The sequence below is a fragment of the Molothrus ater genome, chromosome 1, assembly GCF_012460135.2.
Source record: "Molothrus ater isolate BHLD 08-10-18 breed brown headed cowbird chromosome 1, BPBGC_Mater_1.1, whole genome shotgun sequence".
NCBI lineage: Eukaryota > Metazoa > Chordata > Aves > Passeriformes > Icteridae > Molothrus > Molothrus ater.
In genome coordinates, this window is record NC_050478.2 from 42,586,763 (window position 1) to 42,873,419 (window position 286,657).

Here is a 286,657-nt window from a genome sequence, read left to right on the forward strand (position 1 = left end):
CGACAGAGAGAAATCTCTCTTGCATGTGTTCCTGATCACTGGGATCTGGAGCTGGATAGGAAGCTATCTCTGCCCACATTGAGAAAATGTGGCCAGCTATTTTGATATTAAAATTGAGAGATGCCATTTCATGTCACAGTGGACAGCCCTGTGTGCTTGCTCATTGCTTCACCCTCTGCACCCTGCCCCGGCTGGGGCACCCCCACTACCTGGGCCCCAGCAGGATGCCTGATCTTTCTTTCTTTCCCTGATAATGTTATGAAAAACACCATTTGCCCTGAAAGATTAACCAGATGTGGAGCTGGTGGGAATCAAACAGCAATGGGGAGTTTTCTTCAGCAGTTTTGGGAAACTGAGTAAACACAACTTGGCCAGTGATGGGGATTTGCTGTAGCAGGGTTGGACCTGGACCTGTAGCAGGGTTGGTCCTGGCGTGGTGAGCCAGGACCAGGGTGTCACCAGGACCAGGGTGCCACCAGGACCAGGGTGTCACCAGGAAATCCAGCCAAGAGCAAAAGCAGAGGAGGTTGAAGATAAGCAGCAATGTTTAAGCAAGGTGTCTGTGCCGAGGAAAAGCCACCCACAGCACAGGACTACAGTCCATGCTGCAGGAAGGACCAGAGGCAGCCAACATAACGCAGGCAGGGCTGGCTGCCCCAGGCAGAGCTGGAACAGGCTTCCTGCTCCCCCATGAGAAAGAAGCCCAGTGGGACCTGTGTACTCGACTGCCATCACAGCACCAGAGCCCCCAGGGGAGTGTGGCAGCCCAGGAGGGCATGAGGAGGGGGCAATGAGGGCTGCAGATGTTTCCTGCTTGCTGAACATGAGCTGCAGAGAGGATATAAATGTTGGTGCTGCGAGCTAAGCCTCGCCTCGTATCACGCCTTGCTTTTATAACCTCTTCTTTTTAATATCCTGTTGAGACAAACAGCCTGGGCAAGTGTGCTGGGGGGATCTGCCCAGCAGCTGAGAGTTTTAAAGGGTTTCATCTGAAAGGTGCTCTAAGAAATTCAGTATTTCAGGAAGTGCTGGGCTGCTAAATTGTTCCTATCCCAACACTGAGTCCCTCAGGAGCAACAGAGAGATGTGACCTGGCCACAGGGTCTGGCCAGGCACTTGGGTTCAGTGATAACAGACCATGGAGAGCAGATTGCAGCAGGACAGGGAGATGATATGACAAGTGCTGAGATGGTTGGTCCCAGGAGTAATAGGATGCCATGGACATCTCCCAGGTGATCTCCTCAAATGGGACATTACAATGCTTTTGTCTAGCAGCAGCTGGCACACATGGTGATGAATATAGGCGTTGGGTAGGTCAAACATGGCTTTGCATATGGTGACACTGCAGCCCACCATGAGCCCGTGTCATAAGTGCACTCCTGGCTGCAGCAATGTCACCTCTCCTTCTGTATCTCACATCAAACAAAGAGGTCACGTTGCTGCAGGTGTTTTTCCTTCCCCTCTCAGCATATATCCCTGCTTCCAGAGAGTGTTGTTAGATGTCCAAAAGCACATGGGGCTGAGGGCCACAAAGGGCAAGAGCCTCTGCTTTACTTACAGCCATGTCCCCTGATGACTGAGGCCTGGCACAGTTTTCCCCTTGAACTGTGAATCATGGCCTGTTTCTGTAGGCCTCGGGGAGGTGCTTCTGAGGCAGACACATGACCATCCCTCATGCAGGCTGTCACCTTAATCCCACCTCCAAGTGGAAAAAGGAACGCAGACAAGGGGGATAGCATGGGCCAAGGCGTCACCTCTTCTTGCACCATCAGCACCCAGCCTGGGGAAGGCAGGTGCCCAGTAGCACAGCTGTGGCCATGAATCCTCTGACCCATGGGGTGAACATTCAGCCTCACAGGTTTGCCCCAGCACCCCTTGGCATCCCAGCCAGCCCACGATCCTGCTGTAATAGGGCCAAATCCTGCTCCCTGCTATGGGCTGATCACCATCCTGAGTGGGGAAGCTGATGGAAGGAATCTCATCCTGCCCCAGCTCCCACGGTCCCCCACCCTACCATTAAGGTCTAGTGAACCATCCCTTCCCCTCAGCAGGAGCTGGTGCAACCTCAGTTGCCCCAGTGAGGAACTGGGCTGCCTGGGAATGACCAGTGAGGAACTGGGCTGCCTGGGAATAACCAGTAGGAAGGAAAAATTCCTACTCCCAGTTATCCACACCAGGTTCTACTTTGGTGCCTGTCCCAGAAAAAGCCCCACTCTTTTAATGATACATAATTCAGACTACTCATTTCTGTCACTTCAGTGACAACCCATTTTTGCAGGGCATACTCAATTTTTTTTATTGCTTTCACCACGGGACAGCAGGCCCTGGGTGTTGGATTCCCATAGCCCATCTCCAGAGGGCGGTGCCACCCGGGGGATAGCGGGGTCTGTCCCCACCAGAGTTGCACAGACCTCAGTCCAGGTCGCTCTGTCCTAACAGTGACATGCAGTGGCGGCAGGCTGCAATGGAGGCTGGCGGTGTTCTTGTGATGGTGCCAGCCCCTGGCAGCCTTCTGCAGCCATACCTGCACTGTTTTTCACTGAAGGCTTTCCCAGGGCACGGCCAGCCAGGTGCTGCTGCATCTCCCGGAGAGAGAGGCGAGGCTGGCACAGAGCGGGGGTTCCTGTGGGGTCCATGCCCCGTGTCCCATTTCTGGGTGCCCCCAACACCTGCCTGTGGCGGAATGGATGGCAGGAGGGAGCTTGTCCCCTGCCCTCCAACCCTCTCTGCAGGCGGGCGGGGGAGCACCCACCCGGGCCTGGCACATACCCCTGCACTGCTCACCTGCTGCTGCTTGCAGATGAAGTATCTAATGTCTAAGCAGTCCCATTTAAACCCACAATCAAATTATAGAAACAAAATTAGAAGCCAGACTGGAGCCACTTTAAAAGTTGCCCCTTATTTAATAATTCTGTCGCAGCTATTTTTTCCTCTTATCACCATTTACTCTCATTCTGGGGCTCATCTGTAATAATAGAGGAGGTTCATTTGTGCTCCCCCTCCTCTTTCCAACGTCTACCCTTTCTTTGTGGATTTAATTTCTGCCTTGTGAAAAGGCATTAGAATAAATAAAACAAAGATGCGGTACTACAGGGATCTGCATTAATGGGATGTCACCACACTCACCCTTCCACAACCGGCCCTTTCCCATATGACAGGCATGAATCGAACGGCTGGAATGCCTATTTCAGCCCTGCCCCATGCCTTTAGGTATCTATCTATCAAGCGTGGAAGGCGAAATTGCAGCGCAGCTCTTTCTTTAAAAGCAGCGCCGTGCAGAAGCCGGAGCCCGCAGGAAGTGCCGGGGCGGTTTGGGAGCGCCGTGTCCCCTCTAGTGGGGTCTGCGGAGAACTGATGGAGCAAAGGTAGAAGAGAACCTCAGCCGATGGGGGAAAGCAGGGGACAGTGTCTCCCTCCCTCCCTGCTCCTGCCATCCCTGCTCCACGAGGCCAACAGTGCAGGCATGGAGATAGTGGGGCGGTAGGGACGCGCAGCCCCAGCTGGGAGCTGGCTTGCACTGAAGGAGCTGAGGGAAATAATGTTGTAATAATTTACCTATCAATTAATGATGTGACTTGATGAAAGGTTGGATTCACTCACCTGGTTGGATTTTCATTGTTTCCAGATATTGCTAGGATAAAAATAAATGCATTCATTTTCTCACTAACCCTCCAGCATTTTAGCTAAAAATATTTTTAGAACCCTCATAAAACAAATCTATAGCCATTCTACAACAGGCAAACACTACTGTGTGCTTAGCAGCTGCTGTCCCCCAAACTGCTGCTGAAATCTGCCTGTATTCAAGAAACCTCCAAAATAGTTTATGCATCATTTTGATGACAACTGCCCGTGACACACCTAAATTCTTATTTTGTGTGAACAAAGCATGGCCCTTAACTAATGTACTCAGGCAGGCTTTGCTGTCAGGATCCATGGCAGGTGTCACACAGCCTAGAAGCTGTTCAGGGAGATGCACAAAATCCCAGTGCAGCCCAATCCTGCCTGTGCAGAAGAGTTACCCATTGGCATGGGGACTGAGGCACGGGAGATCTCCATGAAGGTAATTCAGGCTGGATGCAGCTTTCAGGGTTCAGGAAATCTTAGATTACAACCCAACCCATTCTGTGATTCTACAACTTTTGGCCAGGAAGATGCGTTCCTGACTGGGAACCTCCTGCACGGCCAGGCCTCTTGCTGAGCACAGGGAGGGGCTGCAAGCTAGGAAAGAGTCAGTGCCAGGGGATGAGCCAGCTGGCTTCTCACTTTCCTCTGTGCCTTACCTGCACCCACTGCTGCTCTGCCAAGTTCCTTTGCAGAAACAGCCACAGTGGCTTCAGCTGTGAGCAGGCTCATGCTGGTGGAATGCTTGGACAGAGGTGTTTAAGGGACTCAAAGGCTTCATCCTGCAGCTCAGGGAGCTGGAAACAGTGAAATAAATTGTGAGCTGGGGTTGTGCAGCAAGCAAATCTGACAGCAGCATGGTGCTCAGGCCCTGCAAGCTGGGAAACAAACCAGGGTCAAGTGCTGGATGGGAGATGATCCCACCACTCTCAGGAATCATCATGTGCTGGTCTTTCTTCCCCCATGCACGACCCCACTACCAGAGTCATCCTTCCACTGTGCTTGCAGGTTTTTTTCCTCAACTCTGTACTCACCAAAGCATCTACTGGGTTACTCATGAGGCAGAACTGGCCATGGCACATGACTGAACACAGGGGCTCAGTGTCCAGCAGGATAATCTCACTCCTGGCAGGCACCAAGAAGAACACGAACCTTGGGTAGACGTGAGTAATAATCTCCTTTTCAGAGGGGGTCTCTAGCTGGGGGATTTGCATGGATTGAGCTCTTCAGCCTCCATTTTAGGTTTGAGCTCTGAGTGTGAGAATCCTTAAATAAAGTCAAAGCAGAAAGGCAGGTGGGTATCAGGCAAGCATTTAACTATCACAACACTACAAAGGAAGTGACAGCCGCACCTCGCTCCATTCACAGCTCCAGTCATTTACACATCAAGTAGGTGAATTCGAGAGTGCAGAAATAGACCTGTAAATATATGGAGATCCTGCCTTTGCAGTAGCTCATTTTCAAAGCACATCTACTCCTTAGCATGCATTTGGGGTCACACTCCATTTTACAGCCCTGCCCCTTCCCAAAACTAACAGTTTCAGTTTGCGAGCTTTCCTCTGCAAGTGAAGCATAAAATGCAAGCAAACACCTAACTTGTACTGTTGTCACCACTTTCGTCTTGCTGCTAATTACTAATGCAAATTATGTACATATCTAAAAATGTCTTCAGTACATTCCTGCTACTTATGCTTCTTATTTTTAAAGTATATGTGGCAAATATTTCCATATTTTATCCTTCTGCATTCTACTACCCACATCCAAACCTTAATGTAGGATATCCCTGTGATCAAAAGCGACGAGGCAAACTGGAACAGAGCCACTCCTCTTGTAAAAGATGAATTTATGATCTTTAGTGACAAGTCTTGTTGTACATCTTGATTTTTCATCTTACCTCAGGCAGTCCAGTGACCCTCCCCCCCATCACATGCTTTGCCATCAGCTCACTTCTGATTTGTGAAATTCAGTTTCTCATGAGAGGTAATTCTTTTAAGGTTCCTGTCCAAGTACCAGTTGGAAGGAATGATGTCCAGCTTGGGAAAAAGCACTTGCATTCCAAGGACAAGCTTTAGTCAAAGGAGGGATACCAAAACTTTGAAGTATCTAGTGTAGGTCCAAGCTTTCCAACCAGACTTCCCTCCAGCTGGCACTGCAGGTGTCCTCCTTACCTTGGAAAGCTCTGTTATTTGCACACCAGACACCCCAAACCTTTGCCTCACCATTTCCCTTATCCTCCTCCAGAGCTGACTAGCTCTTGAATGTTCCCACCCCAAAGCTCTTCTGCTGAATTTTGCTGTTTCCAGCTGCCTCACTTTTTTCTAGCTCTTACTGTTCCTTGTGCTGTAGGCTGTCATTCCAGCCATGTGCCTCTGCTCTCCACACTGGTCTGCCCTCTGCCCATCACCTGCCTGAAAACCTGAAGGCTCCATCCATTTCCACCTGCTGCCACTAACACCAGAAGGAAGTTTCTGCACACACCTGTGTCCTGGTTTTGATCTTACCCGTCCCCCTAAAATGTCTCTCTTCAGCTCCTGTAGTGCCTCATCCTTTCACAAGTTTCCCTTGTATTTCCTACAAAACATAAATCCCTCGATGAAGGCTTTAAGGCAACATGGCTGTGCTGCCATGCTCAAAGATGGTTGATGGTCAAATGGCCAAAAGAGCCTAACAAAATTACAGATATGCCAAGGAGCCCCAAGAAATTACCCATCTGAAAGCACTTGACTGTGAGCCTTAAGATTCTGCAGGCTCACGTTTTAATGAAGGCTAACAAAACAGGCATTCCTGAAAATGTCTGCCCATACATTAATTCCAGATGTTTTTATTGCATTTAGTCTTGTTTTCATCCCACTGCAAAAGCTGAGTAACTGTGATCTGGAAGGACTGGGAATTTGAGGAACCACAATGACCACAGAAAGCATTTCAGGCAGAGACTGGCACACCAGTTCAGCACAAACAGTTGCAGCAACCTTAAAAAGCTAACTTTTAAAAAGAAAGGCCAGCATCGGTTTAATCCAAGGGAAACCACATGACGACATTTCTCTTGCTTGGACCCTTTTTTCCAAGATCAACACATAAGAATTCACATTTTCCATTTCCATTTCACAATCAGATACAAACAGGGACTTCCTTGTGATGGTTGCAAACATTTTATTATAGAGTCTTATCAACAAGTTCTCCGAAAATCAGTTTTTCAGAACTAAAATCTAATCTGGCAAGGTTCAAAAAGTAACAAGATGAACTCAGCCATGTCAAACAAAATATTACTAAGTTACTTTAAATAAATTTTATCACAACAACCTCAGGAAGAGTATGTCCTGGAGATTTAGGCAGTTTATCTTGGATTTTTATTAATATTTTCGATTCTTTTTGTTATGCTCTAGCCTCTGGTACACAGCTGTCTTCATTTTGATGTTAGAATGGGATAGATCTTTGGGTGCCTCTATGCCTGTTATTCTTGTCTTATTTTATAGTGCTGTAACAAAAACAGCATCATCAGCATTCAGTGCTCACCACAGTACATTTAAGCAACTGGTCACTGCACTGAAACAGAGCTCCTGGAGAAACTGAGATTATTTCCAAGCAGTAATTGCTCACAAAAGGTCTAGCTCCCAAGTCTTTTCAGCCATTCATTTTCTGTTCAGCACCTCCTATGACATTTATTAAAATAATTTGATCAGATTATGATGCACACAGTAGGACATTCTGAATTCCATCTTGACCTTCACAGTAGCATCTAATACCTCTGGAAGACAACACAGAATCCTTTTCCTTATACATACAAACTACATTCTCAGCTTGCAGCTGCTTGTTGACAAACACTCACTAGCTTCAGTTAAATACAAGGAAACCTAAGAACATTGAGACATTTGAAAATAAGCATTAATGTATTTTTAATGTATTTTGGATAATTTACCTCAATTTACTAATAACTCTTGATTTCCAGGGCTTAATTGCACATAATTTTTTTAAAAAAGCAATATAATGTCATAACATTAATAAAACATAACATTAAAGATTTTTTTTATTGTGCAAAACATAAGCAGTAAGTCTTATTAGTACAATAAGGTGAAAAAGCAAGGTATATTTAAAACAATATTCACATCCAGTGTGCAATTTTTATCCCTACTTCCAACTTTTGATGCGGAATCTACAATTCCCATCAGTAAGTGCTATCTGAAAATTCCAATAATTTGTTTCACCTTTTATTATTTGGAGAAGACTCAAAATTTATTTTTGAATTAAATTTTTATGCACAACTAAAACAGCTGTTTAAGTTGATAAATAAAAAATAAGACACTGAAAAGGGTGAAAAATAACCAACACACTGAAGGCATCCACCTAAATGGTGGCATGACTGGTAATTTATAGCTTACATTAAAAAATGGAATTGATAATTCTGATTTTATATTTTCAAGATTTTAGCAAATAACTCAAAATTTTGTTTTACAGTTCTGGCATCTGCTAATTGAAAAAGTAATTTAATTCAATACTTATTTTTAATTAAAATATTTATCTTGCTAGATATGAAGTGCTACCAGTCAAGGCAGTCACAACAACTGTTTGATGTTTACATAGCACCGTATAGATAAATATCTCCTTCAGTAAGAGAGACTATGTTCTGCTGGGGAACATAATCACATTATCTCCTGAATATTTTAGGTATCTTTGCCTTCCACATCATAAATATGTGCAGCGATTCCTTAATTTGATAAAAAATGCACATAATTCAAGCTTTAAGACGGTGCTATCATTAATTCAAATTCTCTTTGTATAAAAGTATCAAGAACTCTTCAGTAGTCAATTGAATATTCAAAAACAGATCAATAGTTTTATGTAAACTTGTTAAAAAACAAACCACCACATTATTTGGCTTTAAAGTGACAAAGTATTTTCTTAATATAATTTACTAGGCATGTGAAGTACTAACATCGAACTATAATTCAAAAAGTAGCAGAGACTGGACTATCTCTGATATTGAAATACTCAATTAAAATATACAAAGAATCTCCAAAACATGTAATTATAATTCATTACAGTGGTATTATTCATTCCAATAATAATCCTTCCTATAAGGAGGCTGAATGTTAAATAAAATACATTAAGCTGTTGTAGTTCCCAATTAGAGAACATCAATATTCTGCCTCTCCTTCAGCTCAAATTCACTAAAATATGGACTAGGCTTTCTACTGAAAGAAAATGGGAAATAGGCTCACTATCAGGTGGATATCTCCTAGCCCTAATCAAAACCTTATCAGCTTACCCACAACTGTTAGATTTAGACTAGTAACAAATCTTGCAGTAAAGTGTTAAAAATAGGTGGAGTAACTAACAAGCCATCTTCTGTATTTTAAATCACAGAAATCTGCACATCAAAATATTTATGGAAGCATGAGTGCTGGTGACATCATCGACTCTTACAAACGGAGTCTTCCGTAAAAGTTGCACAGATGGAAAAGGATGCCTTGAGATAAATGGAAATAAAATCCAACAGAAGATGGATTTCCCAATATTGAGCCTCAAATTCTTAAAAACTAACAAACATTTATTTCAGTGACAGACATTGCTCATTATTTTGGCCCCATCCCTTTCCCAAAATCAGTTTCATAAGCTGTTACCACTTCAATTAAAAAACAAACCCTCTTAAAATATTGTATATGTATGGAGTTCTGGGTTCCAAAAATAAAACACATATGCAGTTTCATATTCTTGCTATGAAACATCAGCTAAAAAGTACGAGCATTCATAAAGAAACCAAATTGCATTTGGTACGTTGTATCTCAATTGATACAGTTCTCCATGTTGGAGAATTCAGCATTTTTAGAGCTCAACATGTGCAAAGTTCAATTAATTTTGAAGAAAATTCCAGTTTCAAAAGTTACATGTAATTTTGTATCTGACAGGACAATTAAAAAAAAAAAAAGCTGTACAAAGTTAGCTTCAAATCTCTTCATTACACCCAAAAATAGGCACTCAGTGGTTTAAGTGTGCAAATGGCTTCTTAGAAGAAACAGTGTGCAAGCAGAGCCTGTTCCATTAGCTCTGCATTCTTTAGTGATTTCCTAGAGAGTATTGCCATTAAATGCTATCTACGGTATGACTTTCTAAAGAACAGAGGACACTCAGTCCACAGAGTCACAGATGTCTTTCACTTTCTCGTTGAAGTCCTCAGGTTGATCGGCGTACACGTAATGACCCGCACCGAGGATAGCCTGGAGGATAAAGGTGAAGAAGCATGTCAGTATCACCAATATGTAATAAACAAATAAATACTGGGACAGGTGAAGAACCTGGCTTTTACACACTACCTAAGGGTTGGCATCATGCAACCTAAAAAATGCTCTAAACATAAGGAATACCAAAATATTCTTTCCTTGTAAAGAAACTTTCCTACACAGGAAAAGAAAGTAAAACCACTGCTTTTCAACTGCTCACCTTGTTGAAAAAAAAACCCCACTACTGAGGCATGAACAAGTCACTGCACAACAAATTTAGTAGCCTTGCATATCAAATTTCTGATGCATCTTGAGTCCCTTCACTCTCCACTCAAATAGCCTACTTCTAGAATTTGTTATTATCTGTAAAAATGCTATGAAGTAAACTGTCACCACTGTGTACAGCAAAGGTACTTGACCTCCTCTCTATTTTACAGTCAGTCCAGGACTAATCTTTAAAAAAAACCACCTATTTTCCCCTCCCCTCCTTAAAACACCCTCTCTTAATTCTCTGACTAAATGTCCTACAAGTATAGCTATGTTACTGTGTTAAAAACTCCCAGAAACTCAAAGTAAAAATTAGTTAGGAATAAATGCATGTAACAAAACCACAGAATTTCTGTATATTTTACCAAGCATGGCACTGCCAAATCCACATCTCTGTCTCATTAGAGCCCTTGCCCTCCTATGGGTTTTTGAGCATGCCTGCAATTTTACCACTCCAATTTACCTTTTAGAATCTGTATGTGGCTTGGCAAAATTTTAGCCTGGAATATAATACCATTTTCCACAGTTTCTTCTAAAAGTCCCTGACCAGAGTGGAAAAAATCTCCCTGAATGGTATAAGCTTATCCCAGCAATATATTGTACAATTTTTAACACTGACTTTCTGTTACAACTCCCTCTCTCTGGTTAAGCAGTTAAGTGACAATTTCAGTCTGGATGTCAACATTTATGAAATGTATCTGTGCTCTTTAACACACTTAAAACAGTTGGATAACAATGTCTTTTCTCTGAGTTTACAGCTCTAAATCCAGCTGTATCAAGTTATAAAACTTTATTTGGGTGACTTGTTATAGTATATGATCAACATTACATACTGTACACTTCTGTCCAGATAGTTCCAGACATCAGTAACATCACAGCTGGTGTGCTCAAACATTTTATCACCTCACAGCATTTTAACATGTATGCATATTCAATTATCACAGCTGACTGATGTGAAGAATACTTTTGAATTAGTTTGTTTTTATAGAAATCAATGACAAAAAATGCAGTGTGCACATTCACATCAAGCTGTAAGTATGCATATTTTAAATGACAATATCATACCCCTAAACAAAAACATCTTAGGTAGTAAGACAACACTAACTGTTTTTTTAATGACTTAAAGAAAGATGCTCACAAGATCCTAAGCAGCAGGTACAAACTGCTCTCTTGTCAAAAGAAACAAATGTATTATATAGACAGATGAAGAGAGTTTATGAGAGCTTATCCACTATCTTATATATATATGGAAATAGTAGGACTGGTGTGGTTTGAAAAACAGTGACCACAATACCTACTTCTATTAGCATGTTGTAGAACAAAATAAAGAATCACCTTGGCTTCTAGTGTTACAGCAAGTTTTGTTCTTAGCCTGGGGACTCAACACTTTTGTCTAGGTTTTCTCTGATGTAACGTTTGTTTTCTCTCTCTCTGTTACAGAAAACAGAACTTATTACCCCAGGCTCTAAATCAAAAGTGACACCATTTCCACAGCTGGTATGAAAGAACAGAGTAATAGAATAGTTTGGGTTGGAAAGGACCTTAAAGCTCATCTAGTTCCGACCCCATGGGCAGGGACACCTCCACACAGACCAGGTTGCTCAGGGCCCCATCCAACCTGGCCACATAGTTATGACTTAAAGAAATCCACACAAAAAACAAACAACTGCTTTAGAAGTCAAACTTACTATTGTCTTCACGTAGGAATTTGGTCTCAGAGACTGGATAGTGCTGCCAGAATTGCCATCTATACATGAACGTGCTCCATAGACCACTGTGATAGGAATGTCTTGATCCATTTGTGAAATCCGTTGCAGCATTGGCCTTTTTGCCCATCCATAAGGAATCGTCATGTTCTTGAAAGCTGTTTCACCACTTCAAGGCATTCAAAAGGGTAAAAGCAATTTCAATTGCCATTGGACCTGCTTTTCATCTAAAATGGAGTATCTGTGCCTTGTGGTAGCACACAGTATATGAGGTTGGGATTTTTTACAATTAAGAAAAGTAAGTTTAAAAGGTTTACATTTAATTTCCAACAGAAAGAGCCCATGTTTTTGCATGACTGAGTGGCAGCACTTAAAAGAATGAAAAGTCTTATTTTTCAAGTTTCTAAAGAAATTCTTTACACATTAAAATTCTCCAAAAATTATTTAATTAAATTAAATACACAAATTCTCACAGAATTAACACAAATTGAGAATAAATATAGAATTAGGATACTTTTTACGTTTATCAGTATCTGGAATTCAGAAAAAGTGTAATGGTACTTTTTTCTTTAATATAATAAATGCCACAATTAAAAAAAAAAAATAGCATGCACACTGCTGCCATGGCCATTGGAGGGAGTAGCAGGCACTCAGTAAATGAACAACAGACTACAAAACATACACTGGGAAATTCATACTCACCTGGGTGACTGTACATTGCAGTGATAGATATATTCAGCCACAGTGTTATCATCAAACATTGATGAATATTTTCGCTTGAAATCTGGTCTTAAACGTTGAACAAGGCTTAATCCTGTTAAAACAGGAAACACTGTTAGAGGGGGAATATGTATAAATTATTTTATCAGATTGTCTAATGCTTTTCATTACAGCCCTGAGAACGCATCCCCTTGAAACTCGTGGCTTCTAAACCTGCATTTGGTTTTACCACTTGCATGTCTTAGGGAAACACGATGGAATTACACTTAATAGGAATGAAATATAAATACTACGAAGAATTTTATGCTGCTCCCCCCACCAAATACATATGGGGAATGTTTGAGTAGGGGCACTACAACAATAGAAGAAACCTACAATGGGGAGCAGCAAAAGGGCTAGGCAGTGTCTTTCTGTCACCAGTTTAGTCTCACATGATACCAATACATTCTCCTTGCTCTGGCAGCACTGGGTAGGTTAAATGCACTACACCTTTCAGGACTAGAAGGCACTGTTGAAAAAGCTGGGGTGTTTTCTTCCTTAAGTCTGTCTCCTACTCTTACAGAACACTCTGTTTCTGAAGCTAGTTCATCTAACTAGTGTGTTGTTAAAAGAACAGAAGCCTATGATGAAAAACAGGTGCAGAAATCTTAATATAAAGCACAACTACTGGTATAAATGAAAAGACTTAATGCTGAAAACTGTTGTCCTTATGGTCTCCTAACAAGCCAGTAGAGAAGTGGGTCTCTTCAGGGGCCAGTTCAGGCCTCCTAAACTTGAGTCTTTTCTGAATAATTTCTCTAAGGAAGAAGCCTCTTCTACATTGACTTGATGGATCTTTGGGACAAAAGCCTCACTACAAGGCTAATCTTAGTTTAAGAGTATTAGTCATCCCTAACGTCTGATGTAAACTTTTCCATTTGAAGTCATTACCCCTGTCCCATCACTACAGACCCTTGTAAGAAGTTGCTCTCCAGCTCTCTTGTAGGCCCCCAGTAGGTACTGGAAAGCTCCCACATGGTGTCCCCAAAGCTTTCTCTTATGAATCCCAACTCTTTCAGCTTTTCTTCAAAGGAGAGGTGCTCCAGCCTTCTTATCATCTTTATGTCCCTCCTCTTGACTATCTCCAAGGGGAATGTCTCCAACATTCTTATACTGGAGCCCCAGAGTTGGATGCAGTATTCCACATGGGGTCTCATGAGAGCAGAGTAGAAGAGGGGGAGAATCGCCTCCCTCAATCTACTGGCCACGCTGCTTTTGATGCAGCCCAGGATGTAGTTGGCTTTCTGGGCTGCAAGTACACATTGCTGGATCACTTTGGGCAACCAACCAACCCCCCAGGTCTTTCTCCTCAGGGCTGCTCTCCATCTATTCTCTGTTCAAAGGAGGTCAGGATTGCCCAGACCCAGGTTCAGAGCCTTTCACACAGCCTTGTTGAACTTCACAAGGTTGCCATGAGCCCACCTCTCACGGGGCCCTCTGGCCGGCATCTCTCCCCTACAGCTTGTTGTCCACACAGCTTGCTGCCATCAGCAGACTTGCTGAGGGCACACTCAATCCCACTGTTCACTCTTGCTGACAGAGGTGCATAACAACTGATCCCAACAGTGATATGTGAGGAACCATACTCATCACTGGTCTCCATGTGGACACTGAGCTGACTGAGTGTGACTATTTGTGGTTATGTTTCCCCTTTCCCAGACAGTAGGAACTTCATACTGCTGTTAATCTGTGCAATTATGATGATGTCACTTCTTCCCACCCAGTCCTGGGCAAAGGCCTGGTATTATTTATGCAGACCTTGTCACAGTGATCTATGTTTTCGTAACCTGGAGATTATTGCAACATGCCCTTACACATGCTTTAAACAGATTTAGAAAATGAATACAGTGCAAGAGAAAATAATTCCCTTATGAAACAGTGATTTAACTTCCAAAGCAATGAAGATTTTGTAAAAATCTGACAATTGGCTTTGCTCTATTTTCCCTACATAGAGTACAATTGCTGGACTTCTTTTTCTGTGTGTTTGGGTTTTTTGAATACAAGTGAACATAGCTGGCTTGAAATAAGAGTACTTGGAAAAAAGAAACTAATTCTGTGCCTTGTCCACCTGTCAGCATAGAGGCTATGCCACAAAATGTTACCCAATTTTAGAATTCACTTTCTGTTTTGGTAAGAAGTGCTTTGTCTGTGGGTCCAATTCCAAAACATTTTTCCCCTGGGAATTTACAGGGGAGAATGAAACAAGGATTCAAGGCAACTTGGAAAAATTCTGGAATTAAATCAGACTGTAAATCATTGTTGTAATATTTATTAAAGAAATTCTTAATTGTCTGGCTGATGTCTTCCACAGTGTCTATGAAAATACTGTAAGAAATTTTAACACTGAAGACACTGATTTCCACAAAAAGGGTGTGATCACACTGACATGTCTGTTGTGAGGAATTTTCAGGCATCCAGCTCTAGGAATGGAATTCAGAAATCCAACCTAAGCACCAAAGCCCCACCAAACTGTGAAACTCCTGGGTGAGTGTTCCAGTTAAGTGAAGGAAAACATGCAAATCAACTACCTGGAAACCACTCAAAGAAAAACATATCTGGATTCTGTCTCTCTTCCAGTTTTAAGTATTTGTCCATGGGACTGATTAAATATCCATGTGATACTATGGTGATATCCAATGAACTTACTCACATTTGAACTTATACCTTTGAATAAGAGCAATTGGCTTTAGAGTGAAGTTCAAACAACCAGGTCTGCCCATCAGCTTAAACATGTCTGCATGTGGAAGGAAACTGGGGATCAGTTCAGTGCCTTCATCAGGTTAGGTCTGATGTCTACTTGCAGCACAGTGTTTAGACCTACCCTTCTCTAAGAACTATGCTTCACCTGTCAAGAACTTAATTTGGTGATGGAAAACATTTTTACCAGTGCAGTGAGAAACAGATGAAGAATTTTTTACATGGCAACCTGTAAGCAAGACTAGGTGTGGGGACACCTTGCCAGGACAGAGTCTGCTTCTGCAGCAGAGTTTGACTTCACATATTGCTAAGGAAGACAATTTCAGCTTTGAATTTTCCCATGTGGATTGATTTATGCATGTTCTTGTTATTGGATAGAACACATTAAAACAGCGCATATCACTCAAATTTAATTTAATATTTTCCAGGTTGTTTTGTTAACCAAATTAGCATTTTACTTAAAAAAAAAAATCTGTTTGTACAAAACATGTTGCTTGTCTGAAAAATGAAATTTGTCACACTATTGAAAAGAAACAAACAAAACAGCATATGCAGCATATTGAAATATATATTCTATAGAAATAGATTTAGGAAACAGATGTGGTTTAAATGTAAACAATGCCTAGAAATCTCACAAGTTTATCTTCAGACTGAATACAAAAATTATGAAGAGGTTAGTTAAATTATATTTGTGAGGGATCTTAAGGATATATTTTTCAAGACTCTACAGAAGACAATTCAGTAGCACATAGAGTAACAGACAGATAACCTCTTTCTCCTCTAGAAGGAATAGCTATAATGACTTTTAGATTTTATTACACTCTTCTCCCCATTCCCCAGATTAAATAAAACCAGTATTTTTGGTCAGCATTACCTAGCCCTAGTATTAGGGTATAGACAGTTTATCTACCATTCCATCAGAGCTGCTGAAGAAATGGAAATATGAACTGCCACCATAATGCAGGACACCAATGAGGCCCACAAGATTTCCTAGAGTAGTAAGAAAATGGCTAATGGAAAGAACCCAGTTTCAACTTCTTTAAACTCAGGCCAATTCTTGCATTTATGACAGACTGCCTTCTAATGTTAAGAGAATTTGGAAGACCCATTTGCTCATCAAACTGGAATTAGAAGTTTGATAAGCAAATTAGAACTGAAATGGACTGTGACCAGAGGCAACCAGAAAAAACCCTTTCATATTCACACCTCTTTGTCAGGGTTCCCCAACAGACACCTGCATAATCCAACTCACCATAACTGAAGCCTGTACAGATCATATAGAGTAGCTTGCTGTAGACTATTGTACTAGTAACTCTAATAGCAAGAGTTTGCCTTCTTTCCTAAAGAGTTCAAACTTTATTCAACCTCTCCCACTTCCTCCTCCATCTCTTTCCTTCGTGGCTGATACAGACTTGCAAAAAACCTTATCATAATGCATTGTCTGCTCCATGTTTATGCTTAACCAAAATAGAAATGGTATTTAAGAGTAGCTAAAACTCACCAAAGGGTCCTGCTATTCTTAGCCCAGCTAATGGATTAAATGGACTCAATATAGCTCCTAGTGCTTTGATCCAGATTGGAATTGGTCTTTCGTGCTCAGCATTGTCAGGCCTCTCTGGAAAACCCCATGGCTCCACTAAGATAAGATGCTTGACCCTGTTGGCAAAAAAGGTTCATGGGTTTAAAGTACAGTAGCTTTTCTTTAACTGAGCATGATGAAAATGTGCTCTCTGTTTTACAGAGACATACATACAGCCTACTTCAGTCCTTCTATCACACAGGCTTATTACCTAGTTTCTGATTCATCAACCATTTTGATTTCAGTTACTAATTAGAGAGTGAATTACACCTAATCATATGTATGAACCAGAAACATGGAAGCATGTGTCACAAAGAGAAACTCAGTATATTACAGATACCCACCATCACAAACATTTGAGAGAAAGGATAGTCTTGTTTCTATCTTTAAAAATAGCCTAATCTAAATGATCAGTCAATATTATTTGCAGGAGCAGTTTAATTTGACAGGAAAGAGGATAATTGCATCTGTTTCATTAAAGTGAAGTTTCTAGAAGTCTAAGATCTCTGTTCAAAGAAGAGACACAATTTAACTGAAAAATCATCAAAGTAAAATTTCTTTTTCAGTAAAATTACTGAAAAAGGCAGTAAAACTAGCAGTAGTCTTCCAAATTCATTGACTTTAGATCATGAAAGAAAACATCAGAGAAGCAATTTGTAAAATTATTACTCAAAGGAATATCAGTACAGAAAGCATTGTAGAAGTCTCCAGCACATGCAAATATTGATCACTTCATGCTGTGGGTCCCCCTCAAGCAAAATTCTAATTCATCCTGGTAGATTAGAATTGTCTCTTTCCCTTTAATTGTCCCTTTTCTATTTAATCCCATAATAACACCTATTCTTACATGTCCTAGATGGTGGTGATTTCTGGGAAAAAGTGACTCTTAACTATAGTTTTCAATTTTAAGATGATATTCCATTTCAGCTTCCTCATTATCATTCTCTACAACTACCTGCCAGGAGGTTGTAGCAATGTGGGGGTTGGTCTCTTGTCCCAAGTAGCAAGCAATAGGACATGAGGAAACAGCCTCAAGGAGGTTTAGATTGGATATTAGGAAAAATTTCTTCACTGAAAGGGCTGTCAAGCATTGAACAGGCTGTCTTGTTCTATCTGGTCTAGTGGGATGTGTCCCTGCCCAGGGCAGGGAGTTGGAACCAGGTAATCAATCCCTTATGTCCCTTCTCACCTATAACATTTTATGATGCTATGCCCAAGGAAGTGATTGAGTACCCATCTTTGGAGGTATTTCGATGTATGAATGCAGTGCTTAAGGACATGGGTTAGTGGTGCACTTGGAAGTGCTGGGTGAACAGTTGGACTAGATCCTAAAAGTCTTATCTAACCTAAATCCGTCTATGGTTTTAATATTTTTATCTTATTTTTATCTTTATCTTTTTACCTTTTTATCTTTACTTTTTCCTTCATTTCTTCCTTCCCTGTTAAAGCCATGAGATTGTATATAAACACAGAAGAGTTCATAGTGCCTAAAATGATGCCAGAAGTCATCCCAAAAGTTATTTCTGGGTTATGATCAGTTGGGAAACCAAAACCCTGTGCTTGGAATGAAGGGCTGGAAAGGATTAACATCACAAAGACATTTCTTGGTTGTCAGCTCAGCTATGAGCATACTTGCACCCTGCAGCAAACAGCAACAGTAAGAGAGGACAGGGTAGAATCTAACTGTACAAACCAAGCAGGAGAGATCAGAGGCACAGCAGAGCAAGCCAGGAGGAGCCATTCACAGCCACACACACCGTGCACAAACTATGGCATGAAGTATAATATGGCAAACAAATTAATACAAATAAAGTAACCTTTGCTTCATGCTTCCTTTCTTAACACTTTCCTTCCTGTTTGGCATTTCTGCTTTTGGTAAACAAGCCTAAAACATAACCCAGAATAATGTGAAGTTGACCATGAGAATCACTTCCTAGGTAAATGTCCAGAAATTGCACTATTTGAAAATCATGGCCCATTTCAAGTTGGCAATATGCTAAATGGGAATCTTTTTGGATTAGTAGCCTCGGATTTTCCATGGACTCTGGTACAGTATAGCAAATTAACGGATCATCTATGCTTGGAGAAACAGATGTACTTTCCTAACAATATGTATCCAGAATCCCTTAAGCTTCTAATGAATTGTTAGATAACCTGGCTGAAAGCTGTGCTATATTTATCACTTGATTCAATGCTCTTTTAGGACCCTAACAGTCAATTTGTTATTTTGGTGGTCTTAGTTTAATTTCAGAGAAATATTAGTAATGTGAGAGCACAAACTGAAACATCTCTAAATTAATTAACCCCAACTTAAGCACAGTGAGGCATAAAAATAAAGCATCACTTTTGATGTAAATCAGCAGTGGGCAAAACCAGTATCCCATCCCACAGGGATAGTATAGTGCCATTTATAGATCCTTTGGAAAAAGAGGTAAGGAAATGATAAGTGATCCCTACAAAAAGCTAACTACAGTTAGCCAGAAGTTAGTTTATAACTAAAAGGCTAACAGGTTTATATCTTCATTGCAATTCTGGATTTAGAAACACATCTACTTTCACACATCATTTCCAGCCACTTGTGCTAATTGTTGTCCATTTAGAAAGAAAAAGGCAAAGTGTTTTAGGGAAAAACGATGCATGAAATTACTTCAGATATATCCAAGTGAGAAACAAAGAAACAGCAAAACTTGACATGAATAGAAAAGAATAAGATATGTTTAGTAAAATATAGAATTTGCTATATGATGTGGAGAGTTAAGCTTACATTCAGTTTCTCATAGGAAACCACTAAGTGTATCCCAAAAAAAGCATTGCCATTTTTTGATACAGAATTGCCTCGGTTGGTGTAAGATCCTAGCTCAGCAGGGGATATATAACCAGACTTATAACCAGATATATAAAAAAAATTATTACTTTAGGGGAAAAAATGTATTAACTGTTGGACAAAACATGGTGCAGAAAATGCTGATGAACTACTGCAGATTGGTTGTCTTACAAAGAAATATGAAGTGGCATACAGACAATTTAAATGAAAGAGTCACTAAAATAATTTTTACATCATTCTGCTGGCACCAGGCTGACTGCTAGGATAGAGGCATAAATTACCAAGGGGAATTAGAAGTTTCAATGTTATCCATAAGAGTGGGAAGTTTGGCAGAAACAGGCCTATTTTCCCTTCACAAAAACCATCTTTGAGACAAAACATTCACCCATAAATATATTCACTGCTATTTCACCTTATAAAATGGCAACGGGGTACTGAACTGAAGAGGTACAGAAAAGTATACAGAAAATCATGTTTACCATATGTACCTATTTCCTTCACCAGGAAACAAACCACACAATTAATACTTCGGTCTTAGAATTCTGTATAATTTCTTAAAATCATCACAGTCATCTACATAAATATTATCTATAAAGAGCCTGAAAAAGAAAATCTATATTAAAATCAATAGTCAAATACAGAGAAGGAATCCCTTTATTCCTTTATTTTCACATACCTTGATGGATATTTTAAGGAGTACGCAGCAGCCAGGAATCCACCTAGGTTGTGTCCAAGCAAAATCATTTTTTCTAGCCCCAGCTCCTTTCTCCATTCTTCTATGGATTCCACAAACTGATTTTCTGCTTCCCGAGCGTCAGTGTCAAAGTGTGGTCTACTGCTACGTCCAAATCCCAAGAGGTCGAAAGCATGAACGGTCCTGTTCTCACAGAGATCTTCAAAGTTGAGAGCCCACAGTCCAACACCTCCTCCAAACCCATGCAGGAGAACAAGGGGAGTTTTATTTGAAAGGTCTGGAGAGAATGTCAATGTCCATATTTTATTTCCATTAGATATATACACGTATCGTTTATTGTATATGCTTGCAATACCTGGAGAAAAAAGGGGAAAAAATTGTGTTGCTAGACACATCTGACAAAATATAAAGTACACTCTACTGAAACCACTGTTTTAAATAGGAGCTCCTTTCAAAGGAGATAGCTTCTAATCAAATATCTACATAAGTGAAAAATGAAAATGTAATTTTAAACCTGTTTATTTCATCACAGTGTAAAATACATACTGAAAAACTTCTCTCATTATACTTAATTTATAAAAAATCTAGTTATATCTATGAAACTTATTAAAAACCAAAGACTTACACTTTAGCATTTTCTCCTCAGCCTCTTTAAGGTGTAGCAGTGATGTGGGACACCAGGCAGGAAGCCAGCTGAATAACCATCCAAACCTACATCAGCAATACAGAATAAAAACACCTTGAGCAGCACGGTAATTTTTGGCACTGATGCTTTGAAGATATTTCTTTTGCTGCTCTTCATAAGAGAGCCCATGTTAAGCACACAGTGTAAATGACACTATTTTTGCACTGGGAGGGAATTCATTTTTTCCTGACTTTTTATAAAGTGGCATCACAAACAAGGGCATTCTTCAAAGGGTGAGCAGTTTTTCCACCGTGTCCTCCTATCAGAGCATACTGATCTGGAGACATGAACCCTCACATCAACCCAACAAGCTTGGCAGGATATGTAACAATCACTGGAGTTTCCAGCCTCCTCTCAAGTTCCTTTGGAAGTCTGCCTGCATAACCTTGCATGAACCTATTATTTCCAAAAAAGCAATAAGCTCTGACTTCACCGGCCTAACCTGATTATTACTCTAAATTTAAAAAGTGAAAAATAAGCAGGTTTATCCTACCAAGCAAAAACCTAGGACCTTAATTATGAACTTAGAAACAAAGTTCCAGAGGAAAAAAAAACAACAACTCCCTCTGCAGAAGCTGCTTTTCCAGCTGTCAGTTACTATCTTGGTACTGCCAGCTTGACCATGACAGCACGGGGAATGACTCAGCTGGCAGCACTGCCTAGCCCAGATACAGCAATTTGGTACAGCTCTTCCTGGGTGCTAATTTACCCCACTTTAAAGACAGAATCTTATTTTTCCATCTCTCACCTGGTTTTGAAGTGGCTCATACTACCAGTGCAAAGCTGCCACTGCAGGACCATTCCTTGCAGGGAAGAGGATATCAGTCACCAAATCAACTTCCTCTAGCACTCTTTTTCTACACTGAACTGCTTTCCAGTTAGTTACATACAGAATTTTCAGGACTGAACACCGAGAGTATTAGTTACACAACAACTAATGCTGAAAGACTATTAGGTTACTAATGTCCAGTTTTTCAGTGTGCACAACTCATCAGTAATAAATTAAAGATCGGGCCCCACAAGTTCTTTACCCAGAGGATCTTTTCCACACATTCTAAGGGGCTGATCTACTACAGCTGCATAGCTCCTTAAGTTTATGATAAGACATAGATGGTTTTCTGGGAATGCACAATGCAACGGCAAGCAGCATTTTTCAGATTCACAGAAACCTGTGAGAGGACATTTAAGAAAAAAAGCCCCAAACCATATCTGAACAGAACAGATTAATCATCCAATCACTCAGGCGCACTGCTATTCAGTATTATTTACTCCTCTATATCTGGCTGTTCTGTAAATAACCTTCCTGACCCACCAGATCACTGGAATTATAAGTTATAAGGAGGGATAACATTCCAATGGGAATTGTTATCATAGTTTTAAAAGTAAGATCTTTAAAAAGTTAAAGTTGGGACAAGCCAAAAGTAATTTCACCCACAAGTAACCATGAAATCTGAGTTTAACAACAACGCTAATTGTGTCCAGTGCTATGAATTACTCTGGTAAATTATTAAACAGCAGTAAGGTCACCACTCTTCTGAGTCAAGCTTTCTGCTAGCTACATGTTCAACTAGGCATTTTCATTCTTAACTCTTGGGTCAGAAACAAAACTAGTCACTATTTCCTCTAAGCTGAAACTCTATGTACTGTTTCTTTTCAGAAAAACCACTAAATAAGCGAAGAAAATACTTTAAAGATCTTATTTACTTATTCACAGAAATGTAAAGCTGCAACATGCCAACAAGAAAACAGTGCAGGGATATGGCTACAATGAAACAGAAGTGACATCTACAGATCATAGTCCCAAAATTTTATTTCCTAGCCCTAGTGAGGCACCTGGATACTTTGGAAAATTATTTAGGAAAATGTATCAGAATGGTAAAGTTGCTCACTCCTTCTTTTGTTACCTACAAGACCTGTTGACAAATACTTAGATTTTAATTCAGAAGAGGCATTGCATACATATATAGTTTGACAAATACAGTTAGCAAGCTGAAGCTTTTAAAATTAAAACCATGTTTGCAATTCTGTCCTGTTGTACTTGCTGAACTAAAAGAGTAAGCGGTGAAGGCTTTCAGGCAAAAAAGTGAGCATTTTTTAGAAATACTATTTTAGAAAGAAAATATTTAGTTACCTATAGTCAAGGCTTAATCCTTTGTTTGCCTCCTTCCAGAAAAGATTTACCACATTGCTAGATGTTTTCCACACATGGAGAACAAACATTTATTTAATCGATTTGAATATTTTTTCTGATAACTTTCTAAGGCTATAGTTGTATCATTTCTTTTGTACATCTGTGCTCAATGTGTCTTCTAAATGCATACAGGAATGTCCATTGCTTACATGGTCTATCATTTTTATTTCTGTGATATAAAGCTGTGAGTGCTACATAATGTCAAAAATGAAGCAATGGACCTTTCAAAACAGTGTTCACACCAGCAATGGAGATGAGTTATGAAAGAAAACAAAAGATTCTAGCAGTAGTTCCACATTGTAACTGAGCTACCCACTGCCAGAAGAGGCAGACCCCACATCACTCTCATCACCCATCACTTCCCTTACACTCTGTTCCCACCTATTTTTTTGTAAAAAGTCAAGAGCAGAATATTGTATTTTGAGAAATTAGGAGGTCCACTGGCTTCACTTGCTTGCTCTTTCAGAAAGTGGGAAATAAATCTGGCAAGTGACAGCCCAAATTTTTGTAATTTTTTTACCAAATGCACTTACAGGCGTTACACATCAAATACCAAGGCATATAACCAGTGGAATTTAACCTGTGTATTTGTTTGTGGCCATGTAGTAACATAAAGCACTGTGCACATCCATGCTAAAATAATCAATAACCAGCAGTAGGGCAAAGCTTGCATAGGGTGATTCCTTGCATCTTCAATTTGGGTTTAGTTACATTCTTCACTTCCATCTGAAAACATCTGGAATAACAGAGGCTGGAAAAATCAGAGGCTAGCAGGTGGAGGGGGGGGGGGGGCTGCTGGCCTGCCAGGCATTCAAAGAAGTCACTCTCTGGCTGACAGACCACACACACTTCCACACTTCTTCTTCTAACACATCTAGGGAAGGAGACCAGAAGGTAAGGGAAAGCCCTGGAAACACCCACTGCATGACCTTAGTGAAAGTCAAGGTGATTAGTGTCAGACTAGGAGATTAGTGGGGACCATCAGTAGCCTATGTTGATGATTAAGTACCCTAATAAATAATGCAACAAAAAGGACACATGCACAAACATCTGACTAAGTGGAGCTGCAACCACGTGTGCAGGGACCAAGCCACCAGGCAGGATCTAACACACTGGTTGGTTGGAGCAAGTGCTCAGAGACTCTGCTTGCAAGCATAAGAAAGGATAAAAATAAATAATTATTACTATATTTTGACACTTAATGAGTATATAGACATTGTGTTAAATGTAGCTCAGGATAATACTGCTTGTCCTCAGCTGCTTGAATGTTAATTCGAATCAAGATCTTACTGTCAGCACTGCTTGAATTGCCTGAGGGTAACTTTCAAAAGAACTGAGAATCAAGTAGAGGCAGAGGTACAGGGAGCCTGACCCACCCACTCACCTCCACTACTCAGATCAAACCAAATGAAGAACGTGGCAAATTGGTTGTACCACCAATTTTGGAGCTTTCTGTCAGCTCTATTTACCCTATTTAGCTTGGTGAGAATTGACTCCATGCAACACAATAAATGGATCTGCAGCCAGTCACAAATTTAACATACTCACAAAAAGTTTGTGAAAACTTAGATACAGCTGAAGAATTGAAAACATATATTCTAACAATGAGGTATGTACTGAAACAGCTGAACAGTCCATTTGATTTCTGGCTAGTATTGTGGATTTAAAAATGGAAGCGCTACCACATAAAAATATTCAGCAGAAGTTGTTTGTAACTCTATCCAGGAGATAATACATGTACAGAAATGGAGCTCATTATCTCCCTTTTCAAGCTTAGGATTTACCTACATTAGAATTGTAGGAATGCATGGTAAGCTTGAAATCATACACCAGCATCACAGACCTAGCTGTCATGACCCATGGAAAGTCTGGTTTTGGCAGAACACCAAACCAAAAAACCTGGGGTTTGCAAAAAGGTTGCAAAAAGGTAACAGAACTCCACCAAAGCAGAGTAAACAAATACAATACCATTTGCTACATGATCACCTGTCAAAAATTTCTGACCCACCAAGACAGGACATGCTGTCTTTCTAAAGTGTTGAATATAAAATCAGCTTTTCACTAAGAATTTTGAAGTTAGTATGGTAATCAAAACTCCAAGCACAGACCAAAAACCATGCAGCAGTGACAGGAGTGTGGAGAACAGATTTTCCTGTCACAAAGAATTATTTGGACTTTAAGTAAGCTAGTGCTCAGATTATATAACAAATTGCAAAGGAAGGATGATGGGAAAGTTACTGAATTGCACAAGAAACAGAGCTGCATCTGTTCGTCTTCCTCTCAGGAAACAAATGTATTCAATATTTTTAATTGAAATTTTGCAGACAATATTGCAAACTACCAAGATTTTAGCTAGGGAGCAAGCTCAAAAACTTAAAAAGCTGAAACACTGAGTGAACTCACTGGTAAACTACTTCAAGCTTTACTCTTTACCCTTAAATCTTCTTAGAATGAAGCTGATCTCTGAAAAACCCTAAACCCCACCTCTCCTGACTCTCAGAATTAATTTCAGCCATTTAGAAGTAAGTAAGGAAAGAAAAACAAATTAATGCAGAGAATTTGGTACTGCTTCTGCCCAGCACCAAGAGGAATGGCATTGGGATTTTCAGGATCTTTCAGCTGACAATGCAGCTATAAGCACCCAGCAATTCAAGCTAGCTCCAATTTAAGAGACTCTTACACTGTAACAGAAAAAAACAAAGGTAAGCTATTGGAAAGGCAGCTGAGATTCTACCCTCTTGTTTATGCATAAAGTACTTTTGCAGTACTGTGCTAGCAAAGGAATTCAAAAATGCCAATATGTTGAAATCTAAATATAAGCAACATAAGGTTCACTCTTCTAAGGTCTTACATAAACCTCATCCCATAAAAACACCATGTTACTTCTCACAACTCATCCAGCCCTTTCAGTTGTTATAGAAATACTAAGAATGGGCAAAAAAGAAGTGAAAAGAAGCATCAGGTATTCCTAACTGATAAAGAGGTCAGCATATCAAATTTATGGCAAAGTGCAATTTTAAAAATAAAACTGTTTCACTATAATGCTCTATAAACACTTTACAGCTAACAGAGGATGGATGCTTAAGTGAAGTAACTACAGATACCTTTTTATAATTTTCATGATCTCCTTTTTACTGGATGCTTTCTGCATTTTCCTCAGCATCAGCAGTAGCCTACACAAAGCTTAAGAGTACATGGGATGGTTTCTTCCAGCATCAACACAAAACACTAAGTTTTCAGACCAAATTCTATATTTGGTTGCTAAATTTCAAGTTTATGGGTAATAACCTGAAACAACAGAAAGCATAAAAAACAGTCAAGGATGACACAATCAAATAGAACTTTCTGTGTCAAAATGTCAGAGAAAAGTAGCAGGTTTACATCTGGCTCATTTCTATCCATGACAGAACTGAGTTATAATAAATTTTTCCTTTCCCATTTCATTAATAGCCTGCAATATGAGAATATTGGGTGCTGTTTACATGACTGATTATGGCAAGAATCGATCCTTCTTTGTTAAGAGTTACCAGAAACACCACCACAGCAAAAACCCCTAACATGTAAAGAAAAATAGTTTAGTAATCACTATATCCAAGGTCCATCTTGGTGGCTGTTCTTTGTGCCAGATCTATGAAATTCAGGCATGAAAAAGGCACTATATTTTAAACCAGATAATTCTGGTTTAACATAGCTACAGAAAAGCCAGAAAGTTAACCAGCAGACCTGTGAACTATCAAGGTGGAAAGAAAGACTGTGAGTCAAGGTGGAGTACACCAAGCTTTGAAGTCAGAACTGCCACTGACAGACAGTAACATATAATCATGACATCAAGTCCACATTTAACTAGGCAGGGATGTTTCTGCAACAAGGCTCAGGATATGATTTCATGAGAACCTTAAGAGAGAGCATAAGCAATTTTAGGAGTCCTTGAAGTCCTTCATTGCTGTCCCTAAAGTGCATCATGTTCTTTCATGCTTATGTTTTCTGAGAGCAGTGAATATAGTCAGAATCATTCAGGCATACACAGTAACTGTTGTTGTGAAGACTGTATATCCAGGGACAAAGCTTCTGCATGTACAATAGAAGTCAGATGTAGCAACCAAAACAATTTGAATGAGATGTTCCTAGGACAAAACACTCTGGCAGTTGTAGACAAAAATCAGGAGAAGAAAAACATTCCATGTTTCACTTTCATTGCATGAACAGACTAAAAATCCTCAGGGAAAGACCCTGAAGCGCATACTAAAGAGGCAAGACCCAGAAGCAAGTATCAGGAATACAGTATGAGAACAAAAAAACTCCTTGCTTTAAGAAATATCTATTTACCATTTTCACAAGGAGACAAAAAAATGGATGAAATCATTGTCAACAGGTTAAAAAAGGGTAACGATTTTTTTTTTTCCCAGATGACATTATAACCCTGCCCATAAAGTTCTGTTTGGATGAGTTTTGAGCCAAGATGTTCCATTCAATTAGATGTTGTGAAACTCTTGGATACTTCAGTAATGTCAAAACAGAATGTTTTGAAAACCTCTGCATAATATTTCTAGGAAGTGTAACATATATCAGCCCCATTCCAACACAAAACCCATGATAGCTTATTGCAGAATATTGCTCTATATTAGGGCAGAGGTGAAAACAATGCATTCCTCATGTATTTATTGCATCTTGAACTCTGTGTTCAGAACATTCAACATCAGAATTAATATAAAAATTCAGAAGCAAGTTTTTATTATGCTTTTTATCAAAATTAACCATCACTTATCAACATTAACTTGAAACTGTACCTCATGAACGTGAATCCATAACCTTTGAGATTTTCTGGCTACTTTAGAGATATTAAAGTTTACTGTGACTATTTTAAGTCATTGAGCAGCCTGAGCATTCAAGAAGTGGAGAGGACCTATAATTCTGCTCCCTCCCATCCTGGACCTCAGACATAGGTATATCTTGCAGTATAACTTGCACCATTGCAGCCCCCTTCCCCTTTTCTTGAGTCTCTCAGCACTGCTTTTTTTTTTTTAACCATACTTATCCTTTTTTCTATGTTTTTATAATTCCTTCCACCCTCTTTCTAGCTATACCCAAAGGTGTCCATTTCAGGGCAAGCGCTTTTTCAGTATGTACCACAAGAATGAAGCAACCTGCAATGCAACCTGACATGCTCGTACTGCTTACAAAGAAGCTGTGATAGCACCCAACTCAGTTTCAAGTCCTTATTTAAAAACTAAAAAAAAAAAAATTCCAAAGAAAAAACATATTAGCAACTACATATCAAGTCTGGAATAACACAGAGTACAGAGATAAAGATGCAGAGGAGAAGCAAGGGGGAAGCTGCACAGCTCTACTAAAACTCCTCAACCTTGTGACAGAGATCATGGGTTAGGTACCCCAGAGGTTCTACCTCTGCCCCCTCCACAGTAAACTCATGTCTGATAGAACTTGGCAATGCCACCCATTTCGTGTACCTTTAAAAACACCACACTGCACCTTGCAGTAAGAATTTGTGAAGAAAAACATAACTAAAATTAAGGATATGAAAATTTCCTCTTGGCGCCCCTCAGATGTTATTCAACTTTGCACTGCTTTTATTTTATTCATGCATCAACTGATGTACTCCAGCTGCCCTTCAGATATTGCATGACTTCAACCTTGCTTAATCCTTGCCAGCCTTCTCATACCTACCATGCCAGCAGCCCACATTTCAGCCTGTTCCCAAATTCCATCAAACTGGACAAGAGCAAAGCACACACGCAACAGGCAGCCCTCACTAACCTTCACCATTGCCCATCCACACTCTACCCTGCTTCTCTTTTGGTAAAATTCCATTGTATATCATGCACAATGTAGATCACAACATTAGGAGGTGAATATTTTTCATTTTCTATAAGGGCCCATATAAGTACACAGATGTAAGACTTTCTAAAGCATATGACCACTTCCCTCAGCTCCAAACATGCTATACACAAACCCCCCTTGCACACAAGTATGAACACACACTGAGGGTTGTTTCACTGCAGCTCATTAGAGCAGCTTCTATGATGTGTTCCTTTATCACAGTCACCTAAGGTGACAAAGAGCTATATATGTCAAAATGCAAGAACTGGTATTCAACATTTTGGACTACCTATCCCCGTTTCATTTTCTGGAAAACGTAAAAGGTGCACAACCCTTTTGACAGCAGACTATTTTCTCTACATGCTTACACCACAAATGCTTTAGATGTCAAGGAAGTGCAAGTAGTCTTAAAAATAGTTAAGAAGTTAAATGGATCTAAAAAGTCATCGCATCAAAAGTCCCCTTATGGAAAGGTAAAGATGTAATTAAGAAGCTTTTGGTGTCAGTATGACCTCAAATTACTAAATACTACCAAGAAAAAAATTCTACAATGGTCTGTTAGAGCTTTAACCCATCCTATTTCTGTATTTTGCCTTTTGCCACACCCTTCTCTCTCACTTCAATATATGAGCAGACTTTCTCAATGGCAACAGGCACTCTTCTTTTAGAGAATGCATTTTTGTTATGCTCGTGTCTTCCCTGCCTTTCTGTAGTCCCTATCATCTTGAGTTTTCTACTACAACACACTCAGAGCACCTTCCTTCTCTGCCATTTCTCACCATGGCACCATGTGTTCTTGCTGCCACTTAAAAACCTCCTGCTACCCTCTTAACCTTATTCCAGATCGACCTCATTCCCTTACACAGCTTTACTGACTCACAAATCTCTCTTCTCCACTGACCTCTCTCCGGCTGCTCAGCTTCTCATCTGGATCTTTCTGAGCCAATATAAATGCAGACACTCACCTTTCCTCTCGTGCCCTCTTCTCCCTGGCTGTCAATGCAACCCATGTGCAAAAAACTATCCCAAAAGAATATCAGAATTGCAAGTAAATACCCAGAAGTTATGAAACACAAGCATCAAAATTTCCTCAGCAAGAAATCTTAATACACCACTATATAAAAGAAGAAACATTTTAATAGTTTGTCAGCTGGGAGAGTTGTTCAGAGCCTTCCACAGAAGTTCAGAACAGTCAGAGAACCTCCAGCACACAAACACTGTCCCTTTCAAAAAGGTAGGTCACTGACTGGGCCTATCAGCCCCCAGCAGGCTCTAAAACAACTTTTCATATACCCAAATACATGCAATACTAGCTAAAAATTGTGTTCTCCAATGACACATAGTCACCAGCACACTAACCACAGCTAGTTGCCCCTCTGGATTTATAGCTTCACTGTCATTTCCACTGGGGCTAAGACTCCCCCTAATTCTACTTTGGCAGCTTCTGACGATGTGTCTTTGTTTGATACTTGGAAAGTGGGGTTATGAGCATCTTTCTTTTGCTACCAGAATGAGAAGATAGCCCCTGTTACACTTTCCCATCTTTCCCTCTCTCCCTTTCGTCTGCATTAGGAGAAATGAGAGATCTTGATAAACACAGACCTTCCCTCCCCAAATTCATACAAGCACAAGAAACTATTAGAAATAATCCCATAAATGCCTGAAAACCTGCTCATACAAACACCTTCTGATGAGCTCATGCATGTAACACAAAAGGTTTTAAGTACTGAAGCTGTGACTGACGCAACCCTGCCAGCCAAAAAGACAAAATCGGAAAAGAGGAAGGAAATTACCTTTAACCTTTTTCCACATCTGCTTTCTACACTGCACTGACGTCTCACTCAGTTTTTAAAAATGCAAGTTGTAGCTACCAAGCCTGTGTTTGGTCACCAGCACTACAGGAAAGAAGAAAAGTAAGCAGGACCCTGCTTTCAGCAGCCTACCCACTCAGTTTGCTGTAAAACCTAGATCATGTAACTAGCAAAAAATTCAGGCAAAAATTCTGAGTTGAGAGTGTCCATTCATGCTGTAACACTGTGAACCATCCTACCAAGGAGAAGACACAGGCTCTATCAAGCCTAATAAACTATTCCCCTTTTATTAATCAAACAGCTCACTTCAAAACTGAGTTCTGTAATACAAACAAACTTGAAGGATAACACAAAAATAATGGTGAACACTGGTGTTAGAGTGTATGTCTTCTCCTTTACTCCAAGCCACTATTTTGTGAGACTAAAGGCCAATTACGAGCAATTTGATGTGGGCTTGTAACTGCAGATGTCTTAAAGTTTTAAGAAAACTTTAAGAAAACTAAGAAAACTAAGTTCTAAGAAAACTTAAAGAAAACTATTCCACTTATAGGGGGAAAAATCCCCCAGTATTGCAGTTTGGGGATCTTTTTCTGTATGTATACACACATTTAGTAGCTGTTCTTCCTAGTTATATTATAAGCCATAAGCAGTCCTGGTGCATCCAGAGTGAGTAAGTTAATTCAATACTGGCAAAAGGCTCAGTTTAGGGCTGTCTGCATCACAGGCAGAAGTCTCCATCTAAAACCTACACAGAGGAGGTCCAAGGCTGTAAAGAGGTTTGGAAATCACTAGCAGGTGACATGTTAACCAAGCAATCACTGTGACTACAAAAACATTTGTTTAGTTAATCTTCTAATTCAAAGTTAGGACAGGGTCATGAATAGTTTTCCTGAATATTTTTCAGCTGAGATCTTCCAGAAAGAAAGTTTTCACCATGCTTTGCACAGTTACCAAATTGCAACAAAGCAAGTGTGTTGCCTAACAAGTTGAGTCACACTATTGTTTTCAAAGCAGATAAACTTTGCATTTATTCTTTGTGTACACCTGTCACTAGTAATTTATTCTAGGACTTTGATGGTATATTGTAACTTCCTATCACTGCCACGGCATTCTAAATGAAAAATCATTTAACATATTTTTCTTGTTTATAAACTCCCCTAGGTACTGAGCATTGCTCGAGTTCAAAATTTCATGCTAATTTGTTCCTTAGCATGAACAAATGCTAAGTTTAATTATTGCTAGAAACTGACCAATAAAAGCACTAACATTTCAACACAAATGCACTTTTTGAATTCATGGAAAAGGATGATGATATTTTGTTCTTGGAAGTTTTAGTGAATCAGGAGGTTTACTCTGAAAAATACCACATCAATGCCTAATCGTTCAGAAGTTCTGAAAACCAACACCTCTTAAAAGCCACCCAGCTGTGTAAACCACACGAGAAACTTGCAGTAATCCTCTTGAAAATTCAGCCTAACTCTATGTCCAGATCAACGAGTGTTACGATCCTGCAATCCTGAGAGGCAACTGGAGGTGAGGGCGCTTGGCACCGTCTCAGCAGCACTCAGCACTCTGTGTGATCAAACCAGACAGCTAATGCAGTTCAGCCTAATGCGCTGAATGAACACACAAACAAAACAGGCTGAGGCACAGCTATTTTAAGACTTGTACTTAGGAAACCTGTAAACCAGCAACAAGAAGCTTTACAAACTACTTGTATTTAAGACTGTGAAGGGGTCAGAAAGAACCTGGAACCACGAAGCGTTTCACTTGCAAGTTTTCAAGTGGGTAATGTTGTAGAGGTCGCGTGGAGGTGAAGATTTTGGAAAAAATTATTTTAAGTTTGAGGAAAGGAGGAGCGTGCAGAGTTACAGAGTAGACAAAACTGCATAGTGCTTTGAAAGGGAAGCTTTTGGAGTTTGCATTTGAAATGAGGATGCTGCGTACATATGGTGATAATGGCATAACAGGGAATTTGGAAAAGATGGACAGTCCAGATCTGGTTAGATTGAGCTGGCAGAGCAGGAAAATATGTAAGATGAAATACCAAAATCCCAAGCTGGAAAAATGACTAAAAAAAGCACAAGACTGAGGATGCAGGTAGTTTTGGAAGATTACAAAACAGACATATAACATGACAACATGCAAATGGCAATATACTTAATTAAGAAGTCATGAATGCCTGGCATGATTTTCATGCAATCAGCTGAAGAATTTTAAGTCTGATTTCTCAAAATAACACAAGACTTAGTTATGCAAGAAGGGAGATGTAGAAGAAAAGGCAAGAAATTAGTTTTTGAGGACTAGTCAATCAGTAATGGGATATACTACCTAATATTTAACGCACAGAGAAAGAGGAAAAATTAATGTAAACAATGCATATAAAGCATATGAGAAAGAGGAAAAATTAATGTAAACAATACATATAAAGCATATTTACACGTCTGACAGAAGGAATAAAGCACATGTATGACTAAAGCAGAGTTAGATATATTCTGATAGAGCACTGTTTGGATTAGAACCATAAAATATGATGGAACAAACTGTGAGATAAGCAACCAGCAGATATCTTAAGTATGTTTGGCAAACAAACTCAGAGATGGGATGACTATATTATTCTACAGGGGCAGACAACATATTTGGGGGCAATGGAAGAGTATAAAAATGGGTCTGCAGTAGAAGCTTAAGTGTAACAAGAAATAAAGCATACACTAAGAAGGCATGTGAACTGAAGAACAGACCATTGATTAGTAACTTTTATACAGTACACTCACAAAAGATATAGTGACGAACTATGTAATTTCAGGCAGAGGAATGATTATTAGCTATAATAAAGTCATATATCAAGGGTGTAAGTGGTTACAAACAGGTATTAGAGACACATGTTAAGAAACAGGGTCAGGGTAACTTATGTCATAGGAATTATTTCAGTAGATGTGAATGCCCTGGGACAGTGAAAGGAAAGAAAAAGTTAGCAGGGATAGCATACAGTACTGGAAAAGTTAGAGCAACAGCGTATGCTTGTAATTTATAGATGTGCTCTCATCTCCTACTTATATAAAGTACAGAACGATGACACAGAGAGGCTGACAAGTGCACTGTCTGCTCTATATCAAAGTGAACGTATAGAACAAGAAGATGGGCTATCTGCGCGCCCAGATAAAGCCGCCGAGGCACACCAGGAGCATGGGCCAGCACTGTATGCAGCCGTGTGACCTCTGGGCGCAAAGGGAAGCAAGGGTGGATGACAGCCGGAGTACGTACATACACTTTGCCAAGGCAAAGGCGCAGGGACACGCCTGCGGGCAGGTGTGCAATGACAACAGCTGGCCAGCCACGGCGGAGCTCCGGTGCAGAAGGGGAAGCGGCGGGGACACGGGGCTCGCAGGGAGCCGGCGGCAAACCCTGCCGGGAGCCTGCCCGTGCCAGAAGGCGGGAAGCCATGGCAGGAAGGCGGGCTGTGCGGCAGCAAAACATGGCAGACGATGTGCCCACACTCCGGGGAGCGCCCGAGCGGCGATGCCGGAGCGCGGCAGGGCCGGGGCGAAGCGCGGAGCCCGGCGGGCGCTCGGGGAGGCGGGAGCGCCCGCAACCCCGGCACTGGGGCCGCCCGCAGCCCGTAGGCACCGCGGGCAGACGGGCCGGCGGCGGGAGGAGGCGGGCGAGCGGCACCCGCGGCGGCACGGCACGGCACGGCCCGGACGCCCCGAAAGGCTTCCTACCGCCGTCCGGGACACCCGCGGAGAGGACGGGGGGTCGGCCCGCGGCCGCTCCACTCACCCTTCGCTAGGAGCCTCCTCCTCGGCCATGGCGGCGGCGGGGTGGTCGGCAGCTGACAGCGGCGGTGGGGCGGCGGTGGCGGTGGCCGGCAGCGTAGCGAGGGACAGAGCGACGGCGGCGGCACCGGCCATTACGGGCTCCTCCCTCTCTTACTCCCTCCCTCCTGCCCGCCCGCCGCCTGCGTCATCCCCGCAGGGCCACCCACAGCCCCGAGCGCCGCCGTGCGCGGCCCGGCAGTGCCGGAGCGCCGCGGGCGGACCCCGGGGTGTGAGTGGGCGGCGGGCGGGCACTGGGCACATGCGTGCCCCAGCGACGGGAGCGGGTCCTGGGCGCTCCCCAGCCAGCGGCATGGCTGGAGCAAGGCTCCCGTCGGCTGGCTCATGGTCCGGGGATGGCGGCACAGATGAGGCCCGTGCAGAAGGGCCGCGGCTTCCCAGGCGTCCCTGCCCCGTGAGCGCGGGGCCCGCGGTGCGTGTGTAGCCTGTACCGTGCACGCTGTACACTGTGCGGACATAGCTGTGTACACACCCTACGCACCGGGCATACTGAGCATATGTACCCCTCTGTTTTCCCACCGAGTGGCGCACAGGGGGGACACAACACCGGGCAGTGGCATTGGAGAGGTGGCAATGCCCCCGTGGCAGCACACAGCTGACAAGTTGAGCAGGAGAGGGGGCAGAACCCAAACTAAAGCGTCGGCTCCCCCACAGACATTCCTTGGGCCAACTCGCTCAGCGAGGCCTGCAAATAGGGCAGCAGGGTGTTCAGCACTAGGTGTTCCAGGCTGTAATGTTTGCTTTTATGTATAAGAAGCAAATTAGGAGTTCTGGATGCAGCTTAAGTATTAATTGTCCCTAAGACGATTCCAAGTAGAATACCTATTGCGATTGTCATTTTTAAGTGTTTTGATAGACTTAAGTGCAGCCATGCCTATGGCGAGGAGAATGCTGGGGTGTGCTTGTTTTAGACAGCATTTGGTCTCATAATATTGGTTGTGTTATTGTTCAGCTGCATAAGAACTGCATTGGTATTGGGCAATCAACAAACCTTAATTGAAACAAAGCAGCAAAGTGCAGCAAGTGGAAGGAGTGGCGAGAAGATTTTAAGTCTTGCATTTCTTCTGAATTTTGTCACTGACCTCTAAAGCTGTTTTTAGAAAAACAAATTGAATGATGATTACTGTTTCTTTTGGTTTCTGAAATCCTTTGATAAAAAGTATCAAAAGGTGAATTTGGTAATAGCTGAAATAATTCTCAGCTAAAACCATTCTGCAATTTGAAAACAGTGATTGTTGAGATTACACAATCTCAGCTAAAGTTTGTTTGGCTGTGTCACAATGGTTTGGCAATCTGATATTTTTCTCAGGAGAGTGTATTTATTTTTATTATTGCGCTGAAAAATTTTATTTATGAGAAAAGTGACTATCAGTGTGTGTAGAACTATATGATCGCTGGCAAAGGTTTGCAAAGATGGTCATTAGAATTTGCAAACTGCCTGAATCAATAGTTCTGAATGCCATGGTTTTATTTCTTTCTAATTTCAATGGAACAGTAAGTTAAAAACCTCATAAATGAGATTTACAGCCTACTCATGGAATGCGCAAGTGTTCAGACACAATTATCTCTGTGATTTTAATTCAGTGGTGCTCCCCCCAACAGTAATTGGTTACATTTGTTTAAGAGTATACTTGTACAAGCAGCCTACTCCCACTTAGCAGCCCTTCTTTCTCTTACTGAGGAATGACTCAGTTTTTTCAGAGCTGTTTTGATTATGTGGATAAATCAGCTGTATTTCTGTGCATGAAGAAATGACTGTGATAATGCTGATAGAAGAAAGAGAGTTGTGCATCAGTTGGCTAATGTTGCAGTGGAGTGTCAATGAATAAAGGACAGCTGTATTATAATGAGAAGCAAATCGTTCAGATGAATTTTTCCATTTTTGTATTTCAAAAAAATTTCTGGACTCTGAAAATGTCTCAAAGGGAGTGGTTCCTGCTACTGTTTAATCTCTCACTTTTCTGTGTTGATGTTTTGTGGGGCTTGTATCTGGCCCTCATTATTGAATTAGTTTACTACTACCATTCTATTCAATAAATGATATGTTACCCATGAGTAAGCTACTTCTCCAAACTGCAGCAGTTGCAGTTTGCAGCTTGCTAAAATCAGTCTGAGCAACAAACTGCAGAGGGGGTTGACTTGGCCAAGTATTACAGCCTAAGACTGTTTAAACATGTTTATATGAATATAAGGACATTTATTATGCCTGCTCTTATTTTGACATTTTATGGGGCCTCAGAATAGCAGGGAGAAAGCAGTATAAAACTTACTGGTTTCTGCAAATGAACCTTTTTGGGATGGCAAGAGGACCTTAGAGACCTGGGAGAATGCCCCTGGGATCTCGTGTCCATGTATTGCTGTCACTGGAGGTCTGGCTTCCTCTGCTGTGCTCCTTCAGGACAGAAGGCTGTTTGTCAGCTGCCTCAGGAACTGGAGGCACAGGAGTTGGAGTTAGCTGTGGCTAAGCCTAAGCAGAAGCCCAAACAGCACTGGAAGATGTAAATGAGGAACTCCACCCCGAGTCCTGTTTGCTGTGTTTCTCTGGGGAGGGCTCTTTGTGTTACTGAGGTGTGGGAGGAATTCTTGCATTAACTGAGCTTCTTCTGCCTGGCTCTGGACCTCGGTACTATGCAGCAGGATGTTTCAGCCTTGGCTGAGTCATTGAAGAAACAAAAAGTCTGAACTGTGTCAGTTTCCAGTGGAGTCTGGAGATCCATACTGTTGGGCCCTCTCAGATCCCAGTTGCCTACAGGGCCGTGGCAGCCCTGGGAAGCTTGTTCAGCTTCTGATCTGTCGTAATGCTCTGTGGACTCTGTCTCTGTGCTCCCCTCCAAACTGCAGTGGCACTTTGAGACCAGTGGCAATGTGCTTGTTGTGTTCATAGTGTGTCTGCTCCATGTTTTCCTAGACATATGTGGGCATAGGCAGAGTTCTAAATGAGTACAGGTTGATCAAGAATTGTTCAAGTACTTGGAGATCCTCCTTCACATTCACTTTGCCAACATCTTCCAACCACATGTCTGCCTATGGCGGGCATAAGAGGCTATTTGTACAGATTCCCAAACTCCTGGAAGCTTTGAGGGATGTTGGTGACATGGGAGGCCCTCCTTGAAGCAAGGCTAGTGTTTCACTATGTTCCTTGTTCCCAAGGCCTGCCCTGAATGGGAAGGCAGTCTGTCTCAGCCTCTTGTCCTTTCACATCCTTGCTGTACAGGAGGGTAAGCTTTCTTGTGTCCCTTCCAGGACTCATGTCTGATCCCACTCTGGGAGCAGACTGTGAACCGGGAAATCGATGACACGGTGGCCACGACTGTAAGGGGCCAGTCCTGGACTGAATGTTTGGGGCAAACCAGAGTGTCTGTGAATTTTGGCACTTGAAGAAAAGAGGTATAGTTGAAGAGAATTGTAAGAAAAGTTTTGTTGGTTTCTTCACCATGATTATGTGATGGGAGTATAGAACAGAGCAGTCCTGACTGAGCTGCTGTGCACACCATCTCAGGGTGGGTTTGCATTCATAGCCTCTATCTGCCCTATAGGCAATGTTTTGAAAACGTGCCCATGGCAGTTGCAGTGGAAAGTTGAGCAACTGTGTGCAAGAGTCAGCTATGAGAAGGCCAGGAGAAGTTTTAAGTGTTCAAGGAGCGAGTGAATTGCAAAGAGGGGGCCTAGATACATATTTATTAATATATCAGCATATTCAGCAGCTGAGCCTGTGACAGGCTGTGTTGCTAGGCAGAACTTTCATCTTGTCATGCTTGGCTATTCCAGAGTTCATGACTCACACGTGACTAACCTAAAATTCCCTCCTAGACACAGGAGTGGCTGGGAAGAAACAAGGTCTCATGTTTTCAGGTGGGTAAAAGAGTGCTGTGACTGTGTCTGTCTGGGTCATACATGGTCCCTGTGAAGAACCCATGATGATGAGACATTTGCTGCGTGAGACAGGGTGTCTAATTTAAGCAGTGTCCCTGTGTCACAACCTTCTTGTTTCCTCTCCCTCACCTGTCAATACCTACATGAACACAAGGCTGGAGACAACTGAGTCTTCTAGATTTTCTGGAGAAGTCTGCACAGAGCAGTAAGGCTACTCTAGTTTTGATTACAGTCAGAAAAAAGCAAGTAACTGAAAAGGTCAGGGTAAGCATTAATTGAGACTGTACATGACATGGTAGAGTGATGAGAGATTAGTGATCTGCAGGACCAGAACAAGGAGTATGATCAACATGAACCCCACAGGAGTCAGGAATGCAGTTTTCAATGAACATGGAGTTAAGAAACCAGCTTGGCTAAATCACTCAAACTGGAGAAAAACCTAGAGGAAAGGAGAAAGTAAGTTAGCTTTTATGTTGGTTGTTAGGGCTGAAAATAAAAGTACAACAGAAGCATGTGAGAACAAAATCAGAAAGACAGCATGAGATGAAATGCAACTAGCAAGCAAAATAAAACCCCCACATCACTCCAGAAGCTCATTAATTGTGTGAAATAGAAAGTGTACTCTAATTGTGAAGTGAGAAGACTAAAAGGTGTCAGCATGCAGTACCTTCTAGATTTCACTATCTAAGGTAGTAAAATAATGAAACTAATGCATTAGTGAGGTGCATTTTCAGTTAAGAAAAGGTAGAATGTATAAGCCACATATTTTCAAATTGACCTGAATTCTCTCTTTAACTATGTCCTAGAGTATTTAAAGCTCTTCCTAACAGAATCTCAGTGTCAGTAATCAACGTATTTGAGAAGTTATGGATGCTAGGTGGGATAGAGGGAGGCTGTAAAGTCACAAGCCTGGTGGAGAGAGGAAGGAGAAAAAAGGTATGACATTATTAATTAATTTTTTCAGAAAAATAGTGAAAAATGTATTTGTACATTCCTGAAAAATAATATAGGGATGAGTAACTGGCAACCAGAACTCACATCTCAAAAATCTAATTGCCCTTACAACCACATGACATACCTTATGGATAGAGAAGAGCTCTAGATTCAGTATGTCTTGATTTTCAGGGAACTTTTTATGTGCTGCCCGTATGGAATGTGTGTTCCATGTTGGTTAATGATGTGTGTTCCATGTTGGTCTGCAGCTAGGTGTGTGCAATACTTGTTGGAAAACCAGAATTACAGAGTGGTTTTCTATCGAAATGGAATTGTGTATCAAGTTGGATTGCACAGATTCAGAATCTGGTGACATGGATACATTCTTATTAAAGCGAAAATGCTTATCTAATCGACATATGTATCAGGCTGGGAGGGAGGGGACATGTATGCTGGAGGGCAGGGACAAAATAAAAAAAATCTTCAGTCAGAAATATGAAAAAAATGAAAGTTATTCAGCCAAAACAGATGCAGCCCTAGGCAGGAATAATCAGCTGGTAGGGTAAACTGATTAGGTAGAAATTCTGTACAATAGTAACTCAGGCTTTGAGTGCTCACAGACTGGGTGTGAGTCAACCATGGCTTGTTATTGCAAAAAAAAAAAAAAGATAAGCATTCTGCTAGGATGTGTTATGAGGATTAGAGTTTGCAAGACCAGGTAAGGAATTCTGCTTTGTTTAAGAGTTGTAAAGCTAGTTTTGAATGCTGCACGTGAAAAATTATGTGGACCACCTAAAGAGCAACCAGAATGTCAAGGGACCTAGAGATGATAGCAAGTTATTTCAGATTGGTTAATTAGGGAAGAGTAAGAGTAGGAGAATGACAACAGTCAGCAAGTATATGAGAAGTTACTGATGAGATGGGAATAAATTCCTTTCTATGCTCACCAGGAGCAGAAATTGCAACCAGGATATTTTAGGTTAAACATTAGGAAAAATGTTTTTGACGGGTAGAGTACTGGAAAAAAGTTGCCAGTGGTATGATCATAGACTGTCATTGTCACTTTAAGTACAGGCTGATGGCATCTCCTTCATAATCAGAAATTTAGTAAGTGTAGTGAGGCTGTTAATATGACTTTCTGAGGACCTTGAAGCCCTCTGTTTTGATTGTTTTTAGTGTCATAGAATTCATAGAATCACAGAAGGGTTTGTGTTGGAAGGGAGCTTTAAAGGCTGTCTAGTCCAATCCCACTGCAGTGAGCAGGGACACCTTCCACTAGACCAGGTTACTCAAAGCCTTATCAACCTGAACTTGAGCACCCCTAGAGATGGGGCATCCTCAGTTTCTCTGGGCAACCTGATCCAGTATCTCACTACTCTCATCATAAGAAAGTTCATGCTTATACCAACTATAAATCTTCTGGTTTAAAGTTTGAAAATATTGCCCCTTTTCCTGTCACTACAGGCTTTGGTAAGAAGTGGATCCTGTCCAGCAGTACACCCATTGTCCCATCTCATGGCCTGGAGCCCATCCCTCTCCATTTGATACTAGTGGAAGATTTCAAACCAAAAAATCCTCCTCACAGTCCTGCTCCTAGTTAAATTAATTTACCTATGAAACACAGTGCAACTTCTGTGGTGTAATCTTGATCTCATCTTCACCCTGTTCGTGGTAAATAAAAACTTGTGCAATATTTTGGAGTTTCCTTTGTACATAAAAACCACATCTCTTTTTTTTTTTTTTTTCTTTTGTTTCATTTTGATCCCTAAAGCATATGTTGTAATACTAAACTGGTCAACAATCTCCAAGCATCTGCCATGAGTAAATACAGGAAGTCTCCTATGGGTATTGTATTTGGTATCTGGTAAACTCTGAACCTGAGAATTTCCAATCATCTTATTGCAGGCTTTTTTTTTTTTTTTTTGGTTAAAATATTATTTTGATACCTCTGTACTTGAAATACAATAAGTGTTTTCAACCAGATTAATCAAAATAGCTCGGAGTTTTTCATCCCTGTTAGGTCCCAGTAATTTATGTATACAACATGAAAAAAGAATAATTCCCTTTACTAGTAAAATCTTCTGCTTTGTTTGTGTGAAGAGAACACTGAAAGCAATATTTAAAGCCAGTCAACATGTTTTGCTATAATTCTTCTTTTGAGAGAAAATGTCCCTTTTTTATTGTTCTCTTTTGATAATTAAGTATTAGGGTTCAATAAGGCAAAAAAGGAAATAGTTGTTATTTGTACTCATTCTAGCTTGTAGGAAATGGCAATAGTAAGTAGTAGTAGAGTGGAAAATACTTTTCTCCTTGGAGTTTGGCCTTTTCAACCTAAAGATCACTTTTGTAAAGCAATGTCAAGATGAGTAGCTGCTTAAGTTCAGTTTAAAGTACTTTTCCCCCTCTACTTTGTAGCCTCTGTTGCTGGCCAGATTCAGCCTTATGAGTTTAAAAAAAATAGGGAATGCTGTGCCAGTTACTTCTATGGTGCACTGTTTTAATTTACAAACAGAATGTTCACAAAGTCCTATTTCCTTGGAAAGAGAGAGAATCAAAGTACACAGAGCCTAAGATCTGCTTACAGTTTGTTCTTTCAGCTTTCTCTTGGAGCCATAACTGCTGCTTCTCTTGCTCTCCATGCTCTCCATGGCTTTTTTTGTTTTGTTATTTTGTTTTGTTTTGTTTGTGTACTGAGTGCTGATGACATACAGATAGGCACTGTCCTTCCTAAATATACTCAACCTTTGCATTCACATTCAAACCACAGTGCTACCCTTTATACCACATATCTTAGTTCCCACCCCACACTTGTCATGTTTGGGTTTCAGCAAGTATTTTTTGCTATGTCAGTTACTGATAAATAAAGGCAAATTTAGCATCATTAGATAATCCTGTTCTGCCCACTATTTTCAGCAGTGCCCTCAGAACAAAGTCAATGGCTACTCCCAGAGACAGTAAATCAACGGGATGAATTTATATAAAACATGAAATATGTATTTCTGTAATAGTAATGTTCAAATTGCTGCAGTATATAGCAGCATATATGCTGCATTTTCTTGTTGGTTTTTTTAACTTCTGAATGAAAATATGCTATCATTTCTGAGAGAAGTGTTCTCTTTCTCCCACTGGTATTTCCCACAGGACCTCAGGAGAGGGCTGGTTTTGAAACTGCTGCTTCCCACAGCAGCAGAATGGTGCTGAACTATTGCTGTGGGAAGCTAGCACCCCCAGAGCACAGCTTCTGCTGAGTCTTGAGCTAAGTAGGAGGAAAGGACAAGTGGCTCTGCTGCTCATGAGTCAGCCCTTTACTTTTCTGGATGCTGGGAGTTTCTGTGTTCTTCCTGAGGTCCTAATTTAGCTGTCCTGCAGCTACTATCACAGCTGCATGATCTACCTTTGTGTTGGCAGGGAGTTCCCATGGAGTTCAGACCTTATCCAAAGGTGAGAAAACCTGCAATTTAAGAATGGAAGAAAAGCTCTTGTGAGTGGCAAAGCTGGTGGGTCTGAAGTGGCAGAAACTCCCCTGTTACAAAAAATGCCATCCATGAGTGTTCAAGGATTTAACAAGACAGTCTCTGAAATGAAGTAGAAATCATTCAGGGAGGAAAAGAGTACTATTTCAGGGTTTTTTGTAACAAATTGTGGAACAGAGTGATTCTTCCAGTGTTACCACATCTGTGGCTCCAGACAGCTAGCTGTCACACCTCCAGGTAAGCTCCTTGGTGAGCAAGTTCTTCAGCTGAACTGACTGGGCTCAGATGGGATGCCAACAGCAGCTGTGGTCACACCTTTTCATTAAGTCGTGTGTGATTCTGTGTAATGGAGGAGAGCTCTGTCACCAACCCAATTACAATGAAAAGCAAACAGCAGTGGCTGCCTGCAAGACCCTGTGATATCAGTAAAAGTTTTACCATTGTACTTTTGTACCAGCTTAACATATCATGACTTCAGTCTGCTTGTGCAGAGACCCAATGAACTAGAGCTCTTATCAAGCTTCTGACCAAAAATAAAATACAGTACCAAAATCTGCTCTGAGTTATTTCATGTTTCATACAAATTTAACTCAGCTAACTATCATGGAATTTCTTTTCAGTAGTACAGTTGCAACCAAGTGCACATCTTTTGTATCATGTGTCTCCCAGCTTCAGAAATCTCTTAATTTCTTTTGTTTTTCTTCAGGTTATTTCACTAAAGCTTCTTTATCTTTTCTGCTGAATATACATTTGATTACTAAATTTAGTGCTTCTCTTCACATGACCTATTTCTTTTGAGTCTTAGTGTTGTTGCTTGGATACGCTTTTCTCTTCTACATGAGATCCTTGGTTTAATCTTGCTTTTTTTCCTGTGCTTTGGGCAACACAAATGGATTGTTATTGAATATTTTTCGGGGTTTTAAATGTAGTTGTTGGTTTACCTGGCACCTTGGTTTCAGCAGAACTTTTGTATTTGATTGCAGGTCTGTGGGTTTAGGTATAATATACCCTCTGTAACATCAAACAGCTTACTATTGCATTTCTTTACAGTCAGTTCCACAATTATGCCAAGTAAAGGCCAATTACTGTGTAACTTGTGAGAATACTAATATTTAGAAATAAATACAGAGAGAGAGAGATTCAATTTAATTTTTGTAGTGCTGTGGCTGCAAGTTATTTCCTGGAACACCTTACAAGAATTCTTCTGTTTTAGTCGTGGGATAGGGAAAGTAAGTATACAGAAGGAATAAATCAAGCATTTAATTGGGACTGAAGTATTCTTACTCCTGTATGGAATTTTGCTTATGCACTCTGAAAAGGGTATAGTAGCCTAGGACAAGAGGAAGTTGAAGGAAGTGTGGCAGAGACTTTCAGAGTTAAAGAGTAACTACCATGTTATTCTCTCATGTGTGGAGAAGTTAAATAGTTTAGAATTCTTGGCCTGGAAGAGTGATGATGGAAAGCAGTACAAGAAAAATCTTTAAAGCAATGGATGGTGTGGAAAGGAAAACAAGAAGCAAGCATTCACAAAACTCACAATACAATAATTAGGAGGATCCTGAGAATCATGTTATAGATGAAAAAAAATCATCAGGAAGTACTTTTTCATGTGACAGAAATAATGAAATGTTGTGCTGCTGAAGACTGAGGTGACAGAACTGTAGATAAGAGAGTAGGCAATGGGAGGTGTGTCTTGATTGGCATTGAAGTTAGTGGCCAGAGACAAATCACATCTCAATCCTTTGGTCACTGACTGCTGGAAGCCTAAGAAAACAACAGGAAGGTTCAGAGCATGTTGCTAGATTTTTGTATGGCTTGTATTCTGATTTATATAATGTATAAATGTATATAATGTCTGGCCTATGCTGCTGCATCTACACTGCTTCTTGTAACTATGCTAACTGGATTAAACATAGCACACATTTACCTCCCTGTGCTACAGGCATATCTTGATTTTGTTGTGTAGGGTGTTTGGTCATGTAGAGCAATTCTGAGAAGAAAGGGGGAACTTTTAAAGTTTACTCTTGTCAAAACGTTCCATGTGCTTACTGGTGTGTGGCTAAGTAATCATCTGAGTGTTTATTTAATACTGTGTATTTTCTTTGTGGGCTCACCCAAAGTTTCATTATGGTTTGTACTGCTGGAGAAATAATAGAAAGATGTATGTATGAAGGTGTTACTGTAGGCTGTGCAAAAGAAAAAATAATGCTTATGCTTGCTAATCAAAATGAGAAAAATATATGCAGTCATGTACTTGATGGCTAATTTCTTGTGTGGCGAACTGTTGGCTTTTGAGGCTGATGCAGAAGTCTCTTGAGAAGACAGATAAAATGCCAACCTAGCTAGAGAAGTAACAACCTAAATAAGCTGCTTAAGCATATCTGTCTAGCACCATTTTCACTGCCGTTTGGTGTAGCTCCTGTACTCCCACTGTTGCTTCAGAACGGTGCAGGTCTGTCTTCAGTCCTGTGGTGTCTCTGCCAGCCCTCTGCAGATCTCTTTGATACCCAAGGGTGTGTCAAGTGGCATTAGATCATGCAGATAATCTCTGTGAGTGGCAGCTGAAAGGTCGCCCGGGGAGCCTCAGCTGACACTCCTTCAGGTAACAGCAGTGTGGAGGAACCTATCTGGGGAACCAATTCCTCACCTAGATGTGTCAGAGCACTGATGTGCAGCCCTGAAAATATAAACATTCATACTACATGGGCTGAACTTAGTGGAGTCAAGACAAATAAATCACATTAAAAAATCATGCATGTGTGAGTTATGTAAGAACAGACTCCACACTGTACAGAGTACAGTAGGATACATTACCTGGATTCAATTTTTATTTGATTTTGGTATCTAGTATGGAAGAAGCTTTAGTAAAGGTCAGTTAAAGGCTAAGGTATTGTTTCTTCTGGTCTTTAAAAGAACTATAATTTTTTTTACAATTTTCCTCCTTATTCAAATAGGTTCAAATGATGTTGAATTTGTCCTATACCAAACATGGACATTTAAAATAACAAATAAATGTTTATGGCTTTTGAAATTAAAAAACCCCAAATTGGTGAAGTACCTTTATTACCCACTGTATCCCTCAGAAAATGAATGATGTCACAGTGAATAAAACAGTAATTAAATGTAATCATTCCATGACAAACAAATTAAAAAAAATAAAACAATAATTGCAGATCTATGTAACATAATCAAAAAAGATAGCAATGTATAAAATAAGCTGCAAAATGTCCATAAAAATAACTTAAATTATATTGTGCAAATAATATTACATCTTACTGTAAGAGTTCTGTACTTTTAAAATCAGTGTTAACATTTTTGGGAAACTTAAGCATATTGTTTTTCATCATATTTATCATACAACATTACTTTGGTCGTACAACAAAGTCCCATGAGTATATTGAGATCTCCTGAAAGACCATTTAACTAAATGGGCACAAATACTGTCCATTGAAGTCAAAACATCTTTCACCTTGAATTTAAGGTCCTCCTTTAAAAAGTCAGAGTGGGATGTATATTTCATTACTTTTCTAAGGATCAAGGAAAAAAATCCAGTGTATCTGGTAACTCAGTATTGCTTATTAATAGGTGCCTAATCAAAGGATATGCAAAATCCCAGTATATTCAAGATGTCTTTCTTCTGGATAGATGATGCTGATATCTCTAGTATTCAGCATGCTTGGTCAGTGCTGCTAAGTAGACCATGACCTTCAGTGTGGGATACTATTACTGATACCATTAATATTGTCAGTGCCCATACTAATTCTCCCATCTACCAATCACCCTGCTTCTAAGAACATTAAATGCCCAGAATGTTTTAGATCAGAGGTTTTAGATGCTTCAAACCTAGGTTAGTGTGAGTTTCCAACTTCCCTGAATTGGTAAAACTCTGCAGCTGCACAAATTCTCATCCATTTCCAAGTACACAACCATATTAAGCTGGAACTGGCCCAGAACAGCCTGTCCTACCAGTTGTTGCACAGATCCATATTTCCAGACATACAGAGATCCTCAATTCTGCAGGTCCTGCCTATCTGACATGTGGCAAACCGTCCCTCTGAACATATTGTTAAATACCACTAAGGGCAGCTTTTCAACCCTTACCACCAGTCCTTTATAAGTGCCTGAGGGATTGCACATGTTACTTGTGCACTCACACTGCCATGGTGACTGCTTGTGGACACCTGAAACCACCTCACTTAGTCTGGAGGTGGAATTTCAGTTCAGACAATCTGGTTCAGCTGGGGGACAGAACCAGCCCTGCTTCTTACTCTTACTTCTGTTAGCAAGATGTCAGCTTCAGAGTGACAACATAAATGGGTGCTGACAGTCACTCAGGATTTCCCCACATTTCCAGAGTGTCTGGAAGAGCAGTCAGGTTCTCTCAGAGTTAAGTGAGAAAGAATCATGCTGCTGCAGGTGTGGATTTCATAAAGAAATGGATGAATCTCCCACACCTCCACACAGGCCTTCACTGTGGCAGTGCAGGGAACTGGTGCTGTGAGTGTAGCACTGCAGCTTCTCTCAGAGCCACCAGTCCCAGGCACCCGGGGAGAAGCTGTGGCTGTCTCCAAGAAAGCTCCATCTCTGCCTGCACTGCTGCTCCACACATTGTGTGTGCCTGCCTTATGAGTCTCCAGGGCAGTGTGTTCTTGCCACACAGCTCAGGATGGCCAGGGCGTGCACCTGCAATGCCTGGCCCTGCACAGAAGACAGAAGCCTTCATCTGCTGACTTTGTGTAGAGCCTCCATGCACTCCAGTAATGCAGTAACATATAAAGCTTTATATGAGTTCCCATGAGTTCTAGGGCCTGACATGCAGTACTAGTGAGACTTGCTGTGACTCACATAGAGCTTTAAATACACCCACTCACACCTAGGCTAGAGTGGCTGAGATTGTCTGTACCCAGACACCTGACACCCTCATTAAATCTGAAGTGAACACAGACTCCTGGTTATATAACGTCATGCCAAGTAAAACATTATTTTTCCTGAAAAAGGAAACTTGCATTCCATTCTCTGTTTTTAGTACGTGACTTCAGATCCCCCAGGCAAAAGATTTTTAAGGGCAACATTAATTGGTAATCTTTTTTTGACTTGTACTTGACATTTGACATTATGAATGGAGAATTCTTTAATTTAATGTTTTGCTTAGATTATTTCACTGTAGTACCCTGCACAAGGGAGCACTCCCTTCTGCAACTTAAAACAGGGCAAATACTACACTCTTCTGCCATTCCCTCTTGGCAAACACTTAACATCTGCTTCAGAAGGAACTGAGAACAGAAATAGAATTTCTGTTTTCTACTACATTGCATTTCTAATTGCTGATTGGAGATGATTTTTACTAAAATAAATTCTTCCTAAAATTAGGTTTGCTATATCTGAGTGTGCTTCAAATCAGATTATAGAATTATAGACTACAGAAATAAAAGAGAAATTCAAAGACCTTGATAAAACCAAGGTTTTTCTGTACAGACTCATAGTACTAGATTTTAAGTGAAATACTTAATGCTAAGAAAGATAATATACTAGTCTCTATTAAGTTGGAATTTTTTAAAATATATTTAACATTAGAAATATTTTGTGTCTGGTGTTTTTGAATGTATGACTATAGCAGACAAGTCAGGTTAAACATTTTTTCAGATTCACTTTGAGTGCCTTGTGTTCCCTCAAACTGCCAGAAGATATCATAAATCTTTATTACCCTGTGCTCTGAACATTTGATGACAGCACTGGGACCCACGTGAACGCAGATGTTGAAAAACTGTACCTGACTTTGCATTCAAGGAACTAGCTGGATACCAAAAGTACACGCTGAACTAGATCAGCACATGCAGTCAGTTAACAATAGCATATGCTCACCTCCTAGTTCTGTCAGTACTTTTCTTGTCAGTATGCTGTAGAAGAGATCACAGCAAAAGGCTTTCTCTTTTGACTCATCCCATTTTTCTTTAATAGCTAGTCTTACTTCAGTGATTGCTAAAATGTTTCACTGAACATTTCAAATGGTGCTATATTCATTAGTTCAATATTCTTTTCTTGGTGTTGTTGGTTTCTAAGGGGGCAAGGGCCATAATTTCATGAAGTCCAGTGATCACATTTATATCACATTTATTTTTTATTTTGACCAAAAAATTAAGATTGATTTATTCAAGGCCTGCAATTTTAATTTCTGTTTTAAAGTCTTTGGTGATTAAAAACCTGTATGCATGTAATTGGGGTCACCTGAAAATGAAGGTGAAGATAGGAATCTGAGTATGTAGATATAGTATGTAAAACTAGACTGACATCAGTAATAATGACAAGTTTGGGCCCTTAGAAATAGCAATTAATAGCAGTAGGATATCTGTAGTTTTGTAGTTTTACAGTTTAATTATTTTCCAAGCAATAGTGAGAATAAACAGGTGTACAATTCATACTAGGGGATATCAGTTAAACAAAGAAATTATATGCAGGCTGGGAAATGTATCTTACAGTGCAACATGTACATTTCAAGAAAGGAAAACAGATCTCACTGTCTTTAGATTCAAAACTGTTGGACAGCTGTCAAATCTACAATTGCTTTGCCAGCAGTCTGCCAGTGCTACAGCCCTTGCCTAACTATATAAGTGAATGTATTTCCCCAGAGAAATCAGTTTATGACACTGTGAAGAACCAGCTAGAAAACCTACAAAACTCATCTTTTCCTAATCAAGAGCTCCATAAAAGACCAGTTCCCAAGTTATGCTTCAAGTTACTTAAAAATTAGAGTAAAATGGATTATATAGAGGTGTGGCATTTACAAACAATACAGATAACCTTGTGAATTTGTCTGTAAGAACACATTAAATAGTTCACAAAGCACGATAAAAACCACCATGTACATATCTGATGTCATTTGGAATGGCTGATGGTGTTCCTTCTCTCTGATTTTGGTTTGCCTTAGAGCCTCATGCTGTGGTTGTCCAACAGCTGAATTCAGGCACAAGAGGTGAAAGACAACTGGAATCATTAACTTCTTCAGCCCTCCTACAGCAATTCCCATTCATAATCCAGAGCCCTCAGCATAGGACTGGAAGGGGATTTATCATGTTGTTATCTTCAGTGAGTGTGACTCTGAAGGTAGTGGCTGGAAGGACTTTTGCTGAATAACAAATCCCTGAACTTGACATGCCCAAACCTTGTTCAAGCTCTTTCAGCTTTTTAGAATAATCTTCATTCAGTTCCTAAATCCAGGCAGAAATATTATTAAAACAGGTATTTGAAAACCACAAAAGGCTGCAAGGCTGCATCACACAGTATAGTCAGGGACTGCCTCTTTGAGGCACAGCCCCAGGCATGGCATCATGGCTATCAAGGAATCCAGACTGCACATTTAGTTAGAATGTGTTAAATTATGCTATCCAGTAAATCATAGTAATTAACCAATTGACTGTTTCTAGCCATGCACTAACAGATAAACCAAGCATGTCCTGCCCAGGTAGAATGATAGACACCGTTGTCTATAATATAAAATATGTGAAGAAAGAAAATCATCTTCAAATTGAAACATACAAAATGCACAGCTTTTTTTTTTTTTTTTTTTTGCCCCTGTTTTTGCAGGACATGCTAAATGCATCCTTTACAATTGATGAAGTCTCCAGATGAGAGAAAAAAAAAGGTGTTGTATGCCAGTCAGGTGTTGTATCTCTATTCAGTAATGGAGGCAGTCCAACTGAATGTATTGAAAATTCCAGTGATGAATTACTTCTGAGTAGACCAGTGATCATAGGATATAGGATGCTATTCCACAGCAGGTGGATGGTGAAGTCTAGTAAACTACATTGTTTTAGGAATTAAGGGATAGCTAGTAGAAACAGAAGGCCATATAGATTAATCAGAAGCACTGTAACCTCAGTTACCTCATGGCTCCATTTGTCTAAATGCAGCAAAATTCAGCCTTTTTGCTCCTGACACTATCACAATTATGTTAACTGGACCCCAGTGGTTAATTGTGAAGTTTTTACATGAATTCATATATTATTTTCACTAATTCAGGGAGGCTCTGTAAGCCAAGATTCTAGTTGTTTGAGGCATCCTAAACACTGACACATGCATCTCAAAAGAAAATCAGAAAGCATGCATTGTTTTCAAAGTTCTGTGATGAAATTTTGAAACACTTCTTCATGTACAGTAAAATTACTGACTTTATTCACTTTCCCAAAGCATAAAGATCACTTGACTGCTGGATCTCCCTCATATTGTCCAGCTGTGCAGGCTACTCTAGTACTGAGGCAATAAAGATAGAATCATTTAGGTTGGAACGGGGCCTCTAAGATCATTGAGTCCAACTGTTAACCCAGCAATGCAAAGTCCATCACTAAGCCATGTCCCTAAGTGCCACATCTATACAGCTTTTAAATACCTCGGGGAATGGTGACTCAACCACTTCCCTGGGCAGCCTGTTCCAAGCCTTGACAGCAAATAAATTTTTCCTGATATCCAATCTAAACCTTCCCTGGTGCAACTTGAGACCATTTCCTTTTGTCCTACTGGTTGCCTGGGAGAAAAGGCCAACCTCCCCCTTGGTGCACACTCCTTTCAGGTGGTTGCAGAGAATGATAAGGTCTCCTCTGAGTCTTCTTTTCTCCAGGCTAAACAATCCCTGATCCCTCTGCTGTTCCTCATAGCACTTGTGGTCTCTTCCTTGCACCAGCTTCCTTGCCATTCTCTGGACTTGCTCCAGCATCTCAGTGTCTTCCTTGGAGTGAGGGGCTTAGAACTGGACAGAGGACTTGAGGTGCAGCCTGACCAGTGCAAAGTCCAGGGAGAGACCACTGTCCTACTCCTGCTAGTCACAGTATTTCTGATACAGGCTAGGATGCTGTTTGCCTAACTTTAAATTTATTTTTCTTCACATATAAATGATGAATAACATCTTATGCATGTTTTATCTTTTACTTGCTCCTCCTTGGTAATAATTTGAGAATGGTTTCTCTCACTTCTTCCTGGCTTAGGCAGGCTGATCCTTCTCTTTTTATGTTGTTTCCATTTTGTTGGACAGGGCTTTTTGTTCCGTGATGATCTTATTTGGAAATAGATACCTAAGTAAAAACTAAATGTTTCTAATCAGATGGACACAATGTGAAATGGAAGAGATGTGTCTTCCTTGTACCTTACAGATTACAATCAGCTTTGTTGCTCAGTGTTTATGAATCAAAGCTTTCATAGTTTGACACAAACAGTGCTTGTGCTGCCTGAACACACTTATATTAAAATTCCTATCAGAATGTAAAAATTGTGCCAAGTGTGACTCAAAAAATTACTTACCCTCCATTTGCAGGAATGCAATTTAATAATGTTTATTACACTTTTGGCAAGATCCTGTATAATCTGACAAAATGTCATTGAAAATTGGTAAAATGTCACTGTATCTTACTCTGACAAACACATTAATTGAAATTTAATTACTAAAATTTTAACGCAATTGTTATTAATAACATAACAAGGTAATTTAATGTTAACCTTAAACTTTAGGAATCTCATAATCCATTTTGCACTCAAACTAATATGTCATTAGCCTGTGAATTGAAAGGATATTTTGCTGTTAGTTGCTCCTTACTTTTATGATAACACAGTGTTCCAGTATGGCTCAAAACCATAAAGATAAATCTTATGAAAATGATTGCTATTATATATGACTTCAATTAAGAGTCAATATTAATCTCATTATGGGACTATGTGAAGTATGGTTGTCATGCTGTACATACATCTACATGCATTTGAAGTAATGAGGATTGCTTTATGGAAAGGTGTTTTCTTTGTACCAGCTCTTTAACCTTTATCTGAGTTTATTTAAATCACAGAAAGAGAGCAAAGCAAAACAAACCAAAAGTGGGTGGTTTTCTATGGAGCTGGTAAATTGAATGGACTCAGAGATGGATCTGGTGAATGCCAGTGTTGGCTTAAGTGTGGGGCAGAGCCATAGGTCTGACAATGTGGGTACAGGGAGAAGGATTTGATAATGGTGGAGTGGGAGTGAGATCTCATCACCCTTTTAGTGGCAGTGAGATGCTGGATGGGCTCAGCTAGCCATTAAACTATACCCAAAATATGGTCGAAGTTTCAACCAGGTGTAAAAGCCAGTTTCACTTCACAGTAAATCAATGGGTTCTTTATTTAGTAAAGTACTGTGGTAGTCATTAGTCCAGGGAGAAGAGAGTTAACCACAGAATAAAAATAAATCCTCTGCTCTTGAAATTTTCATGGAGTCTTTTTTTGTCTGTCTTTTTTCCCCCTTTTTCTTCCTGCCTTACCACAGCTCATCCATTCTACAATGTCTGCAGTCTGCATGGTGTCTGACAGAGACAGACCATGAAAATGCTATAATCAGCTAGCAGAATCACAAGGCTAGACTACAGTCACTAACAGATACAAGCTTGGGATTTATATTTAGCTATAGTGCTAGTGCAGTTTGCAATTTAGGATGGGCATACCTGATTCATCTTTAAATTAGCTAATCCTCTTAAGAGCAAATTCCTAGCCTCCACAACACTGTGATTGGCACAACGTAATTTACTTTTTGCCATCATGGTGAGACTGTTTCCACTTATGAATCCTATTTTTCTTCTGTGAATACAGCATTATGTGCTAACTGTTATGCATGGCTAGCAAAATGTGAACTTTCTAGAGAGAAACTGAGAATGTGACTGTAAAGAATTCATTGCATAGCAAGAATGTGACACCTAGTGGATACATGACATTGAGGAAATTTGACAGTCTCATCAAGCAATATTGCCATAAGATGACCTTGTCCAATAGAAAAATTAATTTGATAGCAGAAAAGAGATTGATTTTGAATGACAATTTGCATGGGCCAAAGTAACTGGATAATGTCAAGTCCCCACTGAAAACTCATAAATGTAGGAGGTGTCAGAGACAGTTTTAAAAGCATTGTTTGTAAACTACTAGAAGACTGAAGATGACAGGCCAAGGAGGCCAGAGGTCCAAGGCCCATGAAGACATTGTGGATATTTGTGAGATGCATCATAACTGGGGACATCCAACATGCAAAACACAACAATAAGGTCTAAAGCCCCCTTTTTGTTAAACCCACCTTTCTGTTACTGCCATACTACTTCTTCAGGAAGTGAGAGTTTTCACAGTAGTTGATGCTCAGAGATGAATAAATCAGAGATGAACAACTATATGGTGAGGCCACTGGAAGCTGGAGAAGACTGAACCACAGTTTAAGGAGTCTAACATTCTGCCCAAAGTATCTGATACAGATGGTGTCTGTCTTCTACTCTCCACTGCAGTCTCTAGTTCCTAAATTTCAAGTATTCGCATTTCCCCATTTTCCATGGTGCCCTAGACCCTCACTGCGTCATTGGCTATGAATACTAGAAAAATGCATCACCAAAAGCTAGTATTTTACACTTGCTACCAAACACAAATCAAAATTTCATCACAAAATTTACATACAAATATCTCTATTTATTTAAAAATATGCTGAAAAGTCTTCTCCAAGCCCTGCAGGGGAGCATGTTTGCTGGCCACATCCTTTGCTTGCCACCACTGCTTTACAGTCACACTTCTCCCTTCCTAGCTACAAATAGATGCTTGGAACTATATTCTCTACATAAGTCTTGGTATCAAAATACAAAAATGATCTATTTTCCTGTACAAAACAATGTTTGGAAAACATCCTGCTGAAGTGCGGGATGTTTATAACTCAAGCTCCAGGAGGAGGTTTGGGCCCCGTCCAGAGAAGGGCATGAGCCAGCAGTGTGCCCAGGTGGTGAGGAAGGCCAATGGCATCCTGACATCTGTCAGGAATAGTGTGGCCAGCAGGAGTGGGGAACTGATTGTCCCACTGTATTTAACACAGGTGAAGCTACACCTCGAGTGTTGTGTCCAGTTCTGGACCCCTCAATTCAGGAAGGACACTGAGGTGCTGGAGTGTGTGCAGAAAAGGGCAATGGAGTTGGTGAAGGGTCTGGAACATGAGTCCTGTGAGGAGTGGCTGAGGGAGCTGGGATTGTTTAGCCTGGACAAGAAGAGGCTCGAGGGGTGACTGTATCGCTCTCCACAACCACTTGAAAGGAGGGTGTAGCCAATTGAGGGTTGGTTTCTTTTCCCAGGAAACCAGTGCAGGACAAGAGGAGCAGAGTCTCAAGCTGCACCAGGGGAAGTTTATGTTGGACAGAAAGGACGAATAAATATTGGAATAGACTGTCCAAGGGGGTGGTGGGGTCACCGTCCCTGAGGTGTTTAAGGCAAGACTGGACATGGCACTCAGTGCCAGGGTCTGGTTTAAGCCAAGACTGACAGCGTTTAAGGGAAGATTGGACGTGCCACAGTGCTGTTCAGTCATAGGTTGGACTCGATGATCTTAGAAGCCTTTTCGAACCTAATTGATCCTGTAATTCTGGCACAGGAGGCAGCACAGGCAGCAAAAGGTGGAAATAAACAGGAGGATGAAGTGGGAGCTCGCGGGTGCATACGAGCGTTGCTTAAACATTGATACTGGAGCATTTTTAAAACGCTGATATTAGAACATTTTGAAAGGCCGCAGAAGAGGCGGCCGGGACGGGCTGGGCCGGGCCGGGAAGGGCCACGGCGCGGGGCGTGGCCGGCGGCAGCGGCGGGCGGTGTCACGCTGGGCCGGCCCGGAGCCCGTGCCGGCAGCGCCCTGTGCCTGCGGCCGCCGCCCGCCTCAGCCCCGCCCTGCCCTGCGGATGTGGAGCCGGCACCGGCGGTGAGTGGGGAGTGGGCGGCCGGCGCCCCGCGGCAAGGGGCTCTCGCTGCCTGCGCCGCCGCCAGGGGAGGAGCCTCCGCCCTTCCCGCCCACCCCGCCGCGGCGCGGAGCCAGTGCCGAGCCTGGGCGGCCGTGACACCCCCGGCGCTTCCCCCGCCGCCCCGGCAGCGCTCGGGTGGTGCTCGCGGCCGCGGTGGGCTGCGGGCGGCGGCGGCGGGGGAGCGGCGCGGGGCGGCGGCCGCCGGCGAGCGAGGCCGGGCCGGGGGCAGGCAGTGAATCACCGGCCGTGCTGGTGGCGGGGCCGGCCGGGCTGCTCTCCTCCCCGGTATTTGCGTTCCTAAAAAAGGAGAGCGAGGCGCAGCCTGGCAGTGGGACGGAGCCGTGTTCGGCCGCCTTAGAGCGGGCACGGCCCGGACGCGGCGGCTCCGGGGCCGCCGAGCGGGTGGAGGCCGGGCGGTGAGCCTGGCTCTGACCCGCTCTGCACCCACACGCCCTGGAAAAGGGCTGCAGCTCCCTCTGCCCTGAGCTGACAGGGTGGTCCTCGGTCGTGGGTTGGAGTCGATGGTCCCAGGGGTCTTTTCCAGCCTAATTAATCGTGACCGCCACCCAGCCACTCCGTGAGAGCGGGAGCTTGGGGCTTCCAGGGCCCTCTCGGGTTGTTCTCTGTGCTTCTGGGTCTGTCACTGGTTGCACTGTGTGTAGGATGAAAGAACAGGCCAAATTATATCCCATATTACCTCCCATAGAGTCTGTGCCGGGCGTTGGACAACCTGTTAGGAAAATAAATTTAGAAATCATGCATGGAAGAGTACATCAACTCTGTTGTAGTTTTCAGTAGTAATAAGCCTGGAAATAACAAACTGAAAGAGAGTAGATTTGGGTTAGATATTAGGAAGAAGTCCTCTACTGTGAGGGTGGTGAGGCACTGCAGCAGATTGCCCAGAGAAGCTGTGGATGCCCCATCCCTGGCATTGTTCAAGGCCAGGTTGAATGTGGCTCTGAGCAACCTGGTCTAGTGGAAGGTGTTCCTTCCCATGGCAGGGGAATTGGAAGTAGGTGATCCTTAAAGTACCTCCAAACCAAACCATTCTGTGATTCTTTAACAGTCACCATGCCAAGGATGGCGATTCTGAATAAATGATCGGAGCCAAGTTCACTGAGTAGCACACTGTTTATTAAAAAGGCTGTTTTCAAGAGATAACTGTTCTGCAAAGCAATATTCTTAACCAGTAGGTAATATTTAATACTTATCTAGTGCTTTTCATTCTTTGAATTCTTTAGAAATGGCGATATACGCAATGTGTCAGGCATAATTTTAGCAAACCATTGCAAACCCTTGATTATGCATAGTGGTGCATGAAGGTGCAGTGAGTTGTCAAGACAGTGTAGTTAGTCACTGACAAGCTCAGTTACAGTGCCTCACCCCTGATTATGTTTTTCTCTGTCTGGTTCATTCTGTTTATACAGACACACATCTGAATTTTGAAAAAATACTTTATTAATCCAGTGCATTTTTTTTAAAGATATGAGTACTTGGGTTCAGAGCTGTAAATCTGTGTGTTGCAAAATTGTGTGCCTGTGAAAAGGCAAGTGAAACTAACCAAAAGCCCCATTGAAATTTGCCTTGAAAGCTTTTTTTTCCTAAGTTGAAATTGACAAGTTGAATATACTTTTTTAATTATGTTATGCATATGTTTACAGTATCACTGTATTTTGTAGGATAATTTATAATTTATACTGGAGTTTGATTTGTCCTTGAATCACAGAAGTATAATGGTCATAAAAGCTGAACTGCATCCTTAAAGCAACTTCCTTAGAAATTAAGTATTTTAACAGGAGCGGGGAAGCTGCTTAAAGGCAGTGGGTAAATTCCCTTCTTCAGTAAAGTTAATATAAAAAAAAATAACCCAAACCCCCAAACGATAATCACCAAACCTTCCCCTCACTTTTAAATTTAGTAAATTAAATCTGTTGTAGATTTTTTTCTTTGGGTTTTTAAACTATTTTTTAACGGAGTAGGTTAGGTCACAGATTTGTTTTATATCAGCATCTCTAAGTTGCTTTATGAAGCATGATACGATCTCTGTAGATCTCTGTAGAATAATTCATACAAAATTTGTTAACAAGACTAAAGAGAAGCGCTGGGGTTGTTCAGCCTGAAGAAAAGAAGGCTCAGAGGATACCTCATCACTCTCTATAGCTACTTGAAAAGAGATTGTTGCAAGGTGGAGGTCTGCCAAGTAACAAGTGATAAAACAAGACGAAATGACTTCAAGCTGGGCCATTAAAATTCTGTGAAAAATTTCATCATGGTAAGGGTTGCCAGGCCCTGAAACAGGCTGTCCAGGGAAATGGTTGTCACCATCCCTGAAGGTATTTAAAAGCTCTGTAGGTGTGGCTCTTACGGACATTGTTTAGTGGTGGACTTGGAACTTCTGCATTAATGGTTGGACTCAGGCTTGAAGGCCTTTTCCAGCCTCAATGGGTCTGTGAGTTTATAAAGGCCTGCTTAGATCATTTGGAGTATTTACACATAAAGTTGTGCTGTCAGTGCTTTACAGCTGGACTTTGTCACAGAACACTTGGTATGTTGGTTCCAAAAAGTCATTTAAGTGCTTTGAGCCTTAAATTTGAGTGCTATCTGCCTGTCAGTATGATAGGTGTCTTACTCACCTACCCAAGGTGGTAATAAATTTCCTCGGTATGATTGAAGCTTCACAAGATTAGCTGAGAAGGTTCTTCCTTATAATGTGTTTGCATACTCTTACCACAAGAAGCTTATTGATTTTTAAATATCTGTTTGACTAAGTTTCTGTTAATGTTTTCATTTGCTGACAAATATACTGTCAGAAGTAGCAGGCTGTTGTTTTTAAGGATAGTTTCACCTTATTGATTAGTTTTAATTTGTTTATTTGCTTTCCTCTCAGTACCGCTTTGCTATACATAGCAACAGCAGTTTTCCTACATAGAGAGTAGGACTTAAATGCCATGGGAGATCAGTAATATCTTGACAACTGCAGAGGTTACTCAACCTGGTGCACACCTATGCCTTTGATAAGTGCAGACTTGTGTGTAACTCACTTCAGTAAAGTTTTGCTGGTTTTAGATTTGTACCAGCTATTTTTTAGCACTTGCATTTTATTTTGGTTTTGTACTTAGCAAGCTCTCAGGAGATGGCGGGAAAAATGAAAGAGATGGAAAGCTGGTCTTTCTTGGATACTGCTGAGTCTAACTTCAAGCCCCTGGTAGTGATTGAACTTGCAAAAGGCACCAAAGAAGAAACCATAGAATGGTTCACTAAACGAATTGTGGACAAAAAGGCAAATGGAGGTGAGTACAGTGTGATATTCTGTAGCACTTTGAAATCAAATTGGCTGTCACCATAATATGAAGGCATACAGAAAATTAGTTTTCAGGGAATTTGTGCTATAATGATTGCTTGCCAATCTTGTTTTGCGTTTTTTGAACCCACTTAACCCTGTTATTAATGAAAACATTAGCTTAAGGTCAAATGCCAGTTGAGCTCAAGAATTCTTCAGTTTTTTGCACTGAAGCCCTGATAACCTATGTTTCGATGTAGTTTTGATTTCAGTTTTTATAGCAGTTGTCTAGACATGTTTCTCCTGTTGCTTGCAGAAACATAGTAAGCCTTGGCTAAATGAAGATGCTTCACATCCTGTCCATAAGCCTTCGTACCATGTTGTAGAACAAAATTAAGTTGGCAGAAAGCAATTTAATCTTGATAACTTCATGTTGGTTTTTATTTATATTTTTTGTTAGCATGAAGGGTCCTAAAAAGGCAATATTTCATTACTCATTTTGGTATGCTTTTGGCAATTGAAGTTAGTCTAATTTATTTGTAATTCCTTGGACTTTTTAAAAACTTTTTCTAAAAAAGTCATTATTTGTGGCTGTTGTAGCTTATAGCTTATGGTCAGTAATATTTCTGTGGCTGATGGATTTGTGACTACGAACTTGCTTTCAGGCCTCTTTTAGGGAAGTTAGGGATGTTTCTGCTTCAAAAATCTAGTCTCCTTAAAACCAATTGAAGTGTTTGCAGAAGCACTTCTTGCTTTTATGGTGTGAACCTTAGGAGAATAGATCCAAACAGTCCTCATTCTTCCAGTTCATTGTTGGGAGTGCTTCAACAGAAACAGGCTAAATCAGGGGGTGACCCTGCAAGATTCTGAAGAACCTATGTCAAGTACTGTTGAAACCTTAACTCTTTGTGCCCTTAAAAATAGACATTTTCAGCAGTCCTGTTAGCTAGGGCCAGTACATTGGATGCTAAAATGCTAGGGCTTTTAGACATAATTTTAATGTATTTTCTTGCTTATTTTACCCCTGTTTACTTTAAAGGTGCACAACTACTGATGAAACCACTGGTTACGGAAAATGGAGTTGAAAATATTTATCTAGTTGGAGCTTCCCACTTAAGGCTGTTGCTGGGAGCTGAAGCTGTAGGTTTGGTGAAGGAATGCAGTGATAACTCAATGAGAACTTTTACCTACAGCAGTAGAAAAACTTTCAAACATTATGCAGGTAAGCAATGGTAGGAATCTTTGTCATTGCAAAGTGGTGACTAAAGATTATAAGCAATTATGCTGCTAAATCTTTTACAGTCTTTGTGTTCCTTGGAATGGCAACTGTGAACAGCAAGTAGAAGACCAAGCCATGAAAAAAATACTTGTTTTTAACTATGGAAATTCAAGTCATATAATGAATTTTGGTTTCTTTCACATGGCTTTAATTTTTTGCTTGTCTTTTCCTTCATGCTTTTCTATGCTCCAAATAGTCTCTTACTTGTATGAAAGATTTTCTTGGAAAATAAGACAAGAAAAGGAGTTGATAAACACAATTTTATGATTATCAATCCATGTTATGAATTAATGTGACAATTTAATTTCTGTGAGCCAGTTTTGAGGCTTATGATCTTAAAATAAGCTGGAGAAAATAGAAACATTTTTCTCTGTTACATGTACACAACAAACAAACAAACAATAATTAACACAGATGCATTCAGTGGGATTTGGGCATGATTAGTGGAATCATTTCTTTTTACTGTTTTATTTTGTGGGGATGCCAACGCGGGAACATTTCCTTTTAAATGTGCTGCTTGTAAGGTATTTAATGCCCTTACAGTGGCAGAACTCATTTTTTGCTCTGCAGGTAAATATTGGAGTCCCAGCGTAGTATTGCTAATACTTTTAATGTGCCTGTTTGAGTGATGCCTTTCACCACATTTTTCAATATAAAGGTTCTTGGGTCTGTCTGAAACAATTTTTAAGTTTTGTTGTTCAGTGGCAGTTTTGCTCAATACCACTGCTGTGCAATAACTGTTGCAGTGCCTTCAGTTTTGTGACCTTGCTTTCCTGAAATTAGGAAACCTTCAAAAGAGTTGTCAGTTGCAAAAGTGCCACTTCTGTTTCTTTCATGCCTTTACATTATTAATGCAAATCTGTCACAAATTCCACTGCTAACAGAATCTCTAGGATTAGCTGGATTTCCAACTGCTGTAAACATATTTTTGGCTGTATCTCCTGGTATTTTTTCTTTTTCAAAACACAAGTGTAATTTTTGTTTTGTCCAGGTGCAGTCAGAGAAATTGTCACCTAAAAAAGAAACCCTGCAGTCTGTGTTGTCTTGGTAGCATTTCTGGTTGCAGTTAAACTATAATATACTGTTATTCTTTGTATTAGAGTTTTGTTGATATATTAGCTTTTTACTTCGTGTATTTAGGGCAATCCCTATAGTTTATTATTCTTAACAGGAAAAAAATTGTTTTATGTCAAGGAAATCTAACTCTTTTTTCCATGATGATAAATGGATGGGGTTGACATAGGTTTATTGCTGTAATATTTTTTTCTTGATTCTGGTAATTTTTTGTAGTTGTTTGCTGCCAGGGTTGTATCCATGTGCTGCACCATTTCATACAACCTTCCTTTTTATTTAGATGACAATCACGATTTCCTTACAATGGCAGAATGTCAGTACATCATCAAACATGAACTTGAAAATTTGAGAGCCAAAGATGAAAAAATGATCCCTGGATATCCTCAGGCAAAACTGTACCCAGGAAAATCAATTGGTAAGTAATGTAGTTTGTTGCCTCTAACTCACCGAGTTGATGTAGGATAGTGTCCATGGTGAAAAAAAAAAAAAAATTCCTGAAATGAAGAGAAATCCTTCAGATGTTCAAGTCCCACTATTTTAACCAAATTTGTTTTTTCACTGCTTCAGTAATAGGGCAAAAGGCAAAGGATGCACAATACAACAAGAGAAATTCTGAATAGGTATCAAGAAATTATTTATTTCAACAGGATAAGCAAACATTTGATCAGGGATTTAAAGAGATTGTTGGTAACTGTCCTGGGAAGCTTCTAAATCCTCACTAGACAAGGCCCTGAGCAGCCTGATTTAAGCCACACCTCTCTTGAGCAGGAAGGTGGACCGGATTACTTCCAGAGGGCATCCACCCTGAGTTGTTCTGTGAGGCTGAGGCTCTGGCTTATGTTCTCTTTAGCTGGGTAGCTTCTGCACATGTTGGTGTTATCCACTATTTTTAATTGGTACCAAAAGTATTTATTATTTAAGTGACATGATTGTATATTTGAGTTCTCTTTGTATAAAAATACTGGAATGGGTACCAGTGCTCCAGAGTTGCAAGTTTCATAACAGGAAGGAAGTTTTATTTAATTTATTTGATTTCCCTGATCTTCCTCTTTGCTTCAAGAGCTTTTCCTTTTCATGGGAGAAAGAAGCAATGAGAGCTGGTGCTGTTTTTATGGTAGCTCAAAGTAGTTTGTTAGCAGAGATGCTACAGATTCTTAGGAGAATGGATCTTAATAATTGTATGTCCTTTTATTAACAGTATCTTTATTCTTTAGTGTTGATCATTGGAGAAGGAGATGTGTGTTCAAAAAACGTAAATAAATGTAGATGTCAGATGAGTTTACATTGGTAATTTTTTATATAGCCAAGGTATTTTTCTAGTTGTGTGAAGCAGATGATGATGGGAAATAGTAAAATACTGTCACACTTCAGTGCCTCCCTGTTTTTTAATATATTTTATTTTTTCTATGACTGTAACTTCAGAGCAGTTTGTTGTTTATACACACATGTAGTATTGCTTTCCATAATAAAGCTAAACACAAATTGTGGAATATGTAGTTTGTTTGAAATGAAGATGTGATGCAATTTATGAATTAGTGTAAACTGGTAATTCAAATGTTTTTTATATCTTTCCCATAATTAGTACAATGATGGCTTTGTGGCCATCTCTGCAAAGCTACATGTGGTAATTTCAGTCCTAACCTGCTGCACTTTTTGCTATTGAATCTGCATCTGGCTATATTGCAAAGCTGTGGAGTTGTTGTTATATGTAAAAAGGCTGCTCTTTGTCTTCCAGTGGACAGCACAGTATTTGCAGGAATAGGTATAACTGCTCTCAATTTTTTAATTAACATGAGACAATTTTTTTAGGATTTGAGTCCTGGATCTATTTTGAAGGGACTTTAGGCTTGGTAAATACACAACATAACCTGTTTACTTATGTCAACTTCAGTGTCCTGTGAAGGAGTGCCTGGTATCTATTTTTTCTTTCCTCTTCTAGTGAGAAGATTATTGACCAGTGGTATTCTTGTTCAAATTTTCCCTCTGCATGATAGAGAAGAGTTGAAAAAGCTTTCTCACAGCTGGTATGGCCGAGTGAAAATTGGTTATCAACCTTTAGGTATGTGAACAGCCTTTGCATTGTGGTCATGCAGTGGAGTAGTGAAATCACACCACTGCTCTTTTACCATTTGGACAAGTTTTTCCTCTTAGTGTTTCCTCTGTGACCTGCTGAAATGATTCTAGACTTGCAAATTTGGTGGTTTCAGAGTCAGTAGTCTGTGAATTTCCATGTAACAGCATTCTGCACATCACAAATTCTCCCTACCCATCAGTAAAACAGGAATGGTCCAAGCCAAGACTGTTCTTTCAAACTTACTCTTGCCAAGCTCCCACATGTCTGGAACTCCCAAAGCTTTTTTGTGTTGTAGGTGTGTCAAAAGTGTATTTACAACTGTTTGTTCTAAATTCAGTGTCTGAATGAAGACTGTATGTTGTTGCATGTCAGCATCACTTGAGTATATTTTAGACACTGAATAATCTTAAAATGAATATAATTTTTAGTCAGGAAATGTGGAAAGTTAAGTTCTAAACTCTAAACCTGTAAACTTTATTTAAAAATAAGAGAATAAGCATTTGGGACTTGCCTAATTATAAATCTCTGGGTCTTGCAGTTGTTTGAGGTTCTTTCCTGAGCTGCAGGAAGTTAAAGATCTGGCTCGATAATTCCTACCTCTAGAGTATTGTGTTAGGAGCCTTATTGTGTGCTGGTCTTTTGTTTATGTGAGAGTTTGTTTTTTCTTTGGACTGACATTGAATCCATACAAAATTTTGAAGCAAATCCCAGGACCCTGTTAAATATGTACTAATTTAGGGATATCTTTCATGTTGGAGTGTGAAATGGCGCTAATGACCTACACTTGAATGTATTTGTTAATGAATTTTTGATTGACAGGGATGTTAGAGTGCTTCTGTTTACCTTTCCTTCTTGCTTTCAGAGACTTTATCTGGTTGGCAATTGTGAACTTCTGCTGTAGTGTTTTGTAAGCCATAAGAATATTCTGGTATTGTATGTAAGGTATTTTGTCGAAGTGTATTACAGAGGTAATGCACTGTGGTAGTGTATTTACAGTGTCAATTCAGATGTCATGCTTCTATGGCTGTTTCTTTAAGCTGGTAAATACGAAACAGTGGCATACAAGCAGTCTGGTCATCCAAGCAGGCAAAGACAAGAGATTTCAGCATTCTAAACTGTTTGGTAGGCATTTCTGTATCTAATAATTTCTAGATTATATGAATAATAACCCTATATATTTTATTAGTAAGATAAGTGAAATGTTTTCTTGGAGGTAATACATCTGTCATGAAAAGTACCCTTTATTAGTGCACTTTTTAAGTCTCTGTAGCACCTGAGTAGACAAACTTAGTGAGTACAGCAAGTACGTATTTCATGTATCAGTTGTCTGCTGAAGAGATTATCTCAACCTGAGTACTCTAAGATTTTGATACACCTGTCCATCTCTTCCTTTAGCTCCTTGAGAGTTGTCAAAGCACAACTAGCCCTTTTTGTCTCTGAGCAAGCTGAAACAAATTTGTTTCCCAGGAGTACATATGCCAGTGGGAATTTTCAGAAGCTGTGTGTCATTTGCTGTTAAAGTGGCTTTTATTACATCAGATATCTTCCATGCCATTCATTGATCAATTTTGTGTGCAAGAGTGATAGTGTTTTCTCTTTGGTTGGGGTTTTACTTTTTTTTTTTCCCCCTTTCTCTGGATATCTGTTTGACTACCTTGCCATCTGAATGGTATATTTATGTAGGTATATATGTAACATTAAAAAAATAATTCAGATAACCATCTGACTTTTTGTAATAAGGGTGAAGGAAGAAAAAAAAAAGCAATGATATGTGTTGTGTTATTTAGAAAAAAATTCTGGCCAGTGAAAAATTGTAAGTTCATGTGAGGTCAAGTTTGATATTGCACTGACATCTCTGTTAGGTGTAGTCTTAGCTGATTCATTTCTTTCTGCAGATGACATACGCTGCTACTTTGGCGAAACCATTGCTCTCTACTTTGGCTTCTTAGAATACTTCACATTTGCTTTGATTCCAATGGCTGTCATTGGGATTCCCTATTACGTGTTTGCGTGGGAAGACTACGACAAATACGTGATGTTTGCCACGTTCAATCTGCTGTGGTCCACTGTGATTCTGGAGGTGTGGAAGCGGATGTGCGCCATCCTGACGTACCGCTGGGGCACGCTGCTGATGAAACGACAGTTTGAGGAGCCAAGACCAGGCTTCCACGGCGTGCTGGGGATCAATCCTGTCACTGGGAGGGAGGAGCCAATGTACTCAAGTATTAAGAGACAATTACGGATTTACCTGGTGTCCTTGCCATTTGTGTGCCTTTGCCTCTACTTCTCACTGTACGTGATGATGATTTACTTTGACTTGGAGCAGTGGGCTCTGGATTATCACAAAGAGAATGAGTCTAACTTCAGCAGCTTGATGCTGTATGTGCCCAGTATCATCTATGCCGTTGTCATTGAAATTATGAACCTAATCTATCGGTATGCTGCTGAATTCTTAACATCCTGGGGTAAGAAAGTTGTTCACTCTTTTTCTTTCAAATTAGAGTCCCATGTACTTAGAATTTGTTTCTTTGTAGAATCCATTACTGTGAGCTCTTGTTCAACAGAATGCTAAAGAGATTTCCCAAAGTTGGTTCTTGCTGTAGGGTAAAAGAGGTGGCCAGTTTAACTTCTTATATTTTGAGTGTTGTGTGATTGCAGTTTCATATTTGGTTTAATTTGGTCTGAGTCTGACATTCCATCAGAAGGGGGGATCCTGCCTTGCTCCTCAGCCTCTCTCTGCCTTTGGTGCAGGTGTTTCCCCTCCCTGATTTAGCTCTTTGGCTGTCTCAGCCATTGTGATGGCAAAAGGGATGGGGGTAGAGCATGAGGATAAGAGCTCAGAGGTGCATGGATGGCAGGAAGGATTGTCCTGGCAAGTTGCCCCTACGGCCTGGGTTTGGTTACTGTGCTTCAGTCTACTGTACATCAGTGTAGAGGGCAGAGGCACTGAGATAATGGAACCTAATCTAAGCCCAATCTGAATGTCACATGAGGGTGTTTATGTATGCTACATACATAATAAAGACTGGGATTCCACATCCCAATCAAAATGTCTTTCTCTGGGCATTCTCAGAAGAGGAGGAATGTTATAAGAGATTACCTTTTTTCCCCCCCTGTGTGTGTGATTTATTTAACAGATTGGGCCTTATGTTTTGCAGCCTAACATAAGGACAGTGAAATGCTGGTGTTTATTTTGAATTTTAGCACTTCTACAGACATGTGAAGTCACTTTCAGACAAAGTTAATAGGTTAAGCTAATGGAGAATTAACTGCTTCATGTAGCTCCATATGGCATTGATTTGCAGGACAGAATCCAGATTACTAAAGATGGAAACTCAGAAAATTAACAGAAGAAAAATAAAGCAAAGGGGAGGTTGATGCAGAAGACAGAATAAAAACAGGTGTTGACGTGGGGGTTGGTTATGCTTGCCAAAATGATTTGCTCAGCAAATTCAACCTGACATCTGTGATAGTAAAAGCAAGCAATTTCTTTGTTTGTGACTGTTCAAGGTTTTTATTTAAATAGTGATTTAAAAATTCATATCTAGGGCTGAGTTGGCTGTTTTGTTTCATTGTTTTTACTGTACTGCAAAAAAAAGGCATTTCTGTGAAATACCCAGTTATACTGATCTGATAAACTAAAATGTCTTTAACAGGCGACTCAAGGGATTTTTTAATCCAGACTTTTTTTGGGTTTAAGCTGATGTTTCTTGTTCAGCAGAGGCAGTATTTATGTAACCTGCTACACTGACAGCTTGTGCCTTTTCTGTGCTATCCAATATGTTTCTGCTGCCATGCTCTGAATAGGCTGAAAAGCTCATCTGGCTCTCCTATCTTCTCTCCCACCTGGCATATTTTCAGATAGTATCTGACTTCCAACAGCTAAAGTGACAAAGCATGGGAAACAATCTGGGGTATTTTAAGCACCCCTGTTGCACCCATTTATGAAAGCTAATTGTGTAGTGGAAGCTAAAAGTAAAAATTGCAGTCACTTGAGTGCATTTTCACATGTCAGGCCTAACTTGATGCTCCTGTCAGAGCAGAGCTCTGCTGGTTTGTCCTGAGCAAGGTCCGTAGGTGATGGTGTCTCCTTTCAGCCTTGTTGACACAACACTTGCTAGTGTGCTGCCTTCCCACTTACTGCTCACCCAGGGCTTTAAAGGTACAACCTAACAAAATAGCAGAAAGAAATTGAAAATCTCCAATCCACTTCCCTTTTGTCCCCTCTAGTAAATCAACCTTCCTGAAACATCAGGTTCTGACAGTTTATCTTCAGTGAACTGAAAATCTCAATTTAGAATGAGTAATGCATCTGTTGAACTTCACATACTCTAGTCTTGCTTTAGAATGTAGGGTCTTATCTAAATTCCTTGGAGAAAGATGGGAATATTTCTGTGAGCATTTACTGGTTTTGAATCAAATTTGTTATTTTTACTTTTCATTATTCCCATTAGTTTTCAGTTAAAAGAGCAATCAATAACTAGACACATTTTGTTAAGCCTTAAGAGCGATGGATGTTTTTCTTTTATAAAATAGCTCTTCAGGGTAAGCAATAGATAAAAGAAGGAACTTTTGTGGCTGAAAAAATACTGGAGTTGTAGTCAAAAATATGGGTGGATAATACTGTGGCTCAGTTTAGCTTCATAGATGAAGTGAGGTATTGGTACAGTATAAATTCTTTCTACCATGAAGTGTTGGACAACTATTAGATAAGTAATTTTCGTGTGAACAAACAGTGTCTGTTCACTGTTTGGATAGCAATGTTTAAATGGTAGGAGCTTCTGCTCTTTACTAATTAATAATTTTGTTGGTATTTTAGAAAATCACAGGCTGGAATCTTCATATCAGAATCACTTAATTCTGAAGGTTTTAGTGGTAAGTATGTCATATAAACAGCTTTTTAAAAGACAGCTTGTGCTGTGTTTTATTAGTGCTTTCTAGCATTACCACAGTGACCTGCCGTTTTGCTCAAGGCCAAATAGTAGCACAAATATCAGAGTAAACAAGATTTCTGTTATGGTTGCAGTAACTGGTAGACTATTTTAGACGCCTCTCTTATAGTAGAGAGTTGGCTTTTGATTTGTATTGAATTGTTCATTCATTGGATGCTGTATATATAAGTTTCTCTTAATTGGTGTGGTCCTGTCTTCAACTGAGAGCTATTTTTTGCTCAATTTTATGGTAAACCATATTTTGAAAAGTTCATGTATAAACTTCCTCCTGTATTAACGTTCAGACAACCTGTCAGAGAAACCTGAAAATACCTGTCAGTCTACTCCTGTGTAGCTCATAGCAGAACCAGATCTATTTCATTTGTCTAATATTCTTGTTTCCTTTTTGAAAAGATCATTTAAGTTTCTTCCTTTTTTATTTTCTCAATTTCCTTAGAGCTCCTTCTTTATTTCCTTCACCATGCTTTTGTATGTGTGTGTGTGTGTTTGTTTGAGGTTTGTTTGTTTTGTTTTGGGGCTTTCTTTGTGTTAAATCTTGGTGTTACCCATCTGTTACTGGTAGGTAACCTCTTGATCTAAAACTCTTGTAGCTATCACTTAAACTTTGTCTCCTCCTGTAGCCTTTCTCATAAAACTTTTTCTCCGTAGGTTATTTATACAAAATTATTTAAAAATTATGAACTATCAAGTGTAAGTTTCCCTCAGTTTTCATTCTCACTCTGTGAATGGCTCTCTGTACTCCCAATATTATCTGTATTGGCCAAAAGCTCCAAAACAGGAGCTGCATCACTTACAGCATGTAGGAAACTTCGGAGTTTGATTAAATACTGTAATTATGTCTCATTTTAGAAGTAGGGAGTATTTCTCTTGGCCATAAAATATTTTGAAGTGATTAAACATAAACTGCAGCTAACATATATAAAGGACTGTTTTTAGGTATTGAGAGACGTATCAGCCAACACGTATATTTTGACAAAGTATCTCTTTTAAAATAAGTCACTGCTCTAAATAAAGATCAATATATCCTTTTTCTAATGTTATCTAGAGAAATTGCCAAAAAATTAAATTTAAGTAGAAGGTGATGTGTTTTTAATGTCACATTTTGTAATTCAGTTGTAGCTCTCTTTGTTCACTTTGTGTTAGGAGAGCATTAAGCTTGTTAAGTGGAAAAGCTGAGTAAGAATATTGAAAATGTGTTTCTTCTGAGCTAAGGGTAAAGAAAATTTTGATGGGCAGTTTACATGTTCATGGAAGACATTTAGTCAGGGTAGCTGTTAAGTTAGATGATATTCTGCATCTGAACTTTTGCTCAAGTACTAAACCCAAATATTTTTATTTGCAGTTCAACTTCTTAAATTGTTTTGCATCTCTATTCTACATTGCCTTTGTGATGTTTGATATGAAGCTTTTGAGGCAGGTGAGTTCCAAAAACATCTTAAGAATGTTGGTGAATCTAGGAAGATAAAGGATTGATTAAAACAGACTTCAATATTTATTCTAAAACATAAGCTTGGCAATTAATATATTTCACCTATATTTTCTTAGAAATCCAGCTTCCATGTTTCAGTTCCCCTAACATTATTACAGAATCATAGCAGAGTAGAGTAATTCTTTCTCTCTTTTTTTTGAGGAACTGTTTTCAAATAAATTTGATTATTCTCTCACACAGATGAGACTGGGAAATTTTCATTTCCTCTCTATTTCCTTTTATGTTAGAAGATGTTCTTCTCTGTAGTGTTCTTAATGAGAGACTCTTGAGGATAGGGTTGTGATTAAGTTCGACTACAGTGAGGATCTGAGAAGAAATAAAAGCAAAAATGATTTGTAGTCAGTATTTTAAATCAACTTTCACACTCCAATGCATGAAAATTTGGTATAAGGAAAATATTTTTGCTCTGAACATAATGAGCAGTACAACAAGAACTTCAGCTCAAGAGCTCTGTTACTCTGAAGTGATCTCTAGCAAAACACTTTACATACCTATACCAGACATAATATTTGTGACATTTTCTCTACTTTCAGGTAAAATCAAGAAATGAGAAGCATAGAAAAAAAAAGTCTGTCTTTAGTTCTGTGTGTCATTAGCATATATTAAATATGCATTGCCCTTCATTGTACTTGGTGTACTGTTTTCAAGATACAACCAGATACACAAAATATTTAGACTGCTAACTCCTAATTAGTCCTTCTCAGCACAAAACAAAGGATGGGAGCTAGATCATCTACACTTTTTGTATGCTATTCCTAGGTTTGTTAGGCTGGTTTTTTTTTCATAGTACAGTAACGTAGAGTGTTACTTGAGCTCACAGAATTGCAAATGATCATAGTTTCATCACAATTATATTAATTTTAATTTCTTTTTTTCTAACTTAAGAGCTTGGCCACTTTGCTGATAACTTCACAGATCCTCAACCAATTTGCAGAATCCTTGCTTCCTTACTGGCTCCAGAAGAGATACAACAGGAGGATGAGGAAACGCATGTGCTCCACAAAGACTGATATGGACCTGTCATTAGCTGAACAGGTCAACATGGAAAAAGAAATGGGAACCTATTTGGTATGTTGTAGTACTTAAAAGAGTTAAAACTTTTCTGGGCTGCAGTTCACAGAGGCATGAGCCAAGGCAAACAAGAATATTTTTGGCTTTTTGGCGTGGCAGCTTATTTCCAGCTTCATCAGCTTTGCTGGTAGCTGTTTATGCAGCTGTGTGTTATCCTGGATCAGGAAGTGGATACAGTGCAGGATCCTAGTAACACCAGAATGAAGGGGAAGGAATGAATAGCTCTGTCTGGAGCTACCTAACCCCATGCCACTGGAAAGAAGTATTTGTAATACGCCCTTATCCCCAAGGGTAACCCAAAGACTACCAGGATGAGTAGGCTGGCACAGGGAAGAGGGAACTTATTTCTGTTTTGGTTTGATTTTGCAGTGGTATTAGTTTAAATGGGCAGTTAAAGTAGGGCCTACGAGAGAGGGCTTAGGTCTGAATGGGGCCAGAAACAGAAGACAGAAGAAACCAGCTTTTCAAAACAAAATTCCTGTTGGATGCTCTAGCCTCTTGAAACCACAGCTTTGATATTCCCTGTCTTCTTGGTTCTGTTCTTGACCACCTCCTACCCAGTATAATTTTTAATTGTATTTAGCAGATTCTATGCAATTCATTACTTAAAATTCTAAAGGAATTTACGCAGTGGACGTCAACGGGTATGTTAAGGCCTCACAGACTGGCTAACAACTTGATCAGATGCTGCAAGCACAGTCACAAGAGTTTTAGTACTGTATGATTTTTGCTTTTACAGAATAAGAAGTACATGTAGATAGTGTACTTTTCGTGTAAAAGGTAGATGTTAGCAGTTTGAAAATTTGGTAGTAACACCATATCAGATTCTTCCTGCTTGAAGTGTCGTGATGTGGGAAAAGGAGAAAGAACTATCACCTTCACAATTTAAAAAACTGTACAAATGTGCTCCTGTGTGAAGATTGGAGGGAGATAGAGTTAGACAGCCTGTCTTGCAGTGCAGAACCCAGCAGAAGTCCCTGTCTTAGTGTCTGAGCTGGTAAATCAGCACAGTCCAGCACTGCACCTGCACATCGGCCAGCACAGCTCCCAGAGTTATGTGTCAGCATCAAGCCTGACCAAGTAAGCTCTGCTCTTAGACCTGAGCTGACTCCTGATTCTCAGCTGTCACTGAGCCAGTGACAAAGCCAATGTGGTGTCTCTGAGTGACATTGCCCAGTGCTTCTTGTGCAGAGTTGGATCAAATGAATCTGCACCTGTTGTACTGTTGTACCCTGAATAGTTTTTCACGGGTACCCAAGAGGTCAGTTGTAGGGAGTTAGGATTTTGCCTTGGATGTGTCCACTGCTAGCCTCAGGTTCAGTTCCAAATACTGTGTATTCGAAGCCTTAATTTTATACTCAATTTAAAGATTATTGTTTTGCTGTGCTTGTGAATAAACTATATTAGACCGCGGATTTGTTTGCAAGCAGTGAGCTGTCAGCAGGCAAAAATATTTCTAAAATTAAAACTGTCACAAGGGGGAAGCATTTGACTGTTTAGTAACTGCTGAGTCTTGACAGAATTCTGTGTTTCAGGCTCTTTTGTTTTGATTCCTCCTTTCACATACTCTTCAGCATTTAATTCTCTATTCTTTTTGTCCTCATTCTCACTTACTTTTCAAATATCCAGTCCTTAACCCTGTTTAAGATGTAAAAACATCCTGCAATAATTTTTTAATTATTATGTTTCTAATTTCTGCTTCACTCCTCTAGTTAATTTTCTCCCTTAATTTATTCCTTGCTTTTGTTTCCTTGATGTCATAGCTGATGTTCTGGCTGCCACTGGCACAGTTAGAAATTTCTTTAACATTGTCTCAGACTCCTGTTTTCCTACGCAGAGTTTCATAAATTGAGTAGGAGAAAAAGAAATACTTATTTACCTCATACTCTGCTGTTCTAAAAGCCAGTATGTATTGGGCAAGGAAATGAGAAGAGTGAAAAAGCAGTGGGAATACTGTAAAGTTACCAGAAGGAGGAGCACAAAGGAAAGCTCTCTCTCTGCCTGCAGTGATTGTCTGAGAAAATGATAGCAGTAGCAGATGTGTGGCTGCCATTCCAGTGGACATTCCTGCAAATGTCCCTAAAGAAGGCCTTAGTAAAATTTAGAGCTTGTACAAAATGTTTCTGAGGAAAAAGTCTAAATGGCTTTAAAATTTAGGTAGCTGTTCATAGTCTGGCCTGCAGACTGGTTTGTGAGACTGAACTATGCTGTGGAACTCCAAAATGACCTCAAATGAGAAATACAATTAATGAGTACCCCGTGTTGATTTGTGAGCTTGCAGACTTCAACTGCCCCTCTCTGTTTCCTAGGAGAAAAAAGCACTAGGTGTTGGAGAGGGCAGTCAGTTTAACAGCTATGATGGGCAAAAAAGAGTAGATAACCATGTGTCTGATACCTGGAGCCAAAACCACTTTCATGTGGTTCTTGCAATAATTTCAGTTACTGTCAAGTCTTCATAATTTCAGTTTTGAGAGAGAGGACAATACATGTGTCTGTGTAACCTAGATCCTACTTTATATTTGTGGTATTTCACCATCCTTTGTTTATGAACACTTTTTCTTTAAAAGGGGTTTGTTTGGTTCTTTGATAAAAAAATTGCTGCAATCATAGCAAACTGTTATTAATACTACAAAACTAATATGCAAATAAATATATGTTCACCTACATGTGAGTACTTAATCAGCATTTAAGTACCCACATTCTTGGTTCGAAGATCAGGGGATAAACCTATTGTGATTTGCTAAATAGGTTTTCTTGTTTGCACTAATTGTTCCTTTCAGATGTCAGTGCTGCCTTGTAGATTTCAATCTTCAAGTGGTCCACTAATTCTGTCCTACCATTTTGAAATAGGCAAATCTTTTCTGGTATTTCTGCTTGTTTATCTATCAGCCTACCATTCTGGTTAGGTCTTTCATGACAGTCTGAAATGCTAGGACTTTTATTGCCCCAGTGCTCTCAGGAGGTGTTCTGCCAGTTGAAATGCATGGTGCTGTTTTCTATTCCTCACTGTTCCTTCTGTTACTGCTTAACTGAGATGCTCAGAAACCTGCATAGGCTGAATGTGTTTATGTAGTTACTTCATGTGATAAGGATAGGAAGTGTGGCTTGCATAAAATGCATTAGGCAAAAGGAAAAACCTGGGCCTCCCCTTATGAGAAGTTTTTAGTGATTGAATAACTCCAAATTAATTGGATTTTTAAAAAATTCTTCTTCTCATCTATTATCAGCAGTCATTTCCAAACAACTGATTTGGGACGAGGAAACATATTTACAACTGTAGTGCTATTTCTGTGTTTTGTCATAATTTTTTGTAGGTTAAAGTTGTTCTTATGTTTCCTCTGTTTTTCAGGGTACTTTTGATGATTACCTGGAGTTGTTCCTACAGTTTGGCTATGTGAGTCTTTTCTCTTGTGTTTATCCACTGGCAGCTGTTTTTGCAGTGTTAAACAACATCACAGAGATATACTCTGATGCCTTAAAGATGTGCAGAGTTTACAAGCGTCCATTTGCAGAACCCACAGCAAATATTGGTGTTTGGCAGGTAATTTTTGTGTCTTTTTTTTTTTTCTATTCATTTGTTTAAAAGAGGTTTCAGCACCAGTATGAAAGCTTTGTGTTTGTCCCATGAGCCACTTCAAAGTTCAGTAGGTACTTTGTTCTCTTCAATGCCTTGGAATATCATCTGTTCAACTGTATATCACAGTGATATTTTTTGGTATGATTTTTGACCACATGCCTTTTAGCTGCCTTGGAAAAAAAAGCAAATTTTTTCTTTAGTTCTTGTGTATGTATTGTACTTCTATTGCAACTTCAACAAAGCAAAGCTTCCAGCTACTGTCCAGTATTCTTTACAGGCAGTGTATTTTAGAAATGGTAGCTTCTGATGCTATCTCAGAAGTGTGGAGCACAGCAGGAGTTTCAAAAGAAATGGAAGAATAGATAAGTAGTTGGATTCCTAAGCCAGGCTTGTGGCCTATGCACCCATGGTTACTGGTGCTCAAGCTGACTAATTTGAAAATAACCTGGATCTGTGAGCAGGAGCTGGAACTTTCTGCACAGCCTGAACACTGTAGTCCATCTAAACAATTTCATGGTAATACTACTGGGTTAAGCATTTTCTGTCCTCACTTGTTTGTCCATGCAGTCATGCTGCCACCAGCTATTTTGGGGCCTGTGGAGAGTGCTGCATCAGTGACCTGATCCTGAGCAGAGTTTTCTGGAGTGACTAAATTGCACCCAGAAACTTTAGCACTCCATAATAGCAGGGAATATGATAAGGTTGGGGGACCTTTCTAGAGATTATTCATATTCTAGTTTTATTTAACAGGTTTTCTAATGTTATGTAATGGACATAAAGGGCACAGTGAGCTAATGGATTATTCAGTTTGGAGGGGTTGTAAATGTTATCAAATGAAGCAAGTAAGAGGTGAGAAATGAAAATCCTGAAACCTCAAGTAAAACATTGAGTAAAAACATGCAAACCTAGGATTCTGAGCAATGTTCATTAGACACATGAATAGGTATTAATGAAGGGGACTTAGAAGTGAAGTCTTTTAATAATATGCCATTAAAATATGTGAATTATAATCTGATTGCATTTTAACATGGGATGTACTTTCTCAGTCCAGGTCTATGCTGCCAACATCTTAATGCCATAGCTGCATTGACCAATTCTGTAACCACCAGAATAATCAGGCTGTGGTCATAAGACACAAATATAGCTGCAGATGTATTAATAGCTTTTTTTTTTTAGCTTTTTTTTTTTTTTTTTTTTTTTTGCTAGAATAGTTTGTTTCAATCAAGGGAGTCGGCTGAAAAATTATAACATTACTACAGTACTGTAATTTTGTTTCATGGTGTCATTTTTTCAACTGATGGCAGAAATGAATGTGCTTTGTGAATTAAAAATAACTAACTTTTCAAGTAATCCATTTCATATGGGGAATAAGAGCATTTGCTGAAAGATTTCTGTTACAGGAATACTGGAACTATTTTATCAGGTGAGCTGAGTCACTAGCTTCTTGTCAAGGAGAAAGTTATTTCTGCTAATTCATTGTGACAGTCACTACAATTCTGTGTCAGTCTTTCTCATTTCAGACAGGACCTTGGAATAAGTAACCTTGGAATAAGTACTGCAAATGCAATTGTTAAGCTGTATTAATATTTTCAGGCATTTTGTGGGAGCTCTCTACGTAAGGGCTTCTTAGGCTTGTGCTATTGCATGTGTTTAAATGTAAATCTGTCAACAAATCTTAAGTGGTTGTGGTTTTAAAAAGGCATTCTGAATCTTTTCCTCTTAACATTCAGACAGAACCCCCAAAGCCAGTGTTAGCACTACTAGTTCCTCTTAGAATTTTGCACTTTTTCCTTTATCCTGGAATAAGTTTGTTTAGGAGTACAACTGTCAGTGAGTGCTTGCTGTTTCATGTGTTCAGGTTACAGCCTTGCTGTGGTCTTGTCAAGCTGATGAGGTCTGGACTGCTTGCAAAACAAGTCCTCTGCCATAGAATTCAGAGGATAACAGAAAATAATTTAAACTAATGGGTCTTCTGAGGCTTTAATGAAGAGAGAGGTATCATGCAGAGCAATTTGGGGACTAGTAAGCAAGAGGTAATGGTCATAACTGTAAATATGTTTTTGTTTTATTTCAGCTGGCCTTTGAAACTATGAGTGTGATATCAGTTGTTACTAATTGTATATTGATTGGAATGTCTCCAGAAGTGGATGCCCTTTTCCCAGACTCAAAAATGGACCTTGTTCTGACTGTGGCATTGGTAGAGGTAAGTCTGCCTTCAAAAATGCATGTTGTAGCAAATAACCCAAACACCAGTGGAAATGATAGCAGGAATTAGACTTTACCTCACATCTTATATTAGAAGGAAATTAAAATTTCCCTATCAAAGAAGTGTTTCAAAGTCTTTCTTTTTGATTTCTTTCTCTTCTGTGTTTTCATTTACTGTGAATGCTGTTCCCATACTTTCCCAAGCATTCCCAAGATACTGAGCATTTGTTGCTTCATGTACTTTAAGTATTTAGTAGTGCTATTTCAAGAAGCAAAATAATCACATTTTTGTGAACTGTTTATTTCTCTGCTTGGGTTGTGACCCGAGCATATCTTAAAAAGACTTCCTACATAATCTTTATGGATGTATCCTGTAGGGCTTATCTGAAACAACTATGTGTCATGACTGTAAATATTTGTGATTGTAACAGCATTTGGGTTTAATCTTTTCCTAATTCCGTGTAGTAAGCACATCAGTGTCATTCCTTTTCAGACATGGAGGGATGACTGTGGGTATTTTACAGAACTGATATTGCAGGACTTTGCCCTTATAAATCTTTCCTTCAGGGCTTTCTTGTATTGCATTACTTTAACTTTTTCCATTATTCTATTTTAGCTTTTAGAAACTGCATTACTTTTGTCATGGCAAAAGGTCTGGGTTTTGTATGTGTAGTTACAAAAGTGCATCATCTTACAGAGGTGCATCAGGAGCATTTATTTCTTATTTGTTCATTTTACAGGTATTAAGTGTTATGCAATGAATTATGAGCTTGCTTTGAGTTTTATTTTCCAAGCTTTAAGGTTTGCAGAGTTAGCTGTAAATATAAGTCATGTCAGCTGGTTTGCTGGAATTTACAGGCAGCCTGATGCACTCTTCTATTATGCACATGTGGACATTTACATTGACCTCAGTGAGGTGTAGTTTTAATATAAAACTAATTTAGCAACTCAAATGTAATGATATAGCTCATTACTGGACAACATATATAGAGAGGTGATATTTTGAAAACTGGATGAGTAAATGTAAGCAGTATGGATTTCTGACAGCTCAGAGATGGGGCTGTTTTTGACTTTGCTTGCTGTGTGCTAGACTTTTATCTGTTTAAATATGAAGCTGGCTATTTGATCTCTAGGCAGACCTCTGTTTCTTGGTAGAACAAAGGATAATACCAGCATTTTTCTCTAAATTTAAATTCTGTTTATATGCAACCCTTTAGGGAGCATGAATTACAGCACAATAACTAGGTAGCTCTAAGAACTCCTCAACATTGTATCTCAAATTATCTATAAATACTGTGGAAAGGGAGATTCAGAAAACAAAGGGAAGAAAGTTTGGACAGAAGAGGTGAATTAGTACTGAGGAGAGGAGAGGGGAAAAATGGTGTCTTATATAGAGAAGCACCTTTAGTGAAGACCACCAATCTATAATTATGGTATGAAGAGGCTGTTGGAGGCTAATACTGGCTGAGCCAGAGGAAATTAAAGGTATTAATTTGGTTAAAGAAAAGTTAAGTTTGCTCTAATTATTCTGTTTAATTTAAAAATCCAAAACAACCAAACAACAAGCCATAATGCAGTGGTCAGAAAAGATCTATTAAAAAAGTTTTAATCAAAAGTATCCACTATGCCTGATGATTTAAAATATGCCAGTCTCTGATTTTTTTTTTTTTTTGATGGTTGTTTTTCTGTTAGTACCAGCTATTTATTGAAATTTTTGTATTTTGTATTCTCTCTGAGAAAACAGAGAGAATACAAAACCAACATGTGAGTCTTACAGTATGTTTCTGGAGCATAACGAGCCATGTGGGTTCTTTGGAATGTTGTTGGTTGGTTATAAACAGTTTCAAAACTACTCAATGTGAAATGTAAGACTTTTGCTATCTCCTTAAGGGCATTCTTTTTGTACATTTTAAACAGTATTTAACATCTTCACAGGTGTGGGGTTTGGGGGTTTTTTGCTGGTTTTAGTTTTTAAAAGAGATCTCGGTTTTTTAAAGAGAGCTCAAGTTATACAATATTGCAAAAAGTTTCATAACACAAATTTTGAACTTTCTAGAGTCAAAAAGAGTTCTCCGAAGTGAAACACATTTTATACAGAAATTTAATTTTAAAAAACTCTATGAAAATGAGCACAGCAAACATGAGTTTTATTTCTGTTGAAAATCATTTCAATTGTGTTGGCAGTTCAACCTATTCTTAGTTACAGATTTATTTTTTTTTTTATCAGAAGTTCTGTTATACATATTTCAGGTTAAAACATTGATTACAAAATGTTCAAAGAAAGGAGGATTACTGGATGCTGTGGGGCTATGAGCAGCAGTATAGATTAATATCAGTTTCAAGAGATGAGGATGTTTTTGCTTTTGTTTCCTGTGAATTTATTCCCATCTTACCTGTGGCACTGGGACTTTCTTTTACCTGGTGCTGATGAAACAGATCAGGGAATTGGTGTGGGAAAAGCTGTCTGACCCCGTCCACTAGGGAGCAGGGCAGGAGCAGCAGTGTGTGGGACACACACAGCACTGCTGTGGTGGGTTTGTGCTGGATTAAATTTGCAGGACTTCTACACCACAGAGCCTTTCTACTTTAAGTCTCACTTAATCTATAGAAAGATCTCTGAACTATGAAAGGAACACAAATCTCATGTATTGGCAGTATTCTCATGCACCTTTCTCTATTTATGAATAAACTCTGCATTTCAGTTGTAAAAAAATATTCAGGAACAGAATATACTACATTAAACTTTTAGGACAAACCTGATGCATCTAAAGTATGTCAGTGTCAACTTAGAAAAAAATTCAGATGTGTCAGGGTGTTGATAGGAAAGTATTTTAGATCACCTAGCAGAGATTCAGAAAAACATGATACAGGTGAGTTATTTTATTTTCTGATGTTTACTGCAGGTGAAGATGAACATTTTACTGTGTGTTTGTGCTATTTTGACAGCATCTTGGCAGGCAGTTTGAAAATGTTAAGAGAGAAATTTCTTTGAATTGGCTATGGGTATTTTCACATGTTCTATTGATGGGGTAACCTACTTAAATCTTAGCTGTCTTTAAGTATTTTAATAAGTTCATAGTAACTGAGACTACAGTTGAGTATTTATGTATCTGTTTGATGCAAAACTAAACAGAAAACACTGTTGCTGTCAAAGCCAAGCACAGGTATTATTGATGTCCTGATTTTTTTGTCCTTTTTTTTTAATGCTAGTGCTATTTAATAATGCTAATACTCTTCAAATGGAAACAGCCTATATGGCAACATTTAACACCAAACTACTGAAGTAACAAAGAATTGTGTGTGTGATATTCTTGTAAGCATTCAGTACCCAGCCCCTACTGATTTATGTGAAATATTTTTTCCCATTAACAGCTCTTTACTCTGATGCTATCTACATTTTTGGTGGGAATATTCTATTGTGTAAGCAAAGTAAATGTTAATTAGAATACCACAGGATAAAATATTACCAATTTCAAAATAATGGCAAACATTAAAATAATAAAATATAATAATAATTTTTAAAGTATTAAACCAGTAATTTTTTTTGAACAGTTGACCTATTTTCATCAATTCAACATCTGCTTCCATGGCAACGTGATTTGAACCAGGAGCAGAATGATGAAACTCCCCTCTTTTTCTTATGGATGGATGCTAACTGAGTGCAGCCAGTGCAGTTTTCAAACAAAAAGGAGTACCTGAATGCCCTTAAAGCAGGAAATAATATATCCTTATGAACTTTATTTTAAAACAGTTGTATCACATTGTGTGTTTAGTTTTTCAGAGTTCACCATAGACACATAATTCTGTTGTGAATTCAGGTGCAAATTAGGACATTCCAAGCACGTGTCTGTGCTTGTGTGAAACTGTTCCAGATCACTTCTGACTGCCTACACTGATTCGAACCACAAAAAAGGAAATAACTCTGAAGAAACTTGGTGCATAGCTAGGGAAGTAGGTTAAAACAAGTGTAACTCTAATTCTGCAGTGCTTTAAAAATCTGTCTTGCAAAAATTGTTGACAAAGAGTTTTGTTCCTGATGACTGTTTCTTTTTAATGTGGACTCTGATAAATTTAAGGAATGCAAATTAAATCAGTGTCAGGACTACTCTAAGAGTTGAGTTCAAGAAATCAGTTCTACTCTTAAGTACAACTCTTAAACAGTCATTTTTCCTTCTAACAGTACATCAGTAGTGGTGTTTTGAAGCAGTAGCTGTGAAGTACAGCTCTTCATGAATGTGTCCTTGCCTTGAAAATCAACTCATGTATCCAGCCCCAAAGTGTAGTAAACTAATGGAAAGCTTTTTTGCAGAAGTGCACTTAGCCTGGATGTTCTACATCACATGAGGGATTTGGTAATTAGCTTGGAAATACTAAATAGTAATGAAAGTCCTTCTTGATAATGGTAATATAAAACCTGACATTACCATCTAGAAACGATTTTGGGAAGAATGTAATCAGCTGTGCTGCAGAAATGAGGACCTTTGCACAGGGACATGGGTGGTGTATTTGTAGTAAACATGGCTTACACAGTTGGTCTGTGTTGATTTAATTTCATGGTGTCCTCATAAGGACATATATCTTTATCAGCATAATAGAAAAACCTGTATTGAAAAGTCAGTTCTGGAAGAAGTATAGGGTAGAATAAAGGAAGTCATCCTTTCTTGAGCTTTGGTTTTTCTGAGTGAGAAGGAGCTGATGGTTCACTTGTAAGAGGCTGGAAAGCAGGAATCGTAGTGTGCCAGTAAGGCTGATCAAAAGTCAAAGTGATTGAGATTGGCATACAACTTTTCTTCAGAATTCCATTTTATTAAGTGTATTTTTTCATCAAAGGCTTCCTCGTATAGATTAGAAGCTCTTTGAGCTTCTGCTGAACAATCTTGATGTAGTAGTCTCAACACTCAGTCAGCTCAACAGTAAGCTTGACAGTTGTTTCTGAAATGGTGTGCCAGAGAAACTGGGAAAAACTACCAGAGTCAGTTTGAATTCTAGTAGATGACAAGGTGTATTTATCATCTAGTTCTAGGCATCACTGTACTTTGCATTCTCCACAAACTTGAAAATCAGTAAACATTGCATCCTGAGTGCAGTTGAAGATCTTTTGAATCCACTTTCTGAGCAAAAGCAAATTTAGGTCGATTGTTATGTCAAAATTAAAGTATTTCCTCTTTTTTTCCCCTTTAAAAATTCTTAAATGTTTTGCTACAGATTTCAGCGCAATCTGTTTTCTCCCAGTGAAGCTGGGTAATTTTGTTTTTTACAAAACAGTTCTGGTTGAATTATTTCCTGGCAGTAAAGTACATGACTCCATTCTGGCCAGGTGGAAGTGAGGCACGGTCCTGCATGGTGTAGCGTGCTGCATGTGTGGAGCAAACAGCTTTGTTCATCTAGAACTCATGAATCTGGGATTTAGAACATATGCTAAATACACATTTATGTAAGGGCCAACTTTAGTAGAAAAGCAACTGGGAAAAAATCAGAAAAATAGGCTGCATCAGCATACACACATGCATGAATCCTTTGATACTGATGGAGTTACAGAAGTTCAAAGGTTGAAGCATAACAGCTGTGCATAAAGTGGTGTTTTTGCTAAATGATTTCTGTGTTATTGCCAGATACTAACGTTGGATATAGGAACTGCAGAGTTTCACATATGGAATTAAAGAGCAGTGTAGGTGGAAGAGAACCCTGCAGATTATTTGCCCAAACCTTCTGCAGGACCCTTGATTAAGTTCTTAGTGTCCTTATCAAGATAAGCTAAGACTTGAGCACTACCAGTGAGGGAAAGTCAACCATTTCTCTGGGCAGCCTGGTCCACTGTTTAATTGTTCTCAAATAATAGGGGTTTTTTTTCTTACGGGAAGAAAAAAGTTTCTCTGGGGCAACTTGGTAGCTCATGACTTCTTGTTCTTTCACTGTGCAACTTTGTGAAGAGGGTACCTCTGTCTTCTTGAAAACTACCTGTTAGGCACTGGAAGAATGTGATTAAATCTTACCCACCCACCCAAGCCTTCTTTTATCTTAATGTAACAAACTGAGTTTCTTCAACCTGTGCTCATATATCAAGTTTTTCAACCCTGTATATGGCTCTCCAACAGGCCCCCTCCAAATCTTCAGTCTCTGCTTTCCACGCTGTCAGTGCCACTTAAAAAAAAAAGTGGTTTTAGTTTTTAGTTCATGCTTATCCCCTTATGTCTTTCTGCTAATTGCAGTGTGTATTCTTTCTTTGTCTTCAATGTATTTACTCTTTAATCAGAAAAAATAATTTTCTGGGAGTGTTAAAATCTTTTAACCTTCTTACTGCTGAGGTTCTTTTGGGAACACTCTTGAGGTATCTCTCTTTCCATGTGTTAATTCATTTTTGTGGTTATGTGTTTATTCCAAACTGCCATGTATACATATATACTACATTTATAACCTTAGTGGTTTGTCAGTTTTCAGATATAACTGTAAGGTAGAGTACATAGTGGTGAATATTTGATGTGTGGTTTCATTTTCTTCCTAATAGTTAAATGTATATGAAAAAATATTTGATTATTTACTTATAATGAGAAAATACTAATTAGGGGGTTAAATATAAATCTGTTTTTTAAAAATGTTTTGTGGTAAGGTGAAAACCTTACTGACAGCTTTAAGGTTCATTTTTTGGAAAATACTTGGCAATTTAATTCATCATGTATTTTATTTCAGTGAAACAGACTTCCTAGCCAAGACTTATCGATGCTTGGACATGATGAAAATGGGAAAACATAGGAAAAATGGAACAATGCAGCATTACTGATGCTGAATATTAAAAAAGGTTAATACAAAGCACTAGTGATTTCAACAATTAACATATTGTTCTCTTCTAGAATACCCCTACCTCAGCTGCAAACGTTTACTTCATATATATATATATATATATATATATATATATAAGAAATCATACCTAAAAGCCCTCCTTTAAAAATGAATATGTATGTTTTTATTTTTAGTACAATGCAAAATAGTAATTTGATTTTTTTATTGTCTGCTAGATAGGTAAACCACTGCAATTTATGCCTAGAATTGAAATTGTGAGACATAAAGTAGTTGGATATTTTAACTTCAAGCTGAAACCATGGCAAACATTTCCAGTAGTTGCTGAATAGCCTCAGTGTGAGACTTAATGAAAGCTTCTAAAGCTATAAAGACGATGTCTAAAGACTTAAAAAATTCTGCTGGTTGTTTATTTTACTGTTTGGCAATATTTTAAGAGTAAAAATGAAGTCAAATGTGAGTGCATTTAATATTCATATTAGTTTGCAAAAGATTCTTGAAATTGTAGGTCTAGTTTTAATATAAAGTGAAGAAATATTTGAGATAAGTTATTCTTCTGTGTTACAGGAACAGATTGTTCTCACGGTTTTGGTTTTTTTTTTTCCCTCACCTTCAGATGTGGGGAAGGTTTTATGGACTTGTTTGTATAAAATTTTATAAATGTTAGCTGCTTCAAGAAGCCTCCTGGAACCATATTAAATTAAAATTCCAGTTTTTCTGGTTGTACATTACTACAAATTATATTTATTTGCAAAATCAGAATTTATCACAGGTCTTTTTATTGCCATCTACTGGTTCTTTTCAGATATTCATTCTGATTTAGTGTAGATTTTTTTGGTCACTCTAAATAATAAAGCTTAATGCCAAAAGTGTGTCAGAATGAAAACAAACACTAAAAAATTTGAAGATCTAAATAAGTTCTGTTCCATAGCTTTCTGCTAGATAGAAATGAAACCGCGTGTTAACATCTATGCTTAAATAGTCCAACAGATTTTTGAAAGTCTCAGAGCTTAAAACAGTATTTTCCTATTTGTGACTAATTTTCTTTTGTTTCTCCTTATTTTCTGTTCTTTACTCAAACCCTTCCATTTTCAGGTTCTTAAATCTGCTATGTTTGAAATTGAAAAATAATCCCAATGAATTGTGCTCTTCAAACTGTGTACAAGCACTGAAATGTGTTGAATGAATGGGCACATACAGTAATGTGTAGGGCAGCAAGAAATCAAGGTACTGCATCAGGTTCCTCAACCCTGATAGCTGGAATGTATTAATGTATTTTACTACTGTGTCTGTCCCAACTGGAGCATTTTGACAGTAATGTTCATTCCTTGCTGACACAATTCAGAATGTGATTTTTATCTTTAAGGAAGGCAGTGTGCAAAGGGTGTCTGAGCTAGAACAGATCAGGGGTCTTTATAGGCCAGGATCCTTTCTGCAGCAGAAGCTAAGGGAAGAGTAAATTAGTACAGCAACTATGTAGTCTCACTCTTTCAAAATTAATTCCCAGAATCTGGTGATTTGCAGTGTAACCTGTCTAATAACTGAAAATGGTCTGGCCAGAGCTGCCTGGGAAAGTGTGCAATGCTTTTATTCAATGGTGTACCTACGTTTTCAAAAGAATTTGAATTATACTCTAGTGAAATGCTACTTAAGCAGCTAATGTTGATATACTCTTGGCATCATAAGTAATTACCATATGTATAGGTTCTACCCTGGATTTTCATAAGTTTTCTCTGTGGTTTTTTTTTTCAATTGTCTTTTCTGTCTGAGAAGCATTTTTAATTCTTAAGTTGGATTCTGTGAGTGTGGTTGTGACATTACAGTGAAGGTTAAGAGCACAGGAAGCCTTCTCACTGTGAGAAAACCTTGTAGGTGTCTTAGTAGAAACAATGATAGCAAAAAGGTAATACTCTCTTCTTGCTGTCAGCTGGGTGGTGGTAGAAACGGGGGGCCACAAAGGTGTCAGGTGCAAGTTAGCTAAAAGATCTGAACTTTCCAGAAGGGTACTTCAATGTTCCTTCAGTAGGAATCAGAAATGGATGTGTCTGAGATGGTGTCATTCCTCATGAATTACCATTATCTGGTAGATACTGCTGTATTCCTATTAGGAAGGTTGGATGGGAGAGATACTGTAGGAAGAGAGCACATTTCTTAACTATGCTAATAAGGGCTTCAGAAGTGTCAGCCTGGAAGAACAGCAGGAGAAGACAGAGTAAGAATATTTTTTCCTGTTTCTTCTGGGATTGTGCAAGGATGCCAGAATGACAAAACTTCAAAAGGGAGAATGAATAGAGAACAGATCTTTGCAGACAATTACAAGACATTTTAGAGAATCCTCTAAGAATCAGACATTCAGATCTCTTTAAAACCCACTTAGTTTAATATTTCCCACAAAGAAGTTTCCTTTAATGTGTAAATATTTCCAGCTCAAGCCTGAATATGCTGAATACACTTCCTTGCTGGCAGTTGGAACTTGGAACGTCCGGACAAAAGCCAAGTTAATACCTATTAATATTAATTGTTTACTTTCCACTTGATTAGGATTAGTAATTGTTTAATGACAAGACAGAGGATGAACATTCAAAGCCTTCTTGCTTAGCGACCATTTCAAGACTAGCTTAGCATTTCATGAAGCTGAATTATTTTGTTTTGTAAATAATGTATTAGTTTACTCTCTTAAATTATTTAAATAATTCCCTGCAAATGTGCTACCCATAGCTGCCAGCACAAGCCTGAATAATGGCTTTTCCTAGGAATCTGTGAATAGGTTAGAGCTATAGGGCTCCACTGTATATCCATTTATCTCTGATGCAGTTTGCAGCAGTGTTACTTTGTATTGTTCTTACTAGGAGTGTTCCTTTTTTAGGGACTGCAGTGTTTTTCTGTGTCCAGAAAAAGTTTTTTATCATTTCTTTGTCTAACATGCTATGTTTTGGCTGGTTTGTTTGGTTTTTAAACTGTGTGCAGGGTTGGACAATAAATACACTTTGTCATTTGTATCCTCTGATGATTAACAGTGAAATTGAGTGGCTCTGAGCAGGTAGGGTAGAAAATGTAGGGTTTGCAGCTGCAGCTGGAAAAGAGATGGAGAATAGGAAATCAGTAAAACTGACTATAAATAGCAGGAGAAAGCCAGTCAAACACATTGGTGTCTCTGTATTGTTGATTAGATATAAACACCTCTTTACGGAAAAAGTCTTAATAATGTAGTATTGTTGCTCACATGTTTCCTAGTTAGAAAGTTGCAGAAAAATTTACCTCTTGTGCTAAAAATCTTTGCAATAACTTCTGACATTCTTATTTGGAGTGTTAAACCTTCTGGATCAACTTTGGTACTCCTGTTGTTGACTTTTTTTACCTGCTCGGTGTTATAAACATAATTAGTAGTCATTTATTGGACGCTTGCAGTGTGAGTTCTATAGTGTTTTATTTTTAAATGAGTGAAATTTGTTACTATAGTTTTTACCCTCCCAACCCTTTTTTTACAAAAGCTCTGAAGAATCATGTGCTGGATTCATGAAAAAAAAAAAATTCCAGTTGCTTTGTTTTGTTTTTTAAATGCCACCTGGCACACTTAGATGAAAACTGATTTTGGAGCTCAAATTGTGCAAGAAAATGAAGCACTGGATTGAAAGGCTATAGCAGAGAGTTTGTTGGGGGTTTTTAATAGTCTTGCTGAAAACGTTTTATTAAACCCAGGCTGAAGATGTTCATGAGTCATGCTAGAAAGTAAATGTCAAAAGAACTGGGGCTTAATTACTTTATTTGTGCACTGAATTTTTATCTCACAGTGGAAGAGAGTGTCAATCCAGATTTTCACTCTTCTGATCAGAAGAAATTAGCGGAATGATATGTAATTTTCAAAAAGATTTTTCATGTGTCGTGGCGGCGTGCAAGCTGTGAGGTGTGTCCTGCTTTTTTCATGCCTCGAACAGTCCTTTTGAAATCAAGGGAGATTCCTCATGCTTGCCTATAATTGGCTAAATCCCTACAATGAATTACACAAAGGAGATACAGATAGATGCTGCTGAGAATTCATAAACCATAATATGTTTGATCAAGGTTAGCTTTAGTCAGAGGATTTGTTCTATGATGAAAAGTGTGTGTGTATGTGCCTGGTATATGGATTATGGATAAACCAATGTCAAATATTAGGGTATCTTTTATTAAACTTGCAGTATCGTTTGTGATACTGCAGTTAATCTGCATCTCAGCATATTTTGTATTTTTTCAGAAGTTCATAACGACTGAAAAATCTGAGACAAACTTGTTTTAGAATCTAGTGAAATGAGAAAAAACAGGTTATTATAGGAAATGTTTAGATTTTTACTCTTATAGATTAGCAAATTAAATTATTGAATTAAAATACTTTTTTTTAGTTCTCCTAGCTTCTAAGAGTCTGTTTAAGAAAAATGATACACCAAGAGTGGTTGTAACAGAAAAATTATTACTACATCTTGAACTATAGTATGTTGAAAACACATGGAAGTATTAGTCCATGCTAACATTGGTTCCATTTGGCAGTCCTGCTTCACTTCCTGTGTAATTTTAGTAATTGCGGGACAAAGCAGGAGAAATGGGATGGGTATTAGTGTGACATCTTTCCAGTGGTCTTGATGCCAGTTTAACAAACTAATTCTGTAGAAAGTGTATTACATTATTTTTGAAAACATAAAATGCATATGTAATGCATATGATTTGAGGGTGAACTCCTTACATGTGAGCAAAGGAGTCCACAAAACAGATTGTAGAGTATTCCTGTCAATCCTCCTGTTTCTTTTTCACTCCCTGTAATTAGAATAGACTGTAATGACTTCTAAATGCTGTCTGCAGCCTGTCCTTTAAGAGTCAAGAGCACAGCTGGCAGTGAGAATGGGATGTAGCCATATTGCTCCCCAAGGAGACAGCAGGTGGAAAAGGGATACTGGTACCATTATGCTAATAGCTTCATGAACTGGTCTTCCATAAACTTGGAAGGTCCTGTCACAGCCAAATAAAACTGACTCTGGGTATGTCAGTAGGAATGAGTGGATCTGCCTCTTTAGGATTTGTAGTTATTTTGGTGCTTATCTTGGCAGCTGCATGTAGCACAAAACATACTGGTAATTTCCTGTGAGACTGCCATTCTTTGCCAACGGGATGGTATTGTATTGGTGTGGCTGGAATTGCAAGTTCTCAATTTGCTGAGTATGGGTAGAGCCTTGTATCGTTTTGTTGTTCTGTTTTTATGAGTTTTGCAAATTGATCAAGCTTTCCAAGCAGCCTCAGGTGCTGTGATGGCTACACCAAGACCTCAGCTAGCCAGAGAAGTTAACAGTAATGCTGAAGAAGAAATAGTAGGAATGCACCTCCACATATATATTCTCTGTTACAGTATTGTAATAATTTTATTCTGGTTTAAATCTTTAAAATGAAAAGTTTCAAATGCACTGAGTTTTAAGCTTGTTTTTTCGTGTCCCTTCCCATCACTCCCTAACTGTTCCTGAAGGTGGGATGAATAACAGTGTTGGCATCTTGCTCTTCCTTCCCACCCTCCATGTAGATTAAACTCTGAGATTGGTAGTATCTACAGTCACGCAGTTTAGGTACAGAAGAATTTCTGCAGCAAGGGACCAAAAGCTGTGTGTTGTAAAATGAATTTTGAAGCTGAAGTGTAGGAGTATATACCACTTCAGAATATATATATATATATACTGCTGTATGATATATTTTATTTTTTTTACACTCAAATTTTAGCTAGGGAAGCTAAATGTAAGACTTGCCTTTCTGCCAGAAACTGAACAAAAAAGAGGAGGAAATCCAGTTTTCTTTGCAATGTCACATTGCATTAATAATGGCACCTGCATCTTGCTTTGCTCAGCTTCCTTCTGAAGACATCTGAGCTGCAGAGATCTAGTGAGTGATAGGATTTAGTTTTGGAAGCCATAGAGACAGATGCTTCTTTTTATCCCACAGAGTAATTGTGGCTAATACGTGGAGAAAAAAGAGAAAGCTGTATTATGGATTCTTTCAAGAGTTTGGGAGAAGACTTTAAACTTTGTTAACTCTCTTTCAAACAAAAGATGCCTCCTCTCTTGTCATTTTCTCTTAGTGCTTTGCCTCAAGACATTGCCCTTGTACAATTATACTGATGGATTCTGCTGGTACAGAAGTGTCCTTATGCATGTGTATGCATTGTGTAACACAGAATGGTAGCTTCCTTTTGGCAAAAGGTCAAGACCCAGAGGTAAAGTCATGTTAGATTCCTTAGGCCTACTGCCATCTGTAGCTATAAACTGCACCTTTGCCATTGGTACCTTTCTAGTGTGCTTTATATTACAGAATTTAGCTACATTTGGAAAACCATTGTCAAAACCATTCAGGGCCTAAGGGGGCTACCTACTCTTTTGGTGTGTAACTGAGAAAAAGCTTCACTTTGGTAGGACAGGACTCAGGTGTGCATCATTCTCCCTCTGCTTCTGTTGACCCCATTTTTCATCAGGAGAAATTGAGGGTGGCTGTTTGAAGCTGGAGGAGCTGCAGTACCATGTATCAGCTCTGCCAGTCTGGCTGATTAGGGAATGAAGATTCAAAGTGTTTTGTAGACCCTGCCTTATGTTCAGTGTATCTAACTTTTCTTCAGCTGCTCTGAACCCATACAGTCTTGACCAGACCTGCAGTGTGTGAAATTCCTGACATGAGGGCTTTGAGCCTTTCAAGATAATCTATTTATGAGCTTTCTCTTCTTGTGATTCACAAATTTTTAACCAAAATCTCCCAAGTACAAGTTAAGCTGGTTGATACTTTTAGCATTGAAAAGTATTTAGTCACTGTCCTTTCATGATCACTTTCTAACTGCTGATTTCTGAATCACATGAACTTAGGTCTTTAAACTTCTCCTTACAAATCAGTTATTTCAAAATACTTTATTTTGTTCTCAGCAGAGTTGTCTCTGCTTTTAAAATGATACCTGAAATAAGCTACAAGTGTACATATTTCCTAATATAGAAAAGGTTCAGGTACATCCTATGTTGTATGTGATGCTCTTTTTAGCATGTCAAAAGGTTTTTTGTGTTCTCTGCAATAACCTTGTACTGAATATTTCTTTTTCCTGAATTAGTGCTACACATCTTCTAATGTGTAGCTATGTTGTCTTGTTCATTGGGACTGTTTCCTCTGTTTTTCTCTTTAGTAGGCCTGTCTTTTCAGTTTTTCATGATTGCTGAATTCTGATCATGCTCATCAGAGCACTTGGATTTCTCCTTGCTTGGTATCATATATGCAGTTCTTAAGCAAATTTTCCTGTTTAATCGCTAGAATTGTCAGTGAAACTGTTGAACCAAAATCCAGTCCACTGCAGATCTTTGTAGGCCCCCACAGAATGGACATTCCAGCCTAATAGTTGTCAACAGTTACTATTGGAGGGCTTTTTCTTCCAGTCATCTGTGTGTTTTCCTATTCAGTTATTTGGAGTATTTTGAAAGTAATACAACTCTTGTCAATCTTGTCAGAGAAGTTACATTTACTTTTATTGTTGCTTCTGAACCTGCATTTCAAGTTTATGCATTTTTGCACTAGTTTCATTTCTGAATGGTTTTGCCAGGAATTTCAGAAATATATGTTAATACCGAATTTCTAGCTGTCAAGTTGCAACAGAACGTGTGATTCATCCTCTGCCACTGTAATCTCTGAATTATAACCATTTACTGTTATATCAGGGCATGTGCATGATAGGCAGAAATCACACAAGAAATGTTTAAATGGAGGCCAAAAAATTAATTTGTTGTTGTGTCGGTATAGTTTTGTTCGCACTTGCACTTCCAAAGAAGTTTTCCATTTGAATTCTACCTGGTAGGCTTTAGACTTGTCAAGTGAGAAAGGATAGGGGTCTGTTTTGTGAACTGATGGTGCACCATGATTCCCTAAGCTCACCTCTACTCAGAACAGACAGGGGGTCTGAGGTGTTCTTGAGCAGGCAGTGTTTTGTGGAAGGTGATTAGTGACCTCTCCCAGCAGAGTCTCCTTCATTATCCCTGCAGTGAGGTTGCAAACACACCATAGTACTGTCACTGAGCTCTTGAGTCATTAAAAACATAGTGCAAGCTCTGATCTGGCCACACAGATAATTCTGTTTCATTAGTACTGCTGAATATGTGGAAATATGTGCCAATACAGAATCACTGTCCCTTCAGACTCCTTTTCATGTTATAACAATTTGTTGCATTGCTGTGTTAAAATTAGAGAAGTATGTGGATGGAAGTTTTTGCCCATGCTTGCTAATATAGAATAGAACTGTTTTATTTTAAAACTAGATAGCACGTTAGTCTTCTGTTATGAAATGTTAGCATAATATTTAGGAATTTTTGACAGTGTTAAGTCTGGCAGTGTGTGAAACTGAGTTGCTTCAGATAAAGTATCTGATGCATTGGTAATGTTTGGCCAGTTATAATACAAATCACTGCCACAAACATAGGTCAGTGTTGGTTGTGGTTTCTGTTATCAGGTCACTGACTAGTATTTAGAACTAGAGAATAAATATTCTTAGGGAAGAGAAAGGAAATGCAGTAGCTTAGAATGAAAAGAGCACAAGCATTCACTCGTTATTTTGGTAATCAAAGGACTTAGCTAAGTGCTAGCGTGTGGTGGAGTTCATTATCTCTGTTTTGGCATACTTCTTCAACAATCATAAAATCTGGGAGTTCTCTGACATTATGCTAAATTTGTTCTGTACCTTTGACAGTTCTATTCTGTGTTGATAATTATATTTTTATCTCTGGATTCAGTAACAAAACCACCACTCACGCCCAAGATAAATTTTGTCATCTTCAGTGAATAGCTTTCAAAAGAGGTGACAGATAGACTGTTAGTGGATCACCTTTAGTTAGTAGGTATTATGAGAGTAAGATTTTTATCCTAGAGAGGAGGTGCACAGAAACTCTGAATATGGTGGGTCTCACAGTCATTTTACCACTAGAGGGCTTATTTGTATAACAGTGAAGGTTGTTCTGGAGAAGGGTGCCTTGAGACAGCTTTCTGATGCTTCATATGGTCCAAGAAAAACAGATGGAAGTGTGACGTTCAGGGGCTGGATATCAGACTACAAAGTCAAGAATATAATGAACTAGCTAGTTCTAAACTCAGAAAATTAAATAAGAGATGGTATCTCAATCTGCAACTAAACATAGAGGCTGATTAGAATGAGGAATAGATTGGAGAAAATAAATTCAAATATCCTGTCAAACTGTGTGTTTTAAGAGCTTTGCTATTCATTTGACTTCTGCTTAAAGCACCATTTTTTGGACATAAGTTGCATTGTCTTTGTTTCTACTTCTCTTTTGATTTCTGTCACAGCTGAACATTTTTTAATTTTTGCAGTCCACGCTGGCGTGTGTGTGTTTCCTTGGGAATCTGCTTAGTACGGAATGTGCCTGATTCACAGTGCCAATGAGAATCCCAGTACAAGTGTCCTCTCTTTCCTTTTCATAGAGCGTGAGTTGTAATGGCAGAATATAACATCTCTTTTGGCACTTTCCAAGAGTCTCTCTTTTGTTTTGAAACATTGCTTGGCAGTTGCTTGGCTTGTCAGTACAGAATCTGTGGAGACAGCTTTCCCAAAAACTGCCACTAGCTTTGGATTTTTGCCTGCATATGCACTTAAATTATTTTTTGCAAAACTAGAGTTCTTGGTCTGAGTCTATCCTTTTGTTTAGATACTGCTAATTCTATTTAATCATTCTTGAAATGTGCAGTTGTCATTCTGAGTTTTATGTCTGTCATTAGATAGTATGGAATCCCTAATAAAGACAGTGCAGCTTCGTATTTTCTCAGTAATCTCTAGATAAACTGATAAACTGTGGTGGGTTTTTTTGTTTTGTTTTTTTAATAAAAGGTACATTCAACTTGGCAACAAAACTATATAGTTTTGGAGCTATATATATATTGTTTGGTGTTTTGGAGCTATATATTGGAGCTATTGCTGGTGCTGGAAGTAGTTACATAATGGAGAGTTTAAAGGAAAATTTGACAGGTTATCCCACTTAAAAAAAAAAATTAAGGCAAAATTTTGTATTTTGAAACACATGCACAAAAAGGAGTAGTTGTCTAGTCTTTACGTCCATCTTGTTCACTGACGTTTGTTTTCCAGAAAAAAATCTCTTTGGAAGTCTAATGTTCTCCATCACTACAAGACTGTATTTCTGTGCAGATAATGCTTTTCTCATTGGTGGAGTGGTTTGGTGTCACAAAATGCTGTGACCACAGAACAAGTGGTGGCATGCATCACGTTTCCGCTCTAGCTTGGCTCGTAATAGCTGTAGATAGATTTGTTTTTTTCTTTTTCCTCTTCCTGTTCCCCAACTGTTTTCAAAATCTGTAGACAACAGTGACTTCTCTCATAAGTATCCCTGACAGCTGTAAGACCCAGATGCCAAGTTCTGGCTCGCAAGCCTTGACCTGCTTTTGGGCTTCTTTTCTAGTCTTTTGGCTGGCTCCTCTGCTGGTTGCTGGGGCAGCTGCAGAATCGTCTCTGGAGCCGATCGATGCAGGGCTGGCTCATTCTCAGTGTGATTCATTGTTGTTGATGCCACTTCTCTTAGACTTAGCTCAGGGAGAATTATGTTTATAATATATTCCAAGAGCAGGAATTCTTAAAATTCTCAAGTTACTGTGATTACAAATACTGACTTTTAAATTAATTTTCTGACTGTAAATAGAAAGTTTAGGTCTGCTTTTCTTAGAAGGAAAAACAGTCTGAATATTAGTACAAGGCATAAAGAACAGCAATCCTCCATCCTTTCATAGTTTTGTTGGCACTAGCTTTCTGGATAGAAAGAGTGACAGTATTTTCATTGTATGAAATATTTCAGTGACTTTGTAAAAAGCAGGTTTGTCTGAGACTTGTTTAAAATGTCTTAAAATGAATGTGCTTATAATTTGAGGACCAGAATATATTGAATGTGTTACGTATTCATGGATTCAGTCAGTATCAGTAGCTATGCATGAAGTGTCTTATCTGGTTTGGAAGAGGCTCTGTAGATTATTAAAGGGAAGAGGAGAAGCAATTATGTCAATACAGGTTGCAGGGCCAGCTGGTATGTCTAAACCTTGTTTTAGACAACCGGAATTTATGAAAAATAGACAATTGATTTATTATTTTTTTAATCCCAGGAAAATGTGAAATTTTAAAGTCCAACAAAACTACTGAAATTTAGTATCATTGAAGTCCATCTTAGAGTAAGAAAATACAAGTAAATGACCATTGACATTGGAGGTGAAGCTACCCATGTCTTTAGAAAAACGAAAAAGCAGGGCCAAAATCAGCCCTTCAGTGAGGATTGCAAGGTTGCATATTGGCAGAGGGCGTGCAGGGTTTTAAGAAAAGCTGCTGTAACTAGATAAACATATGGAGAGGTTATTTCAATGCCTGTAGTTATATTTCAGAGCAGGAGACAAATACAAATGGAGGTTACAAAAAGGAGATATTAACTTGCTAAATATCTCCAGAAATACACACTGTAATTTACACAAGTAATTAATTCCATGCTGTAGGTAGTTTTTAATTTTATACTACTTACAGTATAAACATTAGTAACAAAAAAATAGAATAAACTCAATATTGTGAATGTGAATGCCAAGATTTTATTCTAAGTGTAATTCAGAGCTGATTTCGTGCTAGTGATTTGTGTCTCTTAATGAGAATACAGTTTTGCAAGACCTTGAGTGTTAAAACTTACCACACTGACAGTTTTCTTTCTATTAGCCAATTGTAAGTTTATGTTCCCAAATTAAAATTCTGTCCCTACCTACCTCCAGTTCTGAGATGTTCCCTTAATAGAGTAAGCCTTCAGCCTCTCCCTTCTGGAAATCTTTGAACATGGTTTCAGGTTTTGAATCTCTGTGTTGGTGCATGTTTGAATCTAGCTTTCAGTTCTGTCTATGAAGACATGTAGCAGAACACTGCCTTTGTTTTGCACAGGAGAAGTCTTTTTACCATTGGATGCTGAGTATTCTTTGAAAACTTTGTGTCTGAGATATAAGGGGTATGTTCCTTTGTTTAAAGGGGTTTGTTTTTTGTATTTGTGCTTTTTCATTCCAGTGTTATTGCTTTCTGTTGCCTACCAAAGAGCATTGGCAGCCATTTCCAAATGTGTGCTCTCCTAACTTTATATAAACTCTTCTACCACTCTGTGTGTGTGTGTGTGTGTGTGTGTGCTTTTTTGAGGTTTTTTTGGTCAATGCACATTCAAGCCCCCAGTGAGCTTGAAGCCATCCTGGCTGTGTGCAGATTTTTACCTGATAATTGGTTTTCCTGCTTGAAGATTCACACATTGTAAATGAAGGTACTGATTTGCCTGGTCCCTGCATGGTGTTTTTATTTCCTGGTGAATTGCCCTGCCGCTTGACGAAACTGGTTTATTTTAGAATATTAGCTGCAAATACCTCAAATCTACTAGAGTGTATCTGAAAGAGAAAAAAATTAAACTTTTGTGATAGGATAATCACAAAGTGTGATAATTAATTGCAATATGCTTCCTTGTGTGCATGCAGAGGAGAGTGTTCACTGTAAGGGCATCTGTTTTTTATACAAAAATAATCAATTGATACATGATAATGTGTTCTTAAAATTGGTTTAAACCAAAATTAAATTTCATTATTTGCAAGTTAGGAAACAGAAGTTGAGGGATGGGGTTGTTTTTACTAGAGCTAAGCAATAGTCCATGTGTTGGTGGAAAGAAAATGAGGAATTGAAATTCCTTATTTATCTAACTTAGATAATAGAACAAGTATAAATGTCTTATTTGGGATGTGGTCAGTTTTCTTCACCTAAAAGCTGTCTTTTTCCATAGAACAGAACTCCTGCCCAGTGTGATTGACATTATTGACTTGTAGCTCTGGCTCTCTTCCCCCAGCAATAAGTCAGTAGGCAGATTTCTATTTTTCTGGATCTCACTGAATGTTTCCTCCACTCCTTTGTCAGATTCAGCTTCCCTGCTAATCTGTTGACTCCTATATCCATATCAGTCAAAAGGAGTCATTGTAAGTCATGTGTACTTGCATATCTAATTTGAAATGGATCAGGGGTCGGTGACCTTCAAATTCTGTAAAAGTTGTCTCGGAATAACTAGCTTAAAAATGTTTCCATGTATTCTTAGAAAACTGCTATTAGAAAAAGTTGGAGAAGGCTAGAATGCCTAAATGCATAGAAAATGTAGAGTTACCATCCAGTGAGGCATATGCAGTGCATGGCCCAGGTAATTTGCATGATGTTAATGACTGGGAGTAGCTGGGCATAAGCAGGATAGTGAATTTGATGTGTCTTCTAGATTAATCCTCAGAGTTGAAGTTTGCTGTTGCGTGGAAATAATTTATTATAATACTTTTTCATATGTACTGTTATTTTGTAACTTTGCATCAGATCTTTGTATGTGGCACTTTGACAATGTATTTATTAAAGATGCAGTTTGATCATAGCTTTGAATTGAAAGTTCCGTGGTTCAATGCAAATACTTGAAATATTGGGTCAAATGAATACACAGTCACTAAAGCATTCTGGAGTTCTACTTTCAGTATCAGGATGATACTGATCAGTAGAAATGTGTTCATGACAGGTCCTATGCAGATAGGTCGTGTTTGTGGAGAAAAAAAGAGGGAAAAAAGTTTGTAGAGTTCTGTATAAGAATGGTTTTTCAACCTGTTTTTCCCAGACTGATAATCTTTGATTTCCCATTTAAAATTGTATGCAATCTAATTGAGCATTGTGTTAAAACTCCTAATTCAGTTACATAGCTATGGTATTATTCCAAAGGAGCATACTAATGTTAGTTTAAATAAACTGCAAAAAAAAATCTGTAAGACAGATGTGTATATTTCCAAGCTGATGGTTAATTAGGCGGGTTAATAAAAAGGAGAGGTGGTATGTTTACAGCCTGTTAGCAAAGTGAAAATATAGCAAGTGGGATTAAGGAGCCACTTTATGGGAAAGAGCTAATTATGAAAATGGAATTTATAATGGGAAGGATAATTTTATAGTCCATGTGTGAGTTATCTCCCCAAAATATAAGCTGGGAGGATTTTTTAAATTGTATCTTTCATTTAAAAAAAAAAATGAATGTTTATGCAATAGATTTTTTTTTGTGTTAAAATTTTCTAAGTGAACAATGCACATCCATTACTGCACTTGTTCTGAGTGGTGTTTTCCTCTGCAAATACAGAACATCTCAACAATAGGGTTGAAAGAAAAAGTTAATGCATTGTCATTGAAGCATGTTCTTTTTGAGGGTACTAAAGAAGATAACTCAAGTGAAGTTAACAAGCTTTTGAAGCTTTTGTCAGTTATTTCCTATACTAATTTCTAATGTGTTCTAATATGGAAAAAAAGAGACTCTTATTTAATGTATTGTTATGTATGTTAATTATTTGTGGCAGTTGTTGTTTAACTGTTTCTCCTGAATGAGTATCTCTGACTGCTTCTGGGATGTATTTGTACTTAACTGTATATACTTATAATGTGGTCCACATCAGATAGCTGGAATATGTATCAACAAGATAGTGACTGGGGTTTATGTTACACAGTTTGTACATTCAGGAATACAACATAATTATCTTTGCTTACGGTGTTACACTGCACATGATTGTTCATTGCCTTTGATCAGTAGAGAGTTACTTTTTCTTGCAGATAGAGTTACCTCATAGCTCTTTCTGCAAAATAACTTGGAAATGCAAGATGTGTAAGAATATATAGTTAAGTAAAAGCAGTTTGTAGGATTAAGTTTGTTACCATGCTTCTTTTTAAATAGCTTGAATAAATCAAAGTGTTACATGGATCTGTGCCTCTGAAAAGAGTATTGAAATGAGAGAGAGAAAATTTTACTAGACAACTGCCACTACCTCAAAACTTGAGATAGCTGTCTTATTTGTATTTTAGATGACCTGTTCAGGGTTTTTTTTTTTTTTGTTTGTTTGTTGTTGTTGTTTTGTGAGGCAGTTTTTTTGTTTGAGGTTTGGGGGTTTTTGTGTGTGTTGTTGGGGTTTTTTTAGTTGTTTGTTTGTTTTTGTTTAGGATTTTTGGGGGGTTTTTTGTTGTGTTTGAGTTTCAGCCTAAAAAAGTTAAAATGGTACAAAATAATTTGGTTGGTATAATTATAATATTATGCTACGTGAACTAAAATTCTAGCAGGCCTTCAAAGCAACCTGATCTGTTCTTGTATTAGAAATAAAAATATTAGCTAGGAATTATACTGAAGTAACCCTTGTAATATGAATGTGTATGTTATCTCATTGGTGTCACTTCTGGATTAGGCAAGCTCTAAACATTTATAATATGCATTCCATTGTTTTGGAAGTTGACCTTTCTCCCTGCTCTTTTACCAAGGTACTCAGAACTCAAAACAGTTTCTGATGTTTATCACAGAGCTTTAAATTCTGTCTGTGTTAGCATTTTAAAAGCATTCAGGAACTTGATGGGCTTTAGAAGTTCCTTAGTATTGTTTGGGAGATGGGGATTTTAGACCAGATCAGCATTCAGTTGTTAAATGTATTTGAATTTTGATTTGGAGGGTTTTATGGAACACACTAAAAGGAGAAAATAATGGCATGAAACAACAACCCAAACTGTTTCAGTCTAGCAGAACTGTGAAATCAGTTTTTAGAAATACTTTGTCTGTAGAATTTTTGAAAAACAAAGGCAGATTATTACACTTTTTCCTTTTGTGCCTCCTTAGATATAATAGATAATTTGCATTCCTGCCCACAGATGTTTCCCCAGTGACAGGATGTTTGGGCTGCGGGAAATAAACTCAATGAAAGTTGACTTAAAATAGCTTCAACAGCTCTTTATGATCAGTGACAACATAGGTGTGATGCCAGAATAAGCAAAATAATGATTTTTCTCGATGGAGAAGAATGAGTCTGTAATGACTTGAAATAAGAGTCATCTGAGAACTTAAACAGTTCTCACTCAATACTGACAACTTTTTCAATACTACACACAGAAAAAGACCTGTTTCACTGTTGAAAAGGCACACTGGCTTGCAGTACAGTAAAACTAAGCTGCTGATCCTTTGAACCAGTAATGCATTTTAAGTGAAGAAAAATGTTTTAAACTTGGGTTGAAGTATGTAATGATCCCGCACACGTTGTGGTATTATATCAGCAGTTGGGGAAATTGCCTAAGCCCAAATACATGGTCTGACAAAGACCAGTGTTCTGTTTCATTTTCCATTTCCAGGCATATTTTCTCCTTTTCAGTTAAACTATGTGGGCAAATACTTCAACTGAAAAGGAGAAAATATGTAATGTGTGTAATGTGTGTGTAATGATGGGTTTAGAATTTGGTACAGGGCAATTAATTTATTTCTTCTAATTATCTATTGCATACTCATCTTGTGTAAACAATAAGGTTCTTGTGAACTTATAATACTCTGCTTTTATAATGCAGCTAAGATACTATTTTAAATCCCAACTGTGGGAAGCAAACTTTGAAAAAAAAATTACATAAGCAGACAGGATGTCATTTGCTCTCCTTTTCCTCTGCTTGACACTGAACTGGCTCTGCAAGTCTCCCGTGTATACTCAGGAGTACTTTGAGCCAAATGTTTCAATATTTATATCACATGCAAGCAAACAAAAAACTGGCAAAACAACAGAGATGGGAACCCCAGTGGGGTTAATTTAGCTTCCTCTGCAGTTCAGATTTAGTGTATTTATTTATTAAAACACGATTTGCTCTTCTTATCTTGACATCTAGAAGATACTTTCAGAACAAAATCATGGTTGTGCAAGTCCATCTATTTTTAAAGGAACCTTATGATGAGAGTTGCTAGGTTTCATCAGTGTTGTCAAAGTTCTTTAGAAGTAGTTGCTGATAGTTGTTACTATTTTTTAGGTTTTTAAGATGCTGTTAGGATGAATACCTCAATCAGGGATGCACTTTATGTATAGAGCAAATTTTTGAATTAAAAAAAACATTTTGATGTAAACAGTTTATTTGGTCAGTTTCCTTCTGGCAGTGATGCACAGTGATCAGGCTGCAAGGAATAATTGGTGTGTTTTCAATTAAGTTTTTCAAAATGTTTAATGATTGGAGAGACTAAGCCTAAGATACAGACACAAGCTCTGGAATGAGTGGTTCTGAAGAAGCAGTTTGCTTAGAGGAATGCTGTGGGAAATTACCATTATCCACATCTTTTCTTCTGCACCTCCTTGCAGAGACAGGATGTTGGTTGTTTCTACACTCTGTTATCAGTAACACAGTAGGATTTATTTTCATAACCTTCTAAAAGCAGCTTTCATATTTTTCGGTTTTGAAACCACTGTCAGAGGGGCAGAGGGCTAGTCTGAGGAGACCCAGAAGGTGAGAGTAGAGCTTCTCCACAAGAAGTTTTCTGGGTGGTCTGCAGCCTGATACTGCTGTCAGCACTAACTTCTTCAGTGTGTATTGTCCTAGGCAGGGCCAGGTGGGGTTTTTTCTTGGAGAGTTGTGCAGACAGAATGAAAAAATTGCACCTGTTTTAGTGAGCAGAAACAGTCAAAAGAGGAACAAACTTGGAGGGAAGAAGAAGCCAGGGGAATCACCACTGTGCTTCTGCAGGAGAACCTGCCTTTCCCCAGACTGTTGCATTGAGCAAAAACTGAGCACTATGGGTTCAAAAAGCCTAAGTGTTAGTGCAGAGTGCCTCATGACAAGGGAAGAAGCATAATGTGCACCGTGAGATACATCTGAGGACAGAAGAGAATTTAGGCTCTCTGGGGAAAGGCTGGGGTTGCTTGGAGATGGTAGGATCTGAGTAGGATGCTGTGCAGAAGCATTGGGTAGGAAATCTTTCTGAAAAGTTGTGGAGTTTGCATTTTCTTATATTTAGCTCTGAATTCCTCAAAATGTGTGAGGCTCCTCTAGAGATCTCAAAAAACACTTCCAAGCTATTTTCTCAATCTCTGGTGTCTTCTTCTTGACTTTTGAACTTTGCTGGCATGGCTCTGTTGCTATTTCTTGTCAATGACAGACTTGCCAGTTGTTGTCCGCTGTAAGTCAAAGGATCTGGTCCAGAAATAGGTTGTCACAAAAGCTGCACAAAGTGCTTAGAGCAGTTGCTCAAAAGTGTTCTGTATTGCATCATTATGTGGATAGCACTATGCAGAGACTGCTTCTTTTATGTGCATATGGGAATGGATGCTAAAAATTTTTTTTTAATTATGCAAATAGTGATTTGAACAAGTACAAATTACTGTTTTGAAAACCTCTGGTGGTGTCTCCCACTTGTCTATCTGAAGGAATATTCAGCAACAAAAACCCCAAAGCATTATGGTTACATGTGATACCATAACTCCTTTGTACATCATGGAGTTATTTAAAAAGAGGTGACTGGTGTAAATGTTTGAAAGCATTAAATTGTGCTAAATAGTGTCAGACGTCTACCTAACAGTATATATTTCTCCTCTGGTTTGACAATGATCTTTGGGAAGGAGAAACTTCCAAAAATAGTAGATAAGATTAAGAAAACTTGACCTAAACAGAGTGGACAGATGCTTACTGTGGCCATGTTTGGTAGCTTATGTCTGAAAGGACATGGAAGGAGATGATGAATATTATAGTGGAGTTGTTAATCTTCAAGTATTACTCTGTAATAAATTATGTTCCTGCAGTTTTCTCTTGCTACTTCTAGCAGCATAAACCATATGAGTTAATGAGGAGTCTTGGTTTGGTTTTGAATGGAAAAATCCTCATGTAAATAGTATTAGAAACAATGAACTGCCTTTTAGAATGCTTGGTCATTTCTCCTGTACCTCTTCCTGCAGTCTCTGTAGTGTGTAATGCAGGGTGAGGTTGGAAAATACACATGGCTTTATTGGGCATGCAGTGAAGAGAGGGGTGTGTGGCTAAGCTTTTGCTTGGGCTGAAGAGAGTGCTATAAAATATTATTTAGCCAGAAACATGATGGCCTACTGCAAAGCCTGGAAAGTTGACTGATACTTCTAAAACTTGCACTCATAGAAATACACAGACATTAATTCCAGAAGAAATCTTCAACCTTTTATTCAGCTGCCTAAAGTACATTAATTTTTTTAGGGTAGGTAAAAATGTTCTATGGAAATTTATGGTGCTTTCATATATAAACTGAAAATTTCTAATTGAAAAATTGCTCCCTACCTTGCAGACAGCCTAAAATTAATTTCATGCCAAAACTCTATTTACAATGATTGCTCCCTCTTATGTTGTTTCATGATTTTTGTTGAAGTTCTGTGTTCTGTTCTTCCTTTCATGGTGGAGTTGGATTTCAAGCCCTACGTTACTTCCCTTCCTCCCTAGTTGTCCAAGGGACCGCTGCCTTTGTTTTTGTGGCTATTTCTCTGTACTTACATGTCTTAGCCCTCAGACTTTATCTGAATTTATTCAAAGGGACAAAACTCTCTCCTTCATGTTAAACAGTGTTTTCCCAGGATGTTGGAATAAGTGCTTCATGCCTTTCTGTTCCTTCTCAGTGTCCAGAAAGGCCAAACTCCCTTGCCTTCATTAAATCCACAGAGACAGATTTTATATACTGCTTTCCTAGCATTTAATTCTTCTGGTTACACTTGCTCTACTCTGCATAGGAGTGTTACAATGAGGGACATGTTAGTTGTGTGGCTGAGTGTCTGGTGAAAAGTAAAGGAGAATGAGCTTTTGGAGTGGTAGCTTATGCTGTTCATGATGAATAGTGAAAAGAAACAAGGCCTTACAGTGTGGCATCACCTACTTTTTTTTGACAAACATACTATTGTACAGACTTTCCATCTGATATATTTACAAGTATGACATAATTCAGACTACTCATATGTACTTCTTAAAAGCTCAACTTTGTATATGCATGACTTTTTCAGATGATTTTTGTTCCAGAACTTTATTGGATGATTTTTTTTTTGCTTGAGAACTGTACTGCCTATTTCCCTTGGAAGCTAAACAGTAAGATCTGAATGATGCATTCGTGGCATTTGTTGCTGAAGTAAACATGGGCAGGATATCAGGCAAGACTCTTATGTGATATGTGGAGGAACAGTGAACAAAATGAATTGTTTGGAGTCTATTTTGTGAACAGTGGAGGGGTCTCTTAAAATCACTTGCTCTGCAGCTTACCTGTCAAATAGAAGTAGTTTTCAGCAGTGAAAAATTGCAGATTTGTTAGTTCATTGTTTCTTTCCTCTCTAAATAGAACAATAATATTTTAATTTCTGTATTTGGGGTTTTGTTTTGAAAAAGGAACTAGCCAGAGAGGAAGTTGAACGATATTAAAAATATTTGATTATTTTAAGTTGTGGAAGTATTTATATGCTTCTTATGTAACACAGCCTGCACTGTCAGCCTGCAAGTTTTCTACTTCTATCATGTATTTGGTTGATTTCAACTACACAGAAACTGCTGAACTGACAGATGAGAATTTTTTAGTTTAACTTTTTTACCAAAACCAGCAGTAAAACTTTAGTCTCAGTAATGACAAATGCAGTTTAAACCTCATTTTGTATATTGGAATGATGCTTTCATGGACTTACCTGAGTTTTGTCTTCACTGTTTGCTTTAACTGCCTGTGCATTAATTCAAGAGAAAAATTATTGTGAGATATGTGTCTATAGCTTTAGGTTAAAAGATTCAATGTTCTTATCTAAATACTCTTCTTATTAAAGTACTTATTAAAATACAAAATAATTTAGCATAAGAGCTAACTTATGCCTTATTAACAGCTGCATAGTTATTTTACAGTTAAGTATTATTGCTTCATCCTGTTTAAGAAGATAATCTTCTTTTTGTTTTTAAAACTCTATCACCTCTCCTGGCTAAAGATAGAAAGAGGACAATTTAGATTTCTGATTATACTGTAAGGCTGTGTGAGAGCTTAGTAGAAATTTAGATTATTTTAATAAAAAGTCAATAGAATAAACTGCATTTACTCACTTTAATATTAATCCTTTACCAAAATGATAATTTACAAATGGATGTTATTTTGGTAGGAAGAAGTGACTAATGGATGTGACAAGTGCTTCATGGATTTTTTTTCAATGGATCATGCTGTACTTTCAAAAGTAGATCAGCCTTGAGCCTGTCAGTTTTTGCAAAGATTCAAGTATCTTTGTCCCATGAACACAAAAATAGAGTTTTAAAATCTGAATGATTATCCTTAGCAGTTGAAAAATTAACTTTTAACTTTTCCCATTCTAAATTTATCACCTTCTGGGGATTAAAATGAGTGCACTGAGTGAATATGCATGGATATCCCTGTTCATGTGTTGCTGTACCTAGGGCTTGAGCCTGAGAGATGGTAATCGTATCACCCAGAATTGCAGATGGAATTACATATACTCAGTATTTCTGCATGGTGCTGCTTATAGTGAGTTCATACCTATTTCAGTCTAAAAAAAAGTTTGTGCTATAGTTAAACAGGATGTTTAAAGATAGATCATAGGTAAGAAGTTTGGAAAAGGAAAATTCGTAAATCAAGGTTATATACGGAATCATCTACGTCAGGCATCTGTTTGTGTTACTATTTATTTATTGTTACCTATGAATTTAAGGAAGTTATCCATAGGAAGGTTCAGCTAAGGTTTTGTGGGAACTTTTAACAAAGGAATAGGGAGTGTGGACAAATGTATGGATTATCCTACATGAAACATGGTCTTTCAACAAAAAAAAGGGTCTAGTTTGATTTCACAAATACAGATTAGAGTGTTGAGATGTTCACATTTTAATTTCTGTACAACTCGTCAATGCTAAGTGGCCTTTAAAGTACAGCTGAATAGCTAAATTAAATACCCTTGCCTGTATTCTCCTTTCTCGTAGATTTTGGTAGCTAGCTAGTACAATATAACAGGTTATTATTTTGGTTGTAGGGGATGCTGAAAGGCAACAATTCATTTTTTAATTTTTTTTTCCTAAGGAAACCCATACATAAGTTCATGGCTGAAAAGAGAGGATAAACGGTTACTAGAAAGCCCAGGTCTGGACCAAGGTCTTTATATGGCCCACAGATGCACTACAGTGCAGACAGTAGTTGAATTAACCAAGAGAAAATAATTAATAAAAAGTTCTTGCTTATCTAAACACAAGCAATTCCACATCCACATGTGCAGATTTCTGGTTTCTTGAAAGGAAATAGAACAGAAAATACCTGAGGATCTTAAAGTTCTGTGAACTTCAGTGCATCTTTATAATCCAGTTAGTCCTAGGTAAACTGTTTGGAATCTGCAACAAGTAATTTATGCATACATTTGATTAAGTTCCTGCATTGCTAATAATTACATTTTATGAAATTGTAATAATACAACCTAAAATTGTTCAAGGATATAATTAATGATACTTGCAAGAAAAAAAATGAGAATGTCTACAACATTTTTAGCTGTATAAGTAATGAAGACTGACTCCTAATCCATGTGGACAGGGTATGCTGCTAGTCTGTTTAAACAGTGCCTAATGATTACATGGGCCAACCTCTGGAATTGTGCAATAAAAGTATCTCCTGGGATTGAACAGTTCCAGATGTTAAATCATCTAGAATGTGTCTCCTTTTACAATGTTATTTCTATGACTGATTTATTCCATGAAACTGTTCTTGAGTTCTGAGTGAAGTATGGATAAGGACTAGCACAGAATGCCATGAACCTGAAGATGCAGCAGTCTGTGGTGCCCAGGGTGAGAGACTTACCTCTGTGGCTAAATTCTCTGGGCAATTATCTCTACTTACCTCATTGGGATATTGTGGCTCTTCATGTATCAAATATTTTTATGCTGTTTGAATTATTGCTATTTCACTAAAACAAGAAGAATGGAAGAGAAAGGCTAAAACTTTTCTTGTGTTAATTATTTACTCCCATGAAGGTTGTTGCTTGTTACTTTCTTGTTTTCAAAGTACATATGGCAATCCTTTTAGAGTTGTGTAATGCCAATTTCAATATAGATCCAAATGAATTATTCAAAGTTATCCTCCACTTCCAAAAGGAAAAGATAGCTCAATTTCTCATAGGCATTTTAAGGAGGCTCCTTGATGGCTTTATGCCAATTCCAGGTCTGTCATAAAAAATTTCTGTCTACAAAAGGAGTTGTTCATGGAAGCAGCAGATTATAATTTTCATTCACATAAGCTTTATTTCCTGTTTTTGATTGCTGTCAGAATCTTCCCTTCATCTATGAAAATGGAGTTAGGTTACTAGAGTTAAAAATAAAATATCTTCACAAATTGTAGCTGCTTGGAATGCCACCTGAATTCTTGTAGGGACTTCTTTTCACTTTTGTTTTTTTTCCATTCTGATTGCATATTGAAACACATTTGTGTGTGTCTCATCAGTTGTTCTCATTCCAAAGTAGGAAACTAGTAAAATTTCCATTATATTGCTTCTCAGGTCTCCTAGGCAGCTAGCTTGATCTGCTTTCGAGTTAATCCTACAATGGGAGTATAAAATACCTCATAATTTGGGAACTGGCAAAAGAAAGGATGTGGTGTTAATCTCGTGCCTTTTAGAGCATCACAGGTGCATATCCACATTAGAGGTGCCTATCCACTCACATTTTCATCCTTCTTGAAAAGTTCCTTTATTCCATATTTTACTAACTGAAGTTCAGAAGAATGTTAAGAAATGCTGAATCCCTTGGCCTGTTAAAATTACTTCAGGGTACAACTAAATATTTATTATACAGCAGCCTATTAACAGTGTAAAGCTATATGATAAATCAATTCTTTTCTTGTGTTAACCCCCTTAAATCCCTTATCAGCAATCCTTCATTTATTTATTTTTTTTAATGTATATTAATGTTGTATGAACTAGTAGGATTTTAATTTAGGCCATTTTCTAAGTCCCTCCAAGCTAACTGCATTTTACAAGGTCTATATATCTGCTGGAGATTGACATCATCTTAAATGGTTTGATCAATTTGTCTTCCTTTGTTGCTTTGTCTTTGCACTGAGCCCTTGAAGCAAAGGTGGGCTACCTGTACTCGAGTTCACAGATCATTATAGGAAGTGTTTTATCTTCTGTGTGAGTGCTCTCTGCAGATTTGATGTCCTTTCTTTGAAGTTTGCCTTTTCAAATACATTGAAAAGCTTGGTTCCTTTTAGAAGGTGATAAGCAGAAGCAAAAATGGACAACAAAAAAAAATCCCACCGCTTCCATTACTCAGGAGCTACCTATTTCAAAATAAATGTTTGGCCCTACAACATTCTAGAGATTCGACTGAAAATGCTGTTCTTGTGAAGAACTGACTTTTCACAAATTGATGCAGCACAGGGTCAGCTGCTTTTCTTCTCTGAACAGGAAATAAAATTCTGCATCATCAAGCTTCTTTTGTGATAACAGGATTTCTAGGTCCTGTATCTTACTGAAAAAATGATATAAAACATAAGTGAAATGCTAAACTTATTTTGGAGTAACTTAAGAGGAGAGCCTTTGAATTCTTGGCCTGATTGTTCATTCTGTTCTTATCCCAGTGGTTCATTTCTGCTGCCATAATTTTCAGTCTGTTCTCACTGCTCGTGTCAGAGAAAAGACAATTTACTTCAGTGTTAATTAGGTGATTTATGTCTTTTGAAACATAAGCAGTCTGATTTCTAAGAGTTTATTATGTTATTATTCTTATATCTTGCCTCTTTTTTTTTATTCTTCACTTTGAAGTAAAGAGAACACAGACTTTATACATTTGGTGAGTCTTTAGTTAGTACAATGTGCTGATCTGTTGAGGCACTTTCAGCTCATCAAATGAAAGAACATTCCTTAGCTATTACAATAAAACTACAAAGATTGCCAAATGACATTTGCACTTGTGACAGTACTGCATATAAGTTTTGAAAATGGGTATTTTGCATAGAACACTTCATGCACAGAAAAAAATATTGTTCAGGTAGTAGTACTTTATTTGTATTGAACATTTCTAAACATGCCAGGTTTTAAAGCCAGAAAACCCTTCAAGTTTTCTTAACATTGACATGAATTCCATTATGTTTTCAGTTCTTGTCTCTTAAAAATTTGAGCTGGTAGTACATTGTCTTTAAAAAAACATCCAAAACCCCGAAAACAATTGATGAAAATTATGCTTTCATAAGTTGCAAAAATGGTGAGCCTTAGTATCTTCTTTCAAGCATAAATTGTTCCATTTAAGAAAAGAAAAATCATCTATTTTACATTCGACCATCTTCAGTTTCTTGTCCTTCATTGCCTCCCTAAATTTAGGACCCTTCTATTCCCTTTGATGTCTTGCTTGTATACTTTAATCAAATTACCCTTTAATTTTCTTCTTGGTAAATAAAGGCTTCTTTAGTCTTGTTGCTGTGATTCTTCTGTCAAAAAAACCCCAATATGTTTTTTCCTGTGAGCATTTCCCATTTTTACAACATTGGTCTTGAGGTGGGAAATCCTATATTTCCTTTGCTTTTTCACTACTAGTCTCATCAATATCAGAGGCAAAGTAATTTTGCTTTCTGTCTTCTCCAGATTCCTTTGTTTACCACATTTAGTACAATACTTCCACGCTGTCCAAGGAATAATATCCAAATTATTATTAGTCAGTATCCAGATCTCTTATTTTGAGTTACTGCTTCTGAGGACAGTGACTCCCCCATTCTGTCACCTGACCCTTGTAGCCATTTGTAGGTATGGCCTTTCACTTGGTTGTTCTGAAAGTTTCTCTTGGTTGTATGTGGTCAGTGAAGAGATGTGCTACCTCTGTGTCAGCACCTTGGTTTCTTCAGAATTTATTGTTGCTTAGGCATCACAGGGTTTTTTTCCTGAAATTATTTTATTTTTCTTCCAAATCATCAAGATCTGAATATTCTGATCAACAGGTACTATGTTTTGAGATGGATCATGTGCTGCTGCAGAAAAGGTACAACCATTCTAAGATGGTACCCTTGAGCTCTATCGTACGTCTCATTTTTAAGCCTTTTTAATTTATATGATGTTGTTTAATCAAAACTTCATGTAATTCAAGTCACATGTTTTCAGATGCTCTAAGTATTCTTCATCAAAATTGTTTATACACTAAGTTTTATAGTGTTCTCAAGGAACAGTTTTATACTGATGCAATTTGATTGGCATTAATTGTTGGTTGTTAGTGGTGACAAGAAGGCACCTTTATGCCTTTTGACTGAGGCATAAACCAGGTGGTGATGGTGTAAACCTTCTGTGTTGTGCTCTTTTTCTGTATATCAAATTCTTCTTGGTACTTGGTACTTCTGTTTGTTATTCACATTCTTTCTGGTCTTCCCTAGTTAGCACCGTGTGGCATGAAAACAATCACGCTACTCAGGAATGAAGATATTCAGGAAACTTAGTTGTGGTTATAAACACATGAAAAAAAAAGGTTTCTGTTGCAGAAACAAGACTTGGCCTAATAATAGAGAGCACCATAATAGAAACAGTCTTCTTATTGTTCCTTTTGGCATTCAGGAGCTTGCAGGCAAGGGGGCTCTGAGACTGGCTGGGATTCTTTGTTACCTGTAGGTACTTGTTACTGTGATGGCCATACCAAGTTTACTATTCTAAGTATAATATAACTGTGCTCTACAATGGGGATAGGACTCTTAAAAACTCCTGATGTCATTATTGAATGTGCTGTACTCTTGACAAGTCCTTGATTTCACTTCAAATAGTTCAGCCTCCTCTAATATGCCATTGTATAAGCTATAGCATTTTCAGTTTTGTAATTTTGTGCTTTGTATTAACTTGGAAAGATGCTAAAAAGAATACTACATTGGCATTGAAGTGGATTATTAGAAAGTCTATAGAAATATAACAAAACCTGAAATAGCTGGAAATTGTAAGCTTAAATTTATCCATCATTGGGATCCTTTTATTTTCTTAAGAGCAATTGAAACAATTGTACTGGGATGTGTGGCAGGGAAAACTTACCCTGAAGCTCCAGAAAGGAATCAAAAAGGCCAAACCATTCTAGTTTTTATCACTGTCTAACTGCCAGAATGGATGCATTGATGCTGTGAACATACTTTAGATACTATATTTCTATTTCAGTTACATGCCTAATTTTTTTCAGTTTAGTTCAATGTCAACACAATAGAAGAATATATTCTTTATGGATATGAAACCATGTCCTTTGGGTATGAATTAAATAAGTGATTTGGTAATACACAGGTTTAATTGGAGATTGGCTTTGAATTGTGCTTAAAAAAAGGGAAAAAAGGATTTTTTTTCCCTCTCTCTTACATAGCTTAAACCCTTTTCCTTTGTTGCTTGACAGGGTAGCAGGTATACGTATCAGCATAGCCAAACTCCAAATGCCTGTTACATTTCAGCATTGTTCAGAAGCTCTTATATAGTATTTTAGAACTAATGTGCAACTTCTCAAGGAAGTTACTCTTTATCTATTGTATGGTAGTTCTGTTTTCTGTTTCACTACATTTTTTCACCAGGATTTCTTGTTAAAAAGACAACAAGTATTGCATTGTCAATAGTTCAGTTTATTCTGTGCACACAGAGCAGGACTGTCTGGAGGTGACTATTCAGCATCCCAGTAGGCTCAGGAACCTTGAACTAGTCTCTTTTATGACTGTGTGAGATCAATGTTGCTGCTGAAGCTGTGGAGTGTGTTCAGGCTGTAATAATGTCTGCACCATTATCTACCAGTAGAGTTCCAGAGGCACATTGTATGAGGTATTTGGTAAGGCTGTACATTTGGTGGGTTGCTGGATTTAAGGAAAGGACAAGCACTTAGTAAATGAAATGTCTAGACTCCTGTCTGTGGGAATCAGTTGTCTCTCACCTATTTGTATATTCATAACACATATCTCTAGCATCATCGTTTTTCTCAGCTGTCACTTCACAGCCACAAAGCAGCAGCAGCAGTGCCTGAGATGTGGCATTTATAACTACTGGAGCAGCAAAACAAAATAGGCAGTCATTCCCAATGGTACCAGGCTTCTTTTGTCTTTATGAAGGTACAGAGGGGTATTCAGCGTCCTAAATGTTTTTCCTAGATTAAAGTATGCCGGTGTTTCTCTTCTCCTAGCTGTGATTTTGAACACACCTCCCTTGCTTTGTTGTTTTCAAACCTGCACTGCATTATCTTTTGAATACAAAGGCTGTCCACACTGTTTGGTTATGCAGCTGCTTTCATGACCTGTATGGCTTCTAGTCAGACTTGATTGACAATATTTCCTCTTAGACATGCTAGACAGGGATGCACAGGAGGCACTCCTAAAATTTATAATACTTTCTGATGCCAGCCTAAAGCACTTTGAAAAGAAAAAAATTCCCCATAGCAATAATACTGTTCATGGGAAGATAAGTAAAACTGAAACAGTGTTCTGAAATATGAGCTTCTAAAATAGTTGCAGGTGACTGACACCTGTATACCCAAATAAATTACAAAAGAACTCATTAGATTATATTCCATATATGCATTTCTGTAGTGGTTTGTTCTTCCCTCATTAATGTTGTAAGACTTGTGCCATGAAGCATCTGTAACTCATAGTATATAACAATTAATCTCATAATTAATAAATACTATTTTCTGTTAATAGCATGTCAAGGATTTATTTTGAGAAGGTCCTAGTATGTATATTTACCTCTGTACCACAACAAAATGAAGTAAAAGGAGACTATAGATGCTAACTCTTGTGAGGAGTATTTTGGTTTTCTGGTAAGCACATGATAATTATTCTAATGTAATTCTCCAGTGGAATAAAAGCTCCTTTTCCCCCTGTCTTCTCTGAACAAATCCCAGCCCCTTTTTCCACCCCATGCATTCCAGCAGATTGTGTCATTAGCTTCTGAATTGATCTAAAATAATAATATATAAAGAGAGTGTAATACTTTTATGGCCCCAATAATCCATTAGTATGGTTTCACTTCCATGAAAATCTATGAATTTGAACTTGATTTTATGAAGGATAAAGGTTTTCATTCTGCTGCCAAAAATATCAGGGGACTGCTGCGTACGTACAGATATTACTGATTTCAAAGATCAAGTGTGACACAAAGCCTTCAGATGTGGTTTGGGACTACATCTCAAACTCAGTACAATGGAAAGATGAGTATATGTGTGTTAACATAAGGTATTTTTATACTTAGGACTAAGATACCTTAGAAAGACTATTTCTTTAGGGGTTTTTTTCACCTTCTTTCCTATCTTTGAAATACAGAACTTCTTAGTTAATGAACTGGAAAGTGGATGTCCTGCAGGGCAGTATTTTACCGAGAGGGCTGATGATCAGTCAGTGGTGTTTGGACTATGAATTAAGCATTTCCCACACTTAATCAGAACACCTGATCTCCTAAATGCTGGCCACGAGTCCCTAACTTCAGATTCATCAGTGCTTCTCTTCTCTAAAGATTTTGAAAAAGTGTCATTAAATTAAGAAATAAAATTCTCATTTCTGCCATTGATAGACTATTAATTTTGTTTGGCTTTGCTAACCTGTGATTTTTGTGATATAGAACAAATAAACGATGATAATATGTATCATGTCTAGTAGAGACTACACTTTCAGTTTTTGCTCAAGTGAAATACTGACAGTTTAAATAGCCTGAGACAAGCAATGATTTATTTCTGAGCTTCCAGATGAGGGAAGACAGTGACTTCTTGAGAGGAAAAGGAGGCAAAGTTGGTAAGGCATCTTACCTATCACAAGGAAGGAAAAAGTGCTGCCACTGCTTCAGAAGAGGCCCTGTCCTAGGCTTTGATTAATCCTGTAACAGAAGCAGAAGCAATGAGATAGGAAATGAATTACAAAAAATTACATGCAAAATAATTAGTGTTTGGTCTTCACATCTGTCCATGTTGATTTGCCCTATTAGGCAGTGTTTGGAGTCCAGGATTCCTGTCTTTCTTGCTGCTTATCCATTTCCTGGAAAGTGCCACTGGTATGAATCTGCTCACTGCCCCAGTTCCTTGCACTGAAAGGTGCAGACAGTGGTTGCAAACCAGCTGAATCAGTACCTGTGGATGGGAGGCACCTCACTGGTGCACTGTGAGCTTGTACCGTAATGACTTCTCACTAACTGCTGAAAAGGTTTAAAGATTAATCTCTGGTCTTCACTTAATTCAAATGAGCCTGTTCATTTTATCCTAAATGATCCAAAGCTACTTTGTTTTCTCTAGGATGTTACCTTGGATAGAGTTGCTTGAGCACAGAGGAGTTTTTATTTGTTTTTTTTTTTTTTTCTCTAGTGAACACAAGGTCAAAAGGAATGAAATAGCTTCCAGCTATGTTATGTAGTTCTGACTTGTGTGATATTCTTTAAAAGAGTTTGCTTTTGTGGCTTTCTTTTGGTGATAAATCAGATCATAAACACCTGCACTTTCTAAAATAAGCAGTTGTCCTGGTTTAGGGCAAATTTGGGAGAAAACCTCTAAATAAAGGGGTTCCTCTAGAAAGCAGATTTAAGCAGCCCCTCCCCCAGCTGGTTTGGGAGAAGATTTCCTTGGAGAAAAGTGGAAAAAAGCTGCTTATTTAACAGGCACAAAGCATTCACCAGCACAAAAAAAAAAAAAAAAAAAGGAAAAAAAATAACAATATTAAAGAATCAAACCTCTTGCCAATGTGAAGAGATGACAAACTCGGAAAGTCCCCTTGGTGAGCTCAGCTCACTCAGTTTGTTATCAGTCCCTCTGGTGCTGGAAATGCCACAGCCCAGGACCAGCCTGGTGGGCCACAGGTGTGAGCTGCCAGTGCTCTTCTGGGTGTTCAGTCCAGAGCAGGTTTAAATAGGTCCAAGAGTCCAGGGAACTTCTCTGCCTCAGCTAGCTAAAACTAACTAAAAAGCAAAGGGAAGCTCTCTCCTGCTGTCTGTCTGTACACAGAACAACACAATCCAGAGAGGATGTGGGGGAGTGAGTGCAGTATCTGAAAACAAACTCTGCGCTTCTTCTCTCCCCGTCTTTGCTCTCAGAACCAGTCTTAAAGGTGCAAAACTTATTTCTGGGCTAAAGAGAGAAATGGGGATGCAATTCAGCATCATAAAGTCACCCCAGGACAGTAGGAAAAAAAAAAAGCCTCGGTTATCAGGTCTTCTAGAGAAGGATGAAAAGTCTTTCTGAATTCACTAGAGATAGGCAAAATTTATACAGGGAAAGTTCTTTAACCAAAAAGCATTAATTTCACTGGAGGAATAATGCACCATTACAATGAGCAATAGACAAAATTATTCATTCTGTAATACACAGTCAAATAACTAGAGTAAAATATACTTTTCCACCCCCCTGACAGCTTTCTTTTTTTTTAAGGAAGAAAAAAAATATTTCAACTTTATAAGTGCTGTGGTAGCCATGTTACAGTGACTTGTATAGCTGGGTTAAAATGTTTCCTCAGTGTCCTAATGTTCTTTTTTTAATTAAGAATTGCCACTACTCAGGGAACATGTTTAGCTTTATCATTAAAGGGGATGTATCACATAACAAAATCTTCTAGCTTTTTGTTTACCATCAAACACTGACAGTGTCTCAACAACTTGGATATAATTAAGTCTTATAGCTGTATCCAAAGGTCTAGTTAATGCTTCAAATATTTTGTGAGTGAAAGCTTAGAAGAGCAAAGAAATAAAATGCTATGGTCTAGTTCTGTATACTGGGCATGTTTGATTTTTTTCAAAGCTTTTGCTATACTGCTGCAGTATGACAGAGTTAGTTTCTATCAGATTTTACAGTAACTTCGATCTGGGAAAACTGAATTTTTTTAAAATGGTGATAATGTGATGGGTGCATTATTCTAAAACCTGATAAATTTTATTACAGACAGGTTCTTCATCTGCTCATCAACATTGTTTTAGAGGTTTAATAAGTAAAGGACCCTTTAGAGCAAACAGTTCAGTATGGAAATCTTGTGAGCATTATTGAATTTAAAAGTAAAGTATTTTCTACTGTTTTTTTTTAAACTTCATGAAAGCACGATGTTAAATACTTCATAAGCAGCACAGTGAATAAGACAGAATGTTGCACATTACTATAATTCTGGTAAACCAGAAAGAGTTAAATCTCCACAGTTTCAGCCTGCATTTGTGTATACCCAGATAATTTACTTTTTTTTAGCCTTCAGTAGTGTTTGCTCAAAATTACGTAAGTGTGATGGATAAAAACAAAATTATTTTTCAAGGTTTCTATGTTAAAAACTTGGTATGTAACCAGTTGTGAGTTTAGACTGGAGAAAAGCTTTTGTTTACAAAATGGGAACATTCTGGCTTGATTCTACAGGAGGGCTGATGTTAGTCATTTGTTTTGCATCATCTTTTTTTCTGTCAAAATAAGCACGTTTATCTTTTCAAAATTAGGTGTCATACTGAGTGGAGAGCCTAGAATTACTGATTGGTGTTTATTGTAGAGATTAGGAGAGACAGAAAGGTGTTTACTCATTAGAAGAGTGTGATGGTTCACTGAGCTCCTTCTATCTCATAGGAATTCTGTCACACTTGGATAAAGCCATGGTTTGATTCATGTATAGACACTGTAAACAGCATTACAGCTCTAGATTTTATCATCACCTGATGCTGTGTGCATGTTCCTCTGAGAGACAAACTGAATATGCAGCCACAGTAAAGAGCAAGATTTTAAGGTGGCTTTGTACTTTTTCAGCAGCGATGCCTTCTGCATAGTTCTATCCTTGAAGCTTGCACTGCAGTCTTGGTAGAGTTTTTTGTCTGTGTCTGTAACATGGGTAAGCTTACATCTGGTTTTCATATGATAGGGCATGTAGGTCTTAAATAATGTATCTGTTGGGGACAGTGCATGTGTGAGAAAATGAGAGATTTACTTCACTATGATTTACTTTGCTTTTTTTTCTGTTCCCGAAATTAAAAATAAAATATTTTTATTAGCTCATTTTTTCCCATCATACCAAAAACACATACTGAAGTCTTAAAAGTAACTTAACTAGAATTTATTTCTTCATTCATTAAAAATCGTAAAGCTGTTTTTTCCTCTTACGATTTAGTGCAGAATTGTAGATTTTTTTCCTTGAACTTGTCTGACCAGTAAAATATTTAGATTTTTTTCATCTTATTTGCAAATTTTCTTCACCAGAATCTTACATTGTAAATGATAAATAACTTTGTCATATAATACAAACTAGCTTAAGAGCTCTTGTTATGGAAGCCAAGTATGCATAATATTTCCAAATCTTTCCAAATGAAAAAGTGGGCCTGAGCCCAGATTATTTCTCCTTTGTCTGTAAGATGCTTCTTTTCCCCTTTCTTCATAGTATCTGCCACCAGAGCACCTACCTGGAACTACTCAAAAGGAATTTCTTCTCTGCACTGCACTTGAATGTAGGACAAATTTTCACCTGTTATTTTATTCTGTTCTCCTATATTTCTTTCCATATTTTTAGATATATTGTTTGAGCTCTACTATGACACTTTACTGCAGGAAGAGTCTTAATTGTTGCTTTCTAATCCAGCATTCATGACCTCAGTCATCATCAGAAAGTGAGTTGTGATGGGAGAAAAATTTGGCCTAAACACACAGTCCAAATACTTGCATAAGAAAATAAAATACACCTTTTGAAAGCTGGTTTACTCTTCATATAATGAGCTTTCTGTTTTTAATTTTGCCATGAAAATGAATTTATTTCTAAATTCTAATTGTTCTGTTCTGCAAACAATAAGATGGCAGTGTAGGTAGGAGTTTCATTTTCCAGCTGAATCTGTGTTCAGAGTTTTATTTGCATAAAGTCTCCTAGAACACAATGAACTTTTTTTTTTTAATGGGATCTGTGGTGTTAGGTAAGACAAAGAGGATGAAAGGAATAATTTAATATTTCTGAAGTTATTGGTAAAACCTCATGAGAAATCCTGGCCTCATTTATAAGAGTGCAGTAGTATTGGCTTATTGACCTAAAGCACTTGAAATAACTGTCTTAAACATCTCATGTGGAGGGTGGGTTCTCCAGCTGAACTATCTGGGCATGAAGTAATAATGTTATAGTTAATAATATACAAATGTTAAAAAAGAAAAAAGTCATTTGCACATAGCCACAAGATCTAGAATAGTCTAGAATTTTTAGGACATGAGACTGATGTGCTGTGGTAGCTGTGCATCCAAGTTGTTGAAAAGGTAATATAGAATGGTCATTAAATGGGCAACTATAGATTTTAGCATTTTAGTGTACCCTGCTCTTCCGATTCACTGCACAGCACTGGGGAAGCAGATTAACCTCAATCTTTACTTCAGCAGGGAGAACAATTCTGTCTTTTATAACAGATGGTATGAATAGTTCAGTTTATGATGCAAGTTCTAAGTGCTTTTATAATACTGTAAGCCCTCTTCCAGCTTAAGAGATGGAGTAGTATGCAACAGCCCAGTAGGTAATCGAGAAACTGGCATTTGGGATTGCTGAAGACTAATGAAGCTTAAAATGTTTGCATTTGACTTGTTGATGGGAAATGCTAAGATGGAAATACTAATGGCCAGAGGGCTTTACCAGTAAATTGACCTAAGTTTTCTAAAAAGGTATGGGACTCCTAATTTAATGTGTCACTTAAAAGCACATTTGACTGCACTAATCTGCACTGGGAATTCATAGATAGTTGGAAGTGTGTGGGGGTACTACAAGTTACCTATTTTGATCTAGAATTCCTGGACTACATCTGACAAAAAAATTATCTATGAACACCCACTTTAGAATTTTAGGATGCTGCTTTTAGCCCAATTACCTTTGTTTCTTCATTGTTTTTAATTAGAATTATTTTTCTTGTTATCTGGGTCTTGTTCCTGGAAGGTAGGCTTTTCTTTGTGTGTTTTTCTGTAATTTGAGTGCATTTTCTTCAGCCATGTAAATGAGGGGCTGCTGCACCAGTAAAATCAAGGTTTTCTGATGGGAGACAGGCTGGTGTGATGAAAGTTCACTTTTCTGCAAGAAAGAAACTGTTGGGAGTATGGTCAACAGCAGCTAACATGAGCCAGTCTGTGCCCAGCTGGCCAAGAAGGCCAATGGCATCCTGGCCTGTATCAGCAGTAGTGTGGCCAGCAGGACCAGGACAGTGATTGTCACCCTGTGCTCAGGCACTGGTGAGGCCACACCTCAAATCCTGTGTTCAGTTTTGGGACAGAAGGAACTTTGAGTTCCTGGAGTGAGTCCAAGGAAGGTCAGCAAAGCTGGTGAAGGGTCTGGAGCATGAGGTGAGTGAGGATTGTGTGAGGAGTGGCTGTGGAGCTGGGATTGTTTAGCCTGGAGAGAAGGAGGCTCAGAGGGAACCTTCTTACTCTCTACAGCTGCCTGAAAGGGGCTTGTAGCAAGGTGGGAGTCAGTGTCTTCTCCCCAGTAACAAGCAGTAGAACAAGAGGAAATGGCCTCAAGCTGCTCCAGGGGAGGTTTAGATTGGATATGAGAAAAAATTTCTTCACTGAAAGGGTTGTTAAGCATTGGAACAGGCTGCCCAGGGAAGTGTTGAATCACCATCCTTGGAGGTATTGAAAAGACCTGTAGATGTAATGCGTAGGGCACAATTTAGTGATGAACTTTGCTGGGCTGGGCTAACAGTTGGACTTGATCTTAGAGATCTTCTCCAAACTAAGCAATTCTATGTTTATTTCCTCAGCGCTAGAGAAACCTGCATAGCTGGATGATGATGATGAGAGAGACCCAGAAAGCTGAAGTGATCTTTATGTTTTGGAAAAGAAATTAATGCAGTAATTTTACTGTACATGAAGTGTATTATAATTGCATTCCAGAAGCTTGAAAACAGTGCATCTTCTCTGATATTCTTTTGATGTGCATGTACAAATGTTTGGGATGTCCCAGATGATGAGTTAGTGAAGATATAGCTTTGCGTGTTTGGTTTTTTTTCCAGCAGAAGTCATAAATTTAGAAAAATGTTTATCTCCTGATAATCCAGTGTAAGCACAGTACAGTAATTTTAAAATAGTTGAGACTGAACACATCAAAGCATATACAAGACATTTTCTAAAATATTCTCCAGTATTGTAGTCTCAGCAGCCTTTACCTATACAAAAATAGTTCACAAAATTTTCTCCAATATTCTGTATTTCATATGTAGGTTAAAGGTTTTCTGAAGTCTTTCTTTTTCTTATTATTAAAATACTGAACTTATTACCATTAACACTGTATGGAAGCCCTGGAGAGATCAGCGTAGTAAAATGTGAGACCTCTGCCTGCACCCATTCATGTAAATGAACCTATTAAGTACACACTTCACAACCTAAGCAAGATTACTGCTTTAGTAGTACTCACAACAGATTAGGAACTGTACCTCCTGTTTCATAAGTTATACTGTTTTTAATATTTCAAAGTTACTTTTCTGCATAAAAAGGTTTTGGAGTATTTCTTCTACTCAAGCACTGTTGTGCTTATTTCCCTCTGAGTTCAACTGGTGAGGTTTTTATGGCATTTACTCTTAAAATCCTACAAATTGGAAAGTCTCCCCTAACCTTTAACAGTGTGAAAGCTAGTATCTGTCTGAAGCCAGTTGCCTAGACTACTGTCTGGGCAAGGGGAATGTAGAGACACCTGCAGAGAGTCATTCCTGCCTTCATTTGGAATGGAGCAATATGCCATCTGGGGATGTGGAACCTGCTAGCCTTGGTTATGCTTGATTTATTAGATAATTAAACTTAGATGAAAGAAAATCTCATACATGGTTTTAATTTACTTTTGCTCAACAAAAAAGTCTCAATCCGACTTTGCATGTCTAGTCTTTAATTTCAGGGTAATTGTTATTAGTGCTTGTCTGTTTCGGTGATTCAAGTACTTGGACAAATCATAAATATTGTATAGTAAGACAGAATATATAAAATACAGGTGTCTGATTTCAAGCATCTGCACGTAGGTACAAAAGTAGCATTGACCTGATTTTCAGAACTAGAGCACTGCTGGTTATGCCAACAAAAATAGAGCATGCTGACACTTTCTCAGAAACTGGTTTTCAGCATATGATCTCCAAACTCGTGCTCTGAGGTATGTGGTGATAGGGGATTGCTTTTCATTTTTCATTTCCAGAGCTATTGTTTGGCTTAATAATATTTGTTACTCTAATCTGTGGAGGAAGGTATGTTTGTTCCACTTTTAGTCTTGCTCTACCTCTCTGCTATGAGGCATACAGAGCTTTTTGTCATGTGAGCTTCACAGCTAAATGAGTTTTGCAGGAAAAAGGAAAAACTGCTATTAGCGTTCAAGTTTTAAGAAAGAGCCAGTAAGATGAGCTTGTGCTTCACCATTCAGCACTAATCTTTCCTTTTTAATCATAAATCTGTGCCTTCTTGCTTCTTTTGTCATTGATCAAAACTGTGGTGTTTGGAGCAGGAGCTCAGACTGAGTCATCAGTGCACATGGAATGTGTGGGACTGAGGAATATGCAGGTATCTAGCTGGACTGAATTAAAATGGCCTTGCCCAGAACCTGATTACAAATTTTATCTCAGTCATGCTGCCTTCATGCTCCCACCCATCCTCATGCAGCACATGGCCCACCCCTGCCTGCTGTGTGTGCTGAGGGAGAAGGCTGCTGCTCCCAGCTGGCTTTCCTCTGCACTGAGGGAATGCTTTGCTGATGGACTACAAACAAAATAGCAAAATTTAAAATAGCAAAGGCTATTTGCCCTATTTAAGCTTAAGCAGAGTAAGTGAGCAAGGGAACGCAAGTCTGCTCCCTCATGGTTGGAAGCTGTGTTGGCAATCATTCAAGATAAAAACAAAGTTAGTGTTCTTGAAAATGCTTTTAGTCAATTTAAAAACCTTGTTTTCATGATGTAGTGTTGCTCATTTGTAAGCACTTTCAGATAAAGAGTTTACTTTGCAGGTGAATATATAAAAGCAAAATTCATAAAGTAACTTCACTTTGTGTAAAGTAGATCTATTATTCAGAAGATTGTAACAGAAGTTCATACAGGTTATTGAAGAATAGATTGTCCACTGGGAAGCATCTAAGTGCATACAAGGAAGAAATATGATGCACTACAGAGTGAGTGCCCGTCTGTTGTCATCTCTCCTAGACCTATTATTGACTGAGAGTTACAGCATGTGCGTTTTAGATAGCAGACCTGGTTGGCATTTCTGACATGTTGGTTGTGAGCTGTCAAATATAAGTCTCATAGAAAGGGAAAAGAAAGAAATTAAATCAAGCCCAAATTGATTAACATTGTGCTTTTTAATAATTTCTATTCAGTTGCAAGTTTTTATTGGCAAAATTGGATTTTGCAACTCCTTATTGCCTTATGGAAAAATGCAAGGGATCCCTGATCTTAATACCAGTTTTTTTGCAGTGACACAGTCTAACCAGACTTACTCTTAGAAACTGTGTTTTATGTCAAGAAAACATCTATTATATTTGAAGCAAATAATGGCTGTATCTATTGTTTTTCTGCATTTAAGAGAGACAAGTATGCATTCTGAAAAACAGCTCTATGTGTAATGTTACAAGCAGCATTATATATTCAGAAAACCATATGTTTTTAAATGAATCTTTTTTTAAAATGCTGTTGCTATACAAATATCTAGAAAGAGAAGAGACATAACACTTGAAAACAACATGTGAGCCATCATCGTAGGTTTTCTATTTATAGCAGTTCCTTAATGATTGAATCTCTACCATTCTTGCAGTAAACCTAAATGCTAAACTGTTACTATACCCTGTTTGGAATGGGCCAGGATTGCTGTGTTGGATGCAAAATATGGGTCTTGTGCATCAGTCTTTGGATTACACAGGAGTGGCATGTTAATTGTGTGTTGGTTATATCCTCACTGTTAATACCAGATACAGAACTGAGGGCTCCTGAGGCATAGGACCTCAGGAGCTTTGGGCCACAAGAAGAGTATTAGAGTACATTCCAAAGGGAATATGTTGAGAAATGGCAGAGTGAATTATAGATTGACCAGAGAAGCCTAGTAATTCATCCTATTAAACATATCCTGCTGCTGATGGGGCAAAAAAAGACTACTTTTACTGTGCCACAAGTTCACTTGCAGATAACAAGTTTGACAACATTCTAAAAGTATGAAGGAGAATTTAAATTAAAATAAAGGTCAGCCATATATATTTAAGCTTAAAAAAAAAAATCAAAGGACAAAAAATTGAATTGGCCATGTGAAGATAAGATTGCTGGCATGGTGGGGAATAAAAAGAAGGGAAAGAAATGGAGAGGTGAACTTCTAACCCAACCGAAATAAATTAAATCTGTGTCCCTCAAAAGCAGAGCATTGTCAGAAAAATTACCCTTACTAACAACCAAGCATGTCCTTAATGAGATCAAGGACTTAACCTCTGACAGAACAGGGTAACAAAGCACCTCTCCAATCAATACAACTGTATCTTGTTGTCTCTCTTTCAGTGTTACAGGATAATTAAGTAAACCTTTTCTGCAATGGCATTCTTTCCTTTAGAAATGATATTTTAGAATTCTAAAGCGTGTTTTATATTCACTTCAGGCAAGGCAATTTGACAAAAATACTCTTGCCATTTACCTGGTTTCAAAGTCTGAGTATTCATCTTGGAAGAGTAATGATTCTGAAGAATGGCTTGTATCTTCAGAAGCATCCTGGACATTAATGATCCTCAAATGTTTTTGTTTTGAACTGTATTACCTAATGCTTTCTGGCTGTGGGAGAGAAATTAAGCAAAAATGGTTTAATGCAACATGGAAAGATGCAAAATTATTTCATACAAAAGAATCTCCTCCTCACAAGGCAACAATAGAAAACTCAAATTTCTAAAAGTCTACGCCAGGACAAAATAGGGTGATATATATGTGCTATGTGTTCAGTGACATAGTGTTTGAAACATAGTAATGAATGTTAAAAGATCAGGTATGCAGAAAAAAAAAATTAAACAAAAATCACGTCATGTAAAACAAAAGCAGAAGCAGCACAGTGTTTTAACTTTTCTGGTTTACATCTGACATCCCTGTGCATTCTGTAAACAGTCTAGATACTTTTCAGATGTGAGAGTAATGTGCTTGTTCCCATTGAAAGTGAACAAGCTCTAGTGAACTAGTCTGCTGACGAGTAAAGATGCTATTTCTGGCTTGAGAGAACTTGGTATCTGTGGTGCTTAGGTGCATCATCATAAAAATGGATTTTAAATTGCTATATACAGTGAAGTCATTTTATCTAACCCAAAACCATTCAGTATTATCAAAGAACGATAATGTTCCCCTGGTTTGAAGGAAAAATATACTCAATTTTATTCTCCTAATGATTTTTGTCATGTTGAAAGGTCTTACTTTCAAATACTGCTTGACTGAGAAATTTTTTTCCTGTGTTTGAGACATATTTCTTCTCTGAGTAAAAATGCTGGATGAGACATTAGGAAAAAAATGTAAATAGCCAAACTGATTTATGAGCCTGTTTGTTGTCTGAAATGACTTTAACCTTTTGCTTTGTGTAGCAATTTACTAAGTTAGAAGATAATTCCTTAATTGTTATGCCACAAAACCCCATATATCAAGTACTGCCAGACCTCTCAAGCATTCCTGGACAAGTTCTCCCATTGTATTTTTTTAACCTTTTTGAGAATATTGGAAAGACTTCTTTTGTACACAAGGATGTGTGTGTTTAGATTAACAAATACTTGGTCAAGGATATAAAAAAGGGGGGATAAAGATAAAATCTAGGCCAGGAGGTTTTAGAGATTTCTACTCTCAAGTATCAGCTCTTAAAGAGCTTTTAAGGGAAAAAGGCAGGGTCTCAACAAAGTGAAAATTTTGTTCATGTTTTGACAGTTCACAGTGCTGTTGTTTTGTTTGTAGTTCAGATTCGTTTGCTGTTGAGGGAGTCTGTTTGGATGAAAGATTTGAAATGTTGTGATCCTTCAGTGTTTTCACTTCTATAAATGTGTTTCTTTTGAAGACATTAATTGCATTAGTTTACCAGGACTGCCTATTTTTAGAGGTGAGCACCTGTCTCTGCATCCCAGGAGTCATCTTGTCCCTTTTGGAGCCAGCAGGGTGTGGAGATGGTAAACTGGCTTACATTGCTGTTTGGGGGCAGTGAAGCTGGCAGAGTGCTGGGGCGTCACAGTCCATTCCAAGGCATGCTCTCTTTGCAGCAAGCCTTGCCCTGATGCACCAGCTTTGCTCAGTCCTGTACTTTTGTACAGGAATGTGCATTCACATTTCTTGTACATGCTTTTGCCTTTTTCTGTATGCTTCTCTCACTTGTCCTGAAGAACTCTCCTTACCCACACTTAGCACAAAAAAGGAGCAGTAAGTTCCTTCATCTGCAAGCAGAGGGAAAGGCACTGTAGAATAGTTTCATTTCCACCATTTTCTTAAGAGAAGAAAGAGTATTACTTTTCAGTCTGGTCATAAGGCAAATCAGTAAGTACAAATGGTCCCCAGATTCAGGAAGTAAATACCTGCTTTTCATCAGTCTCTGTGTGCAGACCCAGGACTGGTTCAAAACTCCAAGTCTGTGGGATACATACTTCTGTAACACCATCGTCCTAGTTCACAGCAAGCACAAGTCACTGCTGCCAGAAGTTACTCTTGTAGTAAGGTAATGCCTCTTCACAGCTTTCTCTCATTCCCAGAATGAGTTTTGAAGTTGAGATAATGTTCTTTTTGGTATTGTGTTACCTCTTTGAATTATTAGTAGCAGACCTTCTACTACTACCACAGGTAGAGGTGATTTCTTCCTTTAGTCCCTGGTCTGTTCAGAATCTCAGGACAGCCTGGGTCAGTTCTGTTGACATTCGTGTGTGAAGTGTCTTAGTTTTCCACCTGTCTCTTCTTGGTGCATAATTACACAAGGACTGGTTCAGATTTAGTTACTAAGGTCCAGAATCTTGTTTGACATCTCAGTGTTAACAGTTTGAGATTCTTGAGGTATATTTTAGAGCCATGTTCAAAATTACTAAATTACTATTTACTTCATTTTAAATTGAAAGTGTCCTTCTCAGCTGAGATCATTTCTGCCATGGAACGAGTCAGCTGCAGGTTTTTATGGCTGATTATTCCTGTATGATAGTGTTTCATAGCAACAAAGTGATGCTGAGCCCTTACTGCAAGTTGGTCTTTCTCCAAATGGTCTTAAAATTCTAATTAAATCTGTAAATAGAGCTCTTTTAGAGCTTTTAAATTTTTTATCTTTTTTTTTTTTTTTTGCTTTCAGCCTTGCTGTTTGTAGGGAGATGAGAAGTTGTGCTCACTACATGTTGTCAAAGCTCTTACACCACTGAGATTAAACTGTTGGCTTTCTGTTCTGACTGTAGTTCCAAAGGGCAAACAACCAAGTCTCAGAAAAAAAACTCTTAAATGAGTAAGTAAAGGCCTTTGTTGATGTATTATCATATTTGCTGGTATTTATTTCTCCATATACATCAGAGTTCAATTGACAACCTCTTCTGTTTAAATGTGATTTTTTTGAGATGTCACAAATGCCCACTGAATTTGTCAAGCTGTAAGTGTTGGGTTATGTTGATATTTTTGGAGAACAGTACTGCACTGATGGAGCTGTGTGTATCCCAGGGTATAGGAATTACTGCTTTGTAATCTTCGTGCTGGATTCACATTTTGACTCACATTCTCAGCTGACAGAAGGGCTTGATAGAATCACTGAATCTACATGCACTGTGTAGAGCATGGCTTGTTCTTCCTCTCTTGTGAAGAATACACCTTTCCAAGGGCTTTGCATTCCTTAAAGACATAAGCTGTTCTGGAAGTGTTTCTTAGGCTGTTTTTATGTGAGTGCATAAAGTTAGGAGGTGTGTTATTGCTGCAAAACTCCATTACTTGCAGATGACACAAAGAGTTCAGCATTAACTGCAGGATTTTGTCTCAAAAGTGAATTTGGCACACAGTTAAAGATTCCCTTTTTGTCAGCTGGAACAAACCAATTATGTTCCCAAGAAGCTGAAGCAAGTTAGCAGCTAAGGCTAAACTCTGGGCTGTACTCTGTTGCAGGGATCTGCCGTGACCATAAAAGCTGATGTGAGAATTGCATGGCTTGCTTCCAGCAGCTTTGATGAAGAACTCTTTTTTTATAGCTAGGGCAGGTAATGGTGTTCTAAACCAGAGAAAATGGTGTGTAATTTTGTGAATACCCATCCAGAGAAAAGACAGATAAAGAGGGCTTGAGGAGGATGTATAGGTCTTTATTTTTTTTTAAGATACCGTTTTAATGAAAGCTTTTTAGGAGTTGGCAGCATATCCAAACACCTGCTGCAATGTTTAATAAAATACTCCAGCTGAATGGAAAGCTTTCCTCCTGACCTTTATAGAAAAGCAAAGGATTATTTGACTTTGCATAGTTTTGACAAAAAAAACCCTTAGTTTTTACAGGAAGAAATGCAGGTGATGAGTTCCCAATATGAAAAAATAGTCAGTTGTGATTTTTCCCTCCACAATTGTTTCAGATTAGCTAGTTTTATTGGACCCTTTTCAATTAATTCATTTTGATTAACGCTGCACAGGAATAGAGACGACAATTAATCTGCAGGTTAGAGTGTGATATATTGCAATACCGTTGGTTTATTCTCTGATGAGTCATGCCTGTGACATTTTGTTTATTATTTAACATTGCATGAGTCACCTTTTGGTCCAGATTAAAAAATGTGCCATGTCCTACAGAATTTACTTACAACTTCAAACAGAAGTAGAGCAAAGCAAACCACTTAGAACAGGGTGAATACAGTAGGAAGAAAGCTGTGCATTACACTAAAATCTTAAGTCATTCAGTGAAGATGCATTGGCAGTGTGGTGAAACACTATGTTTTGTTTAAAACATGTTTATTCAGTTATGGTTCTTTATTTATCTTCGTGTTGTAAGGCAAAGAGATTTTTCACTAGGATGAATGTTCTTGTGAATCAGTCTTGAAAGCATCCTAAGTCTACAGCCAGGGAGTTGTGAGAGAAATAAGCAAATGGCTGTAAATATAATGCAATGCATCTAGTTGGAGAACTTGTTATTCACAGTTAAAAGATAAAGTGTGTATCATCTTGAAGAATGACTGGCTGAGATTTCGCCCTTAAAACTAAACACCAGTTACCATTTTTGTTTCTTGCTGTCAAGGTGACAGAACATAAATTTCAATGTTTAAAATAGCTTAAATTCTAATGTAGATGCTACATCACCTTTTCCATCACCCATTTATCACCAGTTTTCAAACTGGGGGGGAAAAAAAAAAGATAAGTATAATTGTCTTTCAGTCTCCAGAACCACCCCACAGTTTTGGGAAAACCATCTGTAAGGCTTGTTGAAGTATAGTGGATTTGCTTTCATATGTGTACATTTTGATATCTTTGCTGAATCTGTCCACATCTCATTTGGAGCTGTGTTCACTTCAGCTTGGACTAGGACAAGTGAGGTTTGGTTGAGGCAGGAACAAAGAGTTCCTAAAATCTGTGATGTTTGCAGTAGGTGACAAATTCTGTTTATCACTGAACTAACAGTTTTAAAACCCTGGCAGAAATGGTGCTTCATATCTCCTTACTAATCATGGGTCATCTAGTTTGGTCACCAAGAGGAATTTTTGAGCCCTGGTGAACAGAATTCCTTACAATGCATAAGTACAGTGACTCATGCCATAATTTCCTTGTATCTCTTTTCACAGAGAAAAATGTATGACTTAAATGTAGAAAGAAGTGTAAGTTTTGCAGATTAATAGAAAATGGCAATTTTCCCCCCCTTCTCTGATGTGGAGCATTAGGGCATTTTGACAGTAAACTATACCTGTCAGTGTGGAAGCCAATCTGTAACGTTAGCAATCAGCTAAGAGGTACCTTCATATGGCTTGTATTAATCATACTGTCAATTTTAATTCCATGGGCATCTTTCTTTCCACTTTTCACTTAGAATTTATTTCACAGCATGATCAAAGCTCTGCTGTTCATTACATTCAGCATTAGCTAATTTGGCTTTTGGCAACTCTCATCCCAGTTCCTATTAAATGCTGGCCATAAATTGAGATAAGCATTGTGCAAAAACATTTCAGGATTACCTAATGGTAACATAGAGAGGGTTGTATTATCATGCTAGTTTGAAGACTGTTGGGTTACTGTAAAATTAACCATTAGCAGATACTTACAACCTCCAAGACAAATTTACACCTACAGTGATTTTTTTCATGTCTTCTGAATTGACTACAGGATTAAATGAATGTGAGAAAAATCTTGTTCCTGTAGCATGTCTGAAACGCTCATTTGTGTATGCTTGAGTTTTATAGAGGCTTTTATACAGACAGTTTTGCAAGTGTGCTGTATCATAAAATATTTTGTGTCACAGAATGTGCTGTGTTTATACAACAAGATTATTAGGTCAACTGCTTTTTCCCAAGCTGCAGTCAATTAGGAGTCTCTGTGGAAGACTGATACCAGAAGACCTTTTATTTAGAATTTTTTCTTTCAGGAAGTGTTTCTAGAACATGCTGAATCCTTAATTTGTAGTGATAGATACAAAAAGTTGCAATTTCCCTGGAGAGAGGGGGAAATGCTACTTGGGTATGTATGTATGGCTTGGTACAAAACAACCTCTCTACTAACACTTGGCCCTCTTGTTTTCATACTTCAGTCTTGAAGGTAGACTTAAAATCCCAGTGTAAAAAATCTGTAAAAGCCTTGAATAGATATGTACATGGTGAGAAATAATTAACTAATGGGTTTTTTCCAGTTCCAGGTAAGTTGGTGACAAAATTTCTATAGATTTTGGGCTGCCTCCCATCTTAATTGTTATTGTTGGAGAAAATTACAGAAAACAGTTGGGCTTCTAAATCTTTTCCAAAAGTCTAATAAAACCTGATAATGCTTTAGTACATTACTGGCTGAATATGATATGTAACAGCTGTGATTTAAACACTAGTAAAAATAAGTTATAAACAATTAGAAAATTTGTTTTTAAAGAAAATATTGAATTACTAGAAAGCATGACGGTGCCATAAGACAGAAAAATACTCACAATTATGTAACTGACCAGATTACTTGTGCTTTTGAGTTTATTAGTATATCTCTTGATAGAATATTTATTTGACTTCCCCTGATTTAATAAATATTTGTTTATTTAATTGACATGTTTTATTTTATATCTATTTAATTTAGATATATTATATAATTTTTATATTATAATTTAAGTACTTTCTAGGGCTTTCTAAGAGCAGGACTAAATTCCAGAAATAGGACTGGCTTGCTGTGCTTGCTTTCCTACCAGTCTTCTAGAGTTCTTCTTGAAAACAGAAGGAGAGTACAAAAATATGTAAGGGTAGAAAAGACCAGTTTCCTCACTAGGAGATGATGTTTGCAGTATTTTATTTTTTGCTTTGCTTAACTCATTGCTTCTGCAGTTGCTTCCTGGAAACATGAGCACAGAATCTGTTTCCTTAGAGATTATCTTAACTTTTTCTTTTTTTGTTTACTTAAAAAAAACCCTTTCTTGTTGTCTTATTTGTTAGTCTCTTGCTCAGCAGTGCTGGTCTGGACATGTCTTCTTCTTTTTTTTTTTTCCATTTTGATAGTATATAAAGCAATTGTAGTATTCAGCAAATAAATTTGCTTCTTCTGAGAGAAACCAATTAATTAGTTTTAAGGCATAAGACAGACTTATCTGGAAAGAGGTGTGTTTCAGTGCTTCTAGAGACCAGAGCTGGTAAAATGAGCCCAGATTCTCATTATGCAGTTTGATACTTTTTACTTTGAAATGTACCTCAGAACTGCATATTAAACCTGGTATCTTTTTCAGCATAGATTTCTACTTGTGACGTTTTACAGTGGATTGGTAGTAAAAATACAGACCAGGATTTCTGCACTACCTAAAACAGTTTCTGAAGTGTAAATGCAAGAAGACACCGTGCAAGCTGGCATTTTTCCTTTCAAACTCATTAATTTAATACATGTTGCATTCAGCCACCTCCAGGAAAAAAAGAAAGCACTGTGATTCAGCCATTCAGTTTTAAGATCCAGATTCAGCAAATGACTTGGGCATTTTCAGGCTTAAATGTTTTTCTGAACTTAAGTATATTCATAGATATGCTTAAAACTAAACATAAGTTTAAGCATTCCGTTGAGCATGTCCAGGTTTCAAATGTGCCGGTGCGGTCAACAGAAGATGGGTGATCTGCTCCTGCCCTTCTGACAGTCTGTGAAATGCTCTGGCAGAAATGGAGCTGCCAGGTTTCCTTGGGCAGCCTCTGTGTGTGTGTGTGTGTGTGCTCAGGATGTGAGGGGAGGAAAGGGATGCTCTGTTACAGATGATAAATGGACCGGATAATGCTGTCTGCTCACGCTGCCCAACACGTTTTGTAATAAGTGTCTGCTCACTTGCATCTGCCTCAGCCACACTTTAATGGGACAGGCTGAAACTCTTCCTGCTAGACAGGTTCTTTTAAGTTTGGAGTTTTGAGGTTTTGTATTTTAAATAAATGCCTTGCACCTTTTATGAAAGTGGAAGATCTATAGGTAAAGAAATAAAGATAGGCTATTTATAAATATATAAAAATCAGATTATTGTTGTGTTGAGGCATTGTATTTGTGCTCTGAGGTAGCAGTGTGCAGGCTGACAGAGGTTTCACTCTGGTCTAAAGAATGTGCTTTGGGATGCTCCTATTAGAAACTGTCCCAACTTGGCAAAGATACAAGCTTCTGAAACATCCCTGGTTTATGTGCTTTGTAATGTCTTAAAGAAGCACATCAGGTGTAAGCACATGAACTTTTCACCTGGACTGAGCATACTCCAGTTGAGAACTGAGGCACATTTCACTGTGCTGGAGTGGCAGAAGGCATTGGATCTGAGGCAGGAAGGCTGCACTTCAGTCCTAGTGTTTCCCTGGGGTTTCAGCAGGGAGGAGGCTGAAATGAGGGAGAAATGGGCTATGCTGCTTTGGGAATAAATAAATAAATAGGGTAGATGGAGCTTACAGATTGTGGCAGGTGTTAGGATTGTGAGTGTGTGCATGTGGATGTTTGTGGAAGAGAAGATTAATGGGAGAGGTGAAGAAACCATGAAATAGATCCAACACATAATAACTTTTTTGTCATTTCTCCCCTCTCCTCTCCCAGGATTTTGGACATGTTTTTGGATGAAGTGAAATTTTGAAAGAAAAATTCTATGATAATATATGGGTTATGTGATTTTAAAAGCAGCATTTTTTGGACTAGCAGAAGAAAGGCCCTTTTTAAAGTCCCTTACTGTGATAATTCTGTCTCAGCAAGGCTCTCTGTTGAAGCCAGTTCAGTCTACAGGAGGGAAGGGAGGTCTGGTCATGCTTTCTTCTTATGTATATTGCAGAAATGTTTGCTCATAAATTTATTAACACCTATTAAAGACAGTTTAATTTAATTGAACTTCCTGAGCTTTATGAAAATTTTTCTTTGCCTGTATTGCTTCCCTGACAGAATCGCTTTTCACTTTCCTCCTGTGTTTTTTGCTCCTCTCAGAAACATGCAAGACCCACTAAACTAAAAACTGTTGCCACTAAAAGATAAAATTTGGTTTGGCGGCTTTTGGGGTTTTTTTGGTTGTGTTTTTGTTTTGTTTTATTTTGTTTTGTCTGTTCATAGTGTTTGAACTTAGCTTATTTTAATGTCAGAATACTGTGATCTGGAGTCCTAGCAAGGAAACTAATGATCTCCCTGCCTTCTCTGACAACAACATGATTTTGCTCTGATACTTTCCTTTGGCAAAGGCCAGCAGAGGACAGAGGTTCAAATGAGGAGCTGTTCTCAGGTGTTGGCTTCTTCACTTGTGCAGTTGGTAACCAGAGACCACCTTGCTTCAGAGTATAGACCGGTTCTAGGCTAGTCTAGGTCCAGATTTCTGATTTTAATTGAAAGTTTCTATAAGTAGTAGATTATAAAACAGACTTTTGATGCAAAATTTTATTAATGTCTCCCCAAGCTGATGTTTGGAATGCACTTTATCAGCTAACCAGCAGCACAGCTACTGTTTTTTTAGTTTTTTTTCTTCAGTTGAGTAGATTTTGTCAGGAATTGCTGTGGTAAATCCACTATAGAAATCAAATTAACTGTTCATAATTTCAGGAATTTAACCCTAATTGGCAATTTTTGTTTTGGAAGAGGTGAGGTTGGGGACCCACTGCTGCAAAACACAGCTGCTGCTTCTGCTCTTGTTGGTGGCTTTGCAGAACAGAATAGTTCTTCTGGCTCACCAAGCCCCTGGCACGGGACCACAAGTTTGATGGCATTGCATTTATCAGGGGGAAGAGGTTCAGTGCTGTTTGTGTGTTCACTTGGCGCACTGCAAAATGAGAGGGGACTTTGCTGTTGGCATTGGAGAACTTACAGCTTGTGGGAATGTTACCCTGGGTTTTGCTCACAGTGGAATAGTTCTCTTGTAATCATGAAAGGCATGTTCTTGCCTTTCACTGCTTTTTAATGGTTGCAGATAGAAATAATGATTGGGTTTGTAACCTGGTTTCAGCAAAAAAAACCCCAAAATAAAATAAATCCAAACCAAAAACCAGCACTATGAAGATATTTTTAATATTGAACAAATACATTCATGCTAGTGTAGCAAATTTGGATAAACTTTAGTATTTTGGTTTTATAACATATTCATACTAGTGTTAATGTAATGAAACTAAATCTTGTCTTCTGGTGATTTATACCATACTCCTTAGACATTTCTTTTTTCAAAGCAGATACCTGCTTTTTGTGGATCTGACTTCCAGGAGTTACACTAAACAAGATTAAGAAATCAGTATGGGAATGTGACTAAAATAATAACTACTCAACTCCCTACTTTTTCCTTCAATTTCTCTTGAATAACTACTTGCATTTCCTTTGTCAAATTACAATTTCAAAATGAAATATAAACTGTTAATAACCATTTCTTTTCAAGAGGTTTCATGCATCACATGACCCAGATTCATAATTTCTGCCTTGACAGTTTTATTAATACTGTTCTAAATTTGCAATATGAACAGCTGGAAAAGTTATCCAAGGGAGGCTGTTTATCTGCTGGCTTTTTTCAGGTTCATGGGAGTTACGAGGTGGGCTTGAGCTCAATCTGCAGTGTGTTAAGTCCAGTGTGTTTTCTGAAGTTGCAGGTCTTGCACACAGGGACATCCCCCACAGTCTGGGCACTTTATGACTGGTAAAGTTTTGTTTCCATGGGAGGGAAAAGAACATTAAAAAGCCATTCAGAAGAGTAAACCAAAGGTCTACCTAACCCTGTAATTTTTAATTTTTTTTTTTTTTAACAATGGCTTTTAGTGGATGCCTAGGAAAGACATGGCAGTGGGGCAGGCAAAAGTAGTGACTTCCCACATCTGTACTCCAACTTCTGATCCCGCTCTGGCTTGAAGATGAGTCAGAGGTTCTGCCTTCTTGTTTAAGACTGTATCTTTGTGTTTGTTGGCTGAGTAGTGCTTGCATGAAAACTAATTTCTGACAAGGTAATCCCGCAGTAAAAGTCATTACATAGTAAAGCAATTTAAAACATGTTGCTCTTCTAAATTTATTTTAAAAGATACAATGTTTTCCATGATTAAATGCAGTGGTTTTGTTGGGTTTTGCTCTGATTTCCCTAGATGTCTCTTCTATTCCTTCCTCACCTGTATTAGAAATGGGAAAAACTTAGGCAGTCTCTATCCTCCATAATATTATTTACATTTCCTTGAAATTATTTGTTGTATTTTCTTAAAAGCTGTTTGAATTTGGAACTACTTTGAAGTCTCTGTGTAAAGTTACTCACTTGGCTCATGTTTTTTAAAATTCCTCAAGAGGCAGTGCTTGAATAATTACAGTTGCAAACTTTGATTTTCACTCCTTAATATGATTTCAAAAATACTTTTATTTTTTGGTTGAGTAATGTGAGATGAACCCCAGTGCAAAGGACTTTAGGCATCTAGAAGTGACATTGTGTGATACTCTTTTTAACTGTTCATTGTAACTTTTCAGATAAATATCATTCTCCGGATACCTCAATTTTTGTTAATTCTGCCTTAAGCATAAGATTTTAGCCCCATTCTGTTATTTAGTTTTGAGTAATTCCCAATTTGATCTCTTTATTTTTACATTTACACATCAAAATTTTATCGGTGAGTTAGTTACTCCCCCTTCAACCTGTGATTACTTATGACTTCTGCATAGGAATATTGTTTGTCTTGATCAGTTGTTGTTTTCAACATTTTACCTTTTTCCATTTAAGAAATTCCTCCAGAGCTGACTCTGATCCATATTTTATTGCTGTGTGTTTTTATCATAAACCAACATTATTTGCTATCTTTTTTTTTTTGGAAAAAAAGTTTCTTAGTAGCAGACAGTATTAACTAGAGGGGGAAAGGAAAATCTAAATGAGGGAGAGAATGTTGTACTGTTGACATAATTTTTTTAATAATGTGTTATTAATCATTGCATTACACACAAATCAATACCAGTTGATTCATTAAACTTTTAGTCTTTGTTTGTTCATTGTATCAATTTTCAGCCTTTCTTTCACCTCTTTAAAGAAGGTATTATTCCTTGTAATGTTTGTTTCTTTGACCTACTATGTTTCTGCAATACATTTTAAGAAATATTTAAACGTATGGCTCTTTGTCTCTTATTACCATAATCATACTTTTTACTTTAATTCTTATATATTAGCTTGTTTAGAATTTCATCACAGCTCCTTTGAAGCCTGTAGTATTTTCATTAGCTTCTTGCTTGTGTAATACCATAATCTGATGGATTTTTTTTGTCTGTTATGTTGTTATTTGTGTGCCCAAGTCCATTAAGATCATACAGTTCAGCAAGATGGTATTTCAGAGAGGAGCACTGCTCTGCTTCATTTTATATTTTAAAATTTGGGAGAATTTGGGAAGTATTTTGTATGTGCTACCTGAATTTAAGCATCTCCATGAGTATCATCATGGCGATGTAAGCATGTGCTTGAAGTTAAGCACACATATAACATAAAAGGCACATTTGAGTGTTGCTTTATCTTTCTCAGCTGGGAGCAAGTTCCTGCTTACAAATATGCAGTATATTGTCAGCTTGGGCCTTGATAGAAGAAGATTTATTATTTAGATTGTAGTTGACATAAATGAAGAAACAAAACTACTGACTTGACAGTTTGGCATTTGTGTTTTGTGAGATCGTGCGTATTTAAGTGAAATTTAGAGACTGCTCAGTCTCTAATTTTGCAATAAATTATGACTGATTTGACATCTTATATATGGAATGTTTCTCCATTTCCTGAAAAGTTTCTGTTCATGGGTGTGCCACTTCTTTAAGGATTATATTTGTGTGTATATATATATTTATATGCATGTAAAAAAATTCACTCTGAAACTGTATATACTGGGCGCAGTATATACTATATTCAATTCCTGTACACCAATAATACATTTTAAAAGCTATTATTTTATCTGGAATCACAAATACAAAATTCAATTAGAATGTTATTGTATATAGTGAAAATAGGATTACTATGGAAATAAGGCAGACTATCTGTGTTTAGATTCAAATTATGAATGACTGCAAACAGAAAAAATATGGAGTAGCTGAGCCTTAATGTGGTTATAGTGAGCTGTGTTGTACGTGTCACAAGAAATCATTGTTTATACCTCTATTACTAAAATTTAGGAATATTATGCTGTTTTCTCCATGATTCAAACTCTATAAAACAACATTTTTCTTTTTCCTTTTTTTTCACAGCACTTGCTACTAGCAATAAAGTTTATCATGGCGTTTGTAATTCCTGATAAACCAAGAGATATCCAGATGAAACTCGCCAAATTGGAATTTGAATCTTTAGAGGCGCTCAAACAACAGGTAAGAGCATTTCAGATGCAGCTTCATTTTCTCTTAATCCATCATTACTTAAGAAGTAGAGCAGAGAGCTTTGACATATTTGTCTGTCCTTCCAACCCACCAATATATGCAAATCCACACCAGGAAAATGATGTGCCCTTTCAGACAGCTTGAAATTCCTGGTGTGACTGGCAGTGTGGCACCTTATAATGTCTGTTGTCCTCGTGTGTGCAAGCATACTCTGTTTATATTGTCACTTTTAAAGGACATTAGGCTCTATGAAATCTCATTTCAACTCCTGGAGGTGTTTGTTACTACAACACTAGAATTTCTTTCATTTCTGAAATACCATCACAAGTAAACAGTTAACTTGGCTCTAGTAGTAATCAGAAATTGTAAACAGTCTGAACATGTTTGAAATAATTGTGTTGAGAAGTATATACACATGAGGAAATAGTAATGTTGTCTTATTTTACTGTCCATACAGTAGTCTCATTTTATTGTGTAAAAGTGTATATTCTACAATATACTTTACAAACATTCCAAAGCAATTTAGGAAAATAAGGAACTGAATTGTTTTACTGAAAATTTTGTTTTAACCAATAATTCCATAGAGTTAGTGGTGGAGATCACAAGATATGAAGAGTTGCATGGGATTAGCTCAGTAGGATAACAGAGGTCCTACAGAGCTGGTTTTGCAGTGGTGGCATTCTTTAGGAGTTTCTGACTGTACAATGCTAGATGGGATGGGATTTCTAAGCTATTTTACATATCAGAAAACAAACTAAGAATAAAAACTCCAGCACTGAGCTGCAGAGACTGGTTTCCCTATTTCTGGCTATTTCAGATGTTTTCACACTTCAAATGGTGGTTTTACATGAACATGTTCTTTGTGTGCTTGACATGCACGTGTGTAAACTCCTCTATACTATTTATTATGTGTGTAAAATGGAAGGTCACTTTTTGAAGCATCTACTGTAGCTGCATGTCACAAAATAATCTCTTGATTCTGAACAAACTGAATCAAACAATACACTGCCTTTTGTAGTTAAAATCCCACAGTTTTGTGTGATACTAGAACATCACTATTGAGGTCAGTGCTGTCTTTCTTAATCAGCCATAACAAACAAAATCCAAATTACAGTCGTATCTAATGCCTGATAATTTTGTTTTGTTTCTCTCTAGTAGGTTGATATGAAGTTACCAGGACCTGGCCAGGGATCTCATGGGGTTTTTAGATAATACTAAAAGGAACAGGACTACATTTCTATTTCAGCTGTTTTTCTCTGTTTTCCTTTTGTAGACAGGCAAAACTAGGTCACCCACTGGAATGTTAAGGCCAAGTGAATATAGTCACCTTTGGTCACAATGCTCCAGCTGGAATATATACAGAGTCTCTTTCAATGTGAGTGTGCATGTCAGCAGTTAGGTCTTCATATGCCTGATTCCCAGTTTTTCAGGGTTACTTCATTAATTCAGCAGCAAATAGTCTGAATTTCAGCAAAAATCAGAAGCCTGGCCTAGTTCTCACCTGTGCTTTCAGACTTCCTAAAGGATCTAGGAAGAGTATTGGCTGAGTTTCAAGTGCCTTGATAGGTAGCTTAAATGCAAGTATATGCCATCACCTTTTTAGATTTCCTCTGATTGATACTGTGCTATATATGCCACAGATTTATAGATATTTGGACCTTCTTCCTTGTTGTTTAGTGTTTTTTTGAGTGAAAAATATCTGCATTTAAAAGTAGTACATTGGCACTGCAAGAAGATACCAAAACATTTCATTGAGAAGCACATTTTCTATTTCTTCCTCTTGTTACAGAGAGTCAGCATGGTAATTTATGCTGTATATCTTATTTTGAAGCAAAAAATAAGAACAACAAAATCCCCCAAAATATGTATTTAAAACAACAGGCATAAATATCTGGGGTAAATATGTTGTGGGATCAAGTGTTATGGAGAAACTAGTTTGTATACTTTTGTGCAAGTATGCATCACATTCCTTTCTTGATGCTATCCAGACATGCATTCCATTGTGTTTTACCATATAATCTTTTGGAGTACTGCTGTCTTGGGATGTAGCTATTAGAAGGGTATTAACAATGCCACACTGTAAACCTCTGAGATGCCAAAACAGATTATTGGGCTCTGTATATAGTGCATAGAGAGAAGATCTCCTAATACAGCTGCTTGAACAGTTGTATTGATTATGTTTGGGATCCTTAACTTTAGGCAGTGGGAGTACTTTTACATTTTCATTAATGCCAAGCTAATTGCTTTTTAACATGGTGCAGTGGGACTGTAACTATTCTGTGTTCAAATCCATTTGAAGACTTGAGTGTATATTTGAAAGGGATTTTAGAGACTAGAGGGTCTCAGGTCTCTAACAGAGATGAATAGTCAAAATTAGAGCTTGTTAAAAAAATCCTTCTTTGAAGGGTGAAAAATGCCGTAAAAAAAAAAAAAAGTCATTTTATATTGGAATGTCAGTCTTGTTTTGAAGTTCTCATACTTTAGGAAAGGTTTTTAGAAACTCCTGAAATGTTTCTTTGAAACATTTCTTTACATAGTTTAAGACTGTTGAAAAGGGGTAGACTGTTGAATGGGTTGAATAATGTGATTTTATGGGTTGAATAATGGGAATTTTGAGAAATACTTTGTTATGATACAGTTCTAGTATCATAACAAAGTTTGTTAATGTAACTCAAGACAAAGTATGTTCATCTTTTTGAATCCAGATTGGGGGATGTGCTACAGCTGTAGATTTTGCTTCAAATTTCCCTGGTATCCTTCAATGTAAAGAATGATAGAGGAGGCTGGTCAGCCTCTATTTTTGGGGGAAGCAGGGCCAGAAAATAAATTAATGTGAACTTTATTGTAGAGGACTAAAGAGATTATGGATCAAGATTCTTGGAAGGAGAGCAGGAGCAACTCCTTTCACACTCCCTAAAGTTGTCAGGTTCTTTATTGCTTGGAAGGAAGCCTGGATAATGGGCAACTAGAAATGGGTATTGCCAGGGTGATGGGCCCATCAGGATCCTTCCTGGGGAAGTAGCCACTTCGTAAAGTGGAGTGAGGTGCCTGAGACTCTCCCTGCATCCATCTTTGCAATACTCTGCTCTGGTGCCTTACTTGCTACAAGCACAGAAGCATGCCATGCTCTTTGGTCTAGTTCCTATTTTGGGATAGCCTGAGTATAGATGTGCCTGCAGGCAGCATAGGAGCAGTCAGTTAATTCTCCAGTGGTTCAGGAATTACCACTGCATACATTGTACATGGTGATGATGTCAAACTTGTGTGAGGTCACTATCTAGCATTTTCAGGGCAGTGACAGTAAAAGTTTCACTAATAAATACTTCAGCTTCTGGATAGATCAAAGCTTAATGAGTAGACAAAAAGCCCTCGTGGTTGGAGTTGGGTCAGCCATATATCCTTATAAAAGGTCTAAGTTCCAGAAACACAAGACAACCACAGATGAAACAGCATAATTTTCATTTTATGGACTAGATTATAGTCATGTTTTCAGGTATTAGGAGATCTTCCTAGTATTACCTTCTTCCAACTGAGGCAAACATTAAATATGTACCTTTTTTCTGCACTGAAATCAGACCCAGACAAAAGATAGCTCAATTGGAAAAAAAATATTATTTATGCCATTATTTTCTGATCATGAAGTACAGATAGTATCAACTCCAAGATAATGTATAGCTAGTTAATATTTTTCAAGGAAGGATAGAGTGTTAACACTGATTGACATTGATGGGGAATGCCTATCTTTTCACAAAGTGCAACTACTTACACAGCATCAATACCAGGTCTGAAAGCACAAGCTCGTTGATATGAAAATGCTCATTTTTTGTGGTACTTCTGCATTAAAACACCTGAATTACATAAATCGGGTAAAGATGTTTTCCTTATGGTATCTCCTGCACCAGTCTCTGAGGAAGATAAACATAGCCCTGAGGGCAACAATAGAGAAATACATTTTCATGCAAGAATTGGCTTTTTCAGAGTAACTATAGAGGACAAAAACTGTCCTTAAGCTGGAGCAGAAATGCAGATACGGAGGATTTTTTTGCTCTGTGCATCCCTTCCCAGTTTCATACCCGTCCCTTACCTCTAAGGGGACCTAATCTATAAATATCCTGACATCCCTGTGCTCTTGACTCCTTCCTTAGTGTTCTAGCCATCAGTGGGCAGTATCTTTTAACAGGAATGCCTTTTCCTTCTGATATGTGAAGCCTTTCAATGCTTCCTCTGAAGAAGCGAGTCCATCTGTTAGGTATCTGGTGTCCATCTGTAAATATTCCACCAGAAAGCGACTCCAGACAGATAACAGGCTCATGAGTGAAGGGCCCAGTCAGCTGATTGACAGCTGTCACCCTTCCTCAACTGGCAGTAATGAAAAGGGTCAGGCTTAGTGAACAGCAGCCATGAAAAGATGCCTCCTTTATCCTCCCTGGTGTATTTCTGTTCAGAGAGTGATAAAGCAATGCAGTTAAGACCTTTTGCTCTTTCATACAGTATCTCCCTTGGCAGTTGTACCATCCATATGCAATTGTTTAATGGCAGTGCTATGGTCTGGATATCCATAAACAATTGCTTCACTTGCTTTAGAGTGATGTCCAGGTGTTTGTATGTCAGTATTGTTCCTTGCTAATCATTTCCAGTAGAATAACAAGTTTTTTTAAGCAACAGTAGGTGCAGCATTCACTAGGATTTCTCCAGCAATGTCAACCTTTTCCTGAAAATGGGTCTTGTGTCTCAGTTCCCTCTCAAGGAAATGCAGGAAATTAGGAATACTGTGACTGATCTCTGCATCATCATCATCATCACTGACCAGAGGCTTCTTCAAAACATGACAGTGTGTTTACAAGCTTCTTTTTGAAAAGGATAGTGAGACAATGACAGAAAGAAACAGGTGTCTGTTCACCTAGGTGCAGTCATATGGAAAGTTTAACCCCTTTGTCCCTCCCTCTGCAGGTATTTTGATATGTGAAAGTTGCTGTTTTCTCGGTGAAAACCTGATTCAAGTAATTTCAGTGCCTTATCACTGCAATTCACTACACTGCAGCAGCTTTAATAATGGCAAGGTTTCTGGTTTCTGACTGCATTTGCTGAACCTTGCCATTTCCCCTGGGAATAGTACCCACTAGCACTAATCACATCCTTTCCAGCAGGAATACTCTGTGCTGGCCTGTTAGAGTGTGTAGCCTCTCTGAGAGCAGCTTCCTTTAGCTCAGATCAAAACAGAAGTGTTGCTAACTTAAGGGTCTTCTGTACTGTGTAACATTTGTGCATTCTTCTTGCACCTCTTCAAGCTGTTTTTGTTGCAGAGATTTTCTGTGTGCTAGCATATCATGTGTCTCAAAATATGACTGTGGAGGTGATGGGCCAAGAGCTGCTTCACTTATCAGTGAGCCTCAGAAAGGACCCTTCTCTTTTTGTGGGGGAAGGAAGAGAACAGGATCTTTGTTTTTAACTGTCTAACATTGGAAGAGCATAAGTCATTAGTTCTTAACATCCTGTTTATTTATCATGCAAAATGGGAACTGAAGACAGTTTTTTGTGAGTCTGAACCAAACTCCTGGATTCTGCCTTATTTGATGCTATAATTACTAGAATTTAGAGGGACCTGTAGTTTCAGGACTGCCCTCAAAACACCGCTGAAGCTTGTGCCACGCTTGCTGGCAATGCTGAACAAACACAAGGCTGCAGTCAGACAGGAGGAAGGGCAAGTAGCTGACATGAAAAGATTTCATTCAAATAATCTAAGATTTGCAAAACAGCCTGTAGGAAAGGCTGAAGAAATTTGGGCTCAAACATTGAATTTAGGTTAAAACAGAATACAAGTAAATAAACTACTTGTTTTATGTTTTGACACCACTTTCCCACCAAAAAATCCTTGAAAATAGCATTGTTTCTAAAGAAAAAAAATATTTTTTAAAAAGCCTCATTTATTTCTGAAGAAATATGCGGCTGCACTTTTTTCTTTGACTCTACAGATTTGTGTAATCAGATAAAACTCACAGCTGATGTTAAAATACAAGCATTGCTAATCATTGTTGGTTGCTGTAGGTTTTTTTAAGAGGGCAAACCTGTTACTTCAACTTCACAAATTCAATTTTTTTCCTGTGGAATAGGAAGAACACTTTCAGACATGTCAATATAACATTTGCATATGTTTGGTAGCAGCAGGATATAATGCAAGTAAGATTCATTGTATTTTCGTAGCAGTTTTTTTAAGCCTAGAAAGACTTGCACCCAGTCACAGAACAGACTGTGCTCAAACATAGTTTTGACAGGGTATTTTAAACATGAATTCCTTTAATCCAGGAGCTTGCTGGAGAGCATGTTAATGAAAATTTCTTTCAATAGTAAAGTGTTAGCAGAACAAAAATAAATTGTGTTCTTTGAAGAAAGGAAAAGTAAAAACAAATTTGGGAAGGAGATTTGTGTCTCCTCATTTGCTACTTTTCAGCTGAAGGTGAGATGTCAACAAGTTTATCTGGTTTGGAATAAGTTCAGCATTGAACTATGGGACCCTTGAGAGCTAACAGTATAAATATAAACTATTTAATAGGCATATTGAGATGGTAGATGGTACTTTTGCATGCTCTTAATAGGAACAGAAACAAATAATGGACCAACTTTCCAGCAGGTGTAACTTTCTGTTTCAGCCAACTCTGTGGCTGTTGCTTGGGGTAAAATTTCGCATCAGGTTATGTTTCCATAACATCTGAATCTCTCTGGAAAGATAACCCCATTTTACCTTTTTTTCACATCCTGATCTAGAGCCTGATGGTGGAATGAACATCAGTCAGTTCAGTACTCTCATTTTGCCTGATGTCCCAGGTCACTGACAAGATATGATCTCAACAAGGAAACCTGGAATAAGGGGATAGGATAAAAACTAGGTTAAAATTGTTCTTACTGTAAGACTGCTGCAGCTACATGAGGCTTTCACAGTTTCAGAACCCAGCGGGGTTCCCAATTATGTGTGTACTAGTTTGAATGCAAGGCAAGAGGCTGTTCCACTTCCCATACAAATGAGGGTAAAGTGCACAGTGAGATTTGATCTCAGGAACTCTGGTAACAGCCTCTTACAGGGCACTCATGTGTCTGTAGTTACAGACTTCTAAATGTGTTGTACCTGTTACTGAGAAGGTGAAGAACTAGATGAGAAGTAAAAATTAAATCTCTTCTCATGTTAAAATTCCTTCAAAAGAAAAGAATTCCACCTGGTCACACTTACCATGCTTTGATAATGGGTTTGTCTTTATAGAATTGAAGAGAATTTGATGATAAAAAATACAGTATTTGTATAGCAAGCAGCTGTGGACTCCTACACACCTACAGCATTTTAAATATCCTTTTCCCTATGCCACCTCAAAAGATCCCAGTGAGAGCAATGGACTTTAACAGGAAATGCTAGTTTATTTGAAATAATTAAACTTGACTCTGGAAAACTTTATCTGTGAGCAGGAAGACAATTAGTAGGATACATCTCAACTTTTTGGAGATGATGATTTCAGGCAAATTTTAGGTGTTTAGCTATTACTGATTATACCACTACCACCAGTCTTCCCAAGAAGATGTCTGTCATCCTGTCTACAGGAAGTGCTCTTTCTCAGGTGTAACTGGAGACCAAAGAGCAGGAACCCACAGAATTCCTGAAAAAGAGGAAAAAATTTAGAAGTGGGTTCATATCTGCATGCTGCTAGTGATGAAACCTGTACCACAATTGTGTCTTTGCACATGCTGCACAGCCTGATTATGGTGATTCTAAGAACAAATCTTCACTAGGGCATGTTGCCTACACAGCCACTGGGCTTCTGTTTATTTTTGATTTTGAAAAAATCTCTGCCTCCTGGTGCTGCCTTCAATACTCACACTTCTGTGGTATGAGAAATAGCACTCTGATATATATTTGCCATTTCAGTAAAACTCATGGCAAATAGTCAAGTTCTTGCCATATTGATTAATTTTTATTTCAAAATGAGATGTTAATTGCTTGTCTGGATAACATAAAAAGAAAAAAAAAGTAGCTAATGTGTGTACATTTTGTTTAAATTCAATAGTGTGTATTAATACTTAATTGTGTTGTAAATACATAACTGTAGCACATGCTTTTGGTGTGTTAGAGTAGTCCTTCTGCAAATGTTTTTCACACTTTCATCACAGAGAACTTTGTAAAGGTGATTTCATGGACTGCTACTTCTGACCCTTTCAAATACCTAATTCTGTACCTTCTCCCATCATCTAAAGAGCTGATATAGTTGAAAATGTATTGAGAGGGTGATTTTAAAAAGGTAAAAATTGATACTTGTCTCCATTGTGTATTATTTTCTCTAATTTTTAATCTACGGTGTTGATCTGAAGCTGTTAGTTGGAGGCATTATTTTAATGGGCAGCCCACAGGTTATTTTATAATCACAGGTATGTACAGGCAAACCAGGTATAAACAGTGTCACCAGTGTATATAAATACAGAATGTTTTCACTCAATTCACAAGAGACAGCAAAATCCCTTGGTACAGTCAAGGACTGTGTTGCAAAGAGAGGAGAAGCTACTGACGCTTTGATCTGTCCCTTACTGAATCCATGCTCATCACCTTCTTTCCTTATACTTTCTGCTACAGTTATGTCTTGAGCTTAAATCTTATCAGGGATCTCTTCTGCAAAGAGCACTTCTTTGACTGTCACAGAGTGAATCCTATCCTGCATGGCTTGGATTCCTGTCACACAAGCAGTGCAGTACATCTCCCGACTACTGCTCTGTACCAGTAATATCCATTAAGACGATTTTTTTTTCTACAAACCTGCCTTAAAGCATTAACTTTTCTCTCCCTCACCCTCTCACCTGGTTGGAGTTCAGGATGGATGGAATGGTTGCTCTTCCTTCTCCAAAACTAGGCAAAGACTGCACTGCAGGAAGCTTCAGTCTTTGAATGCCTCTGTCTCTTGAGGACGCCTGCCTGGCAGGTAGTGCAAGTGATTGACTCTTAGTCAAATTATCATTCCCTAGGAGTCACTGAGTTCCCAACATATGGCAACATTTGAATTTTGGCTTGGGGTTTTTCTGCCACTCATAATTTCCTAGAACAAATTATCAATTCATATTTCATTTATAATCTTGTAATTTATGCATATTATTTGGCAACCCAGTTTTGTCTACTTGTCCTTTTTGCTGCTTCTCAAAATTTGCGATAATTCAAAAATTTGAACGTAGTCAAATTTGTGCTGAAGAAAACCTTCCAAGTGAACAGACAGATATGAAGCAGCTTGGTCCAACAAAGGTGGTTTTATTTGTTTTAACTCCATTGTATTTGAAGGCTTCTGCAAACTCTACATATGCTCATCCATGTCAGCTGAAAAATAATTATGTCTGATGGTATCTCTGTTGTAGCAGAATAGACACCACCCACTTGTTCATAGATAATGAGCAATTATGTGTTCTGTATTAGTACCTGTTTTCTAAGACTTGCTGTATCCAGGATATAAGGAATTTTGCTACAATGTCTTAATAATTTTGCCCCTTACCAGTATCCAGACTGACACCTAAACTGTATTTAAACACGTTCTTTAAGAGTTTGTGATTTCACAGAATTATAGACTGGTGTAGTTTTGAAGGGACAGCGAGAAGTCATCCAGCCCACATCCCCATGTTGAGCTAATTGGTATAACTGAAGTTCCTTGTGGACAAGGAAAGGTCATACTTTTAAAATAAACACTTCCTGCAGAGTGACATTTTGTCAGAGAGGTTTTTGGAGTTTTCTCCTATTTGCTTTGGATGATTAAAATAAAATCCATATTTTTTCTTTCTGGAACACTTTGAACTGTATGGGAGATTTGCTTTGTAAAAACGTGCATGTGTCACAACAAAAAAGCCCGACCTCTGTCACTAGTAGAGATGTAAGCACACTAACTCCAAGTTGATAGGTATGTGTGGCTGAACAACACCAGCAAAATATAGTATATGTGTTTCACAGATATGGTGAGGAAAGTAGTATTTTCACTAATGATTGTGTAACTGTGGTGGAGATACACTGTTCAGTGGTGGACATTGCTTAATTGGAATAAAACTGGTAAATTATGAGAAACTGCAGAAAATCTGATCCCTTAGCAGGGCATGACAGGATGTCCAGTGTCTGAGGAAGATGCAGAGGGTCTGTGCATGAAAGGGAAAGAAAATGGAGAGTCCCTTTTTCTCCCTGTGCCACCTCAGGCAACAAAACCAGGACCCTATGTTGAGTCACTTCACTAGAAGCACGTGTGAGGCATCAACCAGAAAGAAGTTCTAACTTGCTTTTATCTTCATTTCCTGCAACCGACTAGCTTTCTTATGAGGAGACTGGTGGCACTTGTATTGTGAAAGGAACTTGGTTTTGGCATGTCTTAATGGGCCTGTATGATTAGGGAATCAGAAAGGAGCTCTGATGGTGTACAAGAATGCAGGAGGTGATGATGATGATGATGATGATAAGAAAGTCTGCAGAGATTAAGCTCTGATACTTTTTCCAGCTAATGCACATTTAAGATGCTTGTGAGAAATCTCTATCTACCACAGGGACATTTATAAGCTTTTTGTTTCAGTATCAGCAGTTCTTTTTAATACATTCTCATAAACTATGTGACAGCCTGAACCAGCAGTTTGTAACCTTTGCTGCCATAATACAGGGGGGATTATTTGGGGACAATTTATTTAGCTTATGAAGAAAAGGGTGAGAGATGTCGTTATGTAGGCTATGTAGGTATGTATTTGCTTCTTGACTTCTTGATGAAAAGGTCATGTGGTCCAGTGTCTGAAATCAGACATTGCATAAAGGAGGCATGATTTTGTATCTGTGAAAATAGGTGGATGTTGGTCCAGACTAGAAAACAAGTGTATGAGGGATGAAAAGAACTTTCATCAAAGATAGTATGCCATCTCTACCAGCATCCACAAACATCTAGAAAAGAGCAACTAGCAACGTCTAGAAAAATGGCAACTAGGTGCTGTACTTCCTCCTAAAACTCCCACAATTTCCAGTCATTTCTAGCTCCTGATTTTTCTAGGACAGATGCAGTATCTTTGTATTTAGTAATCTTCAGTTATTCTTTCTTCCATGGTAGCATTCTGTTCCCTTTTGAACCATTTTTGGCTTTAGGGTCTACAGCATTCTTCAGGAAGCAGTGCCACAACTCATTATTCTTGATGCCAAGGATATAGGATGATTATTTGCAGATGTTTTAATATATTTCAATTGAGTTTGGTGGGAAAAAAAAATTTAGCTTTTATATATGAGAAGAGATATTTGGCCAAATTGTCATGGAGGTCCTTTTGCCTTCTGTAATACATGATTTTGAGTTTCTGTAACTTTATTTTATGGGCTTTGTGGAAAATATGATGGCATGATTTACTTTTAGCTTGTTAATGATGCTTGCAAATTTGCTTTAAGATAATTAGTGTAATCAAATCACATGCTTCAGGGCTTTAGCTGACTCCTTTTTTTCTCTGTTTGTGTATAGATGGTTAAATAATGTGCATTGGTACAAATAGTTCTCTTTCTTGCAGGCCAGGTTAACATTTTGCTAAGACAATGAATGCCAGACAGATTACCAAATTTGGGGAAATTCAAGTTGGCAGGATTCCTGTAGTTTCTTTTCTTCCACCTGATTACGTACCTGAATTGATTTACCTAATCTGTTTCTTGCCACCAGAGTGGGGATATTAGGTGCTAAGGGTACTTTCCTGTTCATTTTTCACGGAAAATTGCTTCATCTGCCAAAACATGGAAAGTCTGGAGCACTGCCAGTTTGGTAATTGTCATTAGACAAGATACCATGACTTGGTTTGATCTCATGGCCTGTTGTGTCTTTGAAGTATGCTCGGCAGTTACACCACAACGTGACAGTGCCATGATATCGTTTATTTTCTTAAGAATAGCTAAGGTCATCTCTGTCACTTTGGACTGGGACACTTAAAAGTCCAGTCTTTCAAACTTTGTTAAGTTTATGGAAGAAGAAAATATTGCACTGATGAGGAATAGGTACATATTCAGGCATATATTGCGTTATTTACGTGTGATTCTTATATAAAGTTGTATTGTGCATCTGAAATTTTAATTTAATTATAAATTAAACATTCCATTAGTAATTAGCTTTCTTATGAGAGGGTAATTAGCTTTCTTATGTGCAGAAGGCTTTGTTTCATGCAAGGAGTACTTAAAAATACATAAGTTGAATATTTCTGTTTGGAATCTCCTGTAGTTCTAGGGGGACATTTTGCTTAGGGAGTTCTGGCCAGCACCTCCATAACGTGTGGCTGAATTCCAGCAGCCCCTGCTTTCTGCCTACCACTTGAGTTGCGTCGTTCCTTTGTAACTACTGATTTACTTTATTTATTTTCTTAAAGGCATCTTTATAGTCACAATAAGCAGGTTTTGAAAAGTTCAGCTGACTCTAGGCAACTGCTTTCCCTGGAGGATATGCATTTAAAAGTTACTTTCTTTCTACTCGGGTATTGTGTGTGCATAATATTTTCCAGCAAACATTAATCGTACTGGGTAGCTTTGAGGGCAAAACTGTTGCACTAAGATAAACATTTGAGAGTCGGCTTTAATGCCCAAAGCCTCTTAGCTTTTTTAGGTCAAATTATCTTGTATCCTCTGACTGTGTTTCTAAGCTTGCTTGCTACTGCTAAATGCTACTTTTTAAATTCAGATTCTGCGTTCTGTTTTTGTTGACAAGGTTAAAGAGAGGGTATCTCACAATTAAGGTCCCAACTTCAATGGCAAGAAAACCAGAGCGGTTCTACTTCCTTAGAGCTGGAACTTAAGAAGAAAGATGGTTATTTCATACTTGCCATAGCATCTCTGCTTTTTGTATTCTGCCAGTGTCATTATAATACTGGTGCTAAATGAGGCTGTTAGGCTACAACAATGTGTTAGGAGGTAAACTTTTTGTTAACAAGAATGTAGGAGGTCATTATTTATACCAAGAGTTTCTGGAAAGACTTTATTTCACAAATGTTTTCTGCAAGCTATAAATTATTATAAACAAACCTATTAAAAATGCATTATGTATTGTGTAACTATGCTAGAAAAGGCAAATAGAGGTAATTTTCTTAAAAATGCCTTGTTATTTGCATTGATATCAACAGAGATCTCAGATATCACTTGGTAAGAACTATTTTTTCACAGAATATGTTCAAAAGTTGTAGCTTTGTTAAATACTTGAGTTAAATACTACTTACTACTCAACAAATTTTCTTTCACTTCCTCCTCAGTGAATGCACTTGGTTAATATTTGCCATGCACTCAGCTAGAGATTAAATTACTGGGGACTGAGAAGAAAAAGCACTTGTAAAAACACAGGTTTCTCCTGCTGTGAAACCATGGCTGTAGTGTGCAAAATGTGATTTTTCTAAAGTTAGGTTTACTGGCAGGGGATATATATGAAAATGTCCAAAAAGCAGAGACCTCATCTGTTCCTGCTGGTAGCTAGCATGATGCCATTAGTGTCTGTAACTGGGGAGCTCGGCGGGCGAAGGAAGTGAGGGAGGATTGTTTGGAGTTCTTTAAAATATCTCCTTGAAAGCCAGATAGTGAGAGAGTTAGAGAGGGAGAGCTGTCAGATAGTCAAATATCTGGGAGATGGTTTGGCTGTCACAGTGTATGAAAGTTATGTAAGGTGTATAAGCATATTACATAAGAGCTCCCCTATGCTCCAGGTCACTGGCTGTGCTTCCAAAATTCACTGCTACCCGCCTGAAACCAGCCTGGAAACACACACAGCACTCTTGGAAAATGGGCATCTCTGTTATTGCTGCAGCAGTGGCAGCATGATTGCATGAGAGACACATATCAAAATATTCAAAAGTAATACAATTATTTGTAAGAAGAAGAGAATCAAATGTCCATGAGAAATTAATTTTTTTTTAACTGAGTATCAGTATAGAAGAGCAAATCACATACAGCAACTTGTATTGCAGTGGAACATGTTTCAATACTATGAAGTGGTGGGGAGTTTTTAGGCCCAGCAGGAAGGGGCTGCTCTTTATATGCAATCTGAATAAGCATTTCTTTGCATTTGCAAAAAAAGAATTGCAGATCAGCATTTTTTTTGCTAGTTATTTTGTTATTGCTAGTAAAATCTTCTGCAGATTTAACTTCAGTTCTCCTGCAAATAGAAGCATAGATATTTCTCATGGGGCAATACTTGCTAAGGCTTCTTTAATCCATCACAGTTTAAGATCAAGATTGAAAGGTGCTTGATGATGAGCCTTTTCCACCCTCTGCAGCACATTTTAATGGTAGCAGTAAGAGCTCAATACTTCATGCTTCGGTCAGATAGCTACAGCTCCTTCCTGACAGTGTGCCAGATTTAATTTATATTACAGGTTAAATGGTTGAAATTGCTGTAGTAACTGTAATAGATAACAGATGAGAACTCTATAAGACATTCTCTTCTTAAGTTATTGGGAAATTGAATTCAGCTTTGCAAAGGAGTATTCTTTTTCATCCTTCAGTCTCCTCTCAAAAATTTGCTTGGAGGTGGGAAAGGCAGCACAATGTCTTTGTGCAGATGGCATGGAGTGTTTGCAAGGAGCTTCTTCTCATCCAGATGTTGTGGAACATAGATCACGTGTCCAGAGCTAAATGCTGACAGAGTGCTGTAATGGTCACTGTTCAAACAAAACAGGAGCAGTATTAGTTTCACTCTGTCCAGAAACAGTTTGTTTGGTCTTGGGACAGTCACCATTAAGGTGAAGCCTCTGTACCTGACAAATATTGAACTAAACCGAACACATTTTTTATTAGAGACTGCTAATACCTGGGTCCAGCCTGTAGCCCAGTTACCTCTTCTGCCTGATGGTGCTTCTCAGAACTGCAGTTGGGTTCTGTGTTCATACCCAGCATTGCTGCCTCTGGCGTGTTACAGTGCTGTTGGTGCAATTCACTGCCAGAGTGAGAGGCAGTTCAGCTGTATGTCAGACCTTCCCCCCCAGCCTCCTGCAAAAGCTTTCTGCTATTTCAGTCTCTTGGCTGGTCCTACAGTAATCTCAGCTTTCTGTGAACTCTACAGAAGTTTGGCAGAAGTTACTGTAGACTGTTTTCCTTCTTCAGTGCCATGAAACACTTTTTGTCACCTCACAGTTGCTGGGATCTCAATGTCTAGTTTGTGAATAAGTGCTTTTTGCATTGTTAGTGCAAACTGAGTTTCGTGTCTTTTCCTTGAGGAAGTTCTCTCTCCTTATTTCCCATGTCTAGGAGGATTGCCCCATGAAGCCATTCTGCAGTTCCTGTTCTGTTTAAGTAGAACATTTCACACAAACATCCTGTCCACTTGCAAGTCACTAGTCACTGGGAGCAAGATCTCTGCAGGAAATTTTTATGTAATGAAATTCTATAATACAATTATTTACATGTGGAGATATGTATATGCAGCATGTATAGCCTGTGTTCATCATGCTGCACTGCAATTTTTTGCCACAGCAGAGTTTATCTCTTACTGGTTTCTTATCTATAAAGAAATGGGGAGCTGGTTGTTTCTTCTCCAGTTGGGATTTCAGGACTGACTGTCCACAACAATCATGTGTGTCAAGTGTATCAGCAGCAAATCCATACAGTATAACATAAAGAACCAGTTCAGGTAAAATAGTGTTTTTTTAGCATTGAGTCTTTATATAAACAAGGGGCAGACAAGTTAGCTCATTGCTCTCGCAACAAGCTAGTTCTGTACGTCAATCTGCAGCTGTATGGTTACTGTTACCTGACAAAGTGTCCCTGAATATGAAATAAATGTGGTTTACAGAGTTGTTTGGTATAAAAATAGTCTCTTCCCCTTCCTCTCTCAAATTTATTCTCTCAAATTTTTTACCTGCTTTTTGCATTCTGTTCATTGTGTTTTGTTCTGAAAGAGTTTTTGTCATTACTCATCTCGGTGTGTAGACTCTTCTAATCTTCCCAGTTTCGCGTTTCTCTGTTTTACTTATCTTAGTATTTCTTGTCTCCATGAGAGAGATTGTTAGGTTGTCATGCAGTGAGTTTCCTGAACCTGATTTCATAACTGTGCTCTTTGCCTCATTGCAGTTCACCCTGGACTCTAATCAGCTGTTAGGCATTTTAAAGTCCCTGTACAGTGGGTATTTTGTAAACATCATTTATTTGCCACTATGAGTGTTCCACAGCTCTACACAAAGTGACAATGGAATTAATCCAGGAAAAGAAACGAGCTGAAAAAAGTCATTTAAGTACCCATGGCAGCCTTGCTCTGCTAGGCAGTTTGTTTACATTGATTTTATAAGGACACAAACAAAGAACTGTGGAAGAAAAGAATCTATTCTGAATTGTTTGGTTCACTCATCACAATATTCAGTATTTGAACAATATCTCCCAGCCTCTCAAATAGATTAAATGGCATTTAATTTACCCTCATTATGAACATGTTTTTGTTATAACACTCAAAATACTCAGTTCTTGAAGGCCTTCATTTCAGTGATAAAAGAATGTGATGGTTTCCAAAGAAAGCCTTGTGCAAAAAAAGCTGAATACTGAAACCTGAAATTGAAAGTTGAGGAAGGTGGAGGAGTGACAGGAAAGGTAGTTGCACATGGCACATTTAGAAGATCTTGTTCTTTCATTTGCTTTTTAGCTTTGCATTGATACCAAAATCAAGCAATTCCGTTGTCTCCACAGTAGAAAAAGTAATGAGCAATTCCTGCCTTCATTATCATGTTGAAATGTATGTTAACTGTGAGTTCTCTTATTCTATTAGAAATACATTTTTATTTTCCTAATACCCTAAGTCCTGTGCATATATGCACATGTTTATACACCTGCATTTGCCTCTGAGTCTGTACATAGCCATATACCCTTACAACTGTTTTTTGGTAATACTGAATCAGCTTGTCCATGGCAATTTTTAAATGCTGAATCATTCAGTAGCTGCTTTGTTTAATAAATTTTATTTATTATTTCAGGATTTTTTTTAAGGTTTGGGGATTTTTTTTTTCCCTTTGGCTATATGTACTGCCTATGGCCCCTATACTACATATGCTTATGTGAAAAAAATTTTTTTCAGTATGAACTGTTCTTTCTCTTGTAAAATGACTTCCATTTTCATCAGTCTTTTAGATAGGAGTTCTGCAGTTTGATTAGAAAAGCAAGGCTAGTCATGAGAAAGTTTTATATATATTAAATCCTGGAAGACTGAAGTAAAGTGTGGTTGAATTTCACCAGCAAGAATGGAGAATGCAGATATAAGATGGGCAAGTGAGTGATTCTTTTACAGCTGAGTGGAAACAATAGTTTCTGCAAACTGGATTGATGAATGAATGCTCTGGGGATGTGCTTTGTAACTTTCTGACAATGGGAGATAATAGAAGTTAAGGGGCCTCTGCATGTAAGAAAGAGAAAATATTTTTAACAGCATTAAACCTGTATGGCTGATTAGAGGTATTTATATAGTACTGGCATTTTGCTATCTTAGCTAGGACTACTAAATTACCTGCACTAAATAGTATACATACTAGGAAAAATTGCTTAAGATATGCCAGTCTCCTCCATATCTTGAAAAAAACAGAGAAAGAGCTTCCTCTGAAGAGGAATCTCAGTCTATGAAGGAATTTACCCCTCACTGTTAACTGTACTTGGAGCATCTTGGGACAAGTCTCCTTCAGGGTGAAATGTCAATATTTTCATGGGTAGAAACCAGCTAAGAACTTGGCTCATAATTTAAATCCTGTTTGAAAATGGAATGTTTATATGTTGACCAAGTAAAGAGCAAAATTAGATATGTCATGATTTACTTGAGGGTGAATAATGGGGCCCACAAGACTGAATTTGAGCTTCAGAAAATATGGGTGTCATTCCCTATCAAAGGTCCTGCTTGGTAGTGTCTCTTCCTGTCCTTTTTTTATGCTTCATTTAAACAAAGTGGCTTCACTGAAATGATGAATGGAATGTCCTCATTTTTGCAAATACTTTATCTAAACATAGATACATAGAAAAAAAGAGTGTATCCATAGAAGTAGAGCATAGGGTGGTTTTTTGCTTGTTTTCCTGTTTTTTATATATAAATATCCTAGATCAGTTTAAAGAACACAAGGACCAAATTATACATTGTTTGTTTATGCCTGAAGGTTTTTGCATTTTTACTTTCAGGTTTGTTTCCTCCATTATCATAATCACCCTCTTATGCAGAGGGACAATATATAATTGAGTTTCCTGGAGAGTGTTATGCAAGAATATCCTCATTTCCCAAGGGCAGTGCAAAATAAATAAATAAATATACACTGTTGTCAGGGAGCAGCATTGCAAACTGTTTCTGTTCTGATCTTAAAAACTTCTGCACCTGCACTGTCTATAAAATTAGCAGTTGGAAATTTGACTTCAAATTGACTGAATCCATTGAAATGAACACACTAGAGCAGTCTTTGTTTCCAAGGCAACAGTCAGCCCTGTTCCTAAGGACTCAAAAGGTGTTTAAATGACAAGGTTGCCTTCAGAACACATCTTACTAAATTTAAATTTTACATTCATTCAGAATATCTGGAACTATAAAACTTTCCTAATATGAAGTACAGCTCTCATTATGTCTCTACTCAGTCATAAAAAGAACTCACTCCTACAAAATATATTCTCTTCCCAATACTATACTCTAAATATGTTACAGGTCATGCTGCATTTCTAGTTTCTCACTGTAACTATTATGGGAGACAAGTAGTGATATCTATAAGGTTAGATAATACTTTCTATTACATTAAACTACAATATTAGAACTATAGCAAAAATAGGTTCTGGAGGACATGGTAAAAAAAAACCCAATCAGGTATTTTGGCAGATCAAATCAGAATTAATGAAGAGCTCTTAGCCCTCCCAGGAAAACATGTTCATGATAAATGACTGATAAGTGCCTGATCAGAGTTCTCTGAACTGTTCTTTATACAGTCAAAGTGATTTTTCAGGATACTTTTTCTGAATGCTCATGGAGAGCTTTTCCATACCTGTGTGGCCTCGTGAAAAACAGCAATATTGATGGAGAAGCCTGCTAGCAAGGAATTACTTCTTGGCAAAGCCATGAGAAGAGTTAAGTTCTCTGTGTCAGAGTGGAGCAATTGGATGCAGAATAGATGACAAAACTTCCAAAAGTCAGAAGAATTTAGTTTCATGTGAAGGAACAGTAGGCTGAAGAGAATGTTGAAAATTTAAAGGCACAGATCAGAAAGATAATTTTAACTGTGACATTTGTGGTTGGGGTTTTTTATGAAAGAGAGGGAGGGAAGAGTGCAGGCATAAAGCCTCAGATTCATCTGACATGGAGACAGAGAAATTTGATTTTGGGATAGGTTCATATCTGTGAATGATTCTTTGCTCTCTGGTTACATATTTTCTTTCATGAATTGCAAATTCAGATTCTTACCACATTTTGTAGATTTGTCTAGCTTGTTTGTGAAGAGGAGCTTTGAAAAATAATGATCTTGAGGCAGTAGTATTGGGGAGAAGTAATTTACTCCATTATGTAAGTACTTCTGCAAATCCTTTGAGACAATTTTCAAATTAGTGTTTCTAATTCCTTGGAAATACGTTGACTTGAAATTGTAACACATTTAATTCTATTTATACAGGAAAGATTTGTTTTGGAGGTTTGTTAATCAACAGATGTGCTTCTGGGAGAGGTATCATTATACTGGTTTGCAAAGCCTCAACTGTTTTCTAAAATACAGGTATTAAAACCAGGGTAGCTTTCCTATAGAGTTTAAATGGTGAAATGTACAAATCTGTTTCACTTCATTGCTTTTAAAAAGAGTCAAGAAACATGAAAGTCTTTATCTGGAATACTCATCCCAACTCCATTAGGTTTGAGAGCCTCTTACTCCCAAGCCCAGAGGGATTTTTTTTTTAGTGATGTTGGAATGCTTAAAATGCCTAATGTTTTTAAAGACCTTCTACAACTTATAACAGCATTAATTATCAGTACCAAAGTGAGGGCTGAAGGTTTGTCAATGATGTAATAATTGTAAAATGGGACTGAAGTGAGAAGTAGTAAATTGAAGGGAACTTGGCAAACCACAGCTTTGCTCCTTGTGCTCTGGAATTTTATTCCACCCAATGTTCTTAGCTCAGTCTAATTTACAGGATGTTCAGTGAGTGAGGTTGCTTCACCTAAATTTATTTTTATTTTCACTGTTTAATGGCAAGGTAAATACTTATTTTTCTCTGCTTAGAACCTAACTGCTGTTCCTTGATTTACATGGTGTTTATTATTCAGGATACTCAGTGCCTCCACACACAGTACAGAGTACAAAATAAGTGATGTAGATTCAGAATTGTCTCATTTGCAAATAAATGGTAGCTCTACATAAGTCTTGGATCTTCAAAATTGTAATTACACTCACTACTTTTTTTTTTTTCTTGTTGCCTGCCTAATGTATTCCTACCTGTAAAGAAGATAGGGTTTTTTCAGAAATAATGTATGATAATGTAATCAAAGCCAAAGTGAGATTTTCAGAAATGCTGATGGATTAAGTGTCTAATTTCCACTGTCTATCACTACAAATTGTGTGGCCTTTAGAAATTTTTTGAACAGTTCACCTTTCATTCATTGCAGTTGCCAGATACAAAACTGAATCAAAGCTATTTATAATCTTCAATCTCAAGTAGCTCTCTTCAGTTTGGCTAAGATTACTTTTTGCGTGTGCATCCTCCAGAACAGTTTGTGCAATCCAGGTGTTACTCATAACTGCAAACAACTGGAAAGCTCTTCATTTAATCCAGCAGGTGAAATACTTCATCTTGAGCATTGATGGGCTGCAGAGAAGACTTATCAGTAGCCTCAGAACAGAAAATACATTATTTCCTCTTTCCTAAGAGTAACTGACTGGCTCTTCTCTCCTGCAATCATTTATAATGTGCTTGCATTCTAGATCTTGTTTTACTCTAAGTTTCTTTTGGTTGTTATGTTGTACAGTGTGATTGGATGCAATGTAAGGAAATCAGTAAACAAAATTCCAAATCACTTTTGTCCTGGGAGGAAAGATTCCATAGTAACTTAGATTCTGATGAAGCTGGTAGAGGTTTAACACACTCTTTCTAAAATGTGTTCTATAAGACAGTTGCTTTCATAGAGCTGTCTGGTGCTCATCAGGTGCTGCATTTGCTGAAAAATATGGTTTCATATATATAAATAGGAAGACATAATTATTTATTGAGGTATGTCATCTTTTGAATTTACTTTAAGTTCAAAACAGCGTGAAATGCACAACAAAGACGATAATGCTCGCTTACGTGGCAGACTTTCTGCTGTCCGTTTACATACCACACTGTAAATTCTGCAGTAGTATCTTTTTATGCTTTTATGTGTCTCAGAAATTTCAAAGTTTCATAGTAAAAAGGCTTTACAGTACTTCTAAATATAAATAAGCTTAAAAATAAATCCTGCAAAATTGCAACGATCCATTTAATAAAATGCCCATTTTTATAAATGCCCTGAAATGAGTGGGTGAAAAATAGTGTGACACATCATGTGGGCTTAATCTGTTTCATATAAATTTGCTGTGAAAGCTCTAGTTCAATATAGATAATGTGCAATCTGTTCTAAACATCCAGTTGTACAATAAGGGTAATTTGTGGGAGACAGTTATGGATCTCAAGAGCCCTTTCATCATGCAGAGTATTGAATTAATCTCCTCCTAAATGCTCATTCAGAAAGTGCCAGAAGACTGCTCTGTTTGGTTGCCATGGCAGATATTATTCTCCTGGCTCCTTTGAGAGCTACATTTCTATAAACTATAAGTGTTTTCAAGTTTATCAAAGCAGTAAGTTGTAGTTATTCTGATTTTTGTTGCAGTTGACAGTTTCCTTCTGTCATGCTTGCATTAATTTTATTCTTTTAAAATGTTATAAAATTTCTTTTTACCTGTATGTTCTCTCAAATAGAACAATAACTTTCATTTAGAGACAGAAAAAGGCTAAAAGGTATTTTGGACATAGAGTCTTACAGTCTTTTTTAGATTAAAGTAAAAAGAAATTTAAAAATTGTTTACCTGTATGCCGAGAGACTGGTGAAAATGGCAGAACACTGATAAATGCAGGTTGTAAACAGGTAAGGGAATGAAAATCAAGGCTGTATTTTATCAAGAGTGTACAGGGACAGATACTGTGAAGGAGATCGGACTGATTTCTTATACAATAAACTTTTCCATTTGCATGTTCTCCCATTGCAATTTCCTTATAGGCAGTAGAACTAATGAAGCCTGATTTCCTCAGGACTTATGTCCTGTCTTTCCTGAGCCTATAGGCAGCTGTGCACTGTCTTCATTAAACCAGTGGCAGTTACTCTGAGCTACAATTCTGTTTTCAGTGATAGGCTGTAGGTTTGGATTTCTCTGCATACACAGCTACTCATTTTCATAAGCTGAAGAGACACTTGGCATCCTTGAGACTTCTGCAAAGTTATGACTTCTGTTGGAACTGGCTGGTGGCCAATTTCACTAGAAAGTGGAAAGTTACTTTGTGGTCTCTTGCTCCATGGCCCTGGCCCTTTAGATGTCTGACTCAGGTGGCTTTAAAGAGGCATACTGTCACTGTGAAAACTGCCGATTTTAGGAGACAGTTATTGGCCACCACTGAAATTCAGAGACTTGCTTTAATTTTAGAGTTATTATTTAATAATTATTCTGTAGTAATGCATGTTGTCAGTTCAAGGGATGAGATTATGTTACTTGCTTGTCCTGTTACAATTTGGATGACCATGTGCTTTGAACACTTCAGCTTCAGAATTTATTTTTTTTATTTAACTCTGACATTTTGGTTACTCAAAATAATTATAATCAATATAAGCCTGTCACTAAGGAGACTAACAGGGTAACAAGTCATCAGAGTTTGCCTTGAGATACTTGCCTGCATTTACTTACCCAGCTACACCTATCAGTGTTCGAGTTAGTGCTGAGCTCGTGGGAAGTTCTGTACTCCTGATATCCAAAAGTAACCCCCTTGTTTGCTACCCTGTTACCAAACTCTGCCCTTTTCTAGAGACATCCAGAAGCAAAGCTGTTCTTGGTGGTCCTGTGTCAGCCGTGCAGCTGAAAGACTCTCTAATCTAACTCCTAATCAACTGTGAATGTGTGGGAGGATACTGCTTTGAATCAGAGATAGTGTGAATGATCATGTGGACAGGCATTGAAGGGAGGAAGGGAAGCTACCCATTAATAGCTGGAGTTGTCAGAAGTGTTTTGTTGATATGCAAATCTCTCATTTACCTACTTCCAAGTCGTTTAGTTTAGCATAAGGGGACACAGCATACATAAACTCTTCAGGTACAGAGTGTTCATTCTGCACTTTGTTATGAATACGCACCCACAGGAGGAAACTGTGTGTGGATGGCATGTGTTAGTCTTCCTGGGAGAGGAGATCTAGTGTGTGCACAAAACCTCAGGAAAGGCAGATATTTAGAGGATTGAAAAGCTCTGGGTAGGATTATATATCTTAGAGCACTGGAAATTGATTCATTACGATTGCATTTTCTCCTTAAATCAAATTTGTTTCTTGCACAAGATTGTGGAAAATGCCATTCTGGCCAGAACCTACATGTAGTTCATACTGCCAACAAATCTGTTAGAGACCATCCCATTGAAGCAACAGCTGAGCTATGAAATGGTTGAATTATGAAGTGATTAAACAGAGAAAAATTAATATAAGAAAGTTAGTCACAGTAACATGAGGGGGTTTTCAATATGCAAGCAAAATAGGGAGCACATTAAGTGGGCAAATAAGGCCTGATATGCTTATGAAGGATGTGTAGGGGGTTTGTAACCTGAATGTCTGTAACAGCCAACAGATAAGCATTGCCTGTTTTTTCATTGTCCTGCAGAGCATCATAAAGACAGGATTTCTGCTGCATTTGGAGGCTCATACACTTCTGTGAAAAAGCAGTACGGCTTGACATTTCAGAAATTCGAGAGGTTTTGTGTTCAAAGAAAGCTGGTTGGGGTCAAAGAGCATGTCAGTCTTTAAGTAGTATTCAGCATCCTTTTAAGTTAGTGTGGTGAATATTTTAGATTCTAATTACCTAATGTGTAATTAATTTATTATGCACTGTGCTGTAAAAACTGAAATACTTCTTTTGACAAGCTGAAATAACATTTTTTATTATTCATACAGAGAGTAGGATATTGAATGTTGTATGTAACAGATTATAAAGTACTAAAATGTATTCTGGGGTAATTTAGCAAGCAGACAAGAATGGAATTCCTTTAACCTTCTCTTCCTGAAATAAGTATTAAACTGAGGTGACTGACATTCTACATTTTTGTCAGCTCAGTATAACATTCTGCTAAGAATTTTCTGAAATCATGAGGCACATACTGCAGCTTTCTATAGACAAGCATCTATACATCATTGTATGTGTATCAGTGTCAGTGTTGCTCTCTTATAGAAACAATATTATGTTGCTGCTCTGTGTTTATTTAATAAGAGACTGAAGTCTCCAATATTCCAAGGGAATTTGCATAAAAACCAAATTCATTTATGTACATGGAAAGCGACACACTATGATATAAATAGCTGTGTGCTTAACCAAAAGAGAAAGTTTTCCTGTGTGTGCTCTCAGGATTGGTTCTCTTTGATGTGCAGCTCTATGAATAACAAGTAACAGGGCATGGGGTGGCAGGTAGCTCGTGTGCAAAAGAGAAGACTGTTTAGAGCAGGTCTTTTGGGGAGATAATGTCTTTTTTGCTTCTGAGAAGCAGGCTGTCAGGAGGGTTCAGCAGGACTGTTAGGCTCTGCATACTAAAGCGTGCTTTTTAAGATGCCAGCTCATATAAAACGGATTAGAGAAGCCAGGAAGAAAATATCTGCCAAAAGAACTGAATTCAGACTTTTAAAAGCTTTATTGTATTTTAAAGTTTTAGTAAAATAAAGGACAACTAAATGGAAAAGCAGGATTGAATCAAATAGAACATTTTATAAGTTGAGGTACTGTAATACTCTTTTTCTTTCTTTTTCCTCTCTTTTCTGTTGACAACAAGTAAAACTTCAGCTATCATTTCAGAGCAATTGTGCCTCCATCATTTGCTAGGTTATTCACTCTATTATAGGAGCAATGTGCACTACTTATGGCTATATATCCTCTGAAATAGATGGAAAACAGAAAGATTTACTTTTCTGGAAGCATTTGGAGAATCTGAAGTTTATTAGTTTAGTTACCTTGTTTGGTTTTGGATTGGTTGGTTGGTTGGTTTTTGTTCCTCATTTACAGGTGCCGCTGACCATTTTTTTTTTTTTTTTTTTTTGAGAGTGCTTTAGTTCTTGAGTCTTTGTTAAGGCTGTGTAGCCAATCTATGATTTTTTTGTCTGATTACCTTCTTTTCATAGGAGAATCTTTTTTGTTGTTGTTGTTTTTGTCTGTTTCCTCTGATGATAATAGTATTATTCATATTCCAAGGGTTTTTTTTCTTTACTGTCTCAATTTTTGTTTCATGTGGAATAAACTACAAAACTTCCAAAAGTCAAAAAAATGTGGAATGTGTGTAGAGAAATGAGCCATAGCCTGGTTTATCTACCCTGTTACCTCAGAGCAAAGCTGTCCCAGAGCAGTATGTAGTGCACTTCTCAACTCAAGAGTCTGCTACCTTTCTGTGACCTCTCCTTGGTCCCTCAGAGCAGAGGAGGCAACATTTAAAACATGTCTTGTTGGGCCAGAAATTGTTATCTTGTCAGACACTGAGTGTTTGGTAGTGTAATGGGCTTATTACAAAAGAAAAGTACAAGCCAGAAGGGTCCATCTCCCAGATAAAACTCTGAAATTAATTAATGGGGCAGCTGAGCAGAAAGGATGGAGACATGAGGAGAGTAGTCAATCTCTTTCAGGAGAAAAAAAAAAAAAGGAAGAAAAAGCTAAAAACTCTAAAACCCCAGAAGAAAGCAACAAAGATGTTCAGTGTGATAAAGCAATGGATTTTCAAAGATGAAAATCAGTTTTTGATACCTGAGCAAGTGCTATTTTCATCCTGGAAAAAAGAAGGCTCTGGATGACTTAATTGTGGCCTTCCAGTACCTGAAGGGAGCCTAAAGGGAAGACATGGGCATGTAGTGATAGAACAAGAAGTAATAGTTTCAAACTGAAAGAGAGTAGGTTTAAACTAGATATTAGGAAGAAATTCTGCACTGTGAGGATGGTGAGGCACTGGAACAGATTGCCCAGAGAAATTGTGAATGCCCCATCCCTGAAAGTAAAGGCCAGGTTGGATGGGGCCCTAAGCAACCTGGTCTAATGAAAGGTGTCCTGCCCGTGGCAGGGGGATTGGAACTAGTTGATCTTTAAGGCTCCTTCCATTTTGAGCATATTGTTCTCATGTCCAGATTGGGTAATCAAACTTTCAGGATCTGACCATTTAGAGTTCCTTCAAAGACATGCTAAAAGTTTAAATTTCAATGCAGAGAAAATATTTTGCAGGTTTAGCAGATATGTGCAGGCATGGTGATTCCATAGCTTTTGATAGGAACTAAATAGGAAAAAGTGGAAGGATTTTAAAAGTGTTTGTAATTATTTTGGTAACCTTCATGTAGGATATGATACATCTGCCAGAATGGATCACCAAACCCAGGTTTTTATCATTCAGGTCAGACTCTGAGACAAAAGAACTGTGTGTTAGATAATTTATTCTGCAGAGTTTATTTAGTTGTAGCACTTAGAAGGCTTAAGCGCATTAAGACTTGTGTTGCCTTAGCTCACTATAAAGATGCACAAGTGTTAAGTTCCTGCCCTAGAGGTCTTTCTGAGTGTCTGTGCTGCAGGTACAGGTCACCATCTGCTTGCCCATGCAAGTTTCAAAAGCTTTCTACAATTCTGCCTTGTTCATTGCTTTTGGTTACCTAGGAAAGAAAAAAAAGACTTGAAAAAGTTTAGGCAGCAGCACAACCTTGGATATTTAAGGACAATGTTACATGCTGTTGGAAGGGCAGGACTGCCCAAAACACAGCAGGGATTGCTGGATATTTGTTGAAGAGAAGTTCTGTGTTTGAATAGTTCTAAATAAATTGAATAACTGAGGAGGTCTGTTTCTGTGAAAGGGGTGGGGGTTGTTATCAGAATATTCTTGAGCTGGTGGATTTTTTCAAAAGGTAAGATTACTTTTTATATATAAGAGTAGTAAGTCTGCTAAGTAGATAAGGTTCTTGTGACTCTTGGTTCTTTACTGTTTCTGACAGGAGAAATTCTATCAAATTAATCAGCCTGTCTTTTTCCTCTTTGGGGAGATGGAAAGGTCTGCTCTTAACACATTCTAGCTAACATTTGGTAACCAGTAGTGAAGTAAATTCCTAATGAAATGAAAGACAGATTGGTGTGGGTTGGTAGAAGTACTGTTGAGTAAACCCAGAATTTAACTGGTCTGCCAGTTGAGAAACTCTTTAAGTGGCTAAATTAGACTCGCATGTGGCAAGAAGACACTTTTCTTCTGCAGGTGGGACACACCCAGAGCTTCCCTTACTTGTTTTTAACATGGTGATGTTGAAACTACCAGACCAAATCATTAATTAGTTTATCCAGTAACTTCTCTGGGAATGATCTGTCCTGTTGTTTCCATGTTAAGTATATGAAAGTGTTTGGAGCAACAATTAATGGGAGCAGTTCCTTACTTGCTGTATCAATTAGTTTTAAGCTTATCTCATCAATAGGGAGGATTTTCATATCTGCTTCACAAATGAGATTATTTTTAATGCCACCGTGAATCTTCCAGTTTGTTGCATAAGCATTTAATATAAGAGCATTTATAAGGATCATAGTGATTCCAAGCTGTATTTTCCTTTCTATTTTTTCACTGATCAGCAGAAACCATGAAAGGAGATTCAGCCATTCACTAACACAGGACAAAACCCTCTTTTCTTCTTTTTAGTAAAACCTCTGCAGATTTCAGAAGAGAGAAAACTTATTTAAGGTGTTATTTATATATTCTTTTCCCGATAGTATTGGTGATTATTCCCATGTCACAGAAAGATGAAACAAAGTCAAGAAGCAAGTTCAGCAGATGGCAATTTCAATGGGATATGTTTCTTTGATCAAAAGTTAATAGGAAGGCAAAATTCTAATATAATTACTTGAAGGTTAGCTATGAGATTCATACCAAGTAATACAGAGTAACATATATAATACATATTTTAAATTAGTGCTCAATGCGAATTAGTTTTTAGTATATACTGCCTCCTGAAAAACTCCTTTTCTGGGCTGAAGTGTGAATTCCCTATAACATTATGGTAGCAATATTGGCCAGTTCCGAAATTTCACTGTTACAAATGAGGAAGGCATTGGGAGGAGAATTTTCAGGGTAGCAAAAACCAACACATGGAAACCAAAACCTAACAGCCTCCCATTAATATTGTGGATAATGCCCCTTTAAAGACAAACTGTTAAAGTCTTCTTTATGAATGCATTTTCTTTATTTTTAGATAGATAAATAGATACAGTATACAGGTACAGAGAGAGAGAATGGGAGTCTGGGTGCATGGATTCTATTTAGGTCCTTGATAGATGCATTCTTACACTGGCTTACTGTAAACCACGGCCTCTGCTGTATTTCCTTTCACCACTAATAATTACTGTAATTTCCTATTAGTAGGGGAAAGTATGTTGCTGTCATTTTCATACATAAGAGATATTTGCTTTAGTTTATTGCAGAAATCTTTTGCTGTGGTTGTGAAATGTTGCTGTTTTCAAAAAGGGTGTAACTAATGGCCATGGTTCCTGCAGTTCTGTTGGTTCTATAATGGTGTGTCTTTACTTTCTGATTGTTTCCAGTGCCAAGAATGAAGCAGGAGCATGTGAGCACTGACATATTATCAAGCGCAAAGTGCAGAAAATGGATTTCTGCAGCCTGTTAATATTTTGCAATTATTTGTCCTGCCCTAGCTTGCATATTTGATTTGCCCTGAAGGATCTCTGGAAGTGTGTGTTCACCTTCCATCTTATACCATCACAGAAATTTGCTGTGAATTAGCTAGGTGACTCACTGGATAATATTGACTCACTTTACTGATGCAAAATCATATGATGTTTTCAGCATTTATTTAGAGTCTTTTCACAGCACTTACTGGCATGTTTTTTAAAATATGGTTGGTTTGACAGATGTAACAACTTATTTTATAAAGGTCTTACTATAAAATTTACAAGACAACATATATTTTCTCACAAATGGTAATGTTGTAGAGTGTTTCTATAGCAGTCGGACACTTTTGATTGGCTACAGCTAATATGTTGAAGAGAAATTACTTTAGATGTTTGTGTTGCATGCTAGGTAATTTATTTTTTGTGATAGATTAAAGTTGAGGAATAGGAGTGTGATGGTAACTGGTGACCCAGGGTATCCAGTAAAAGCACTTTTCAATGTATAAAAAAGATTCCAAAGCCAAGCCTTGAGGTCTGATAGAATTAAATTAGTGTGGCAATTTAACATGAATCACAATAGTTAATCCCCCAGTGCATGCTGAAGCTGGCACCATTAGCTCTGATTTCCATTGAAGCAAAAGAAGGAGGTCAGTCTAGAACAGCAGCTGGACTGGAGCTGCATATATCTGTTCCACACATTCATTTCTAGGCTTCAGTTTATTGTCTGTCTTTATCCAGCCCCTCAGAGCAGAGCCCCAGAGCAGGGCTGTGCTGGCAGCACTTTGTCCTTCCTTCGGTTCCCACTGCTCCTGAAAGGCAGAGCAGGACAATGGGAGTGGGAGGAGGAGCGGGGCTCTCTTCCCACCAGGAAGCTGCCAGCCTCCAGGGCCAGTCTTCTCGGCAGCTTTTCTGCCAGCAAATCTGACCCTTAGCCACCTGTGAATTTAGAGGCAGAAGGGAAAGATTTCTTATTTTGAAGGAATTGAAAGTTAAAATATAAGGGAGAGGGTACAGCTAGGACAGTAGAACAGTGGGGAATCCGCAAGGAATAAATAAGGAAAGGGAGTAAAATGCTTTAATAAAATACTTTAAGAAATTTAAAAAACAGAAAAAATAAGCAGGAGTGTTACCAAGGCATATGAAAATTGACTTAGCTGTGCATGGAAAGCCTGCATAGACACAAGGTTCGTGTTGACAAAGTAGAAGAATAATTGCCATATGCATGAACTTTTTGGTAATCATTCAGGTTTTGTTTAGAAGGTAAAAATTTTAACACTAAGTTCTAAACTTAAAACCCACAATGTTATTAAAAGAAATTCTTACAAATGCAGGTGTATTTTATATAATACATGTACTCTGCCTTTATGTATTATACTGCACAAAATTTAAATTAACAGAAAGGAACTGGGACTATAGGGTTGGCAAGGCATGAAAATAATAAAATTAAATAGCCAGAAATCATTCATCCATTTTTTTTCAATTTAAACTTCATCGCAAAGTCTTTTTCTGTAGTTTCTCAGTTACATTGCATAGGGTGTTCAAAGGCACTAAAGCAGATCTCAGAAAGAGAATAAATGCTAATACTCAACATACCTACAGGTTGTTGTTTGTCTTTATATTACAGAGCTGCTTAAAATACCATCTCTCTTCAGACTGAAAATAGTAGCTCTTATGCAGCTTTAATTTGCTCTTTATTGCAGAAGAATTTCATAAAGCTTTGCAAAGAAATTGCTGATGGTATTAGAGGCAAAAGGCACAGAATTTTGTGAGGGGCTCTGATACAGTGGAGGTAGCTCTGAAAGGAGGCTGTGGAGGCAGAGCACTTCATCACTTCAAAAGAAAGGTGGTGAGCAGCAAAGAGGTTTTCTTCCCACTAATGTGTTGGAAAAAGGGAAAAAGTATTCTGTTCACTCCTAACACAGGAAGCATATAAAGAGAAAGTCTGGTTTCACTGAAGTAAAAGAGACTTTGCCATTGCCTTCACGGAAACCAGACCTTTACTCTTTGCTAAGTTGCTCAAAATTGCAACAGGCTTAGCAGGGCAATTCATAAAGATTATAAATCCGTAAATATTGCCATACCTATAATTTAGGACTATGTCAGCTGTTACAACTTTACTCATTTTGAAGACATGCAGTTATAAACTACCAAACCAACCTTTTACTCTCCTACCTGCTTATTAGACAGTCTTTTGTAGTACAGCAAGGGTCATGCTCTGTGTCCAGTTTGTGCCCCTGCAATGAAAATGGCACATTTGGTCAGCTGTGTGTATAATTGCATATAATTTTATGTATAATTGCATCCTGGTACCGAAACCTCTAAAGTGTCAACATGCAGATGTCTGGGATGGGGTGAAAAGCAGGAATAACATTTATCTCCCCATCCTCTGCTTGTGCTTAGTTCAAGAACTTCCTGAGCCAGATCAAACCATAAATCCACCGTGCCTAATTTGAGTAACTGACTTTATCTGATCAGACACATACCAACTTAAATATAGATTTAAGAGCAAATCAATAGCCTGTAATCAGTTGATACTTATGTTTGGCCCAGTGTTTAAGGGAAAACAATTTATTTCTTTCTATGGGTGCATAGTCTTCCCAATGAGCTGGGAATGTGGCAGGAGGGAATTTGTCTTTTCACAGGTATGTCTGGTGAAGGAAGAAATTCTGTCAGTGGTGCCACTGCCATTTTGTATTTAAAGGCCTGTTTAACACACTAGCATTCACAGAATTGATTGCTTCAGAATATTTATAAAATTACTGTAACTACAAATTGTTTACTGGCTCTGTGTTGATTATTTTTCACTGGACTGTAACCAAGCAATTGCAGAGCCCTCACAGGAAGTAGAAGAGAGAAAAGCAAGAATGAAAATATTTCACAAAATTATATTGTAATAACATGTGCTTGGGTCAGGAGAGCTGCTGCAGGGAAGGAAAACAAATAAGATTGTCTGGCAGGTCCCTTCATTGCTGGCCTTGGACTCCTTGCCTAATAAACTCTTGAGCAGAATTGAGAATAGTTCTTCACCAAATAATCTAAACATTGACTGGTTTTTCCTACTTTACTGTTGGAATATGATCCCAATATTATCGGATGGAACGTGCCTGGGCTCGTCTGACCCTTGCTGCCGGACCAAAGGCGGCAGCTGTGGCGTTTCACCTCAGAGACACCTTTGGCTGGCTGGGTGTTGCAGCTGGGCACTTGGAACAGGTCCAGGCATGCAGGAACTCAGTTTTACCTCTGGTGGAAAGGCTTTAGGTGATGGTGAAGGAAAAGGAGATGGGTCCTGCTGGAGGGTTGATCCAGAGCTTTATTCCAGGCATACAGACATCTGAATGTTGTAACAGCTCCAACAGGACCCCGAACCGTGTGGTTGCCGTGTCTTTTAAGCCCGGGGAGAGGGGCAGGGAAGGGATAGGTATGCCACCAACCAGGTAGGAGCGGGGAAGTCTCAGGAGACAAGTGGTACCTAGATAGCCCAATGACCCCAGGGCTGAGAGGCATCTTTTGAACTTTTGCCAATCAGATGATGCCCTTGCTGGAATGTTAAGATTGACAGACAGCACTTAGCAAGGGGGCAAGGGGGAGGGGAAGGGAGAGGTTGTTGTTGGAACACCTGAGGGAGGAACTGGGATAGCTGAAACAGGATATTGCATCACACTGCAACACTTTACTATATTAAAATATTTTTTTTAATACTCTGGTAACAGTTAATTTAGAATTGAACTTACTTTTCATGCTGATACAAGAGATAAACAAAGAGGCAAATTTCCTCTTAGAAAAAACTCCCTTCACAAGAGTGGGTACTTTTCCTACGTGTCTGCCCAGCACTGAAGTCTGATTTCTTAACATGTAGCTTTTCCTTCAGATACACTATAAAGTTTTCTACTTATATTTTTCAGACATTTGATTTCTCTGGCATTTTCGGTCGTATTTGTGAGGCTGAAGTTTCTTGCCTGCCACAAAGAAATGGAAATTTTGTATTTGCAGCATTGTGGCTGCTGTGTGATAGCAGGACAGAGGACAGCCATGCCCCCTGCAAATCTTCCTGCTTATTTATGTCAGATTTATGGCACAGATGGTAATTTCCAAAGATAGTGCCTGAAGTTGGGTTCTTAGTTTCATATCTGGAGGCTGATCTAGATTACCCAGTGAATGCCCTGCATAGAGGAGTAAAGTTCTTATCTTGTTACTTGTTTTATTTGAAATGAAGTTGGGCTCTTTATGACTCCACAAATTAGGAAATTTGGAGAGAAATGTGAGCCCAGGGTAAAACTGAGACCAGCTGGGCTTGGGCTGGGGCTAGCCATACCTTTGTGTCCACTGGCAGAGCAGAGGCTGGGTAGGACTTCAGTAGTGCTTAGATGTTGGGGTTTATGGGCCTGAGGTCCAGGGATGACTAATTTTGTGTCCAGAAAGTAGTGGAATATATATTTTTTGTCCTCTGAGGGTTGAGCATAATTCATTTTGGGAGACTGTCTCTGTTTTTCACACAGTCTGTTCCTTGCTGTTGCATGGATTACAGGGAGACACGTTCATGCTCTTTGAGTTTTTCCTCTGCTCATTTTGTGGCATTAAATAGTTTAAACTGTTCTCTTGCCTTTTGTACAATAGATTTGCTAAAGGATGTTGGCAAGAGCTGTGGGTTTTGGCCTGTGCAACACCGGAATTGTTGCTGTGTGGTCTCCCCTGGCTGAACCTCTGTGACGTGGGTTTGTGCACTCGAGGGAGGCTTGTGTCTGTGACCAGCAGGTTCCTTCCAGCTTTAAGCTGGAAAAAATGGAAGCACAGAGAGTCTGAAGACACACATAGTCTGAAACATGTCTTCTGCAGAAGCTGTAGTGAGCTGTGTATTTTTTCCATCACTCAAGCAGTTGGCCACTTGAGCAGTGTGAGGAGGAAGGACTCTCACTGTCCCCCTGCAGTGCCACCTTCAAGCCCCTCACCACCACTGCCAGCGCTGCTCCAGAGGCTGTCTGGCTGCTTTCAGCAGAGTGAGTGAAAGGCATTGAGCTTCTGTGGTAAATTAGGGCAGATTGAACAGACTGCTTGTTAGCCAGCCTTTTACTGCTGTCACAGAACCACAGAATGGGGCAGTGGGAAGAAACCTCTGGAGATCAGCTAGTCCAACCTCCCTGCTCAAGCAGGGACCCCAGAGCATGCTCCTTAGGACTCTGCCCAGATGGCTTTTGAGTATCTCCAGGGAAGGAGATTACAGTTGGTATAAAGCTAACACAGCTATGTCTGCAGTTAAGCTTCAGTGTCAGCCATATCCATATATTAGGAATTTGTGTCCAGAAGGCTCATTAAACTCTCCAGGTGCTGAGTATTTCTCTTGCAAAGGGGATGTGCCTGCTCAGGGACACCTTGCATAGTGAAAAAGCTTGTTAAACTTCAGAGAGGCAGAATAGTGTGGTTCACTCATTTTCTCTTGATGGTAGCTAGTAATAGGAAGCAGGTAATTACATCCTCCAAAACCCCTGAGAAAAGGAATTGTATCATTGCTCACCGTGAAACCATTGAAGCATCATTGATGTGTTGTTAACCTAGGGGCCAACTGCACCCTTAAACCATAGTGATGTCTGCATGACCCAGGGCACAGAACTAAAGAAATGAGTGTGGGACTGCACACACCTCCCTTTGAGATGTCACCAAGGTCATGTCACATTGCACATTTTTGCATCATTGCTTTCATAGCCAGTCGATAGTTTCTGACTCCAAAATCTATTGACCAGCTGCTGATTGGGTGAGAGGAAATTGCATAAGCTAAAGGGAGAGCATCCCTTGGGCTCAGCTGGCATCCTGGGAGGGTGGTTTTGGCACACACTCTTCATCAGGCATTCAGATGTTGTTTAACATTGTATTTATCTGTCACTTGGCAACTGTTTGGCCAGTTATGGTGAAAAAAGTTATGAAATATGAGCTACATGAGGAGAAAAACAACGTAAATATTTTGAGGGACAGAATGCATAAGCTATATTCTGAAGAAAATACTATGAGACTGTCTTGTGTGACTTCCACTATTCTTCATTTTTGTACTGTCTACTGAACTAAAATAAGGTTCAGCAAAGGGTGACTAATACTGTAAGAATATTGTAATGAGTATTAATTAATACTTTGCAATTTAAATCAGAGACAATCTGAAGTAGATCAGGAAAAAATCTTGGAAAGAAATGTACTACAAATGGGGTTGCTTTGACTGCAATTCTTCACAGTGCTATTAATCAGGTACAATACTCCAAGGCACAAATTATGTGATTCTGCAAGTTTTCCTGACTCTGCACTTACTAATTTTGCAAACCTTTTGTTTCATTAACACTGGCTTTGTACTTGGTATTCTATCTTGAATTAGGCATACAAGAAAGGAAAGAAGAGAGGGTTGGTTTTAGGTTTTTTTTTTGCTCTTTCGCATTACTTTCTGTTTCTTGTAGCAGATCCCATTCTGGGTCTATGGAGTCCAGGCAAACTTCCTGTCACAATTCCTGTAGAAACAACTGTAAAAATCTCTCAACCTGGGAGGGGCCTCAGAAGGTCCGTGGTCCTACTTCCTGCTCAGGATAGGATTGCCACCAAATTTGGACTCCAGGGCTGTGGGAGGGTGGGGTTTCCTGTCAGGTGCTTTGAGGACAGAGACTCTAAAACCTCCCTGGGCCTCTGCTGCAGTGCTTAGTTATCCTTGTAGTGAAATGTTTTCTGTTGGGGCTTTCTTGGCTTATTTTTTAATTACTTCATTTTTTTGTTCTCTGGTTGCGCACCCTGGCCAAGACCCAGATTCCATCTTCTTGCTGACCTCCTTGTAGATATTGGCAGTTATCTCAGGGCATGTGCATCACCTCCCTGCCCATCTTGGATTCCACAATTAGCTTGGCAGAGTGGATCAGTATCCTTCTTATACTGGAGGGCCCAAAACTAGATGCAATCTTTTAGGTGTAGCCTAGAAGTAAGGAGATTAGTAAATATTCCTTAAAAATTTAAATTACTCTAATTGCTCACAGTCCTTGTGAGAGTGACATTTCAGGATTTGTTTCTTTGTTATCTTCAGTTTAAAATTTTTCTTGCTTTTTTATAAAAAATCTGCATTTGACTGTTTAATGCTCATGTGTGGCTTTCCTGTATATAGAGGGTTGTTTCTACTGGGTTGCAGCATCACAGGGCCATTGGTCTTGGCACTGGGAAATGAGGAAGTTGTGAAATTGTTCCTACAAGTCTTTTATCATACTACTGAAGTAGGGGAGAAGCTGTATTCCGGAAATCAATAGCTTTCGAGAAGAATGAGGGGTTGTGCAGGATGACTTAACTCAAAATAAGCATTCAGTGTTGCATTGTGGCTGTGTGGTCCTGGGATTTATAAACAGGAGTGTACTAGTACAGGGACTGGTTATTACTGCTGTCAGGAAGCATCAGTTACCATCTCCAGCTAAGGAAACAAAACATGTTGCTGGAAAAGTGGTCAGAGTCAGAAATGCAGCTTAGAAGTACCCCAAGCCTGGAGTCCTGAAGCACTGTTCCCTGCAGAGTGTTCAGTGCCTCAGACAGAAACCCTGAGGGAAGATTTGTCATTCTAGCTATGAAGCTACCATAACCTTACACCATTATAATCAGTGAGAACAAATTTCCATTAAATAAGCTTTTAAACCTTTACACAGAATAAAATACTACACGTGGAAGAGGCTTACTGAGTTTTGAAGCAGGTGTTAATTTGGCTCTTCTATAACTGGTTGGTACTTACAGATTAAGCTGATACAGTTCTTGAGACAGCTCAAGAGCCAAGAAACTACTGTTGTTGTGATTGGACACCATTACAAAAGAAGAATTTAATATATATCTGTCATGTTTTCATATTATAATTAATGCTAGAAAGTGGGAAAGATACCATGTACCACTGCTCTTTCTGACTGCATATGAGCTGTTTCCACATGGTGTATACAGGAAAACCAGAAGATGAGGTTGCTGATAAAAAACACCTGCTTCCATGTATTCTTATATTTAATATAAACTATTTACTTGTCTGTTCTTCATATGTACAAACTTGTGTGTACATTGAGTATGTACACATGAGTATTACCTGTGGAAGAGCACCAGTCCAGTGAGTCAATAGATCCTGGTTTCTTTGGTTTTCACTTTTATATGCTTTCTGTGTTTTAAATTGTTTTCCTCAGGTTGTGGTTGAATTGTCAGTTGGCATTAACACACACAGTGGTAAAATTAAGAGTAGTTAGAGGCTGACTTACCAGGTCTGGGCATAACTGGAAAATAACAGTGTTGTAAGCATCTGACACAGAGCTCAGCAAGGGCAGTAAATCAACATTAAACCAGCAAAGGCTGTTAGTGTCTGTTAAATGTTGGCTGTCCCACAGAAACCATAAAGGAAAGGTGAGAGTGTCTGATTAGGTTATGAGTGTGTGCAGAACCAGCACTGGGGCAGCAGGAATGCTGGGTTCCAGTGCTGGGGAAGCAAGCACTGCTCTGGTAAATTCTGGCACTGCTCTGCTAAATTCCTTGGCAGCTCCCAGGGTTTTGCTGTAGTTGAGGTCTCTGGTGCAGCTGTGTATTTCTGTTATTTCATGGTTTTAGCGATTTAATTTTGTATTTTGGTATTGTTGGCAGCACTAAATCCCATGTTTAGGCTTCCATAGCCCCTCTAACTGTACCCTTTACACTGAAGAGAAGTTGGTGTTTCTGGAGCCCACAAAGGAAGTAGCCTGATTTCCATGCTTGGTATACAGCTCTCTTTGTGGTGTGAAAGGATCTGTTCCATTTTAATAAAGTCCTTTCAGAAAATTTAATGTTGAAATGTAGGAAAATCTAAGTAATTGGTAAAGCCTATTTGTAAACCACATTAAAGGGTTTTTGCTATTTCTCCTGGAAGTACTGTCTAATTATATTACATGTGCTTTACAAGGAAATTTGAACTTAATAAAATGGAAATAGCAAATCTATTGAATTACAACAGATAAATATTTAGAGCATTTCCTAATAGTAGAATGTTAGGATAAACAACACTGTAGCCCCACTAAAATTAATACCAGTTTAAACATGTTTCACTCATGTATTGCATGCACGGGCTGCTGTTGCTAAGGGTGCTGCATAAAACAGAGCATTAACCATAAACCTTTCACTAGTAACTCTCAACTGATAATAAATGAAGAATGGCTTCTTGAGCCAACTCATTTCTGAGCTGTGCCTCTGATTAGTTCACAGAGGCTTTTAATACCCCTCAAATGAGTGAGGTTTGTCATCATGTATCTAGTAGGTTTAACAAGTAGATCAAGACATTTTAATATCTCTCTTCCATATTTTTAAAATACTTCTTAAAGCTTACAAAGAAGTGTCTTTTTGAGGGAAGAGCAGTTAACTCAGCCCCACAGGTTTCCCAGTGAACCTGTTAGGGCTGTCAGGGGAAAAGTGATCTTAAAAGGTACCTCATCAGTTCCCTTTCTCAGCAATAAAAATTTAAAAATACACTCCCTTTCCATATGTTGTCTTAGAGAAATATTTTCCCATTGAGCAGGAACATTTACTTTTGCAGTAAATAAGAAAGAAAATTTTTAAATTCTTTAGCCTGAACTTGGCAAGGAATTTCTCTGTTTAAAGGTGCTACCACATGTTGCTTGCCCAAGTGATAGCTCTTGGGGGAGCCTGCTGCTGCTAGGTGCTGCCAAATACATTTTGGTATTAGAAACTATAAAGAAGAAATTAAATACACAGCTCTTGGGGTTCTCACGTGGCTTATGATTCATTTCCTGAAATATGTGTATGACTGCATTTGGACTGGTTTTGCCCAGCCCTTGTGTGCCATGGCAGCATGTGAAGCTATTTTAAGAGGTTTTTCTACTCACTGGCCTGCTCAAGAAGCTGGGATATTTGTTTGTTCATGTCATGTATTTTAAATATGATAGCATAAGATTGCCAGCAGAAGACAATCCTAGTTTTAGATTAGCTCAGTTAAAATTAGGAGGGCCTTCAAAAATAAAAGAGAGGGGTCCAGCTTGTACAGAGTTTTTGGACAGATTACATTTAGTCATCATTAGCACTCGTGCTTGGTTTTTTTCCAAACTTTGGCAAAGCCTGCAGAGATCAGAGAATAAAAATACCTTTCCAGTCTTCTGCATTCCTCATCAATCGCCATACAATTACACCAGTACTCAGAATTTATGAAATTCATTCTAAAATAAGAGAATGTTTGTATTTGATGGATCAGGAACTGAATGAAGGGTCTGTCTTCTGTGTCTATGTTTTTGTAATAGGAGGAAAAGACCCTTTAATTAAAGATGCTATCATTTTATTCAGACATTTATTTAAACACGTGAATCAGGATGTAGAAGAGGAATCTATCTGTATTCCAGCCTTTAGCTGTGGCTTTTTTCCCCTGCACTGTTGCTATGGAGAAGCATATAAATATTTGTATCACAAACTAATTTTACTTCACTTATAGATGGCATGGAAATACAGATAAAAATGGTAAAGAAAAGTTATTGTAGGTGTGTTTTAGCATGCAGAGTAGTGTTTTGGAATAGGTTCAGGCCCGGACTAGCAGCAAAGAAGAGGCAGAAGGTGCTCTGTTGAAGCATCTGACATCTTTGGATCCCATGTTGTGGGATAGAAACTAAATGATAGTGTACACTTTATTTGCAGCTTTGTCTTTTCCAATTTTGTTATAGCATTTTTAGATAGTTCTTTTTCTAATAGCTCATATGTCATGGGCCATTTCTATGAGATCAAATACAAATGTAAAAGAAACAACTTTAGCTCAGTAGCACACATCCATCCTCCACTGGGGGAATGACACAGAACCAAACAGTGGCTTAGGAGTTGAAAGCTGCATAAATTGTTTCTTCATATGATCATTCACATTTTTTCATGTCCAGCCTTTTCCTTTCCTTGCCTGCCAAATTGCCTCCAAGGAGGCAGTGATGCTGGGCATGAGTGAATTGCAGCAGTGCTGTGCATCTCCTTGCCTCTGCTCCGCTGCCTGTCTTTTGGGCTGGTCTCCCTCTTGTCTCCTTCCTGAGGCTGTTGTCTGTGTCTTTTTTCTTCGGGGCACTTCAGTCACTCTGACTATTTCTTGCTATATCAGGGTGGTTCCAGACATTGCCAGGCCCTTGGCTGACACCCCCCAGGTGATGTGTGAGAGATGCCTTCAGCACAGTTTGAGCTCTTTCTTGTTGCCTCTCTACGTTCTGTGTTATGAAACATTCTCTTTAACAAGAAGCTTCACAGAGCAGCTCTGTTTTCTTTTGCTCAGCAGATATTTTCATCACCTGGGATTGTTATCCTGGTTTCACATAGTGACATGTCTCTGGTGACATCCTAGGATAATGAAAACAAAACTGGTTATCAACAGGATTGGAAATAACACATATCACCAGAGCAGTCTGCTACCTCCTTCTTCTATCACAGGATGTTTTTTTATTTAATTCCACAACAACACAACAGAAATACTGAATAACAGTTAACAGATTGTTGCAATGGGAAGTGGGGGCAGCAGTTTGTCAGTTCATTGACCTTTTGAGATCAGCTTAAAAGCCTAAATATTTAGGGCTAAATGACTTTCACATAAGGGATTATTCATCACAAAAATCATTAATTAACATACAAATTGCGTTGCCATTTGATGAGCGTTTTGGTGGACAAAAGTATTGCCTCTGTTAAAATCGCGTATTTTGTAAAAATCAGGCATGACAGACTGGTGGCTTTTGTTTTTAAATGCTCAAGCTCTTTTTTTGGCGCGGTTTTATTAGTCAGCTGCATTCTGGAGTGTCCTGGGCTCTAGCTGGTTTGGTAATTCCTCCTGCTGCCGCTGTACTCAGCGTCTCTCTCCGCTCTTCTCTCCTGGCAGCAAATGAAGCTGGCGGCGGAGTCGCTGAAGGAGTAAACACGGAGGAATGAGGATGACTAAGGCGGTCACAAGCGAGGCGGAGCCAGCGTTTGTGCTCGTGTGTGGCGCTCCGAGTGCACCCTCCACCATCTACTGAGTAGGTGGCACCTGCTTATGTGAAACTTGGTAAATAATCTTTGCCTGACACTCTAAGAAACTGTATTTTCTCCTGCTCTCTTTGTTTCTCATATGCAATTGCTTGTGAAGGTAACACCAAATAAAGCACTCCAGCTCATGCCAGGTCTGGATAAAATCTGCCAGACTCCCTGTGCTTTGAGTGATTGAAAACAGATCCTGTGCGGAAGCATCCAGAAGCTCACTAGAATTTTCAGCTGCAACTTTCTAAAGGGGAAGAAAAAAGCAGACTATTATTTAATTTACTCTCCCTTTATGGTTATTGCCCCTTCTGTTCCTTCATTACAATAGCTAATCAATCCTCTGTTATTTCAAAGATTTGCTTATTAGCTGCTGCTTGTCCACAGCAAATTAATTTAAGTGTGTTATACATTTCATAGAGAACAACAATGTATTTCATTATGTGATCTGAGAAATAGTTGAACATAAATATTTATAGAGTATGTATTATATACTCCTGTTTGCTAGTCTCTAAATAGGTCCCAGCTAAAATCTTTTCAAAAGCTAGGTAAAAAAAAATTAGTAGGAAGCAGATTGCTGATGAATGACTTATGAAGCATATTTATTTTCTAAGTTATATTGGATTTTGGTATCACTCCCCTGGATTCTGAGCTGCAGTATTGTATGAATGGATCTTCTGGTTAAATGAACTAAGAGCAAACAGATCAATTAAAGTTGATACTTGATACACCAGTACTTGTGTTTGTAGTGAATATCTGATTTGGTTTTCCTTGCATTTCAAAGAAAGGTAGCTGTCCTAATCTTTCTTTTTTTTCCTGACAGTAATAGGACAAAATCTACAGTGTTTGCTCCTGTGACCTTGAGACGGTTTATTTTTGGCTGCTGTGATGTTCAGTTTTGCTAGATGTAACTGTATGTGGTACTTGCTGGAATTTTGTTCACAAAAATCTGCTGCTGCCATAATTAAGGTGTTTGCCTGCTTTGCACATTTCAGATTTCTGCCACACGGCTCCCACAGCAGTGTAATATAACTAAGCCAAAATAATACATTTTGTCTGGAACTAAAAATTAGGATTTCTCAGGCTTTGCAGGTGTGACCCAGTAAGAAATGACTGTTCTCCTGGGAAGAGCAGCAAACCTATGGTTCCTCTGTTCTTGCTTCTCCCACTGTTAGTCCCCCACGCTGCTGCTATTTCAGGGGTATCTCATGGGCTGCTGCTTTCACAGCCTGTTCCTGAAGCAGTGGCAGGGCTGGGGCTGCACCAGCTCTGCCCTGAGGATCTCTGAGGGAAGCATGTCACCCTTCCTGTAGTGCTGCAGAGATCCCAAAACCAAATGTTTTCTTAGGCGGCAAGCAGTGTGCTCTCCATGAAAACTCCCCATCTTTGCAGTCTCCTGCCCACTTTGGTCTGAAGTAGCTCATGTTTCTTCAAGTTTTAACTGCCTGGTCAGTGGTTTTGAGTGAGCAGTTTCAGAGAAGAAAAATCCATGGGATGAGTTCCTGTTGGAGTATGTTCTTGTGACCTTGCAACCATTTTGAAGGGATTCTGCTGGTTTGCTAATTGATGGTGGTCTGGGAGCATGAAGTTGGTGTGTTTTGTTGATGGCAGCTGTATCAGGTGTCTGGAAAAACTTTCTAAGATGGCTTAGAAAAGGAATCAAGTCGTGTTTCAACGTGATCATATGAAACAAGCAAGTCCCCTTCTGCAAAATTGACTCTGTGGTTTTCCTTGTGGGATCCATTTATTTTGTTTTCTGCGGATTAACAGGAAAATCTCTAGTGAGGTGTAAGTACCCAGTGACTTCAGTAATGTTGGCTGTTGCCTTTGCCTTGGGCAAATCCCTTCACTTCTGCTTAGTTTCCTTATCTAGAAACAGGGATAATACTGCTCTTAGGTGCCTTCACCACTGAGCGTGAGGAGGTATGGAGGAATTCTGACCTTCAATGGTGTGAGAAGTATGGAACTCCTCTGTTTTATAGGGATTAAGGTTTGTTCCACATACTGGGAGAACTCTTGTTTTAGCATCACAGATGCTACATGGTCATGAGAGAGACTGTTTTGTCCTAAAACACACACTCCAACCTGCTGAGAAATGTTGCCTCATAGTGCCAAGTAGTATTTTGTCACTGAACTGAAATTTAGCTCCTATTCCTCTGTATGCAGCTCTTTGTCCTTTCACTTGGGAGGGGTTCCTGTGTTTCATACTGTCTGGTGTACTGGGTTTTGTCTTTTGGGTTTTTTATACATTCATGGTGGCATTATTTTCATTTCTCATTTGAGAGAAAAAACTCTTCCTGTCTGTGCTCCTGAATGTGTTGTTTCCTTTCTGCTGTAGGTGCACCTGTAAAAATTGTGGGATGCCAGGGACGAAACTCACTGACCAAAATCAGTTGTCAGGTGACAATGTCAGAAAGAATAAGGTATTTATCAGTAGCTGCCATCATAAGGTATGGAATCTGAATGTCTGTTCCCAGGTGCAGGCAGGGTCCCTTATCCAGCTGAGAGAGCCTCACACCTCTAGACAGCCATGGCTCTGGGCCCTGCAGGAGTGCAGGCCACCAGACAGGGGGGTGTGGCAGTTCTGCCAGTACCTGAGTGTAAAGCCATAAGTTTATCTCTGGTCTCAAGCTTCAGGGAAAAACCAAGCATGAGGCTGGAGCACCCTGTTTGGGAAGATGACCATGTGGGAGAAGCCTGTATCTGTCTGTTAAGACTTGGATTTTACAAATCTCCTTAGCAGCAGCAATAGCAATCCAAGAAAGCTTTTCTTAAGAAGGGCACTCATAAACCACTTGCTGGTGATACAAGAGTTCTCTCATCAGGTTCCTTGTGAGTGCAGGTCTAATTGTGTGGCCCAGAGGGATCTGCTGACTCCAGATATCTACTGAGGAGGACAGAAGAGGAGAACACTCATTACATGGAAAGGTTCCTCTATAAGCAGGCAAGCAGTTACGGATATTTTAGCCTACCTGGGCCTGAGGGAATTAATCTTGAATCTCATTCAGAGAAATTTGGTTGTTTCCTTATTCATGTAAGCAAAGCCCCTGGGAACAATGCCTGCTACTGTGATGTGCTTTCTTCAGGACAGCTCTGCCATGCCTCACCCAGGAGCTGCAGGGGCGAGTGGCAATGCCAGGGCTGACAGCAGGGCCTGGTGACTCAGTGCCAGCCCTGGAGGCTTGTGCTGAGAGAGGAGGCTCTCTCTGCACCCCAGTGCTTGATACAAAGCACTGTGGTGATGGCCTCTGTCATCACTGGCATCATGAGGGCATTACTGGGCCTGTCCCAGGCTGAGGGCATGTGGCACACAAATGCCCAGAGAGAAAACCAGATCCTACCTCCCCTGCTCTGTATTTCTCAAGGGAGAGCAGTGAGAGGGAGGAAAGAGGAAGATGTTACACAAGGGCCTGCTGAAATGAATTCCTGAGATGAATCATCTGAGAGCCCGATGAAGTCTGTGTTACCTCTCTGTGCTTCTCAGGCCCTATACTTGCATTTTTCTTGTAACATAATTCTTCCATCACATCTGAAAATAGAGGGCATCTCATTCTTTATTCCTATGTAATAAGACTGTCTCTGTCTCTAATACAGGGGTTCTTCGACTTGCAGAAACGATGCCATTTTTAATACAGGCAGATAGGCCAAAGACATTCGTCATACAATTACAATTTAAAAAAATAAATAAATAGCCATAGCCTGTGGTTCAGGGAGGGAGCAGGCTAAGACAACTGCAGAGACACTGCTTTGGAGAAAGGCAGTCCAGCAGTCCCTCTAAACACCCTATGCATGTGAGGGAGCCTGGCTGGCTGCATGCAGTCAGTAACTCAACAAGTGAGTCATTGCTACACTTTCCCAAGTACAGTCACATCAAGGTGTTACTGCTCAAACACCTTTTACTGAAAGCAAGTCATCATTTGGAATTAATGACAAATCAGTTCTGATTTATTCAAATAAGCTTAACCATGGGAAAGGCTAACAGGGTGGCTGGGGTGTCTCTGATGTTTGGGGACATTCCAGCTTGCCCCCATTCCCTGTTTATTGCTAGCTGCTTTGGGATTTCCCTTTATTTGCTAATGAAAAACCCTTAAAACAAATCCTACATGAAAAGTATCTAACCTGCACCTACCAGCTACTGCGATGTTCCTGCTTGGCCTTGCACTACCCGATGTGTTATGCCTTTCCTCAGTCACAGTCACAGCCCTGCAAATTCCTTGGCCACTCCTTTCCTGCTACCACCTCCACCCTGTTCTGCAGTGCCCAGAGCTGGGAAGCTCCTCAGACAGCAGGGCAAGGTCCCCGCTGTACAAGCCTGCAGGTGCAGCTCTGCACAAGTGTCCTGGCCTAAAGCAGTGGTCACTTAATGCCACGTATTCACAGAACCTGTTCTGTGCCCTTGCTCCCTGTGTCCGTACCTGCCCTGGCTGGTTACGCTTTGTGCTCCAGGAGCAGTTCAATCACTGCAGTGTCCTGCTGAGCTGCTCCAGCCTACAGGCACCAGCAGACACCTCTGAGGGACAGAAGCCAGCCCGCTCCCAGGCAGTCCCCTGCACCTCCCTACAGTGGGGCAAAGGGGGCTGGCACTGCTGCTCCCCTCTATTGTTACCATTACCTGCTTTACCTTATTAAGAACCATGGGCTGGAGCTCCGCCTGAGGAACAGCTCCTCAGCCTTGAGACAAAAACTCAGCAGACGATGACTGTGACAGCTGTTAAGCCCAAATGAATGTGTTTGATCACGGCAGGAGAGTAGCTGGCAGTTCCAAGGGCTGTCCCTCCACACACCAAGCTGGGCTCTCCCAAGGCCAGCCCCTCACTCTTCCCAGGAGCTGCAGTGCAGGGACCAGCCTGGAGCCTGTGCCACCCTCACACCCCCAGCGCCAGGAGACACAAACCCCATCCATGTGCAAGTCACCGCTTGTGCATCAGTCAGGATATCACTTTTATTAACTGGATTTTCCATTTCCGTTGCACACCATGAATGTTTGTACAATGAAAAAGCCAAACATTGCCAGAAGCAATAAGATCAGTTGGTATTTCTGTACCCTCTTAACACGCATGGATTCTTCCTTGGTGAGAAATTTTTATACTTCTGTTCATTAATTCTGCTTATTTAGACTGCTACTCTTAAAATTCTGTGTCAAGATTGTCACATCTTAAATACAGATTAAGTTGCTAGAGGTACATTAATTTTTTATATATTTTTATATACACACATACAGAAAAATACAAGACTAACTGTTTTTCCACAATATTTACTTTATACACTACTGTAACTATATGCAACTCTTAAAGACACGTTAAGGGGTACAAGAAACTGTTTACTTGCTCTAAATAGTTTGGTCCAATATTATCTTAATGTAGTGGTTATTCTCGCCCTTCCTTTTACGTGACGACATAACACGACGTACACCACATGCACAATCATTCACCTATCAACAGAGGGGGAGAGGACAGCACTCAGACTAACACATCTGTACACATCTGTACACCCAGAGGTCCAACCAGCCACACACAACTATAAGGCTGTAATACAACTATGCAGCATAAATGGTCAACACTGCTGTTCTAAAGTGAGCACCATATATACAGTCGTATATAAAAACATTGGAAACAAAATACACCTGGGGTTAGTTAAAAGGTGCCATTCCAAGGCTGTACATATCAGGAAAGAGTATTTACAATACTTGGAAAAAAGCTGCAACAAATAAAGTTTATTGCCAATGCCCTTTATAAACTCGTCTCCTACGTCGATGTTACGCTCACTGTCTGTGAACCACACATCTCATTTCTGGCCCTTGGTAAGATCCCTGCTCAAAAAATTCAAGCAATTATGTTCTATGGCTTCACCCACACATCTATGCTTGTAGCTTTTAACTAAACTGCAACTAGAGATTGAAACTTAAAGAAGCAGAACACTTCTCCTTTGCCTTGTTCCAGAAGCAGAGCCCCTGGCTCAGCTCACCAGGAAGGACACCCCATGCACTTCAGACTGTCTGAAGTCCTGCAGGAATCACAAGAACTGTTGTGAGCTGTGGCCATCGTGACCCAGCCGCTCTTTGGTGCTCTGCTCCCTCCACAGCAGACACAAAACGCACTGTATTGACCATTCTGAAAGTGTTACAAGATGCTCAACAGTGTCAAACTCCTCTGGGACACCCAGGGTCTGCCCAGGGCGCTGCTACATAGTACCCCCAGTTTCACTAGCATTGCTTAGAAGACCCAGTGCACAGCATGAAAAAATAAAACATTCTTGCCCTTCCCAAAACTAGGAATCTGCAATATATTTTATTCTAGATAATAAAATTCCACAAAGTTAATTCATCTGGTCAAAAGTATCCTTTTGTACAGAAATACTCTAAATCAAGACCTTGCCATGGCAATGGGAAATCTGACAGGAAGGCTCAGAGCTGTGAAAGAAACACTTTCCTACAGGCTGTTTTAAATGGACTTTATGAACAAGTGCATTACTGAGGGAAAATAAGTGATGTACATGTGGGGAACAGCAGTATTTTAAGTCCTAAAAAGAGTAATAATAACAAAACTGTAAATGACAATTTCAATGTGAATCCAATTACCTAAAGGTTTTCCATCCCTTATTGCCTTCTGGAATCTCAGGGAGAGGAGGCGAGAACAGCAGAGGAGGTTTACATGTAGAAACCTAAAAGACTAAGTGTCATGATATACTACTAACAAAAGTAATTCATACAAATACTTTATTTTCAGTTAGCATGTAAAAACTCAGAAGTAGACTTAATAATTTACCTTTGTTATATTAAAAAAGATTGTCGGCTTGTAATATTAACATATTTCTATGGGAGAAAGCTGCCTTACAAATCTACTTGCCTCTTTTTTTTTTTTTTTTAAAGAAAACTGCCTCTAGCAAAACAAGATCTTTCCGGTTTGATTTTTGAGCCACAACTTCATCTATATCATAGCTTAAGACAAATAGGTGTGGGTTTAAAATCATATTTCAAGATCACCAATTTTCAGTGCATCTTTGCTTTGTACAAGCCTTGGAACATCTGAAAGCTCCCTGAAGAGTTTTCAGCATCAAAACATTATTGCTTTGGTTCTGTTTCAGACACATAGAAGTATGCCACATATCACATATTTTAGTTTTCACAGAAGGTCAGAACAAGAATTAACATTTCATAAGCAAACAAAAGCTTCTCTTTCTAGTTTAAGTGCAGAACATGAAACTTCTAAGTGCTTCATTTACATTAGGATCCAGATCTTTATTTTAATTTCATCCAGATCTTCCATAGTAAAATTATAAATGTAAAAATTACACAATAAAATATTTTGTTGTGTTGAAAAAGAAAAACATATCTGTTAGCAGCATGCAAAGACCATGCATCGTCATACCATCAAGCAAACACAAAATTAAAGTATAATAAATAACTGCTCGAAGCCCACTTAAAAATCTTAAGACAACAAAAGGGGGTCCGTGACAAGGTGTTCACAGCTCTGACCAGGAAGAATGACTCTGTCAAGCGAATCGAGCTGTTCAAGTCAGGTCATTGTCAAATGACATGACAGCAACTGGTTTGACTGGAGGTACACAGCAGCCCCTCCTTTGGGTTCCGCTGAATATTCACAGATATCTTTTCACAGAGAGGTAGTTGTAGCACATTGTTTTTCAAGTTCCTGTTCTTTAGCCTTTCCAATTCATTTGTTGTGTCTGACATTTGGTCGGAAAAAAATTTTAGGCTGCCCAGTGATGGAGGTTGGTTTGCACTTCCACTGGAGCTTATACACATTTTCCACGTTGATTTCTCCTGTACTTTTACACTGGAAAAGGACAGATTGTTTTGAGGATCAATAATGTATTTCGTGCTGCCGTGAATCTGTGAACCTAGACAAAGGCTCATTAGCTTCAGGCTTTCAACCAGTTCCCCTGCACTTCTGGATGACAGCTGCATGGAGTTTCCAGATCCAGCACATCTCCGAGTGGAACCCGAGGTGGTGTTGGTGTTCCCCCCAGAGCCACCGGAGGGACTCCCCCCACCTTTGCTGTTATCTCCCGGGCTCGTTTTGTCCACCCCTCCGTTGCCGTTGCTGGGTTTGCTTTGCCCACCACCGTCTCCCTGGCTGCCAGGCGGCCCTTCGCTACTATCCCTCCTGTGCCAGGAGTAAGTGAACCCGCTGTCCTTGTCCAGACGCCTCCTGCTCTCCGAGTCGTCATCGCTGGTTTCAGAGCTGCTGCAGCTGGAGCCCCGGCCCTGGCTTTTCCTCCGGTGGTAGCGTTTGTGCACGGTGCTGGGCGAGGCGATGTTCATCTTTAACCTGCTGAGCTTTGGGGGCAAGTTCTCGTCCATGTCAAACTCATCATCTGACTCGCCCTCCTCGAAGATCTGGTTGAGGACTGGTGCGCTCTTTCTTGAAGTAAGACGGTTTGTAACCGAAGGCTTACGACGCAGAACAACTTGAGTAGAAAGAGAAATAGGTTTTTTATCTTCCTCATCCTCCTCTTCATCTTCTTCGACTCTGAACAAGCACTTCCGGCCACTGGTAGTGGGTTTTAAGCTCACCGATGGAACTGCTGAAAGTGCTGGCCCAGCCAGTTCAGGGATCTCCTCCTTCTTTGTGGAGTCCCCGAGGGCCTTGCTCCGGTGCCCGTTGAGAACATTCTCAGCCGTGCGAGCCGGTGAGGACTGGGGAACAGTGGCGTGGGACAGAGGGGTTGCTGTAAGGTCATCCTCCAGATCCTGGGGCACATCGATTTTTGTCGGCCACGACTGCCTGCATAAAAAATGGAAGATAAACAGGATGTTTAAATCACAGCAAGCATTTCAGAACTTACAAGGAAGTGTAAGATCTGCTCCAGAGAAGCACAAGTACTGACACACAAATTGGACTGCTGACTGCCATGTCTGTAAACAACAGTACCAAGTGACTGAGCACAAGGAAGTGTTCTCTAAGAATGTGCATTCCTTTGGAAATGCTGCTGTTTGAAAGGAACCATCTATACAAGAACACAGTTTAGAAATTATGTTGGTTACTGTCAAATCAAAATTTAAGATTTCACTGCTCTCAGAAAATGAATTAAGCAATAAAAAACCCTGAAATAACTGTGTTTCAAAAAAATAATCTGAGATTGGTACAGAACCACCAGTATACCTAGAGGAAGGTACAAGCCTATTCAAGCACAACTTAAGGAAGATTGTATTGCAAACTGCTTCTAATCTGAAGCTTCTGGGGTTTTCCCCCAATATTCTTAATATAAAAATTAGGTTAGAATTAACATGAGTGAGATTGAAAAGGTGAGTCAGATGAAACAGTCTCTCATTCTCACCAAACTTTATTCTACAAAGTTTCCTTAAATTTTTAAACACATTTAAACACATGTAAACTGAGATCATACATTTATTTGTCCTTAGCTGAGAATCTGGAATGATACAACTGCATGAATTGAGAACTCAAACTGCTTAAGAATATGACACTTGAATAAACTGTAAATCCAAGTTGAAAATGTATGACTCTATTATAGCATTAGCTCAAATCAAAAGGAAAGTAACATGAATGTCCATCAGTTTTACAAGTGGGCAGCTGGTGTCTTATCTCCAGCATCTCAAGCTACTCTCTAATGATTTGCATTTAACTTTAAATCCTAACATAGACTGTAATATTCCAATAATGCACACAGAATAAACTTAAGAACAAAGACTGTCAGTCTTTACTCTCGCTATTTTAAAAGCCTAATCCAAAAAACCAACATCTACAGACCAACACGTTAACACTGAACAATTCTTCAACTTCTTCACTCAGCATAGGCCCCACATTTCTTGGCTTTCATTTCAAAAAGTTTGCCAATCTCTTAACTTTACATAACAAAAATACTCTCACTACTGCATGAAAAACTGTTGTAAAGACCTCTGTTCACATATGGACAGCATATTACAAGACATTCCCAACCATACTTTGTGTGTGCCAGAAGAAAGGGCTGCATGGCTTCATGGCCCAGTTTAGAAGCAAGAGGAGGAGGACAGCAGAGAACATTTCACACCAAGTGTGACTCCAGGTATCTGCCTGACAGGCTGCATACAAAGACACAAGAATCACATCAGTTTCCTGCTCTCTGCCACGTCAGGAGGTCCAGCTGAAAGACAAGGGAAGGCTCAGACACCCCTTTGCTGCAGCAGGACTGCATCTGCTGAAGGCTGCACAGAAAAGGACCCTGAAGTGTGAGATACTGGTCTACACCAGGTTGTCTCCTGACAACTCTCTCCCCAGCTGTACAAACTTCGAGGAGGAGGCTGGACTAAAACCAGCAATAAACTCACCCAGCCTTGCTGCAGACTTTGCTTTGAAGCAGTTGCATCACTTTTGCTCAACCAGCAGTGCCAGAAACCTCCAACCCAGGACCCTCCAACAGTGGGACCTGGCTGCCCACACACTTCCTAAGCCTGTGTGGTGCATTCCCTGTGTGGAGCCATGCAGGCTCCTGCCTGTCTCACTGGGAGCTGCTGGTGGCCCTCACCTGCCTCTCTCCAGTGGGGAGCTCTACCTGGAGGGAAGCAACAAAACCAGCAGCTCCAAGCCAAGCTGCACAGACAAGAAGTGAAGCCTGGGCTGTGGTCTTCCTTGGTACCATGCTGGCACCCTCCCTTAGGTCCCAGCTGTCTCCAGAAAAGCTGGGAAACACTGACCCAGTTTGCTGATGATTTGTGCTCTGCTGTGTATTTTAAACACAATTGCCTGTAATTAACAAACAGGACTTAAATATGCTAGAAACATAACTACAAACATGACAGAAAATGAAGATCTCAATCTTACAGGAACTTGCCACTCTAAAAGAACAGACTGGTTTGTCAGCAAAAATAGGAAGAGTTCTGTAGTTGTCACAATAAAGAGCAAATATAGTATCTTACAGTACTGTAGTTGCCAGGCAATAAACCTCCTCACTACAGTATGTTTATCTCTCATAGCAGCCCATGTTTGCCTCCCTTCCCTTCTGCCTCTCCCTTTATTCCCAGTGGGCCTGAGGGGAGAGAGGGACAGAAAACAAGTTCCAGGTTGGAAGTAAGTTAATTTTTTTTAATATTTTGAGGTCTCAAAATCAAACTAATGCAATACTGAGTTGTCTTTTCTATAAGGTAATTCTATAGAAACACTTGGAATTTAGAACCATCATGGAGGCAAAGAACAGCTACTGGGACCATAAGAGCAAGGGTTCCCAAGTTTGTGCAGATGTCTTTGTTATAAAAATTCATACTCCTAGGGCAGGCTACAGCTACTCCAACTTTACTAATTCATATAATAATTTAGATTCATTGAACTTTTTGTTCCAGTTTCTTATATAACTAGAGCTGCTCTTTACTGAATGAGTGACACTGAGGGAAAAAACTCCAAACAATTCAAAAGCCAACTTTATAGTTTTAGAATTTCCATTTGAAGGTGAACTCCAGGTCTTCCTCTAGAGTAATTTGTTTTATAAGTAATACTTAGTATTAGGCACATTTGATGGGATTTCTTTTTTCAAAAAAGCTACCATAAAAATGAGGGGATGATCCATCATGAGAGAACTGCTGAGTCCAGGTTACAGAGGTGGGCTCTCTAACACCAAGCTCCAGACCATTTATGTCTGCAGAACCCTAGATGCCTGCAACAGTAACTCTTCTCAAGTACCTGCAACCACCTAAGATAAAATTTCCTACATTAGTGATCACTGAGTGAATGATGATTAAGTGTCTTTGTCATCCCCAGGTGGGACTGCATTCCCACCTGTAACATTCATGGAGCATCAACTCCTAATTCAGGGAGACAGAATGGTATTCAGAAGAGATGCCTCTAAAACCTCAAGCCTGAATCCAAGGTGACAACCATTGGAGACTTAAACCTATTTCCCAAGTGTGTGTCCTTACTCTGTAACAAGTGTTCATTTTTTTTACATTTAACTTGAGGTAGTTGTATCTTACTTTTATCAATTAGGCCAAGGAAAACTATGACTGTGCACCAGAAGGACATCCCAGCATTTATTCCTATTAAATGATTTCACATATGACTTTGCATGGAAGTTGCACAGAGAAACTTTTGGAATGAACAAGTTATTTTGTCTTTTTCTCTAAATCATACAGATAAACAACACTGAAGGTGTTACTGGAGTTAGCAGTGCTAAACATCAGCACAAACACTTAGTATTCTTTTCTCATTAATAAATTATCTACTAATAATTGTTATTATTGCTAGTAGCAATTACCAGTATTTTACCTAAATGGGCAACTTTTGAAAAGACTGGAGGTTACAGGATGAAAGTTAATGAAAATGCCTCAGTACCTCCTCTTCCATCTTCACTGGAACAATTGTCAAGATGGGCCAACGAATATTTTATCCAATACCACCAGATCCCTAGTGGTCAACTCAACTCAGGAAAGAAAAACCACAATGTTTAAGAAAAATAACTGCTCAAAACTTGAATCCTCCAATATCTATGTGGAAGTGGAAACTGTACTATTTGCCTTTTGGGGGTTCTTTTTTTTGGTTGGTTGGTTTTTTTAAAGCATATTCCGCTGTAACTGAGAATGTGGGATACTTTGGTAACTGGCAAATGAACTGGCTGAACATAGCAATACCAACTAGATGCCAGAAGCCAAATTCTCTCCTTTTAGTTTTACTGTGTCACAAGCTGAAACTTGGAAAATCTCAGGAACTCTTACTGTTAGGTTTTTTAATTCATGTTTTTGTCAAAAAAACCCAATCTATTGCAGTATATTTAAGTGACTGATTGAAATGGTAAATAATTTTTCTTAGACAACAGGCACAGCAACTGACATGAAAAAGAACATAACCTACAGGTCAAATTTAGAGGGATTTCTCATTTATAACTAATTCCATATCAGCAGGTTTATGGATTATGCAACTAATTTTTCTCCAGGGATATGACATAACACAGTTTGTATGAGGAGCTGAAGGTCAATGAACAAGCCCTTTTCTAGGAGGTGTGAAAACTTGCCTCTTTAGGTACAGGCTTCAAATTGCCTTGTCATTTCCTGAGAAGGGTAGGAATTGAAAATATTATGTGCAACTGATTTCTGAACAGCTTCTGAAGAGTCTACAGCCCTTTGAAGACATTAAAATTTGCAATGAGTATTTTACTGTTTTCAAGAAAGCAGTACCTGAGTAATTTAATATTCTTATTAAGACAATTTAAAAAACAAACAAACCAAAAAACCCCAAAACCCTCCCAGTCATTTAGATTCCTAAATTCTCACCTGAACTGGGCTTTGATGTTGCTGGGGCTTGCAGATCTGGTCTGAATTTCCTTCTCTTGTTTTTCTCGCAGGATCCTTTCAGCTAGTAAGAAGTAAGTAGCAGTGATGTGATTGTATTTGTTAGTCTCCAATGCCCTGAGGAAAGTACAAAACATGAAATAACCCATCCATCAGTGGTTTCTAACAATTGGACATGCATCTTGCAGCTTGCTGTGCTTCCCATAGCAGGAAGAGTGCCTGAAAGCAGGACTACCCATTTCTGATCTTTTGACAAGCATGCCTTAATTTTATTAAAAATAAAGAGCCAACAAGTCCAGCAATTTCAACTATAGTTAGGAGGAGACATCCTTAGAATATCATCCATCAAAAGTAAGGAATTGTTTTTTATTTCACATTCTTTAAATGATAACTGTTTTTTATTAATGTTCTGCACCAGTGATGGGCTCTCCCACTGGCACATGCAACCACCAAGTACCAGTATTTTGTTATGCAACAAATGGAAGAAAACTTTAATTATTTTAGGGCCGTCACATTGAGTTTATAGCAAAAATAAGTTCATAAACCAGTAAGCATCACTCAGACATTGTAACAGAAAGGCTGCCCCTGTTACACAGCTAAAAGCTTAGGAAGTGAGACTGCTGCTTTCCCTTCCACATAAACAGTTTTTAACAGCTGAACACATTGAAAAAGGAAAAAAATATTTAAGACCTCTTTCAATTCGGGGAATATTTTAGAAATTTGGCTGTATTATTCTATTAGAAGCATCTATGTAGATTTCTAGCAAGCTCCCTCAGTGACAGTGACCATTATGCATTACATAGACAAAGGGAATAATATTTTAAATTAACAAAGATTCAGATACACTGGAAATGTGCTAGGGGAAAAATGCTAGAATTTGTCCCCTTCAAATATGCATGAGAGATGAAGAACAAGCATGGATTCCAAAGCATTTACGTTTACTCAAGACAGCTACTGCAGGAATCAAAACACTGTTCCAACACATTTCCTTGAAATTATTCCTAAATTTGGTTATACTTAAGTACTTCTGATCCCACAATATCCTATCACAGAGCAAGACTGCAATACTTTGTTTATTAACTGAATGCCCAGATATTTAAACACCAAAGTGCCCAAGGTTCTCAGGATGTTCTTGAATCAAAACCAAGAGGTGCACAAAACAAAGTGCATCCATCTAGGACGCTGCCGACTTACTCCACTATGGTGTCTCTGTCTGCGATGTCCCCAAGAACCATGCGCTGTATTATACTGTTGTGCTCCTCCTCAGACAGATTTTTGTATGATACAAGAGGAATATTATACTTGGTTGCAGGAGATGGATCAACTCCTTGGAGCCATGCATGGTTTTCAATCTCTTCCAAAGATGCCCTTCGCTTCGGGTCTCTCTGCAACATCCGTGTAATTAGACTGTGAATAAAAAATAAATCTAAACAAAAATGCACACAAAGTGTTTAAAAAAGCAGCTGTTTTAAGAGCAATGTTAGGAAGGCATTTTCTGCTATCAGGTCACACAGATCTTCTGAAGTCTCAGAGTAAACAATGTGATGGGAAACTGTTTAGTCTCAAAGACATTACAAATACTGCTAAACTGAAACAGTTCATTAAAACTATAAATACCATAAACTCTACAGTTTTCATTTACTGTACTTAGATAATTAATCTGATTTTTCTCATTTATTTGATTTTAGTAGGTTTTATAGGGTAATTAGAGGTCACAGGTGGCCTATCAGCTAGTTGGTAAAGTAATAGAAATGTGATTTTTTTATTATTGCTGCTGTGAACAAGTATATGGAATGGCAAGATAAACAAAAATATTTTATTCTGAAGTAACTATCAGAAATTTGAGCCTTCAGCATTCTTGAAAAAACTGTGATTTGTTCTACCCACATATAAAAAAACCTAAACCGATCAATGCACTCTCTGGGATGATGTAGGGACACATCTACTAATGAGTTGATACTGAGATTTTACAAATGCTGGAAAGAAAGTGCATGAATTCCCCAAGTAAACAGAGAAAGAAGACTTCATTAGCACAGCACATCTCTGTTCACTTACTATACATGGAAGATTCTTGGGGGAAGCATTTTTGGCTTTGCTCAACAAATATGGATATATGGCTTTGTTGCCAAGGTTACAAAGAAACTCTATTGCTCCAACATGTTCTCCAGTTCTCATATAGTGCTTTCTTTTCCACTGAATATACTATACCATGCAACTTCTGACTACAAGGCCACACACAAGCCACACAGTTAATCACAATTTTTTAATTTTTTTTTTGTTTGCTTTTTTTTTCCTGTGTGAGATGATGTATGGATTTAAGAAGTGGATTTAAGAAGTTGGATTTAATCCAACCTTCTTAAAAAAATCTACAGTAAAAAAAGTCACATTTTATTAGCTGTGGTCTCTGCCCTTACCAAGAGGAAAGGCAGGGTGAGACATGGGACCCTTGAGTTTCTTTGCTTTTGTTAATATTATGACAGAAAGAGAACAAACTCCGTATTTAACTTTTTTTTAAACTACACCTGTAGTAAAACAGCACAAATACAGCACGTGTGCCTCCTGCTTGAAGCTTGTTTATGCATCTCAATCCACAAATGCTTTCACTCCAAGAAGGAAATTTAAGCATTCCCAGAATCTTTTCCCTAAGAAAACCTAACCTATAAAGGACCTGGGTAACTGGCTGTACACTGTTCATGCTTCATACAGAGAAAGCAGATCTGGACATGTGAGCAAGCCAATGTTAGCAAGTATATTAAGCAAAAGGCTGCAAAAGATAAGGTTCCTGGCCTCACCATACAGCATCTCAAGAGACTGATTCGATACAATTCACTGATAAGAACTCCCTCTTAAACCTCTTCCTGTATTGTACTTTAAACCTCTTCCTGTATGTGAAGCTCTTCAAGCTCCGAGCAGCTTTTCCATGTTACTGGAGGGTGCTAATGAGAAGACAAGAACACCAGCTATGGCACAGAATTACAGAATCATTAGGGTTGGAAAAGACTACTGAGAGCATCAGGTCCAGCCACTAAAATAGCACCACCATGCTCACCACTAAACCATCTTAAGTGCCACATCTACACTTATTTTGAATCATCATCACCTCCAGGCACAGTGATTCTACCACTTCCGTGGGCAGCCTGTTCTAAGGCTTGACAAGAAATTTTCCCTAATATCCATTCTTAACTTTGAGGTAATTTCCTCATCCTATTGCTTATCACCTAGGAGAAGAGACTGACCCCACCTGGCTACAACCTTTCAGGTGGTTGTAGAGAGCACCAAGGTGTCCCCTGAGCCTCCTCTTCTCCAGGCTAAACAACCCCAGCTCCCTCAGCTGATCCCCAGCTTCACTGCCCTTCTCTGGACACAATCCATAACCTCAATGTCTTTCTTAAGAGCTCAAAAACTGAACACAGGGCTCAGGATGTGCCCTCACCAGTGCTGAGCACAGGGGATCACTGTCCTGGTCCTGCTGGCCACACTGTTGCTGATGCAGGCCAGGATGCTGTTCACCATGTTATGCACCACACTCCTGGACAGCACAGATGACAGGTAAGGAAAGGAATGGTCATCATGACCACAGCTGTAACAGACTTCATTCTTTGGCAAGTAACAGAATTCTAGATGCTGCTCTAGTTTTTTTGACTGAACCAAATGCATTTTCCAAGCATTTATAAAGGCATCTGGTTCTCTGTATTGAAAATTAAAAGATACTCTACTGCAGATTCAAGAACCCCAACAAACATTTTAAAATAGTCTAAATGATGCAACTGGGATATATATTTAAAGGCCTGAAGGTCATTAACCAATAGGGAAGCATGGGAAATACTGGAACATATCAATTTAAAAGGCTCCAGTGAACACTGCAGAAAAACACATCAAAAGGAATTGTGACCCCTAAATGGATATGGTATTTCCAGACAAAGTATTTTTCTCCCTTGATAGCCTAGGATGTTAATTTGGAGTTGCAATTTCAGTAGGAAATGAGCAAAACTTGCTGTGTGACAGGTTTTGGTAACTTGATGTTTGGACAGAAATTGATAAGCAGCAGTACCTTCCTAACTCTTGTGACAGAATCATCTCAACACCACCTGGTAATTTGTCCAGGCAAAGAGTTGGCCAAAGCCAATCAGTACTGAGTAATTTCTTCAATTCTTTATAAAATGCATGACAACTGAGAGACATAAAAGGAAGAGTATCAAGGAATATTCTACACATTGATAATATAGTATGGGGAAGTCCCAAAAGTAATGCAAATCCACTTCTGTGAATGCTTCCAAGTTGTTTAGTACTCTACTTACTCTTTACATTCTTTGGACACATGAGGTGGCACCGTATATTTGCAGTCCATTATCATAGTCAGGGTTTCACTGTCATTTGCTTCTTGGAATGGTGGTTGTCCACAGACTAACATGAACAGGATGACCCCCAAACTCCATATATCTGCAAATATAAAGCACATATTTAAAAAACCCAAACTGTTGAGGATACAGACATAATTACCATCCAACTCACAAAATAGTCCTAAATTACATATTGGGGTGATTATTGCATTCTCTATTACGAGCATTACTTATGGAAATTGCAATTCCACTGAGTACAAAATACAGTAGTTTCATTACTGACAGCTTTTACAGTTTTTGAAGGGGGAAAAAAAACCCCAAAATTCATTACTTCAAGGATGCATAACAGTTTGAGATGCATTAACACTTTTGACAGCAGTGTTAGATAAAGTTGAAAATAATCTGGTCACTTAGAAGGCAAGAATTCATTATCCTTTTGATAACAAGTAGACAGAGGTTATTCAAGAGATTTGAATTCAAAGCACATTCCTTTCTCAAGGACTTGCATAAACTGCTCTCTGTATTGTTTACACGGTACTCAGAATTACTGGGTTGGAAGAGACCTTCAAGATCATTGAGTCCAACCCATGCCCTGACACCTCAACTAAACCATGGCACCGAGTGCCACATCCAGTCTTTTCTTAAACACATCCATGGATGGTGACTCCACCACCTCCCCAGGCAGACCATTCCAGTATTTTATCACTCTTTCTTCAGTAAAAAACTTTTTCCAAACATCCAACTTAAATTTCCCTCGATGCAGCTTAAGACTGTGTCCTCTCTTTCTGTCAGTTGCTGCCTGGAGAAAGAGACCAACCCCCACCTACTCAATGAGGTAAGAAATTACAAAGAAAGTCACTTATTTCAAGAAGACTGATTTTGCTGTTCTTCCTTCAGTGATGTTGTGTTGCTTTAAAACTTGGCACTTCCACTAGTAACTAAATTAGTTTACTAGTAAAACCAGCTTCTTATACCAATTGATACTACAAAGTGTGGAGTAGTGGGTTTGAGTGCTGAGGTTTTTTAACAATATCCAAACATAACAATTAACAGTGACTTCTACTACACTCTGGGACTCTTCTTGTTTCCTTCTAATTCCTGCTTGTGTAAAATAAACATTTAACAACTCTCTTGCTCCCCAGTGGAATGGCGTACCAAAAGATGAAAAAGAAGCACTTTGGGGCATGAAGCCCTGTAGTTGGTTTCTACTTAGTGTAATAGCTAATACTTAGTTCAAATCTTTATTAAGATCCTGCCTAAGAGAAAATATTTCATGAGTGTCACTGCATTCAATAAAGGAAGCATAAATATTAAGAAATGCATCATACAGCAGAAAAATAAATAACTTGCTCCAATATATACTTAATAAAATCTCCATGATCTTAAACTTCAGCTACAACTCCATGCTCTGGGAATTTCAGCAGCAATTTTGGGTCTTAAACCCTACTGTTACAGATCTGTACCCAGTAAAACCAAACCGCTGAGAAATGACTGGGCAGGCACCTCCCAAAAAAGAGGGGAGAGCAGCCAGCAGCGATCTGGGACACAGAGCACACCAGCTTTTTCCTGGAAAGACTTGCAAGAGGGATCCGCATAAACTACCTACTCGACTGTATCTTGTCCATTCAAAATACTCAATGTGCATTTCATGCTGAAGGATGGCTACAATTTTATTTAACAAAGCAAATCACACAAATTCATCCCTAGAACAATTACTTATTTTGCTAGTTATGACCTATTCTTCTTATGGTTCAGCTGACAGGGGAGTAAGAACACTACATGGTAATTTTCTTTAGAGCTCTAATTTGTTTTAAGTGTATACTATTAAACTCAGACAACTATTGGACTTCTGCTGTGCTCACTAGAGCCTCAATCCTGTAAGTACTCAGCATTTTGAGGCTGGTACACCATATCATGCATACCTGCAAATTCAGCATGACCATCACCATGTTTACAGATTCAGTAAGTACTTTAGTACTTAGATAAGTTGATGCCAGAAAGGCAATGTTTAGGAATGCAGGACTTTAAAAGCCCTCACAAGACAGGGATGCAGTTTCACCCAAAAGTCCACGTTTTATTTTGTAAAGTTACAACTTACAAAAGTTGTCTTTCTGCTTGTTTGGTTTCCGTGCAGCCATAAAGTTTTGGTGTATTATCTGTCTCCCATCATTCAACAGATTACAGATTACATTCAACAGATTACAAAAACAGATGAGGTTTTTACAAGCACAAAAGACTGGTCACAGAAATGCATAAATTCACCTGTCATCTTTTTTAACTTTGCCTAAAATCTATGTTGTGATTTGATCTATCCTAGTATTCTGTTCAATACTTCCCCACAACAGACTAGAATGCTTCATGTGTCCTTTTAGCATGAAGTATTTTACAAGAGTCCACAGAGTATTCATTATTGCTAACTATATTTGCTATAATAAAGCAATAAACACTGGCTAAATGTAAGCCAAGAGAAAAAATACTGGGGAGGGGAGCAATCTAATTAGCTGTTAGTTAAAAATAAGCATATAAGAAGTTTATACAGAAGGAAAAAGACAGCAGTGTAAGAAATCAAGCTTAAAAACAGTAAGACAGTCCTGAGAAAAGGACAGCAACCAAAGACGAGAATTAAAGTTCCATGAAATTGCCATATACAGGAAACTCTACCAGACCTTTAAGTTTCAACTGCACTGAGCAGATACTGAACATATAGTTACATATTTTCCATTACAAGGGAGCCTCCTAATTTATTTGCTATTTTACACACATGGCTTCTTCTCTGGGCTATGCATACACTTTGCTGTATTTCTATCTGAAAGGATATTTGTAATAACAGGTACTGTTTTAGTTTTCCAAAAGTTATTTCGGTAAACATGTATCCACACTTTCTTCATAAAAATAAAAAGCACTTTTTAGAAGCAAAATCCAACTGATTTTCTAAATGCAAAGAAAACCCCCAAGCCACTACTGCTTGCCATTATGCAATGTCCATTAGACATCAACCTTTATGTTTTGACAAATAAAACAGTAAGTACTGATTAGCCAGCACATAACAGAAAATTTTATGTATTTTTTCTTTCACTAGTTACTTTATTTTACAGTCTGTACCCATAGATCTTTCCAGATAAGAGCTGCAAATAGTAAAATGAGATTATTTTAATACAGCTGTATGAAAATACAACAAAAACTCTGGTTAATAATGAAATATAAATCATGCACTGAACTAGCAGTTCAGTATTTCATTATATCACTAATGCTGTTTAATGCACAAAACATACACTAAAAGGGCATAATGTGTATGCAGAAAAAGTTTTTTAGAAACTAAAAATAGTGCTAAATACCATTTAACCTTGGCATATTATGTAGATATTCTTAGCCTCTCAGTGAAGAGCACTAGCGCAGCAACAACTACGCTTTACCTCACTCTTATAAACTACAGGCAAAGCTTCCTATTATACTTTTCTCACAAATGTGTGCTGTGTTATCCTGCCAGCATAGCAGATGTTTATTCTGATGTGAGCAAGAAATAACACTGGACAGAAACAATTACATGGCTTTTATTCTCAGCCTATTTTTACAGCTGCAGCTGTAAAAAGATCAACTTCACTGCACCTACAGCCAAGGTGACTAAAATGACTCAGCTTGCAGTGTCATGGACAAAGCTGAGCAGCCTCAGCAAAACTTAAAAGTCTACTAATAACCAGGAAGCAAGAAAAGAGTATGCCTGAAAAATTTAATCCCCATGTAACACTGAAAAATCACTGTGAGGCTTATAGCAGACCTTATTATGTCACACGACAGATGTCATCTTGGCAACACCTTCACAAGCCCATCGTATTATAGCAAGCCTCTCATTTCTGGAAGCAGAGCCATGTGGATGTCTGCAGGTGTACTAAGAGAACACATTCAACAGTTCTGTCCTGCCCTTTCACATGCAAACTCTCCAAATACGGGGTTGATTCCTTGTCCCTTTTCTGTGCCACAGCTTAACCAGACCACATCAATTCTTTGTAGCTCCTCATGCAACTAAAGCCAACCAACCAGATGACTGATGCAGTGCCACCTTTAATGAATGAGGCTCTTGTTAACACAGCTGCACATTTTTCAGTCAAATTCAAAATTCAGAAATTAGAAAATATACTGCAAAAACACTTAAATATATAGCTTTGTTCTCTAAATATACAATTTTTGTTCACCCATTTAATGTAATAATCATAGTTCATTTTGGAGAATTCTTCTATTCCAGAATAGTGTAATCTGGCTGAAAGATGCAGGATCTTTAAGTAGGGTTATCTTAGAGAAGTTAATAAAGGATAATTAGATGTTACTTTATAATAAAGTATATTTACCACATTTTATTATTTCCCTAAGCAATACACAAAGCCATACACAACAGTATTCAGTAACAGAGCTTTGTCCTGTCACAGTGTCAGTGCCAGTTCTAGATTTGAGACCCTTAATTGAAGGAACACAAGGAAGAGAAGGGTTACAGAGACCACCTTTAAAATGCAGATTCAAACAATAATTTATTTTTCACAATTTCAAGTTCTTTTCCTACTCTAGTAACTAGCAATTAGCAGATGAAGGCTTTATGCAAACTGCTTATTTCTGTCTTTCAAAGGTCATCTAATTTGCGCTCTTTAGAAAACTGATGGAAAAGCAGAAATTAGGCCAAACATGCTGCATGCATTTAGCATTCTTAATCACCTGCAAAACTTCAAGCTGTTATAGTAAAGGAGGGCACAGCTCTATTCTGCAGTAGCCAAAATCAAGGTCTCTCAAAAGTCCTGTGAAGATCTCAAGATACAATTTAGCCTTTAACTGAATTGTCATTGCTAACTTGAAATTGTCATTGCTATGACAAAGAATAAAATAAGAATAAAACCAGTAGTAACTAGCTGCAGTAGAGAATATATTTTTTTGTTTTCCAAGTCATTAAATAATGAGAAAAGGACCATGAACCATGACAACCAGGGCTGTGTATATGCAACTTCCTTACATAATATGAAGTCACTGCCATAGAAACCAAATTACAACATTAGCTGTCTGTGCTACGCCTGTCTTAAACACAGGGTGGTCAAACATCTGTCACGTTCAAGTTTGCACACTGCACAAAGGTTATCCATATTCATCTGCTTCACCATTTCATTGGTCACTTACTCCTTTCTGAAGTTTGTGATTTACTCCTAAAATAAGTACTTAGGACTTCACTAAGTTACAACTTAAGTGACACCTTCATATTCCCTCAAATCCCTACTGTTCCTCACAAGTCAGACATTTGTCACACTTTATATATGCTATATGAACTTGTGATTTTAAGCAATGAAAAATCCATACTCATTTTGGAATAGACACATTTGCATTTACATACATAATGAATTGAGTCTACTTACTGAAGTTGTTTATTTCAGACCTTGATGGGCAAAGGGTTGATTTTTTCCCTCCTAACTTAAATTTAGAACTGCTCAACAGTTTACAGTGTATATTGCTCAGCTGATAAGATGTATGTTTCTACATAAAGTCTCTTTCTTCAAAACTGACTTGTAATATTGAGTAAATTTAGCCAGGTTTTATAAATTTCTCTTCACATGATTTACTATAACAGCTGAACATTATAGTTATTTTCTACTAGGAGCCAGTTAAGCTAAAAGGAAACAAATCCACTTTTATGGAAATGACAGAAGTGTTTACATGTTTATTTTGCCCCTATGGAGGTACCAACAAACAGATTGTGGATAAATGAAGGGTGGAAATGGACCCCAATTTCCAGGATTATGGGCAGTCACTCTAACCACTGTGTTAAGGCACTGAAGAATGTTCCCCCTGCTGCTGCTACCTCTTCAGAGCACATTTCATGAAGAAAGCCCAATCCATAGAAACCTGCTGAATACAAGCCTTAGAAGAGATTCAACACACCAGCACTTCAATACCTAATTCTTGTATGCAAAGCTAAATAGGAAAAAAATCTATGTAAGATCATCAGTATCTCTGCACTCCTTCAGGGCTGGAGAGCAACTGGAGACCTGCAGACTGCTCTTCTGAGCTCAAGACACAAAAACCCCATTGTGAACTACTTCATGTGGATTGAAGGGTGGAATTGTGATGGGCTCAGGAGCAGGTACAGGCTGGCAGCTCACGAGGATAAGTAACAAGGCTTGTAACAAGTTAGAATTCAAGAACCTGTTCACAGAATAGGCTGAGGGAAACTGAATGAATACTCAAAGTATAGCACAGCTTCACAGAACTGTCTGAAGAACCAAAACACAATTTAAGAGTAAAAATTCAAATGACAGGTGAAACACTGCAGAACATGAGACTTCTACTAAAAATAGTGATAAAACATTATATACAACAGTACAAAAGATAAAAGCCGGTATCATACCAGTGAATCATTTGAATGGTGCTTGTTGATATACTTGTGCTTCTAAAAGAGAGTAAGAGTATTTCCACTCCTGTATAAGCTAGAAATCTTAAAAAGCTGCATCCCTTACATAAAGTCAGTAGTGAAAAGGTAGAGAATAATTGTGAAAAAAGAGTTCAGCATTTCTATATATCACAAGTATTTTTACACTGCCATGTGCAAAGACTACTGAAAAATCTGGAATATGCTCAAACTGGACCAGTAAAATTTCAAGTGTAAGAGTAAAGAATAAGGATTACTTTTTCAGAGAAACTCAGTTTTTAGTTGAGCTAACTATTCTTTCATGCTTTAATGTTTAATGAAAAAGGCTTTGCATAAACTTGTATATTGACCTCTCCAGTTCTCAGAGATACTACCATCTGTTAACCCAACTTTTTTTGTCTTTGTAAAATGGCATTTATTTTTCCCTTGCTGAAGGCTGAGGAAGAAAACATCCACAATCAAGGCTAACATTTTTTAACATGCAGAACGAGGGTTTTTCTTTGTTTTAAAGCAATAAAAATCCCATCTATATTACTATTAGTACACATAGCAGACAAGAGAATGAAGGGAAATCTTTTCCTTTCCTTTCCTGTCCCTCCAAAAAAAGAGCATAAATAGCAAATGGCATTTAGCAAATTATTTCCCTAATGAGCTTATCTGTCTGGTGAAACAGTCTGTTCTAAGTTATTTCACTTGACTAAGACACAATCATCAGTAACTAAGTCTTATCTTCAGAAGTGATTCCTATTCTCATTCAGTCTGGCAGCCAGTACTCATACTCTGGAAGCCCCAACATAAGGAGGACATGGAGCTGTTGCAGTGATTCCAGAGAAGGCTATGAAGATGATCAGAGGGCTGGAGCACCTCTCCTGTGGAGACAGCCTGAGAGAGTTGGGGTAGCTTAGCCTGGAAAAAAAAACCCCAGAAGGTTCTGGGGAGACAAGAGAGCTGGAGAGGGACTTTTCACATGGGCATGGAGTGACAGGACAAAGGCTGATGATGGCTTTAAACTGAGAGAGTTTACATTGGATATTTGGAAGAAATTCTTCACTGTCAAGGTGGTGAGGCACAGGCTGTCCAGAGAAGTTATGGATGCCCCATTTGCTGTCAGTGCTCAAGGCCAGGTTGGATGGGGCTCTGAGAAACCTGGTCTGGTGAGAGGTTCCCTAACCACAGCAGAGGGGATTTCATGATTTTTCCCTGAAGTCCATAGCATGGGTTTTGCTGGTTGAGTAAAACCCCTAAAATAAAAACAATTGGGTTTTTTTAGTTACTAATACATCTCAAGTTTCAGTATTTTAACAGAAAACACCACCATTGAAAGGTCATACTGAACACATGCCATCCTTTATTCCAAAATAGCCTGTTTTACTCCAAATCATAAGTTCCACATTTAAAAATATATTCTATCTCCTTTGATATAGTTACTGAATCTATATTAAAAAAACAAACTAAACCAACAAGTTCTGCATGAATTTCAATACTACTGCTCCAGAAAATAATTAGCCAGAATAAAACCCAATATTAATTAGTTAAAAATAAAATGAAGTTTTCTTTATAAAATATGTTCTCAAAATCATTGGACATATCAAAGTCTATACAGCACATACAGCTATTGCACACATTTCACTGCAATGACTTTGGGGTTTTTTTGTATGTAAAGATGATTTGCTTCTGGTATCTTAAAAATTCTTCATGATTTTGGATGGACTATCTTTTAATACATTTTAGCTGTATAATGCATAATTTGTACTTTATTTAGAAAAAATTAACATCTGAATACAGCTTTACACATGAATGTAAAACTTGGGCATCTAGTTTATAACTAGGTAGTACACCACTGATTTCGGTCTCACCAGATCTGTGTTGCCAAATTAGTCAGCCACAGGCTGGAAATAATTAATCTCAGTACTTGTTTGAAAGATACATGAAATTAAGCTTCCTGGCTGTGGAGATGTATTCATCATAACGAAACCTTGCTGCACAACAGCAGCTTGAAATACTATGAAAACAGTTCTCCCATGAACACAGCAACATGACTGTATCTCTGTATTTAAATTACAGTTTAGCTGATATAGCAGTAACTGAAGCCTATCTTGACAGCTTCTCTGTAGTTTCACTTGGATAAATTATTCTTTGCTTCATCCAGCAGTTTACTGGTGAATGCATGGAAACTTCTGCATAAAGTATTCCAGAACAGAACATAAATTATACTTCGTAAATATTAGCTTGCTCAGATTTACTGAGAAGTTATCAGGGTCACAGATTCCCATTGTTCACTGCAGCCCATTACATCAAAGCTTCACTTCCAAATGCAAGGCTCCAATACTTGCAATGTAACATCCTCAATTTTAAGCACTAAAAATAGTTTCTGGTCAATACAGTAATTAGATTGATGGGGGAAAAAAGAACTGAAGGATAGCAAACTGCATGAAAACTGAACTCCCATTTCATTAAAAATAAACTTCACTATTTGCATTCAATTTGCCACAGAACATAAATACTTTGTTATCCTCAAGACTCTGACTTTCTGAAATTGTTCTACAACAATTCGTTCCGTTTGCCCCTTCTAAAAAGTATAAAAAGTCAATTTCTAATTTGACTCAGTTTTTTCAGCAGCATGAGATACACAGCAAAGCAAAGTGAAGGCAGAAAAGCTTGGCCACTAACACCAGTACACTAGAGAAGACAGCAGGACAAAATACACCTAGTATTCACATCAATTCCTTCTGTTTTGCTTCAAAAAACATTTGAAGCCAAGAACTAGACAATTCTCCTAAAAATAGACTGGCAATGATGATGAATTTCAGTCAAAAGAGTTTCTCTTACACAGAAGGTGGAAAGTAAGTGAGCCAGCAGAGCTGGTATTACCTAAACTTCCTAACTCAAGAGACAGGTCCTACCCCTCTCCCCCAGAACTCTTCTCCAAGCTCCAGATCCCTGCCCTTCACTTCCTGTGCAGCACCTCTTCCACTCAATCCTAAGGAAACAAACAGCTCTGCTAACCTGGCAGAAGTTGAGCCTGCAGAGAGCAGCTTTTCTGTCAGTTTTTGGCTAACAGTTTTCTGTCAAGTTAGCTGATAAAAGTCAGTTCACCAAAGGGCCAGCCACACAGCAGAGTGCAGCACAGGAGAAGGGGCAGCTCTGCACGGATGCAAGCAAAACAGAAGGGGATGCACACCTTACACTGCAAGCAGCCAAGTATCACACTTTCAGTGCCCTTCCAGCCTCAAGCTCATTCCATAGTGTCTCTAAGTATAAATGGTCTGAAGTGCTGAAATATAACAATAAAAAGGAAGATTTTCTAAACCAAACAAGTAGAGAAATGCTGCTAATTTATGAGAACGTGGCTATAATCTGATTTTGAGCATACTGAAACTCCAAAATGCTGCCAGGTATGCTCAGTTATTCAATATTGTTTATGATCTGCAAGTATCTTAAAACCTCGTTTTTTAATACCAGTCAGTCAAATCTTATATTCAGTAGTTTTTTAGTGCAAAAGGTTACTGTATATAGCCACAGGTTGACATTAATAATTCAATTTGAGAATAAAGTGTTATACACACCCAGGAACATCCAAACCAGCTCCACACAGGCCAGACAGGGTCACTGGGGCTAGCTGGCTATGCTCAAGCAACCTGTGAACATGGCTGAAGCTTGGAAACACTAAGCACACTCCAGCAACACTGTATTAAAGTAAAAAGTCCTTGCAAATACTTGATGCAAAAAGGAAAGAAAAGAATTTGGGTTCATTCCAACAGACACAAAGTGGGTCTAAAGGCAGTGTATCACCATCTCAGGAAAGCAGAGTGTATAACAAGGCCTCTGCTTCCTTCTGCCATCAAAAACATATGACTAGATAACAAATACTTGGTTTTACCATACTGACAGAAGATATCCAGGTCTGAGTTGTGCAAGCCCCTATCTAACTACTAAAGCAGCAGAAGTTATCTGCAACTTCCAGGGCAGCAGCAAGCTGCATTTGGACTACAAAGTGCCAGTTGAGTAGCACTGAGCTACAGCAGCCACAATATTCTTGTTAGTCATATCTTTTATGAGGAACATCTTGCCACCATTCTCTTTGTGTGCCTGTGATGACAAACTGCAATGCCAAGTAACTGTGATGGTAACTGCAATGTTATATGTGTATTACATTTGTTATATGTGTATTACATGTGCTTTTCTAAAGGCCAGTGCTCAACTGTGCTAAATATACAAAATCCCAATGCTACAATCTGAATTTGCCCATTTTTCATCCCCAGAAGAATTAATTTACTCTCCAAATGTTTCCATGCATTTGCAAAATATCCAACTACAATAACATGAACTTATCACAAGTGTCTATGTCTTACTGTAGCCCACACAGCACTTCACACTTTGTAGAGATGCCAAGCAGTTAAAATAGAACCTGCCCTCCTCTGAAAGAATCAACTCGTCTAAAAAACTCCAACTAAATTTTATCACCTAGGAAAGAGGCAATTTCTATTTATTTAATGATCCAATTTCTGTTGATGGTGGTAGAGCAAAAGGAAGAGTACTACCAGAAGCACACAGTTCTTTCTCATCTGTAGTTATCAACTTCTAAATACTGATGGAGCTCATGGTATCACACCACTGCTCTAGACAGAACTCTGATCTAAAGTAGCACATCCATTGATTTAGGAAATGAACTTTATGTCCAACAACAATCCTCTCACTTTGATTGGAACAAATTTTAATTAAGTATGAAAAAAACCATGGGAAATTACAAGCAACAGAACTTCTCATTATCTAACTCACTCAGCTTTTTGACAAGCCCTGGGAACATATGATCATTGCCCAATATTCCTCTTGCATCATTATAACTACAGCATTAAACACAAAAGGAAATGAGAGACCTAAATTAACTAGGCTCTTTTCAAGTGTGCAAACTTTCAAGTGACATCACAAAGGGCAGATTAATCCCTCAACTAGCTGAAACAGTTGTTTTCAAAAAGCAAGCTTTTCTATTCTCTTTATTAAGCATAAAACTTGAAAAAGACTTGCCCTAAATATTTCAGTTGTTTGTTGAAAGAAAATGTAAATTATCTTCCTTTATATACACTCATTCTAATATTATTCATAAGAGATCCAAAAAGCCACATTTGTGGCAAACTCTTTGGCCAAAAAAAACCCCATCATACACCCTGATCAGTTTTAGTTCCAATAATTTTTGCAATAATTTTGCATAAATAAGAACAGGCATGGGGTTTTAAAAACACAATGAATGCAAAGGTACTTTAATATGCACAGAGTGTAAGCAGGGGACTCCATTTCAATATGTCATTTTAGTAAACTGAGTTGGATTTCAAGTGGTCGGATGCTCACAAGGGGGCATGACCATGTCACTGCACTGGGGAAAGCATGACCTCCTTTTTACTAAGGAGTAACTTTTTAGATTGGTTCAGCTGTAATGTAATTTCATCCTAAGTGGTGGAAGGATCTTTGCCATTGTCAGTCACTATTATTGCAATATTAATAGCCCCATTCAGCCAACAGCTGAATGAGCTCACAGCACTCCACCACTACTTCAAGCTATATATACACACCTTGCACATTACTGGCATCACAATGTAACTGATGAAATTTCTTTCTTGAAAATTTCTACTTTTGAATTTCTATGTACTCCTAGCCCACAAGTACAATCTCATCCTAGCATGAAAGTTTATCTTTCAAGTTTAAGAAAGGTTTGCAGAAGCTCATTTCTCAGTTACATAATTACAATTTTAGTGATAGATTTCCTAAACTTACATTTAAGATTTCTTTTGGGGGAAAGAGGGCTTTAAAGAAGGCCCTATTTCCCCCCCCCCCCCCCCGACCTTTGTATTTAAAATATATAAATCATATTTAGAAAATTTGTATAGTGTATCTTGCCTTTTTACCCATAGTTAGAAAAGGATAATCCAGACCCTTCAAGGTCATCATCTTATTGGAATCTTAATAGTAAATTTTGGTATTTTTACTCTGATAACTGACAGTACTTCAGAGAGATTTCATAGTGCATTACAAAGTGATGAAAAATATGCCACTAAAATGTTAGGATACAAGCACTGCAATTGCTCAACTGGAATAGAAGTTTGAAGTATCCAGTACCTGAGACAGCATACTGAGGAATAAGTAAGCAAGAACTAACCATGGAGGTATATTTAAATATTCTCAGAAATAGAAAATAACTGGCATCCTTAGACACTAGTTAAAAGAATTTAATTTTTTCCTAATTTTTCTACTGTTCACATCAATCATATTAATGTGATATGCACCATATTAACCAGATCTCCCCCTCTCTGAATCCATTCAAAAATTTTCTTTTAGCACTATTCAGAAGTTTACCTCCCTAATTGTTTACAAAGTCCTCTAACAAACATTATTACATTTATCATTAAGAGATCCAAAGCAGGATTTGTTAACTATATAATTCAGTTTGGACCATCTGGTCATAATGCTCCTAATTCCCCTTCCCCCATTAATCTCCACACACCACCTTTTTCCCAAGCATCTTCAACTGGGCATCAATATCAAAACCTAATTTTGTGCTCATCCTCCAAAATTTGACTGCTATTCCATTTTTCAATAAATAATTCACATAAGGCATTGTACAGAATAATTAACAAATGCACTTTTCCATCTAGTTTTGAAGGCCACTGCTGTCAGTTACACTCATGCTTCAGGAAATTCTCAAAAGGAAATAAGAGAACACAGAAAAACTCAGGAGTTAGCTCTAGTTTGCCACTAATAAAACCAGAACCAACTCATCTGAATCATCTGACTCCAAACAGAAATCATTTTGTAAAGTATCACTGTACCATCAACATCAATTTGCAAACCCAGAAATAATGAAGATCCAAAATTCCTAATTATAGCACACTTGGGAAAGTACTTTCAAGTCTGGAAAACCCAGAGTACAATACCTATTCAAAGACAGAAGCCACAAAGTGCTATTCAAATGCTTATGCAAAGAACCTAAATATTTTACCTAACAGCTAAAAATATTTATGTTTAAAAATGATGCAAGAATTGTAGTTCAACAGTGTGCCTGTCAGCACACAAAATTAGCTGATTGTTCACCTCAGGTAAATTAGCAAAAACCTGGACAACTCTGCCTTAATTTAAAACCATCACTACAGTCACTACTATAAAACACAACAAAAGACACACAGCCATGTACAGAGTCCTAATGGGTGCTATAACACCCATAAAGTATCAGATACTGATAAAAACAAGAGGCATGTTGACTACCAAAGGCTATTCTTGAAGCACCATTTGCAATTATATGTGCCTACACCTGCTGGGGAAGTGAGCTGTACCTCAGCTAACAGATTTAAGCAATCTCTATGACTACAGGACAATATTCAGTGACCCCATCAATGTTTACAGCTATTCTAAAAAGACTCTAAATTACTTCTACTACAATAAGCAGTAGATCTAAGAGAGACAGCAAGAGAATTACATGTAGCAGTTCACCCTGCACACTCCACTTTGCAGCTAGAAACATGAAGACTCATTTACACATTACTATTTCTTTTACCTTTTACACAATCAGGAGCAACTGGGAACTCATCCACTACTTTTGTTTCTCAGACAATGAAAAGGCAGAGGTGGGATAGAGGGAGTTGAGGCTTTCTTTAACCTAACTGCCTGTCTCCTCCTTTGATAGCTGAGTTAGTACTTGGTACACATGGCTTCCCACCACCTTGCAGCAGAACATGTAAGCAGCCTGGGCTCACAATGCTATTCTTACATGGCTAAATTGAGCAAAGAAAGTCACTTGTGGCTGGGTGCAAGGGAGTGTGGGGGTCTTATTAAAAATAAATTCGAAACAGGCAACTTTTCAGAAAAGATGATGGGTTCTCTCTAACACAGTATTTACAAATATACTCATTGCATCCACATTATTATTAATTTTTTAAAAATAATTACAATCTATACAATTGCACCATTTCATACAAAAATAATTTTAAAGCATATTTGAGAATGTTTGAGTATCTCCTCTAAACAGAGCTGCTCCAACATGACCTCACAGCTCATCGAGGTTATATTACTTCTTGCCAATTAGCTGCCTTCCATATTTGGCATTATCTTGAAACAGAACACAGAAGTACAAGATCATGGTATTTATGTTTATAGATTACTGGCTGAATTCAAAGCAGACATACATACCCACTGCTGGTGCATCATATTCATCCCCAAGTAAAATTTCAGGGGCAGAATAGGCAAGAGATCCACAGCTTGTGGTGAGCTTCTTTCCAGGCTGAAATTTGTTGCTGAAGCCAAAATCAGTCAATTTCACAAGTCCTTGTTTTTCAAAGAAAACCACATTCTCTGGTTTTAAGTCTCTATGAACTACATGCAGTTTATGGCAGTAGGATATAGCATGAACTATTTGAGCAAAGTATTTTTTTGCCAGATCCTCATTGAGACCTTCCTCATGTTTCATGATGTAATCAAACATATCTCCACCATCCCCTAGCTCTAAGATGAGATAAAGCTTTGTCTGGGTGTCAATCACTTCGTACAGCCGCACAATGTTGGGATGCTGCACTAATTTCATGCACCTGACTTCCTGAAAGAGATGTCCAGTGGCAAGAGTGTCCAGTTTGGTCTTGTCAATGACTTTTACTGCTACTTTTTCACCTGTAAAGACATGCCGAGCAAGTTTGACCACAGCAAAATGGCCTCTGCCCAAAGTTTTATCCAAGTCATACAATCCTGCAATTTTTCCATCATATCCTCGTTTGAAGCCTGCCATTCTGTTTCAGAAGATGAAACAATATTTAAGCTCTTTGGAAACGTGGTATTTTCATATAAGAGTATCTGATGCAAATAAATAGTCCATAATCACTGCCAAGCACACCTAAAAACAAAGAGACAAGATTACATACTTGTATAAAAGTAAGGAAAAATTATTATCCTGTAATTACCCCAGGTTACATTAGCACATTACTACAGATTATTTATGAAATAATCTTCAGAAATTTTTGCTAAGGATTTAGTAAGGCAGGCTGTGCTAACTTGCAGATTTCTGACATCATATTATCAGTATGCTTGAAGAAAGAGTTTTAACACTTCAATAATGAAAATTTATAACAAATTCAGTGGCCTTCATTGTCTTGAGTCAGAACCTTTCAAGCAGCACTTGAAATCGGTGTTATAAAGACTGTTAAAATTGGCAAAGCTGAAATCTGTAACTTTTCCAGATACACTATAAAACAGCTGGGCAGCACAGAATATCATCAAGATGAACATACTTAACACATCCCTTTTTTGGCACAACCCTTCATATTGCACATGAAACAGCTTTAATACAAAGTTCTGATGGCATGACTTGGGACTTTTACCTCCCCCTTTTTAACAGCTTTCTGTTTAGTAAAGCTCAGAGTGACATACAATACTTAATTTTGTTACTCTAATTAGCTGAAGCATTATCAATCAATACTGTAATTACAGCAAGTGAACAAAGCTTTGAAGGCTGAAATGAAACATTTGGGTTGGATGCACTCAGTGGTAAATAAAATTTGTTGTTAAATATTTTGACTGAAGTTACACAAACTGGTGATAAGAAGTTTGGAGGTAGGCTACCTATGTTCATCAGGCCTAGGAATGAGTGAGGAGAAGGGGAAGAAGAGTTCAGCTTTTGCATAGTGAATTCCTGCTTACCAGGTATTTGGCATTTAAGCAAACAAGACTCAACTTATAAAATATTAATATTCAAAACTGGTCTCATGTCCCACTGTCGTTTTTTGTTTTTCCACATACAAAACCTATCAGAATTTTTTCCTGTATTGTTAACTTAGATTGAGGTTAAAAAAAAACAAACAAACCTGTAGCTATCAAAAAGCTAACCATTTCTCCAACTTTGAGTACAAAGCAGTTAGAAATATGAAAATTAGATGGCTCATTGCCAACTCTAAAATACAGAAAAAACAGCTCTTTAGAATATATTTTCAGTTTCAAAACTGAACTTCAAAAAGAAAAACTTTGAAAAGGAAGCTGGCAACCAAACAGCCCCTTACATTAGTTATTCTCAAGTTAAAATGTAAGCATTAGATTAAAAACACTCCCTGCTAAACAAGTTATTTCACAGACAGTGAAACTAATGAACCTGGTTTCATATGAATTCAATTACAAGGTTGGGGGTCCTATGAGGATTCTGTGATGTTTAACAAGCTCACCTTACTGCTTCTCTCAGCTGGAACCATGGTATAACCTCTTCGCTATCCAGCTGTCTGCTTCCACAAAACCCATAGAATTCAGTTTGAGACCTCCACGCCTGTAAAATTTGAATGAAATCAATTAACTTCCAAAACGTCATAACCTAGACAAGGAACAGGGTTAAGCATAAGAAGCATTAATACAATAACAAACAATATAAACATTGAGGTTTGGGGTTTTGTGTTTCTTTAAAGATAGTCATCAAGCTTCAACAAACTTCACTGGGTTTTGTGTTGCTGTATGCACCCTTTTGTTCTGCTACTAAGCACTGTGCTTCACATGCTCTTTCAAAAACCACTCCACTAGAAGATGTTTGGCATACCTACTTCCCAACCCTTCACAAACTGCTCATCTTACAGAGCTTCCCCTACCATTCCCATGTAACAACATCCTGCCCTTATTCAAAAAAAGCACAAAACTGAATTAAAGCAAGCTACATTAAACTAAATGCCCACTCTCCTACCTGGTAGAAACTATTACAGAACATAATACAATGGCAAATACAACAATAAACAATAAAACTCTCCTTATCTTTCAGAGACTCAAAAACTTCTGAGAGCAGTGGGTTTGTGTTTAATAGCACTTGACGGATTCTACCCCACCCTTCCCTGTGAAACTGGGCAGGTGCTTTATTAAAGCATGTGAATTTTTAGCATCAAGAACATACTGCAGCAGAGCTGAATAACTTAACTATGTGCTGTGAGAAGAACCACTTCCTCTTGTTTGTTTTTAATCTCTTGATAATTTGTGCATCTTCTCATTCACCATCTGTTCCAAAACAAGAACCATCATACTCCATTTACCTTGCCTCAAGCAACTCAGAATTAGTTTCCTCCCCTCCTAGCTTCAACTCAATTTTGTTCTAATCCTAGTCTATAAATCCTTTTGCAGAGGTTATTCCATAGGCTTTAGCATTGCTCTCACCTATCTCTACTCATTTTCTGGTTTGTTCTATTCTACTTTCTTAGGCCATTTTGAGGGTTCTTTCACTACTACTGCACACTAACAATGCTTTCAAGCAATACTTTACTTTATAGTTGTGTAATGTTCCATCATACTGACCTAACCCCAAAATAAACACTAATGAAAAACAGTCCATGTACATACATAAACCACCTAATCTTAGCCTGTATGAAGCAGAAGGGGATATATTAATCAGCTGTGCCCCATATGGTCATGCAGCTCCAGAGTCTCACTCCTAAAGAGATTGCCAGCATTTAAAAAAACCCAACAACAATAACAAAACCCCCCACACAAACATGCTTTATAGTATTGCTGTCTCCACAGCATTCTAATCTGACTCCTAACTGCTTCTAGATTAAAGAAATTAAAGGGAAACTGGAGCACACAAATTAAAGACAGCTTGTCTGAATTCAACTGCAACACTCAGCAGTAAGGAAAGATTTATGTTCATTACTTTGTTCACTTGGCACATTCTCAACCATAATTGTACAAGCTCAACAAGTGATTTAACTTTAAATCACAGAATACACATAAAAATCAACCTGTCAACAAAATTCCAGCAAAACCCAGTTATGTTTAAGGACTGGAGAAATATATCAGAGAGTGATCAATAGGATAAGAGCTTACAGACACGGAAGATAAACTATGTTTACTAATGTTGCAGCCCCATTAGCTGTAACAAAATTAATGCAAATTCATTAACAGTTTAACCTAAAGTCTCCACAATAACAGACCAACTAACCCTTAACTCTGTGGTTTTAAAATAAATCTGCATAGATGAAGCTCCCACCGCTAAATACAGAGATCTCAGATGCAACACATGGTTGGAAAGTACAAAAGTTTAGAATTGTTCAGTAGTAGGAAGTGGATGCAAAAATGTCATGGTGTACATAGATACAAGCCTTGGTTACAATTTAAATATGCTATCTAAAGGAGCACAGTTGCCATACCAATGCATTTCAAAGCAGTTTCTTTTTCCCAGTTTCTCTTAAGACTAAGAAAGTGGAATTTTGACAGTACTTAAGGATCCACTATTTCAAGCTGGAGCCTCTTTGAGCCCCTTTGTTGTTGTCTCCTTAGTTACAACAGTAAAACTTCTGGGGCTGACTACAGATGACACCACACAAGCCTCTAGTTTTGCCATGGCCCTCCAAAACAGGATTACTTTTAAATATGGATCATTTTGGTGATCCAGTTTACAATGTGATCTCTTGAACATTTTCCCAAGTGAGGAAACTACAGACTAAAGCAGACAACAAGCAAAATTTCCACCAGCCACATGTTAACAGCAAGCCAAATGACAGCCTGCAAAAAAACATTTTAGAGACAGTTATACCACAGAAAATATTTACCTGTCTATTCATTCACATTATGTTAAACCCCTGATAAGTTCATTTTTCAGCATTAGAGTTCAGTTTTTCTAGTTGGTGAGTTAACTAACCATTAGCAGCACTTAATCCATGCGGCTAATTATGGTTCTAAAAATGCATTTTTCCCTAATTATACCAGAACTCAGCTACGCCCCCAATACTCATTTTATGCAATGTAGACATTTATCAGTAAATAAATTCAGAACAGATCCTTCTTTCCAGAAGCTCATATACCTATCCCACAAAACACTGCAAACAGCCCCTAATGGAGATCTGCAGGAACTGTTTTGTAACATCACATGCATCCTATTAAAAATCTTAGCAACAGCATTGTGATTCAACCATCTTTAAAAGATGGATGAAAAGATCTGTTTAGAAAAAGAAGCATGTTTTAGAGACACTAGTTTTTCTTTAAGCAATTCACCCTATTCAAAAAGTTTATTAGATTATACACTGCATGTAAGACCAGCCTAGTTCATCTTACCCTAATGTGTGTATTAGCTTACTTTAGAAAATGAAGCTTCACGATCCCATTTAAACAAAATGTTGAAAAACTATCAATGCAAAGACTTCCCTGCATCATCAGTCCAACAGACATAAAAGCTGAAGTAATCTTCACTGGGACTTGTCTGTCCACAGACAGCTAACCATTCCTGTCTCCCTTCACAATAAATGGAGATTCAGTCAACACAGATAAGAGTCTGTGATAAAACAAATTGCACCCTAAAGCAGATAGCCTAAGAGATCAGATGAATCATTTTGTAAAAGCACATGCTTTCATTTTCTGTAACAGGAGTTTAGAATGAATAGTTGAGTGGATGCACACATTATACACATCCACCAGACAGATTAAAGTTTTACCCTGCTTCTCCTTTTGCTCTCTTATGTCTCAGATAAGTAACAGCATCTATACCAATTATTTATTTACTACATAATTGTATGTTGATGGTAAGACTTATGCTGATTGTGTTCCTAGAAACACTAAATACAAAATCTGACATACACAGAATATGGAGATTCAGAAGCATTTTTTTCACAAATTGTACAAATCATCGGAATCTGAGAGCAAACTGAAGAACATATTAACTCAGTAAAATAAACTGCAAATACAATTTTTTCCAATATTTCCTCCCAATTTTTACCTGCCGTCCAATGTATCTTTACAGGGTAATCTATGAACCTTTAAAAACAGTCTGTCTTGTTACTATATGACCCACTATTTGCACTGTTACACCTTGACTTATGTGTCAACCTGCTTTCCCCCAGAGGACTTTTTATCACCTTTCTTTTGGTATAAGGGAGCACCAGAAGCAGGCAAAAGGCATTGCAAGAGTGACATGTGAAAAACACACACACTCAATGCATATCACATGGCCTGAAAACTTATCATTATGCAACTCCTCCAGCGGATTTCAAACTTCTTAAGCTCCTAGTACCCAGTATTTCTTGAATATTCAAGACTCAATATGGGAGTCAGTATCCCAGGAAAGTGTATTCTCCTTCTGTTTGCATACAAGTGTCATGATCCAGCAAAGCCCTTCTTCCTCCACCTTCCTATGGCCTTCACAATGACCACTCAAATGTACCCAAAGAAACCATGGCAATCTACACTTGCCCTACAGCCAAACATTTTATACATGCAGCATTTTTGGGGGGCAGAGGAAGACAATTCACAGGGGCAGTGTGTTACAACTCAGCCGTTATACATGCAATGGCCTCTAAAGCTTTATTTTCTACTTTATGTGACTGCACCACACAATACACACTTATCTTCCCTTTCACTGATGACAAACCCTATAAACTCTCCTGGTCCCAGTGAGTTCCATGATAAAACACTACAGGAGATTTTTTTTCAAGGTGTAGATGCACTTCTTTCATTTTCCTGTTAGGCATCAGTGTCCATATCCAGCCCATACTGTGTTACTGAAATGTCAACATACATCAGGAAACCTCTCTACTATTCAGCACTGACTACCTCTAAAATGATGAAGATCATGATGAAGAGTTATCAAGCAATGCTGTGTTACAAACATAAAAAGAAGAATTAACCTGCAAAACTTAACTGTACTCCCTAGTTTTAAACAGTCTGTAGAATTTTGCTCTGAAAAGATACAAGAGGTGCCAATTGCTGATGAAGTTTTGCCATTCTAAACATTTGGGAAATCTCTAATGAAATGTGTTTCATCATTTTAGAATGTATTGCAGGCACTGGAGCTACTCATGTCTAGACTTAACTCTTCTTAGTATTGAAGTAAAAGCAAAATGCCAACAAGAATTCTTCAATTCTAAGGTCCATTATTCAGTAAACAGCCAGCAGCAGAAATATTTGGCAGGTCAATAAACTTGGTAAAACATTGCTCCTGGACCAACGAAATGTTGGAGGTAGGGAAGGGCAAATTATAGATATGAGAAGAAAAAAGTTACTAACAGCATTTTAGAACAAAAAATGATGACAGCCTGAATGACCTGACTTCTAAGAGCAAGACACTTTGAGGTAGATCCAATGCATGAGAAAAAGAAAATGCAAAAGGTACAATGCAGGATTCTGGATATCATCAATTAAAGAACACATTTATTTCTTAGATAAGGAATTCCCAAACTTTCAGATCTACAGATTGCTGTATACCATCTCTCTTCTTGAGGACTAGTGCAGTAACATCAAGCATAGACATAACTCTTTCATACAGTTAAGCTGTGGTAAGTGATCTTCAGAACACTAGCAAAAAGCAAACTAAAATTTGAGAACTGTGTGTAGAAACTCCACCTAAAAGTTGGTATCTGTGTGAGAACCACCCTCCATACAACACCCAACTTAAAGAAGCCACTGGATCTGAATTTGTCCTTCAAGGCCTCCCCTTTAAAAGTCAAGAATGTCTATTTCCTTTTTCTTTCCAAGCAGGTGAATGAGAAAAAACAGAGGCTACGCTGATGTACAGACTCCAAAGCAACAGTAAGACAGTAGCAGTAACAACGAGATGATGATTTTACACTAGACCCAAAGTTATTAAGAGGACAGAGGCACTAAGACTGATGGAACTATGAGCCACTGACAAACCCATCACTGGTAGTTACTGGCACTGGTTCCAATTGTGAAATATGTTAAAAGCCCAAAGTACTTTCACAACCTTGCTGATAATTCGCTGCAGTTCATAAGGTACTTTCCATTTCTAAGAGGAGGTATTACACAAGACAAATACAACTTGCCCTATAGATTTAAGAACTCAGCAATAGCTTTACACCATTTGAGTCCTCACACAAGCCACAGCTCCAAAAGCAATCTCATGTTGTATCTGTTTTCCTCTTATGCCTTCTCTCAAAGGCCAGCCTGTGGCCTTTCATTTTTAAAGAAAAAAAGCAAGAGAGACATTACCCTGATTACATACCAGAGGCTTCAGCAATACAGCACTTAAGCTCTGAAGCTGCTCCTGAAGTATTACTGTATAGAAAAATACCAGATCTTCCTGAATAGCCACATCTCATAAATTATCTTCTGCACAGTAGTGTGTGATAACGTCTTTTAAAAGTACTTATTTCAAGTTTTGTGATATCTGCTAGTACTTTCTTTCTGTATCTGTAAATCAGCTATAAAACTTTCTTCAGACCCTGTGATGTCATAACATATAGAAAAATTAGTTTCAGCTGATTATCTCATGTTTTACAGTTCCCACTGACAGAAAAAATTTTCATCAACTACAGAAAAGTTGCATGGATATCTCAGTTACCGACATTCGTACATTTAAGCAATCCTGATCTGGTATTTCTGTCAACAATTGTATAAGCAACAGAGATAACTCACGGTAGTTGGACTCCCTAGCCCAAAATTATACTTTTCCAAGCTTGATAAACAGTATCCAAGTAGATTTTTGAAGATTTTTAATATTCTAAATCCCATCATATTTTCTTTTTTTTTCTTCTTTTTTCTTCCCCCAAAATAGCTAGGAACATGAACCGATCAACAAATATTTTGCACATCAGGTGATTCGTGATAGTATCACTATCTTTTAGACAGCATGCTAAATCTTTATATCTAAGAAACTTACTGCAGAAACTTTCAGAAAGCAGATAACTCAATTTCTCCACCAAACTAAACTCCTTTAGAGAAGCTGCTTCATCTACTCCATGTTCATGAACTCTCAGAATTGTTTCACCTTTTTCCAATGTCTATTTATTAACATTACCACATAATTTTGTCATGCCAGGCAGTGCAGCTAAGATCATTAAGAGGAGCTCTAAACATTCTGCCATTAATCAGTGAACACTTCAGCGTGGCATAACATTTCAATGTTAGCCCTGTTTTAACACCTACATCTTTGTTGTGTAAATTCAGAACCACAAACATGATTTTCTTCCCATATCAAGGGAGGTGAAAGCATCACACACCATCTCAAACACAAGTGTTAAGATGCAAATATGTGTGCATACCCTTAGTACCCATTACAAACAATAATAATTGCTATTAAATTTCTTAATATCTTCAAGGTCAAATATCATATAGTTTTGTTTGATTAGCAATAAATCTGGTAACACAAAATTCAAGTACTGAATTGACTTAAGTTGCCACTATGAGACTGGTATTTTCCATCTAGGATACAAACTGCTTAAATCTTGATAAATATAGTGACTCCAACCAACAGGACTCAGTTTCAATACCTTATTCTCATTTATAGCATCCCAAATTAGTCAGGAACAGCCAGACCTGAAATTTGCCACGCTTTAACATGAACTAAGATTATAATAAAGCCTAGGCCATCATTTCTCAAGTAAAGTCCAGTCAGTAACTAGACAGTAGTCAGTAACTCGTTTTTCTGCAACTTTCTGCTGCAGAAAAACCCACAATGATACATAAAGAAAGAAAAGAAAACAGGCTGTCAAATACAGTGTAACATTTGTGTCCCAGCACAGTTGTAGAAGATCACTGTAACAGAGGGATTCAGCTTTTCAGAAAGTGAACATGCACTGTTTTATACTTTGCAAGTATAATTATTTCTCATTAAGTTCTTAACATTGGTGACTCAATCAACTTATGTGTACTAGAACTCCGCCAGGGTGAGTTATCCTAGAGTTGTGAGGGAATATACGTTTTTTTCAAATCCTCTTAAGCTCTTACATAATACTGTTATGTGTATTAAAACAACAGGTACTTTACATTATTATAGCAGCTGTAGCATTTCAGTTAAGTGCTTGAAAATAACGTGACACAGAAGATGGGCAGAACCTCAGAGGCTACTAAAGTTAAGAGCTTATAGAATTTAATATTACTATATTCATCATAAACTGCAGCTCAGCTCTATATCCCTGATCTGAACCACATTTCATTGGTAAGACACAATCATAAACATAATCAAGTAGGAATGGGCAGAAGTTCACCAATAAGTTTCACAGCTATAGCATTTCAGTGAAATTTTGAGAATCCAGAAAAGGAAATACATTATTTCATAAGAGACACATTGTGAGGAAAAAACGTAGCTGCACTAGGATACGGTGCCCTTGAAAGCAAGGCAGGCCAAGCAAGACAAAGGTGCTACTTTGGCATTACAGTTGCCAGTGGGATAAAAGGGACAATGATACACTGAAGGTGTAGACTGCAAAAGAATTATTCAAGTATGATTCAAAGGCAGTTAGAAGAGACCAGGCTGGTCAGAACAGTGCACAAGATGACTACTGCAAGTAGAAGAGTATCTGCTGTAGCATATTAGCATGCACACCCTTAACATGCTATTTCTTTAAAATAATCAGAAAGCAGACTATTTATTACAGTGCAACCACCCACACCACATGGCAGTATCAGTTCTCATAGCACAATGATTCAAGGAACAGCAGTAACCTGTAGGGTGTCCGCACTCAAACTGTACTTTCTTGCTTCTCAGTTGGGTAAAATGACAACAAAAACAATAACACAGTAAGCACATTAAAGATGCAATTCTCCCTTTTCCCTGTTTTTCATGAAAGGCTCAGGCGTGGATCATAAAGATGCTCTTAAAAGAGCCAGATGAATGTGCTGTCTTAGATGCTACCTTGCCTACCAGGCAAAGCTCCAGCAGTCAGGTTAGCTTCCCTTTCCTATCACTTGAAAAAAACATGTCATCATTCTACCCCTTTTTTGGTCATTTAGGCTATTCAGGAAAATTAAGAGACAAGACTGGACTTTCTCTTCCTTAGTTTTTATTATTAAGTCCTCTAATCTGGATGTTGTATGCACTAGAAGTCAAAGGGGCAGACATTAGTCTAAGTAAACATTTTGACATGTTTCACAAGGTAAAATTTGATTGCACTGTTTGGCAATGATTCTTAGTTCTTATTTGTTTCAGATTCCTTTGAAGGATCAGCAATAGTACAAAAACACCCACGAGCCAATTTCCCACTTTCTGTGATATATCTGCCAAAAAAGTCCCAGAATTCCTTAACTCAGTTCCTAATGGTGCGTGCCTTGAAAAAAACGCTTAACTGCAACACAATAAACATTTGCTAGTAAACACTTCTAGAGAGATTTCACTTTGCAGAGATTCGTTAAACTGGTCCTTCCCCAGAGCCTGAAGATCCAAATATATCCATAATAAACAACTCCAAAAAAGCAGCAGATATGACTAAGTAGCAACTGCACTACAGAGGGCAGGCGTAAGCATATTTGCATGCACTTCATTCAGCTAGATGCCTGAAAATCATACAATACGCTTCAGCTGCTCCAGGAACTGTAATACTGTAATGGTACCACCAAAGAAATGACTGCTTTGCCCTCATCTGCTCATAACAAGCTCTTGGAAGTGAGATGATCAATAAGAAACTATCTATGAATAAGCAGAAACCCAAAGCATGTATCCTACATAAAGGTTTCTCCTTCACAGGTATACTAGCATCTCCTACCAATAAAAATATCCAATCTGAAAATAGGTCACTTTTGTCACCAACCATCCTCTGGCCAATACAGGGGGTTTTGCCCTAGTGGATGATTTCCAACACTTTACTCAGTCTACTGAGTAAAACCCTGCTTACTAAAAAAAAAAAAAAAACAAAAACCAAAAAACAAAAAAAAAAACACACCAAACCAAAACAAATAAAACCAACCACATGTATCTGCCCTTCAACTATTACCACGACTGCACATCAACTATTTTTAAAACTCATCTAACTCATCTTCCACTAATTTAAGCACCTGGGTGCCAAAACTCACCTGACAATAAGCACAAAGACCCCTACGTAGGACCTTGCTAATTATTCTACCAATTTCTATACTAATCTCTAGGCAGCGAATTCAACGTAGTAAGTAAGTAAGTGTGCTGACAGCAGCACGGCACGCACTGACAAAGAACGAGGGATACTTCCAGCCTCTGTCAGGAGGGGCACGCTCCAGCCCTGGGCACAAGGAGACCGAGGCAAACCTGTTGGCTACGCACCGGATTCCGAGGGGCGAGATGCACCGTCATTCCCCTAAAACGCACCCGCGGCCGGACCCGAGGCTCTCGCCTCGCTTGTTTGTTTTATTTTCCCCTTCCCGGCAACAGAGCACACGCGGCGGAGCCGGCGCGGGCAGCAGCAGCGGGGGAGTGGCGGAGGGACCGGTGTCACGGCGGTCACACGCGCGGGGCCGGGTGTCACCGCGGTCACACGGGGCCGTGCCGCACGGACACTCCGCCGCGCCGGGGCCACGGCAGGCTCCCGGCAGCCCGCCGTCCCTGTAGGAACACCTGCATCCCGGGAGCCCGCTGTGCCCGCAGGAACAGCCGCGTCCGGGGAGCTGTCGTCCCCGCAGGAACACCCGCATTCCGAGACCCGCCGATCCCGCATGAACACCCGCATCCCGGGAGTGCGCCGTGCCCGCAGAAACAACCGCTTCACCCCTCCCTTCCGCGAGCCCTCCCCTCCAGCCCCGACACACCGACCTTCGGTGGCGGCCGGGAAACGTCCCCTCACCGCCTCCTCCTCCTCCTGGGCCGAGGCCGCCATTGGGCTCGGCCGGCTCCGGGAGGGGGAGGAAGGAACCCACCACACCCCACCGGCCCAGCCCGAGCCGAACGCGGCCCAACCCCGCCGGCAACTTACTGCCCGCAGCGGCGGCAGCGTCTCCTCGGGGCGCCGCGCCCCGCGCCGCCCCCTGCATGGGCAGCGCCCGCTGCGACTGCCCTCGGGAGCGGCGGCGGGGACGGGGAGCTCCGCGGGGAGGGAAGGAGGGACAGAGGAGGAGATGGAGAGGGTCCAAGAGCCCAGCGGAGAAGGTCGGCGGGGCTGCGGCGGGTGGCGCCCCTCGCCCGCGCTGCGCTCGGACGGGACCCGGCGCTGCAGCCGCTCCCGCTGCGCCTCCGAGCCGCGACTGACAACAACGGCCGCGGCTCGCGCGGGGCCGCGAGGGGCGGGGCGGGGCCAACGCTCGCCCGCGGGCAGCTGCGCCTGCGCCGCGCGGCGGGAGGGGACGGGGGGGGAGGCCGCGCGCCCAGCGCAGCCGCGGCGGGGGCCAATGGCGGCGGCGGGGGCCGGGCAGTGGATGGGGGTCTGAGGGGAGCGGGACCGCCTGGTTCGGTCCGTCCTGGGTTTCAAGGAGGTCCTGAGCAGTTCCCCTTAGACATGGGAGAAAGAGCGGAGGGCGAAGCGCTGAAGGTCGGAGGTAGAGGGTGAAGAAGCCCGTTCGTCCGCCACCTGCGTGACGGCGCCCTGTCCCTCTGGAGGGGACGCTGGGCTGGAGGGCTGCTTAAAGTGATGAAAGGGCCAGGCCTGTGATTCCTGGGTAGAAATAATAGAGTATAAATGAGACTACACCGATCACAGAATCCATTAAATTGGTATAAACTCCTGAGGTCGTCCAGTCCGACCCGTGACCGAACACCACCGTGTTAACCCGACCATAGCGCTGAGTGCCACCTCCAGTTTGTCCTCAAACACCTCCAGGAATGGTGACCACCACCTCCCCGAGCAGGCCTTGGTGCCCCTTGTGCCCTGGGCAGCGATGGTGTGAGGGCAGCGAGGCACGCTGCTGTTGGATTCCCCTGTGGTGCGATGGATGGTGGGGGGCATCTGGAAGCAGGGAGAGTGCGAGGAAAGGATGGCACTGAAGGTAGTGGGAGAAAACAGGGCGAGGAACGAGCCTGGCAGGGCTCCAGAGCTTCCCTGCGCACGTACCCGGCTGTTCAGGTAGTGAAGGCGAGGGAAACACCTCGAGTGTTTGGGCTAAGTAGGTGCTAAGAAGGGATGAACGAAGCGGTTGCTCGGAGCATCAGAAATAATGCAAGAGTTTGCTCTGAAGATCAAGGAAAGAAAATCTTCGAATAGCCAGGGAATTAAAAGACTTGAAAGTGTCACTTTGAAAAGTGCCCGGGTGTTGTTTTTTTCAAATAGAAATGGCCAATCAAGAATTATGGACAGAGAATACAAAACCTCATTATATAGCTAAGCCTAATTTTAAGAAAAATCTTTGAGAAATGCTTTTCATTTTTTCCCATGCTTTTACAAAATTTGGATATCATTCTTTTGTTAATAGCTTATGTACAGTAGAGGCTATTGAATTAACCTGGAATTTCTTAGCTTGAAACCAATCTTTGTGAATACACTAAGGCAGACAATACAGTTCAGGAAATAACTAAACTGAAATAGTGTGATCATCTGTGATAAAAAGAATATAATGATTCTTTATTTTTAAGGTTTCAAAATGGAAATAAAGTAAAAAATACATGAAGGTTTCAGAATATGTTTATTCTGAGCACTGCCTCCTACAAGAATGAGAATTTCATTATTTGGTCATAATTTAGACCACTCCATGGTCTAAATTCTCTGCTCTCCAATCAGGCTTGATTCTCCACTCTTGCACCATTCAAGCCCCAATAAAACACAACTGATTGCTGAATTTATGAGATGGATTTGATGTAGGAGATTGCAATAACCAGCCCATCACCTGTGTCTGCCTGATTATCACTGATTTCTCAAGCCTGAGTTTGCACACGTGTGTGATACACACCACTTGGATTTCTGAGCCTGCTGTGATCAGGTGATGCCTCGTGCTTGTCTTGTAAAACTTGAATCTAGATTCTGTCTCTAGTTAATAATAATTATATATTTCCAGTTGTTTTTCATTGGTATGTTGAAGAAGGCACATCTCACAAAGAACAAATGATGATTCAGTTCAGTGCCACTAAGTCTTCCTTAGCAAAATATTTTGGCATAAAGGACTTTTTTATATCAGCTAGAAATCACATTATCTTCTATTGCACTGCCACACAGGATATTGCACTCAGGTGTACTCAACTTTTCTGTATGTTTGTTTATGTGGGAGAGCAGGTGGGTGGAAAAGTATACATTTACAGGGAAGAAAAAAGGAAATTCTCACCTGCAACATAGCTATTTTGAGATGCTACAGTTCGGGTCACTTGTGCAACACAACAGCTCTTTTGCTCAATGGGATGAGTCTTTGTAGATGAGTATGTGTGAGACCAAGAAGGGGGTCAAGAATACACTCTGTGCTCAAGTGGAGACAGCAGGGACTGGCAGGAGTCTGACAGTCTGCAGTGGGATGGACTGCCTGTTTTCAGCTTTATCACTGTTTACATGAGATCACATCGCACACTTCTGGGCTGAGACCAATACCATCCCCCAACAAGCTAATGTAAATCTCCTGTCACATATACAGTCACTTACACTGGGCTTTGTCTTCAGTGGCACGGGGCCTTGTTTTGATTTTGTGTGGTTTTTTTACAGTGAAAACATAATGAATGTGATAGCTACATGCCTGCAAAATCACACAAGCTGCAGCGAGGTTGCTGGGGGAGGTTGGCCCTGTGCTGCTGCTTTTGGTTGGCCTGGCCTGGTTTGCCCAGCAATAAAAGTGCCGTGCCTCGGTGCCCACGTCAGCTATAAAACATGACAGCTAATGCATGATAGCTGTGCCACAGCAAAACACACCTCCCCTGTCAGTCATCGCCCTGAATGTATTTGTCTAGGGAAGGTGACAGCAACAGCCTCATGCGTCTGTCTGAGGGATTGCTCATGGCAGACATGCATCCAAATCAGACCAGACAACATTCCTCCTTGCTAAATCCAATCCATAATCAACTATAGGAAGAAAATGGTAGATAATATTGGTTTTTACAGAATACCTACTGGCTGACATTAGAAATAACCTTGTTTTACATAAGACACAAGAAGTGTAAGCCATCTGTCAAAAGTCTGGAGTGTATACACACGTGTGAAATTGCTGGTCTACAAGATTTGAGAAGGGATATGTTCTTTAAAAGATGAATCATTACGGTTCACCTGTTTTAAAAATTAGGCTAATACTTAATGTAAATTATTTTGCACCTTTCCAATGAGATGTGTTTGAAATGCAAAGTAGTGCAAGAAAATGTTGGGATGTTTCAAAATGCTTGAGGCTTGAATAATGACCTCTGACCAGCCTTTGTGAGTATGTCCATTCTCCCTAGTAATTCCCAAACCCACTGGTCAAATCTGAATTAAAGGGCTAGATATTTCCAGAATTACATGTTTTCATAAGTGTCATGAAACTAGGCCTGTGCAGCAAACAGTAGCCTTACCTGTACTCCCTGTATAGCAAAAGCTGCAGTGTGAGCTCACCCTTCATTAGTCACAGGAGAATCCGCATGGATGAGAGTGGCTTTTTCCCCTCAGGGTGGAAAAAGCTTCAGTCAAAATTCACACTTCATTAGATACTGGATAATCGGAGCATGAGGCTCAAATCCATAGGCCTCATTAGTTCCCTTTCATTATTAAATTATTAACAGTTTCCCTGACAAAGCAGAACAAAGCAGCTGCCTTTGGACAGATATAGAAGAGTACAATTTATACTGCAGCTTATGGAGGACATTCAGATCCGTACATTTCCATGGTCAGGGGAGGTAACTCAGGTTTCTGGGCTGATGCAGAAACTGCTGGAAATATCCAAAGAAATCAACTCTTTTCTGAGGTCAAAGCTGTATTTAAGATTTGCGAATGATCCCAAAGGCAACAAGAAGAGCTTCTGCCACAACTCTAAAAGTAAAAGACTGAAAACAGGAGTGGTTTTGTTCCTGAGTGGGGGAAGTGATCTGGCAATGGAAACAGATGAGGTTGTGGCACTCAGAGACGCTGTTGCCTCAAGCATATCGTCAAGGTCTCCAAGATCTCTCTGCTTAGAATTCATGGAAGAGAGCTGCCAGCAACAGGTGAGGATCAATTCAGGGATTGCATGGGAGGATTTGACCCATAAACATTCATGTGATCAACAGAGCTGTATCCAAGCTGTTGAGGGAGCTGTCTGGTTTCACTGCAAGACTGTGCTTTTGTCTTTGAAAGACAGTGGAGACTGGGGTCTCCACAACCATTGGAGTGTTCTCCAATGAGTCTTGAAAAAAAAAAACTCAAAGGAAAACTGTTAGCTGATCAGCCTCACTGCAGTCCATGTGGAAATCCTCTTGGATTTCTCCATGTGGAAGTCCTCTTGGAACACTTTTCTGAACACAGGAAGGAGGTGATTGGGAGCAGTCAGTGTGCCTCGCCAATCCGATTGCCTTCTATAGCAAAATGACTGGATTTGTAGATGAGGAGGAGCAGAGGATGTTATGTACTTTGACTTTTGCAATGCTTTTGGCACCGTCTACTGTCTTGTATTCAAATTAACATGTGGGCTAGATAGATGGACAATCACATGGGTAAAAAACTGGATGATAGGACACAGAGGCCAGCAGTTAAAGGGCTGTACTCTCTCTGGAGGCCAGTAAGAAGTCAAGTACTGTAGGGATCTATCCTGAGACCTGACCTGTTTAATGTCTGTAGGAATGCCTGGAGGAGGTGACCGAGTGCCCTTTCATCAGGTTTGTGGATGACAGCAAATTAGTGGCAGAGCCAATATGGTCTAGGGTAGAGCTGCCACTCAGAGGGACTCAGGCTGAAGGAATGGTATGACAAGAACCTCATGAAATTCAAGCAGGACAAACAGTATCTGGGACAGACTGACTCCATGCAGGGTACAGTTCTGCAGAGAAGGGCCTGGAGTCCTGGGGGACAGCTGGGGTAAGCCCCAGCCAGTGATGAAGGCTAACAGCACCCTGGGCTGTGTCAGCTGGAGCACAGCCAGGAGAAGGGGGGAAGCAATTACCATCCTCTATTTGGCACCCAGACTGCATCTGGAATACTGTGCTTTTCCACCACCATGTAGTTGCTCTACAATGCTGCTGCAGGCCTTTCCAAAAGGTTTCTCCCTCCTTCTCCTAGGAAGGAAGAGAGGCACAAACACCCACCCACAGCCTGTAGTACAGAGGAGGAGACACAAAGCATGGGCCATGGGTGCTCCAGTGCTGCAGAGGAAGAAGGTGTGTGCTTCCTGCCATGGGTGGAGAGAAGCACACTGGTGCTTCCAGTTCTCCACTGGTGCCAAGGACAGTTAGAGTTTCTGCCTGCTGTGAAGGAAGCACATTTTGTGTCCCCTAACTCCTCATTTGCTTTTTAGTCAAAGCAACTAATCCCACCTGGTGACACAAATAGCAGGGACAGTGATACAGGGGACCCTTGGACTGACAGGAAAACTGGGATGTGGCCCAAGTTGACTTAGGCAAGGAGGCCAAAATATCAGGCTAAGACCCAGCATGCAGCCTCTGTGGGTCCTGACTAGCACAGAAGCAGTGCAGAAACTTTGCCCTTCCTAGGATACCTTTGTCCCACATCTCATTCTGGTGAGCTGATGACACAGTTCAAATGCTCCTGGTTCACTCAGAAAGGAACAGGACATTAAAAGAACATCAGGCATAGAAATGATGAATGAAATAAGGTATGACATGGATTCATAATGCCTTATTCTGAAAGGATAAAAATGTGTCAATCTGGAAGGAAAAGTAGAGGCACAAAGTCTGTGGACATGCCATTAGTGTTCTAAGTGATAAACTAATTAAACATAGTAAAGTTAGGAGTGGTTCTAGGGCTGGTGCCTTGCATACTTTTTCACTTATGGTTTTGGGCTCGGCCCAAGTTATTTAGGGATTCCTAGTAACTCTTGTAGAAGAGCCAGCATAGGAAAAAGTGAGTCAGTTGTAGAAAAAAAATCCCTTAGTGCCAACATGTTTCTTTATAGTAGTCAGGAGCCTAACTCAGGAGTACTCCCTGTCCTTCTCTGTTCTGGGAAAGGTTGGGAGGCTTTTGTGTGGGACAAAGTGCCAGGTTTCCTTGTGCAGGTGTCACGCTGGCTGGGGAAGACTTTGTCTGAACTGGATTCCCAAAACCCCTTATCACCTTGCCAGGGTAGAATAATAAAGAAAGCAGCATTGACCTGGGATGAGGAAGGACAGGTATGAATGGCAGAAAGAATTCTTTCAAATTCTCTAGGAAGTATGGGGCTCAAATACCCTAAATGTAGTAGAAAGTGTAGAAAAGCAGCCATATGTGCACTGCTACAGGGAAAAAGCACACAATTATTGCATTAAAATCAAAATTAGAATTCTGATCATGTGACAGATTACTTAACCCCAGTTGTTTGCTACTGAAGCATAAGTGCTAATGGCTAGGATATGACCTATATTCCACCCTGCCTCTTTAATGGATGAAACAGGACCATCATGTACTAAAAAGCAAATATTTAAAAGCTTTTTGCACTATTATAATTGTTGCTTACTTTCAGCAATGTTCAAACACACATTACCTACAGAAGGGTCCTTAGTAGTACATACCCCTGGTGTAAACTAAATTGCATCCAGCGCAGTGTAGGAAATAGCAAGATGCAATGTGGAGACTTGTAGCTGAAGACCTGTACAACCATGTAATGCCATGGATTTAAAAAAAAGCAGTTTCTTGGAAGGAAAGCTTGAGAATTGCACCTTTGAGTGCAATTGTAGTCATGGAACAGCAGTAATAATGTTTTACACAGCAAAATGTGTTTCTTTGGAATAACTGATGTTCATCTAAAAGGATAGTGTTGCCATTTTCACAAGTACATTTTCATTTTGAAATGAAACATTTCAAAAATTCATGTCAACAAAGGGTTTGGGGTTAGGGGGTTTTGTTTGATGTATTTTTTAAATTCTGATGAATGCCATACTAAATACTTACACATCTGCTCTCAGCACTCAACAAGTGTAGTCAAAATGACCTCTGCCAGCACAGTAAAGGCCAATGGTTAAAGCTGTGTGGTTAAACTCATACCCTGGAATGAAGACTGAAGGGCAGAGCAGCTTTCCAGGTTTAGCAGACTGAAGCTCTACATTCCCGAAGAATTCACAGCTCCAACCTTGGCCTGGGCTTTGCTACCAGAGCTGGAGAAATTGTATCCACCTACACCTCAGCTTCACTCTGGCCCATGCCTTAGAGCTCAGCAAGCACTCCTTCTATTTTCCTTGTGGTTTTTTTTAACTTTTGCTCAGTCTTCCTTTTTCTTCTTAGTCTTCCTTTTCTCTAGGTGGTCTGAGAAGAATGCTGTGTGTTTAATTTATCAGATTTCTGATTTACAAAGTTTCTGGCAAATGTTTAGAACTTCTCAATTCAGGCTGGAAATGAAAAAAAAACCCAAACAGTTTTCTTATAATGACTTTGCTTCTGACACTGCACAAATTGAGGTCTCTGGAAGAGATAAATAAAGAGCCATTTTCACTGAAAAAAAAAAAAGGAAAGAAAAGGAATAGAAATGAGACTTCAGAAACTTCTGGTTTGTAAGAGCTGTCACATAATGTAGTGGTTAGAACCACAACACAAAATAACCATGCTCATACAATGCATGATTATTTGAACAACTAGGAGATTTACAGTGTTTTAGACAATTTTCATGCTGTTAAAGGCAGCTTGGATGTGTTCATTAACATTCTTCCCATTTTACAAAGAGAAACAATATTGGACCACATTTTTAAAAATCTTCAGGTCTAGCTCCAAATGAAAAGCAACCCCAAACATAATTAAATGCAGAACTTGAAATTCCATTTCCATGTTTAAACAATGACATTCTCTTGCTCAGTCACTGGTAAATAACATTTGTTGTCCATTTACAACTAGGGTATTAAAAAAAGAGATAGGATGTCATGATTCCTAATTAGAACACTCATGTGGAAGCGTTGCCAGTCTTCATGATAGATGCATGTATTTCTCTGGGTTCCCACAGTAACTGTTTTATAACTGAGATGGATTTGTCACTGAGATCTCTGAAACTGTGTCAATGTTCTCTTGAAGTCCTACCCAGCCCTTTCCTGCCTACATCTGACTGAGAATTTAAGGGACCAGATTCTTTGAGGACTGAAACTGAGCAAGTTATGTCATGAAGCCACTGTTGTTCTTGTTCTCTGTTCAAGAGGAAGACCAGGATTAGCTCTTCTTTAGACCCCCAACAGGAAAATGTATGCTGTTTCAACTCCCTCCACCAGTATAAGGACTGGAAACAGTAGGAGTAAGAAAACCCAGGGTTAATATTTTTTCTGTCTGTTTGATCACTGCCTGTGAAGCAGAATTTGTCCCATGGCATTAACCACATTCATTGTAGGACTATTTTAGAAAATCATCAAGACTATTTATTTAATACTCCTGTAATATATAAATGAGTCTGTATTACTCATAGTGAACATATGCTTTGCTGTATTTTATTCTCATGTCAATGCAACCCCATTATTATAAATCAAACAGAGGATTTGACAGACTACTTCATTCATGTCTTGCTCACTGCTCCCACTGTTCCCTGAAACACACACAATGGGCCATTTGTAAAAGGAACAAACTCCAACAGCTGATTTTACTTCATTTAGCAGCTGAGTGCATCTTGGTGTAACCCCAAAGATGTTTTAGCTTATTTGTTTTGACTAGCAAACTTGTTAGCTAGCTCATGTAATACTTGTGAAATTATAGTGGGTTGTTAGAAATGTACTTAGAACAGTTATAAGTCACTGATATTCAAGCTCTTCAAAAGGCACTGTGCAGTATTATCAGCAACAACTAAATATTCTACTTGAGAAATAAGAGGCACATTCCTTATCTGTTGTTTGAACAAAGAAAAGGGTGGGAGCATTTCTCAAGCAATCACCCGTTCAAAATATTTCCAGATCAAATCATACCTTGCACACTGAAGAGTATAAATGACTGCAGTGAAGTATGTTTCATAATGGAACAAAACAAAACATATTTCATAATGGAACAAAAAGCTACCTAAATGTAAGTTTTTGTGACCAGCAATACATTTTGTCATCATATAATTCACATTGATACAGTGTAACTGGGGCAGACCTTGGAGAAGATTTTTCTAAAGACACAATTTTCTTAACATTTGTTTTAAATTACTCATTGCATTTTTTAGGTTTTTTTGACTGCTTGTTCTAAAATTACTGATCTGTTTGTTTTATCACGTCTCAAGGAAACGCAAGCATGTACATGTAATAAAACTGTTATGATACTTGTTTGTGCACTTTGCATGCTAGCTGACTAGGCAAGCAATTATGCTAATCTAGCTGCTAAATGTATTTATTACTCGTGCTGGAGTTACAGCCACACCTGTCTGCTCTAGCTCACACCAGGGCGGGGGAGCTGGGGAGCAACAGTGCTCCTTCAATCCATGGAAAGCTTTGTAAGAATGTTCATGTTGTGGCAGACCCTTTCCGCTCCAAATATCCCAATCCTCCAATATCTGATATTAAGGGTATTTGATCCACAGATCATTGGGAAGGACTCGCTGATTTGGATATCTCTGTGATTGCTTTCCAGCCTTTGGTAGATACAGGGGCTGAGGGAGTCAGAGAAATGCAACTGGAAAGGAATTCAGTCATGTCATGACTTCCATAGCAGTATGAGAAACTCCACTGTTCTGCCCTTGTAAAAAGGTCTTCTAGTAGTAAGAGATGATGGATCTGCAAAGCATTAGGAATCATCTGGCCAAGGAGGGCAAAAGATTTTTACATTTTCTCTTCACATGCCCCCTGAGGGTCACCTGTACATATGTCCTTAACTCTCTTCAGAGCAAACCCAGTGAGGGATTGGAAGTGCTGGGATGCAGAAAGAGAATGAAGCTTAGGAGAAGGTGCTATACTGTACTTCCCAAGAGATGCTAAATTGATATTTTGTCTAGAAGTTGGAAGAAGCAAGGTCAAGCATTGGGTGTGCAGGCATCTTCCCTCATAAGCACCTTGGAGGTACATCGAATCCCCATCAAATCCCAGTTTTGCCAGGACTAGATTCCACATAAATCTGAGTACTTAGTGTTGAGCACTGGTGGCTCTGGGATCTAAGCCTTACTCACATCTCTGGAATAATTATTCTGAAGCCTTTGGGGTCCCAGCCAATAGAAAACAGTAGGCACAAGGATTTAGGTGGAATTTAGGCCAACAGAGTCTGGGACTAAGATCAATATTTAGATTAATTCACCCTTCTCTGCCCCTCATTTTGGATAGCTAGCAATCAGCCTTTTCTATCTTTTAGAGGTCTGAATATTTATGCAACCAGGAATAAATCTATTCTGACCTCCTCTAGGCTTTCCACAATTAGTCCTTCCAACTACACTCCAGAGTTGAATCACATACCTTCTAAGCAGTGATGTTCAGAGCACAACTGGGTGACTGTCAGCTGGCCAAACTAGCACATGCTTTGCAGTGCATCTCTGGTTTCCTAGGGAACCTCGCCTGTGTCCTCCTGTGGTGTTCAGAGGCATCCAGGAGATATTTCGTTCCTGCCACTGTTCATGGTTTTGTACATCCCTAAGTAATCAACACATGAAAGGTGCATTTGCATTTTTTATTCTTAAATTTCTAAAGGAATAAGATTAATTGCTGACCATGCAAAGCTGTTGTAGTTCTAGCTGTAAAACTCAAGAGCCTTGCCTAGAAGTTTGAAGTTGAAGCTGTACCTTATTCATCTCACACACTGCCAGTGTGGGCTAATGACCAGCTCTGACTGGCAGGCCACTGTTCATCCAAGCATCTTACCTATGGCTTTGTTCTGATTTATTTGTCTCCTATTGTTCAAGAACCAGTTATTCTTCAAAGATCCAAATCTGTCTCACAGCCCAAGTATCTAGTGTCATCCTGCAACCATTAACAGCTTACCTCTTACCTTGCACAGCAGGCGACCAGGCTGAACTTTCTTCGGGTAGCCTTTAAAGCATACAAAGTATCTTTGCTCAAGAGTAGGCTATTTATTTCTTAAAAGAAGAGGGTGTGTGTGTGTGTGTGTGTGTGTATGTGTAAGCACTGGATATTGAGACATTGACCAAAATCTTTTCAGTGAGCTTTTCTTTCAAAACAGAAAATACTCCATAGAGAGCAAATGCTTCTGGGGAAAGCAAAGGTTTAATGAGGAGATTTTCAGTCAGTCTTCATATGTGCTCATTCACCTATCTCTAGAGACTCTGAGACCCCTGTCACAGATGTAGGCTTGATATGCACCTTATCTTCTCTTCTTTACACATACTGGTCACAGATGTCTGAATGCTACATTTTCCATGGCAGGCTGAGGATTTAATGCTTTCCCCTAGAGGAGAGATAAGAGCCAGAACATGTGTAGGCAGCATTACATTTTCATTTGTAATCAGTGATGTGTAAATTTTGTAAAAGTTTGTTGACACTCATATGATCTATTCTATCTCCATTAATGGGTAGCGGACAGAGTTACATGGTCAGATACAATTTTGTTTGAATAGAACTTCTCTCCTTTTACGTGTCCAGAAACATTCTCCATTGCTTCTGTCTCATGTAAAGAAATACACAGCCTTATCATTTTCCAGTCTTATTACTGTTTATTATCATTCATATTTAATGTTTTTCTACCTTCTGTGTTGTAGCCATTTACATTTTATTGATTCTTGGATGCAGCTTACAAGTCAATGATTTATTATCTTTCACTTCTCTTTGTGCTGATAGGGAACATTGCTAAATTGCTAATTCTGGTGTAGTGTGAGGTAAATATATTTGTGTCCAAACCCTGTGAAAATGTACAGTATGTATTTAAGCTGTGCTAATTGTTATTACACAGATTTTTGGAAGAGGAGAGAAGAAAATTCATGGTTAAGGGTGACATCCTATTTTCTGCTCATGAAACTTGGTATTGAAGTACATGCAATTCGTTCATTATCTGTCAATGTTTAGGGGGCTGTGCAGTGTCTGGCACAAGAGAGGAAGCAAAACATTCAGGCCAGAGCTTTTAAACTGAAGTGCCAGATGGTGGGTATCCAAAACTTTTGAGTTAAGGATGAATTTAAGAACCTCTTAATTTAAAAGTGGAATGCAATGCTATGTGTGCATAAAAATAAAATTTTTAACAAAAACTGCTGAAAAGTGAACCAGAATATCTCGTGCATAGGCTAAGGTCTGGGGCACCATTATGGTGCGTATCACGTTCCATGAGCAGCAGCATGAATAAAACCAGGGGACACACACAACATGGGACAGGGACCAGCCACAGCTGCAGGGCACTGCTCAGTCCCCTGATGATGGTGGCAGCTGGCTGGTCTGCCCTGACAGATTTGCCACTCCTTCCACACCAGGCATTTCCAGAGCAAGGATCAGATCCCCTGTGTACAGTGGTATTTGTCCTGCCCTTTGCTCCTCTCTGCTTTGTAAATTATTTTTTGTGAGAGACAGAGTAGGGAAAATAGGCCATGGTAGTTCAGCTGTGTTGGCAATAAACCAGTCCCTTTTCTCTGGCTCACCTGACAACAAGGCTGGTGAGGTGTTGAAAACCTCACAGATTATTGCTGGAGGACCAAGTTCATGATGAAATGGCTTGGCAAAAATTAACACCTGGCAAAAGTGAGTTATTTGCCTAGGAAAAAGTCATTTCCACTCCTCATGGAACATGTGTGCCTGCCATTCCTTGGTTTGCACACGGAGGCTCTAGCTGGCTTCCTCTTGCACATCACAAATCAGCATTTTCTAGGAAGTTCCTCATTTTTGTCTGGCTGGGATGTTGTTACAGGGTGTTTTTTACCCATACTAGACCTTGCCTATTGCAAGTCAGTTACTTGTTGCTTCACAGCTAAATTGCTGCAACTCTCTCATCTTTGGGCTACATCTACAGTCAACACAGGAGCCGAATGCAGCTGCTCTCTTATTAAGCAAGATATTTTACCAGGAGCAGCAATTTTACAAGATCATCTGCTGGTTTTGATGTGAACAGCTTGCACAGGATTTACTGCATCCCCTTTCTGCTGTCAGAGAAGAGGATAGAGCACAGATTGCAGCTCAGGATAATGGAAGGACGCTTTCTGTGAGGAGCTCTCAGTTCTGGCATTTGCTTGAGGCTGTTTGGGGGCTGTGGGGAGGGGCGTGTTAATGATCAGGACAGGCTGTGAGTCTCCTCTGTTTTTGCAGGATTTCAGAAAGGATGGGGCTAGACCTGACAGCATTTGCCAAATCTGGTGTGTTTGTAAAGATTTTTAAAAATACGGCCGAAATACAGTCCTGTGATCTCCAGCTCCTTGTTATAAACACTAGCATGGCTCTCACCAGGGTTTTACACCTTAACCCCACTACACTGAGCTTACAGGAGGTTCTTCAGGTGCTCTACACAGAAGCACATCACAGCATTTGACTGTTCCTCAGTCTCTCTCACACACTGCTTGACCATAGGCTCTCTCTGTCTTCCCACTAAAAGAATTGGGACTCTGTGTAGAAATCATGTGTCCCAGCCCCACAGCTGCCCTCCTTGTGCTGTTCAGCAGCTTAAGCAAGCTCCTGCCCTGAGCCCCAGAGCTGCAAGTGCTCGAGGGTTCTCATCTCACCTTTTCAGCCACCAGGGAGAGAGGAAACAGGCAGGTTTTGTGACAAGTCCTAAATAAAATGAGCATGCTTGCCTGGATGGTGTTTCCTAATGCCGTGGAATGGAATATGAGTCTGGGCAAGAAATTTATTGTGTTCTTAGGTCTTATATCTGGCAAAAGAAATATACTGCTCTAGGAAACAAAAAACCCCAAACCCTGCATAATGCCAATAAGCAACTCTATATATTTCCTTGTTTAAATTTTGTCACTGCTTTATGGTGTTCTTTGGGGTTAAGGTTCCCTGAGTACACAAGATCCTCCTCTCTCACTCCTGCCCTCAGAGTTCTTCTCATCCCTTTCTCAGCTGGCTCAGCAGCTAAACCCAACCACTCTACTCTTGCTCTTCTTTGTCGTGTTTCCCTGTGTCTGTAAATCTCCCTAAGTCTCTCAAGCTTTGCTGTATTTAAGATCCCAGGTTAATACCTAATCTCTTTGTCCTGCTTCTAGTGAAAGTCTCTCCTTCCAAACATTCTCCCTGAAAACAAACTTTGGAGGACTAGTTTTCCCAAGCCTCACTGTGGCCTCTAGCCTGAGGACTAGATCAAAGGAAAGGAAAGCTACAGATGGATGAATTGTCATTTTACCTGACCTGGAAATCTTAAAATGTACTGTCAGTGCCGAATTCATAACGAGTGAATAAAGAGGACAAAAAAGGAGTTTTTTTGAGTTGGCCAGAACAGTCACTGAGAAGGAACAAACAGAACTCACTAAAAACTGGAGTATATATGGATCATATGCAATTATCAAAAAAACCAAAAAGTACATAAGTACATCCTGGTGCAGTAACCTAAAGACCTTGCCCAAATCCTGCTATTGATTTCTTGCTCTGAGCTGGCAGCTGTTGAAAGTCAATATTGGACTAATTCTAGAAAGAGACTTTTGGTCATTCAACAACACCCATTTCTATCCAATATATCAAGCTACAAACACTTTCAATAGGTCTGTTTGTTGGGATCCTCTTGAAGAGCATGAAAAATGTAGATTTTTCAGACAGATGGGGAAAAGATAGAAGATTCCTTAAGGCATCTCAAGATGGGAGAAAAAAAAACAAAAGAAGAAAATAAATTCAAGGCACTGCTTTGTTGCTGAACGAGGCCACACTTCACCCTCTATGTGGATAAAAGACAAGACAATTTCCCACTTCCCATTTCTGTTCTGTGTTGCCAGGTTAATTGTTATCATTGTATTCCCCACAAGAGAAGCTTCATCAGTGGTGCCAAATAAACCAGATTAGTGTTCAGGGGCATTTGCTGGAAGTGATGCCAAATCCATTCTTGATCCTAATTATATGATATATGCTCCAATAATTTTCCACAAGGTGAATAAAAATAATGCCAGAACTGCCGCTTTCACTGAAGCTCAATTAGGAGGTATTCACTAATCCCAAGGCATATCATCGCTGCTTCTGTGCAATTGTATTCTCTGTTTTATAAACTGATGTTTACCTAGAGAAGATGAATATCCTAATTCCTGGCTCTGATACAAGAGTGATATTGGGAGAGAGAGAAAAACACAGAGAAAGCCTGGCCCACATCCCAACATTAAGCAAACTGACCTTTGGTTTCCATCTCCACAGGCAAGCTGTTGCATCTCTGCAGTTTCAAGCAGAACACACAGGAGATACACTCTCCAATACAGCGCTCATTCCCAAGCCTAAAAGGAGAAGTCAAAAGCCACTTCATTTTGAAAATAAATTCAGATTTAAAAAATTATCCCTTGTTAGTCACGGAACACTCCCTGCAGTGTACAATATCTTGTTCCGCAATGAATTTCAGATTTCCATGATGACTGGTTTGCACCAGCTGACTAAGAAAGAGGTATGTGTCAAAAACAAACAGTCCCTTCAGACAGTTGCAAATTCAGACTTTTGTTCTAACTATGGGAAATTGATGGTAAAACTGAGAGGATTATTGCTATTCTGCTAGCATATAAGTACAATGAAATATGTGTTGATTGCATTTTTAAAAATCCTTTTCAGCTACACTTAAAAAAGGACGGGCAAACATGTTTACTGAAATAATATAGTAACAAATTATATTCATAGTCTGTAGTTGGTTTATATACTAGTATCATCTTTCAGATGATAGAAAGATGCACAGAAAGCACAGAACATCTTTATTTTCTATTTCTCAAAAAAAAACGCTCTTTCTCAGTTTAGAGAATTTTACTTATATGTAATCTACCTGTTTTCCTTCATGCATTTATTTTTGTGGCAAGTCTCACAAAAAACAAAGCTAATATTAGAGAAACAGATGTTATGTTTCATTACTTCATTTACCCTCTTGCCATTTTTTAAGGTTCTCTTACTTCTAAAACTGCTGGGGAGAACCTGTTTATTGATTGCCTGATACAGAATAATAGAATCATAGGATGTCTCAAGCTGGATGGGATCCATAAGGATCATAGAGCCCACCTCCCTGTTCCTCACAGTACTACCTAAAACTAAACTATGTGGCTGAGATTCAGACCCTCCCTGAATCCTGGCAGGCTTGGTGCCCTGGGAAGTTTATTCCAGTGACAGACCACCTTCTGGGTGAAGAACCTTTTCCTGATATTCCAGGTGCACCTTCATACCACACACATTTTCTAGCCCAAGCTCTGACTAGTTTGTGGAATCATATAATTGTTGATGTCCAACAGAATGAAACCTGGCATTTAAAGAGAAAAACAAAATTTTTGAGGTGAGTTCAGGATTGATACATTCATAGGATGCATTCATTCATGACATTCTCGGTGCTGCTGTCAGAACTGATCTCTCAACTTCAGCTGATAGTTACAGTGGTATCTCCATAGCTCCATCCTTACCAGTGGGATAGTAAAGTATGTAAGGAAAAAGAAGATATGCATCTTTCTTCTCAGCACATACACTGAATTCTGATCATACTCCCCCAGCCCTCTTACAGGACTTGGCTAAGCAGAGGAAGCACAATAACTCACACCTCAAGCTGAAGTTCTCAAGCAGCCTATTGTTTTCCTCTTGGCAAAAATTCAAAAGAGATTTCATCAGTGATTGCTGATCAGGAATAGGGACAGGAAATTGTGCATTTGCTTGGAGGCTGATCCCTAAAATCTAAGATGACAGGCAAGCCCTAATGCATACACTGAGGGGTTTTCAGCTGCGGTGTCTCCTGATACTCCCAAATGTGAAGACTTTTGGATTGCTGCTGCTGCTGCTGAACGGCATAATGGGTTTTGTTCCATTGACTACATTACCTCTGAATACCAACTAGTACCCTTTCTTCCAGGAGCACTGGCAACTTGCCAGCAACTCTGCAATGTTAAAGAGGTGATAAAAGAGGGTTTAAAAGGTCTCCTGGGTGAAGTCTGAAGGAGATGCACAAGAAGGCTAAAGCATGAGGGTACCCCCTGAGCTGCCTGTTTGCCTTTCTTGCCACAAGGATTTCTGAAGTGGGACACAATTAGATGGAGGGAAGCTACATTTCAGAAAGGGCTTGGGGTTTGGGGAGCTCTTGTTTGTTTGCTTTTAATGAGCTGGTTTAGGATGCTGTATAGAAGCTAGTTGTGTTGCTGAATTTCCTCAGGTTTTCTCACAAAATGCTAACTGGAACATGGGAGATTGGGGATATTTATAATCTCTGGGCTGAGTCTGAGGAATCAATACTAGATCTTGAGGGAAATGCAGGTTTCAGGGAGGAAGCTGACAGAGAGAGTGTTTGGAGGGGAGGCTGCATGATCAACAGGTTGTACCTCACATCTTTTGGGGGATTCCCAGTGGGAATTCACTGCCTGGACTCCTGAATTGTAGTAACCCAGTGCATCTCTAGGGCAGGTATGCTCCTAGGCCCTGTTTTGATGTGTGGGTACAAGACATCAGCATACAGAAACAGGCCAATAGAAAAATAACCTTGGAAACAGATGCATGGCAATCCAGCAGTAAGCTTCCACCAAGGTGGCATTTGTTGAGAAATGTTGACCATAGGTTACATACTCTGTTTAGTTGGTTAATTCCCTGTTATCTGAAAAACACACATGCATATAAAGCAGTATCAGTATGCTGCATGATGATATTGATGGAGCTGGCCAAGCAGCATGGTTGAGTGCCTCTGTGAACTTCGTGAAGAAATTTGCCTGCACTGAGAAGTTTCCTGGAGGCTATGCAGGAGTCAGAGCATGGAAATGTATGCAGGCATGAGACAAAGGACTTACAGTAAGCACATTCTCCATTGGAACAAACATAGGTGATTAATGGAGCTGTAAAGCGACTTGGGATGAGGAGACTTGTCTCCTTCTGGTGCCAAGAACAAACATTTTCTACTGCTGAGATGGGGTGTATATGTCAATTAATTACCATTCTTTCAATTAATTGTTCCTGCGATACACCTTTCCCTAAAGAAATTATTGAACAATACAAGCAGAACTCAAACTAAATCTGTCACAGCTGAGAGGGTAACTGACTCTGAATTGCATTTGCAATTCCTGCTTCCCAGATGTCCCACATTTCTTCAGGTAATGGGCAGAAGCACAGAAAGGGTAATTCAAGATAGATATCTCTGCTCCCAGGTCTCATTGACTGGCACTCAGCTTTCGTCTTATTTTTTCAAATTTGCTCAGTGTGATGCTGATGATTTTGTTAGGCAGCAGTCACGGTGGATCTTGAAAAAACCCAAATGTTTGCATGGGCTGTGTATTTGTAGTGTGATGGGAACGAATGGAGGCTTTCTGTACAGTCTTCAGTGGTCACTGGTGGTGATTGAAACCCTCCTAAGGAGCAGCTCCTGCAGGCCCATTGCAGAAATAGCCTGACAAGGCAAAGCCCCTTTATCATGAATTGCATTTCGGATGTTCTGTCATGGAAGCACAACATTAATAATTGCCATAAAGACACTTTCTCCCTTGTACTTTTAGAGCTACAAATGCACCCTGTGAGGCAAAATCATGCTCTCTTATTGCATTTGCTGGGAATGTCCCGATGAAGGCAGGAATGATGAATCTGACTCCATGTTCTCAGAAGCCTAATTTATTTCTTTATAATACTATATTATATTAAAGAATACTATACTAAAGAATATGAAAGGATACTTACTAAATAAAGATAATAATGAAAACTCATGACTCTTTCCACAGTCTCAACACAGCTTGGTCCCAGTTGGCCAAAGAGTCAAAAAAACTCACCCCAGAATCCAATGAAACAATCACCTGTGGGTAAACAATCTCCAAACACATTCCAGACAAGCAAAACATAGGAGAAGCAAATGAGATAAGAATTTGTTTTCCTTTTTCTCTGAGGCCTCTCAGCTTCCCAGGAGAAAAAATCCTGGGCAAAGGAATTTTTTCAGAGAATGTGAATGCTACACTCTCTTACTGTGTCATGTCCACATATTCTCAGCACCAGAATTTAGCTGGTTTAGGGAGGCGATTGTCCCACTCTGCTCTGCAGTGGTGTGGCCTCACCTTGAATATTGCGCTCAAGTTTTGGGCACTGCAATATAAAAAAGATATAAAGCTATTACAGAATGTCCAAAGAAGAGCTACAAAGATGGCAAAGGACCTAGAGAAGACGTATGAGAAGTGGATGAGGGCACTTAGTTGGTTCAGCCTGGAGAAGAGGAGACTGAGGGGAGACCTCAGTGCAGTTATAATTTCCTTGTGAGGGGAAGAGGAAGGGCAGGCACTGATCTGTTTTCTATTGTGATCAATGGCATGAAGTTATGTCAGGAGAGGCTTTATGTTGAATATTTAATTTTTTTTTTTTTTTATTGGAGCCTATTCCAGTGCCCAACCACTCTTTGGTTGTTCACCCAGAACAGGCTCCCCACAGAAATGGCCACAAGAGGTGACTTGGTCACAAGTCAAGGCTGACAGAGCTCAAGAAGCATTTGGACAGGCATGAGGTGACTCTTGGGGTGTCCTGTGCAGGGCTGGCAGTTGGACTCAATGATTTTTATGGGTCCTGTAACACTCAGGATATTCTGTGATTCTATGATTAGCTTTCTGTATCTTTTTCTATTCACCTGAGCACCCATCTAAAGCGTGGGAGCCAATAACTAATAGACTGAATTATCTTGCAGGATACCTCGTAGAAATAGCATCTACTTTCTTCTAATAAGCCACAGCAGTTGTTGGAAGAAAATTAAAGCCTGAAGCACCCTTGGTTTTGTTGTGCTGTTTCAAACTATTTTTGAATCTCCACTAACCTAGGAAGACTTCTCAGATAAATGATTGCCTAAATTAGAATTTCTGATTCACATGAAATATTGGGAAATGAGAGGAAGGGTTATATTAGCTATTTCATTAGAACTAATTCTCAGGGTCTGTATCCCAGCCTGCAGCAGAAATGTCAAGAGGAGCAGCTGCTACAGCACACAAGCCAGCAGAACATTTCCATCCCTGAATAAGGCAAAGGGGAGTGGGGGAAGCTGAGTGAATTGCATAAGACCTGAACATTGTAAAGTAGTGATGGACTGTATGTCTGTAGAGATTTTGCTGAACCTTTTATCTGTCCAGTTTTAGAGATTAAATGCTGTTTTCTTTGTGAAACATGCAGACTTTTGATAGTGTCAACGTGCCATGCTTTTGGGCTTTAGTGTGGTTCTAGAAGAGTACACTGTACACCTCAGCCCTTTGTAATACAAATTGTTATTATTAGCAGGGCTTTTCTTTTTTAACCTCTTTATCTTCACTAGATGCCAAATAAGCAAACCTCTTGCCCTATTATGCTGCTTTGTGTTACCAAACAACACTTGCCAGCATAAAAGCAGAGCAAATTAACTAAAAGGAACAAAGGGGATGGTCTTTCATGGGCTATTGCTTGCACTTGAGTCCTACAACTCCTGCATTGCTGATGGACTAGGTGGGCCATCAGCAATGTCATTAGGATTTACCATTTTTGTCATATTTTTCTTTGCCTGCATAAAGTCAGAATCCAGGTCTTCCTGGGAACTATTTTGCCTAGTATTTCTTCAAATATTTCTTAACACTAACACATTGTACTCATAAAGTATGTGAAAGGACTGAGTTGTTGCTATGCCTTGTTAGTTGATGTCAGCATGTTGGACTAGAGTCTCACTGTAAAGCTGTCATGGTAGTGTGCCAGGCTTTGAAGAAAAAAAAAATTAAGAAGAAAAACATTGGCACTTAAAAAGTCAGGCAAGCGTATAGCAAACCATGGTGCATATTCATTGCCAGTACATACTTTGCTTCATCCCAGTGTCTTTCCCCCAGGCTTGTAGAAATATTTGTTAAAAAACAACATCCAGAGAGGGGAAAGTAGAGCAGTATGTGGCTTTGGGTATTTTCACATATTTCTATGTGACAGAGCTACAGGTTTTTTGGCAAGCTAGGTTGTGGGTGCATGTCTTCTTTTGGCTGGCTTAAGAGGTCACTGTCTGTGGTTTCTTGTAACCCCCCAGACCGTCTCTAAAGAGCTGCTCTGCACGCTCAGCTGGTTCTCTGGGCACTTCACAACTTCTTTGGGACCATTTAAACTGATCAGTCTTGTGCCTTTAGTGGGGGAGCTTGGCAACACCACACCAGGAGATGTGAGGGAACAGTGGATGCTAGCAGGGAGGCTGTGTCAGAGCTGGGGCTGGTCATTTTGTCCTTCAGCTCAGCAGTGTTAGTAAGAGGTGGCATGGGCACAGTCTTGCTTCTGATCTGAGCCATGCTCAGCCCCTAGAACAGTGCAGCTGAGAAGCAGAACAACACTGGAGAGTTGTAATTACCATGGGCTAAAGCTGTGCATTTACCAGAGCTCAGGCTCACGGTGACTTGATCACAATCAGATGACCTTACTGCCTTTTGTTTCCTGCTGGGTCTTGATCAGCTCTCTAGGTACTTTGACTGCTGTTTATACCATTTGTATCAAATATCCTTACTGAGCCCACTCAAGTGTGTAAGAGCAGCAGCGTGTCAGAACTTCCCATTTTACAGAGTGAATTTGCTTAGACCAAGAATTCATATCACAATTCAAACTTGCTGTACCATATCCAGCATTACAGAGAACCTTCATGCAGCGTGTGGCTAGGACTCCATGTAAAGTCTTGGTGATTCATGGTTGGGTAGCTTAGAAAGGCTTTTACTTTTTATCTAAATTTGGGATACCTGTAACTTATCTTCTCTGAGAAATAAATGAATTACTTCATATTCAGTAAAAAAATAGAACTGGGAGAGCCAGCTGCCCTCTTTGACTCTGATTCCACATAGTCTTGGGCAACCAGGTGATAGACATTTATGGTCCAGAAAGGTCCTATTCATTATCTGCCTTTTGCATAGATCTAATTGTTTGTTATTGCAAAATGACTACCTAAATAGATATTAAGGCCTAGAAATTACAATCATTTAGTTTGACTTCTTCATAATGCTCATCCTAATGCTCATTCCTGCAGTGGAGGAAATTAATCTTTGCTATTAATTTTGTCTATTAAAGCCAGAATTCAGATCGGTCCATTTGCAGTCCTTATTAAATAAGGACCCCTGCTGGCCCTTATTAGATAGATGAAGGACCAGAGTGAAGTTCCTTGTTACTTAAATGAAACCCATGTTTAGCAAAGCTGTTAAATCACAGCTGAAGGCAGACATCTTGATGAATAAATCAGCATTCATGAATAAATAATTGACATGAGTGCCAAAATGGGATTTTCTTTTTCATGCTGTTTCTGTTCTTGGCCAAAAATTGAGACAGTCTGTGTGAGTGGCAGTGGTGGCCTTGTGGCAGAGACAAGTAAGGTCAGGTTTCCAAAGGTGTAGATACATTTCTGGTAGGACTAACAGAAGCATCTCAGTTTGCTGAAGGCTTCAGCTCCTTCAGTTTCAATGATTCTGATGAGTTAAGGAGCTGGAATGAGCCTTACCAGCACGTTTCCCATAGGACATCAAATAATGTGAGTCAGTGCTGCTCTGGGACACATTTGCACTTTGATCTAGCAGTTAAAGGCTCAGTGTCCCATTAACAGTTTGTTCAAGACAGCTGCCTTTCCCTGTAATTGTGCTGGTTATTCACACCAGTGGAACTTTCATCAGCCAGCCGCTTCCTGGGGACAACTATTTCCCACTCTGCATCACCAACCTTAAATAGGTTATGAGTCTTGCAGCATTTTGTGTACAAGGCCATGAAAAGTTTCAAGAGTAATGTTTCTGGAAAAGTCTCCATGTTTTTGTTAGCATGGTGGCTGTATCCTGCCAGAGACAGAGGAAGCATCACATCCAAAGCTCATCTTGCATAGAGCCAACTCTGGGATTTTTTTGTCTCCTGCCTAAGTGCTACACAGGACCCATAAGAACCATCCCAGCGTCCCATTTTGTTTTGCTAAATTTTTTAAATACCTGTGGTTGTGGGGAAATACCAGTTCTGAAATCTGCCACTTTAATAATACAAGTGGTTTTCAGATGCTGGGGATAAGGATGCAGCTGCTCCAAGAGCCCAAAGTGCTGGTATTCCTAAGAACTGCAGCCAGGCACTTACAATGCCCCTGTGTCTTAAAGCCACAGCAAAGGGCAGGAACCGGTGCCACCCGGGAATCAAAGGCTGCCGTTCATGCCCACACAAAGCAGGCAGGCAGAGCCTCTGGAGCACTCCAAAGCAAGGCTCAGATGAGACTAAAGCAGTGCCAAAGCTCTTGCTGTGATGGTTTTCCTCTCACCTCACAAAGTGCATGTGATAAACATCAGTGCCCCTTGCTGTATTCGAAGGGCCAGCACGTGGCATAACATGCAGTCTGCAGGGATGCAGTGCTAGCAGGCTTGAAGAGAGAAAAAAACAGGATGGTGTCTTATTACAGGCCATTTGGGGGCTATGTCTCCAGTTACAAGAGCTCCTCACCTAGAATAAATTGACCCAGCTCCATCTGACTCAGAGGAGCTACACTGATTTACACATGCTGGAGCTCTCTTTTGGGTTTCTGTAGTGCAAAGCCATCCACTCTCTAATTTCACTGGCTCATAACTTCACCAAGTTACAAAACCAGCTAACAGATATTTGCATATTATAAAAGCAACAGGTACCTCCTGGAAACAGGCATTCCTGGAGTCCTGGGACACACATTTCCTGAGCACGTAGCAGGATGATTGCGCAAGGCATGGAAAAGCCACTCGCTATCATCAGACACTGTGAAAGACATTAAATAGCTCTCATGGTAGCATGGCATGCAAAAGGAGCAGGTAAAAGCAGCATCAATCTCATGAAGAGGAAAAGAAGTTACATGAAGTTCATAAGGAAATTTCTAAAAATCCAGAATTCGGGTGAGATGGGAAGCTACGAATTTGGACCCTGACACAGACTGCTGAAGTTAGCAGTGACCTTGCTCAATGGCCTCTGTTGTCCTACAGCCACTTCCTCTCCACTGCTGCTGCTGCAGCAGAATTTCCCTTGACAGCTTCTGTTTCCCCACCAAATCTTGTTGTTTCTTGCCAAGTGTCCCTGTTTTATTTTGGGCATGGAGCACCTCCCCAGGATAGAACCTGTTATTTGGTAGTCACAACATGTATCTAGGACACATATATTCCTACTCCCTTAGGAGAGGAAATTATGCCTGGGATTCCCACATTGTGGATGAAGCTTCTTGCTGTAAAAAGCAGAAGATGCCGAGTAAGAGTAAATTGCTCTACCTATTTCACAATTTTGGGCAGAATGGACTGGCCACGTGTGTGGTGAGAGAACTTCCTAGGTGAGGTTTAATGGATCTCATGGGTAAAGGAGCTCCTAATTTTGGACCTTGTAAGCCCTTCTGTCCTTAGCCATGCAGCATCATGAAAATTGTACTGTACAGAGATAACCACCTGACAGCACTCTCTGGGAAATGCTTGGGGGCTTTTTTTCCCCACTGCTTTTTGCACACAGCAGCTCCTCAAGCAAGATTTTGAGAATCCAAACATGTCTATGGTGAGCAGAAGCAATGTGCAGAAGGACATGCTGGGCCATAAGTATTTTTACAGCTGAGCTCAGTCTTCCCTAAGGATGCTGCCCTATGGATCTTCAGGTCCAAGATATGCTCTGGCAGCAGATAAGCTAAATCAAACAATACCCATGTGGGCAGCATGCAGGCAGGAATGGGGTCTGGATCACCTCTGACTTTGCCTTTCAACACAGAAGTGCCTAAACATTGAAACTGGGGCATTTGCACAGGAAATTTGGTGCTACAGATGCTTCATGGGGAGCCCATGGGCAACTGTATATATGTCTTCTTTTATATATCCTCAGTCATGGATTTGTTGTAGATGACACTAAAATACATGTGGATGTGGGATCACTGGAAAATGTTTGGCTTGATGATGCTCTGTTGCCAAGAGATGCTAAAACTGGCTTCAGGCTTGCCAGATCCTTTCAGCTGAGAGGCCTCTGCCAGCTGTGCAAGGCTCAGCAAAGGTTGGTTTAAGCTTTTTTCAACCTTGAGAAGCCAAGTTTACTGGAGAAGTCTTACAGTGTTTGTACTACCTACAAATGCTCCCGGTCAGCATTTTATTTTACTTTGTGACTTGGTTACCTAAGCTGCAAAAGCCGTTGTTTTGGAGTTGCTCATAGGACTTCTTATTGCTTACTTCAGTGGCTACAGGATTTTGAAGTTGTGATGCATATTTTTTGCTCATCCATTTATCACCATGAAGTTTTCTGGTCGCATGTTGCTCTGTATGTGTGTCCCCTTCATGTATGAGTGTCCCCTTCATGTATGTGTGTCCCCTTCTGTATCTCTGACTTACAGATCAGACATTCTAGGCCCTTGTAGACCAGATTTCAAGGGGGTTGTAAAACCTGGCAAAAGCTGAAAGAGAACAAGACAGAAAACATATTGACATTGATGCAGTTATACACAAAAAAGTGCCAATATTTTGCAGTGGAGTCCCAGAGGGAGATGGTGCCCATCCAAAAATTCTTGTAGGAAATGCTGTTGTTTCTCGGCAAACTTCAAAAGCGAGAAAAATCTCCCTGCTTTTATTGATGAAAACACCTGCTGGTTTCTCAGTGATTGGTAACAACAAATAATGAAGTTGTGGAATGGCATTTATTTAACAGAAAGATAGACAAAAGTGGAATTGGAGTTCACCCGAGTCAGCTATGCAAAACTCCCTCTGACCCAGTTCAGAGGCTGACGTGCTGGAGGAGCACAAGGTGCTGTGCCTGGCAGGCAAGATGCTGTGCTCAGGTAATCTCACTGCCCTGAGCATTTTCACAAGCACACATCCACAGTTCATTTCAGAATCTAGTGCTTGGATAGGTTTTTCTTTGAAATGTTTAAAAAAATTTTTTTAAAATTTTACATATTCTAACATTTTAACATACTCTCATCAAAACTGTGCTTTTATAAAACATTTTCAATGCTTTTTTTCCCCAAAATTTCCATTGACTGCAGCAGGCTTTGGCATGGACACTAACTGTACAAAGCTGAGGACTATAAATATAGATTCCCAAGGACTTGACTGGAGGGAGTGACAGATGCATAGCTTGACTCCATGATCTGCCAGGGCAACATTTTCCAGAAGCAAAAAATGAGAATCATCTGTGTTAAATTTATCCAGACTTGGACTTCTCTGGTACGTGCAGGAGGAACTCGCTAGGGAGCAGATGACTTTTTAATCTGCCAGTAGTGTAAAGTTTGTGCACAGTCTTCGAGGCAATGCTGTTTATTACATTCCTTGGGTAAATTTTACCTCTGATGCAAAATATATAAAACATCTTCACAAGGTAAAAGGGAGGATCAAAAGCATATGGTGAATAACACTCTCTTCTTCGGCTCCCGCCTGAAGTGTTGCTGTGTGCTCTTATGACATGGTTCAGATCTTGGATCCAGACACCCAGTCATGCTGTTGACGTGCTTCCCAAGGACTTCATCTGCACCCCACCAAAAACCTCCTCTGCACCTCAGTTGCTTTTAGACCAGGCTGAAATGCACTGATCTCCCACTGATGCCCCACTGTCTACTAGAAAATTTCTTTCTCTTTGTACTGGAGAGGGATCTTTTGTTCAGTCTGGCTAACAACTTGAGAGCAGGGTTACATTTTTTCCTCCATTTCTGGTGACCTTTGGGGCTGGAAGCATGTTTTGGACGTGAGCTCTTGGGCAGCAGAGTGCTGTGTTTGCTCCTGCCGCGGCGGGGACGGAAACGTGTGTTTAGAGGGAAGTTCTGATTAAGATCATCAAAGTGTTTCTTTTCTTCAATTCAAACAGACCCACACAATGCAAGCTCTGTAAGCCAAAAGCATGATTCAATGCTTTAATCATTATGAGAGGTGATGGGGATGGAAAGGAGTCATTTTTCAATGGGAGGGAGATGCTCTGTACCAGTCTCATTGGCAAAGCCTTTCTGTCAGTGCCCAGCCAAGCCCTTCATCAGAGATGGGATACAGAGGTAGACGGGGCCTTGGCCTGACCCAGAACTGATGCACTGATGCTTTTATAAGTGGTTTGCAGCAGAGAGAACCAGAGGCAGTTTGAGCTGACTGGCTGGGGCTGAGTAATTCAGGCATTCACAGCCCAGGTTAGCAGGAAGGCCCTGGGCGACTCTTGCCATTGCACCTCCTCTCATTTTTCTCATCTGTCAGAAGGAATAACACTGACTCTGCCTGCCTTGTGAGGGTATCCTTGGAGGGCCTGAGTCATTTGGGAGGGGGACAGGCCCTGCATGGTGCCACTGGTCCCAGCACAGCTGCCCGGTGGTTCCTGAGAGGAGACCGCAGCCAGCTGATGGTAAAGAGCTTTGAAGATGCAAAGAGCCAGGGCTGGCATTAAATCACAGGGGCCAGTATGCCTTCACAAAAACTGTATTTTAGTGTCTCCTGATGAGCAAGAGAAAATGAATGCCTTTCTGGAGGGTCCAAGCTCAATTCCCTCCTCCCCCATCCCCAAACCAGCTACTTCTTCTGCACTTATGGGAAGGAGAGGCTGGAGGCTGGCTGGCTGGGAGTTGTTCCAGCAGCAGGGAGCACTCATCTGGCAGCATGCTGACAATCTGGAACTGGAGGACTGTCCCCCAGGGACCCCTGCCAGATGGCTGGGATTAGAGTATCCCTCTGGCAGTTTTAGCTCCTGCTGGAGCCGTGGAGGGACATGGGACTGGAGCTGAACAGGACAAAGATGTTTTCCACTGGTTTAGCTGGGTGGGCTTCAGGACAGAGGAGAACATCACCAGCTGTATTCCTGTGGCTATTGGACAGGCTGAGACAAGGGAATAGCTGCATAGACAGAGAGAGGAGCGTTGATGCTGGGTACTGTGTGAATACCAGCTTTCAACTCCTGTGTGTGTAAATGTTAGTCTTGGATCAGTGATGGCTGGCCCTGGAATGTGTCACCACAAAGCCATTCCTGAAGGGACTGGAGATTGATTTACCGAAGGCAAGGGTGTTCTAATGAAAAGGCATGTACTGAAATATCCCCTCCACCAGCCTCCTTCATGGTTTGACATGGAGGGAGAAGCTGCTGTGCTGCTCCACATCCCTTCAAGTGCTGAGAGGTGGCCTTGGTTTAGCTGGACCTTTGTGAGAGGAGGGCAATGGGCACTGTCTGCATGGCCAGACAGGCCCTCAGCCCTGCCTCTCCTCTGCTCTGGCCTCGTTGGCTCTGGGCTCCAGCACGGCTTCATTGCTTCTGTGTTCAAAAGCCACTTCTCACAAAAGATGTCTTCTCTCACAACGCAGCCTGCAGACATTCTCTCTGTAGAGGAAGGAAGGAAGGAAGGAAGGGGCTGGTTTTGGGACTGGGGCCCTGGGTTGGCATTCAGAAATTGTTCTGCTGCAGCACCACTCCATAGTGTCAAGCATGCTGCTTACTTGCTGAGCTTCCTCTGCCCATCTGCTTTGGCACAGGGGGTGGAGAATGAGAAATCTGCTGTGGGAACCCTGGGCCTCCTGCACTGGGTCACAGTTTCCAGATATACATGTGATGTGGTGATGAGTATGGACCTGCTAGTGGAGGGAGGAAGGGCAACTAACAGGGTTGAAGCCTTACCCTTCCTGATGCTGCATGTGTGTTTCTGAATCCCATGGCACCCTCACAGCCATCTGGTTTGCGACAGCTCAGTCACAGCTGTGACCACCGTGTTGGGGACTATAAAGTTTCTGGATAGATAGAGACAAGAAGATGGGCTTAAGGAAAATGTCACAGCTCTTGGAAAAATACCGTGACCTTTTATAGCCAACGCTGATGTGGTGAATGAAGAAATTGCTTCACTGGACAAATATGAGTTTAAGGGAGGGGTGTAGGAGGGCTGTCCGAAGGAACCTTACACACAGGATAAAAACAGGGCTTCCAGATGCAAAAGGCACAAAGAATGAAGTGGGACCATGAAGGGATGCAGGGGCTGGGTGAGGAGAGCTTGAGGTGCTGGGCAGGTGGATGGGTTGAAGAGGACAACTTACTCCCCTCAGGTCACATTCAGACCCTGCTGTAGTGCCTCATACAGTCAGGGTATCAGTGTTCCAAGGGCTTGTAGCTACTCAGAGAAAATAATTCTGCATAAATGTAGGATCATTATTCACTCAGCATGTCGACTTGTTTAAATTTTTGTGAGGAGAGCAAGTATATTACAGTATTGTTATCCTATGTGGAGAGTTGTTCATGTTTAATTATAGTTCATGAGAAATACAGACTCTTACAATGCGTCGTCTGTTCAAACAGATATATACATCTGATGGAAAAATATAATAGTGCCATTATGCTGCTCTTATACAGCGCTAGAACAAAGCACACATGCACGTCTCCTCAAATCCAGCAATAAAATAAATGTAGATGACTAAACATAGGAATGTATCCTACAAATATGTGTAGCAGCTCACTGTGAGTCAATGGGACTGATCTGTGCAAATCCCTCAGGTACCTCTACGTAAATAGATGCCCCCACACCCCAAGGGTGACATTCTTGGGAAAAGGAATGTCTTGTATTTCCTGATTTGCTTCCTTGCTCTTTAGAAATCACTAATCTTGCACTTGGCAATAGACAATTTAGGGATAAACTGTGAGCCAAAATCCCAATGTGACTCAGGGGGGCTCTTCCTGCCCACTGTGGATGTTATTCACATCACCTCACTCCTAACTGCTGAGAACTGCAGAAAACAAAGTGTTGCCACCATCCTTTGTCCTGCAGGCAGCAATTTTCTGCCTGCCTGTGGGAAATAATCCTCTTTTAATTTAATTATTCATTTTTCAATTATTTAATGCAGTACTCTGGGATAGCAGCAAGGCTTCTGGTTAGTTTTCAAATTGCTGCCACCTCAGACAGTAGAGCACTGGGATCCAGCTCCCTGGGAGAAGGGATTTGTTGTCTTTGAGCCACTGCTTCCATTAGGAGGGATACGCTGTCACCTTTCCCTGGCACATCCCTCGGGAAGTTTCCATGCGTTCTGCCAACCTCCTTAGGTCCCACGGAGGTTTGGTCATGCCTGGCCAAAGTCAATGGCTCTGGACAAGGACAGCTGAATGGGCCACCATCAGGAGTCCCTCGGTGCTTCTTCCTGGAGGGCCCCGTGAGCACCCTCCCTGAAGCACTGTGCTGTGCTTTAATATTTCCTAGTGTAGGAAAAGCAAATGCTGGCCCTCAATGGTGGCACTTTACAGTGCTCTGTGCTGGCCCAAGGATTGCTTCCCATATTGCATGGGCCTTCACCAAGGCTGATTTTCTGCTCTGAGCTGAAAATCCATGTTAGTTCCTGAACGGCATCAGCTCTGATGTGGGGGGCAGGGGTTAGCTCTAAAAGATTACTGCATCAAATATAAAAGATGTTCATACAGTATTGAGCAGGAAGGAGTTTAAAAGAAAAGAGGTCAGTTCTGCTGCCCCTTGTGCAGTTTTTGATAGATGTAACTCCATTCATTTCTGTGTAGCTAATTTTGTTTTGTGCCAGCACAAGTGAGAGCAGACTCGGGCCTTCCTCCTGCAGCAGCTAAAGTGAAAAACATTTCTATTTTTAAAGCTGAAAGCATTTCTTATTTCTATTTATCAGATGTCACTTTCCTGGCAGTGATGGTGTAAATGGCACAGAAAAATTAAATAAACAATTTATGGGCACTGCTTATGACCCCATCGTGACAGCTACCAGGCATTGCTGGGCAGCAGAACCTAGGAAGCCTCAGTGCTTAGGCAAAGACAGGGTCGATGGTGTTCACCTCTTCCACCCTAAAACTGCTAAAAGGGTGTCTTTGTTCTTTATGGATTCTGGTTTTGCACTGCTTCTGGATGCTTAACATCTCTAAGCTCTCTAGACCTCTGTAAAATTCTATTTCCACAGTAAATGTGACTTAAACAACAAGAGGGCAGGTGTTCAGTCGGGCAGTCTGCAGGACACATTCTCATGGCTGACCCTGCATCCTTGGAGTGGCAGTGAACCCTTCCCAAGTGAATTTGAAGGCTTTTTGGAACACAAGATGAGACTTCTTCCCCTGTGTGTCATAGTAAGTCCACTGCTAAGGTGTCTCACAGAGACATTTTCTTCCCTCTCACAGGAAGAAATTTCCCTCCAGCTAGGAAATTTATTCCCTGTAAAATTGAACAGGAGAATAAGATTTCCAGAGAGAGCCTGTGGCTGTAATAAGGGATTATTGCCAATTTCTTTGGCTGTGCACACAGAGCTTGGCACTCAGGTAGAAAATTTTGTGTGTCCAAAACCCCACAGTTGGGTGAACACGAATGCCAGGGTGCAAAGCCCTCACTGAGCAATGACCAGAGGTTTCAGGGATGCTCATCCCCAGATGAAGATTTCCTTGGAGGCCCTGTGAGGCTCTGCCATGCAGGCTAACCAAGCAGGTCAGTGTCACAATGCTAACCCCAGCCCAGGGTGCTTTGCCCAAATTCCCCACGCCAAACAGCTCAGCTCCACATCTGCAAGGCAGAGAGAGGGACCCTTCCTGGTCCCTTTCACAGAGAGGTTGTTGTGCTGATTGCATTAAAGACTCCAGCACACCCCAAGTGCTCAGGGAGCTATGCGACTACCACGGGCTGGGAGAAATATAAAATACTATAATTTAAAGGCCCTTGTCTTTCAGTTGCTAATGGCTTAATTAAACAATAACATTTAACAGATGTGCTTTTTCTCCTCCAGTAATTCACTCCATCTGTGTCAACATAACTAGGCCCAAATTAGTGCATCAAAATGTAGATGTTAATGCCTTATTTCAGTTTTTATGTATCAATGTGCATTTACATACATATTGTTTCATCTTGTGATGAGATGATTGCCTCCTTAGAAGGAGATATTGCACACTATGGAGTTTAAAGAGCCTCTCTTAGTTCATAGAGTAAGAACAAAAAAAGCAAAAATCCAAAGACAAATGCTATACGGATACTTTGAAATTAAAAGAAAATTAGGCACATGTTATATTAGGGGTGTTACATATTGAACTGCAGGATAACTGTGGCTCTGTGCTCTTTGGGATAGTGAATATTTTGTGACCCTTTGTTTCTGAAGCAGTTTCTCTCCTAACTTCACATGATGGGAAAAAGAAGCATGCCCTGTTGCATGTGAAAGCAGATAACCATCTGAATTCCTGGAGGATGTGCTGGGGGAGTGGATAACGTAGATATATCCGTGGAGAGATTTGTTGCTTCATGAAATAGCTTTAATAGCATGAGAGATGAACGTAGCTCACTTGATCCTTATTACTCTTACTTTAAACCACCCTTCCCTGTGATAAGTGCTTTCTCCAAAGTGCAGGGGGTGGTTGCAGACCGTGCAAACCTCCCGTGCCATGGGCGCTGTGTGTGGAGGCGGTCAGGCTGCTGGGGCAGCACGGATGAAGGAGGTGAGGATCCCTGCTGGCTCCGTGCTGCCCTGCATCCCAACAGGCACATGCGGAGCTCCCAGCCCGGGCACGGCACGGCACGGCACGGCACGGGAGGGGATGCTGCAGGGCAGGGCTTGCGACCTCCTGCAGGGGCGGGTGACAGGTCCCACCGCCAGGTCCTCCCAGCCACGCTGTCCCCCGGGAAGTCCGCAGGCTGTCCCAGAGCCAGCTGGGAGTACTGCAGGGCTGAGGAGCAGGCACGGCGTGTTCCCGGCTGCTCCTGAGACCGGTCGTACAAGCCGTGCGAACTCCTCAGCCTAATCCATCCGGGTGATGCCTAGGCAAGAACACTCTCGGGTCCTGATCCTTTGTTTCCTTACAGTCTGAACTGCTTCTTTTTAATACTTTTCCTATGAATTCTTATGAACTGACTAGGTTACTTGACTTTCCCCTAATTTAATTTGGATTAATTTAATTTTAATCAGTCTGTCTTCTCAGCATCCTATTAACCTTCCAATGAACCCTTCCTATAAGGGGATTGGTGAAGGAGGCAAGTCTACATCTGTTAAAATACTAGCTTGCTGTTTGGGCTGCAAATCATTAGACATCAGAAAAGGTTTTTTTGGCACAGCACATGGTCAGAGGGGATGGTGATTGATGATCCAACCTTATCCTCACTGAAGACCCCAGCAAAACCAATGTAGCACCTCCCCAGATCTGCTTGGCCCAGTTTATCCTGGCAGTAATATGGAAAGCATCTAAGACTATAAGCCCCTGGATTCAGAGCACCAGACTTGGTGGTTCTGCCCTTGCCATTCTGAATCCAAGGGGACATTGCAGGCCCAGAGACACAGGTGGTCTCCAGTAGATGTAAGATGTATAACAAGATTAGAGTTGTATCTGCCTGGCTTTTTCTCCTGTTATACTGCCCAGTTTGCCATCTGCTTAAAAATTCATTAGACTCCTAACCAAAATCAATTCCATATATATACACACAATAAATTGTCCTCAGTGTTAACACCTGCCCAGATAAATTTTGCTGACAATCAACCATGAAATAGTCACAGCTTTTTCTCAAAAAAGGAGAGCTGAACTGTGCCAAGGTGGCAGCAGAACTCTCATCTGAGCCACCTCCAAATTTAATATTTTTTTTAATTAAGGCAGGTAGGTAATAAGGAAGTTTAGCTAAGAAAAGTCTGGGGAGAATGCGATTGTTTTGTATTTTTTGTGATCAGTGGGCAATTCCTCACCCATCATCAGGAAGAAAAACTGGGGGTCCTCAGCATCACAGAAGTCAATTATTGCAGCCTTTGCCACAATTTGACATGGGAAAAATCCCCAGCGACTGCATCCAAATTTTGCCTGCTCAGGACTGACGTGTTGGTCACATAAGTTATTCAGAATCTATTTCATCTTGTTAAAAATAGGTACCTAATGAACCTGTCCATCAGCTATTAAAAGAATAGATATTTCTGAAAACCAGTGGGGCTCTGCCAGTGTTCTCTGGAAAACTTGTGTGCCATGTGGCTTACGTAAATTTGCATTCAGCCTTGCCAGGATTTCTCTCTGGAATAAGCAGCTGATGCATTTGCCACCAGGGCTGTTACACAGCCATGAACAAGAGGAAAAGGGCTTTGGATTATCACAAATAGGATGGAGAGTCCTTTGTGAAACATCCCTTTTACTAGGATGCAGTCTGCAATCTGAAATGGGGCATGGAGAGATGGGTGTCTAATACCTGACAGTGCTATGGCTCCATGCATTGAGCTGTGGAGGCCTCAGCACAGGGTCCAGGAGATGAGTACTTGTCCCCTGAGGACCCCCTCTGTATGGGGTCCTCAGCCCGAGCCATCAGCTCAGCAGGACCACAGCACCAGGATGCACCATGTGATGAAGAGAGTGGCTGTGTGAGATCTGCCAGGCTTGTCCCACGCACACATTACAGCCAGGGCTCAAACACCCAGCTGCAGGCACCTGCCTGCACCACAGGGCCAGCCTTAATCTCAAGAGCAAAGTCTCCCTCTGCTCACTAAGGACAGTCAGCTCAGATCCTGCTGACACCCGGGGCTCTGACAGATGGGCTCTGGTGGCATCAGCGCTGGGGCCGGGGGTGTCACAACCCTCTCGTTTCCCCATGCCAGGGTACTCCCAAGCTTGACCAGGCAACGTGCAAGGGCAGTCCTTAACCCACTGCCAGGAATGCTGGCAAAACATGCAGCTCATTTCATCCCCGTGCAGTCACTCTGGGCTCTAGCAGTATTTTGCCCACAAGTGGGCATTTTCAGGACAGCATGGGGAATGCAGTGAAGGCATTGCACAAGGACAGCCATCCCTTCTGCTAATGCCTCCTTTGAATACTTGCTCCAGCTCTTCCTCCCTTTGTGATTTCTGTACTGGTTTGTGTGTAGAGATCTCCCACAGGTATCAACTGGCACTGCACTGCTCTTGAAGGATTAGAATTTGGTCAAGAAGAGAGCAGTGGCAGAGCAACATCACAAAGTCAGCCCCCTGGAAATTAGGAGCTGTTAAGAAGGACACAAGTAGTGCAATTTTAATTGAACAGTCCCTACAATACACAGACTTTAATTACTAATGTAATTGAGTACATGCTAATCAAAATCTATTTTTTCTATGGGATTCTTGCCATCATGGGTGCATAGGATAGAAATCCTATTTGATAGCCACTACTGAATATATTATTTTCCATTTTCCCATCTTGTCTCTCCCTTACCTTTCAGTTCAATTTCATTCTTTTCTGCTCAAGCAATCCCGATTCTCATTCAATTCCTCATTAATTTTCCTTCCATCACTGTGTGCCTGCCACCTGCAACCTCCATAGTCACTCCTGGTGTTGGTGGCTGTGACAAGCTTTCCTGGGTCCCATAGGGATCAGGTGTGCCCATATCAATCTGTTCCAGATGGACTGATCTGCCTGCTTGCACTTGGTCACTTGGTGACTCTTCTTCCATGCACTGATCTGCCTCATCCCATCTCCCAGTGTGGCCTGTGCAGGTCAGAGCAGGGCCACACAGTGCCAGGGGAAAAACAGGCTGGAGCCTATAGGGATGAAGGACCTCAAAGCTCATCCTCTGCTTCAAAATTGCCTTCTTCTAAAACAAGCTTGTGTAAATTAGGAGTAAAAAAAGCACTTGTTTGCTGTCTGTGGAAGCGTTCTTCACTCAGGCAAGAGTCATCAAACCACCTTCTGTCACTGCTCGCCCCTCCGGTTCAGTGAGGCAGATGTTCCACGGACACGGCTCAAAGCCACTCTTACCAGTCCAGCCAGAAAACAGTGTCAAGACAACAATTTCTCAGAGGCTTATTTAAACTACAAGCAAATTACTAATCTGTTGTGAAGCCAAACATTCTCTTCCTCGTTGTGGCTGCACAGTCAGATCTCAGACCGAGACCTTCCCTCCACATGGCCGTGTGTGTGACAACCCCGCGTAACTGGGACCATTTACTCACATGAGTAAATTTACTCACTTGCCAGAGATTATTGCATGCAGCTTACACACAGCTTTTGTCTGAAAGCACACTCAGGGGCACATCCTCCTTCTCCAAGCAGGAATGGGTTAGAGAGGCTGTCCACTGGCTCTGCCTTTTGCAGCATGTGGTGACTCAGGACCACCTTGATCCACCATCTGCTCCATGTCCTTGTCCCTTCACGTGGTTGCTCTGAGCACCCTTTCAGCCTGTCTTTGTTAGCAGGATGAGAAGGAGGAGTTCTGAAGAAACTGTGCCCCTGTTTTCCACCCCAGTATTCATAGTGGGTCCTGGGGATATCCAGGTGGAGACCCCAGAGCCAAGCAGTGGCACTGAGTAGGAAAGTAGCATGAGACTTGGGGAGGGTGAAATTATGGGGGAATTCCTCTGAATTGCTCAAGTTCTTACATGCCTCTGAACCGTATTCTTAACATATGGTCTTGTTTTCCAAAGGCTTATACCTAGCCCAAATTTGAGAAGATTTTCACAGGAACAGCAGAAGGCACACCCCAAAGGTCTCTTGCACCTGCCAAATTTCACAACTCTGCTCCAAACCATGGAAAAATAGAGCTTGTAAAGGTCACTGTTATTTTTAGCCTACTTCGTAAGGAAATACAGCTATGCAATCACTTGCTTGCTCCTTTTGCATTCCCTGTATTACACTGGAATCACTGGCTGCCCTCAGACAAACCTGACAGAGGAACAAAAGGCACAAAGATATTGAGTTCCCACAAGTTTCATGAAAATAGGAGCTGGGCATAGCAGAGATCCCAATAAAAGCAGCAAACAGAGGGAAGCTGCAGGCACTCAGCCTTTACTGGACAACAGATTACATATCCTTCCTCTGCTTTGGCAATTGGTTCCCTTGAGGATACAGGGGATATATTTTGGCTGGAACATATGTTAGCACCTTGTAGCCTCTGGGGCCAGAGCTGATGGGCTCATGGGGAAGGGTCCACAGCTCTTTGTTTCCCCTGTGAGAGGCAGCAGCTGTAAGAGTCCCTGTAGCAATGCCTTCAGAGCAGCTCTGCAGGTGGTATTGGGGTCATCTCTCATCTGGTGCTGGTGTTACCCCAGTGTAGTTGATATATTTGGGTGCTTGCTGTAAATTAAGCATTTTCTGTGATCTCTATAACCTGAGGATTCTGCTAGAATATTAGCCAATATTTTAAAAGGCACACCTGATATTTGAATAACATAATTTATTTGCATCCCTCAGCGTAAATGTGGGCTAATTAGTTTCTCACTTCAACTTTAATGACCTCTCATGTTTTATGTGGCATATAACATCCTGAGAGGACATAAAAGATGGCACAAAACGTGAGGCTATTAAGGCAAAGATTTATTTGTCATGTTTGAAAGAAGGATGTTTTGAGCCTGTAAGCAAGTCCTCCAGAGATCCCAGGTCAGCAGCAGCCCAGAGGCCCTGAGGGAAGAGCCAAGCAAGGGACAGTGTCCCCTGTCCCGAGGGGCAGGCTGAATGCAGGAAGCCTGCTGGGAGGCCATGAGTGGAGGTGGAATGTAATTGCAGTCCTGCCTCTGTAGGAAGTGCAGTGCCTCAAAACCAGGACTAAAGAGAGCACGGCAACGATGAGGAGCCTTTAACAGAGTAACAGGCAAGTCAGCAAACAGGAGGAGGAACTCAGGAGGCACCCAAATGTTGAGGTGGTCAAGGCTAGCTGATGTATATGCCTGTGGGGCTCTGGCAGGATCTTCTGGGATATTAAATTGTAATAGGGCTCTCACTGGAATAGTTCAGCTCACAAGCTGGATGTGGGCATGGGTCACCTGCCTCATCAACATCTTCTGGCCCTCAGATTTATGGGTTTATGTTTGGCTCTGCTCAGCTGAGTGTTTTTTGCTCAGGTTGAGGTGATGCTGATCTGTGCTACCCTTTCTTTCATATTGCTGTTATCCCCCAAGGTCTGTGTCCCCCCACAAGCATCATCAGTGATGGTTAAGTTTTCTTCAAAGTAGTTATCAAAAATATTTGCTGTAATGGGCACAAAATACATGATCCCCAAAGTGGCCTGCACACAATGCACACAAGGTGAGTCTTATTTACAATTTACTTCATGATGTGGACATTAAGCAGTTTGTAGTTGCTTAATTTCATTTAATATTGACACATTGATTTCAAGCCCTCCTGGTTTCTAAGCCAATGCCACGCAGTACCAAGTCCAAGGCATTTTATTGCTTTCAGCAAAATTTATCATCTCATCAAAGGAGGCCGGTAGGTTTGAAAAAGTACATTTTATATAAACCACTGTGAGCTGGCATCTTTTTAGTGACCTCCTTTAGTTCTCAGAGCACTGTGCCAGCTGTTGCATTATTTGGCCTGTATATTGGCCTCACTTCATTAGTTTCAATTTAACCCTGTCCTGCAATAAAACCCTCAAGCAGTTAATCTGAGAGTTGTGTCAGTTAATATAAAAATTACCAGGATAATTTCTGTTCCTGCAGTTTCCTGGTTTTATTCCACTCCTAATCCCAAAGTAAATGACAAAATTTAAAATATGTCCTGAAATTAAAATTCAGTTTTCAACTGGCTTTTGGGTTAACTGAAAGGTTTTCAATAACGTGATGGACCTGGGATGTTTTAATAATATCAGCACAGTTTGCTTAAAGAAAGAAAATTGTAATTTTATCAAAACCAGTACGTGGGGCATGTACTCAGTGTAGGGAAACATCAATCTTTCTGTCTAAAGGGGAAGTGGGTAAAGAGAGTGACTTGGTTTTCCTGTGTTGACCTCAGTTTGTAACACCATTTTTACAGCCCCAGAAGAAAGAAATCCACGTTGTAATTAGAGCAGCAGCAGTTTATACATCTGTGTCTGGCAGTGGACGCTTAGCCCCGCCACGTTGCCTGCGACAGCAGCAGCAATATGGGCTCAGTGGAGGTGCTGACATCTCAGAGCAGTGGAGAGATCTCAACAGAGCAACATCCGCCCTCAGATATCAGCTATTCCACCAGGGAAAATAATGCTTTTAAAACAGGGATCCCTGTTTTACCCTCCTTTGCCAAAGGGTAACGTGCTCACTCTGCCCCTGTGGAAGTGGGGTTGGAAGATTTTTGAGGCGTGCCCCTGGAGCAGATGTGGTACCCCTTACCCCACGTCCTGATGACCTTTCGCTCAGCTTGTGGTTTGTGCCCGTGACTGCCACGTCCTCAGGAAGCAGGGATCACCTTTTGCAATCAGATGTTATAAAAGGAGCATACTTAATCAGGCTTTTTTGTGGCTGTTGCCCTCATGATAGAGGAAAATATTCTCCTATCATGTATTTATTAGCATTCTGTATGTAAGTAGCACGTCTCAGTCTGCATCTTCGTTACAGCCAAAAGCAAACCCTGTCTTCTGTTTGTACTGGATAAATGAGACCTCTTAAGTAAGGGAGGCAAAATCCCTGTCTTACCACGGAAGATTTCTGATTACTTTTTCTTGAAAGCTGCATTTCACTGAACGTCCATCATATTATGGCTCGGCCTGATAATCTGGATACTTTGTCTCCTTGACGACAGACAACATCCAGACCAGAGTGTCCCTCTGTCACAGATGCTGCAGGAATCTCGGGAATCTCGCTGTCCTGGAGGGCAGGAGGGCTCAGCCTGGAGCAGGGGGTGAGGGCCCTGTTAGCAGGGTGCCTGCAAGGGCAGGGAGGCAGCCAGCAGCCAGCAGCCAGCAGCCAGCCCATCTTCATCCCTGCTCTGCTCTGCCCCAGGTAATTCTCAAAAGCCACGAACCACAACAAAATTAACTTTTCTGCTTTTCAGAAATGTAAAAACTCAGTGTGATGGAATAATTAATGCAGCTGATTAAAGGGGAAGATTACACATTAACAGAGGAAGATAAGCACTTAATTTCCAGCCTTATTGCATTTCAAACTTGAATATATTGGTTCCAAAGGTGGCTGCAGACTTATTTGCCTTTCTCTATATGTAACTATGTAATATACATATGTATGATTACAATCTCCTGCCCTGCTTTAATAATATACTTAATTGCTTTCTGGCCCCACCTCAAGCTGCCTAAATTCGTTTCGCAGGGAAAAGATTATTTGCTGTTGGCCTTTAGCAAGTAAATTGCCTGCCATCCTTAATCTGGGTAATAAAAGGTACTGCATCAGGCTGCTCACAGCTCTGCACGTTGTGTCTGCTGCCACACAAAGTATTACTGACAGCTATTTTCCTCGTGCCATCCCAGCAAATGGAGTGAGGGTGTAATGTGAAATGTAAACCCCACAGACCTGCTGAGAGTCGGATTCCTTCTCTTCTGTTGCTCTCACTGTGACACTAAGTAAATTATTTGCATATGATATTTGCATTACATATTACATCTACTATGCTATCCTTTTTAATGTCATACATTATAATAAATGATAAATACTCAGGGGCAATACTCTGATCAGCTCACATATTGGCATATATGCATAATTACACACGAAAGCAGGCAGGCTCATAGATCTACATCCACATATCTGCAAGCACAGAAACCATGGCTGTGGTTCACACTGCTCCTGTCCATAGGACTTTCCACCAAAGTGCCATGCAACAGGTCACAAATTGAGATTAAAAGGGGAAAAGACACCTAACAGACAAAGAGGGGCAAGTGTTCAGGATGGGTTTTTCCACCCAAGAAGGTGCTGTTGATGTGATATTTTTCATTACAGGGGAACACCAGCAGGCAGGACTGACCAAGGACAGGGGAACATGCACCCTCCACTCTTGTCATTTTCCCATGGGGGACTGTGGGGTGTAAAATGCCCATAGTGGTACAAACATGGCCAGGAAATTCCCAGAACATCAAGTGTGAGGCTGCAAAGACTAGAATCACGTTGCATCATTTAGATGTAATCCAGCAGGAGGAACAATCTCCTGAAGGGTAATCTCCTTGGGGTTCATGCTGTGCATCTGTGCTTAAGCATTTAGGCATCTGTGACTGTCTTTGGTGGAAGAACAGAGGCCTCTAAAAGCTTCCAGACTGCCTTTCTACTTTTTTTAATATATATCAGGAGGAAGAGAAAGGATGTGGCATTTTTTTTCCTGATAAATATCAGACACATTCCGCATTCAAGTTACCAGAAAACAAGAATAATGTCAGTGCAAATTTTGCCATAGCCTCCTTTTGTACTGGTTTTGTTCAGCTCCCCATCAAGTGAACAGCCAGAAAGGGCATGAAACCATGAGAGGTGGGACATTGTCAGGCCTGGAACACAACCTGCAGCAGAGAAAACTGAACAAGGTTGGTCCCTAACACTGGCAGACAGAGAGGGATTCTGGATAGATTGTCAAAGGGTTTGGTCCTCACTGCACCTCACAGCTGGTCCCTAGTGAAAGCCAGGCAGATATGAAAACATATGGGATATTGCCAGCCTGCCTGGTTTAATGATGGTAAAATATCATTCCTCACTCAAGCAGGGGGTGGGAGGACAGCTTCTCAAATCAGGAGGTAAAGGCAGTAATTAAAGAAAATTGTAAGATGCTCAGGACCTCAGGAACAACAAGGGGAAGGGGTTGCCCAGTAGGAGAGTTCTCCCTCTGCTCCTCCTGAGAGGGAAGAGATGCATCCACCCCCTCCAGCCTGTTTTATCTGCTGAGAGAGGCATTCTTTGCTCAGGATGTGAAGGAAGACATTTCCTCAGTGGTTGCTCCTGAGCCTCTCTCTAGTGTGGGATCTGTGTTTGCTTTCTGGGTACTCTGTGGCAAAGATTGAGAAACTGAGGCAGTCATGCTGTTCCTTCTTCACTCGTGCTGCTTTCCAAGATGGACCAAGTGATCCCTGCCATCATTCAGTCATGCCAGCAGCTGAACTTGAACAGTCTGGAGCTGCCAGTGTACTCACAGCCATATCCAGCAGCATCATCCCCATGGCTGAGCATGCATCCAGGGGACAGTGGGGAAATCTTCCATGTAAAAGGCAATGCTGTGCATGACATGATGACCTCAGAGAGATCACCCCAATGATGTGGTTCTTGTACCTGTACCTCCATTGATTCATTGTGAGATACCTCAGGTAGATCAACATGGCTAATGCTGCACTGTTGGGGGAAAAAAGGCAGCCAGAAATAGGGAACAGTGTCTGTGGGAGGATGGGCTGGATAGACTGGAAGTGAGACGGCTGCAGGGCCAGGGTGAGCATGTGGGAGGTCCATGAAGGAAAGGGAAACAGAAAGAAACTTCCATTCCTTCTCACCAGGCCTGAAATCACAATTTAAATTTATTAGGCAGCACGTTTAAAGGAAGTGTGAGGAAACAGCGTTTCAGCACTTCACTGCCATTTGAGGTTGTTGGCACAGGATGGTGTAGGTGCTGGGAGATTTGTCAAGGGTCAAGTAACTAAAATCCTTCAAGGGCTGCTGAATTCAAGGACATCATCTCAAGCAGGTGATGTCTGTGAGGCACTGGATGGAATTTCCATGGGACAGATTCATTGTATGCTTGTGCTTTCCTCATGCCCTCCCTGGACATCTCCTCTGGCTGCTGGGCAGGGGCTGGCAGGAGCTGGCTGCTTTCTGTCCTTGCAGCCTGATGTGCTCTATTGACATTCCTGCTGAGTGAATGGAAAGGGCAGGAGCTGCAGGGACCCAGAGCACCCAGCCCAGTGGGGAAGGTCTCCCCAGAGCTACATGCTTCAGGGAGCTGCAGCCTTCCAGTGATATTCCAGAATATTCTGTACATATTTGTCACAGAGCTCCTGACTTGCTCTTGCCCCTTTTTTCCCACTTCAGGAGTACGGTAGCCTCAGTTTTGCAAAGAAATATTTTGCTCCTTGTGAATATCACGAGCAGTGATTAATGGTGGATTTTAAAAATCCCAACCACACACCAAATTAAATGCAAATTTCAGAGTTCCTCATCTGGCACCTTTCAATGCCATTTAATTGTGCAGTTTGATGACACATAAAAAATCTTTCACCAAGTTTTTCTGGCATTGCCACAGCTCCCCATTCCTGTAGCTCTGGGTTAAGGAACACCAGGGCTACAAGGAGCCCTCAGCTTGACTAAGCTCATTGGGACAGAAAAATAGAAAATTTTGTGGCTTGGTGTTCAGACCTGCTGCCCCCTAACAGCAAGGAATCTTGTTTAATTTTTGAGGCGCAAATTAAACCATATGGGAACACACTGTGAACAAAAACTAAACCACACAGGTGGAAATCCTGAAAATGAAAGCGTTAGGAAAGGCAAGGCAAGGCAGGCTGTGCTGTGTGGGAAGAGGCTGCCCAGAGAGTTTGCTGCAAGAGCCCCTGGAGCTGCTCCCTGGGGGAGGTCCCTGAGGGTGCTTGCTTGGGGACCAGCTGGCTCATCAGGTTCCCAGTGGCTCTAATTGTGCTTCATCTTGGATTTCCATCCTTCCTCCCCCTCTTTCTCACAAAGCAAGTCCCGCAGGACACAGAAGGGGTCACAAGGAGAGGCACTGCCTTGGCACGCCTCGGGGAGCCCTGTGGAGCAGAGACAGACCAGTGAATCTCTGGGCTTACCTTTTATCTTTCCAGGTAAGCAGCTGTGTCTGGCCAAGGGCTGGCTGAGCTCACCATCTCAAAATCCCTCTGCAGAGGTAAAGGTGCACAGCCCTTGCCCAGGGCTCAGCTGCTGCTCCAGCTGTTGGCTCTGTGTCCAGGCTGGTAGAGCCAGGGGCAGTGGGAGCTGCTGGAGGGGCCATGCACACTCCCAGCAAGCAGAGGAGGCCCAAAGGATGCTTATTCCTCCCTCCTCAGTCCACAGGGGAGGTGGGCTGAGGTGTGCTTCTGTGTGGTCGCACCATCTCCGCTGTCACGCTTGTCCTTGACTCAGACCCCTTGGAACCTCCCCTGGGAGGGGGCTGGGAATGCTGGGCTCATCACTGGCCAACCCATTCTGGATAATTGGGCTTATCCTAGTCCTGCACACAGGCCATGGCCAAGGGGGAGGTGAAAGGGGACAGATTTGTCCTTACCAACTTCATTGAGCACATGGAAGGCTTGGGGTCAGTTGGCAAGGCAGCTGTGCTTGAAGCATGCCAAAAGGTGCTGGGCTCCAGCTTTGAAGGGAGGAACACCTGCACCACGGGGCTCAGCTTCAACTTTAAATCTTAAAATCTAAGTAAAGCATCTTTTCCTTTGGTTTCTGTTGGAGGTGGGCTCAGACTGAAGCACTCGGTGCACACTCCATCTCAAATTAGATATGAAATGCAAGTCTGAAGTTCCCAGGCTTCAGCATTACCTGGGACTGCAGCAGCATCCCAGACTCAGGCATCAACAATGCTGGGACTGCCTGGAGCTGGAGCTGGAGAGCTGCTTGCATCTTGGGTCTCTTTACTTAATTTATTCTTAATGAGAGCTGGAGTTGCCTGTGTCTGTAAATCATTCTGTTTATCATAGTTTTACTACAGCACCATCTGTTTCCATGGGATTTTGTGGCCATAAAGATAGTTGTTGTCATGGGTAAGAGAGAGAGAGAGAGAGAGAGAGTGTGTGTGTGTGTGTGTGTGTGTGTGCGCAGGGGTCAGGGATCTGCAGCTCTCTGCAGGCAGCAACCCCATTGTAGACAATATAATGATCTAAGAAACTCTGAATTTGGAGGCAATGCACATTCACAGGTAAGCAGAGCAGGTGACAGACCCAATTTTTTCAAGACAGTGACTGGAGTACTTGTTAAAAGGAATATCTGTTTCCAGACATCCTTTGCTCATAATGAAAACACCTTCTGCAGCATCTGTAGCCTGGTGATGGGGATTTTTCTGCCCTGAAAACCTTCTATTTTAATGCCTTTTAAAGTTACTAGCATAAAAGAATGAATGGTTATTCATTCCCAGTTCAGAAGTGCTTTTTCTTTTTGCTGCAGCCCAGGCAAGAAGGTTTCTCTTCCTGAAATGGGCATTTGAAACAGGGTTGGAGCAGCAGCAGGCAACTGGCAAAAACATTGGGTGCACTCAGCTGAGCAAAGCACAGCAATATCAGCCCTGGTGGGATGAGGGAGCTCTGGACTCTGGACACAAAGCACAAAAACCTGCTGCTGGAGACAAGCTTGAGAGGAGTGAAGAAGTAAATCTGTAAGAAGAGGTTTTGTATATCCAAGAGAAATAACGTTTTAGACCTGCAATAACACATAGCTTTAAACTGAGCTGAGTGTTCAAGCTGCTAATATATCTTGTTCTCATGTTTCTTCTAGGTTTGCTTTGTGCTGAAGGGATACTATCAGAGGGCCTGAGCCAGAACCTTCAGGTTTATAAAACAAATGTGTCCTTTAATTTTTTTTTTATCATTTCAATAAAATAATATGTCCATTGCTTATTTAAACATTGCTTGTGTATTCCCTGGCTAGTCTTGGGAAGAGAAACAAAGCAGAGCTCTCTAACACAGAAGGAGCAGAGAACTTCAATGACAAATGCATGTCCTTGTCCCAGTCAAGCACGAGGCCACTGCCTGAGTCCTGGAATGTGCTCGAATAAAAGCACTCCCAGGCCTTCAGGTCAGCTCAGGTGACAAGAGAAAAGGAATTAAGGGGCTTTATCTCCTCCACAGTTTTAGCAGGAGGTCTCAGTGCTTGATAACATTCTACGTATCTCAAAATACAACTGCCCTGTTGAAGAAGTGCAGGGTTATTTTTAGGTCTTTGGGATTGTTTTTTTGTACCCAAAAGTTCTCTCTAGGACTACAAAAAGAAGGCCAGCTGGAAAGCTTGGGTCGTAAGTTTGTTTTGGATGGCCAGTGCTTCCTGGAGAGCTGTGGAGGGTTTGCCCCAGCCAGCCCCTGGTCCCCCAGCAGGGCTGTGGCACCAGCAGCAGGGGTGTCGGCTGTGCAGGCACCCCATATTTTGGGGACTTGGCTCCAGGTTTGGAGAGGGATACTGGAGCACTGTACCACAAGTACCTGCCTGGCAGCCCCACCAGCTGGGCTGTGATTTCAGATGGTGAGCTGCTGCTTTCCCCCTTCCCAAAAGGACCAGCATGGAAACATCCTGATCTCATCTGCTGTGGGGGGGTTGCTGTTTTCTTTATGTTCCACACTAGTGCTCTGTTGGAAGTGTGTAGCCTCTCATGGAGGCTGGAGTGTATCCACTGTGCACACAGCCTGCCATGCCCTGTGTCAGGATGGGGGGACAGAAAGCTGTGTCTCCCATCTGAACAAGTCACAGGGAGTATTATTAGCCTTTTGAAGAGATTCCAAAGAATTTTGTAATGATGTTCAAAGTCTTTGAATCAGGTCTGGACCTCTGAAAAGCCAGGTGCTACCTCTGGCAGCTCTTGTGATCCCAGTGCAGAAATCACTGGGTGAAGATTTACAGCTAAGTTGTGAGAAGATAAAACCAGATTATGGTGATGGTCTCTTCTGGCCTGAACATCGATGAGTCAGCAAGGGGGCAAGACAGAGCCTAGCTTGGTAAAACCAGAGCATTGGGAAGGCTGTGCTGCCCTGCAAGGTAGCAACAAGGCTGTCCCTAAATCAGTACCTCCTCCTGAGGACCCTCCATCAGTTCTGGCATCCAGATGGGGATTTGCAGAGGACACTGGACACAGGAGCTGTGGGATGCCATGCAGTGTGGTCCTCCTTTGCAATCCTCCTTGGCTGAGCTCAGAGACATGCTTTGCCTGGCCTGCTTGACCAGGCTGGGTCATGCAAGGAGACGGGTGGGAGGGAGGAGCTCCAGAAGCCCATTGCAGTGGCCCCGCTTTTCCAGCCAATTAATAATGAACCACATTTGAGCAGGCTGCAAACCAAAGGTTAAAGCTTTGCTAGAGGAGGAAAACCCAGCAGGAGCAGGTGGCAGGAGAGCTGACTCCAGGTACTCTCAGCTATGCTGGCCCACAAGCAGATGGTACAGAAAAACAGAGGCTCTAAATTAATGAATTCTGGGTTTATTTAAAGTAGGAGACAAAAAAGCACTATGGAAAATTGACCTGAGGTGCATACCCAGAGTTGGGATTTTCCCTATGTGTGTCTGTGGGGCTGCTCTAGGTTGTCACCTCCAGGGTGATGCTGCAGGCTCCAGCTCTATATTTACCACACAGGGAGATGAGCCCTGTCCTGCTTGTGTGTCAGACCTCCTGCTTTGTGGTTACCACCTGCCAAAGACAAGTGGGAGGTTGTTATAGAAGAGAACCATTTCTAGACTAGGAGGCCAACTGCTGGCCACCTCCCTGTTCTCTGGAGACACAGGCAGATGAACACTGAACCCTTCCCCAACTTCCCCAGCAGGTGGGAAGGGTTCAGTGGGAAGGCAGAGGACTTTTCACCCTCTTGAAAAAACCTTTTCCATGGAGCATGCCCAGGTGACTTGCAGCAGTGGAAGCTATTCCCAGCATGGGATGGCTGGGAGGATGGTTGAGGATCGCCATATCCCAGTGATGCTGGAAAATGGGGACATTCAAGCATTGCTGCCCAGCAGCCCATAGCTGGAATAGCTTGGCCATGTGGAGAGCTTGCTGCTCCAGCCCTGGCTCCTGCAGTGGAATCCTGCCCCTTGCTCCTCCTCACAGTGTCTGTTTTGTCTACAGGCTAATATTTTCCATTTGGTGCATCCAAAAAAATGCAGCCCAGCTGGGCTGGAGAATCCTCTGAACCTTGACACCCCAGAGCTGCAAACATTCCCCTCCAGCAGAGACCTGCAGCCAGGGCCCTGCCCTCCCCACCACCCCAAGAGATCCCACAGCTGGTGATGGTTTTTTTGCCTCCTGTCCCCCCTAACGCTGGCTCCTCTGAGTGGCTGGATGCTGGGAAGAAAGGGTTGTGCTTTGCCCATGTCCAGGCTCATGGCTGAGATCTGGGATGATGCCCCAGTGCAGAGACTGGCAACCAGGGACGGCAGCAAAGGATGAGGTTGCCATCCATCCCATGTGTTAAGGTACAAACTGTCTGACTGGGGTGGTGTGCCTCTCTTTAAAATGGTTGGTGGACAGGGAAGATAAAATCTGAGGCTGGCTCCAGGCTGTGTTGCCTCCTCAGGGCTCTGTCCTGTGGTATATTTTCAGCAAGCATGGTTTAGCACACAGGAAGGTTTCCCAAGAGGCTGCCCCACACCTCTCCCTCAGGTGGGAGGAATGGCTCGAGGTGGCAGTGATGACCTTGCCAAGTGGGATTGCTGCAGAGCACAGCAAGCAGTTTAATGAGTTACCTGTCCCTTACAGTGAGCTCAGGAGCAGCTCCCCAAAACTGGGAGGCAGGGGGAAGCATGGGGTGCAGAGGGAGAACCCCGTGGCCCATCTGCCTTGGCTATGGCACATCTGCCATGGGGCTGCTGCACGAGGGCATTGTGCTTGTGCTGACCCAGCAGCAGGGCTGGTGACCAGCCAGAGGAACAGGCTGGGAAACTCATGGCCCCACAATGTTCTGAGAAGAAGAGAGGAGGAAGAAAAATGAACATGTGCCAGGGAAGCAAAAACTACAGTGGGGAGGCATGTTTGTATAAATAAAACTAATTGCCCAGCCTGGCAGTAACTCTGGTTTTGCTGTTTATATTTTTTCTTTCCAGGTTCTGCCTATCCCAGTTGCAGGTGCAGCACAGCTTCCTGCAAAAAGCCGTAGAGCAGACCAGAAACTTCTCCAAATGCCTCTCCCATGCCTCCAGAAGAGTTGCATGGCACAACCTTGACACAGGCAGCAAAGACCTTGCAGCACAGCTGGGAAGCTGGCAAGCACAGCAGCAGCACCTGCTCTTCCCCAAAGGCTCATGCAGAAATTCCAGCCCTGATTGTGCCCAGGATGTGAGGGATCCTGACTAACACACCTTGCATAACCCTGACTGGGAAATCGCCCCATCCCGCCAGGGGAAGCACAGCAAAAACCAGACATGGAGGCTGAAAACAAGGAGCTGGGATCATTTTCCCAGCTAGCTGTGGGAGCGACTGGCAAACTTGTTCCGAGGGCCAGTGATGTTTAATGCATGCCTTAATGATCTGGAAAAGAGGTGAGCAGTGAGGTGGCAAATCTGCAGATGGCCCCAAATTGTCACAGTTGCTTGGGATGAGACTGCAAAGAGCATTTGTATGGCAAGTCCCCTGCCTGGGACCTTGACCCCCGATATGGGGTGGGACTGGAGGGGTCCCACCCATTCGAGGCTCACTGCTGGCACCCTCTGTATCCTGGCTATAGCACACAAGGCAGCAGGGCTTCAAATCCTCACAGACAGTCCATGTCTTTCAGACGGCTCCCAAAATAAAGCCTGTGAAAGCAAGTTTTGGAGTCTCCTACCAGCCTGAGAGCGTGCACTCTCTGTGGGGGCACTGCGAGCAGTGTGACAGGCAGCTGTGCAGGCAGACAGGGAACTGGGAAGGAAGAGATGGGGAAGGTTTTCCTGAGGCATAGCCTCTCCAACTGAGGTCTGAATGAGGGGGGCTTCTCTTATCTCCTTAATTCTGCCCCAGTAAATCTGCCCCTCACTCAACAAAACCATAAAAGACTGCTGCTGTCTTTTTATTTAAAAAAATGAAAAGGAAAAGGGAAAGGAAAGGGATGGAAAAGGAAGGGGAATGGAAAGGACACAAATCCCAAGGGAAAGGACATCATAAGCCACTTCCTTCTTGGACCAGAAAACAATAGCTTTGTGCTGAGCCTCTATTGCATCCATGAACAGGCTTAAACAAGCTACACAGAACAAAACACCAATATCCCCACATTTCCTAAACGTCTTGGTCAGCCTGCCCTAAATTCAGGACCTGACTGACTTGAAAGATGGGGAATTTACCAACTGAAATCCCAATTTCAATGAGCTTAAACATGACCTCAGCAGCACATGAGCCCAATGGACTGGGGTATTTTACACAGCAGACTGGATAGCTGTGGAAAACACTAAGACTGGGTCTCATTGTACTTTCAACTTGCTTGAAGATGTTACAGTGTGTGAGCTAAGAAGCTGTGCTGAATCAAATCTGAGAAAAGCAGTAGTGCTGTGGTCGGTGTGTTAGACAGTGTTATCTTGTACATGGTGGGGAGCTGTCAAAACTCAGGAAGATGAATTGTGTCTAACTTCAAAAAGCATGCCTCACCTTCACATTTTCACATATATAATAGTGTTGTGGCAGCAGCAGTGAAGTGATAAAGCCAAGTCTCAAGGTAGCTCAGCAGGAATGAATAAATCTTCATAATTGACAGGCTGTAATAATAATAAATACTTGAAGAGTTTATTTCTCCCTCTATCCAGTTAGAAAATGACTACATGGGAATCCTTGCCAGCAATTGGGGCTCTTCTAAATAATTACCAACTCAATCCACAACCTCTGTCAGCTTCAGCATCTCAATAATTAAAAAGGTACCACTTGTAGCTAATGGTAAAGAGAACAGATGTTTCCCCTCAGAAGATTTTTCCTTCTTTCCCATCGTTTCCACTGCCTTAAGCCATCCTGTATCTCCCGGTTATGCTGGCACACCCATTCCAGCAGGTTGCAGAGGCAAAGTCTTGCACCCCAGAGCATGTGAGGGACATATCTGCAGAAGCAAAGCTGGCTTTGTTGCACTGAAGGTGATCATTGTTGTTGGCTGCAGGGTGAAGCAGTGCCATGTTCTCAGGAAGCTGGCTCAATGCCCTTATGCATTTTCCTGCTGGCACCTACACTTGGAGGCCAGGCAGGATGAAACACACAGCCACATGCCCAGGCTGGCCAGGGCAGGAACTTTCAAGGCTTTCCCCACCTCGGTGTGGAGGCAGCTCATATACAAAATGGTGATTTGCTGTCTGCTAAAGGTTTGTACCCTACCCTTAGCCCTGGCACTGGACTGTGCACGGCCTCCATGTTCTCCAGGTGTGAATTCTGTGAGTTTTTCTTCCAGGCATGAAATCATCTGCTCAATGGTGCTGTTTTGCTTTCCTCTGGCATTACAGCTCTTCTGTGGCCCAGTTTGCTTTGCTTGCTACTACAATCACACAGCATGTTATGAGCACTCAATAAATGCTTCAGTCATCTTGAGGTGAGGTGTGAAAAAGGAAAGCCTAATTTTTTGTCTGTTTGGGGCTTAAAAGATGCTTAATCTAGAACAGCAGCATTTTTGCTGCTTAAAATTTGTGGTTTATTCTGCGAAATTGTATCAGTTGCTGTTTGCTGGCATTTGATGTAGTAAACATGACCTACATCTGGAATGCTGCAGGTCATTAAAGGATGTTGCCAACAAACTGCAAGCATTTGCCACCTTTAGAAGGTTTCTTTCCACCCAAAGTTTAAAATCTGGTAGGTTAAAGTTAAGACAACCAGTAGTATTATGGATTTGCACAGAAGATAAACAGAGTTGCTGGGTTTGGTCTCTGCAAGGCTCGGTCCTCATGCATCTGACAGACAGCAGCATGGTAGTGCCATGGACAGTTTTAGACTTGGTTGAACTCTTGGTGCGTCTGATCTCTCCATTCCTGCACAGCTCTTGGGATAAAAGTGGGTAATCTGCTCTCCTGCCAGGGGCAAATATAAGCAGGTTGAAATTTAAGCTGTCCTAAGTTAGTCTTGAGCTGGAGTAGTTAAGGCATATAGGGAGATGGTGTGGCTAATGTGAACTTCAAAACTTTTCACTCCACATCCCAGACATGCAGAAAGGCAGACAAGGGAGGTGAAGGCACAAATGAAGCACAGCACCTAAAACCCCTTAGAACCAGACCCATAAAGCCTGTCATGAATCCCTGTGTACAAATACTGGAGTCCATAGGTGAAAGCAGCAGACATGCGAGGGTTTCACCCAGACAAAGACCCCTTACAAAGTAGGCAAACTATTGGCAGCTACAGCCAAAATGTTGTGCTGCTCTGAGCACACAAATGCTTAAGGTCCTCTTGGGGTAGGCAGTGATCAAAGGGACAGCAATGGCAGCCAGTGACACACCTCAGGCCACAGGGGGTGACCAGACATGGAGTGAGATCTGGCAGAGATTACAGCAGAAAGACAGTAACTGGTAATGTGCAAGGATGGAAGGGGACAATGGGCCCAAGGAGCCAGAAGGAGGGCACAGCAGCCTGTCCCCCCATGGTGACTGAACACCAGCTCCACAGAGAGTCAGCAGTGCCCACGCTGGGCTGCCTGGCTGTGTGGCATGAGGGGTACCAGAGCTGGGGAGCAACCCCACTGCCTGGCCCCAGCCTATGGCACAGGAGCATGGCCCCAGGATCCTCATACTCAGCTTGTGAAACCCGATCACTTAGCTGATCTTCCCTCCACAGACCCTGGCCTGATCAGGTCCTGTTTGACCTCCAGGTAAAGCTGTACAGATATTTGCATCCTTCCTAAGGGAATAAGGCCTGGGTGAGGCAGGAATATCCTCATTTCCCTTTCATTGTCCAAATATCCTTTGGCCTGGAGGGGTTGCACAACTTCTGCCTGCTGGGACAGCTGGACAATATCCATCAGTCTGCCTTGGCTGTACTGCAAGAAGTATTTCTAAAAGCAGACGTGTGACATAGGTGCTCATATCATCTTGCAAATCAAGAGGACTTGTGCTCCTTTGAAGCTTTGAAGATTTTCAGTCCACGTGAGCAAAGAACTTCCAATATTTTGAAAGCCACTGGAGAGACACATAAATATTTGCTTAGGGTCCATCCTATTTTAGACAAATAAAACTACCCACAGGAGCCCTCAGAGATGCTCACATCACGCCAAGGATCATGGTGGGACTGATGTCTCCACCGAAGGTTGCTTGTTTGATCTGTTCGCTGTTCTCATCTCTCTTCCCTCCTACTCTTTGGCTCCTGCAGAGAAAAGTGGTGACATGATTTATAGATGTATTCTGAGGCATTTGAATACCTTGTTCCTGCAACCTGCTCTGACAACTGCTGTGCTGAGGGCTCCCAGAACAAAGGCTCGGGACGAATGAATCCTTGTCTTCACTCACAAGAAAAGTTTAAAAAAGAATCACCTCCTTCTTCTATTATTTCCTTGTCTTGTTATTTTAATTTTTTCCCCTGTGCAGACAGCAACATTAAGCCCACTGGAGAATGAATGAATATCAATGAGACAGGGCAAAGATGGAATATGCAGCAGTTCTCTCCCAAACTTATAATGAAAATGCCTACAGGGAGGCGGTATTGCAGCAGATAACACACACACTCTCACACCCACTGGTTTTGGGAAACATCCACATTTACTGTAAAATGTCTCCTAAGTGGGCAAGCTTCCAATTGTCAAGTTCATGGTGCACCCACTCTTCCAGCAATTTCATATAGGAATTGCCTCCTTTCAATTACAAGTGGAGGTGCAGCCAGAGCCCAGAGATGAAACAGGCTGGGAACACTAGAAAGTTAGATACAGACTTTGCTGTAAATTCCCACATCAGGGATTGTTTCTAATCATAAATTATGTTAGTCAGGAATTAAAATAATTGATTCCTTGCTGGCAGGGAAAAAAGATGTGCTTCTAACAGCAAATAGAGAGTTAGAGATAGTGTCTGTAAACACTGCACCAGCTAAATCCTCCCTTCAAAATTTCCTAAGTCCAGCCCTTTGCCCAGGGTGCCATTCAGCAGCACCCCCTCCTGCTGCAGCTGTGGGGTTGGCCTCACTGCTCTCTGGTCTTTTTAAAACTCAGGAGGGAACAGAGACTTTTAGTGAGAAAGGGATTCAAGTCCAAAGCTGGTTCACAAAACTACTGTCTGCAGCAGGAGCTGGTGGCTCCCTAGATGATTTCTGAGTACCCCTAGATCCTTCCTTTCCACAGGCCCCCAAAACAGGGGAACAGCAGCTGGGTGTTACAGGACATGTTTCCCTTACAAGGCTGCCCAGGTAGTGTCTAGTTCTGGTGACTTTCATGGCCAGGGGAGAGGAGAAGCAGCATAGGCCTGGCGAGGGGCAGACCAGAAAGCAGCATTTGCCATGAAGCTGTGAACAAAAAACCCCAACCCTGCCCTCCCTCTGCCAAAACAGTCTCAAAAATAGCCAGCTTTAAAAGGAAATTTTAGTTAAAAGCCAGTTGATAGAACAGTTTTTGAAAAATGTGAGTGAGAAGCTTTTCTTCTTTCCGAACTGCGCAATCACTAGAGAGCAAAGAAGTGTTTTGTTGGGGGTTTATTTTATGTGATAAAAAACTCAATGCTGCCCTCTGTCAGAAATGCAGCAGAACTGGTCTTCAGCTGCTTGTCCTTAATTAACAAGTACTCTGTGTTCTTTCCGTGGCACAGCTTTCGACCATAAATCCCTCTCATCCCATCTGAGTGAGAAGGTGATCCCATGGCCGCCTGCTGCTCGGGTTCGTGTGCTAAACATCTGACGGTGATAAATAATGCACCTCAGCAGCTCAGCTTTTTACAGAGATGGCTCAGCTAAGGATGACTTCATGAAAAGAAGATCTATTACTGCCCAGGTAGAAGAAAGAAATAGTGCAGTTACTGGTTGTGCTTAGTGCAGTTTAAGTGGAAGAATACACGGGTGCTCTGTTAAATGCTGATTAATCTACGGTGTAAGGTGAGTTTGCAGTTCATGAAGGCCAAGTTGAAGACAAATCCCCCAGGTACGCTGGGAGAAAAACACCCCTGCAGTCTGGCACTGTCCCTCCCCAGCTGCTCAGTCCCGTGCTGTGTGGCTGTATAACCTATGTATAGTCTGTGTCTGCACCCGGGTGCAGGGCTTGTGCTGCCTGGACCTCTGCCCAGGGGTGGCTTTAACACACCTGGAGAAGTGACTGCTCAAAGGGGATAAATTACAGCTCTTAGCTATGTACCTTGTCAAACAAAAGGCTAAATCCAGAATTGTTTGGTCCCAGCACACTGTGCTGTAGCAGAGCAATCTAAAAAGATTGTGGTGACAGGGGACACTGCCTGGCTAAGCCCCCTCCCAGCATAGGCTGGTGAGATTTACACAGTGCAGACTTACAGACTTCTGCCTGTAGCTGTATGTGTGCTGGGCAGCCCACAGCTTCCCCCACTGAACACAAGACAGCTTTTCTATGGCACCATGTCCCACAGGCCTATGAGTCTATCTCCAGAGTGCCTGACAGCCATGGAGGGGACCAAATGGCCAAGGGGGTGATGAGAGCCTGCCTTGTCCTTACACCCCGCCATGTGTCACCTTTGCATTTCTTCTGGAGTCACCACCATGCAGTCCTTGCACCTCCCTGAGAGGAGATGTTACAGTGGAGCCCACCTTGAGCTCAGCCAGCCTGCAGCCAAAGCAGGGCTGCCCTCAAAGGCCACTTTGGACAGGACGGCCACGCTCTCCAGTGTGGTTTGGGAAGGCCAGCAGCTGAGGGAAGGAAATCTACACCTGTAAAACGTCATATTTGCTCAGTAGCCACAAGCACAAAGCACCAGGTTGCATTGCTTTTCAGACAAGTGATGTCCTTGAGAAAGGGCAGAGGTCTGGGATGAATTTTCCTGACTGAAGACAGCAAAGATATCACTTGGTTTCACAATGAGTCACTGAAACTCGAGAAAGGCAATTCACCAGGGAAATCAGAAGGAGTAATTAAGAGAACATGGTAATTTAAAATGTATCCTAAGAGATGCTGTACGTGACATCCGCAGCAGATGGAGAAGCATGCCTTTATCCACCCCAGGTTACACCAAGTCTGGGGAAAGCTGCAGCCACAAAGTCACCATGGTTACAGGTGCACAAAACTCAGAGTGATGAGATGTCCTGCTCTGACACAGCCACAGTGTTCATCTTCAAGCTGCAACTATTTAAGTGACCCTGTGCATTTGAAAAAGAAAGAACCACAGAAAGTCCTAATATATTCACGAATATGAAAGTAGACAGATTAGAGATTTTAATATATGCACACAGCTCAGGGTGTGCAGAGGAATATATAATACGTTATTGGACTGTAAATTGAGGCACTCATTATGCAGCCCTCATTCTGTGTCCAAAACTTCTGCTTAGATTTGTTTATATCACCTTCTGTCCTAGAGATGCCTGCATTTAACACACTGATGTATTATGTGTCTATTTGCATGCATGCATACTAAGATGTAGTTGTAATACATCATAAGCCCTGCGTACTAATTATCACATGCTAATGTAGCAAATTAACTATGCATTAGTTTCCATCAAAAGCAGATTTCCTTTGCATGCAAGGTGCCAGATACAACTTCATGTGGCCTGATCAGAGTGGTGCATAATAACCACTTGAATACACTTTCCATGCTATTTTGCTGACATAAATCCAGTGATAAAAGCTTAAGAAGCCACCGAGGGTTTTAACTTCACAGTGTTTACTGCACACGATAAGGAAACTGGATTTCACCGTCTGGATGTATTCCCAAGGGCAGACTAATGCACAGTGGGTTTTGGGTAGTGTAATAGTAAAATCCAACCTCACTTTTCAGATTTCTTAGGATGTCTTGTTATTTTTGCAAATGCTGCCTTCGTCTGATGCTGACAGGCTGCCACAGCAAACTTACAGCAAGTTACCTTGACGCTCTAAGCAAGTCCATAGGCAGGAAGAAAGTGTTTGGAAACATGGACTGTGTTTACAGTAGGAAGTAACTCACCTAAGGGTAGCATCAGAGCCAGCTCCTGTCTCTTGCCCTGAGGTTCCCAGTCCACAGGACTCTATTGACTGAAATGCCTCGCCCTGATCACCAGAGAGCACACAGCTTTTCTGTGGCTGAGGAGGCTGTTCTTCCCCCCTAGACCACGGGTACATGTGTGACAAGTATCAAATGACATGCTCATCCTTGTATTTTTTGCATGCATGTGGCTCCTAGGATGGTTTAAGACTGATGGAAGTACAACAAACTTCCACTGAGCCACGGAGTCGATGGCACCTCACAGGAATTTTACAGAAGTACTCTTCTGAGCCAAGGCCAGCTCTCAGTGGATATAACAGAATGACTGGCTTTGTTCCTGGCAAGGTGAGGAAACTAAGCAGCAGTCTTTTTGCTCAAATATCCGAGCTTTATTTTAATTTTAAAAATACAAGTTTGTAACTCCTTGGCTATGGATACTCAGTATAAAATATAAAATGTTGTTCCTTGGAAGCGCAGGAAACACCTGTGTCACTGTAGGACACAAAATAACATGATGTGGACATGCAGCTCTTCCAAGGTGAAAAAGAGAATTTTTAATTTCTGACTCCAACATTTATAGATTTCCAAAAGTGACAGTGGATTGGAGGGTGACAGTGCCACCTCTCCAATGACACTGGACAAACCAACAGTCCATCAAATTTCTCCTCCTCCATAAAAGAATGCAAAACAATAAGTTATTTACAGAAAGTGTGTGAGAAAGTTCATTACAAGAATGTAAATATCAGAAGGCTTAGAAAATCTTAAAAAATCAGGGCGACACACTTGCTCGATATATAATAATGGAACATAAAGCAGAGCAACCCAAGTTTCAACACCAAATTTCAGTAAAGCTGTTACAACTAGTGGTTCATAGGCAATGAAATTGCTGTCAGCATTTGGCTGTAAAGAATTATAACTGCTCAGTTGGTAAGAGGACTCAATTACAGAAACCCTAATTAGAAAGGAAGTAATTTGCCTACCTGTACATACTTACACCTTCAGTGATGCCACTGCCATCTTGTCTCAGTTTCCTGCCAGGTGAGATGACCATGGTCTGTATGTAATATCAACCTTGGTGTGGGTCTGCAAACGTCTCAGTGTGAGCTGTGCTCATGGTGCTCCTGCAGCTCCCAAGCAGCCCAAGCCTTGGCCTGGATGAGACAGTTCCCTTGGCCTGGATGAGACAGTTCATGGGGTTCTGTGGCAGCTGAAATGCCAAATTTTAACTTTTAGCAACTGAGGCTCCTTCCCCCTAAAATACAAGATCTTCAACCAGCCTTTTCTCAAAATATGATTTTTTCTGAGCAGTTACTTTTCTCTGTGCTATGCATTTAATTGTCTGAAGCTTCAAGCTGTCTGTCTGCTCTCCTCACACACATTTTTGCTGCTTTTTACCAGCCTTGCTGCCATTGCCAGGTCTCAGAGACATCTCTTTCTCCTGGAATTGTTCAAATATCAGTAGGGGGCATTATTGTCTGAAGCTGCCTGGTCTCAGAGTGCTGCCTGTGGTTCCTTAATCCATTCCTTATTCTTCATGAAGACTGTCTTTGAGCAGACTGTGTGTTACTAGAGAACTAAGAGCACTTTGGTGGATAATCCTACAGGAGTTAATGATCCTAGAACCAAAGCCACAGCTTGGACTGTAACTATCACAGTCACACATTACATCTGCTATCAGTTTGAAGAAAAGTTCTGTAGCATAAATTTGTCCATAAGAGTCCCATCAGCAGAATGAGATGTTTACAGCTCAGAGGAGTTTGCATGCACCCTCTTCACGAGGGAGAATATCACTGTCTTGTAAAAGGAAACAGAAGAGGAATACAGTCTGCAAGTTAGATTCAAAGTTGGGAACATGCCTTGAGGTTTCCACACAGAAGAGTGTTATTTTGCAGTTTTACTTTTAGAACAGCTTATTAAAAGACCCCAGATCCCTTTCACCTCTAAATTTTCAAAATGTGTCAGCACTCCTCTGGTCAGATTTTCTTTTAATCTTTGATTTTGGAACTGGTAAAGTTGTCTTCAGACATGCCTACAGCAGTGCTCTGACATGAGCTTGTGTTGTGCTCTGGATCCAATTCATTCATGTACAGAGGAACCAGCAGAGGGATCTCTGTGCTGCTAACACCCTGAAAATAGGACTTACACAGTCTCTGTGCATACTTTGGCCTTGAGACCGCTAAAGAGAGTGAATTTCAGCTCAAAATTGGACTTCATCTTCAAGCTACAATGTGATTTTCATGCCTGGGCTTTTCTTACTAAAGATTTCTATTACAGCCCTAGGACAAAAATGCTAATCCAATAGCTTTCATCTTTACAGTGTTTCTGACCCGTCTCCCTCCCCAGCCACATTCTGGAGTATGCTCTGGATAGAAGGATGTGCTGCAAGGAAGGCTGAACATATAGCCTGGTGCTTCTTTAAACAGCTGTGTACTTAGTCAGTAGCCACTATGAAAGAGTTGGATTAATTTTTATTGTGTGGCCTTCTCTGTGGAATAGCTCAGTCATTTGCCCAAAGAAAGAGCAAAAGCTCCTCCTTTCTTCCATCCCTGCTCCAGTACTCAGGTGAGACCCATCAGATGGGTGCTGAACACAGTGAAAAAATGCAGAGGATTATTCTGTCCCCGGAACTGAATGTAACTGGGGATGCAGCTGCATCTGAGTTAGCACAGGAACTGCCATCAGGAGTAACCCCTCAGATCATCTGATCCTGTGTTCTTCACAAGAGAGTGCCAACACCATCTGACTTGGAAAAAGAAGCAAGAAAACCTAATAGTGCTGTTACAAAGGTTAGCTTTGGTCTGGGACCATGAGGACCGGCAGCTTCTAATTGCTTTGAATGGTGCATTGCTGGTGAATACAACTCTTGGCTGCTCCAGCTATCCATATGGCAGCAGCTTCTTTCAGACCTGTAATAAAGAAAGACAATGGTAAAGACTAGTAAATACCAGAAAGCTGCAAAGAATTCACACATTTAAATCAAGCTTAAGTGAAAGACACAATTTCCAAAGTATTGGTTTGCATATTTACCGTATTGTCTGCATCCCATACCAAGAATTACTCATTCCTGGCAGCATTTTTGCCTGTGAAACAGTATTTGCCATTACACTTCCTAAAACAGTCCAGCACTTTACCTTAAACAGCCCAATGCCTTTTGCCAAACTCACCTGCATGGAAATACTTTTAATGAAATGCTTGAGAAGTCACAACAGACATCAGGTCTGACTTCAGTGTAAGCATCCCTCCCCGTGACCCATCACTTTTGTGCGTGGAAAAGAAGATAAAAGCCCTTTCACCACTGGGTGCTACTCTACAAGCTAATCACCACGGTAATGTGCAGATGTTCTTTTGATTCGACCTTTGTCATACTCCACACAGCAGGCTGTTTGGGTTTTCTGTGAAGAAAATGGAAAGAGACCCAGTGGGTGACAGGAGTACTGCATGTTTGTTATTATCCACCTCACTCATCATAACACCATATGAGTCAATGTGCCTGTGATTTCTTTTTTTTTTTTTTACATCTAATGCAGTCACTAGGAGCTGCCGCTGCAGTGGCGCTGCCTGTGGAAAATTAAAGGATGGAGAAGTGAGGACAGATTTAAAATCTACAATTTAAATCCAAGTGGCACAAGAGGAAGAGCTTAATTTTCTCTATCATTTCAGGCGTGAAGCAGAAGGTGACCCCGTGGAAATCATTTTAATAATATAAATGAGATGGGATGTGTCATCTGTAAGGGAGGGAGCAGGGGGGAAGGCAGCAGCAGCTCACAGGGGGCTGTAGCTGCAGGGAGATGGAGCAGCTTCACATGGAGATGATTTTTCTGTCAACACAAAGCACATGAGGGGGGAGCTGGGGCACGCTCACAGACAGTGGTGCTTTCAAAGAGCAGGGAAATGATCCTGGCTGAGAGATGCTTTGTCTTGCTGTGACATGAATGGAAGGAGCCAAACTCCCTGCTCAAATACACAGGCAAATGCTATATGTTTTCCACTACAAGAAAAGAAAAAGAAAAAAGGAAAGGGAAAAGAAAAGAAAACAATAAGAGGGAAGGGAAGGGAAGGGAAGGGAAGGGAAGGGAAGGGAAGGGAAGGGAAGGGAAGGGAAGGGAAGGGAAGGGAAGGGAAGGGAAGGGAAGGGAAGGGGAAACAGAGTACCTGTGTTGCTGTTCCCTGGAGAGTTCTTTTCCATCCCATGTATGGAAAAAGCAAAAAGACATTCAGCAAAAAGACAGATGCTGAATTCATGTTACATCCTTGAGGCCCTGTGTTCCCAAAGAAGTGGAGCATTATTCTTTGCCTTGGTTTCATTTAATTTGCTGTGCTAGGTAAAAATTGAGCTCATAGGAAGATACTTCCTGGCGCAGACAGACTCCAGCAAGGGAGCCAGCATTATTACCTGTCCTGGCTTTCCCAATTCACTTCTGTGGTACCTAGGGCTGCTGTCAAGGACAGCAAGGTTCTAGCTAAGTTGTGGGAAAGTTCACTGAGACCAAACATTCCCACTTGAAAACAATGCCACACAAGGATTGGTAGTTGGCATTGCCTTCTGGCTGGCCTGGAACAGGATCATCCTGAAAAGCAGGACAACCAGTTTCCATTCTCTGTCACAGTCTGGCTCTCAGAGGAAAAGACAAAGAGACATTTGCTCTCACTGAGAAGAAAGATCTGAACCTTTTTAGGCAGGAGTCAGCTAGTCCAGACTCCTCTGCAAGTGGGAGAAGGGTGGAATGATGACCACTTCCCCAGGTGGTGGGCAGTGGGGTTTCTGGAGCAGAGGAATCATTGTAAGTCATCCCCACTCCTATTTGGAACCACAATGGTTGTTCATGCATGCAAAAACAAACTGCTGAAAATGAAAGCAATTCAGAAGGAAGATACTTCATAGGAAGATACTTCATAGGAAGATAATTCATAGGAAGATACTTCCTGGCGCAGACAGACTCCAACAAGGGAGCCAGCATTATTACCTGTCCTGGCTTTCCCAATTCACTTCTGTGGTACCTAGGGCTGCTGTCAAGGACAGCAAGGTTCTAGCTAAGTTGTGGGAAAGTTCACTGAGACCAAACATTCCCACTTGAAAACAATGCCACACAAGGATTGGTAGTTGGCATTGCCTTCTGGCTGGCCTGGAACAGGATCATCCTGAAAAGCAGGACAACCAGTTTCCATTCTCTGTCACAGTCTGGCTCTCAGAGGAAAAGACAAAGAGACATTTGCTCTCACTGAGAAGAAAGATCTGAACCTTTTTAGGCAGGAGTCAGCTAGTCCAGACTCCTCTGCAAGTGGGAGAAGGGTGGAATGATGACCACTTCCCCAGGTGGTGGGCAGTGGGGTTTCTGGAGCAGAGGAATCATTGTAAGTCATCCCCACTCCTATTTGGAACCACAATGGTTGTTCATGCATGCAAAAACAAATTGCTGAAAATGAAAGCAATTCAGAAGGAAGACTTGGGTCCAAAGCAAGGATTTCTTAGTATTAGGCTTGATGTTTCCCATTGTTTTGCAGGATGGACATGGCTCTCAAGCTGCGGTCTTGGGAGGAGGTATAATGCCTCCTTGTTTCATATCTGTGTCATTAAATGAAGGTGACAAAGATAGACTATGCTACATTGGGGCAAAGCTCACATCTTACAAAAAGCAGATGCTTTAGAGAGCAAAAGGCTGGACTGTTCAACCATCAAGTGAAGCAGGGATAGTTATCTTCTATGTCCAGACCTCACACTTTTCCTATGGAGGTGTAACACATAAAACTGATTCCTTTCCTGTAAAACAACTTCCTAAAAATAGGATATGCACTGCCAAAACCTTACATGAACGAAGGGCATCATATCTCATTAGAGGTGCAGAAGGGATCCAGGGAGTGAGGATGATCTGTGGCATAAGCAGTCTTAAAGCAAAAAAAATCAAAATTCTCTCCTGTGTGACAGCTCAGTACCAATGTCAATAACCTCTCAGGATTTCAGCAGGGTGACCTGGAAGAGATGGCTGAAGAGAGGGTGTCCAAAGGACTGCTCATCTTGGTGAATTTCAGGTGTCGGTTTAAACTTCAGCATCCGAGCTAACCAGCGATAAACTAGGCATCCCAAAATATATTCTAGCCGCAAGCTACTAGATATTTTTCAGAGAGTTACAGATGGATACTTGGGAGCCACAACACACGCTTAAAAAAAAAAAAAAGGAAAGCAAATATTCTGCTAACCACAAGTTGGCAGAAAGAACTGTTAAAAATCCTGTCCCTGAAGAGCTCATGAATAAAGGAAAGAAGCTCTTTGAAAAGAAAGACAGAGCGTGTGAAAGTCGAGGTGAACCACATCTTTATTTGTTATCACCAGCCTGAAGAGTTAAACGCTCTTTTATTTTGTTACAAACACTTATATGTAGGAAAAAAGGAAACTACTCCTCTGTGAAGACTTTGTTTTGTTATTTTATTAAAGAACAAATTCTTTTCATGTTACCATTTGCTGGTGTTAGTTTTCTTTCTCAAACAGAAGCAGGGAAGCCCTGTGGTACTGAAATGCAGCTGATACTAGGTAGTTTTAGCAGTAACATGTAGATGGTATTTTATTTAATTTACAAAATCAGGTGCTTAAGGCTTTGCAAAGGCAGATCTGCAGCTTTAATGCATCCCCTTGTGACAACGGGCTGGAATCAGCCTTTATACATGCATAGTTTACAGGAAGAGGCAGAAGAAATAGATGGGAATATTAATCAAAAACAAAAAAGGAAATTGATAAATTATACTTCATGATATACAAAAAGGAAGATAAGACCAGATGTATCAATCCAAGTCAAAGACCAAAATTTATGTAGTCACAGTTTGGTGAACACACTGACACATTGCACATTTTCAGTCATGTCTCTTACCAACAGTAATTCTCATGGAAGCAGGACACAGCTCTCTGTTAGAGAAATTCCTGCCAGGAAGGGTGGGAAGATGAAAGAATTTGTGGTGATAGGAGGCCCTCTTTATGCAGAACAGCAGGTGTGAGAGGGTAGGTCAGAGCACAACAGGCTGGGAAAGCAAGAGGCAAGAACATCATCAAATATGGGAATCATTCTCAATGAACAGGGATGGCAGGCACTGAAGTTGGAGGACTTGTCATGACAAGACATGGCTAGCAGGTCTCATAAACATCCTGTATGGAAGAAGAGTGATTGAATGGATTGCATTCCCTCTGCATCTAGAGCCCTCTCATGCCCTGCCACAGTGGCAACTGCCAGCACTGCTCCTGCCACTTCCAAAAATCCATCTGGATGGGACATTGCTCAGTGCAGAAGGGAACTGGTCTCTTACAACCTATGTAATGTTTCTCAAGGATTCTGGGCCCATGCTCTCCTACTTTCTGCTGGACAGCTCCTCACCTCAGCAGTTAAATACGTGACAGTGCTGTCACCTTAAACAGGCAGACTACACAGAGAGAACACCACAGACAGCAGAGCACCATCAATTCAGTCACTGAGTGACACAAAGTATTAGGAGTGATCAATCTTTCCCACACGGACAAGAAATGATTGATTTGAATAATCGCCCGAGAATATTCACATGACACTTGAACAGTTGCTGTCATGATTACCAATGTCTCTCTTCCTCACAGCAAGTCTATAATTGGCAGGAGTATCTTAGATAATTTATACAGCAACAAGATTTTCACACTTTCCCAGTTTTGGATAGTTGCTAATATTTCATGAGACAGTCATTTTGTCATACAAAGGAGCTTTTGGCGCATCTGTTGATGCCGACTGCCATTGGATTTCTCCATTTTCCTGTCTTTTATATTCATTGTCATTAGTACCCACCTATTCCTTTTTTGAATTATGGAGATTTACATTCAGTTGAATTTAGATTAGTGCAAGTCTTTTTCTATATTTAACAGAAACATCTACTTCAAGTCCATAAATGAATGGATTTCCTGTTATAAGGAAAAATTCCTTATTGCTTAATAGTTTGCCTGTACCATGTTGTTAAAAAAGTGAATGGTGTTTGCTTATCTAACTAATCAGGTGTTTGCTTAGCTAACTGTCCTGCATTCCAAACCAAGCAGACTACTCCAAAAACCAAGCAGAAGCTGTCACCACTCCAGGAGGAGCTAGGAGAAAGCTACTCTCTCCATTGGTTTGCTGTCATGCTAGTGTGGATTGCCATGTGCTGCTCACCTCTGTGCTCCATGGGATCCCACTGCTAGCAGCAGAAGCAGAGGTTGGTGCCCTGCTTGTGGGACTGGGAAGTCTTCTTGTTCTCTTAGTATCACCATGAAACCAGTGGATAGTTTTAACTGTCATCTTTAGAAGTCCTTTTTTGATCTCTCTTTGTGTAGAATGGTTATGTTTGCTCCCCTGTTTGTGCTCATTTCACCTCATTTCACCTGCAACAAGATAAACAAAACCTTAACCTTCTTTGGCAACAGCAGCAATTACCCAACCCTTGGGCTTAAGGAGAGAAACACTGGGATCAGAGCTGTGATCTTCAGAACACCCAGTGTCCTCACCACCTCGTAGGAACAAGTCATTTCAGTGGCAGCATTGCTCGGCAGCAGATTTATTTCTTTTTTTACTCCTGCATGTGTTTGACATCAGTGTGTGAAAAATTGCTACTAGAGGGCAGATACTGATCATGATACAGCTATTACTGGCTGCCAGGTACTGCAGAGATTGGGGTCACTGCTTGCTTTTTCCAAAAGAGAGACAGTTTAATGAAATCTTGCTCTTTGGAGGCAAGAAAGCATTTATCCCCTCCAAACAAATTCATGGTCCTGAGGTAAAATGACATGAATATGTATAATTTCTTTAGTGAATTACATGAATTTGTAAGAGAGGTTTGAGGCATACAGCACTTTCAAAGTCCCTCGTTCAGCTCTCTCTGCTGCCCGCATTTAGCATATGCTGAGCGGATGTGCAGAGAGTTCCATGGTGCCTTCAGTCCCAAATGGCTTCACTTATGGTTTTGGCTGAAACAGTTTTCCTTGGCAGGATGATT

The 286,657-nt window shown here is 40.0% G+C and overlaps 3 protein-coding genes across 4 annotated transcripts; 1 reads left to right on the forward strand and 2 right to left on the reverse strand.

Moving 5' to 3' along the window:
• Positions 1-6,751: 6,751 nt before the first annotated feature.
• ABHD5 (abhydrolase domain containing 5, lysophosphatidic acid acyltransferase) lies at positions 6,752-34,800 on the reverse strand. Its single transcript, XM_036406716.2, has 7 exons — positions 34,668-34,800; positions 20,988-21,073; positions 20,345-20,717; positions 16,767-16,921; positions 12,512-12,623; positions 11,792-11,978; positions 6,752-9,833 (listed from the first exon to the last, which is right to left on the reverse strand). The coding sequence occupies exons 1-7, from the start codon at positions 34,796-34,798 to the stop codon at positions 9,744-9,746; spliced, it is 1,134 nt and encodes a 377-aa protein (XP_036262609.1). The 5' UTR covers positions 34,799-34,800; the 3' UTR covers positions 6,752-9,743.
• A 20,842-nt stretch (positions 34,801-55,642) lies between these two features.
• Positions 55,643-177,690, forward strand: ANO10 (anoctamin 10). 2 transcript variants are annotated; one of them, XM_054517176.1, is made up of 14 exons: positions 55,686-55,720; positions 56,827-56,949; positions 58,880-59,050; positions 60,080-60,262; positions 61,674-61,808; positions 63,333-63,452; positions 65,363-65,932; positions 68,287-68,342; positions 69,762-69,836; positions 70,794-70,976; positions 74,329-74,520; positions 76,631-76,759; positions 136,027-136,143; positions 176,824-177,690. In XM_054517176.1, the coding sequence occupies exons 3-14, from the start codon at positions 58,894-58,896 to the stop codon at positions 176,857-176,859; spliced, it is 1,953 nt and encodes a 650-aa protein (XP_054373151.1). In that variant the 5' UTR covers positions 55,686-55,720; positions 56,827-56,949; positions 58,880-58,893; the 3' UTR covers positions 176,860-177,690. The 2 variants fall into 2 exon arrangements, with proteins under 2 accessions (XP_036234880.1, XP_054373151.1); XM_036378987.1 differs by lacking the exon at positions 56,827-56,949 and having other exon boundaries at positions 55,643-55,720.
• A 4,190-nt stretch (positions 177,691-181,880) lies between these two features.
• On the reverse strand, positions 181,881-221,799 carry SNRK (SNF related kinase). Its single transcript, XM_036403954.2, has 7 exons — positions 221,523-221,799; positions 211,113-211,210; positions 209,101-209,794; positions 194,487-194,628; positions 191,383-191,595; positions 190,171-190,305; positions 181,881-185,701 (listed from the first exon to the last, which is right to left on the reverse strand). Exons 3-7 carry the CDS (start codon positions 209,687-209,689, stop codon positions 184,483-184,485), a joined length of 2,298 nt encoding a protein of 765 aa, XP_036259847.1. The 5' UTR covers positions 209,690-209,794; positions 211,113-211,210; positions 221,523-221,799; the 3' UTR covers positions 181,881-184,482.
• Between the last annotated feature and the right edge of the window lie 64,858 nt (positions 221,800-286,657).

Bases quoted from the DNA above. Each gene is read 5' to 3' on its own strand.
- ABHD5 (XM_036406716.2), bottom strand. From the start codon at position 34,798: ATGGCCGGTGCCGCCGCCGTCGCTCTGTCCCTCGCTACGCTGCCGGCC. The intron at 20,718-20,987 runs GTAAGTCTTTGG...TTTTTTCTCCAG, and splicing joins TGAGGAGAAAATGCTAAAGT to GTATTGCAAGCATATACAAT. The intron at 12,624-16,766 runs GTGAGTTTTAGC...CTGTTTTAACAG, and splicing joins AAGAATAGCAGGACCCTTTG to GATTAAGCCTTGTTCAACGT.
- ANO10 (XM_036378987.1), top strand. From the start codon at position 58,894: ATGGCGGGAAAAATGAAAGAGATGGAAAGCTGGTCTTTCTTGGATACT. The intron at 60,263-61,673 runs GTAAGCAATGGT...CTTTTTATTTAG, and splicing joins AACTTTCAAACATTATGCAG to ATGACAATCACGATTTCCTT. The intron at 63,453-65,362 runs GTATGTGAACAG...TTCTTTCTGCAG, and splicing joins AATTGGTTATCAACCTTTAG to ATGACATACGCTGCTACTTT.
- SNRK (XM_036403954.2), bottom strand. From the start codon at position 209,689: ATGGCAGGCTTCAAACGAGGATATGATGGAAAAATTGCAGGATTGTAT. The intron at 194,629-209,100 runs GTATGTATGTCT...TTATATTTGCAG, and splicing joins ATATGATGCACCAGCAGTGG to ATATATGGAGTTTGGGGGTC. The intron at 191,596-194,486 runs GTAAGTAGAGTA...TTTTATTCACAG, and splicing joins GTGTCCAAAGAATGTAAAGA to TCTAATTACACGGATGTTGC.